Source organism: Astatotilapia calliptera, chromosome 20, assembly GCF_964374335.1.
Source record: "Astatotilapia calliptera chromosome 20, fAstCal68.1, whole genome shotgun sequence".
NCBI lineage: Eukaryota > Metazoa > Chordata > Actinopteri > Cichliformes > Cichlidae > Astatotilapia > Astatotilapia calliptera.
Genome location: NC_137441.1, coordinates 32,610,703 through 32,831,816, shown reverse-complemented (window position 1 = coordinate 32,831,816; position 221,114 = coordinate 32,610,703). Strand labels below are relative to the sequence as shown.

The following is a 221,114-nucleotide window of genomic DNA, read 5'->3' as shown; positions in this document are numbered from 1 at the left end:
AATTCACCGAATGAGTGAGGGAGGAATGTAAAAATGCTCAAACCTTAAAGTGATAAAATTCCTCCCTGAGGAGGCAGGGGAGGAGAAGAAAGATGAACAGCCAGCAGCAGCTCTGGCATTGATTAATGAAACAGACTCGGAGCTCTCAAGTTCAAAGCTGTATTTATTACTCTGCTTTCTTTTCGCTACACGATGGAGTCTGTAGACTGAGATTTCTGTTTTCCCTCGCCTGAAACTCAGGTTATAAACTGGAACAAACTATTGATGCAAGTGCTAAATATGATAAACTATCAAATCAGACTCATTCAAAGCAGGATAAAGAGTGATGCACGGAGCTATTTGTGGATTTTGACCTCAGGTAAACATTCGGAGCATTGAAGCCGGTGCAGCGTACTGCTGAACGCTGGGAATGCGATAAATGACTCAGCGTTCTCAGCAGGAGCTGGCAGAGCTGACATCCATCACGCCACTGTGACGGTGTGGCCGTAGCCTATAGTGACTCCTCTGACATTATAACTCTGTGCAGGTGGAGCAGACACTGCTGACTGCAGAAGAAATATTAGTCTTTTTCTGAGCAGAGGTCAAACTAATCTGAGGAGAAGTCATTTCGAGGAACAGCCAAACTATAAACTGTGATTAGGTCTGAATGAAGACTGACTGTCTCGGTGGGATTATGCCTGCTTTATAACAAGCTGCAGGACCTCTGGTGCAAACATGAGTCGTGGGGCATCTTCATTAAAGTTTCCCTTAAGCCCCCTTAAGTAATTAACAAAAGCTCCAATGCTTGGAAACTATCCTGCCTAGCTAGATCTTTCTCTTTCAACACCACGCCAAGTTTTTGTTTGTTTCCAGAAATTAGCACAAGATCACTTCTTCTTCCCAGCTTCATCCCTTTACACTAACAATGAGCAATCAGCCTGAGAGAAACAGGCCTTTCCACTGACAGAGCCTAGACTGAGAAACACATCATCCAAAAAGCCCATCACACTCAGAGCAATCACTACCTTTTGTAACTTTCTTGCTTCCCACAAAGAAAATGGACAAGAAAAAGCTTCAACACCTTCTACAAATGATTACAATCTAATAATGATAACACCACAAGCCACAGCTGTAAGAAATCCCCATATTTTACCTCTGTGTCAAAGAATCAATAACATCACGGAGGTTCAAATTTGTTTTGATCTCCTGCAGCCCCGGCGCTGCTACATCTACCTTTGCCCTGCACACAAAACATAGTTTTTATTTTTCACTCCTTTTTTAACTCCTCTCGCCTCCTCCATCACAGGCAGCAGAGGTCGGGATCATCCGGAAGACGGCACCCTGCAGTAGCTTCTCTGTGAACCACCTCAGCAAGCCTCTGGCTGAAGGACACACTCTGGAATGCCTTATTGACCTCGTGCATGACTCCCACGTAAGAATTTGGAAATGCATGCGCCAATACCAGTTCCGGAAAGCGTTGCTGGCACGATTGTAATAGAACCAGCTTTGATTCAGAGCATCAGTGGTCTGATGCTAATGCACTGTAATGAACCAACTGGATCTTATGTAACAGCAGCAGCAGCTCCTGTTAGCACCTGTTAGCATCAGATGATGATGCAGATATTAGTGACTGATGACAACATTTCAAGCTAATTATTTTCAGGTCTGGCATATGGACCAACCAGATCACACAAAACAAGTTTGTTTTTTCTTTCTTGACATAAATTATATATTTTCTCATTTAACAATTGCCTCACTTGCACCAGCAAACAAACCCTTTAATTATACTCCCATGACACAGGGGGAGGTGTCACTGTGAATGCTTTCCTTGGATCGGCAGATGGTGTTGCCACGGCAACAACAACTGAAACTGTCATAGTGGATCATGAGTTGACTGGTGGAGATGGGGAGTGAGGTTCACTCTTTGCCCTTAGATCAGGTCCTGACCTCCTCAGGAGGGGTCCCTTGGGAATGGTAGTCAGAGGTGCTGGTGCAATGATATTCTGCCACGCACATGCAACACGTAGCTTTCTTACTGGTTTTAATATCCACTGGCTCTCAGCTCTCTCTGTGACACCCATATCCTCAGGCCCTCCACTTAAAATTAGAGAGCAGCTGTCCCCAGATTGTCTTATCCCGAGACAGATTCCTAAAATACCTGGGACAGAATTATCCTGGGGTGATGCAAAGAGGAGATGCGGGGCAGAGAGCCTCTTTTAGAGGTGAGTGCACATAAATGACTATTTTGAACTGTGTTGGTACTCAGGCAGCAGCCTGGCAGGAATGAATGTTTGTGTTTCTATAACAAACTGCCAAAGCTAGGGCATCACACTTAATCCAGTGCCTTAAACCATCTATTTTAGGATTATATGACGTGCTTAGTTGTGTATTTCATTTTGTGTGTCAGGATGTTCATCCATCCATTCAGTTTTCTACCCCTTATCAGGTCCAGATCCAAACCGCCCTTTCCCTGGCTACCTCCTTCACCTCATCTGGGGGCTCACTGAGGCAAGCTCGTGACTATAGGTGAGGGTAGAGATACAGGATGATTGTTATTCCTGCCGCTTCACAGTTGGCTGCAAAATGCCCAGTGTGAGCTGGAGGTCACCCAACACATTGAAGCCAACAGAAGCACTTCATCAAAAAGAAGCAGAAACAAGTTCCTCAGCAACTAAAGTGGATCCTCCAAAGGATGTGATTGAATGCCTTTTCAAAGGCCACATAACAGACATAGACTGGTTGGGAAAACTTCCATGCACCTTTAAATCCTTGAGAGGACAAAGACCTGGTCCAGCGTTCCATGACCAGGACAAAAACCACATCATTCCTCTTGAATCCGAAGTTTGACTAACAGACGGACTCTGCTCTTCAGTACCCTGGCGTACCCCATTTGAGGACTGTGATCACCTTAAAGTTGGAAGCCAGTCACTGGTCTCACTTCTTAAAAGGCAGACTACCACACCAGGCACTGTGCCAGACTTTTATGTGTCAGCCAAGACACTCCAACAACATCCAGAGAATTGAGAAACTCGTGCTGCATCTCATTCCCCCCCGGGGACCCTGCCAACAAGGAGTTGTTTAACTACCTCACTGACCCCTGCCCCAATAATGGGCTCGTCCTCAGACTCTGCTTCCTGTATGAAAGGCCTCAGACTTGTCATTCCACGAAATGGAACTACTACCCCTACTGAGTTGCCAAAGAGTTTGCCAGAATCATTTTGAGGCTGAAAGAGTATCTTGCTCATTCGCCCCACCAAATTCCTCACACGCCCGTTTATGCTTCAGCTACTTCGAAGAGTCACGCTCCAATGGCTTGTTGGTACCTGCCAACTGCCTCCAGAGTCTCACAAGCAAACCAAACCTGACAGAACTCCTTTTTCAGCAACTTCACCTCCAGTGTTCACCACCTGATTTAGGGTTTACTGTCACAAAAAGCACCAACTACCTTGCAGCCACATCTTCATGCAGCCCCCTCGGCAATGGAGATGAAGAACATGGTCCACTCAGATTAAACGCCGGCAGCCTTTCTGGAATGCAATCGACGCGTCGCTGAAGGTGGGAATTGAGGACCTCCGTCGATTTCTAGCACACTTTCACCACATGGCTGGTGATGATCAGTTGACAACTCGCTCCTCTTTTCACCTGAATGTCCAAGACATAGACAAGCAATACAACTACAAAATCACTGATTGATCTGCAACCTGTGGTTTCCTTACGAACACCTTTATGCTCAAACATCATTATAGACAATCAGTGACAGAAGTCCAATAACACATTGGACAGGCTCTTCCTCTCATTCACACACCTCCAGATCTCGCTGTTGTCCCGCACCAGAACAGTGGAATCCCCAGCAGGGTCACCTGCAAGCACAACACCCAGGTACTCCAACAAAGCTGGGTACTCTGAACTTTCAGTTGACACATGAGTTCAAAGGCTCCTGAGGACCGATTCCCAGACCCTAAGGTACAGGGAAACAATCCGATTGTTCACTGGAGAAAACCCCCAATGTGCAGTCAGAGAACCGAAGCAGATACAAGTATACCCACCCCCACTCAACTGTCTCTCACAAGGGACAGTGACATATTGGAACAGAGTCCAACCCCTCACAAAGATACACAGACATATGCTCTATATACTGTATTTTTGTCTCAATGAGTGTCTGCTTGTCACTGGGAATGTGGCTGTTTGCTTTTCTGTGTGTGTGTGTGTGTGTGTCCTTGTGGGTTTGGTAATAGAGCTCCAGTGAGAACCGTGACAGTCTGTTTACACTGGTGTCTCAGAGAACTGGGCTGGTGCTCTAAAATATACCTCATGTGGGTGTAAACACATCCAAGGCTTTCTACGAACCGACATCTTTTCACAGGAATCGCTTCTCATCGAGAGGCTTGTGTCACCATCTCCACAGAGAACTAAGTGGATCTGACCAAATAATATAATTCACTGATAGCTATAACTCAGGGGGTGTGTGCTCTCAGGGGCGTTGCAGGTAGCGTGAGCTCCCATTTATCTCAATCTGAGCTCCGACAGTACAAATATACGCCAGCACCAGGAGCGTGCAGTGTTTAATGAGATCGTGTGAGGCTGTTGTTAGTGCAAGGAGAGATGCTGGATTATTGATGCCTCTAAGGTCCTTTGCTGGGCTCATTTCTGGCTGTCTTTTCAGGGTAGAGGTGTGCTTACTCACCTCCAGTTTCAGTGACAGCCCGGTATGAATTACCTTCCTCATTCCCCCCTGCTGACACTGCAGCTAGCGGCCAGCAGCGACGCATTTTAATATGGAGACAAGACAGGGAGACGCACATGAGGGAGAAGCGAGTGGGAGAGAAAGGACAAGACGAATTTGGTGCATGTGCGTTTGGGTTGCTATGAGTGATTTTGTGTTTTGGAAGAAGAAGAGCCGCGAAGATAAAGGGAGAGGCGGTGGCACAGACGAGAAGAAGGAAAGGAGATGAGAGGCGAGATGAGTCCTAGTGAGCTGAAAATCAATAATTAAAAGGTCACACGAAATGAGAAAGTGAAGGTCCTTTCACTAAATAATCCTCTCAACACACAGCTGCCAAAATCTGCTGCTTCCTCATCCCATCAGGTCTCTGGGAGTGCTGACACCAATGTACCCAGGGCTTTATTCATGCAAAATATATATCCTGCTCTACCAACACACACACACGCATATGTGTAGTGTACATACACAAAGAATGAGTCCTGAATTGGCCGGTGATGTGTGGTTATTGCTGAATAATATACTGTTGTGTGCCTCTAACACTTGACTCATGCATTATGTTAAACACACGCTGGTATTCACTTAGTGCATGCCAAAGGAGCATTTGAAAAAGCACTTGGTGACGGTGCAGAAAAAAAATGTTCCCTTTTAACAGGAAAAAATCTCAGAACTAGGCTTAACCGGTTGGGCTGGGAAGTGTGGGGGTAGTAAGGCAAAGGAAGAGCATGAACTAGTGGAACATGCCGATCGGGAAATGTGGCACTTTAGATCCAGAAACAGCTGCAGAAATGTAGAAGGAGAGAAAGTATCGAGGGGGAAAAGGGGTCAAACCTTGGGGAGAGAGAGGACACAAAGTTAATGACATGCAGTAGTGATGATGGGTGAAAGAGAGCTCAGTGGGAGCATTCCTGGGCCTATAGCAGCATGGCTAGGAGACTAATCGTATCCAATACACCCAAACTGAGCTGGTTTCACGGGAAAGTAGAGGAGCCTGATAGCTGATGGCTCCGCCTCTCGTTGTCCAAAGGGCTTTACTGCAATGTCACCATGAGGTCATTAAGATATGACTGCGCTTGATCTTTCAGGACTTATTATATGAACAGAATATTTAATATCTGCCCTATAAATCCAGGTGATCCCGTCAGCCTGAATCAAAGTGACCTCGGTTTGATAACGTAGACAGAGCTTTCTCACCTAAGCCCGGCCACTCTCCTTTTGAATGCTTAAGTCCTTGTCTGGTCTTTCTATTTGCTTGCCGCACTGAGATTTTGAATAATCAAATAAATTCAATCACCTTGTGCAATGTGTCGCATTGAGGCACCCAGAGCAATCAGTAAGTGCATCACTGGCCGTTCAACTTGGACAAGAGACAGACTTTTGTAGAGAAAAGGCCAAGCTCAACAAAATCTATAATGAACGAACCCAATTAACAAAATGGATGCATTAGAAGCAGCTTTCCACCTTCCTGAGCATCACGCAGTGCTGATGCGTCCATTCTGACAATCTTAGCCGTGGACTTTGTTGCAGAGTCTAAAGGACATCTTAAAACATGAGCCTGGGGATCATGTGTCACACTGTGTTAAAGCTCAGAGTCATTTCCAGTAGCTCTAACTGTTTGGGGTTTTTTTAGCTGGTGGGGGCATGAACTGACTTTGAGTGTGACCTGGGAATACTTCAATTGCTCCCCTTCTGCAGCGCTGACCCGGTCAGTTAATAATCGCTGATCTGAGTTAATGGCAGACTAACTACATAATTATGTGCAGTCTGGGAGCAGGACACAAACACTATAACATAATGGGACCTCAGTCAAGCTGACTGCACAGACCCTGATATGTCCTTTGCTCTAATGTCTTAACACCAGCTTTACATGTGTTGAGGGACATGAGGGTGAACTAAGTAACTAAATACCACAGGAGGGGATCAAATATTGTTTGGGGAAGAGATTAAGAGAACAAATTACTGTCATTACAGCCCACAAGACTTACAATTTCAAAGGGGGGAATATTTCTGCTCTTTAATTAAATTAAATTGATCTTTATCTTTATGATCTTATGTAAACACCTGAAATGAAGCTTAACTTTGAGTACTGAACCTTCCTTTTGTATTCTTTTCAAATCTCTAAACTTACTTGAATTCATTGGATTTAGCAGATTTCTTTCTTTTTTGGTTTTTTACAGCTTCTGGGTCAGCATGCTCCCGACTACACTGCTCAGCCAGAAATCATGGAGCACACCACACACTGGCTCTGATCCATTTCTAACCTCCACTTTAATATAACCCACTCACCATATGGGCCTCCTTCAAGGGTAATGATGGAGAAGACTGCTCACTTCCCCCTGTCTGGACAGCAGATTTTCCTATATACAAAAACAGGGACAGAGATTTTAATCACAGACATGTCTCAACTTGGGGGTTGTTAAAATGGGTTAACATAGGTCTGTGTTATTAGCTTTATCCGGTGTGTGGGTGGACACATTTGTGTGTGTTTTGTGTGAGTGTGTGTCAAGTGTTATGTTTGTTAGCTAAAATAGGAGAAGCCTGCCAAAACTTTATCACCCTCACATGTCTTTTTCCAAACATTTATGTTTTAAGTGGATGATATTTAAAAAAATGAACAGGCTGAGGATCATTCATGTTAACTTTATTAGTGGCGCTGTTGGAATCAGACTTTTGAACACAACTTTTAGAGCTTGAGGTATATCCAAAGTTTTGGTCCTAGAGTTTCTTCTTCTTCATTCAGCTGATCCCAGTGGATCATCTGTGTGTCGCCCTATCCCTATTATCCTCTTCAGTCATACCAACCCTGTGCATGTCCTCCTTGAACCTTCTCTTTTGTCTTCCTCTTATCCTCCTGCCTGGTTCCTCCATCTTCAACATCCTCTGCTCCATCTATTTCCTAAGCTTCCTCTGCACATGTCAAAACCACCTCAGCCTTGCCTCTCCAACTTTGTCTCTAACCCACCCAACCTGAGATGTCCCACTCACATACGAATATCACGTCCATCCTGCTGGTCACTCCCACTCAACACTTCCACTTCCAGCTCTGCTTCCTATCCGTTTGATACAGACACAATCTTCATTAGTCTTTTTGTGACAAAGAGGCACCATCTTAAATAGGGAGTGGCTGTTAATAGACTTTTTGTTTGTTCGTTTGTTAGTTTTAAGCTGAAGACTGTTATATACTAAAATCTAGTGTATAGGAGTCTGTTTGCACTATTTGACTGTTCTGAACTAACCTTTTTCAATTATTTATTAAAGGTTGTGCATTAAAGATGGGCAGAGCTAACTTTTGTTTCTGGACTCAATATTTTAAAACCTCATTGTTAACTTTTTGGCCTGTAAAATGTTTTTTTCTTTGTAGCCAGAAGCCTGTTGAAGTTAAGGGTCTGGCTGCTGGGCTGCAGTCAGCAGACACTTTGGGTCCTTGTCTAGCTTAGCATTAGCATACTGTCTGTGCAGGTGCTTGTAAACAGCCAAAGTGGTGTTAGCAGCATAATGCTGTTTTGCACTTGTCCTGGATACAGTTTCCACTTTACCATCACCTTCTCATCCTTTCTGAGCCTCTAATTTTCTCCTCTTGCACAGGAACTGAAATCAGCTGATTGTAGCACAAGTGTAAGCGGAATCAATAAGCGTATCAATGGGCAAGAAACTGGTCACAAAGTGATGTGTGGTGGTGCATCGAAAACTACCTTGCAAATGTTTTGGTCGCTTGCAGATTGCCACAGTGACTGGTAATTTCTATGGAAGGTGGTGATTTGTTTGCAAACTCAGACACTCAGCAATTTCCAGGAACCACTTGCCAATGAACTGGGGCATACACATTTTACCCTAGCAACTGCCAGAAGGCCTCTAGGCCTGTGTGACTGAGGCCTAAGGTGACCGACTTGCCTCAAGTGGCCAGAAGCTGCAGTGTTTTTATCTCATTTACTCAGTAAATCTAGCAAATTGTTTCTTTTACTTATCTACTTTATGGTTTATTTCAATTGTCAGCTATTATTCCAGCAGCTGTTTTAATGCTTTAATCATTTCTACTCTAATTTATGAAATTATCAGTGTGAACCATTTTTTCCATCACTTATCATCAGCGTTTAAACTTCTCCCCTCGATTTCCACTTTTCATGCACTGCCACAGCGCACACTGTTGGATCAAGTCCTGCTTTATATTTGCTGAGCAGGTGCTCTGCTCTTATAAGTCAAGTTCTGAGTACCACCTTGGCATTTTTAGTGTCTGTGGTTGGAAATCACTGGTACTTCATTTACATCTGAACACTCCAACTTTGTCCGGCATGTCTGTATTCATCAGCTGCCATCCCCAGGCTCCTAATATTCAGCGCTTAAAATGAAAGACTCTGGGGAGTCAAGAGACCTTGCATATCACAAATGACTGATTGGAGTTGGGGTGACAGCCATGTTAGTGCCCCCTCCCTAAACTCTCCAAGGCAATAAAGCCAAGGAGGTGAGAGTTTCACACCAGCTTGACCCCCTATGAACAGTCTCCATGGCGTGTCAGAGGTGACCTTCTGTAGGGTTCAGGGGTGAAGGTCCTAAAACAATAATATAACAATCATTGCACCCGCCCCCTTCTGAGCAACCTGATGCCCATCTGGAATCCACCACATATTAACACAAAGATGGCTAAGAATTATGTTTAAGCTCTGCCTTCAAAATGAAATCAAACACATGTGATGTCTGGTACCAGCGTTAACCTAAAATGCAGCTCTCATGAATATTCCTGAACGTGCTGAGTGAAAGTTTAATCTGCAAGATCCTTGAACCCTGTTGAGTGGACCACAGTGCTCTGTTAGGTTATCACGCCTCCATCTGCTACATTCCCACTCACTGCAATAGCACAGAGGGACAAAGTGCTTGATCAGGTTTTGATCAGTGTGCATATTACTCCACATATATCACCCCTAAAATAAACTGGGCAGCTGGAATTCTGCATTGCGTCACTGTGGAAAATGAAAACAAAAAGAGAAATGCACAGATTTCTGTGTCTCATCACGTCGGCTCCGTGCACTGACAGGATTTGTATTGGCTCCTGATTAATGACGGTGGGACTGTTTTAAAAAAAATAATAAAAGGACCACTGACAGTGCATTTTCAGGCCATTTGTAGACAGAGTTTGTACACATTAAGGAAGAGCATATGTTTAATAAATGACCACAAGTGACAGCCCAAGGCAGCAAGATAAATGAGAGCTTCTTAAGTGGAGAGGAATCAGTCACCACGGGTATGTTTTAAACGTTCCCTGTGGGAAATGTTTGAATTAGATGGCAAAGGCAGCTTAAAGGTGCACAGCTTAGGTTCTTTGTGTGATTTGTTGCCGGGCTCCTGCACGTATAGCCATCGGCTTTAAAATTTCCTTTGGAAGAACTTGATATTGTCCCGAATTTCTAAAGTGAGATTTAATTTCTCCCCAGCTGAGGGTTTTTTAAAAACTGCAGTCATGAGCAAAGTCAAGGAGACACCCGTACCGAAGCAGAAAAAAAAAGCCTCGGTTTATAGAAAATGAATCTTTCAATGAAAATGTTCTCAGAAAATTGAGGATTACAAATGGATGAGGCGACACAAATTCAGCATGCGTGGGATACATTTTGATCTTCAGATATAGAAAGAGAATGTGACTTTAAATTTTTTTAAAAATGGAGGGAAATTGGCATGAAAAACTTTAATCCACTAAAATAACTTTGCTGAGCTTTGTTTTCCTGGGGCCAATTAAATCCTGGGACGAATATGCTGCTCCTTTGTGAAAGAAATACTAACAAAAACAAATAATTTGGTCTGTACACATCATTAATATAAATTCCCATCTAGGAAGTCATTACTTAATGTTTCTGTTGTGCCAAACAATCACCTTCTGAATAATTATTCTCGGTAAAGCCGGTGCCTGTTATCAAAAAAGTAGGACAGATAACAGAAGTCCAAATTCTCCTGGGAGGAAAAGCCAAAACTTTGTGATCTTTAATGACACAAGCCGCAGTCTAGACACGAAACAGGAAACAGAATATTGAGAAGCCGTAGTCTTTAATGGTCACGGCCACTTTGATTCCCATGGTAGCAGTCGAGTCTTTTTCATGCTCTGTTTGCTGCCAGCCGCCCACCATGATTGCAGCCCACAGTAACGTCTCTGATGGTGCGATTCCTACGGTCAGTGACTAAACACGTTCAACCCCTGCTGTCCATGCTGTGTGTGCAGCGCGGGCAGAAGGATGGCAACTGAGGTGGAAAGGTTTTTAAAGAATGTGAGCATCCATGAGGCATTCATGACCTTCAACCATGATAGCCTTGTAATGTATCTAAACTCCAAATCCTTGCCTGGAAGATGAAGAAGTGTGGTCGCTCTCTGTGATGGATAGCTATTTTATATTCTATTTCATGCTGAGGAGCTCGGCAGTGGAGGGGAAAAAACTGTTGATGTCTTCTTTTTTCTTCTTCTTTTCGTTTCTGACCAAGAAACGAGAGGGAAGCGGCAAATTCTTACATTTTAGAAGCTAGAAACTCTTCTTAGCCTTGATTCTTCCACACAGCCTGAATTCTTTTAGCCAAGCTTTCTTGTCATTTAATAGATAATACTTCTCCAGGCTTCTACTGAAACCATTTCTGATGAGGCTTCAGTAAACAGGCTCAGATTTCTGTCAGGTAGTGTGTCAGGTGTTTGCACGATTTTTCCCTTTTTGTTAAGGAACCTGACTTTTAAATGCTGTTCATCGGATGTAGATTAGTTTGTATGGCTGCCACTTCTTTTGTCCTCCAATTATCCAGTTTCCTTAATTTTTTTAAGGACACAGTAAACACTGTATTGAGATATGCTGAGTTTTTAGCTAATAGTTCTGTGGGACTCACCTTACTGGTTCAAAAATACAATTTCATGCCTGTCAAACTGTGTTATCTTTGGTATTTTTTCCACATTCAACGAAAGAAATTGGGGGAAAAAATAATTTGTTCTTGCCCCTAAGCATACAGTTTAAAATCAGTACTTTGCTCAATTGTCTGTTGTGTGTAAACACAACACTGTTTCATCTCCCGAGTTATGTTTTTTTTTAATGATTTGCACTTCAGGGTTGAGTGTGTTAGCAAACAAACAAGGTCTGGACTGAAAATGAGGAAAACGGTTGCCAACATTCAAAGAACAATATGAAAGATCTTCACCTGGAAGTTGTTGCTCAGGTTTGGTGCTTGGAAGCAACATTTAAAGCAATCAAGGGTGGCTCAAGACTTTTGCACAACACTGTACAAAATCCAAAATGTCATATGTTATTGCAGCTTCCCTTTGTTGATCTATCATATTCCAGTCATTCATTTTCTCCCTCTTATCCAAATCAAACTGGCGGGTGGGCTGGAGCATATTCCAGCTCTCATAGGGTAAAAGTCAGGGTACACAAAGAGACAGACAACCATTCACACCTACGGCTACTTTAAAATCACCAATTAACCTGACATGCATATCTTTAGACTGTGGTGGTGATGGGTGGGGGTTGGGTCAGTCTGCATGCAGGCAAATTTGCCCAACACACCCCTGCTGCCCCATAATATACTCCATCACAATCATCTCTCGTGACTTCTCTGTTGACTTACACTGATTTCTTGCAAATAATCCGAAGTCACTGTTGAGTCACTGTTTTTTTTTTAATGCTCGTCTTCATTGCCATAGCTTGACTCACCTTCATTGTTTAGAAATAACAAAGGACAGATATCCTGAAACCTTTTTTCCCCAAAACACTGCTTGGACTAAGCAAAAAATCCGTTACCTACCAACACTCGTGTGTGGATATTAGTGAGGCTGACAGGTACAGCTCTGCTTATGGAGCCAAACCACTGCTCCAAATGAGACAGACTACTAAGTTACTCTTAGTAAGAATGCATTCGTAGCAGACATTAAACTATCAGCAGTTGTGAAAACCCCTGAAGAGCACAGTGTTTCTCTCACAGTGGGTAAAATGCTCCTGAGGAAGTTGCACCTACCTGAGCTTTTGTTGTTGTCTCACACCTATTCACTAAGCCCTCCTATTGACTGTCATTGTATCCTAAAGAAATGATAATGGCCACTCTGTCTTTCTTCCAGAGTGGCGGGGATCTGTGAGAGAAGCCTTGTGTGCGTGCATGTGTGTGCATGTGTGTGTGGTGCTGGGTGTCCACTTTCTCTCGTTCACTTCATGTGTTGCCAAACTGGAAACAAACAGGCATTGTGCTCCAGTTCTGCGGCGGTGGCCCTGAAGTTCCTGTTTATGGACCCATCACTTAATTGTGGCCTCACACAACTATGCCCATTATCTGCTGTTTCCCTGTGAATACTGTAGCCAGTGCAGCTTTGCTGAGGTCTAATGGAGGGCCTCTATCCTTCCAACATCTATATATGATTTGTTTGGGACAGTTTTTGAAGTAAAAATCAACAGATATGTAACAAGATTCCTTGCTTCACAGCGAGAGTTTGCATCATGGGCTGCTGACCTTTTCTTTCTGATTTCCCAAGTAAAATAATTGAAGCTACATGTGTCTGAATTTGCATGAGCAGCAGCCGTAGCAAAGTTCTCAGTGTGATGCAAATTTAGCGATGCAGACGCATCTGAAGTAATTCTTTGATTGCTTCGCATCCTCCTCTCCTTAGGGGTGCTATCTATATCTGAGGGTGTTGATTAGATAGCAGTCTCCACCCACATTTGCAATTCAAGGAATTGCTATTCTCACATTGCTATGCGCACCGCTGTGTGGTTGTTCCGCAGGGTGAAGACTGTAGTTAACTCATAAATGATCAATATGCCATACAAGCCTCTTTCACAGAGAGTGAGCTTTCTGAATGTCCCTCTGTGGAATAGAGACGGGGTGAAATGCATGGATGTACTTTTGATTTACAATTCCCATCTTGCCTGTCAGGACTAAAGGATTAAAAACAGCTTTTTAAGCTTCGCACATAAACAGTTTCATACATTTTGTCACATTCTGGTACAGACGTCTTGTTGAAACATCAATTTTTACCACGTCTGGATTATCCATCCAGGGCCTTAACGCATCGGGCACTTATGTGTTTAATCTACTCTCTGCCAGCAATGTTCTCTGTCCTGTCCAGTGGAATCCTTTGAGATAACTGAGGGAACTGAGATCTGCAGCTAGTGATGACAGCCTGCGTGACCATGGGTCAAACACAAATTTGCAAGTAAACTGGAAATTTGTCAAGCTGCCCTTTGTTGGCCCCTATGTTTCATGTGTTAAGTACTCTGTTCAAATCAGCCATGCACTTTAAATCATGGCGACCACTTAGAGCCTGCTATCCCCACAGATCCCCACATAGCACCGGAAAGCATCTGACCCTGGACCTCAGTCTTAGTTTAGCCGCCCGTGCTAAACTAGCTGCACGCTCCCACAATAACAGAATTGACGTCACTGACCATCATTGGACACGTGCTGCCTTCAGGTGCTCATTTTAAACTCAGATTTTGGATATTTGGAGAGCTGACATAGAATGGATAGAGATGGAAAGAAGAGACAAAATAAATAAATAGATAAATAAAACAGATAAAATGCAACCCAGTAGGCTTCATTAAACATCTAACAGTATTAATTTGATCCTAGTGCATGTGAGTTATGGTTATTTAAGCAACTGGCCTAATATGGATGTTTTCTGATACTTAAATATGGATGCATTTAAAATGTACGATGTGCCATGCATTCCGGCGCTTCTCATACATGAATGTGTTTACCTGCTATGGGGACTGATAAACTAATATTTCCTTTCCCTACACACAGCTTTACATTTGATTGGCACCCAGAACACTCGATTCAATATTTAAACTAAACTTTAACACATAACTATAAGTAATCTTCCCTGTAACAGCGCAGCATTTATTTTACTTCAGGTTTGGTACTTCTCCCCCAAATGTAAAAATTAGACAGATGCTGTGACAGATGCGGTTTTCCTAATAGATAATATTGAATTTTGCTCTCATACGATAAAGTTAATTAAATACAGTTTTATTTAGGCTGTCCTTCTTCGTTTAATATCGGGAATCCCAGCTTCATTGATACATTTGATACGTACGAGTCTGTTTTGATACATTTAACATTACATTAGGTGAAACAATCTCAATACACGCCTCCTTTTTGTATTTACACTGTGACTAGGTGGTTGCTTAATACACAAACGGTGTCATCGGGCGCACACCCATGAGTAAGATTTAGGTCTGTGTGTATTTTGGTACATCCGGACAGGTCTGGGAATTCTTTCCGACAGTCCCTGAACGCCTCGAGCTGCAAAACTGCGAGAGAAGCGGTGATTGAAGAGGATAGCAGAGCGGCGGTGGCGACGACGACGGCCATCTTAGAGCTACCGTGGTAACCGACACACTCATCTCCTGGATTTAATTTTTCATGTGAGACAAACACTCCGCCTGACTGACGAAGGGAAGAGGAAGAAGAAGACGGCTGTTTTTAACTTCGCCGCGGTTGAACTCGAAGTCGGGATGCGGTTCCGAGGGAACAAGCAATTTGCATCCGCAGTCGGACTGGTCCTCGGACTATTATGTGCGGTGGAGGCAGCTAAAGGTAACTAAGCTGGGATTTAGATCCCGTTGTGTCTCGTGAGTGTCAGAGGCAGACAGTCTTTTATTTCATTTTATTGTTTGTTTGCGGCTGTCTGAAGCCACTTAGTCGCTCCAGGACGCTGAAGGTTACAAAGAGCGGTTAGCAGACAGGGGCTGTGCGGTCCTGAGGGGGGATGCGTGTCCAGTAACCTGCTCCGGGATTGCCAGCCCCGGAGCCGCAGCGGATGGATGTGGCGAAGTATCCCGCCGGTGGACAAGTGCATCCCGCGATGCTTTGTCCAGTGCAGCCTGAAGCAGAGGGAAATTAGCCATTATGGTCCAACTGCACTTATTCCCTGTCCTGCTTAACATTGCCTCCTTAGTGCAAGAAGTGTGCCGCTTTATGAGATAATATCGAGGCTGTGAATGACCCCCTTCTGTCATCCGCATCGATTCTATTTTTGGCATCTAGTCACTTCTTTAAACTCCTTTTTTTTTATCTTTGTGTTTTGTATTATTAGGATTAAAAATCCGCTTCAGCCGCTGCATGCTTTGTAATATTGCCCGTGGCTGGCACTCCCTGTACTAATCTTGTTTTTAAATACGTTTGAGTACATCTGGATTAGGGCTAGTGGTGATATGTTTCTTTACCCCCAACCCACCCAGTTTTTTTTTTGTGTGTGTGTGTCTGTTTTATGACCATGCTGTTAAAACCACGCAGGTTTATTTTTCCATTAGTGGGTTTAATACTTGGGGTTTGGCAACGTTGTGTTCGCACCAGGATCGAGTGGCTTGGTTGGCTGCGCATTGCAGATCCTCTTCACCCTGTCCCTGTTTCGTTGGTAGATTTAAAAATTTTATGTGGTGTGATCACGGGCTTAAAGTGGGGGGAAAACACACACACGCTCAGTAGGTCTGGGCCTACTTTTGTGCAGAAACTATGCAAGACCCGAAAGTGCATCTGCCCTCTTCTTGTGCAACGTCACCGGTGGGCATTTGCTGCAGGGCGGTCCACCTCTCCTGCTCTACAGTGGCTCCAATCTGACCACCGTCGATGCGTGATTTACACATCGTGTTTCATCGTTAAACTCCCAATCGGCACACTCCCTAGCGTGAGCTTCCTGTTTCAGGGTGTGTAGAGGCAGGTGCGACTTAATCACCGGCCATATCGGCATGCCCAGGCAGGGCTACAGAAGCCAGGGTGTGCTTTTGTCTTTGACAGTTATTGTGATGAGAATACAGGCGGTGAAATAGACACAGATTTTAAAAAATGTCTGCACAAATAAAGGGTGGGGTGGGGGGATTATTCTAGTCGTAATTCAGTTGTTTCCAGGTTAAGCAGCTGGGAATGCACCGCTTGTACAGCAGTAACTTCATTTCTTTTTCCATCCATCAAAAGAAAGAAAAGGCCTGTAGCACCTAGGCCTGGATAGTGTGGCTGCCTTTTAATGATCTACTAAAGAGCGTGCGTGAATGCATGCGTGCAAAGTGCACCTGCTGCCTTTCCTGTGCTTATCAGCGGACAATACCTGTGAACTGGGCATCTTGATGTTGGCTTATCTTTTATTAACCAAAGATTACTTGCTTGTTTGTTTGCACTCTTCCCTACAGCTTTGTTTTCATTGCTTTTTCCCCTTCTCATTACCAGCCATCTCGCAGCACATGAAGAAACCAGACAGTCCTTGGGTAGTGGTTCTTGTTCCCTTCTCTCGGTGTTAGCAAATATTAGCACTATGGAAACTGATTGAGCTGAAAAGCTTGGCACAAACAGGTGATTTGGCAAACTCTGACCCACAACTCAGACCGATAACACGGCCGTAAGACGTTAAGGATGTGTTGAAACGCTATCTTTTTGGCTCCACCTATGATCATATGATCCATCCGATTGGTGTGTGTACCAATAAAGTCAAGAGCCAAACAGACACATCACTTGTTTTTCCGAGGTCTCACCCGTGTAACTTATTTAGTTTTCTGTATACTGTGAGCAGCGGCTGTGTGTCTCCCATGCTCCAGAGTCAAAACATTAGGTCTGCTGGGATGCCTGAGTTTGTTCTGTGCACACAGGGTCAGACAAAAGAGAGGCCGGCTTGTTGGGAAGTTCCTTCATTCATCATTGAATTAAGCAATTGTAGTTGAACAAATCGGATGCCCTGCTTTGTGGGGTGCAGAGTTAACATGTGCGTTCTTCTCGCATTGCTGGGGCTTTTTCAAGTCAGAGACACCCCCCCCCCCTGCACGCTGCCCAAAAAAAGCTTCCTAGCCCTGCATTAGCTGCAGAAGCCCATCACCAATCAATAGTTACAGTTAAAACAATGTAAATAAACTATTTATTTAACAGCTCAGCTCTGAGGTGTCTTATGGCAACCTCATTAAAACATTCTTCAATGGTGTAATTAGCTCAATTAATTAGTTATTACGTCAACATTTTGCTCAAATTACTAATAATTTCATTTGTAATCTAATCACTTATCTCGTGCTTTTTCATGGTTAAACAAAAGCTTCATTGCAAAAATGCTGCACTGATTGAAACTGCTTGCCAGGCTTATAAAAAGCCCCTCATTCCAGGGATCAGAGCATCCCAGACACCAAGTGATGGATGATTGCCATTTGTGACTTTGCTGACCTTGAAGGAAATATATACTCTTACATTTTCTACATGCTGCCGACTGTCTCAATGGAGCCCATTTCAAGCCTTCAAACTAGCAGCGATCCGGCTGACGTATGTTATCTTGCCGTGTTATGGCAAGCAGAAACTATGTGGATGCACACAGCTGACAATGACTGCATTGTTTGCCTCTTCCATGCAGCTCGAGAACCACTGTGGCGTCCTGCTATTCAGAGTCAGTCCAGAGACTTGTGTTTTTCCTTAGAAAGTATGCCAGTAAGTATGGGGTTGGGACAAAACATTGATAAAGTCATATCTCGCTGTTTGCTCTCGAGATGCAATTATCGGGTGAAAATGTCGATCTTTTAATAAAACGTGCAGCAGCGGCTCTAAACAGTTTCCCCTGATAGTTTGTCTTAGTAGAGTCACCGCTTTATGACTCCTCCTCGTGGTGCTTATCAAATGATTGATGGTAAACTGAACCGAGGCTGCAGTGAAAAAGAAATTTAAGGGGGAAAAAAGACAAATCGCACATTTAATTTCACACATTCTTGAAACTGAATGCAAATTATAATAAATATGCACAGACCACACTGCAGTGAGTTAATGCATCACTCTTGCTTTTTGCTTTGTTTTTTGTCTTTAATTATGCAAATATTGTGATGTATTGTAGGCAGTTTTGTCTCAGAGTCGCTCATTGAGGCGTTATCATGGTCTTAGCATACAGTGATATTAGTTAGATGGCATGGCAGCAGTTTAAGATCCAAAAGTGTGATGTAGCGCTGAAATTAAAACTGAGCTCACTTAATTAGCTGATACGTGTGTTGCATAAAAGATGGATTGCTTCAACATTATTTTAAGTTGTTGAAGAAGGAAGCATCTAGAAAGAACTTGTGGGAGGGGGGAACACACGTAGCTTTCCTGAAACATGATAAAAATATGAAACGCATACCCCTTTTTTTCTTTAAACTGTTTGAATAACAAAAATACAAACCTGATTGTGACTCGCTCTGTCATTTATTCTTAATTTCCCATTCACCCATTAATCCTTTCATCAGAAAAGCATGTTTGAACTAGGTGTGAACAGCTCCACAGGGCTACAGGAAGGTGGATGCTTTCAGTGCAATTACTGCCTTGTTTTCAGAAACTTTGCGCGCTTAATGTTTCTTTGTTATACTGGTGCACCACTTGCTGCGAAAATGTTTTGGGTGCATGCCGTGAAAAACTGATTACATATTTAGATTGTGTAAAGGTAGTTAGTTTTAAATACATCATGCCCACCACACATTGGAAGTTTTCTGCTTATCGAGTTCAGGTATTTAGGTAAAGGTAGCCATGTTTGCAAGGATTAAAAGCCTCAATGATTTGCTTCATGCAAACCCACCAATTAGAAGATCCTGCCTTTGTTGAAGCTAGTGGTAGAGATGGAGCGAAACAAAACTGGTCTGTATCTGACAAACCTTTTATTGGAAATCAGAGCCATTACTACTTCGACTATTTCTGGAAAGTTAGACAATTGTGTGCATGTGAAAATTCCTTTTTGTTTTGTTTTTTGCTCAAATGGTTCATGTGTATGCTCTTCATCGGCTAGCCTCATGTAGGATCCATTTTAAGAGTGAAGCTCTAATATGAATTTTAATCAGATTGAAGAAATTTTGCACATTTAACACGGCTAGTGGGCAAGAGGTTGGGTGCACCCTGGTCAGGTCGGTTAGCAGTTTGTGGCATTCCTACAGCCAATTTAGAATCAGCATTTAAAGTAACAAACATGTCTTTGGACTGTGGGGAGGAAACCAGAGGATATATCTTGGATATAAATGGGTACAATGTGACGATCCTGGAAAAAAAGAAAGAAAGAAAACGGTACTTTGTTCTTCTTGGCACAGAATTTAAGGGTCACACATTTTATTGTGAATGGCTACAGGGTGATATAATTAAATCTAGTCGTCTGGGTCATGGCCTACACCAGATTTCATTAAAAATGTATTCACTGAGATCAACGAACATCATGTCCAAGCTGGATTTAATATTGAATGTTTCTTCTGTGGAGACTCACAAGAAGCATTACAAAAAAGTTGCCCTCTTTTGGCCTGAATAACAGTTTGCTTGCCCTGAAGGGAAGCTCCAGTCACACTCGTTACCTCTTAACATTTTTCAGTATTTATTCAGAGATTTCTCAGAGGAACAAAGGGCTTTTATTGGCTAGATGTTTGGGGGGGGTTGGGATCTCGACTGATCACGTCACAGTGCGGTCACTGTTCATGGAGTTGCGCCTCAAGCCCCTGAAGAATGTGTGTATGAGTTAATCCCCCGAGAGTGCTAAGCATTTCCATTTGGTAGTTTGCCACTTAGGCCACGACAATACTGGACTCAATTTGTGTCTGTGATGACTTTCCTCTCATTGGTGCCTTCAGGAGCTGAAAGGAGTCAGTGAACTGTCAAGAATGGGTCATTCAGTTGTGAATATTAAGCCGGCCAGAATACTGGGAAGTTGTGTCGACCACCAAGAAAGGAGTCTGGAGTCAAGTCAGCCTGTGGTTGTTAACTTTTGCGTGAGATATAAAAATAACAACGTGAGAAAGTGCTTTTTCATTAATTTCCCCGCTTAAATCTGCCTTAAATCTTTTTTTTTTTTTTCATATCTCTTTCTGCATTTGAAACTAACACTGCAATAAACTACCCAGGTCTGCAGAGAATGTAATAAAAATATCCCCTTTCCTCATAAAAATGTCAAAAGTGAAACCGAATGCATAGAATGCCGTAAAGTAATAGCCAGTGATGATTATCCTATTGTGTTATTTCTATAAAAGTGTAATAAAAACCAGAGCGAACAGGGTTTAACTGAGTTCAGCAGCTTATCTGGCTGTTACCTCCTACCATTGCTGCCGGGCGAAGATATTAACCCGCTCAGCTATTCACATTTAGGCGTGTTCTCATTAAGATTTGGTTTCCCTGAGAAGCAGGTAACCAGAGAGCACATCACCTGCCGCAGGTCGGCTACACCCGAGCATCTGGTTAGTTTCATCTGTTTTTCTCTTGTGTTTTCACTCTCACTGGCCCCTTTTGTGCAGCTCGCACAGAGAGGTGATTGAGTTGCGTTCAAGGCCCCGCAGCTCCCCACCCTCGCTTCAGAGGACCGCCGTGTCGTCCGGGGTGTGTTCACTCTGTTGGGCGGTTGTGACTGCACGGAGGACAAACAAATGTTGTTGCCTGGCAGGGAAACTGAGAGGCTCTCCTGTGTGAGCCGAGTGTTTAAGGAGTGAAGGGGGCCTGAAGTCTGGGCTGCGTTAAGGGTCTTCGGGGTTCTGTGAACAGTCCACAGTCTGTGATGGAAGTAGCTTACGTCAACAAGCTCCAGAGCTTTTAAGGCAAGGCAAACAGAGAAGTGTGCCTGCTTTTTCACACCGTGAGCAGATTATTCTTTGATTATTTCTGGTCCACAAAAATGGACTAAATAGTTCAAGTCATTCCTTGGCTCACATTTGCAAGCATCACATACCTTAAGCTGTTTGGCCACAGCTTCTGTTTCACTGTGCTGCCTTAAATCCCTGAAGTTGTCATCTAATTTGCAACGAAGGCACACCTGTCTATGAGGCAAACTTTTCTTCTGGCTAGCACAAAATTATTGAATAATTTTACATAGTTAAAATGCATATGCTGAGGCAGGGGATATAGCTGGGGCATTCAGCATATTCTTCTGTTAGAATAATGTTTATTTAAGTTTCTAGACTCTCCATGAAAAACCCATAAGGTCTGACTATTGCCTCAGTGCACACACTCCCTCCTTCTTTTCTCAGTGCAGCTACTCCTGCAGCTAATGGGACAAATGTGATCAACCTGGCAACAACAGGCTTTATTTAGTCTCAGACAACACACTCTGCACGCGCTGCTTGTAGACCAGGGGTCACCAACCTTTTTGAAAGTGAGAGCTACTTCTTGGGTACCGATTAATGTGAAGGGCTACCAGTTTGACACACACTTCTCAAATAACAAATTTCCTCAGTTTAACTTAATTATGTGTTATCATTAATAATTAATGATATTCATCTATGTACGGACACTAATTATGTTAATTATTTTTCACCATAATTATAAAGAATGCAATTAGGAAACAAGGTAGGAAACATAAATATCAATATGCAACGCTTTATTTCTATATATCTCTGCAAGTATTTACATTTTGAAGTGATCACTTCTACAACATTTTCACTTACCACTAACAAATTTTAACAAATCATGCACTGTTACATACATTATTTTTGTATGTATGTAACATACAAAAAATCAACTTTCAAATTTTACAGAACTTTTCACCAAATTGGCAGCATTTTAAAGCAAATTGTCACATGTTACACTTAACAAACACATTTGTTTTTCAATAATTAAATTAAACTTTGACATGACACTGTAATGTTGCCACTGAGAACTGTTCTCAAACTCTTGACCAAGTCGGTTTATGACTTGAGTGTACTTTTCTGCAACTTTGTCAAAAGTCTCAGATGCAGAAGCATTGTCTTTCAGCACCATCTGCACAGAGGGAAAGTGCAGCACCTTTTTTCTCTGTAAATGCACAGAGAAAATGTTCATCTGGGCTTTAAATCCATTTAAAGCACTTATCATGTCAGCAACAGTCTTACCTTTGCCTTGCAGCTCACAGTTCAAATGGTTCAGTTTCCCAGTAATGTCTGTTAAAAACGCAAGGTCAAGTGTCCACTCAGTGTCCTCCAGCAGAGATGTGTCTTCCCCTTTGGATTGCATGAACTCCTTGATTTCACCCAAAAGTGACAAAAAACGAAGCAAAATCCGTCCCCTGCTGAGCCATCGGATTTCCGTATGTAGTAGCAGGTCACCATATTCAGCTGACAGCTCCTCCAATAGCACCTTGAATGTTCTGTGCTGTTTAGCTCTGGAGCGGATGCTGTTTATGATCTTCACGACGGGAGTCATGACGTGCTCGAAGCCGATCACGTTTGGGCATAACGCCTGCTGGTGAATGATGCAGTGGTAATGCATGAAGTTTGGGAACTCTGTGTCACCTTTACAGTGAGCGATGAATCCCGTATGTCGGCCGATCATAGCAGGAGCCCCGTCGGTAGTCACTGATACCAGCTTTTCCAACGGTACCTTTTTCTTCGCGAAAAACTCCTTCACCGCATTATAGATGTCAACTCCCTTCGTTGTTGTCTTTAGCGGCAGTAGTGTCAGAAGTTCTTCTTTTGTGGAGAAACCATCAAATACCATCCGGATAAAGACCATCAGCTGTGCTGTACTGCTGCTGTCGACGGACTCGTCACACTGGATGCTAAACCAACTGCACTTTGCCAGATCCTGATCCAACTGATCGGCCAAGTTCCCGGACATAGCCGACACTCTTCTAACAATTGTAGTTGCCCCCAGCTGGACATCAGAGAGAGTGGAGATTACATCGTTTCCATATTTCTCGTCTTTAAGCACAGTTTTTGCAATTATCATCATTGCTTCTTTGAAATACTCCCCGTCTAAAAATGCCTTCTTTTTCTTAATCATGAAATGTGTAGCTCTAAATGAGGCTTCGGTTGCTTTTTGAGAGTTTTTCACCGGTCTCGTGAAAAAAGACTGCTGTTTGCTCAAACCTGCCTTTAATTCGCGGGCCTTTTCCGCTCGCAGTGTGCTGCCCTTTGGGTAGTTAGCATGGTAGCTTGTGTGACACGTTCGGAAATGTCTCTCCACGTTGTGCCGCTTTGCCGTTGCCACAGTTGCCCCGCAAATGAGACACACGCATGAATCTTTCACAGTGGTAAAAAAAAACTCTTCCTCCCATTCACTGTGAAAATTATGTTTTCTTCCTTTTTTCCGCCATGTTTTCCTCATCTCCTCACCTTTGCCTTTGCTGGTCTTCACGGCAACTGTTTCCGTGGAGACCAGCTAGCACTAAATATTAGATCATGATCTAATATTTAATAATAAACATTTTCTTAATATATTATCTCTAACAAATTAACGCCAATGCAATTGTGATTAAGAAAAAATAGCAAGAAAAAATAAAAATAGATGCAGCTTACTGGTAAGTTGTTATGGTGAGCTATTTTTAGAACAGGCCCGCGGGCGACTCATGTGGTCCTTGCGGGCGACCTGGTGCCCGCGGGCACAGTGTTGGTGACCCCTGTTGTAGACCATTCAGCCACTTGTATTCCCTTGATTGGCCAATTTTCCTACTAAGTTTATTATATTTCTCAGTCTGGTTAATCAATCAGTGGAATGAGGCTGATTATTCAGTGTGTGTGTGTGTGTGTGTGTGTGTGTGTGTGTGTGTGTGTGTGTGTGTGTGTGTGTGTGTGTGTGTGTGTGTGTGTGTGTGTGTGTGGTATATCATAAATAAAATTTCCATATACTTGGATGTATGTGATAGGCATGAATGAATGCTCTAATTGTTGCTGCACAAAGGGTAAGTGTTGCTCTGGTGTGACCAGCCATAGCTCTGCATTTGCATGTAATCAAACAAGATTTCAAGACTTGCAGGCTGCCGGCCTGTCAAATATAAAATCGACGAAGCAGACCTCCACTGAATGTCACAGGCCTCACGTGTGACTGCAGCATCATCATTACACAACAGGTCCTCGGAGGTTCACCGGCATTACGAGGCTTGATCTGATAATTACAGACTGATCATCTGCTGCTATCATGCAGCTACAATCTGGACAGCTGTGGCATTTTTCTCTGGTTCTTCTAGAGTAAGGACGAGTGAGCCGTGTTCTTATTGTGTTTGGTTTAATCTGTACTGTTAGGGAGGATTATACAATGAAGTGAAAACTTTTGGCAAGTGGTTTGAGATTAAGATTTTTATCCTTGTGTTTCCCTTAGGGGAAATATGTTGTGGGCTCAGAGTTGCTGCCAGTGTTGGTGTTGGGGAGGAGGATTCACAGTCCTGGCATAGATGGAGAACGAGTGTAAAGGCTGCCTATTGAATCTCAGGATTACCAGCACCTATTGTGACTCTAACGTTCTCGCAGGAAGTATTTCATCACGGTTAATAGGCCAAACTGTATAGGTTAGGCTTCTATAAAAGAGCAAGGCAACCATAGTCGGGACTTTGTCTTTGTGTCCAAGTGAATGGACAGCATGTAACCCAGTGCAACTCCACCACAGATTTGAGGTTTTCTGTTGTTTACTTTATTTCTTTTGAGCAGATTTGATCTCTATCTAGCTGCAGCACTTGCCAATCGTGATTTAGTATATATGAAAATTGAAACCTAAAATGCTGAAAAGGAAAACACAAATCTTCATTTCAAGTCCTCAAATGCCCCTCTGCTTCATGAGAGCTCAGTGCAGGTGGCAGAGACGCAGAGCTGATTAGTCGAAGGCATGCCACAGCACAGCTTGGCGCACACAGACAAATCGAGTACTTGATCCTGGTCCATCTGTGTCATCAGTCAGCTGTGTTTCAACTTTGCTCTCCAAAATGTTCTCGATCTCTGTAGTTCTTCCTGTCATTTGAGCATCTTTTATGCTCACAGCTTAACCCTGTCTCATGGTAGCGCACGCTGAAAACCATGTCCATCCGTTATATCAGCACTGGTGTGGCAGTATTGTCTGAGTGGCGACACTTATCGTTCAGGAGAATACTGTGGCAGCTACCTGCGCTTTAATGGCGGACATAAATAGAACTGACTGTGTGATAAAGATGTGGCGTTACGCAAAGTGGCCAACGTGGAGGGCATACTGGTGCCATTCTATGCTTTCAGCGTCCACTAGGATCTGCTTTGGTTCCTATGATGTAAATTTCAGCATCAAACGGTGTGGATCTGGAGGGACCAGTGAACAGATAATTTACATTATAATAAACCACTTATGCTTGCGCCCAAGCAGCAGACTTCAAAGAAGTGTAGGAATGACTACCCGGCTGTCGGGTCTCCATGTGTACTTGTCCATATCCACAACTGGGTATAATCTAGGCTTTAGTCTTGTCGTGGTATCATGGTCACCTCTGTACAAATAGTATATTGGTTTACAAATCATCTAAGAATTGAAAGATGCTGGTTTCAATCCTGGGAAGAGACACAAGTCCCTTTTGGAATTGCATCAAGAAGGGCATCTGGCTTAAAAATCTGCCAAATCAAACATGTGACTCTACCTGTTGTCGTGCCCCCCCTCACCCTTGTGAATAAGGGAGCCCGATGAAAGTAGCTCCATGCCGACCTCTACATGTACACGATCAGAATTTGCAGGAATTTGTTTTCTCCAGGTTTCTTTGATGTCTTTATATCTCGCTCGTTGCACGACCTTGTCATTGAATGAAATAGACGCATCCCATTATAGGATTAAATGACATTGGCCTTATTTGCTGTGTAACAGGATTGCATGGCGCTGTGTGGTTGCCGGCCTGGAAGTGCATCCAGTGGCCCACCATCTGTGCACATTTAGTAATAATATCTCGATATGTGTGTTTGTCTCCAGCTTCTGACACATTCATCCCTCAGAGGCTTCTTGTATATTTTCATTTTTCCCGTGTCTATCTTTCTGTGTTTTGTGAACTTATTTGTATTCATGGTTATTGGCGGGGGGATAATGCTGCCTGAAAAGACTTTATTACACCGCAAAAGGCCAAGATTGGTTTCAAATGTCTGTGTATTTATGGCCCAGCTCTGCATATAACATTTATACTGAGTACAAAGACTTGCTTGTGTTAAAAATAGGATTGTGAATAACTAGTCCATTTTTCTCTTAATCTTTAAATATATGCATGTGTGTGCAGTGGTTAAAAATGGCTTTCCTTTTCTGTTCACCTTTTACCTGATAAGTCTGCACCACAGAATTTAAATGACACATTAAATGTGGTTAATGATGCACCATCCCTACTGTTTATTTCTCTAGGCATCTTAAAAATGAGCGTGTTTCTTTTCAGTCTGTCGCAGTGATAATGGGGCCAGATACTTTAAAAAAAAAAAAAAAAAAAAGAGCTTTATTTTGCATCCCGTTAAAAATGGATTTAACGTGAAACTACTTTGTTCCTTGTTGCTGTGACCTCTTTTGAGCCTTTTAACTCAGAGAGCATCTTGGCAGCTCCTGCGGGCAGTTATTTTATGACCAGGACTTAAAAACTTCATGTATAGAATCACCAGCCAGTAAATGCTTGAAGTTTGTTGACTTTGCTTAAAATTATGGGGAGGTTTTTGGGTTTTTTTTCAGTTTGATAGTTTGACATTACAGGTTTATGTACGGCTAAAATCAGAGTGGCGGCACAATCGAGATTTCTGGTGTGTTCCACTGGAGCACTTCAAGAAAAATCACATCATAATTCACGTATACTTGGTTACATTTATATGACAGTATTGAGTAGATGTATCACTACACAGTTAGAACTGTGGTGGACCTCCTCTTTGCACTTGCGGCAGTGCAGCAAAACAATTGTAAATGTAATATAAAATTACTGAGGGGCTCTTTGGGAGAGAGGTGCAGCATATCCACTACTTTTGGTATCATAGAATATATTTATGATTACGGTTCTTTAAGTGCTTTTTCTTTCTCTGTCTCCAATTTCGGCCTCCAGTTTTCTTTTCTGCTCTTTCACATGTGAAAAACTATTCTGATTAATTTTCAGTGATTTTGATGATCAAATAAAAATTCAGTTTAACAAATTTTAGGATTAGCTGCTTATCATTTTTAACATGGTCATTTTTGGCATTAAAAAATACAATTAAGATTAGTTGGTGGTTAATATAACTAGTGTAAATCTGATTTATTTTATTTGTTTTTTGCTAACACAAGACACAGTAAGGCCAGTTTCAGTTTAATGTTAATCACTCAGCTTTCCACTGAATTATATGCTTTGATTTGTATGAAGACTTGAGTCTGCAGGTTATAATTGTGCTGGTTGGGCCTATGCACTGCATTAGATGGATTCATTTCCTGATTAAGTTAAATTAAAGAAATGGCACTCGTCCAGGTTGAAAATCCTCAGTGCTGCAGCAGCAGGCCTTTAACAGGCTGCCTTGTTTCAAAGGCCTTACTTCTAATCTCATCCCAAAGTCTCCCCCTTTTTTTTTATTTTTTTTTTTATTAAAAGCAGCCAGTCCATCCCTTAAAACACATCTTCTCCCCTTATAATCAGCTTATTATTATTATTATTATTATTATTATTATTATTATTATTCAGTAAGTAAATAATTCAGATTTGCTCATGTTCCTCTGTGTCAAATGTTGTCAAAGCACAACAAATGTTCTCACTACTCACTGCAGGCTTGATGAAGCGATCTTGTCAAAAAGGCTTTGTTGGCAATTTCATGCAATCCATGTGAGATTTCCCACTTTAAATAAAATAATGTTTTAGATTTGATTTCCTGGGAAGTGTCTGTTTGATTTGGGCTGTGTTTTTTGACAGCAGTACGGTAGCGGTAATCTGTCAAAGGTGTGCCATCTGTTTTCTCAGACATGTTAACATTTTTTCGCAGGCGTATACATCACTATTAATTATTTTTCATTAGTTTTGTGTTATACAAAAAGCATGCTTCAAACTAAAACTTATAGCACAATAGGTTTGCACAATTAGACAAACACATTTATAAGCTACAATATCTGTGAGTAACTCCAGCCAGTTAGAGTATTCACACAGGACGTCTCGAGGTGTCCTGTGGTGTCTGGCACCCTAGATTGTTGGCAGCAAAACCTTTTTGATTAGGGCAGGCGAAACGGATCAACGTAACATCTTTAGGAATCTCAGGACTCAAGGTTGCCCAAAAGAAGTAGCGTTGTCACATGGCAAGATGTTCCGTGCTATACACCTGTCTGTCTGAGAGTATTTTCTTCATCTAGCTATTTTTCTTTTCTTTTCTTTTTCTTGAGGGGAATGGAGGCATTCCACTTGGCATTTTTGCTGTCTCAGTGGGTTGTCTCCTTGAGAATAAAAGCCTGTACAGCTATACATAATTTAAATGGCTCATTGAAGCTATCATTTGGGGTTGAGCTCCATTCTGCACATCCTTTTTTCACTGATTTCCTTCTTTTACAGAGCAAAGACGGCATTCGGGGACGTCCTCTGTATCCTCAGTGTTGAATTTTAAAACCTCATTATATATCAGTAAAGATGTGGGTTGACCACCATTAGACTAGCTACCAGGTTTTTCCAAGGTTTTCTAGTCCTAGTAAGCATTATAGGCAGAGATCACCCTCACGAACTTCTGATGCACAAAACACATACACCTCTGTGAATATATCTCCAACTGGATCAATAGTTGCCAGTAGAAAAATGGTATCTGTCACCTAGCATTGATAAGTAAATGGGCATTGTGTTTAATATATTGGGGCAAATAACTCTTAACTAGTGCAATTCATTGCTATTCTATCTGAGAGATGTCCTGTTTGGTTCATCTCATGGGCGATCGTGGCTCAAGAGTTGAGAGTTCGCCTTGTAATCGGAAGGTTGCCGGTTCGAGCCCCGGCTTGGACAGTCTCAGTCGTTGTGTCCTTGGGCAAGACACTTCACCCGTTGCCTACTGGTGGTGGTCAGAGGGCCCGGTGGCGCCAGTGTGGCCCGGTGGCGCCAGTGTCCGGCAGCCTTGCCTCTGTCAGTGCGCCCCAGGGCAACTGTGGCTACAATGTAGCTTGTCATCACCAGTGTGTGAATGGGTGGATGACTGGATATGTAAAGTGCCATACAAATACAGGCAAGATTGCAGGTTTATACAAAACATTTCAGAGTCTTGGAGGATACTGCATGACCTCTTGCCATTTAGTATTAGTCCTGAAGGCCATAAAGGACTCGTGAACAAATGTGATCATGTGACCTAGCTCACAGTAAGTGTGAGTCTGAAGAAGCTAGAGCTGATTATTGTAGTACTGGTCTGTTCTGGCAATCTGTCTGAAGATATCCACTTCACTTCAGGGTCACGAGATGCAAAGACTATTCGTTAGGCTCGATCAAATCAAAAATTACTGGCAGGCAAAGCAGCGCCTTCAATCAAGGCACTGGTGTAAAGTTGTGTCAAATAAAATGTTTTTTATATTGTTAAAGACTCAATTTGAGTTAACATAGTGACGTTTAAACTCAGTTTGTTGTCATAGCTGTGCAGTATTTTTGTCCTTGCTAAGACTAGACTTGAGGTTATTACATATTGTACGGTTCAGACACACTTTTAACGGGTTATCAACTGTTTCATAATGATTATTTAATGTCACAGCCTGTATAAAGTGTATAATTGTTGTAAGTCATGATTGAAAATCCTTGCTTGGTAGATTGTGCCAAATTCCTTCGCTGTAAGGCTATCTAACTAATTTCTGGGTAATACTGCTAATGCTTGGTGATGCGTGTGTCGTACAAATCCCGTGCAAGTAGCTTGTAATTAATTTCCATTGATTGTGCAATAACTGAGAATTACACTTAATTATGCAATGACACAAATGCAATTCATTTGCTTCACTGAAATTGGATTTGGCAGGCTGTCACCAAATGTCATCTGAAAACATTTACATTGTGCGTTTATGCTTGTGTGGGTTTTCTGTTTACATCTGTGGCTACTATTTAAAGCTCATAATGTAATTGTAGCCCAGACTCTCTTGGAGAACATCAGGCACCTTCCTATTAGTAAAGTAATTTCACTGCATGCCATATTGCAATTGCTATGTAACTGTAAAAAGTCAGGTAGGAAAAACATCTGAAAATGTGTGCGTTTTGTGTAAGTCTTAGTGGAACGACACACATTTATGAAGGTCTGGATATCCTTTGGGTCAGTTTGCTTACTAAAAGCGTTTCTGGAACAATTAGTTATCAGTTATTGAGTGTAAAAGTTTAACAATACACACATTCATGTGTACATTCGTGAGAATATCCGTGAACATTTTGAAGCACAGATCCGGTAATTAATCGTAAAGCTGTTTGTTGTCTTGTTAATGAATTTTGTGCATAGGATCAGCATTATCATGTGCAATTAATTGGTCGATTTTAAGATTTCTGTTCATGTAACCTTTTATCATTTTTTTTTCTTTGTTATTGATGTAAAGCAACCAGAAATGTAAAAATGCAATTTTGAGCTTTTAAACAAGGTGATTAAAGGAGAATATGGCTCATGAAATAATTATCATGCTGAGCTATAAGCGTATTTGAGTAACTGCCAGTTATGTTTAGTACTGTGCAAAGAGTGTTTGATTATAATTACAGTTTGATGTTATGCCAAAGTTTTTATATTGTGTGAAAAATGCCAAAGTGTGTGTGGACAGATACAAAGCATTGATAATGGACCCTCCCACTGTCTTTTCTTTAAATCCAGTTTGTGTCTGACACTCTCAAAATGGTCCTTTTAATAGCAAACCAGGCTTTTAGAGGCTATTATTTAAGCAGTTCAGCACTGCAATGTTTCCCTGCAGTGTTGTGATTAAAAGTGGAAAAAGCTCATGAAGCAGGTAATTGATGTTTAACTTGTTTGTGGAAAGTCTGTATCTGCCCTATTGCTTTTTGTCTCATCTTAGAAAATTGAATGTTACAGAAAAGGCTTATTTACATCCAACAGCAGCCTGAGGTCACTTCACGTGTGCTTTAACAGCTGTAGCATTCTTATCAATAAACCCCCCAAAAGTGCCTGTATTAACACTGGGAGTTTTTCTCATCTTATTGATTATTAAAAGAGATCACTCTCAGTCCTACCTGTTATATAACTGGAAATGTTTCCTATTTGTGAGCCTCCTAATTATGCTGTGATCAATGATTTCCTGCCATTGATTGTTTAGGCTATTGCAGCACTTCATTGTTAGCAGGGATTAGATTGTTTCTATTCAAATTTACCATCTGAATAAGAACTGCGATTGGTCGGGGTAGAGGCAGCGTGTCTGAACGGATTTCGGCAAGCTCTGTTTGTTTGTGTCATCACAGTATAAAAAGTAGAGCTGTTATATAATATTTTCTTAATGTGATATTATGCCTGAACTAAAGCTACAATTCCAAAATGCAGTGAATCAGCGTCAGAGCGATTTGGACGTATTTATGTGTTGTTGTCCCTCGTCTGGTTACCTTTTCGACCGTATCTGTCCCCCACGGCGTGCTGTCAGCCAGCGTCAGCGTCACCTTTGCAGATCAGTAGCACAGGAATACCGCCCTCCCTCGCATTCTGAAGTGCTCGCATATTGGCTGTAAGAGAGCTGTATCTCCCCGCATCAGCGCCATGTTCTGCACCATCCCAAATATGTCACTCACTGCAGCTTTTTACTGCAGCCGGCAGCTACAGCCGAGTCCCGTCTGCAGCTGGGCTTCGTCTCAGGCCGATGAGCACGCAGTGATGTAAACGGCTCGACTGCCGCTCCAAAAACTGGCCTGAAAGTCTTTATCACCCCTGAATCTACTGTCAGGACAAATTAACTCATGCAAACTGTGGATCATGCTTTGTAACTTGTACATCTTAAAACTGAAGCTATAGAAGGATGTTCAATACAGGGTTTTTATTAGTGATGAATATTGATATTATTGATATTCCTATGCATTTGTCATCAGTTTTAACCCTTTAAATCCTGAACCAAAAATTCTTTTATTTTTAATTGAAGCTTGTGAGATTAATTTTTCCTCGCTGATGCTGTCTGAAAAATGTGCCAGTATTGATACACATGCTTGGCGGCACATCAGTGTTGGACCTGCTCCTTCCTTCTGTAAACAATGCATGTTCTCATTCCTTCAGGGCTCATGGTTGCCAGTTGCTGTTGTATGTGATCTTTTCTTGTTTTGTGTTGCTTCTAATGTAGTTTCTAAAAATACCATTAAAAGCATCCAAAACCTCATTAAAAATGTATTTAAGCTTCACTGGTGAGGGGAAAGAAAAGTCAGGCCAGCAATGAGATCACACACACACAGTGTCAGTTTGTTATTCAGCATTGGTGAGAGGAAAAACAAGTTGCCAGCTCGATTGTGGACAGATATTTAGTGTTTTTACTTTTTACATACTCTTACATTTTCTGTCTCGCTCTCCCTCTGACAGTTAATAAGCACAAACCATGGATTGAGACAACGTACCATGGGATCGTAACAGAAAATGACGACAAAGTTCTTCTGGACCCTCCTCTGATTGCACTGGACAAAGATGCTCCTCTACGCTACGCAGGTGAGAGAGAGCGTTTAATGCTGCTGCATCTGTTCCTTAACAAGAATTCTTCTTTTCGCACCAAATTACAGAAAACATCCACTAATTAGTTTGTACCTTTTGAGCTTTGTGACATTATCAAGTATTATGGATGCAGGAAAAACTGCAGGAATAGTTTATAGACTTGAAGAAGAAAAAGAGTCCATCCACTTGCTAAAATCTTATTCTTCTTGATAAATGAAATAGAATAAAGCTTGTTTAACACTTGATTCTTTAAAAAATTACATCTATGTCATGGTTAATGTGTGGAGGTCTCTTTCCCTGCAGGGTGTCTCATTATACATTGCTCATAATTCTTTCTGTGATACAGGTTGTAATCTTAGATTAGCTATGCACACGGATACAAATCAAAGCAGTGAGTCTGCAGTGAAGAAAGAAGACAGTAACTGTCAGGTCTTAATTGTCAGCTCACTCTTGAATAAGTTCTGCTAACACATTTCTGCACATTAGTTTTTTATGACTTGCCTGCCATACTGATGTACAGTTTCTTACCATATCCTCCAGGCTGAACCTTTTGATATTCAGATCAAAAACTTTTTTCAAGTTTTTTTCCCCCCCTCCCTCTCTCCCACTGTAGAGGCACAATTAGTGTGCTTTATGTACCAAGGCAGCATTAGCTCTGGGGTTTTTAATCACATCAGGCTTGACTTTGGCCATGATTCAAAGCACCACAGCACTGGAAATGGTTTCCCACCATCTCACATCACATGAGTTGTGTGATCTCTTGTCTGCGGCTCTCTTCACACTCGGTGCTCTCACCAGGCTTTATATGACTGTTTTAATCACAGATTACTCCCCCTGATTTAGAATGTGAGGCTTTAGCATCCACGTGCACGCCACAGGACATGCCAAATGTAATCTTCTTGACAAAGTTATGTGAAATTTCTCCTGAGCTGATTGGCTTGGCAGCTTTTTAAGGTGGACAACTGCACCAAGAGAGCCATGATTAGAGTAATATGCCCAACTCTCTGCATGATGTTTGTCTCCCTTCACATAAAAATTGTTTTGAATGCAGAGCTTTGGGGAGGGGAGTCCTGTTTGTTTCAGCTCTTTTGATGAGCAGGCCTTTTGCGATTGGACTGTGTGTCCTTGTGAACTTGCTCTTTTGAGACAGAGCAAGCAGTCCGGCTTCACGTGGCAGCAGGGGTGACCTACTCTGTCATGCAGCCTCCTTTTTAGTCGGTTCTTCTGTGCCAGCAAGCAGGGTTCACTTTAAGCCAGCCTGCAGATCATTCAGAAGCCCAATCCCAGGTTCTTAAGTCAGTCTGAGGAACAGAAGCTTCACCACGAACGAGGAGTTGCTATATAAGTTGTCTGTAAGGCTGATTCGCTGTGGGACGGGCAGGGTAATTGGAACTGAAATGGCTGAGACTAAAGCCTTTGAACACAAGCTCAGTGCTCATGGATGACTGTGCTGTAACACAAGTGTGAAACACAAAGCAAGAATGGCCCACCCACCAGATCTGGTTATTTCATTCCCTGAGAAGTAATAGACAAGGCGAAAGGAGGAAGAATCTTGTTTCTGCCACACAGCTCCTGGAAAATGGGTTAAGATATTAACCTTTTGTGAGTGTGTGAATGTATTGAGAACATTACTCACTGTATTTAATTAGTACTAGGCAGGCTGAGGATAAATGTTTAACTATCCTTGTGATTGCTGACCTGATCCGAACTGAGAGGCCTGTGAGATAAATGAAAAGCTAAGGAAATCCTAAACTCCTGATGTGAGCTGGTCGTTAGAAGCGTGTTAAACTCAGCAGCCACAGTGCCGACTGCATGTCAGACTTTAGCAGCACCTCCATCCATCCACTATACCAGCTTGCACTGGCTAATGTGAAATCCATTTCTAATTGTTCAGTAGGTACAAACAAAGGCCCAGCTCACCTGTTAAAGAGATTGAAAACGTCAGCTAAGCAACAAAAGAAGTTGTCGTTTTGTTTTTCCTAAGCTACTTTATCTTCATGTCTTAAAGTTTAATATATAAAATATATTAAAAAATGAATGAAAATGGTAAATGTGACGCTTTGAGAAATATGATTTCAATGTGACGGGACTGACTTTCCACACTTGTCTAAAACGGACTGTCTAAACTATCCTCTAATTATATATTCTTTTTCTTTTTTAACTTGTTTAGTACTTGTTTACTCTGGTGTAGCCCTTATTCCCCACTCGCAGTATGTTTTTTGTTTCTCTGAGGGAGGTATTGTAAGCCTTTAGCTAGCGTGTATTATCTTCCTGTCCTCTGTGTGTGTTATCTCTCAGCTTCTAACTCTTCTCTGAACTGATCTGGGTTTATCTTGTCTCCCTTCCTTGTAGAGAGTTTTGAGGTGACCCTCACTGAAGAAGGTGATCTTGGGCTCTTTCTTCTGCCTTGTGCTTACTTGTTACTATTAACCCACTAACGCTAAAACCAGCATCCACACTTTTACACAGAAACTCCTCGTGCTCATGCTCTGTAAACTCCCCATTTGGTTTTCTTGACCTTGCGTTTTATTTTCTCACCCTGAAGTTTTTGCCGTTCCAACAGCTGGATGAAAAGTGTGATGTGGGGGCTGACTGTTCTTAGAAATATCTGTGCATGAGACATCCATTGCAGTTTGCAGACCCTAACAGTTTTTCAGCTGTCAGCAGGAAACAGAAGCCGCTTTAAAATAACACAACAACAAAAAACAGGAGTTCTGAGTCTCTTTGCCGTTTTGTCCAATTCGGTCCTTTTAATTCCCCGAAAAAAAAAAAGAAAAGGGGGGGGGAGCAGAAGGCTAAAGCAATTTTCTACACAACTCCAATTTAAAAGTCTGTGTAGGATTATTTTATAACCTCTTTAACATGCGGCAATTGGAGCAGAAATTGAAACTCTAATTGGTATTTTAAGAAGCTGAACCTTAAAGTGTAACCATCTTAAAGGCACCGAGCATGCTCGGTTGTGGCCGTTAATGACCTCGTGATAGCTGCACAATTCCAGTGACTCCTGTGAACCTTTCTGACATTTTAAGTCTTCACGTGAGATTGCTGAGATTGTTAACTAATGCAAACTCTCTCTGCTGCAAAGTTTCTGTTATCGCATCTTTGCCTCAGTGGATCTCTTGATTTCTAATTCTCCACCACTAACCTCTACCATTAGCATGGCTGCAGTTGTCATTTGATGTGGATGTCAAGCAAGTTGATATTTCTAACCCCAGTTCTCATCCAGTACTTTTGTTTTTGTTTGAAAACTGTTTTTGTACTGGTTTAGTTCTCTATGATTTCATGGTTTTCTTTTCAGTTCATTTTGCAGTAGTTTTGGGTCAGAGGCAAAATTACACAGGAAGACTTTTCTCAAATTGTGCCAAAATATTAAGCGTTGTCTGGGCTTTTTTTCCCCCTTTTCTTTTCTTTTGCAGACATTTAAGCCAGGATGGCTGAATCTCAATGGTCTCTATTGTTAAGGATTTCAATTTTTGTTCCTATAATTTGTGTTATATATTGTTTGTCTCATGAGATAGGATGTAACGTTTTTGTTTTTTTTATTCTCAACAAATATACTGTGCTCTATATGCTTACTTTTAAACTTTGTTTCATGACTTACTTTTTTAATATCTTAAGTACTCCTGTGAAATGCCTGTCCACATTTTTTCAGTTTCTGCCTGCATGACTGGATGCAATGTTTTCAAGTGGCTTGGAAAATACACTCTCTGTACTGATACGTAATGTCACCCACCCCCAAACTACTCACCCACACGGGCTTCCTCCACAGACCCCACGCACCTCAATCTACAAGTCCCTGGCTCCCAAAACCTGTGGCTGACTTTGATTTGATTTTGTTTATTTTTGAGGCGTTTAATTAATTTGTTTTGTGGTTAATATAATTGCTTAATCGCTTCATTAGACGTTTAAATTTCACAGCGGTCACCAGTTATTCTGAGCAAGCTCTGTTTTGGCTCTTAACATGTTCAGGTGAGATTTGCGGCTTCAGGATCCACGGGCAGAATGTCCCTTTTGAGGCAGTGGTCCTGGACAAGTCCACTGGAGAGGGGGTTATCAGGGCAAAGGACAAGCTGGACTGTGAGCTGCAGAAGGAGCACACCTTCACCATCCAAGCCTACGACTGTGGAGAGGGTCCTGATGGTGCCAACATGAAGAAGTCTCATAAGTGAGTTAACCCCTGCACTAAAAGTGTTGCACAATTATCTTTGAGCACATTTTCTTTGAGATAAAATGTTTTTAACTATCTAAAAAAAATATGACAGAGCAGTGGGAAGCCTCAGATTTTGGCTCACAGTGATCACTTGTTCATACGCTACTATAAAGGAATACAAAAAGAAAAATCATTTTAGGTCTCCTAAGTAAAAAAATCCTGATTGTGGTTCAAATGCATCATCAAATCTGATGCATTTGCCCTGACGAATGGGTTATGAAAGCAAAGCAGAGCAAGCACACAAGTGTGCAAATATAAATATGTGGTTTTGGCGTAAAATCAAAAGCTGCGTTTTGTTAAGTCTTTATGCTGATTGTGGGAACTGTCAAGGGAATCCTTTCCCGAATGAGCCGTGTAATTATCCATGAACATTTGGTGACATGAATGCACATCTGGATTGTGAGGATTTCCAATCTTGAATGAATGGAATAAGGGTCATGATTAGATGGTTATTTGATTTGTCTGTCAACAGAAAATTAAGCTGCACCTTTTCAAAAAAACAAAAAAGATCAGTAGTGATGAAGTAATGATTACAAATAGAGTCGACTCAACACAAGAAGATTATTCTTTCCATCTGCAGTAATCAAGCAAAAGCCAGGCCAGGGCTTAAAGTCAAGAATTTATTTTATTTTAACCACTCCAGGATTTGAGATCAGTCTTAGTTATCCATGAATGAGGATGATCATGTAAGGTCTCATTTTCATAATAAAATAACATAAATAAATAAACCATCGACTATCCAACTGATAAAGTGTCCTAACTTGAATATCTCTCTATCAGGGCCACTGTCCACATCCAGGTGAACGACATCAACGAGTATTCACCAGTGTTCAAGGAGAAGTCCTACAAAGCCACCGTCATCGAGGGAAAGAAGTACGACAGCATCCTGAAGGTGGAGGCGGTGGATGCCGACTGCTCGTTCCAGTTTAGCCAAATCTGCAACTACGAGATTGTGACCCCTGATGTGCCCTTCACCATCGACAAGGATGGTACGGATGTTCACATAGCGCCTTTGTCTTTGTGCCCACTGGAAAAAAGCCGCAGCCCACGCCCAAGACTCATGAGTGACAATGACACGCTTCACAGTGCCTGTTGATTAGTTTAAATGATGATGCTGCAGGGCCGTCATTCAAAATTCAGCACAAACTTGTCGGTTTGCAAGACAATGACGGCGTTCTTTGAACGTCACCGAGCTGGTCAGTGATTAGTGCCGGATTTTAAGAGGATTTCTTTTTATCTTTAACAAAAAATAAATAGAAAAAGTCAAGACCCAGTTTTCAAACTCTGACGATTATAATGCCTAACTAAAAAAATAAATAAGGATGGGTGATAATATGAGGAGATCAGTGAGAACCGGTCATGTGACACTTTAATTTCACTTTAATTGTGAGACTCTGCATACACAAAAGCTTTGAAAATAACTCTCAGTACAGCGTCTCAATTCAAAATGTTATGAATCCTAAGAGTGGTCCATCAGTTTGTTTGGCTTGTCGATAAATCCCTTTTGTTTTGTTTTTTAAATAGTCTTTACTCTATAATTCTGTTTGAAACGCTTAATGTTTTAGTGCTTTGAGGATTTCTACACCTACCGATACCTCTGCCAATTTTAGCACAGCCACAGCTTTGAAGTTAAAGAATGGTCCTTCTATTAAAATTACATTTTCCCCCCCACCTGCTCTGTTCAGGCTTTATCAAGAACACAGAAAAACTGAGCTATGGCAAAGAGCGCATGTATAAACTGACCGTGACCGCCTACGACTGCGGAAAGAACCGAGCCTCTGAGGACGTGCTGGTGAAGATCAGCGTCAAGCCCACCTGCAAGCCCAGCTGGCAAGGTATGAAAGCTCTCCTCCTTTGTTGTAGCTCGCCAGCCATCACTGTTAAGTTGTGTCTTTTGTGTTGAATGTAAATGATCACTGACGCAGTCCAAACAGGCTGAGAAGGATAATTGAACTCCTTTAAACTATAAGGCCTCATTCAAGCTCAAAAGAAGAGGAATACTTCTTAATGAGTGATTAGTATTAAAAAGGCTTTTAATTAAATAACATCTTTTAATGCTTTTTACTCTCTCTGCTTCTTTTTCAGGCTTCAATAAGAGGATTGAATACGAGCCTGGCACTGGTAGTTTGGCCCTCTTCCCCAGCATGCACTTGGAGACCTGTGATGAGCCAATCACGTCCATCCGGGCCAGTATTGAACTGGAAACCAACCATATTGGAAAGGGCTGTGATCGTGACACCTACTCTGAGAAGTCTCTGCATAAGTTGTGTGGTAAGGAACTGGAAATGGTCCTTGTCAGTAGTTGTTTTATAACTCTGTGAGCCACATACAAGTAAGTATACCATCTTTCTTTATTAGGAGCCAGCTCCGGCACTGTGGAGCTCCTTCCTGCTCCCAGCAGCTCTGCTAACTGGACCGTAGGGCTGCCAACCGATAACGGCCACGACAGCGATCAGGTGTTTGAATTTAATGGCACCCAGGCCATCAAGGTTCCTAATGGTATGGTGAGCACCAGCCTGAAGGACCCCTTCACCATTTCTGTGTGGATGAGACACGGCCCTGGGGCCCACGAGAAGGAGACAATCCTCTGCAACTCTGACAAAACGGGTAGGAGTCACAGCTTATTGTGAATAAAATAAACATGCGTATTTAAAGGCTCCAACTATTATTCAACTGTTAAAAAGGGGGGAAAAAGATAACTGACTCACTGTATAGATTAAATCTTCCTGTCAGTCCACTTTAATTGAAGATTTAGCTTTATAATAAGATACACCCTGGAAAGGTTGCCAGTCTGTCCAGGATGTACTCTGGACACATAGAGACACTCAATCATTCTCATTCACATTCACACCTATGGGCAATTTAGATTCAACAATTAACCTAACCCCGCTAACTGCATGACTGTGGGAGAAAGCCAGTGTACCCGGAGAAAACCCATGCAAACTCCACACAGTGGAATTGAGCCTTCTTGCTGTAAGGCTACAGTGCCACCTTGATGTCCCTATTGCTGTAATTCCAGTAAAATCATGCTAATAGCCACAAAAGTTTAATTATATATGCTAGACCATTATATATAAACCACCTATCAAAAGGCAAAAATGCCTTGTTTTTAGCATATAAATGACATGCACTACCCAATTTTCACCTTTCCTAATGTAATAAAGTGCATCCATTCGCCAGTGGCATGATAAGATTAAATAATACTGTAATGCTGGCATGAAATATTAATAAAAATCTTGGAACAGAAGGTTTGAAGAGTTCTGTAGGACAGAGCGTCTTGTTTCATACATATAATAAGCATGGCACATGGACTCATTAATCTCAAAACTGTACTGTTAAAATATCTGGCGGATACTGATTATTGGTGCACATATGGTGTCTGAAGAGATCCTCTGATTAAAAAAAAAAACACAACAACAAAAAAACCCTACCATTGAAACTTCAGGCTATAATCAGTGTTTGTGCTCAGCTGGTGGTCTAACACATGGAAACGTGATTCCTTTTTAATTTCTTTCTCACATCCCGCTGAGCGCTTGCTGACCTTTCCATTTTGACAGTAGTTGTAAATTTTCTCCATGGTCACAAGCTCCTTGATCTTACGGACTGTAAAGTCTCTGCCGTGGCCAGTGACGGGGAGCCAGTTCATCAGCTTCGGCCCAGCTGCTTATATAAGGAGGATTACATCAGGGCTGTGGCCTGGACAGGAAGCTCCCATACCCATGAGATCATGGGTCATTTGTGACCTTTGTTCAGCAGAGTCTGGAACAGAAAGACGAATCTCATTTTGCTTTAGCTTTACAGAACCACGTAAAACTGAAATGTATTTTCATCATTTAAACCATATTTTAAAATTTTTATTTGCTTCATGTTAATGATAAATTGACTGTTTCTTATATGGTGTTTTTCTACTCTGCATGGGCACTTTTTCTAACGTAGACCATTCACAACTGCATTCATGCAAGCACTTGCATCTAACGCGCACACTACAATCAATATATTAGGAACAACCTACGGTTCAGTATCTTGCCCAAGGATACTTTGGCATGCAGAGCAGTGAGGGACTGAACCACCTAACTTCTGATTAGTAGATGACCTGGTCTGCCTCCTTAGCTACAACCACCTTTGTGTCAGTTTGATGGTGTATTAATAAGTGTTAATTGGTTACCAAAAACAACAACCTTCCCATAAAGGTTAAATCTTTCAGAATCAGATACAAGGAGAGGATGCCCACTCTGTGAGAGACTATGTGGGCAAATAGTTCAGCGTTTTAAGAGTGATTGTGAAGACGCAAAAAAAAAAAGCATAATCTATGTATCCATGAATCAGGGTATTTAAGGACCATCCATTTCTATCAGCACACTCATTGTACTTATGTTTTAGATGTATGGCTACATACATACATATGAGGGCACCATTAATGCTAAATGTTCACAGGTATTGCGTCAGTCTGTAAAATCCCATCCAGGCATTGTTTTCTGTTTTCTCCTGAGGTTTTGCTAATTCCAGTAAGGCGTTGCTAAACCACACTGTGCATATTACAGCCACATAGCGATTTTTTTTAATAGAGAGAGGCTGCTAAAAGGGCCTGTATTCAGTCCACACCTTCTCAACACTTAGTGTTCTGACAGATTACAGATTTCGACACTGAGCTGGAGCACAAGAGTTCAGTTTTACCTGGAGAATCATCACGAAAACACATTTGTTATGGTTTCTTAAGAAGATTGTGATATTTTCCACAAATACATTGCTACACATTTCCATGGATAGTCAGATATTTAATTTATCCCACAAGGGAAATTGTTGAATATTTTAGAGTTACAGTTTCTCATCCTGATCTCTTCTGTCGTTTTCTTCTCTGCAGAGATGAACAGACACCATTACTCGCTCTACGTCCACAACTGCAGGCTGATCTTTCTCCTACGCCAGGAGCCATCTGAGGCAGAGAACTATAAACCCGCAGAGTTTCACTGGAAGCTCGACCAGGTCTGCTGCTTCCAAAACTCAACTTTGTGCCAGTGCACAGCATGAGGCGGCACATAAAGTTAAAAATAATAATAAAAACCAGGTTTCAGTGTACTGCAGAGTCTAGATTTCAGGTTTTCACTCGTCCTGCTGTCATCTTTCCAGGTGTGTGACAAAGAGTGGCATCACTATGTGCTTAATGTGGAGTTCCCCACTGTTTCTGTATTTGTGGATGGGACTACCTTTGAGCCCTTCCTGGTTACAGAGGACTACCCACTGCACGCCTCCAAGATAGAAACTCAGCTCACGATTGGTGCCTGCTGGCAAGGTAAACAGTGTAACTGATTTTTGGAGAGCTCTCTTTTTTGACATTTATATCATTTATATGCATTGTATTGAAACACAAGTTCTTCTTTTGTGTGTTTGATACTCTATTAGAAAGAGTTAAAACTGTGTTCATGCTAGATGACATAAACTACCTTGTATAAACTGTTACTTTATATTCAGCCAATGGCGTATTAACTCTTTGTAATATTAATGACGTGACCTCGTATGTAGCATCTGAATCTCTCCTCCAGATCCTCAACCTTCCTCCCTGTCTCTTCCTGCTCTCTTGTTTCTGTCCTTTACAGAAAACTCAGGACATGACAATGACACTGAGACAGTCTCTGAGCCCAGTTCAGGTTGCTCACGTCTTTCCCTTACTACTCAGATATGTCCATGTGTCCACAATGTCCCACCATGCTAATTGCATCCTCATTCCATTAAGACTAGAATGATTCCTACCCATTCTAGATGCAAAAATAATTTGTTTTGTTGCAGTATTGATGTTCAGTGGCGCCTGACTCCCATGTATTTTATTTTCTCTTCTAACTGCAAAAGCTATGCAGTTGGGTTTTTTCCTCATTTTCCCCTTATTTGTTTATTTTTTCCCCCAGCATTTGATACACCAGCAGATCGCAAATAAATCTATAACGAGTCAAGAGTCCGATCCAGCTGCAGCCTTTTAGCCATGCTGGCTTTTCTTTCAGAGCTTGACCTTGAGGCTGGAAGCAGTAACTCCTCTGTATCACATAACAAACCTGCAGCAGAAGCGCGCGCACACACATCAGTGGATGAATACGCGACCTTGAGATGTAGTTTGTCGCTGACTCCGCAGTGGTGCAGACTAATGCTCATTATGATGTAGCTGGAAGACAGGAGTGGCGTACCTCTCTCGAAATGTCAACTCCAAATTTCAGATCATGAGCATTTTGCGGCCCTCAAGATGGCTCTGTTATTTTGTGAAAATGAGGTGACTAAAGAGGATTAATTCATCATTATCTTACGCAATCCCTTTGAGTTTCTTTTTTTTTTCCCTGTTGGTGTCATTTCTTTTCCCACAGTAAGCCGTTCACCCTTTTAATGCAAGCGTTGCATGCTGCCGCTGGCGTGCATAAGGTCATCAATCATTTGCCTGTCTTGCTCTTTGGGCTTCGGGCCTTTTGAAGGGCACACATACTAACTTGCATGAACTCCATTCACGCCAGCTTTGTACAGTGCGACAGCATGCTTGAAGCTCCAGCTCAGAAAAGGTGAAGCCTGTGAAATCTACCCCCTAAATAACTTCTATGTGTTGTCTTGGAAACCAGGTGGAAATGCTCGAATGGCGCAGTTTTTCCGCGGTAACCTAGCGGGGCTGATTATCCGCACCGGCAAGCTGGAGAACAAGAAGGTGATCGACTGTTTGTACACGTGCAAAGAAGGACTGGACGTGCAGCTGCCTGAGGAGGTAGCTTCAGCTATCAAGGTGAGGAGGCAAAGAAAGCTTTGAGTTTGTGAAGTGAATCTTTTTTATATCATTTGACAGCTCGCTCAAGTAATGAACTGTGGTTCGTAACATCCAACCAAATAAAAAAAAAACAAACAATTTTTAATTTTAAACCTGCAACTTTTGGAGAATATTTACCTCAAAAGTTGCATTTTTGCTGAATGAATTACTTTAAGTGGTTCTCCAGGACTGATGCTGGAAAGGATTGTTTATGTTTGTTAGCTCAGCATCAGTCACAGGTCATGTTATTCACAAATCCCTCACCTTGTTTTCTTCTCTCAGGTGGAATTCAACCCCAACCAGTCCTCTCTGACTGTGGAAGGTGACGACATCGATGCCTTTGACAAGGTCATGCAGCACATCTCCTACTTAAACTCCCGCCAGTTCCCAACCCCTGGAATCAGGCACCTGCGTATCTCAACCACAGTAAAGTAAGTAGAAGAAGAAGAAGAAGCCAGAAGCACTTATTGTTTTCGCAGCCTGGCCTGTGTCTTGTCACTTCATCTGTTGGCCGGCAGCAGCAGCCCTGTGTTGTTTATAAAGCAGGTCCTTTCTGCCTCATAGACATTCAGAAAGCTTCTCTGCTGCTGCTTAAAATGTGAGGATGGTTTATTGAGGTAAAATGGAGGTCAAGAGTTTTACCTGATGCCCATAACAAAGAGAATAAACACAATGTGTTTTGCTGCTTGAGAATGACAGACTGAAGAGCAGTATCCATTTTTTCCCTCTCCTTTCTTTTCTATTCTCTTTGATGTCTGCAGCACTGGAAAGTCAGTAAGAACAGCAGTAGTTTTACTGATTTATACACGAGTATGAAATGAATATATCAAAGCTCTCGTGGTTGTTCTGAGCCTAGTGTGAGATTTGTTCCAGTTGGTGAAGTCGTTTAGTATTTGTTCTTATTTGCACATGCACAAATGTGCATCAGCTCCCAGCTTTATGATGTGGACTGAGTAATCAGACTAAATTGTTTTTATTTTTTCTTGTGATGGCAGTTAAATTTTTATAATTGATGAGGAACATTTGAAATTAGCTTTTTATATGTTGTTGCAGTCAAAGTGACATTTAATGTCAGTGAAAAGAAAGAATGTGTTCTTTATTTGTTACACATCAAACAGCTTGATGCATAAAAATACACAAATACCCACAAGAACTGATGAAACAATTTTATTTTGCCATTTGTACAGATAGGTGAGCTTTAGGCTTCTACACAAGCACAAATAAAGGCCTTTGTCTTTTATGCCGCACACTGTTGTTGGCTCAAATTTGTTCACATACCTTCCCAACTATTCAGCATGCCACTTTTCTTCTATAGGGAGAAGCAGCAACGTGATTTAAAAAAAAAAAAAAAAGACAGAAGGAAAATCACATTTCTGAGCATTTAAAATCGTCTATTTCACAGATGCTTTAACGAGGAGTCCTGCGTAACGGTGCCAGATGCTGAAGGTTACGTGATGGTGCTGCAACCAGAAGAACCCAAGATCAGCCTGAGCGGCATTGACCACTTTGCCCGCAGTGCAGCTGAATTTGAGAGCCAGGAAGGAGTGACGCTGTTCCCCGAGCTACGCATTGTGAGCACCATCACCCGTGAAGTGGAGGCCGACACGGAGTCTGAAGCTGCAGAGGGAGCTGACGATGACCCTACAGGTAAGAGATGTGCACACTGGACTCTGAAGCAACTTCCTATCATGCTAATAGGATTTAGCATATACACAGGAGCTAACCTGAACCTGTCCATTTAAACATGGCTGCATATGTAATAGTAATTATTGCCTTGATGGCATTACGGAGTGATGATGTGTTGGAGTGATTTAAGGCACATCCGGACTGGAGGAGCTGGGAATCGAACCACCAACCTTCTCATTGTACCTCCTGAGCTTTAGGTGCTTGTTAAGAAAGCAGCTGGTCTTCCGTTTGCACACATAGGCCCGTGCACATACTATGTCGTCCCCTCAACAAAAATAGAGCGCACACACTCACTGGTTTGATTTCCCTTTAAACCCTCACCTGTCTGCACCTTTGACAGTGAATGATTCTGCAGTTACAGGGTGTGTACAGTACAGACGTCTGTGCAGAACTACAGTAGCAGTCTATGTTGAGGATTACGCTTGGGGGATGAAGGGATTGGGAAAAACAGCGAGAGGGAGGGTGCCATCTGTTCAGCTTGCACATAAGTTAAGTGGAGGAGACACAATAGACAAGCTCTGAGGTTGACACAGATACCACGAGATACGACGTCCTGCGGTGAGCAGCAGGCCATAAGGGACAAAAGGGCTTACAGAGCTCTGCTGCTATCACCTGCATTACCCTGCCCCACCTTACACACCTCGCAAACAAGAGATGACACGGTAGATAATTAAGAGTCATTAAAATGGAGCTTTGAAGAGTCAAATGGTACAGGCAGTAGATGCATGAAATATTAATTTGTTTCATAAGCAAGCTGAGGATGCCGACTATTACAACATTATGATTTAAATAATAAAATCACTTTCTCTGATATACAAGTATAATAACATTGCTAAATCTGCTGTAGTTGTTTTATTGGACTAACTGTTGGAGCCAGGATTCTCTGTTTACCAGCATTTCTAAAGAGCACGTTGCATATTCTATAATGTCAGTAGTTGACTCGTTTTAGCATGTCTCATCAGTTCTGGATCTTTCTCTCTTACTCCAGTTCTTTAGATTACTTTGTTTTGTTGATTGAACAGAAATAAAATCACAAATATTTGTTCCCTTGTTCTTAATCTGTATCTATTTGTTTGGAAAGGGCAGCCGGTTCTTGAAGAAATAGAGAAGGAGTGCTGTTTCAGATTTTCAAGAGTGCTCCAAATCTTCCTCCTCAATCGTTTTTGTGCTTTTGTTCTTTCAGTCCAAGAGACGGTGGTGTCGGAGGAAATCATGCACAACCTGGACACGTGTGAAGTGACTGTGGTGGGAGACGAGCTGGACGGAGAGCACGAGAGCCTTGAAGTGGACATGTCCCAGCTGCAGCAGCGCAGCTTAGAGATGAGCTCATCCAACGTGGGGCTCGTCATCACCGGTACAGACCACCGTGCTCGGCTAGGAAGCCTTAACTAGCATATAGCCCTGGTTTCTGCAAAACCTCTAATAGTTCTGTGAGATTAAAGAAGGAAAAATGACTTAGTGTCATTAACACTTCCCCCCCCTCTCTGTGGTCCAGGTGTGAACACCATGGCCAACTACGAGCAGGTCCTGCACCTTATCCGTTACAAGAACTGGCACACCGAGGCTCTCTTTGACAGGAAATTTAAACTGGTCTGCTCTGAACTCAATGGTCGCTACATCAGCAACGACTTTAAGGTCGAGGTACGTCTGAGCGTTTGTCACGTGCACACTGAACCGTGACCAGCCTGTCCTGGTGTTATCCACATACTTGTGCGCCCTCACTTCAAGTGTGGTCTTTATTTCTCTCTAGGTTAATGTAATCCACACAGCCAGTCCCATGGAGCATGCCAACAATGCCATGGTGCAGCCCAACTTCATCAACCCTGTCCATCACGCCTCTGTGGATCTGTCTGGGCATAATTTGGTCAACGCTCATCAGGCCTCAGGTACTGAAACATGGAGAATGCTTCATCCTTTTTCAGCAGGTTGCATAGAAAATCAGTAGTCATCTGCAGCCATCGATTCACCAAAGTTTCAAAAAAAAAAAAAGAAGAAAAAATCAAACATGCATCTGTTTCAGCGACGTGGAAAAAGACACAAAATCAAAGTATAAAAATCTTTCCTGCAAAAATTAATTTAAGGATGCCTGGAAAATAAATTAAGCAGTAGTGTTTATTTTTTTCCTCAGTATTGGCTGCAATATCGTGTTTATCTGTTGAATGCAACACTAAATATCATAATCAAAGCAGTAATCAGCTTAATTGTTGCTGTAGAAAAAGATTTGTGATATGAAGCAGGAGGATTACAGCCTACTAAGCAGAAGTGGGGCATGTATGAAACACTAGTAGTGTGTCTGTTTTTTAATGGACCAAGTTAGGGATTACTTTTGAGCGCTGTTTGTGACATCTGTACAGGCAGTGCACACTGAGCACGACCTTTTATTTTCCGGCTTCTGTATTCTTCTAAGCTGACTGCCTCGCTAAGCTCGCCACTGCACCAGAGAGGGCTCTTCCTGCTAATATGGAAAGTGGAGCAGGTTGGCGCGAGATGGGCTAAGCTATTTAAAGAAAAACAGCCTCAACACCTTGAACAGCCAAAAGCACGTGTGTGTACAGATCGCTGGGAGCACGCCATAAAGCCAAAGCGGCGGTGGAAGCTGCGGCTCCACATATTTGATCGTGAAGTGTTGTTTTGCGTCTAACTAATCACTGTGTTTTTCCTGATGTGGTTTACCTCCTCGTAGTGGTTCCGAGCGCTGCCACCATCGTCATCGTGGTGTGCGTCAGCTTCCTGGTGTTCATGATCATCCTGGGCGTGTTCCGCATCCGAGCTGCACACCAGCGCACCATGAGGGACCAGGAAAACGGCAAGGAGAACGAGATGGACTGGGACGATTCAGCCCTCACCATCACCGTAAACCCCATGGAGGTAAAACGACACGAGAGGAGGAAGCAGGGAAGCAAAATAAGCAACAAAAAACATGATTATGATGGTGATTAACTGGTGAAAAGCTGTTTAACAGAATTTCGCTGCTGGTGTTAGGCTGTAGCCCAGACAGCTTTTCGCCTGCTAATGCGAACTGGGTGATGTTAAAACTGTGCCCTAGTTTTGTCTGAGCCCCTTGTAATTAGCAGCCTTGTGGGGACGAGAGAGAGACTCTGTTGCAAATATGTAAGTCACATTACCTGACTGACGCACAAGAATGAAACGAAAGGAAGCAGCTTCTTTTCCCAAAAGCCCAAAATGAAGCGAATGAGTCAGCTCGTGGGCTGAATATATTTGTACAAGAAGATTCATGTCTTTCTGAGTCATTCGATTACTCGTTGTTGCTTTACTGTTTGTTAAAAGGACCGATTATTTACCACGTTTTGATTTGCTTTAACTCCCATCCTGCTGTGACTAAATCACAGCACATCTGCCGAGTGAGACTTTACACATTTGACCAAAATAATCTGATCATATACAAACTCGCCAGTGAGACATACAGATTTGTTAAAAGATGATGGCCTTTTTTGGTAGCTCTGTTTTGTTAAACAGAGCTGAAACGAGACGCTCAATTTCCTGAGTATCTTGGAAATGACTCTTTCAAAGTGGTTTGTTATTTTTATTGCATGGATTTGGTTCGTAGGAGAAAGTTATTGAGATAATGCAGCGTTTCGGCAATAAGAGACGTGCATTAAATCCTCTCCCGTGGTTTTATTGTATGTCGCTGCCTTTTAATGCTAATCTACATCCCATGTTAGCTTTTCACCTGATGTGTTGAACGTCCGTCATATTTACATCAAAGTGTACTTGAAACGTCCGAATCTATTTAGGTTTGGTTAATGTGTCTCATGTGCACAGTTCAATGACATCGAGTTTACCTTGAAAGGCTCACTGCTATGACTGTTGGGTTTTTTTTATTGTGTCTAATGGCCCCAGTGTTTTCTAATGTGTGAAATTCAGAACAGTGGACGTGATAAACCTTTGTCACCACCACAGAGGATTTTAAGCAAACAAGATGTGATTGAAGGGCAGACTTAGCTCAAGTTTTGCAGATGAAAAACGTGGAGCTTATTCCAAGTGTTTAACAAAATCTTAAGGAGGTAGGCGTATTATTGTGAAGAGTCTATAATCAAGAGACGTCTTCATAAATGGGAATGCAGAGGATTTACAACAAGGAGCAATAAGAAGGCCAGATTAGTCTTTGCTAGAAAACATCTAAAGGAGCCTGCACTTGTCAGATTAGCAGAGGCTGCTGTGTTGTTGTCCAAACACAGTTACATACATGAAAATGATGTGAAACAGGAAGGTAACCTGCACGGTGCTCAGCAAAGCCATGATCTGTATAAAGTTTTTCTAACACGGATTTAATAATAATAATAGATTGCATTTATATTTATTTACAATACCACTATTCATTCACTCTCACATTCACACACTGGTGGAGGGAAGCTACAGTTGTAGCCACAGCTGCCCTGGGGCAGACTGACATATCGCGCCGTCGGCCCCTCTGGCCATCACCAGTAGGCGGTAGGTGAAGTGTCTTGCCCAAGGACACAACAACCAAGACACAGAGCTGGGGATTGAACCGGCAACCTTCCGGTTACAAGATGAGCTTCCCAACCCCCTGAACCCCCCTGGTCGCCCAATTTAAGTAATTGAGTATTTAAGATCACAAAATGAGTGCCCACAGTCACAGTCTCCATCTTTTCTCTCGCTGTCACTAATGCAGACGTACGAGGACCAGCACAGCAGCGAGGAGGAGGAGGAAGAGGAGGAGGAGAGCGAGGACGGCGAGGAAGAAGATGACATCACGAGCGCTGAGTCAGAGAGCAGCGAAGACGAGGAGGGCGGCGAGCCGGAGGACCAGCAGGGGGCCAGCAGACAGCAGCAGCTGGAGTGGGACGACTCCACCCTCACCTACTAAACACACACAAGACACCCAAACAAGAGCTCCTGACACACACATCAGAAATTCACTCATACTCCCTCCCTCACACACACACTCACAAACACAGCACTCCCTGCAGTTTCATGTCTAGGAGCCATGATGTAAAAACTTAACAAAAATAAAAAAAATCAAGAAAAGGAGAAACATAAAGTCCCTTCAGCGTATATATGGTCAAGGTTTTCCTGTTGTTATCTTAGTGGTGGTACTCAGTGTAGTGTAGTCATCACCAGATTGCTGACTTTTTTTTATTTATTATATTTTAATTCCCAGGAAAACCTGGCTTACATTGGAACTGTGTGAGGAAGCCAACCCTGCACTTTGTTTGTTTTCTCTCAGATGTACGGCTTTGAAGAGCAGAGTAATCGCTTCTCCTGATGTATATTCTTTGCTAATGCTTGTAGATTAATTCGCTAAACTCACAACTAGCTCCGACTTGGGTTTTCTTGACTTGTAGTCCACAGTGAATCGAAAATGATGCTTTTAACAAGTAGACTGCATTTTCCTCTTCCATTTCTTTTTTTTTTTTTGTTTGTTTTTCTTTTTAGTGCATGGAGAAATTTTGGGGAAGTCATGTGTAGAGAAATAAATTGCTTTTTAAAGATTTTTGTAAATATAATGAAACCATGTAATTAGTCAATGTGTTAGTGAAGACCTAATCAATGGGGTCCAATATCTACGATTATGTAATGTAGACTATTTGTGTCACACAGGCTGTCGCAGCATGCCGCTGAATTTCTGCAAAAGCTGTTCCATCACGCTTGTACAAAATGTCTCGCTTCATGATGCGAAACCGAGGACTGTTCAGCGGTTTCCATGACAAAAAGGTGTCCATTTCGTCCCTTTTCTTTAATCTTTTGCGAGGAGTAAAGTAGTTTCTTTTGCTTTCTCGTAGGCAGAGGGCTTAGTTGACGGTTTCAGCTTCACATGATGCTTTTGCTTCGCTTGCACGCGTGGCAACGCTCTACTCCTGGCTTTAGTGTTGTTTCATTCCAAGCAGATCTCACTGATGTACACTACAGATGGAATCTTCTTTCAGTTTCAGAAAATGTCGTGTGGAATCACAAAGATCGGCTCAGCAGTAGTGCCGTTCGTGGTGAAAATAAGGGTACTAAAATGTCCTCAGCAGCTTTAAAACCGTTGTCCCTGTCCCAGTCCCTGTTGTGGTTCAAGGAGAAACCCTTTCAAGCTACTGAAAGAAAATGTTTATGAGCTTTAGTGGAGACTGGCTGAATCGTTGAATTGCTGGCAATGTTTTATTTTTTTTTTCTTTTCATGGCACGGCTATTTTACCTAAAATAATACTACATAGCCTGTATGAGGTACATTTTAAACTGTTTGCTGCTTCAGCAGGAAAACACTTTAAAAATGAATCTTTGAATCTTAAAGTGAGATATTTTTTTGCAGTAGACCACTAGATTTTATTGTACATGAAACTGTACTGTAGAGTTGTTCAAAGATATTTGTTTACATTTGGTAAACTTATTTTCCTTCGGGTATTAGTATGAAGCTTACGATTGGGAAAGTGTGTCCGACCTCTTGTCTCCTCTCAGACACTGTTGTCCATAACTTGTATATAATCTTTCACCAGACCAGATAAAAACGTGCCGTCACACTGAACGATTTTAGTGTTCGTCTTTTATGGGAGGGTACAGAGTAAAATATAAGCGTTTCCCAAACCTGCATTTATTACGACCATGTTTGGGGCTTTGGATTGTGCAGAAAATGGCATTATCGGGACTGGAAAAGTCTATGCGTGCAAATCCGTTTTCAGAGGCCAAAATTAATTAAAAACACCTTCAACGCTTATTATTATTGTTGATGTAAAAAGTTTCCAGGCTACTTTTGTTTTCAGCTCAGTGAATCCATTTGATTTATTTGATTTTCTTTAATAGGTGTGCATTTGAAACTTAGTGAACAGTCTCCCTTCCATGATGACTTTGGCTTGTTTTAAAAAATGAAAAAACTAAAAAAAATAAAATAAAATAAAAAGGGGGGGGGGGGGCGCCAGGTCTGAGCCGGCTGAGATGGGAGTGCCTTTTGCCGATCATAGCGTAATTAGCTGGTCTAACAAACACACTTATCCGTGCTCTTTTATTTTTATTTTTAATGCTAGATTTCTTTCGTAGCTGGGGAGACGTTTTCTCTCAGTTTGTCGCGATAATAGGCCGACGCTAGTTTTATTACAGGTGAAAACATTTTCCTTGTTGATGTGTAGAGGAGTAGATCCACATTGTATCTTCTATAGATATTGTACTTAAAAATCATATTGACGGAATCCACCTTTAAAAGATGTACATTATGAAATTGCTTTGGCAGCATACAGCGTGTATACTGACCTATTTGTGTATAGTGGAAGGTGAGTTTCTTTTTTCTTCTTTTTAACAGTGTCCTGTTGCTTGAGCTGTTGAGAAACAATTTTTTTTTTTTAATTTTTTTTTTTTTTAGGGCAGCATGAAATTTCACAAGAGTATATATGCCTGTCGGTGACGCAATTCTCACGGTTTCATTGTGTCAAACACTTCATGTCCACATTTCAGCTACAGTTGAAAGGTTCACTAGCATCTCGTTTGCTTTCTGGTGCGCCCCCAATGAATGTCACTGCCTAACAATCTGAAATGCAACCATACTGTAACAACATCAAGATGAAGTAAGGAAGGGTGGGTGGATGGACAGGTGGGTGGGGGTATATTGACTTTGCATGAACCACAAGTGTGTGTGTACGCTCCACGTGGGCCTATGAGACCGGAGTGAGAAAGGAGACGTGATACACTACTGATTCTCAGATTGTCTGTTTCACACATCCATGACACTCAAGAATTATTTTTTTTCTTCTTCTTTGTTTTAAAATCTGCTCAAAATGGACGGTGACGGTGTTTTCAGCGTGGTTGGATGTTTCCTTTGTGCTTGTTGGAGCTGCTCTCTTTTCTACCAGTTGAAAGGCAAATGTAGTGAGGTTGATGCTTGCTCGTAAACAAAATAAAGGAAGATGAGATGGGGTATAACTTCTGTCTGCTCTTGTTTTCCTTCATTGTATTCTCTAGTGTAAACATGGTGCCGGTGCACAGCATGGGAACACACCCTGGGTGGTGCTGTGAGTCTTTTTTTTTGTAAATATTGAGCACTGTTGCCCTCTGGTGGTGAAACTGAGATCTGCTACAGCTCCACGATAAAATATAGAGCTGGTGGATTTATTATGCTCCTTTTCAACTCCATGCTTTTATTCGTGCGCTCTACCAGGGCTGCTTTGCATGATTCACATTTCAAACTGTGTATAGTAGAACCACCAGTAATACCAGTAAGGCCTTAATGCTTGGGTATATTTTTCAGTTCCCTTTCTTAGAATTGGCTGCCCCTCAAAAACGGGTTTGAACAGCAGGTGGGTGGGCCTCCTGTGCTCAGAGCATATTTATGATACCCACTCTCAGTGACATCATACAGAGACAAGATTTGAAAACTGTCTGAAGTGAACCTTGAGAGCAGTTTGAAGCTTTAGGCACTCCGGGACGACACGTATGTTTGCCAATCTCATTATTTCAGACTTTGCCCATGTTTAAAATGAGCATCCACGAATGTAACAGTGTATACACTCATGAGATACTTTATTAGATTTGACTTGCTAGTATCAAGTTGGACCCTCCTTGCCTTCAGAATTACCTTAATTCTTTCGGCAAAGATTCAAGACGGATACACGGTGGTCATAAAGTGACGGACATGGCCTGCAGTAACATTCAGGTAAGCTGTGGTGTTTATTTGATGCCCAAAATGTGTGAAGAAAATATCCCCCACACCATTACACCACCAGCAGCAGCCCAATCAGATCCATGCTTTTATACTGTTCACGGTACTCTGTTTGACCATGCTAACATGCCTACATGCAATGTGATTGGCTGATAAAATATTAATGCTGATGAGCAGCTGAACAGGTGTACATAGTGGCAGGTGAGTGTACATGGTGGGAAATAAAACATGAAGCCTGTTGTTAGTTTTATTTTTACTCACATTAAAAGTAGCAAGAATATCAAGATTAATGCTGTAAACATTGTGACATTCACTTCTACACAGACTCTGATGCGAGTTTAAAAACTATCAAACTTCATCACTGTCAACATGAAACTACAGTCATCAGTTTGAGTTGCATGATAATAAATGCATAGAGGACTCATTAAAATAATGGAAACACCCAAGTGACACTGAATAGTGGTAAAGCGTCTCGATTCATTACTTCATCCTGTAAAATCTTTGTATTTTCTCTGTATTTTCTCCATGAACAGACCGAAGACCCACACTATTAATAAAACTATGATTCTCATATTGTTGGACGACGGCTGCTCTAATCCACCCTGCAGACTCAGCACATTTCAACTAAACTGGTGAAAGACTCATCGAGTTTTACTGAAGATATCAGACTCTACATCTCACCTGCACACAAGTGACGGCACAGTTTTAGCTGAAATAAAAATACACCCTGAAGGAAAACTGCATCCTAAAAACAGCACTGTTGAATATTGAAATTTTGGAATAAAGAATCACTGCACAAACCACAAGATCATAATAACAAACTGTCTGCGCCGTCCTCTACATTCACGCACCTTTTAGCAAATCACACGCTCGTACCTAAAATACATTTTTACACTTTATCTGGACGATTAAAAGACATTTACAAAGATTGACGTGTACATATAAAACAATACTGTTAAAAGTGTCAGCGTCTGCAGTAGCACTTAAAAGCGCACTGATTGTTTAGAAAATCCATAATCGGATGGCACATTTTTGTCTTCATTAAAAACACACTTTTTTTTTTTTGCAGAACTGCTATGACTTTGTTTTCACACCGGAGCTAGCTAAAGCCATTATTTTGTCTTCGGACCCTGGAAAAAAGAAAGCAAAATGAGGTCAACAGAAATATCTGAGAAAGTATCAGTTTTGTAGTAAAATCATCTTTATGCTCACCTTGGTTTGCAGTCACTTTTTCAAACTGGCTCAGGGTCGCTGTGGCGTTTTCAGTGAGGAACGTCTCGTCTTCTGGGGTGAGCTGTCACATAATTACAACATGAATGAAAGGAAAGATTTGAGGCAGCTAGTGAGGGCTGCATGACTGAAATGAATCATTTCAGACTTTACGTAGCACAAGCCGCTGAATCATCCTCAATTCTGTGGATAATCATGTGTGCTCTGAGTGCTCCTCACCTTCTCCCCCAGTTTTCTCAAGGCAGTGAGGATTTCCATTTTCTGCTGCGTGTACACGTCCCGTGACAGTTTTCCCACCATCACATCGCGGTCCATCTGCACAGTATGCCACACACCGGTCGGCAAATGAATCCACACATAAACACTGAGGTGTGACTGAACTCTGCTGTTGTGGTCAGAAATGCGTGTGCAATCATGGCAATTTGGGGCTTTTGATAATTTCTTTGAACTGTTCTTCCAGCAAACATCTTTCATGATATTAAGCAAGAAGAATTTTAAAACAAGTTTGAATTTTTTGGGGGATTTCCTCCAATCCACACAGGGTGAAATAATAGGTTTAAATATAGACATGCACTCACTTAAATCTTTCAATAAGTGGACAAAGTGGATGGAATAATGAAGGATGAGGAATACCTCTAAATTCTTCAACTTCACCTCAAATGAGCACAACACATGATCAGAGCAATAATCCCAAACACACATCAGAACTGGTTTCAGTTTGGATAAAACAGGCTAACATTAAGCTTTTGGAATGACCTTCCCAAAGCCCCGACCCCATTCTTGTTGAAAATGTATGGACTGCATTTAAAAGTCGTGTCTGTGCCAGGAAACCGACCAATTTAAATGGATTCTGCCAACACTGCCGAGAAGATCGGTCAGATATGCAGCAAGAAGTATGCCAGAAGATTGTTGATGTTAAGCAAAAGTGGAGATGACAATTTAATCAAATATTAGTGGGAATGTATGTTTATGTTTGAGACTGTATGGTTTAGAGAAAATCCAAATTAAATTCAATCTTGTGCACACAATTCATGTTTTTCCAAGTCATTAATACAGAAAGTAAAAATGAAACATCAAAGAAATCATTAAATGCCCCAAATTAACATGATATTCATGCACATGATGAGGGTGTGTAAACTTCTTACCACAACTCTGTGTGTGTGTGTGTGTGTGTGTATATATTATACAATATATATTTGACATTGCAAACCTCTGCCAGTCTGCTTCTCAGCTGTCCTGGCTGCTTCTTAGCAAAAAGTCGTATCACCTCCGGGGTTTTGAAGGCTTGGCTGATGGCAGCTTGGATCGCCTGATGAAGACAGAAACATCTGAACGTTCTGACATTTTACTAATCAACAGTTTTCTTAATCAATGTGCTATAACCTATTTAATGCACTCCTAATACACAGTAGTAGCACATTAATTGTCCATACCAGTTGCATCCCACTGAGTTCATCCACAAGTGTCATATCTCCTGACATTATTTTCTTCAAGGAGTCATTGAATTCACCCAGCTGCTCCAAAGTTTCCTTCTTTGTCTCTTCGTACTCTTCCTCATCCAGATCTTCTCTGGAATAAACAAATGAAGGAATCAAAACTGAGACACAACAAAAGAATAGAGAAGCATTTATTTACTCACTGTTTTTTTATTCTCTTTGTTATTCTTCAGGTACTGCATGCCAGATTTTCATATACAAAAGCACACAAGAGGAGTTTATTGTTTTTCTTTTTCTGTACTACACCTGCATTCCTCCAGGTCCTGAAGCTGCTGCATTAGTCTGTCAAGTTGTTCCTCCATATTTTGCCTCAATTTTCCAGTTTCTGATTTCCCTCGAGAGGCCATCTTCAGTTAAAATCCTATTTTTCCTACGGGAACTGAGAGAACTGGCACCAAACAACAGGTCACGTTAGGTTTTGTTGCTGATGTACTTCACAGATAACTCAAAGATGACCTAACGTGCTATTTCCACTCGATGAGAGCAGAGCTGTTAGTGAAAAAAGACACAACACTTTATCGGATCTAACAGTCTCTTTGGCGACTACACTGATAAGATAAATGTATCTGTGTGTTGGAAGTTCATGCAAACAGTCCAAGTTGTTTTGTTAGCTAAACAGCTAGCGTACATGCTAAAGGAAAACATCTTACCGGGAATTTCTTTGTAAACAGCTGCAAATCAGCCTTAGTAGAATGTTAGCATTTGCTCAAGAGTTTGTCGTAAATTAAAGAAGGTAGCCGTTCTAGAGGAAAATTAAAAATAATTACTTAAAATACGGCTATAACACGTTTACTATTAGTCGAGACGTTTGGGATTTGGGGAATTTGTGATTGTGAACGCAGCACCACCAGAGCGGGTGCGGCTCACCGCTTCCTTGTCGATTGTGTCCAATCGGATTAGTGGATTTTACAGCGTAGTCCGTGACGTCAAAGGAGGAAGCGGGTGAAACACAAATGGTATCTGTAGCTGTTTGTCTTGGTACTACAATGACTACATTATTTGACATTATATTAAAAACGCATAATTTGCTTTTAAGTTAAGCACCGAGTTCATGTTTTGTCTGTTTAAGGGTCCCGTACGTGAATCTTGGACGTAAAAGGAGGCTCGCGCTGTGTGCTCAATAGATAAGCTAAAGTTAGCTACTTGTTATAGTCGAATGCTAACGTTTAACATAGATAAAGCGTCGAGCTTTAGTTTTCTTTACGTTTGTAGTTCCACTTTATGAAGCTCACAGACTGTATTTACGAGGTTAAACTACTCTCTTGATACAAATATACTGTTTCCGCCCCCCACAAAGCGATTCTCGACATGTGATCAGCCAAGTCTTAATCAGTCTTCGTTTCTTCTCCTTGTTTGTGCAAACCCAGCTCCAGTATGAGCCATGGAGGGTCACAGTATAACCAAAGTGGTCCTGCTGGCCTGCGGGTCCTTCAACCCCATCACCAACATGCACATGAGGATGTTTGAACTGGCACGAGATCACCTGGAAGACACAGGTTGAGTTACATGAAAATTGGATCTTTTAGTGTGATGCATCTCCACCTTTATCATCCATTCTTTTCTTTTTTTTTTTTAAATGAATGAATGATACTCCAGCTTTAATTCTGGGTACTCCAGCTTTCTCCCACAGTCACCCAACGCAGAGACATGCATGGGATGATTCTAAACTTACTGTAGGTGCAAATGTGTGCATGAAGGGTTCTCTGTTTCTATATGTTACCCCTGCAACATATTTGCAATCTACCCAGGATGTACCCTGCAATCCTGAAATGGATAAATTGGAAGAAGATGGATAGATGTGCAAAAATTAAGTGAAAGGGGTAGCTTTGTCGTAAAAAGGGATTGTGAATTAGTACATTGGAGAGACAAGTGTTTTGGATAAAATTGTTATACCAAAAGCCCAGATACAAAATAGTTCAAGAAGGAATTATGCTTTTGTAAATTGATTAATATGACAGTACAGAAAAGCTGGCAGTGTTTTAATATTGCATTATTATATTATTAATAGACACTATTAGGTTGTGCCTCATACTTGATTTGGGAGTTTTATGCCAGATCCCCTTCCTGACCCCTCCAGCTGGAATGACTTTGCATTTCACCACATAATTTGATTTGGCAGACCTGGGATCAAACCAGGGATCTTTTGTTTGTTAGGCTAATGTGTAAACCACTACACTATCGAGCTAGAACCAATTATTTATTCAGTAAATGCTGATTTCTTTGATTCTGTCTTTGTTTCGGCTGTGGCTGCCTGGATTCTATTCTGCTTAGTTTCCCGTGTGTCATTTCCCTTGTGCTCTCTTCCACCTTTCTTCTCTACTCTACTGTTCTGTCCAATAAAGTCTAATAATTCAAATATAATATTTTACCTGACCAGTACTTAAACACGTGTCTTCTTTTGTGCGTAAGGTCAGTATAAGGTGGTGAGAGGAATCATCTCTCCAGTGGGTGATGCATATAAGAAAAAGGGCTTGATTGAAGCCTGCCACCGTCTGGAGATGACTCGATTGGCTACCGAAAGCTCAGACTGGGTTATGGTGGATTCCTGGGAGAGTTTGCAGCCAGAGTGGGTGGAAACGGCTAAAGTAGTTCGGTGAGTTGACATTTCTTGCGTCTGAGTGCTTTTGCTTTGCTTTAGATTTGATGTGTGTGTGTGTGTGTGTGTTCTAGATAAATTAATTCTTAAAGTAACAAAATCCATTATAGAGGTTTGATTTAAACCTTAGGGATTAAAATTAAACTTGTGCAGGCTTAATTAGATATTAGATAATTAACATCATTATGCCTCACATAAATGAAATCATTATTTAGAATCTTTGTCATCTGTTTTCCTGTGGCAGCAGGAAAAGGAAGAAATGCAAGGCAGGAAATGTGAGAGCCTTCACTGGTATGATACTTGATACATGTTATGATTTGCCGAATACTTCCCAGAACTTTGCAGGTGCAGTTCAAACAAGATAGAATCAGACAAAGTCAATCAAAATTCCTTAATTGTTTAAGTTGAAGGCTGAAATTATTAAATGCTGATGGTGAAAAGAATCTGAAATAAAACTGCAGCCTCACAGACTTGAAGAAAAAAACCCATAAAAGGCACAAAAACAGTTTAATAATGAGATCAAATGCATTTAGCATAACGAGAATTGGATTTTGGAGCATTATTTTGCTGATTGACAACTACCAATAGTAGCCTTTTTCCACTTTATAGCAAACTGTAAATATAGTATACACTCAGCGTGGTTTTTGCTTGATAAAAATCTTTGATTCCAATTTGTAAATTTACAGGCATCACTATGAGGAGCTTCTTGCATCAGAGCAGAACATCGATGATGTGGACACGATCAAGTATGCAAAAAAGAGGCGCATAGAAGAGAATCATCACAAAGACAGAGGTATGTCATGCCATACATTTACCTCCCTGTCATTGTCTGTAACTTTTCTTGTCCATCAAACGAGCCATGCAACAAACGTAGTTGTCAGGATTTTCCTGTTTGCAGCTTAACTGACAAGAGAATGGGTTTAGGGTGTGGATACACAGGTGTGGTGTTAACAGCACGAGCTGAGCCTCTGGGGGATGGAAGGGAAAAATATGCATTATGGAAGCACTTGAATTTTTGCTGAAGGTGCATTGTAAAAGCTGGCAGGTTGAAGTGCATACTATGCTTTGCATTTAAGTTCTACTAGCATCGCTTAACCCTGTAAAGCTTGAACCATGAAGTGTAATTGCCAGAATATTCTGACAAAAAATGTATTAAATATCAATTTTATCAGTTTGCATATATGAGTTATATGTGAGCTACAGTTGGCATTTTTGTGCAATGTATTACTTAAATACTTACTGTCCAATTTATTCAGGAAAAAAAAAGGAAAACAGAAGATGCAGAGGTCACAAAATCTCATGTATCAAATACGTTACACTTGGCATTACAGGGTTAAGATGTCAGCAGTTCAGTTTAAAACCAGTGCAGCAGAACTGAATATCTTCTTCTTTATTCTATGAATCACCCTCTTTCCTCATCAAAATTTCAACCCTGCAATGATCTGCAGTGCAACGTGACCACTGACAATTCATTAGGACATTTGGGTGTGTTCTTATTCGCAGCTAATGTAGGCAAGTTCCAGTAAGCGCACTTCTTTGTTATTCCACACCTTCAAACTCAACTGATGTAGAAGCTGAAATAAATAGAATTTGATTTCATGTGTGTCAATTTCAGGCAGTCACATATGCACTGTTCTGCCCCATGACAGATAGTGAATACACTAATGGTCCAAACTTTAAGAAGACCCCAATTCTTCCATTCTTTAAATTGAAATTCAAGCAGCTCAAGTCCAACGAATAGCTTAAAATAGTGTAATGTTACCTAAAACTAAAAAAATACATATTTCAGAAATATACAACGGCCTTTTTTAGAGAACAGGAAATGGATTAAGAACTTAAACCTGTTCCGCAGCAAAGGAGGTTGATCGAGCTTTGACGGTTGGTCCTACCAACCTACTTTTGAACAAGAAAAAACATGTTGAGTGTGACATTAACTTTTAAATATGAGGAGGAAGCGTGATGGTCTCGGGATGTTGGTGACATGTACAGATTTAGAGGCACCTTGAACCAAAATGGTTCTGCATTGCCATGCAGTACCCTCTGGTATGCACCTAGTTGGTCAGGGGTTCATCCTACACCAAGATAAAAACCCAAAACATAAGTCCAAGCTGTGCCGGAACTACAGTAGGAAAAAGAAACAAGAATGGAATGGCCAGCACACTCTCCATCCTAAAAGTGCCATGCATTTATGGGAACTTCTGCAACACAGCTGGGAAAAACTTCCATCCATCCATTTTCTTCTCCTTATCCATGGCACGGTCGTGGGCACAGTAGCCTAAGCAAGGATGCCCAGACCTCCCTCTCTCCAGCCGCCACCTCCAGCTTATCCCGAGGAACACAGAGGCATTTCTAGGCCTCTGTGTCTCCAGCAGGTCCTGGGTCTGCCCCTGGGCCTCATTCTGGAGTTGGCCAGTAGGCATCCTTGCCAGATGCTTGAACCACCTCAACTGACTTCTTTTGATGTGGAGGAGTAGTGACTCTACTCTGAGCCATTCTCAGGTGGCTGAGCTCATTTTCGCCGCTTGTATACGCGATCTCATTCTTTCAGTCACTACCCAGAGCTCGCGACCATAGTAGAGGACAGGGACGTCAATTGACTGGTAAACCGAGAGTTTCACTTTCATGCGGCTGGACGGATGGATAGATGGCATTGTAGAGATAATGCCATGAGTGTTTTTAGCTGTTCTCTCTGCCAAAGGTGACTACTTTGATGAAAAGTTTAGATTACATTTTGATTTATAAATGGATTCCATGGTTGTTCTATGCTTTAATCTCAACGAGACATTAAACTGCTTAAATTTCAATAAAAAACTGGAAGAATTGGGGGGTTCTAAAATTTTTGACCTGAAGCATATGCACAGTGTGGATTAGTTGACTCTTGTGTTGTGCTGACAAACTTGTTTCTCTGTGCTCAGATGACCTTCAGCTGATGTTGCTGTGCGGGGCTGACGTCCTCGAGTCTTTTGGGATTCCCAACATGTGGAAGCAGGAGGATATCGCAGAGATCGTGGGCCGCCACGGTTTGGTTTGCATCACCCGCAGCAACAGCGATCCACACAAGTTCATCCACCAGTCAGACTTGCTGTGGAAGTATCGCAAGAACATCCATATCGTCCGCGAATGGGTGACTAACGACATCTCAGCCACTCATGTGCGGCGGTCGCTGCGGCGCGGCCAGAGCGTCAGATACCTTCTGGCAGACAGCGTCATTCACTACATCAAAGAGCACGGCCTGTACAGCTCTGAGAGCGAGCAGAAAAATGCAGATGTGGTTCTAGCGCCCCTCCAGAGGTACACGGGCGCTTCCTCAAGTTGAGGAAATTTGACTGTGAATTTAAAACAAAACACAAATTCACATAATTCAAGCTTCCGACAGTGCCTGCACTGAACAGGGGTCTTTTCTAAGAATGGGTGTGTTTCAGGTTGTTGAGTGAAGTGATTTAGTAACAGTTTCACTTTGCCAGAACTTTTTGTTTGCGTGTGTGGAAAAATACACAAGATCACAAAATAACTGAGCAGCAGATCATATAGATGAGCGGTCACATAAATGTGTTTCCAGTCAATCAAAGGATTTACATTCAACTGTGAAATGGTGAGCCGACGATGTTTTTATTAGATGAAATATGGTGCATAGAGAATTAATTGAATCACACTTGTTTTACCACAATTATCCTTTCCATGTCTGGCTTCAGCGCACTCCTGTTAGTCAACGTGTTTTTGTACCTAGAGCTGTATTTTTCCATGCTTTAAATACCCACTTCTTCAGATCTGATGATAAAGACATGATATGTGATATTCTAGAAATAAACAGCACTTTGTTTACCACCTTGTGAGCCGTTCATTGTTGCTTTTATCGCACAGATAAGAATCCTTAAAAAGTCCTAGCTTTGCTTTCATGATGAAAATGCTTATCTCGCAGGATTATCCTTACTTTTAGATTTCCGGTGAAATAACGAAACTTCAGCCAAATGAAGAGATGTGATTATAGTAATGGGGTTTAAACTAGAATATAACACAGAACATCATCATTAGTATCAGAATTGATCATTATTAGTAGTAGTATTTTAATAATAATAATAATTTTATTATGATTCGTTTTGAAAAACATTATTATTTCTACCAATTTACTCTGAGTATGTTTTAGCCAGCATCCCAAACTCCTCTGTGTTTTATTTAAGCAGTTAATACGTCTGCATTGTCTTTACGCACATTTCGAGCGTTGGCAGGGAAAAAACCCTGACGTGGTTTTCCCATGTCACAAGACACCCCGTCAGAAGAAGCAACAACAACACGCGAGTATTTGGATAAGTGCCCTGTGTTTAATTTATTTATTTTTTCCACACTTGACTTACATCAATCCTTTTCACACTGCATGCCAGATAATGCAAGAGTGTCACTATGTTCCTCATTGCACATAAAGGTGTGCCATTTTTACGTAAGCCCTGTTTGTAAGAAACAGAAGCTGTTTGATTCTGTTTATGTCTAGACTGGAATATTGAAATCCCTCTCCCTATAAAACTATTATATAAATATAAAACCTTAAATGAGATGAGCATGATTTTTTTTTTCTTTTAACTGGGAATATGTAGATTGTTGAAACTCAGAGTCCAGTGCCACAGCAAATTCACACATAGTACAAAACGATTACAAAAAAAGATAAAGTGCCAGATAATGTATGCCTACCAGCTACTACACTACGAGATAAATACATATAATCACAATTTAAGATTTCTCTAACTGTGCAGTAAAAAGTATAGTGTGCAAATCGGTCAATATAACATTTACAGTCGTGAAAAATCAAGATTTCAACAGGACTGTGCAGCCCTTATTCCATGATTATTACCTATTATTATTATTGTTGTTATTATTATTACCTATATATATATATATTAGCTTGTAGAACCACCTTTAGAAACAGTAACTTGGAAGTTACAACTTTCTGTTTGATTTTTCAGTCAAACAGAAAGTGACATGGTTGTGGAGGAACTTTGGTCCACTCTTCTATGGCTGTGCTGCCTTTTTCTATTTAGAGAGAAGAGGCTTTGTCCCGGTGATGATTCCAACGATTCCAGCTGCTCCTTGCTGCTGCTTACCTTCTTAATTCCTATCGAAGCAATTAGGGTGGATTTCGCTTGTGTACTTAGTCATGTAAAATCTCTTTTCACATGGCTGTATTTACTGCAGTTATATAACAGAAATAGAGTGACTGCTTTGCCATCATTGTACAAGTGATTAATTCTGAGTATATTTTTGTTTTATTAAAAGAAAAGGATAAAAGCCTTTCAGTCCATCATTCAAATCCAAACACTGCTTCTGGATAACATGCACCATTAGGATTTGAATGCCATAAAGGCGTGATGCCTGGGGCAAATTTTCACAGCCATGTTTAAACTGAACTGTTGCACCAGTCTGACACGTCTGGCCTCTTCTTTACTCTGGAACAAATCAGTTCACCTCTCTCATCCTCAGGTGAAAGGACACACCTGCCTCTGAGTCTCCTGATCTCATATAAACAGCATTTGCCTCAGCCTCCTCTCAGCAGTCTGCACCTGACCGGCTCAGGATCACCTTGCACTTACACGCTTCCCAAAAGAAGGAAAAGTCAAGTCCGTCAGCATGCCTGCCAGCCTGAGTGGCAAATGGGAGATGATCAGCAATGTCAACTTTGACGACTACATGATTGCGCTGGGTAAGTCCGCGTGTTGTTTCCCTCCAGAGTATGTGCATTCACATCATTCAAAATGCACTTTTGTAGAAAAACACGGCAGCGGGGCTATTTATCATTCAACTTCTTTTTCCACTTTTCCAGGCATAAGCGCTTCCTTACGAAAAATTGCTGCAAAACTTACCTTAAAGAAAACAATTGAGCGGCAGGAGGACCAGTTCGTCGTCAAAACCACGAGCACTTTCCGAAACTACACGGTCACCTTCAAAGTGGGCCAGGAATTTAACGAGTTTACAAAGGGACTAGACAACAGACACCTGAAGGTGAATGGGAATGGCTAAAGTGTATCATAAATATCATAATTGGAAGGGTTTGTTTCATAGATAATTGATGCACTTTGAATATTATGCATGTTGAAAAACGAGTCGCGATTCACGCTTTTGCTTCTCTGTTACCTGTGCAGTCACTCGTGAGATGGGAGGGGAACAAACTAATATGTGAACAGACTGGAGAGAAGAAGAACAGGGGATGGACTCACTGGATTGAAGATGACAAGCTTCATCTGGTAAGACTGTGAATTTGGACATTCTACATAATACACAGAATTTAAAAACTATGTATTATTGAACTCATTTTAATCTGTTATATTTAAATAAAATGTAATTATTAAAACTTTTCTGACCTTTTCTCCTTAGGAGCTGTTCTGTGAAGGACAAGTCTGCAAGCAGGTTTATAAGAACGTTTCAAAGACGAGAGAAGAAGAATGAAGAGTTGGAGGAGGATCTTGAGGTGGTCCAGAATTAGAAGATTAGTAGATTTATCAGCGTAAAACCCTGACTGTGAAACCCACCCCGAGAGTTGCGACTGGTGTCTTCCCCGTTGCTTATATACTCGGTTCAGGTGGAAACGTCTGTACTCTCAGGGTATGCATTTACACCACTAGATGGTATCGCTGCAATACTTTTGTCAGATGCTGGTCTGTCTGGTCCAGCAGCCTGTCGGTGCGTGCCTCTATCCCAAACCGTCAAGAATGTTTATAGCACCATTCAGCTGGCTGAAAAAATGTCTTTTTTTGTTAAATATTTAGAGCTATGAGAAAAAGGAGACACGGGTGCCGCTTGTGCTCTCCGTCGTGCATTTTGTTCAATGTTTCTGTAAATTTCTCATTCATGCAAGAACATTTATAACCAGTGTAACTGAAAGTTATTCATAGGATGTTTGTAATACAGTTTTGTTGTATGTAATATGTGAGTAAGAAAAATAAATCTGATGGAAAAGTTGAAGCTTTTTTTTTATCTTGTTCTTAGTAAACTGACAGGTTTTTCTTGTGCCATTAATCACACGTCACCATCGGATCGACCGGTAAAGTCACCGTACCCCGTCGGCTGAATGCTGCTGACACACTTCAACTATAAGTTACACTAATGCATACGATTTGCTGCTTGAGCTCTGCGGTAGAAGCTTCAGGTAACAGTAGTTTAGTGCTTCTGCAGCAATCGTGGTAACCAGAATGACTAAAGGACACTGAGCGGATTATCCCATGCAGGTCACACTTTGGGAAGAACCCCTCATCTCTCTTTGTAATTTAAAAGAGGTCATTCATCAGCGTGTGCAGCTAGTTTTTAAAGCTCAACCCTACTTGATAATTGCATAAATTGCCAGACAAATAGAAATGTGTTGAGGAAATTCTGCGCTCACAGCTGCCCTTCATTGATCCACTTCTGTGCCCAGAGAAAATGTCTCATCTGATTTGACTCTGCAGCACCACCTGTCAGCCACCTATGATCCACTCCCAGGCACTTCATACACTACTCACACTTTGCCTTAGGTGACCTAAATAGGTCACATGGGGTGGGGCAAGGTCTCATAGTGACTTTACCCTTAACCCCAGGTAATGGTAATGACCCACACCTGTTTTCACACCATCCACGACCCTCAGGACCACCTCCAAAGGGGACAGCCCCCACCTGGGACTCTCAATCTTCTTCATTTGTTTTAAAAACTGAAGAAGCTTCTTGGATGGGAAGTGAAACATCTTCACAAACCTAAAGAAATCCAGTTGGACTCTTTCTTTTCAATCTAGGACAGATATTTTTGCACTTATATATATATTCATGAGCATACCATAGAGTATAAATAGTAAATGAACTGGTACTTTCTAGTTAGTTGATCAGTCAAGCGGGACTACTCAAGGTTTAAGTGTCTTGCCCATCGATACTTGGGTACTTTGGATACTGACTGCCTGTGGGGTTTTTTTTTAAATATATATTAATTACGGCGAGTTATTGCCAAAAATTTTAAAATTTGGTTGCTTATTTAGTTCATCTGGTGTACTGCCCACCCTGTCACACACGTGATGTGGCTGTAACTGCGTTAAAAATAAACAGGCATTAAAATTAAATGTATAGGCACGTACTGTGCAGGCATCTTTACCTGGTGACAGATGATTGGCAATTACGTCACTAATATAAGTCTTTGCAGTGACCTTGCACCCCTCTGACTGGCCATGGTTCACGCACGCTCAGTTTGATGCGTTTTATGTGGTAAATGTGACCTCAGTTATAACCCGAGGTCACGCTAATGCAGGAGCGTTACATTAAAGTGACATAAACAGACTTTTATACTTACACAACAGATGAAATACTCCATTTATCTGTGCGACACGCTACGCACCCCCACCTTTGGTCCCTTTGGTCACGTGACTTGTGGAACCAAAATGGCCGCTGTTGTATTTTGACGTATAATAGCTAGCTACTTTTCTTTTTGTTTCATTCTTGGTAGAAAACCAGCAAACAGCAGACTTTTTGGGGGAACTATATTTCGCCATCCTCCGAATATCGGTGTCGTTTTTTATCTTGAAGACAATCAAAATCCTGACACATATATTTGTTGAACGAGTTAGACTATGCATATTTAGATCTAATACAAGCTAGCTAGCTGGCTCTGGCTGGCATATTAAAGCATTAGAAAGTGAAATAGCTAGCTGTCTTAGCTGGGATGATGGAGGAGTTGAGCGCAGATGAGGTAAGGTGACAATATGAATAAACGCTTACACAGGGAATTGAAATGATTTTACGTTACTGACGTTAGAAATGTACGTTTTGCAAATTCTTCCTTTACCCCTTTTAGGGGTATTGCTGCTAGCTGAGATGCTACAAAAACTAGCTGATGGAAGAAATACATTTTCGATAAATATCTCAGTTAGCTAGAACACGGCAGTGGGTGTCACGCAGTTTAACTCAAAGGCTAATTATTCACTTCTTATATTGGGAATATAAGAAGTGAAAGAACGAGAGGCGGATTTGGGCCGTGTTCTATTTAGCTGGAGCAGCTGGGTTGCTAAATGAAAGTAGCTAACGTAATGCTACAAGCTGGAGAACACTGCTCTTATATAAAGCATCGAACATATTTCAAGATATTGTTAGCCGCTTGTAAGTGGCAGATATTTTTCGGTGTTGTGTTTTGACAGGGAGATTAGGAAGGGAAGACGTTCTTTTTACTGATATGTTTTCGCATGTCACCTCGCGGCGGTTTAGCTGACAGTCAGAAATTAGCCTGCGAGACGACTCAGCATAAAAAACACACACAGAGACCGGGCCACCATTGTGCAATCAGCCGTGGGCCGATGCATGGCCATTGAGCTGTTTATGTGAAATCGCATACAGCATACTGCAGCTTACTGTTATCATTTTCAGCTGCTCGATTAGCATTCAGCAGAGTGTGCAGCAGATAATTTAGCTTTAACGTCGCTCCTCGGCCAAGCTGCGAAGATTGGTGTCCGCATCTGACTTTATTCGCGATGTTTTTCTTCAGATCTGACTTTAAAACGTATAACAAAGAAAATCTTTGCCTTTCTGGGCAATACATGCATAATTTGGTTATTCTTACAGTGTCCAGGCATTTATATACATACATATAGGTTTATTAATAACCTATTAATACATTTCAACATTATGCAGTTATGAAGAGCTACAGAGTTCTTTTAATGACCCTTTATATCTGCTCATTCAAGATTCGCAGGAGGAGACTGGCACGATTGGCAGGAGGACAAACGTCCCAGCCTAGCACCCCTCTCAGCACACCCCTGACATCCCCACAGAGAGAGACTCCACCTGGACCCCTCCCTGGACCCTCAGGTGCTGCACCCCAACCCGTGCCACCAGCTGCCTCTCAATCACTGGGCCTCAATGTCCACAGTGGTACCCCTGCCACATCACCTATGGGCACCTCTGGTAAGAAATTAAAGCAAGGTTCTGGGAATTTTCTATAAGGAAAAAAAATATTGAAAAAAGGTTTGTGGCATTGAATGATTCACAGTGTTAAAATATCAAAAATCCCCCAAATCAGGGTACACTGTGACAAAAAAGTGTACCCTGCTAGACACGAATGGTGAGCCCTCTAGTACAAAGGTAGAATGGAGGCTTCGCTCATGCACAGGCTCTAGAAAATGCAGCAGAGATCCATGTATGGATACAGCAACAGTTTCCTGGCATTGTTTGTTGCTATGCATAGCCAGCTGCTTTAAAGGTCTTCCTTTTAGGCCCAGTGGTGCATTTCCTAAGTGATTAATAAGAAGAAAAAAATACTGGCAGTTTACAAGCCAAACCTTCTCACTAACTTATTAATGTGTATTACATCTGACATTGGTAGCGTAATCATTCAATCGCATGATTGTTGTATAACCAGGAGAGAGCTGTTAATTCCAGCCCGCTATCCGGAGTAAGAGCCTCTGTTAATCAGATTTCTCACTACCTGTCTGCAGTAGTCAGTAAGCAACTTAAAAATTGCAATCTGAGCCTTTGCTAACCCAGACTGACTAAACAGTTGGTTCTTCCTTAAGCAACAGCTGTGACACGAATTCTCAAAGTGTACATGGTTGCTTATTCATGTCATATCTTTGTGTGGTTCCCAGTGGTAAGTGTTAGAGAATGGTAGTTAAAAAAGTGCCGTATTTTCAGCATTAAACGTCATCTTTGATTACAATATCAGGAAAGATTAAGATGATAAAAACTATTTTGTACAAACGTCTTGATGCATTCTTAATCATCCAGGAAAGTAAAACTCCAAAAGTTAATTCTGTTCATCTGGACGTAGCGTTTTGTGGGAGAAACGTTTCGTCACTCATCCAAGTGACTTCTTCAGTCACAGCTGACTGCAGGTTTCCCCAAATCTTATAAACAGTACATTTGCATTGATACAATGCTGTGATTGCAGCCATTCCCCAACTCTCTGTGAATGGGACTCATGGCCATTGATCAGTGGTCTTTGATCAGTGGGTTTTGGTCAGTGGTTGTTGATCAATGGTCGTGAGAATTTGCGTAATTAGGATTAAGGAACTGACCTCCCAGCCCATTGTTCCTTCAGTGGGCTGGTTTCAGTCATTATGGAAATGTACTGTTTATAAGATTTGGGGAAACCTGCAGTCAGCTGAAACTGAAGAAGTCACTTGGATGAGTGACGAAACGTTTCTCCCACAAAACGCTACGTCCAGTAGAGCTGGGCGATATGAGATTTTTTCATATCACGATATGTTTTTTTTTTCATTTCAGGCGATAACGATATCTATCACAATATAAGCCAAATAACTATATTTGTAAGATTTAAATGTGCCGTTGCTCACAAGTAAAATGTGAAATAATCAGCAGCTTGTTTTTATTTAAATATTTATTCCCCATAATAAGTTCAACAGGGTAGATGTACTTAAGGAACATGAGACTTTTTCAGATAAATAAAGGCAAATATTGCAAACTACACAAAAGGCAGCCGCTAAAGCGTTTAAGTTTCAAAACAGAACAAACGAAACAGACTAAATTGTCAATTCCACTTAGAAACAAAATATTAATTCTAAAAATAAATCTTAGTTTGTTTTACAGAAGAACAGACAAAATTGACTAACTTTTGTCAATATCAAATAAACTGAGAACTAAAAGGAAATTCTCAATCTCTCCTTGTTGTATAGCTGAGCTTTTCAAACAGTTTTAACAGTTACTTTAGTCTGACAAAAGCCGAATGACGAATTAGCGCTTCCAGTCAGAGACTGAGGCTACGTCCACACGTACACGGGTATTTTTGAAAACAGAGATTTTCCGTTTTCGTTTTAAAAAATAATCCCGTCCACACATAAAGGCAGAAATGAAGGAAAACGCTGCTATGAACATGCCAAAGCAGCAGGTGGCGCTAGATTCCTAACCGTGCAGAAATGTTGGCCAATCAGAAGTCTAGAAGCCTCGGTGGGAAAAAGTAAACAAAGCTGGGGCATAGAAGCAGAACCGAGTCGTATGTGTGGACGGACAGTAACTGTGTGTATATGTAAGCATTTAAACACTGCAGAGAGTAGAATTAACAGTAACAGTATTGTAGAAATTCATTTCACTGAAACAATAACGTGGTGCACAGTGTGACGCATGCACCAGTTTATTGTATTTCCAGACTTGCTTTCGGCACAATTTACAGTGCGCGCTGCTCTGTTTTTTGTCAGACTTGAAATAGCCGAAATACCTTCACACTACGGAACTTCTATGGCTCTTCCGTTCGACAATCTCTCCGGCATTGGAACCATCATCTGTTTTCTCTTCGGTCACGCTCGGTTGATTTTTCTAGTCGGCACACTCATTTCCTCCATTACCCGCTGGCTGCTTCCCAAACAAACACACGTGCGGCTTGGCACTTGTGCTGTACGTAACAAGTCACGCGACGTGACGCTGTGGCTGTGATTGGTTCGGCTCTGCGCTACTTAATTTAGATTGGCTGACCTTTTTTTATTTTTTTTATTTTATTTTTTTAAGAGGACAAGAGCGGCGAGGTCTATCGCGATAGCTTAATTTCTCTATCGAGTAAAAGTTATATCGCGATACATATCGTTATCGTTCTATCGCCCAGCTCTAACGTCCAGATGAACAGAATCAACTTTTGGAGTATTTTGTATAAAAACTAAACCTGAGGCATAGTTGAACAATCATTTCAAAGTCAAAGCCTTCTTTTTTAAAAACTTGTAGATATGTATATTAATATTTTCTTCATTTCTTTTTTTTTTTTTTTTTCTGGAAAATGTATCCTTTTTTTCCCTGACTACTGCCACAACTTTAGGGCCTTTTTGCACATCCTCTTCCTCATTTCCGCTTCTTACATTTCTTGATCTTTTCATGTCATCACACTCTGATATTATGCCAGCCATGTATAGATTTACCGTGTATGTCCTAGATTTTGGTCTACATTTACTGACATAGAAAATTAGGAGTTTCCCTTTGATCACAACATCCAGATGCGTTTGTCAGTCCACATGCAAGGCATTTGATTGGTTTATTCTTTTTGTTTCAAAATATTTTCATTGAATACATCAGAAAATAGGATTTAATGTGAAAGGTAACTCGAGGGCATTTCAAAGAGGAATCAGCCCTGTGTGCTGTGCAGTTCACTGGTAAAGGTGTCTTCCTTTCTTTCTGTACAAAGGCCAGTTGCAAGTGAAGAGTAAACATGACTGATGTTTGGTTTTAGGTGACTGTTTGACATCAATGACCTGGATCCATCATGTTTTTTGTTTCGATTTAATTTCCTCAGAGTTCTTAGTGTGCTTTTTTGACTATGTCGTTACCCTAATCGCTGTATGTTGGGACTGATTATACCTTGAAAGCAATAAAAAGATTAGAAAAATCTGTAAAAAAGGAAAAGACATGATAGACTAAAATTCAACGCTGTGCAAAGGATTTAAAGTGTACAGTATGAATCAATACAGTCAATATTTTTCATTTCTCGAAAACTTTAGTTCATCTGAGGGGTTGGTGAGTTATGTCGAACTTAAAGTCAGAGCTTTCTGCGTCACAAAAGTAGCTTTCAACCCTCTGCTCACCACATAACATGGTAGGGAGCAGGTTACATTCAGTTTCGATTTAAAGGCTTGGGGGATTTTTGTGTTTCTCTTATTTACAGTATGTAAGTGCACAAACTGTGCAACTTTCAGTCAATACAGTTAATTTCACTTTGATCTGCTGACAGACTAAAGTGACTTTGTTAGGCTGTGGAAGAATAACAGCAATGTTATATTGTATGCAGTTTAAAGTCCTCACGTATGCACTCAGCATTGCAATAATTAACTCAAATTAAACGTTTTTCTTACTGCTCTGTGCACACAGACCGCTACACCTGTGTTGAAAAACACAAGAAAAAAAAGCAAATTTAAAACCTTACTATTTCCATTTTATCTGAAGACGGAGGCACAAGAAACCCTCCAGAAATGTGTCAGATTTGATTCATTTTTGTCATTGTTGTTCAGAGAGATTCACTTGTGGTGTTTTGTTCTTCCAGGGGTCGCTTATGGTAGTCAGAGCAGCGAGGGTGTGAGCTCACTCTCCAGCTCCCCCTCCAACAGCCTTGAGACTCAGTCCCAGAGTTTGTCCCGATCGCAGAGCATGGATATCGACCCTGCCTCCTGTGAAAAGAGGTGAGAGCGTCTCCTGTGTCCGATTGCCCTACCCAGCTTCTGTGTTCATTCTCAAATACTCCTTATCTGTGGAATTAGATAAATATTGACACTGTGTACGATTGAGCTTGGAGTAATAGCATAGTTTGCTTGGAGATAATGGCTTATTAAGAACTGTGGTTTCTCTTTTATTCCAGCATGTCCCAGGTGGATGTGGACTCAGGGATAGAGAACATGGAGGTGGAGGACAGTGACCGCAGGGAGAAGAGAAACTTGACTGAGAAGGTAAGCAGTTAGAGTGAACATTAATCAAAAGATGTCGCCTCCTGGACTTTGACCATATCTATCAGGATATCAAGAAAGTTCTAAACGAATAAACATTAAAGGAGTGTCTGGTTGTTTGCAGACGGGTGACTTTCCACAAATGCTATTCTTGGTTTCATTTTTGTTTATATCAACTCATTCACACGTACCTCTGTTGTTTCTTGCTCAACCAGAGAGATCATGAGATAACGAGTATCCTGAGACTCAGTAATGCTTGTTCATTATGCATGTTTTGTTTTTTTTTTTGTTTTTTTTTAATCAAGGCTTCACTGTTTTTTTTTCTGCATCTTAGGAAACTTCTGCAAACTCAGATGTCTCTGAAGAACAGGCCCTGCAGCTCATTTGCAAGATTCTCCGCGTATCGTGGAAGGAGCAGGATAGAGATGTCATCTTTCTCCCTTCACTGGCTACAGAGTTTCACCAGAACCCTAAAGAAGGTAACGCCACTAAACAACAGCTTTGACCATAAAAAGCTGCACACGTGGGAGGCTCGTCCGACTGTTGTTATGTTTTCTCCGGCAGTATACTCTGACTTCAAAGACCTCATCAGCCAGATCCTGATGGAAGTCTTAATGATGTCCACCCAGTCACGTGTCCACAACCCCTTCGCCAGCTTGACAGCCACCTCACAGCCAATTGCAGCAGCCAAATCCCCCGACCATCGTCTGACACTGGTGCAGCCCTCCAGCCAAGGTGGAAGCCCAATGGGCCCTAGCGCTGGATCCTTTGGAGCCAGCTCTCTGTCCAGGCAAGTGCCACGAGTCATTATTAAGCTCGCGGAGACATATCAAGGCTGTTGATTGGGCTGTTTTTTCTATTTACTTTATTATCATGCTGCCATGTTCTTCCCAGTCTTTTTCATCATGCTTTAATCATTTCTGTTTTTAAGGCTTTAAGATCATTCTTGTCTTAACAATGTTATCCACAGTCTGTATGGCTGTGGTAGTCCTCACCCAGTGGCTTTGGATGCAGCCAAGAGGACCTCCCCCTCTCTCCTCACCCCTACTACACCGTCTACCCCACAGTTCGTTGTTCCCCCCAGCCCACCTGCTTCCACTCCTCCACGGCACTCCCTCAGTGCTCCATCTGCCCCCGTGCCCATTTCCCAAAGGTATCGCCCTTACTCGGTCACCACTCCCTGGGTGGCTCCTTCCCCAACAAGCCCGAGTCACAGAGGGTTTAGTTTCCCTGGACCCTCTCCCAGCCCTGCAGGACCCTCCGTTCCCCCCAACACTCCAGTTTCTGTGCCACCACCTTCCCCCCAGTCTTTATCCTTGAGCTCACCTATGGGTCACAACCAACCCTCCTCTGCAACCTCTCCTATGGTGCCTCCTTCTCCCAGACTGAACACTCGACAGGCTGCCTTTGCTGCCAGGATGCCTCCATCTAGGTATCTAAACTGTCACTTGCATGTCAGAGTGGAGTGCAAACGCAAGCCAACTTACTAAAGCCTGAACCTTTGGTGATGTTTCTGTTCATCACTGGTTATATCTGCTCCTGCATTAACTTTCCTGCATTTAGACGTTACTAGCACTTTAACATTTCTGTGGTTAAAATCTTGTGAGAAAATGAGATTTAAAAAATGCTACCTCTACCACAAAGTAACTATTTAAATTTAGGCAATTAAAAAAATTAATACATACATTTAATATTAACAGCTGTAGTTCTTTGTATAAGGTCATCATGGCACAGAGCTAGCATGAGTGTGCTAAAGGGATAGAAAACTGGTTTAAAAAGAGAGAAAATAGTCTCCATGAAAGCATGCATCTTCCCTGTGCTCCCTTTCTCATTTCCTTTTTTTTGTTTGTTACTGTTCCACATTTGTCTTGATGCTTTTTCCTCCCCCCTGTTGGCTTTCTGCCTCCTCACGCTTGTGCATCATCCTCCTTTCTTCCAGTCTTTCTCTCATTTCACCTGTTTTTCTCTCGTCCTGTCAGCCCCTTTTCGTTCCTGTTTTTTGCCCTCTCTGACATATCTCAGGACAGCGATGATGAAGATTCTCAGGAGGAGCAGGAGGAGGATATTTCACAGGTTCAATTTGGGTCCAGGTACACCACTGCGTGGTGTGTGTTAATGCGCGTGTGTGTGCACGCTTGCTCAGGGATGGGCTCTGATGCATGTTCCAGCGGGTCCGGTAGGCTTGCCACTAACCGTGCACAAAGACGCCAGGCGAGATTAAAGAAGATTAAACCATGTTTAGGAGTGTTTTGGTCATCGACATTCAGAGATAAATTCCCATAACTATAAATTTTAGTACATGCAATATGGAGGTAAGTAATAACCACATTAACTCTTCTGCAAACGGCTTCAAGATGTAGAAAATCTTCAGTGCTATGAATGGCTCATTAATGACTCTGCGTTTCTGTCTGTATAAGAATCCATTTTTACGTTCCCATCTTTCTTTTTAAGAAGGAGAAATCACCCTTAGCTCAAAGACATGTGAGCCACTGTTTCATCATTATGTAACCCGATCAGACAACATTAGATATTTATGTATAAGCCTACCAAACCCGTATTTTGTGTTTTTGATTGCAAACATTGGAAGTAACACCATGAATCCCTGACTGCAGAACTTCAAGCTCTCTGGCACTGCCCTGCCTTTGATTCATAAATGGAGTATTATGTCTCTAAGAAAATATTGTTGCTTACTATTTAAAACCATCATTTAGCCAGTATATGTGTATATATGTATGTGCGCAGAAATACAGAATATATTGCTCACATTAGTAAATGAAATCTACTTTGTTGATATCTCTTTTTTATGCTGTGGCTCAGAGAAATTTGGAACAGGTTTGACCTTTGCAGCTTTAATTTGTTTCTGTTGTCTAAATCATCTTGACATTATTTTAGACTAATATGGAAATTGATTGACAGCAAGGCTTATTTATATATATATATATATATATATATATATATATATATATATATATATATATATATATATATATATATATATATATATATATATATATATATCTCAAATGTTTTCGCTCACACTTTGAGTCTGTCTTCATTGTAGCCTCATTTGTGTTCATTGTAGCTTATAGGATCCATATCTTCAGTAGCAAAGTTGCCTAAAAATCAAACCGTATGTGTTTTTGTTTGTTTGTTTGTTTTATTTGAGGACCATAAGTACAAACCTTAAAAAGTGTTGATGAAATAAAGTAATTTGATTGGGTACTGACATTAACATTCTCTTGCAAGGAGCTGAGAAACTGTTCCTCACAGTAGCAGAAACAGTTAATTCACATTTGAACATCTAATTCACATTTGAGTTCAGTTTGCTTCTTATCTTATTGAAGAAAGAAAAAAAATCTGTAGAGCTCGACCCATATAGGACTTTTTAAGACTCATACTGGTATTTGGTGATTTAGAAACAAAATTATATCGGCCATTTGTTTTTCTTTTGTTCTTTGTTTGTTTGTTTTCAGGCACACAAAACATAAGCAGATTCCCTTTTTCTTACATGTAATTTGTGTGCTCTTACTGAGTTGACATGACAATACAGTTTAACACTAATCTTATTTTACCATCTGCTCTGATCACCCGGTGGTTGAATTTTGCAATGCTACCTTTAAAGTGCTTTAGTTTGTCGTCTTTCGGGACTTTTCAGGAAAGTTTGATTCTAATGGCACGTCTGTCCACACTGTGACATTTCCTGTTATTTGATGAGCCCCTCTGTCTGTGTCTAATTTTTTTTGTAGTCTTGGGGCATGTGGAGGGGGGATGTCCTGCGAATCAGCCAGCGACCGCTTCACCATTGAAACATGCAAAGAGACAGAGATGCTGAACTACCTCATTGAGCGTTTTGACAGTGTTGGCATGGAGGAGAGGAAAGCTCCCAAGGTAGATGACAATCTGTGAGACCAATAAATATCCCGACCAGGATTTATAGCAGATGATTTATTTTTCTTTCCTAAAATATTTAAGATTTGAGATCAAAATTCTAATAAGAGCTGATATATAAAGGACTTTAATATGTTCTTCATGTTTCAATTGTTTTAAAATGCGCTGAGTATAGAAGAACAGGTTGTGCTTTGTAGACTAGCTGCAGGCATTAGGCATAGCTCGTCACATAACACTTTTTTTTTTTTTTTTTTAAATCACACTGCAGTCGTTCTCACTCTTCTCTCTGTGTTTCTTTCTCAGATGTGTAGCCAACCAAATGTCAGCCAGCTTCTCAGTAACATTCGCTCTCAGTGTATTTCCCATGTTGCCCTGGTCCTTCAAGGCGCTCTGACCCAGCCTCGGTAAGAAGCCATCCATTAACTCAGACGATCTCTGGGTTTTTACTTCTTTTTTTTGTTTGTTTTTTTTAACGCTCTCACCATATTTGTGCATCTTCCATTCCTTTTCCCTCTCTGTATCCATAGCAACTAGTCATTCACCTTGTCTCCAAATGTGTGATTTTATTAATTAATTAATTTGCTGTGTGTTTACTACTTTTAGGAGCCCTCTCCAACAGTCTCTGCTGGTACCTTACATGCTGTGTCGGAACCTTCCATATGGCTTTATTCAGGAGCTGGTGCGCATTACTCACCAGGAGGATGAAGTATTCAGACAGGTGACGAGCACATCCATCCATTCTTTTGGATCTGTTTATGCTTACTCAAAGCTGTGGGTTTTTTCCAAAAGAATTCTTTGCTTCCTGTGCACTATGGCTCATACTGTTTGGTACAGACCGGCTCTTTACACACACCCATAAATAATCTAGTTAACTGTAATTAATGGGGATGAATCAGTTTAAAAAGGTGGAACTATATTTCTTCATAACAGCTGGAGATGATCTCATACAGCCATATACAGTTTGTACTGGGTGATTCAACTAAGCAAACCCCAAATATCCATTTTTAATTGTCAGGTTCAGCACAGATAGAACTGGAAAGTCTGCACGCTGAAGCTTTACCAGCCCAGCATGACTAAACAGACTGTACTGGGTTGAATCTTTCACGCTGTGTTTCTCTGGGTTGATCCTGCAAAGCCAGAAATGATAATTCGTTACAAAAACATCCTTGCCCTTTTTTTTCCCCAACCTATTTCTCCTGTAGATGGAGCACCTAAATTTAAACAGCTAGAAGGTGACGCCTTGACGCCTTTATTCCCCCCATATTTTGCCATCTGCTTGTCCAGATGCATGAATATAAAAATGTAAAAACAGAGTGATCCCATGTTTAGGGCAGCTAGTTAAACGCCCTCACGGTGATGTGTAAATACAGACCGTGTGAACGTTTCTCCAAGGTCAAAATGCACTGAAGCATGCTGTTTAATGTGTTGTTGTTTTTATTTAGATTTTCATCCCCATCCTCCACGGCCTGGCTCTTGCAGTCAAAGAATGTTCCTTTGACAGTGACAACTTTAAATTTCCCCTCATGGTAAGGAGACATTGTCCTGGTCTTTCCTGCAGCTGCCGTATTTCTGTAGGGAATATATCATACAGCATGGGATGAAGCACACATCCACACAACTCATTTTTAGCACAGTTCACATGTTGGGTTGTAATCTTTTTCTGACCTGATGTCTGTCTTTGATTTTACAGGCATTAGCTGAGCTTTGTGAAATTAAGTTCGGAAAGACTCACCCGGTGTGCAATTTGGTAAGTATACAAATGGAAAGGTAAAGCTGCATCGTAACACCTGAGTGTTGTTCACTGGGTCCTTATGGCTCCAATTATTTTGGACATCTATTGTGAAAGCAGTTACCCTGAGCTTATTAATAAATGTAGCTGTTGTAAATGTACTTTCCTCATACCAGGAAGGTATGAACTGTTGTGAGAATTTTCCTGTTACATGGAAAAAGGGCAAGAGGAAATTCCCTGGTGGAGGGGTGGGGTCTCTTAGCTCTCTTAGTGTTTGTTATCTGTCCAATAATATTCTTTACTTAGTGTTTAAGTTTTTAAAATACTGTGGAATTAATTGATGTATAATTAGCCATTTAGCTTCACTTAGGGAAAATGAGTTATGAGTTACAGTTACTGTTGATTAGTATATAATATATAAATGTATAAATCGGTGTTATTAACCACACTTGACAATAACATGTATTAAATCAATGACTGTGTAATGTGTGCAGGTAACATCACTGCCTTTGTGGTGTCCCAAACCTCTGAGCCCTGGATGTGGCAGAGAGATTCAGAGACTGTCCTACCTGGGAGCCTTTTTCGGCCTCTCTGTGTTCGCTGAGGATGATGTGAGTTGTTCTCTACGATGAGTTGTACTTTGTCTGAATCTCAAATAAATCAGGAGTGTCAAACGTAAGGCCCGGGGGCCAGAATCAGCCCGACTCCAATCGGTCCGAGTGAATGGCTTAGGAAAAGGTGTGGACGTTGTGGACTTCTAACTGTCTTATCAGAAGTTTTTCTACTTCTCCTACTGATGAGGACTTCCCCTGTGACCCTTCTTATTACACCATATTATTATTATTATCTAATTAAGTAAAGGATAAACTATGGGAAGTAACGCAAACCTCATATTAAAAAAAAAACAGAACAAAACTGAAAAGTACCAACCATTTCGATGACAAAAGTTTTTTTTTTTTTTTTTTTTTTGCCTTTTTTTTTTCTTTCTTTCTGTTTTTTAGACAAAAGTTGGAGACAAATACTTCTCCGGCCCGGCCATCACCATGGAGAACACACGAGTTGTCAGCCAGTCACTGCAGCACTACCTGGAGTCTGCAAGGGTAAGTCTCTATTTCATGTTTTTATTTTTTATTTTTAATAGTTGTTTTTTCCAGCAGTGTGGAATGATGTTGTTTATTGATTTATTTTTTTAAAATCAGGGTGACATGTTCAAAGTTCTCCACAACATCCTGCTAAACAGTGAAACGCGGGAGTTGGCTCTTAATTACATGGCAGCTCTAGTCAACTACAATGTGAAGAAAGCCCAGATGCAGGTAAAGTTGTATGTTTTACAAATTGATGTTTTTCATATTACTAGATTCAGACCATAAGGAACAAACCTGATTAAAAGTATATTAATTTTAGAAGTCATTCTTGATATTATTTAATCTTCGGGGGCAGGTGTTTACTGTGTGTTTGTAAAGATTTTAATAAAAAAAAACCAAACAAACCCCACATTCTCCTCTCTTCCAGACTGATGACAAGCTGGTTTCGACAGACGGTTTCATGCTCAACTTCTTATGGGTGCTGCAACAGCTGAGCATGAAGATCAAGTTAGAGACAGTGGATCCCTACTATATTTTCCATCCACGGTGTCGCCTTGTCGTCAGTCTTGAGGAAACGCGTCTCAAAGCCACCATGGACGAGCTCAAGGCCTGGCTGTCTGAACTACGTAAGCTGGCATAACCAGAAATGCTCACATACATATGATCATTTCAGTAAATCTAAGTGGACCGCATAGGTTTTGAAGAGGGCGGTCGTTAAAGATAAATATCACTTGCATGTGAACTCGTAATTCTGCAGTTCTCATGAACTAATCCTAAGCATATCAGAGCCACGGTTTTGTTTTGGGGTATTTTTAACTAATCTAATTGGTTAAAAGAGTCACTTGTAGAGACTAAAGCTGATATTTGTGTCCTTATAACCATAAATTTCATCTGTGAATATCTACAGATAAAGACCCCGCCAAGTTCACAGAACCCAAATTTCCTACCGAGTGTTTCTTTTTGACGCTTCACACCCACCACTTATCCATCCTGCCTGGCTGCCGGCGCTACATCCGGAGATTACGAGCCATCCGCGAACTCAACAGGTACACGCTCACACATCTACACAGACAATCATATCGCGTTAAGTGTATGCGTGTGTATTAATACTGCTATTTTTATCTTTTAGGACTGTAGAGGAGCTCAAAAACAGTGAGAGCCAGTGGAAAGATTCTCCCCTGGCGAGTCGACACAGAGAGATGCTCAAACGCTGCAAAACTCAGCTTAAGGTCAGTGTTACGTACTTGTAGATGGAGCCACTGTCTTAATTCATTTAATAATCAAACATCAAGGACCAATTTAAATGTAGAGATGTGAGAATGCTCTCAGCATTTCTTGGTTGGGTATATTTGGAAGACACGCGTGGCTGATTTTGGCACGGAGCATGTTTACAGACGAGTGATTGTTACTGTGTGTGACAGAAACTGGTGCGAGCCAAAGCTTGTGCTGATGTGGGCCTTCTGGATGAGAACCTGCTCCGCAGATGTCTGCAGTTTTACAGCACAGTCATCCAGCTCATTCTTCGCATGGTGGACCCCACCTACCCCAAGTTAGTCACCTCTCCTCTGACGCACCATGTTGCCATTTGTTTTGATATCGATGTCAGAGGAACAGCTGTGGCATCACACAGTTTGTCTGTTTTTTTCCCAGTATTTTTATTTTTTTTGCTTCACTTCTTCAGTTTATTATTAAATCAAGAAGTAATATGTTTGTTTTTCCCTCCCTTGCGCAGCATTAACCTGCCTCTGAACCCCGAGATTCCCAAAAGCTTTGCCGCTCTGCCCGAGTTTTACATTGAAGATGTGGCAGAGTTTCTGCTTTTTGTTGTGCAGTAAGTCCTCTGCTCTCTGCTCATCTATCATGTTTTAATGACTGTCCTGTGGAGGGCAGTAATAAAATGTTAACAGGAAGGAACGATGAGGGGGAAAATACAGATATTAAATGCTTAACAGGTCTATAAATGTGTATATACATGTATAAATCCATAATTCCCGGTGAACTTTGTGAGGAAAAATTAAATCCAAATAAGGGATTTGTGAACTGCTATCTCCTCTTTTCTCACAGGTACTCACCCCAGGTTTTATATGAGCCATGTGTCCAGGACATTGTCACCTTCTTGGTGGTGTTCATCTGCAGTCAGAACTACATCAGGAACCCCTACCTTATCGCCAAGTTGGTGGAGGTGCTGTTCGTCACCAACCCCGCTGTTCAGCCTCGTACTCAGCGATTCTCTGAAATGATGGAGAACCACCCGTTGTCCGTCAAACACCTGGTCCCTGCTCTCATGAAGTTTTACACTGGTGAGCTTTATGTTGTGCTGCAGCTCTCTGCTGATGTTGTGCTCGGTAGAATAAAAAGCTTTACAACTTGTTCTTTACTACAAGTTGTGATTTTTTTCAAGCAAAAAGTTCACTAAAATCTTTCCCTCCTCTGGTCAGATGTTGAGCATACCGGTGCTACCAGTGAGTTTTACGATAAGTTCACTATACGGTACCATATCAGCACGATCTTCAAGAGCCTCTGGCAAAACATTGCCCACCATGGAACCTTCATGGAGGAGTTCAAGTGAGTTTGCTATTGACAAAAACAGCAGTTGCAATGTTTAATTTAATTTTTTCCCCCTTATTTTAAAGAAATTGTGGTTTAGAGTGTGTGGCTGTATGACTTTTCCAGCCTCACATCCTCTTCTGTCTCCTTTTGTCCTTCTTTCACACCAGCTCTGGCAAGCAGTTTGTGCGCTACATCAACATGCTGATTAATGACACCACCTTCTTGTTAGATGAGAGCCTTGAATCCCTGAAGCGTATTCATGAAGTTCAAGAGGAGATGAAGAATAAAGAGCAGTGGGAGCAGCTGCCAAGGGTCAGTGCTCAGTTTTTTTAGGACCCTATATTTGTTTATCAGTTTTTAACAGAGTCTAGCAAAGACAAAAATGTCAGAGGTCATGTTTTATCAGATTATCGCTTCATTCACAGTTGTGCTGAGCTGTGAAGACAGGCAGAAGGTTACTGCCATTGTGTAGGGTAACTTATTTATTATTTTGTCTTTTTTTTTTGTTTTTTTTGGGGGGGGTTGTACAAATTTTCAGGAGCAGCAGCAGAGTCGTCAGTCCCAGCTGACTCAGGATGAGCGGGTGTCCCGCTCCTATCTGGCCCTGGCTACCGAAACAGTTGAAATGTTCCACATCCTCACCAAGCAGGTCCAGAAGCCTTTCCTAAGGCCTGTGAGTGTCACTGTTACCAATGAACACTTGATGTATTCTTGAGATTTATTCTCAGTTATACAAGTAATATAAAGGAAGCATTATTTGCCATTTTCCTCCAGGCATAGCATAGAATAGGTACGTTGTCATTCAAACATACACCAGTTAGTGCACGTTAGAACAAAATGTCGGTCCATTGACTCGACATTGGACTAATGTATGCATCCATCCACCCATCCATGCATCCATCCATCTTCCCTTTTCCACAGCAATAAAACAGCAAAAAACAATGTATATCATTATTCCAGACATAATGCACTGCCATGAATATACAGTAATGTGAAACAGTCCAGGGACAGTTTCAGAATGTACCTTGTTTATGTATAAGAGGGGTGTGGGGGTTATGGAGAGTTCAACAGTCTGTCTTGGGCAATGAAACTATTGGAGAATGTGCTTTTCTAAACAGTGGCTTCTTCTTCACACAGGAGCTGGGGCCTCGTTTAGCTGCCATGCTGAACTTTAACCTCCAGCAGCTGTGCGGGCCCAAATGTCGGGACCTGAAGGTGGAGAACCCAGAGAAGTATGGCTTTGAGCCCAAGAAACTCCTAGACCAGCTGACAGACATCTACCTGCAGCTAGACTGTGCTCGCTTTGCTAAAGCTATAGCAGATGACCAGGTTGGCACTGACGGGAGAGGGGGGGAAATTTGATGTCCGGTCTACATTTAGTTATCCTGAATCATCTGTCGTGACTTTATTGCCGTGCCAGTTAGCATGAATTCTCTACTTCATGTGGAGAATATAGTGTGTATATATATAATTCCTGATTTGTTGAGAGAACAAAGAGAACATTATGAATGATGAAGCCACATTATTGCACATTATTGTTGTCAGAGATTTACATCAGAACATATATGTATGAAACGCAGCAGTTTCTTGTTGTGTGCATTATCAAAATCTGTGTAAGTTTGAAGACATGACTTAAATTTCAAATCTGTGATGTGATGACAGTAAGGTACTGAAGACTGACCTCAGGGACTTGTTGCTCTTTGCAGAGGTCATACAGCCGTGAACTCTTTGAGGAGGTGATCTCAAAGATGAGGAAGGCTGGCATTAAGTCCTCAATTGCTATTGAGAAATTCAAGCTGCTATCGGAGAAGGTGGAGGAAATAGTCGCGAAGAACTCCCAGTCTGAAATGGACTACAGTGATGCACCGGATGAGTTCAAAGGTGTGTGAAAGACTGTTTAAACAGCACAACTAGAACTTTTGAATCTGGTTATGCAGCAATGGTAAAGCGAATCATCTTTCCCACAGCTGGTTTAATAACATCTCACTCTGATATGTGCTGTATCGTTAAATTAATCTATCTAGATCACTTCAGAGTAATGTATTGAGATCCTCAAATAACATCCATATAAAAATAATGGGTCACATTGCGCTGCTTCTGAAAGCATCATATTAAATATCTTTCTAGGTCTTCAAATGCAGTTTTTAAATAATATTGTCATTGTGTAAAAGACTGACCTGTGACCTCGGGTCAGTCAATGACAGACGGGATCTTTAACGGCCTCTTCTGCTATTGAATTCCAGACATGTGTGGTGGATTTTGAAGCTCACACTGGTCATCTAGACAGCTTAGTGCAAGGCTATCGAGTAACCACAGACTTAATATAATCTAGAAAGAGTATGTGGTCTGCGTGCCTCCTTTGATTCTCAGATATGCCAGCTAGCCCACCACAGTTGATGGGAGTGTGCCATACAGGAGACTTGAGTATCAGCTGTCTGTGTAGATGAAATCTCCCATGACAGGTTTTATTTTTGTAGCACCGGAGTCCTACTGTAATAACCTTGTGACATTTCAACACAGAGCCCCACGCCACCAAACGCTCTGTATCGGACTTCATGGGAAATTTTGTTACTAGTGTTTTGATAGGTGCATCAATATTGTGGTCATATAAAACATTTTTTGGACATGTGACTGGCTCCTACACAAACCAACATGGGCACACATGTATGTCACTTGCTGATTACATTTATTTATTTATTGTTTTTACACTTAAACAAAGAAGTTTAATTTTAATATTTTTGCTTTTAATGTTGTAATACTGGTCCCTCTCCTTGTCCAATCAGGGCGCCAGTGCTGCTGGTGATGAATCAGATTTTTAGTGTAGCATCTCGCTTGTAATTTTCTGTAAAATCTGTTTGTGACTGTGTTACAACAGACCCTCTGATGGACACGCTGATGACCGACCCTGTGATGCTGCCTTCGGGGAACATCATGGACAGATCCATCATCTTACGCCACCTGCTCAACTCCCCCACTGATCCCTTCAACAGGCAGCCACTCACAGAGAACATGCTGGAGTCAGGTAACCCCACCATTTATCCTTTTACTTTATTTATTTTAAACAGATAATGTAAATAAGTGTTGCTGTTTAAGGTACGCAAGATAATGCACTTATAGCTGGAGGCGAGGCTAATAATTTCAGGATGCCTAAATGTCACAATGTTAATTCCACAGTGCCTGAACTGAAGGAGAGGATCCACACCTGGATGAGGGAGAAACAGGGTGGACGGGGTGTCTAAGGACTACGTCACTGATGTCTGGCTAATCATCATTAAGGGATCGGTCCAAATCACCTGAATTCAGCATCACTACTACCAATGAGAACAAAAAAAACAAACATTTTGAATGGAGAGGAAAAAAAGGAGACTTGATTTGATAATTTTTTTTCTTTTATTTCTTTTTTTTTTCTTTTTTTTTTTTGCATTTACCCTTTTTGTCTCAAACCATTATCATGGTTCTAAAACAAAACATAATAAAGCTAAGACTTTTAAGTTTTTCTCATGAGTTTGTGTATATATATATATACATATATATATAAAAAATATATATATCAAAGTATATACATTAATTTAACAATAGTGCATTATAACGCTGCAGAAACCATTACCAACAGGTTTACCTGCGAGGTGCATACAGTCTCTTCATTGATCACCTTCCTTTATGGTTCTCATTTTGTTTGGTATTACTGAGTCTAGTTGGGTTCTGATAAAACTGTTAGCCTCAAGTTTTCTTTATCAAGACTTGTGACGGTAATGAGTTTGAGTCCACGTAATGTTTAATGGTGTCCCAGAGATAACTTATGCACAGTTTGTGCTTGTAGAAGAGGTTCAGGATTGGGAATACCCTAAACTAATCCTCAGTGTCAGCTTTTGTTTTGAGTAAAGTAGGAAGATGAGCTGTGGCTCACAATGATAAAGTGTGCCCAAATTTTCCTTCTCGGTCACGTTTTCCCCGCTGACTTTGATAGATTGAAGTTACGTGTGTGTGTGTGTGTGTGTGTGTGTGTGTGTGTGTACGGCCTTAAGTCAAGAACCTCCTGAGCGCCACGTGGACATGTAATCCCCATTTTAGGTCTAGTGGAAGGACCGTGAGAATGTAGCATGATCACCTGAAGCACCATCCTAGGAGCACACCATTAAGTCATCTCACCTTAAAATGGTCTCTTTTAAATAGCACTGTACCTAACTTGACCTTGCTGACCTTAACTGTACAGGAAATTATTTCCTTTAACCACATACCTGTTTTGGAAGCTAGGATTTTGAACTCGAATAAATGATGATGCACATTATTTCACAACTGGTCACCATTTTTTTCCCCCCTTCAGACTGATGTCTTAGTGGCTTTGTTTAGTATCTTTTTTTTAAAATTTAAGTTTAGTGTAAGTAAAGAAAACAAAGACGCCCATGACAAGATACAAAATAACAGATCAGTTGCATTTTATTTATACAGTGCCAAATTAAAACTGTTGCCTCAAGAAGCTTTATATTATAAGGTGAAGACCAGGAGGAGGCAGGACAAACGACACATTGAAACAGAGAGAGAAAAACAACTATATAAATAGCAAAAAAAAAAAAAGCTGGATGTGGCAAATATAATGCAAACCTGTTTTCATTTTGTGTCAGCAAAGGTAACTTCCAGTTCTAGGGAACATAAAAGTTGCAATCTTTTTTTGGAATGTGAATAGGTTAGTCATTGTTCTCAATTAAACTTGGCAACAGTCCAGTATTTACTGGCAAGGACACCTGTTAAACTTTTAACTCCGAGTTCATTCCAAAAAGAAACCGCAACTGCAAAAATATCACAGGAAAGTGAATTGCTTTGAATCAAACCTGCCTCTTAATGGTTCTTGCCAGAGGTTCCCTCCTGTTAAAAGGAAGTTTTTCCTTCCCCTTGTCTCCATGTGCTTGCTCAAAGGGGTTGTCTGATTGTTGAGTTTTATTCTGTATTATTGTATGGTCTTTACAATAAATAAAAAAAGGGCCTTGAGGCAAATGCCGTAGTCATTTGGCGCTAAATGAGTAAAATTTAATTGAACTGGTTATATTCAAACACAGCAGGAAATGTATTTGCTCATTTTATTTTGTTTTATGGTCAGTGACATCTCTTGTGGCTGCTTTAAGGCAATATTATAATTATAATAATTATATTAGCAAAAATATAAATAATTTGGTTTATAAATTCGTGATGCACGGAAAAGTTACGTCGCTAGGCGGCGATCTTTGCGGTAACCCACGGTGCTGCGGGTAGCAGTAATGAGAAATCCTGCAGTGTGGCGTCACGGGAGAAAAAAAGGGAGCGACACCCCACCTATTCCCTCCCCCTTCGCGACCCCGAGTCACGCCATAGGCTCTTCGCCGCATTAGTCGCCGCTCTCTGTTTGCTCATTGGCCCGCCAGCCTGTCCGTGAGCGCGCTGAGAGGGAGTTGACGTAATCTCTTCGGTAAATCGAGACGATCTACCAATTCTTCTTCTCGCTAGTGTGCAGATAGGCGTCCGCCGTTCATCTGTAAGGGAGACTAAAGTAGTCAACGAAGTGGCCGTTTCCAAATACAAATCCTTCCACCGGAGGATACCGCTATAATGGGTGTTTTTCACGGAAATGGACTTTATAGCAGTTTCCTTGCGCACAGATTCTGATAGAAACAACACATTTTGACGCCTGCTAGCTAGCGTTAGTTCTCGCCACTGTCCGGTGGTTTTGGTTTTGTCTTTTGCAAGAGTCTCCAAGCGTAAGTATATATTTTTAAAAATAATATATTTATATTTTGGGGGACTGTTGTGCACTGGGTTGTTATTACAGTTTAGTTTCAACGATGGATAGGGAGCAGTTGTCTGTGTCAACTAATACATGTCCGGTGGTCAGTGGACCTCTACGTGGCCATGGTTGCGATAACACAAAAGAATTAAACATATATATGTACTTAATTGTTACAGTATATAGAATAATTTGTTTATAGGTTTACTTGATTATAGTTGGATAGCTGTTTCCGTTAGACTGTAGGTCGTAAATATTGAAGTCGGAGCCAATAACATTTAACGGGTTAAAGCTAGCTTAAAATAGAAAATATAATTGCTACTGTTGAAAGCTTCGCCTCTGGTAGGATTTAACGTCAAAACGCCTTTAACCCTGCCGGATAGGGTAAATGTGAACAATGTATCCAGTCTGGGCTGCTAAAATAAGCATGCAACTCCTCCCTTGCACTATTCCCCAACATGCAGCGGCGGAGGATTAGCCTACTTCCTAATATCAGCGAATGTGATTTTTTTAAAAGGGGGAAATTTAAGCTCTTCGTCTGCACAAAACGAACAGTGTCAGATGCAACAGACAGGCCCTCGGTTAGCTGTCCCGCTGTAGCTCTCGCCAAATAGGGGAGATAGGATTTCATGGGCGTATGCTTCGGCAAGTATGGCTGACTGCAAGTACATGGAAAAACATAGGATATTTAGGCTGTGTAGTCACCGGGTGCGGACTGTAAAAACGATGGAAAGTTGTGTGGTATTTTAACGCCACGTTATTTTATCCATGCAACAATCGTGATTTGTGATCTTCGTATTTTGTTTTCGGCTAAAGCGCATTTCACGTAAACGGTGGGTTTATGATATAAATATAAAGGCTTACATCCTCTGTTTGATTTGCTAAATGTATGATCGGCTGCTGTTTACAAAATATTAAAGGCTTCATCGGGTTTGGTCGGCCATATTTGTTGTAGGCTGTTATGACTGAAAATTGGGAGGGGGTGGACTTTCATTGTGTTTGATTTACATTTAGTGAAAACAGGCTCTGCTCCTTTTCACTATAGCACTTTTGTTTTATTTTTAAAGAAGGAAGCAAACATTGTCTGGCTTACCTGCATCACTTATTGTTTTAACTGATGAGATGCACACTTGTTTTTCTGTTTCCTTTAGGAGGGATACACACAAGGGATCTTACAGGGAGACTGACTTAAACTGCAAACATGTCTGGGGCTTCTGTGAAAGTCGCTGTTCGAGTTCGACCCTTCAACTCGAGGGAGATCAGCAAGGAGTCAAAATGTATCATTCAGATGCAAGGCAACACTACAAGTAAGTGGCCTACTGGCACGCATGCAAGACCACCAACACAAACTGGAGGGGAAAAAAAGCATCTTGATTTTATGCAGGTCCAGTCTGCAGGAACACTTCGGTGTACCATGCATGCTCCTGCATGTTCTTCCTTTAGGCGTCTTAGCAGAGAACAGTAGAATGAGCAAACTGAATAGTGGACGGTTGGGGACGAGCAGCCTGAAAGAGAATAAAAGGCTTACAGAGTGAAATTCCTCCTCCTCTGGAGGGGTGTGCATGCCAGAGGAGATTCTGTGTGAGAAACGCTTAGTTGGTTCACGCTGGGAGACCCAGGGGTCGTCCCACAGCGTGGCCTGCCAGCACCCCCAGTTCAGCTAGGGTTTATCACACGGCCACTGTTTTTCTTTAATGGATGTGTGTGCTGCTTTATAGTTTATGGTTGCCTTATCTCTTGAGTGTACACAAACAATTTGTGAACAGGTTGTTGGATGCATATAAAACACGATTGGCAGTTAATTATTTACAAGATTTGCATCCCTATTTGAACCACAGTGATTGAGATAGAGATCCAATGTGTATATGTGTCGTTCTGGCTGCTGTTACAACCAGATTTCCGCTTGTGGGACAATTAAAGGATTATTCTATTCTATTCTATTCAAAGTCTGACAGGTTAAGTAAAAATATACATATTTATAACTTTTCTCATGTTGCACTAATCCGTGATCGAGGCATAGGGAAGGATGTTAAGACCATCTAAGATTTATTATGTGATAGTGCCCTTATTTACTGTAAAGCATGCTTGTCGACAGTGTTATATGATAAGCAATAGCAGAGCAAGAAGAGAAAACCTGAACGTGGTTTGCAGTCATGTGATTCAACCTGCTTACTTGTGAGTCATCCGTTACTGTGAAGCACTAGCTGCCTCCTTACTCATGACTCTGTCGTGTGTGCTTCATTCCAGCTGAGCACAAGCTCCACGACGTTAGCGTGGAAGCATTTATTAACCCGCAGTAACGAGACAGCATGTGGAAACAGAAACATGCTCTACCAGCAGGCTCTCGAGTTTTGTCTGTCAGTCTTATATCACCCTCATTAGACTAAGCTTATATGAATCTTCCATAAGATCAAGTGTCCCTACCAGTTATGGCTCACTTGTCCTTTATCTCTCACACTCTACCAAAAAGAAGCTTTGTGTCAAATCCCTAGTAGTTTTACTCTATATCCTTGGGTTTTCATTATGCCAATGTCACCCGAAGGAGCTGGAGGGTGACTCGTGGTTTGTAGCAGAGCTGCAGTGGAATATGCAGCGTTTTGTAGGGGGGTTAGTCAGTGAGTGTGTGTGTGTGAGCGAGCGAGGGAGAGGAGTAGGCTGCGGTACTGCCTACTCTGCCTCCTTTCACATGGGCAGATTGCAGAGCAGAAAGGGAGGCTGGCAGGCGGCCATACTCTCCCTTCGTCAGGACTTCATTGCAGATGGTATGCTGAGAATGAGCTGTCTTATTTGGATGCCGAGAGGCCGAATCTTACCTGATGGCTCAGACACGCACAGGATCATACTGAGACTTTTTTTGTTGTGGTCGTTGTATTCCCCCAGACTTTCTAAAAGCCATTGTGCATTTTTACTCTAACAAAATGAAATAGACACAGCATTGCCATTTGAACAGTATTTTAATAATCAAGATTTTTATGGTATGTTTTTAACAAGATAAATAGATACAATTAGTCACATGAGTGTTACATTTACCAAGGAGTTTTTATTTGTCATCCTAGTGTTTTCTTTCTAAGTGATATGTTCAGCATCCATCTGTGTAAATGTCTAATTTTGCATCATTGAAAAACAAAAATCTAAACATGACTCATCCCACGTTTACCCAAGTTGTTTGACACCCAAACAGCTTTGGGTATCAAAAACCCAACAACGTAGCCTTTCCAGAAGGCGTGGAAGGTGGCTACGAAACAGTTGGTGTCTGACGTGGTGAAACAACAGCATCTAGAGAAACTTCTAAAATCCATGCTACTGGAAATTCCCTTAAAAAAAATCTCTGGTCAGTATGTTATGTTTTTGCCTGTGTAGGATAAGCTGTGATGTAGCACTAGCCAGTCAGTGTGTGCGCGCAGTATGGGTGTACTTCTAATGTTTTCACTGGTCTTTGCTTGCATTTAAATTGGGCTGAAGGCTGCCTGATGGAAATGGGATGTTGCGTGGTCAGCTTGTATGTGTTTGGCAGATGTGTGTGTTATGCCATGACACTCCCCTTATTGTTGTGACTGGCTCAAGGGCATATGTGCCCGCCTGTGTGCATGTGTCAACAGTACAGAGAAAGATGGCGGTAGGGGGGAAGAACTCGGTCTCTTTCTCGCTCTTTCCCCTTTTCACCATGCAGAGAGGGTTGTCAAGGATAGGATGAGAGCAAAGGAGCAGCAAATTGATTATCCAGTGTGCAGGAAATGTGTCCAAGGCCTCTGCAGAGAGACAGAAACAAAGCAAAGACCTCATTCAGGAGACGCTCTCAGACATACCAGAGCTAATGTAATTATAAAACAGTGACGCGATGGCCCGCTAATTTTGTGTTGGTACTCCAAATGTTGAATAACTCCAGTACACCCAAACTCCGCCTTAATCTGGGGCCTGATGTGTTCTTCACTTCAGTTTCCATCTTGTTATGCAACTCATGTGTTATGTGCCCCTTGAGCCAGGGAGGAGCCACTCACGATGTATAGCCAGAGATGATCAATAGAGCTTACAAAGCGCACAGAGATGTTATGATGAAGCATTTTGTCAACTGATTGCAAACCTGCAGTCTAGTCTAGTCGCTGTCTGGTGTTCAAAATAGTGTTTCTAATGCTTTATCAGTAGTCTACACTAGCCACATTTTCAAGAACGGGATGTTAGACGATATTATCACTTAAGCTAAGAGTAAACAAAATGACCAATTGAAAGCACAAACAGAAGGTCACCACATCAATTAAACCTTCACCTTTCAGATACAATTCACCCAAGTGTGCTCTCACTATGAGGTAAGTGGATGCTGACCTTACCCTGCAGGGAAGAACGAGCTCAGCTCCAGTGTCAGTTACACATAAGAGGAGGCTCTCATCACAGCAGAAATAACAATGAACCATTTTCACGTCAATGAAATGCAGTTATTGGTGGGACATGCAGCAAGGAAGGTGGGTTTGGATGTGGGGCAGTCATACTTTCGCTGAACCCTGTGCAGACAGGGCTGATTGACCCGATTAAGACCAGTAATCCTTTGGCTTGCCTCAGATCACCACGCCCAGAAGCCGTAATCCTTGTGACCCTTGCAGGTGTATACATACCGACATGCACCCGCTCTAGGGTGTTACATTCCTCATCACTCAGATAGTTCTAGAGCCAAACATTCACAAATGTACAGAGCAAACTTTTACATTCAAACATGACCTCCTAATAAGGAGGAAGGACAGGCAGCCTGTGTTTACTGTGTCACGGGACTGTCAGCTGAGAGGCACAAATGCATGTCATGCAGCTCACCCAGTTTTTAGCTGAACTACTGGTAGCAGGTGTCTTACAGAAAGTCACACAGTTAGTGTATCGACGAGCGTGTTAAACTAGCTGTTGAAGCTGGGGAGACTGTGTGCTAATATTGTTATTGTTACGTCTTAACTCACATTTAACATTGCACCTGGTATTTTTGAACAGCGTACAAGCGCTCTGTTCTTGGGATGGGTATCGTTTAGGTTTTATCCGATATCAGTACCAAACCGGTACTTTTGAAATGGTGCCGGTGCTTAAACGGTGCTCGAACCGGTTCTCGAACCGGTGCTTAAAGAATGGAGAACACAAAATTGGTCCAAAAACCTCTCATGTTCAGCTGTTTTTTTTTGTTTTTTTTTTTTGTAAAAAGATAACAATGTTAGCCTTTTCTGCAGCTATAGGGGATTTATGGTATCACTCTTGGCTGGAAGCAGTGCTTAAACAATGGAAAAAAACCACAAACTTTGTCCCAAAACCTCTCATGTTTAACATTTTTCCACTTTTTCTTTGGTCATTTTAGCCTTTTTGGCCAGGGTGACGGGAGTATCTGCCATCAAACAAGAGGACAGCCGCATGTAACTACGACGGTGTTTGCTAGTTCACCTTACATGCATTAATGTAATAACGCGGTTAGCGTACTCAACGTAAATTACACACAAACAACATTAAGCTACTCACGCAGAGAAGAACGGCTGCTGCTGCATCATCATCCGTCATCATTTCTGCTACACTGGCAGGGCTAGGGGCCAGGACTCTACTCTTCGGGTTTTTGGGGGATGTTGCTAACTCCGGGTCCGATAACAGGCACCACACCCGCAGTAGATGTGCACGGTGGGAGGTCTCGCAGCAAGCTATCAAATACGGCGCATTTCTCGGCTTTTAACAAAATGCTATACGTCGTCAGATTCGAGGTGTTACCTCCTTTGCACAGTATCACCTTAAAGCACTTGTTGCAGGCTGCTGAGTTTGCATCTTTTGCTGTGAAGTACAGGCAGACTTTGACCGCCTCGCCTTGGGCATTTTTAATCTGTTGCTCTGCTCTAAAAGAACCTACGTACCTGGGCCCACCTACTATCCTTGGAAACGTAAAATGATTGGCTAGAATATAAAGTGTATGACATCTCAGGAAAAAAAAGCACCGAAATAAAGCACCGAAATGTGCGCTGCTTTTCGGTCTGGTTACTACCGTTTATGTCAGAACCGGTACCCATCCCTGCTCTGCTCACCCTTACCTGTCCATAAACATATTTAAATTTGTAAGCAAGACACCGACTTTTCATGGAGCATTATTGCTAAGTGCACACTATCTGCCTAGCTAGTGTGTGTAAATAATCGTACTAATACTTGGAATACTCTGTCTAGAAAGATGTTATACAAGTACTTTTTTTTTTTTTTTTTTTAACAAAAAGCAACATGTACCTAGGGCTGGGCGATATGGCCTAAAATCAATATCACGATAAATTGAGCAGTTAACCTCGATAACGATAAATGGACGATAACCACCCCAAGTGCCAAAAAAAACTAACTTTTTTTTTTTTTTCATTTGATGGGGCTGTGGCAGGCAGCATCGTTCCTCCAGTTATTTTGATAATATTATTCCCCCTAGACCTATTCATTGCAATTATATTATTACCACTTTAAAGGACTGTAAAATGTCACTGAAAATAAATGAAGACAATAGTAGTAAGTACTTTTAGTGGTTAAGATTTATTAACTGAACAAAATAAAAAGTGTAGGATACAATATGTAACCATGCTCTCTAAAAAATGTGTATCCCTTGTAAACAAAATAGTTTAATAATAAATATGTTTCACATTGGCTATTCACACCCTCACCGTCGTGAGGGTGTCACCGCAGTTTGTCACACTGCGCACGCGCAAACACAAATGTCAGCGAAAAAGACGGAGCAGCACGGCAGTGCAGCGTGTGATCTGGACACAAGCGATGGAGGGAACTTGTAGAACTTTGGAAAGCTCATCCGAGCCTTTTCGATGTGGCCTCACAAAATGATCACGACCACAACATCCGTGAAAATAGTTGGATCTACACTGCTGCTCAATCACAGCTGCCTGATCAATGTTTTTCATTAGCAATTTAGCAAAGTTGATGGTGGTGGTGTGCGTGTCTGTGTGAGTGAAAGACAGAGAGGGAGAGCGAGCGACAGAATTTCTGTTATAACCTTCGTTTTATGTACGCACAGTGTGAGCACTCAGGTCGCATCAGAGCATCGGGGCGTATAGTGTGAGACCCTGCATCGTGACCTATGAACTTCTAACCCCTGCGAGTCAATCGTACAGTTTGAGCAGGAGCTGAATCGCGCGACTGAAAAAAATCGCACAGTGTCTGCCCAACAGGTAGTAGAGTCACGTGACTCCACCCCGTCAAGTCTGTAACGTAGCACAGCGTCTTAAAGGGACATGAACATCGCCAACCTGCACATGCCTTTTTCTTTTTTTTTTTTAAAATACCGAATTTACCGACATGGGCAAAATGACGTCGATGAGAGTCATAAATTTCGGTAACGATAAATTTTTGATATATCGCCCAGCCCTACATGTACCCATTCAGATAACCACTCATGCAGCGCTTTATTCTGTGCCTTTTAAGCACTTTCTATCATATGCACACTGACTCTGATGGATCCATCAGGAGGCATTCAGGATTCACCATCTTGCTTGAAGCTTCTTTGACATATGAAATGTACCAAGCCATAAACCCTAGACCAAGGTACATGCCAAACTTATAAACAGGAAATAGAAACCCTGTAAGGGTCTGATGAGCTGTGCCTCATGAAACCACTGTCATATGTTCTGTGGTTGTCTTCTGTAGTAGTCAAAGCAATAGCAATACTAAAACATCTGCAGTGAATGAATAAAAGCTTCTCTTTTTCTGTATTCTTTGCTTTTTTTAAAATGCATATGAGGGAAACCCACCATATGCCTTTTATAATATTTTGTTATAATATTTTGCCTTGTGGTTCTTCATGACGCTCTGTTTGGGGTCAGCTTTGCAAATTGTTGTTAAATGCTGATGTTCTGGCAGTTATTGAAACCGACTGGTGGACATATGTTTGGGACGTTTGAATAGACACGGTCACTTTGTAATAGCATGTAGGCTGCTGAATGCTGACCTAGTTACAACAATACTAACCATAGGTTTTAATCAGACATTCTCAGGTACTGGAATCGTCTCTGATTCTCAGATTCTTTTGATAAGCTTCTCTTCATGTGTCACATGTTTGGCAAATGGCACCATTCTTATTTAAGATGAGAAACAAAGCATTGCACAGAGCCCCGATGGCCTTACCCATTAACACTGAATTATGTTTCGTTAATAAGAAATGAATAAGAACCCACAACAGTGCATTGCACATGAGGGTGAAGCTGCCATATTCTAGATGTGGCTGAGGTCAGAAGGGAAAGTGTTAAACTCAAAGTGGTTACAGCTTTGTAACTGACCAAGTTTCTTGTGGTTTTCACTTCAGTTTTTGTTTGCTTTTTGGCAGCTAGGTTTTATTTTGTTTCCAGTGTTCCTCCTTTTAAACATTTTACTTTAGTCAACATCAATTTACTTACTCAGTAATCTACATAATTATGCACACTCATTTGCTCAAACTGCAAACAGTTTTTCATGTTTAGCATGTTGTTTGGGCCATAGTCTGTGGAAAATGGGATCCTGATGTCAACTGAAGTGAGTGACACAAGGCATTGTGGGATTTCTTGGTACAGAAACTATGGAAGGAGTCTGAGCAGTAATTTCTCAGACTTAGAAAAACTGTGGACGCAGCGACGCTTGCTGTGGTCGAGCTAGACTAATGAAATATCTTAATAACATGCAGGGCTGTAATGTACTGTGTATTATAAGCCGTGGACTGTCATTAACAGAAGCTACAGCCAAACAGAGAAGAGACATCTGCTGTTATATATCAGCGTCCTAGCAGATGGATAGAAACACCTCATTAATTGATGCACTCCATCTATTGAGCTAACGCAGCCTGAGATCTGGGTAGAGTTAGCTACTCGTCATCATGGTTAAAGATTAAGCCATGGCAGATTTTACTTTTCTCTCCAGAATTTTAGTTCAATAACTGGATTTTTAAAATGGTCTTCTTTGGCTCTCGGGGAGATTTCTCTAAGCCTAAACAATTATTAACCCAGAGTATAACAGATGTCTGCTTTAGAAGGCAGAGAGGCTCTCACTGAGATCACCCAACCATTCTCCATGTTGACACAGATCAGGCCAGTTGCTTTCCATTTCCATTGTTGATTATTTATTTGCTTTTTGTTTTTCTGTTTTGTCATATCTTTGTGTTTTAATTGCTACATGAAAACAAAGACACCACAAACCTCTTTTTTGCAAACACTTGCAGCAAATGTCATAGTTGGATGACGTGATCCTCGGTTGTAACTTGAGGGCTTGAGGATCAGCTCCAGATGTCTTTAAGCGTAGGTATTACCAGTGCCATAAAGCAGTACATCTGGAAAAGCAGCATACCTCCTGATCTCACGAGGTTTATTTTTCTCACATAGCACACTAGCTAGAAATTTGCCATACTCATCTTATGGTTACGTTTTTTTCCATGCATCCCATTGGTTAAATTCTATCTACCTCATTGTTTTTAGCTTTTCAGCCTGCGACAGAGATCAGAAAATCTGAGTGAGCCTTTTGCAGAAAAAAGTGGGATATTAGAGGAGCTGACTGGTGGGGGGGGAGGGGGTGTGCAAACGCAGCCGCAGCAGAGAGACAGTGAAAGTCGTGCATGAGCACACTTCACGTGTAGGACAGCGTGAGGCAGCATCACATAGCAATACATCGTGAGGTTTTGGTCATAATTATGATTGAGGCTGACCGTGCATGTTTGTAGCTTGAGATCTCTGTATTTAGGCTGGTTCAGTTGTTTCTAACTCTCCTTGTTTTTCTTAGCACTGAAAATGTTTCTTTATCACTCTGCTTGTCTCCCTCATGTTATTGCATGATGGCTAAGAAGAATGCAAACATTAAACGTCTGCACAGGATAATCAGCACATGCAGGGTTCAGAGTATAGGATGATGCTTTTGTGCTTTCATTTGATTACCTGCACACCACATAACCAGCAGGTATTTCTTTAAATGTCTTTGCGTTCCCAACAGCCTGCATCCAACACCATTCATCTCTGACTGGCAGCAAAAAAAAAAAAAAAGCCAAGATAATGGCATGTTTGTTATCATGTTCCGTCAGTTCTTGGCTTGCTCCTCTTCCCTGCTCTTTGGTTCGGTGCTTAAGTTGACTGAAATGGTCAGACTTTCCCACATTCAAGAAAGTGAATGTGTTTTTAAGTTTTTTGCCCTCACCGACACGGCTCTCTTTCCAGACTGTGTTGTTTGGTTTCCTCCCACAGTCTGGGGCTGAATTCAGAGGCAGCCCAGGGAGCTTTGCAGTCTGAGCACGAGTAGCTTGTTGGTGGGCATCATGCTCCCTGTGTATTATTCATGCGTCCAGAGTGGAGGGTTTGGCAGTGTAATATTTTTGAAACCTTAATTAATCAGGCGGGACAGCTGACCCATGACTAGGTCAGGTACTGGATTCCTTTGCTGGGAAGCTAATGAAGATCATTGGAGTATACACCCACTCATGGATGCATATGCATGCAGCACACAGACTTTCACACATCACTTTTGTTCTCTGCAGAGAAACTGTTCTGTGAAAGGTTCACTCATCTAATGTTAACATGATGCATCAATCTCTGCTTAACCCTAATGTTTGGTTTTTTGAAAGATGTACACCAGAGGAAAAGAAATGTGAGGTTTTCACCGATCCATGCGCCTGCTCCGTGTTCATGATGTCACAATGCGTACAGAAAGCCAGGGAACATTTAAAGTAAGACTTGTGTTGCAGAGTAGAGGCTAGTTAAGAAAATCCAGGTCACTGCTCTGTAAAATAGGAGCTTGTTGTGAGCAGTGCTGTCTTCCCCGTGTCTGCACAGCTCGGTCTCCACCGTTGTTCCCACTGTTTTTGGGCCATATGATAATCTGAGCACTGAAGAGATGCTCTGAGGATTTCTGCACTGAATTTTTTCTTTTTCCTTCTGTCTTTGATTTTTTTTAATTTACTCCCCCTCCTTTTTAAGCACAAATTCAAATATGCAGATATCTGGAACTGGATTCAACGACCCTAAAAGTGAGGTGACCCCAAAACTGATATAAACATTGTCTACTGACATCAATAAATGTCATGTTGTGTGGCTCCACAAGCTGAATATTGGCTGCTTAAACCATTGCATCCCCACTGTTTTTAGACAGACTTCAGATGTTGTTCTATCATGATTTAAATATAAAAACAAGTAATGCTGCACTGCCGATCCATTCATTTATACTTGTCAAAGAAACTTTCCTTCCTTCAGGATTTATTGTTTCTGACGGTAGGGCACTGCACTCATGTTAAAGTCATAGGTTACTGGAGTTGAATCAGCCCCTCTCTCCCTTTTTTTGCTCTTCTTGTCATTTTTATGACTTTTTCAGCTGTAATTTCATGTTTTATACCATCATCTGTGTGTAAATGTTATTAATTAATCACTGCTCTAACTCGCAATGTTGATCACCTCAGTTGAGTTGACATTAAAATCTTGTTCTGTAGTGTGCAACCAAATTTTCTAAAAATTTAAACTTTAGAGGAACTGCTTTCTCTGTAAATATTTTCAGTTCCTCTTTTTTTAGTTGAGCACGTGCAGCTCCACGGGCTTATTGTGCCAAGATTAATGCAGGAAATATTCAGTGCTCTAAAAGTAAGTGCTATTTTTAAATTGGAATATACCAGACTCTTTGACCTTTTGAGGCAGCACCTGCACCAAGGAGAATATAATTCTTGGAAAAGCGGTGCCTCTTGAAGCTGTGAAATTGGCTGAAAAAAGCTAATTTTTTCAGCCAATTTTTTCGCCGGTACGAGATTCCGGAATGGCACCACTTACCTCAACATCCAGCTGTGAAAGCTGCATCAACCTGAGCCAAAAAGTGATCGAGCTGGAACAAAGGATATCCACGCTATACCAAATCCAGGGGGCTGAATGCGAACTTGACACGATCCTCCTTGGCAAAGCTCAAACCACCGCTACTAGCGCTGAGCTAGCCGACACAGTGCACCATCCAGCTGCTGTGTCCCAAGATCCCGCCAACAGTCAACACGGGCTCTCAACTTGCGTCGCTGGTGCTTCTGCCAAGGACGAGAACTCCTGGTTTCAGCTAGGGGCCAGACCCAAGGCTCTGGTCAGCTCCACTCCACTCCAACCAGCGCCAGCGCCATGGACCATGGTTGAGACGCGTGGTGGCTGCAGAGGGGGCAGGAGGATCCGTCTCTCGCACCCTCACCCCTCCGGTGCGGTAGTATTGGAGAATAAATTCAATGTCCTGGATCCTGTGGACTTTCCTCCTCTGACCGCTAGCCCTCGCCATCCCGCTGTGTCGCTGAGGTCTGCGCCATCTCCACCACTACGCCCCCGGAGCCGCGGCGGGCAACCCGACGCTGTGGTGCAAACTCACCGCGGAGAGCTGTGCTTTACCCCGGCTCCTCGGAGAAGAGGACCCACGGCGCGGCTACCTGGGAGTCACTCACGCAGTCCGGCTGGCGCATCTCCATCTGAACACCCCCGGTGTCGCGGCGCGGGCGTCTCAGATGGCCAACAGCCCTCGGTGGCACCTCCTCTCTCCACGCTGGTCCTCAGGGATTCCATCGTCAGGAACGTGCGGATGAGGGGGGCGCTCACGCTGTCGTTCCCGGGAGCCACTGTTGTTGACATAGTGGACAGAATTCCCAACATTCTGGCATCCCACCCACAGGTTAACCGGCTCATCATCCACATCGGCACCAATGACATCCCCAAACAGCAATCTGAGCTGCTGAAGTTGGACTTCCTCGAACTCTTCAGCCTCCTTGGTCAGTTGCAGGTGAGTGCTTTTATCTCTGGGCCCACCCCCACCTGTGGCAGAGGGATAGGCCGTTTCAGCCGGCTGCTCAGCCTTAACACCTGGCTTTCCTCTGCCTGTATCTCCCACGGCGTGGGTTTTATTAACAACTTTGATGCCTTCTGGGAGAGGAGGCATCTTTTTGGGGCAGACGGGCTCCACCTCAACGCCTGGGGACGCCGTTTGCTGTCCGCCAATTTGGCATTTGGCGTACAGCACTCCCGCACATCGCCACTGTCTGCCACTGACTGATGTTCCCCTGGTCCCAGCTCCTATATTTGTTCCACTTTTAACAGTAATACACAAAACTCTGGACTAGGACCTTTCTCTCCCACAGTCAACACAATACCCGTCATAATCACAAACAGAGAGCAACAGAATTATCATAAATCCAGTAACTCCAAAAACATTAATAACCTCCGGCCTCTTCAAAAATATCAACATCCATTCAACTCTATTGTCAATAATCCACCAGTCTCAATCAGTATGGCACTTTTAAATGTACGCTCTCTGTTGAACAAGTCTTTTATTATTAATGATTTAATTTTAGATAATAAACTTGACTGTTTATTTTTAACTGAAACATGGCTGGGCTCGGATGCACCAGTTGTTCTCACTGAGGCCTCCCCACCAAATTTTAATTTCTCTTTTTCTATTAGAAGTGGTAAGAGAGGTGGTGGGACTGCATCTTTAGCCAACAACACACTCACCACCAAACAAATTTTATTTGATCATTTTACCACTTTTGAATTCCATGCTATTGTTTTCAGCAGCCCTCCAGTTTTATCTGTCACAATTTATAGACCACCTAAAGACAGCGCTGCTTTTATCAAGGAATTCTCAGAATTTTTAACAAACATACATTCAAAATATAATCTGATAATTTTAACCGGTGATTTTAACCTGCACATAGATAATCCTTCTGACCCTGCAACAAAAGAATTCTTAAACATTCTTCACTGTTTGGATTTTATCCAGCACGTCACGCAGCCGACTCACAACAGAGGACACACTCTGGACCTGGTCATCACCCATGGGCTGTCCACCAGCGTGTCCTCTGTTGTTGACTTGGCTGTCTCTGACCACTACTGTGTGTTTTTTAACATCACCGGTTTTATTCAGCGGAAGACCTCGGTGCGAACTGTGAGGAGGCGCTATCTAACCTCTGAAGTGGCTGCAAATTTTACCAGGGTTTTAGTCAAATGCCCCCCTGTGATTTTACCTGCACCCTGCGATTTGATTTTTAGTTATTTTAACAGCAAACTGAAGAAAAGCCTTGACTCCGTTGCTCCACTCACCACCAAAAAGATTAACGTAAAACATGCATCACCCTGGAGAAACGAAGAAGTCAAAAAACTCAAAAGAAATTGCAGGGCAGCAGAAAGGAGATGGAGGAAAAATAAAAATAATATCAACCATCAAATATTTTCCGAGCAACTTAAAATTTACAATAATACATTAAGGAAGTCAAGAAATTCATACTTCACCAAAATAATCAGTATTAACAAAAATAATCCCAAGGTCCTCTTTTCCACCATAGATCATTTATTTAACCCTGATTTTAACAGCTCCCAAAGAACCCCCACAGACTCGCTCTGTGAGCATTTTGCAGACCACTTCAGGGGAAAGATCAGCGCCATCAGATCTGATATTTTATCTAATCGCGATATGATTGTAAACACATCTGAGGGCTCGATTGTACCTGAGGAGACACTGGACAGCTTTGTCCTGGTTAATGCTGAAAACCTTCAGAAAGTTTTCTCCACAGTGAGACCCACCACATGTCTTTTAGATCCAATCCCTTCTTCACTCTTTAAAACACTTTATGGATTTTTTGAGGCTGAGCTTTTATACATGATGAATTGCTCTCTTCAGTTGGGTGTCTTCCCTGCTGCCTTTAAAACGGCGGTGGTGAGGCCCCTTCTGAAGAAGAGCAATTTGGATTGTAATGATTTTAATAACTACAGACCTGTATCCAACTTACCATTTTTAAGTAAAGTCTTAGAAAAACTTGTTTTTACTCAGATTACTGATTTTCTCAATGATAGACAGATCCTGGAGATATTCCAGTCTGGATTTAGGGTGAACCACAGCACAGAGACGGCTCTCCTAAAGGTTTTAAATGATCTTAGATGTAACTGGGACGCCCAAAAGCTCTGTCCTGGTGCTACTGGATCTAAGCGCAGCCTTTGATACAGTAGACCACGCTATTCTTTTAAACAGACTAAAACACATGGTGGGCCTCTCTGGTGCTGTACACAACTGGTTCACTTCCTATCTCTCTGACAGAACTTTTATGGTGAGTATGGATACATGCTCCTCTAAGATCCATAAAATGACATGTGGTGTGCCTCAAGGGTCTGTTCTAGGACCTGTACTTTTTAATTTGTATATGTTGCCTCTCGGCAGTGTCATCAGGAGGCATGGAGTGAACTTCCACAGTTACGCTGATGACACGCAGCTGTACATCTCCGTGTCTCCTGATGACACCAGACCAATGGATGCCCTTTTTAACTGTATCTTGGATATACGATCTTGGATGGCAGAAAACTTTTTACAGCTTAACCAGGACAAAACTGAAGTTTTAATTGTCGGTCCTGAGGCTCAGAGAGAGAAACTCTTGTCTAAATTAGAGGCATTTTCACTATGTCCTTCGCTACAAGTGAAAAACCTGGGTGTTATTTTTGACTCTGAGCTTGGTTTTATCCCACATGTTAAACATGTAACCAAAATTGGATTTTATCATCTAAAAAATATAGCCAGAGTCCGCCCTATTCTCTCTCGGGCCAACACGGAGATGCTGATGCATGCTTTTATTACCAGTCGCATTGATTACTGTAATGCCCTGCTCTCTGGTCTTCCTAAGAAGAATATTTCAACTTTACAACTCTTGCAAAACTCGGCAGCTCGTGTGCTGACGAAGACCAGAGGGCGGGCCCACATTACACCGGTTTTAGAATCGCTGCACTGGCTCCCCGTGTGTTTCAGGATCGATTTTAAAGTTCTTTTATTGGTTTTTAAATGTCTTAATGGTCTTGGGCCTTCTTATCTCTCAGATCTGCTTTTACCATACGAACCCTCGCGGACCCTGAGGTCCTCTGGTACTGGCCTTTTGATTGTCCCTAAAGTCAGGACACATACTCACGGAGAGGCAGCTTTTCAGTGGTATGGTCCTCGTCTGTGGAACAGCCTGCCGGAGGAGCTCAGGGCCGCAGAGAACGTACATGTTTTTAAGAACAGGCTCAAGACCCACCTTTTTAATTTAGCTTTTACTTAGCGTTTATTTATTTTTTATGCTTATTTATTCTATCCTGTTATTCTATTATTAATTTAGGATTTACCTAATATTTCTTGATTTTATTCTTATTCATTTTTTAATCTTCTTACTCTATTTATATTTATATTGTATCCTGTTCTTATTTATTTTATCATTTTACCCTGTATACATCGTATTGCGTCATATCTCCAGTGTTTCCTCGGAGGGCGCTCTCTGCACCGGGGCTGTTATTGACCGTGGCTGCTGGGTCTCTGGGGTCCTCTCAGCCTGGTTGGGGGGCTCCTTTGCCTCCCTCCGGCTGTGTGCCCAGCCCGGAGGCTGCGGTCTGTGACCGGCTCCCGGTGCAGATGGCTCTCTGTTATAATGTTTCCTCACTTGGCTCATGCGAGCCCAGCCCAATTTTTACTCTTTAAGTGTGCGCGTGTGTGTATGTGTGTGTGGGTGGGGGTGGGGGGATATATGTGTATTGAGAGTGTGGGGAGTGAGTTGGAGGGTGGGGTGGGCTGCTTTTAACTATGTAAAGCACTTTGTGCTGCATTTTTTCTGTATGAAAAGTGCTTTATAAATAAAGATTGATTGATTGATTGAATTAAAGGTCCTGGAGTAGAGCAGGGCGATATGACCAAAAATATTTATCACGATATACAGTTGAAAATTTGCGATAACAATATAACTGTCGATATAATTGACAATCGACAAAATACTTTACAACTCCACAACTTTATTAGTGCAAAAAAAAGTGCATTAAAGTTATATAACAATTTAGCAGTTCAAATGCAAATTCCTTGCTGACAGTTTAACCAAAATGCATTTCCAGAGGAAATTGGCCGACATATCCTGAGCATAACAATGTATAATATCCACAAAACTTAAAAAGAGGTTATACACACACACACAATACGGTAATATTATGTTGAAGCACAGTACGTATCACTCCGCGAAGCTCCTGCCTACGATAGCCGTAATGCTCCGACAATCCATCAAGCGGTGCGGCTTCGTAGCTCAGCAAAGTCGTACTAAAACATTTGACAGATTTTCGAGCGCCGTGTACATAAAATCATTTCGAGGTCAGTAAACACAACCAGAATTAATACATAAGGCACACGGGATTATAAGGGGCACTTTTGATTTTCAGAAAAATCAAAGGATTGATGTTAAGTGTGCCATATTTTCCAAAAAACACGGTAATAACGGCGGCCCGCTAGCATGCGCTACCAAAAATAGTGGTTTGTTGTGTATCTGATGGACGAAAGCCAAACCAGTTCCACACCACTGAAGTTGCAGCATTTTTACAAACCAATTCTGGTTCATCTGTTTCATTCAACGATCTGCTTTCGCCCATCTCATTCTCTGTCGCCGCCATGCTTTTTCCACCATGTGCCTATGAAAATAAAGGCACTGAGCATGCGCGTTTTACCCATATTCTATCGCGATATTTCATTTTCTTATCGTTGCCCAACATTATACTGTGATTACTGTGAACGGTATGATATGGCCCAGCCCTATCCTGGAGTATGTTCCCAGAGTTTAGGTTGACATACAGAGTTTAGGTAATTAGAATTGAAACCATTTTTTCTTTCTTTCTTTCTTTTTTTTTTAAATTAAGAAAGAAAGAATTTAGTCTTATTTCAGCATTGATTTCATTAACCCTGCATGCCATCACCTGTGAGGCTGCCTGGCATCCCTCTCTCTTTGTTGTAGTTCTGTGTTTGTTTAGCTCCTGAATGGAGTCCTGCTGGCCTTGCATGTTTTCTCTATCTGGTGGCTTCTAGAAGCCTCTCTGTAGTCTCTGTTATCCTGGACTCAGTGAGTCCACATAAGCTGCTAATATCAAGAGGTAGTTGGAGCACTCGCCAGCTATCAGTGTCTGTGGGCTCAGAGCAATGTATGGTTTGGCTACAAGTTCAGCGGAAAGGTTGGGCGGCTGAAATCTGTCCATTCCTTCCTGTCACTGACAGTCTGTCGGCATGCTAGGCACTAACTGCCATCTGCTGCTGTATAAATAGACAGTCGTCAGAGCTGGAACAGCTGGCACATGGGCCGGCCAGGGCTGCGCTTCTCCCACTGCTTTCTAGCTAAACAGGCAACTCCACCTATGATCAGGTTACGCATGTGGGGCTTTTTTGTTTCCTTTTGGAACAACTTTTGTTAAAAATGTATTGATTCAAGATTTTCAGCGATTTCTTATTTCTCACCATGCTAACAAGAAACCCAGTATCCTAAATTGGGGCGAGGAATTAAGAGAAAGCCTGTTACCACATACATATATGCATATTAAGGGGAAAAAAAGCATACTCCTACTAGACTGCCTCTCTTTTCTCTCTACTATCACTCAAAATGCTTTAAAGAAATCCTCTTAAGTTGGTAGGTGGTGGGATTTATATGTGATAGCTCAGAAACAGAAAGTAAACAGGGGCTTACATGCAAACACTGATTTCCTGCTCAGACCATATTTCATCAGATAACCTAGGCGCATGTATTGAATGCATTTAAAGCTTGACTTTTAGAGCATCAGTTAAATAAAACATGCTTTTGAATGGAGCGCTGTTGTTTTACATTTGCTTTTAAGCTAACTTCAGTCACTTTCCAATGAAAACACTGAGAGTATATATTTTTCTGAATGCTTTTTCTTCCCTAAAAAAAGAGAGGGGGGGATAGGGCAGTGTGAAAAGGGTCATTGTCACAGAGGGGACTCGGCGCATAGAGCCTTGTCATAACAGATTACCTAATGTGTTTTGCAGGCTCAAACCCTGCATGCAATACCCTGCATTCAGTGCTTTGTTCAAGTGTCTTCCTGTGCCTTTTTTCCTCTCTCCTCTCACCCAGCAGAAGAATGACGTGATCGGACTTCTTAGTAGAAGCTGAGATGCATTTAGTGCCTTCCTTTAAAGTTCCAGCAGTGCCTCTGAAGTACACTCATCTGATCAAATGAAAATGTGTGATTCTTTCATGAATAGAAAGTTTGTTGTAGTTTGTCTGAGTCAGTGACCGTGATATAGATTGTTTTAAAGGGTCATGTCTCCTTGTAAGAAAAACTCAGCTCGCTGCTTGGAAAGTTACGTATTTTTTTTTCTGGCAGAAGTATTTAACAGAGGCATATTGATTTGCTGTGTCGATATTTTTTTTTAATTAAAGGCCACCTGGCAACCCACCCTGACCTTACATGAACGTCACTGTATCCAAAGGGGGGTAATCAAGGTGTAAGTTTCTATTTTGGAGATGTTGTATGTGCTGTGTTGTGGCTGCGACAAGCTCAGCTGTTTGCAAATGTGCGCTGCAGTGCTCAGACACTACTTTTAGCCCTCAGCTTTAAGCCGCATCCAGCGACAACTCTGTCACCTGTGCCGCAGCCCTGGTAACCAAGCCATCAAACACACTCTCCTAAATACACTGGATGCAACACGCAGAGAATTTCTGTGGCCAGCTCAGCATGTACCTCATCCAAACTTGAGTCTTGCTACTTGAGAGTGAACAGCTATATTAGCGTTACTGTGGCACTGCTCACATCGTTGGTTCATGTCAACAGCTGTTTCGCTTCACCATTCATCCACAAACTGACACAGGTGGGAGGCTGTAGTTTGAAATAAGTGTACACAACATTTTCTATTTCTCATACAATACCTCACACTTTTTACCAAAAGGAATAATTGTGTTGTAGCATGAAGCAGCTGTGATTCTTATCCATACTGCAAGAACCAGACGTTGAAGTGTCACTTGACAACGGTGACCTTAAATGGAGATTTAATCTTTTAAGTGATTATACTTACCTTTTCCCTCAAGTCTTCTGTATAGAAAATGAATGATACTCTGCTCTTCATGTGTCATAACTGCAGGCAATGGGAAGTAGGCCGGACTCAGGTAAAAGTTTTCTCAAATTCCCGGTAAGCAACTGAAGCAACTACCAATGAAAGCGAAGATTACCGCTAATTGACATATGACCTGGTAGTACAATAGAGGGTCACCTAGGCACCAGAGCTTGGGGTGTGTGCAAGCGACCAGCCGTCAGCTTCAAAGTGATGTATGACAAATGAATCTCTTCCAGTGTGAGCACAGCTGAATGCTTAATTTGTGGATTTGCCTGTGAAGGCGAGTTTTCAGCCAAGGCTAACATGCTTCTGTGCAGCGCGTCGAGCAACGTGTGATGCTTTGCATCGATCAAATGTTGATTGATTGAAAAGTGGACTGGAACAGGGAAGGAAGCGACAGCAGAGCTCACCAGGAATGATGCAAAAAAAACAAACAAACCCTAAACTGTGTGTTGTATGTTGCTATAACAACTCAGTTTCCCTCTGGGATCAATAAAGTTCCTCTGCTCTGATCTCAATTCAGTGCTGGCTGCATCTGTGTAAAACATACCAGCTGTGGACGTAGAGGATGCAGCAGTTTCACTGTCAGACTTTGTTGCTGTAATGTTTTAGTTTACCCTCTCTGTCTCTCTGGCTTTTTATACCAATGCAGGGTGTTTCTTGGGGGGGTTGTTTGTTTTTTAGATGGCAGAGGGGGAGAGGGAGACAGAGATTAGGTTTTAAGCGGCATTTCTAATCAGCACCATGATCCACATTATCAGATTATGTTATTGGGAGAAATTCCATTATTGAAACAACAATTTTTAATTGACTTGCTTCCATCTTGTATTTTACATATTAACTAGCAGAGAAGAAAATCATTCTAGACCCAGAGCTCTACCAAAGCAGAAAATTATTTTCTGACATGGGGTTTGTTTTGGTGAGGTTCCATTATTGTTTTGGGCACCTAGATGTAATCTCTAGAAATAAAAACATCCAGTGACGGTGAATTGCAATCCATTTAAAAATGATTACTATGGCCTTCAATATTTAATAATAAGTAAGAAGCTGGGCGCTAATGCTGTACGCTGAATTTTAAATGTTTCTCTCAGCTGCTATTACAAATGGATTTTCTATCACTAAAAGTAATTTGCCTGTGAAGTTACATTTCATGAGATTATTTAATTAGTAGTTAAGTGCACATGGTTTTGGTTCAACTGGTGTAACCAACATTTTTATTTAGTGGAAAAGAGCAGTCTGTACTCTTGTGAGTAAATATGAATTGAATGTTTGAAGTGATATTATTCAGAAGTGAACATCACACAGATGCGCTTGGATATGCACACAGAGACCCCAGGGATGCTATTTAAATTCCTGTCTTGTTCAAAGAAGCACGTGTTGTCATTCCAGCTGTGCACAGATATTCTCTGGGTTCCTTTAACTTCACCCATTTGTTTCTCTTTCAAAGTTTCCATATGCATTCACCCTAATGTCTTCACCCCCTTCCTGTGATCCCAGATAGTCATCGATCAGCTTCACTTAGCAGTCGGCGTATCCTTAGAGGGTTACTGGAAGAGAGAGAGGTCGATTTTGTTCAGCCATTTTAGACTCTGGCTGTTAGCGTCAGGTGAAAAGGGCTAGCTTTTAGTCTCCATCTGGTGCTTGGAGACCTCCTAACAACCTAATTACTGAGGGAGTTTTTTTCTTTCCTGGTTGGATTATAGACCCCATATTGAGCACTGTAGCACAAAATGTCTGCTGGCAACAACCAGCTGAGGTTGATGTCAGGATGTGGTTAGTTAACTGCTGTTCACCCTGAGGGCTTGTGGAGGGCTTGCATCCTATCAATCCTAAATTCCTAGGAGCTGAAAATGTAAAACCGTGGCATTTCGGAAGAGCAAACAGATGAATGTGCCACACAATAGCTTTTGTTTGTCTACGTTTCTCAGTCTTAAGAGAATTTTGACTCCTTTTGAGTACCTCATATGTGTAGATTTGCATGTCATCTGTTAATGTAATGGATGTTTAGTGCTTACCGACAGCGGGATGGTAAACAGTGCCTTATTGAGCCTGACATAAGTGGCCTAAAGTCTGCAGTGCCGCCCTCATGTTGGTTGTTAAGATGTGCAAAGGATTTAAACCTGGAAATCAGTGTTTGATAAATGACTGTAATTATCCATAAACTTGAATTTTAAGAATGTCTAAATAGTTTGCGAGGGCAATAACGGCGAACGCTCGAGACGAGAGAAAAGAGGACGAGATGTGCTGCATCCTCCACGTCTGTGCCCAGTTTGAGTTGTTATGGCAACCAGAATCTGGTCCTATACCTGTTGCCATGGATGAAAAAGACGGAATGATGACGTTGCTTATGAGGCAGCAGGATGCGTTTGCCATTTCAAGTTCAGGATGTGACTGTGGCTGAATATTAAGTGGGGGGTACTATAAGTATTATTTATTTCAGTCAGGACTTGTGACTTTTACTAAGTGTGAATCCCTGTTCATGTGCTTTATGAGATGTGCAGGTGTAGGCATGTCATGCTAGAGTGTAAGGGCACTGTTTTGTGATTGACTGATCAGATATATATCAGATGGTGAGGATAAAACTCTCCACATTCTGCCCGTCAAATGCAACAATTTGACACATGCATGTGACACACCAGCCCAACCTTTCTACTCCTGGTAGATACAAGTACCACGACTTTGCGTATTTTCCACAGTCACATCCTGATTGATTGCAGCTATCAATCAAATATTGATGTTAAATGTATAGGTTGTACTCCTGATTGTGAGAAGAAAGGAGAGAATGATAAATCCACACAATTTAAGAATTGTTGCCTTTCGTTTTGGAAAAACAATTAACACAGAAGTGTGGTATGAAAAGAATATGTAGAATATTCAGGCATGGAAAGTTTTTGCTGCTGGACGTTTTCTGATTGGATTAAAGCACAACTACATCTATATAGTTTTTGGGGATTATTTTATTTTTAAGACTCAGATTATTATAAATTTCATATATATTATATATAGTAGCTGATCTCAAAACAAATGTGCCATTATGTCTACATTATGTATATGTGTTCATTGTTATTTCTAAATAAATGTTGCTAAACAATTTTTAGTACAGTGGCACTTTGGGATCACTGGAATGTGTTCTTGTTTACAGATATGCATACATTTTCAACAAACTGTAACTAATAGTGCCTGTAGCTGATTAGCTTGTCTTAAACTGTTAATAAGTAGTCTGCAAAGAAGTAGAACAATATATTTAAAATAAAAAATCATTTGTTTGGTGTTTATGAACAGCAAGTTTCTTAATATACACCGTGATAATGAACATAAAAAGAATGGCACGATAAAATTACACACATGTCTGTGTTTTTATGCCTGAGCGAAGCAAACGAGACCCACAGGCCTGCGTTTGTGCTAGTCATTATAATAATGACAAATGAAATAAAACCACATAACCAGAATAATTTGCAGTCCACTCTTCCACTCGGTTAACAAAAATCAAAAATAATTGTCACAGGAAATAAAGTCATTCAGTCCTTAAAAGGTTTCCTGTTATGCTTTTCAGTTAGACATAATGCCACTTTTTAATTTCCACTTATTTTTAAACAAAATTGGGATATGTGCTATTGTTAGTGTTAATGTGTCCAAAGCAGAGAAGTCTAACTTAAAAATACAACCAATAAATCTCAATTTGGATTTATTAATTTGATCCTTAAATCTCTGTGGCATCGGACAAAACACCTGTTATGCTTGAGTAGCACTGATCTTTGTCTCTCTTGGTTCCCTGTACCCTCACAATCGGACTCTGCTTTATTCATTCAACCAATTTAAACAAAACAGATTTTTTTAGTTCTCGGTATTGCAGCATGCCACCACGCTGTGTGCAGAGGAACAGCCTGAAATGTGAGCACGCAAAGAAGACGCACAAACAAAACTGCTATTTTATTTTTATTTTTTTAAACAGGAAATCTTCTAAACAATGGGCACAGCTTATTTCGGTGCCCATTGGACTTGTTCTTGTTCCTCCATCTGTCTTAGCTGTTCTTGAATGTAGCACAGAGCCTCCCAGCTGTTAATAGACTCCAGTGCTACCTGCCTAGCTAGCAAAAGCACCATTAGCAAACACCATTTGCTAACATAAATTCACAAACTGCTGCAAAGCAACAAAAAACAAATCAAACTTGTTGGCGTAGCAAGCATGAAATATCTTGAACTCCAAATAGTTTGCTGTTAGCTTCCTCCATGCTGTGTAAGCTCTCTTTCTAGGACCTAGTGCACCCCTGGTCACACACAGCACAGCAAACCAAACATAGAATAACTTATATTTGAATAAAATCCCTCCCTGTTGTCACAGTACCACAGACACCCAACCCAGCTATTTCAGTCAGTATCAAACCAATATCATGAACAAATATTAGAGTGGTGTGGGGTTTTTTTTCTTTTTACTTCTTTCAACACAATGTGTAAATAAAAGCCAGACTGTGAATATGTAACCGTTGCCATTGGTATCCTTTATGTGCAGATGCAGCACTAGTTAGAGCCCCATTTTTGAAGGTGTGGGTATCTTGACCTCAGAACACCTTTACAGGCTCTTACAGAAGAGACCCACTCTTATGACACACTGATGACACCACATGGGTGAACCAGCTCTCCTTTCTGGGAGCAATGTTGTGAGCTATTGAATGAGATAATTGTACTACATGAGCATGATTCATATTAAGGAGCTGATCAATCTCCTAGTAGTTGCTACCATGTAGTGTCTTGTCCAAGATTGAACTTGGGAAGATTGAGAGAGTCCAAGATTAAAAAGCTTGTTTAATGCTGATTCCCTGTATGGTAGAGTTTGTCACCATCAGACTTCTGTCCTATAATAGGAATATCGCTGTCTAAATTCCCCCACATGTGGAACTCTCTCATCATGTTTCTGTTTTTAATGCTTAGTTGCCTCATTGACACTGAATCAGAGCTTAGGCTGCTTTCTCATTAATAGCCACTGTAGATTGTTCCAGGAAAGGCGAATAAGGGCACTGGTAACCTAAATCCCCCTTCATTTCTTCATCCCCAGTCTCCAATTTCCCTTTGGAGGCAGGTCAAAGTTGAAATTGGGATTTATTTAGCAGCCTGTCTCGCTGTATCCTCTTCCAGTGCCCAATATGGAAGCTGCTACTCTGCCTGCGCACCTTAACCTGTTCAAAGATTGTAGAGTGCACAGTCAAATGGATTATTTTTGCATGAATCTATATGAGCTTCAGTGAAATAGCTGCTGCTTTAATCATCATAGTTTTAGCATGAAGCAGTTAGTGTTCTGGTTTCTGAGGACATGCTGTGCTTTTCTGTCAGCCTGTGACCCATGGAGGACGATATGCTATCCCCGACTCTCCAGATCTCCTGCATTATTGATAAGCGCGCTGAAATCCTCTGAGCACACAAGGCACTCTGCTGGCGACATCTTGATGCAAAAGCCTCTCAAGCACCGTCATGTTGAGGAGCCAAACCTGGCTTTAATTTGCCCATTAGCACAGGGCATCACACAACGCTAATTATTCCTTTGTGACTGCTTCTGCAGACTTCCCTGGAAAGATTGAAAATGCTCTAAATACTTACGCTCACAGACTGTAGCATTCTTACTAAGGCGCAGATAGTTTTTTCCCTTTTGTCCTGCCTTCGGTTTCTGTTGTTGATCTGTTTGGACTGTTGCTAGGGCCTTGAGCACTCGCATTATTTTAGTCTCTCCAAACCCTTCTTTCACTAGCCTCTTTCTCACTCCTTCCTCTCCCACTTCCTCCTCACTTCTAAAGGTGGTGGTATGCATTTGTCTGCCTGGCCTGAGCAAAGTCTCTTGCTGCAGCCATGGCACAAAACAACTCTAATCCCTAAAGTTTAGTTTGTCTAAGAGGAGTGATTTCTGTGGTTATCTTATAGTAAATTAACATCCCGCTTTCTGCCTGTCACATATCCAGTGTGAAATCTAGTGCACTTGTCACCGGCAGTACCAACCAGCATGGTTGAGGAGTGTGACATGCCAGGCATGGCAGCAGATTTCTGTTCATTAAAAACTGTCCATGTGGCGACGGGGAATGGCTGAGTAGTGTTGAGCGAGAGCAGGTGAAGTGGTGTGATTGAAGTAGGCTGGTGTTTTTCATTCAAACTGTCATTTTGTAATGATGTCAATCTTAATGATGATGATTAAAACACTGGTTAAGGATAAACCATATGTGGCAGAGCTTGCTGCAACAGTTGCAGTTCTCAAAAAAAAAAGAAGCCAGCATCTCGTAGTCTGCCACTGTTTCATGTGACTTGCATTGCCAAAAATATCTCTCTAATTGAGGAACAGGAACCTGAGGTAGCTGCTATTTGCCAACCAGGATCACATATATATATGTCTTATCATTTGGGTCTATTTAGTAACTCCAATTTAAATTTACAGTCTTTGTTTATTTATTTACTTTAAAAAGAAATGTAGGAAAGACATGAGGGGAAAACATGAGGAATGCATGGTTATATATATTATTGAGCACAGAAGCTGCTTTTGGTTGAAGAAACACAACTAAAGAATTCTGTAGAAGACATCATAAACTAACTAAAGGCAGCTTTTTAAAATAACAGAACATGCAAGTAGTTTTTGTGTCACTTCAACTTTCAATCTAGAAAATATCAACCCCATTACTAATTTTGTTCCTCCTCCACAGCTATCCTCAACCCCAAAGCCCCAAAGGAACCAGCAAAGACCTTCAGTTTTGATTACTCCTATTGGTCTCATACCTCTGTGAGTTTTAACTCTAATCACTAAAAGCAAAGAAAATATGCAAATCTTATTGTGATGCTACATATATTTAAATATATTTTTCTCTTTTTATTGCAGCCCGATGACCCCTGCTTTGCCTCACAGAACCTTGTGTACAATGACATTGGAAAGGAAATGCTGCAGCATGCTTTTGAGGGTTATAACGTCTGCATCTTTGCTTATGGCCAGACAGGAGCTGGCAAATCCTACACCATGATGGGCAAGCAGGAGGAGGGGCAGGAAGGAATCATTCCCATGGTTTGTTCAACAAAACCTCATTCACCATTCACTGCACTGCAGAGACTAAGACAAATAATGCAATCCCTTGTCTTGTAGTCTGTTTACTATTCCTGCTCATTTAGAGCCTTGAATGTATAGTACAACTCGCAAACTGCTGAGTCCATTTAATCTACTAATTCTGTACACATCTTAGACCATCAGAGCTCTGGAAATATTACACGTAGTGCCTTGTTTATGATGAAAAGCCTGAAAAATATATGCATAACAGATTTTTTTTATACACTTAAATAATGTATGTAATGACAAAGGTGTCCTCTCCCAAAGCTTTGATCTGGCTCTTTCCCCTCCTTTGATCAGATTGTCAGATCTAATGGATAGAAAGTTTCTAAATTCACCTTTCAGAATATTTAAACAGTCTAAAATAGAAGAACTGAAACAACTTTAAGTCCTTTAAGCTGCAACCACACTGAAAGCAATTTAGAGCGGTGTGGAAAGTGAATGACATTTGGCCAAAGTTTACAATTTTAGGTTTTCAGGCTATAACTATTTAAATGTTTGCTTTATAAGAAGCCCACAGATCTCACACCTATTTATCGCCTCTTTTATATCTGCGGATGCCGTCATTTGAACTAAAATGCTTTTTTTCTTTGCCACTCAGCTGTGTGAAGATCTGTTTGAGAAGATCAATGAGGACGGCAACAAAGAGGAGCTCTCCTACTCAGTAGAGGTGAGTATCATTCTTCTTTGGTATCTGTAGTCCTCATGGTTCACCTCTGCCCCCAACTTTTTGTGTTCGCTGCTCTTTCCTGAGCATTTCCCAGACTTCAGTCACATACTGCATGGTTTTCTTTGCAAATCTCTGCCAGTAAAATTGGGAAAACAAAAGTGTGACTGTGAAGTTGAGGTGCGATTGTGATCCGGATAATTTCCCAAATCTGGGATAAATAAAGTATATCTTATGTTCTCTGACCTTAATATATGCATGCAAATACCTCCTCTTATATATATCAATAGTGACATTAATATATATTCTTTGTACAGAGCTGCACAATATTAGCTTAATATATTCAACCTGGAGCACCTGAAATTGCTCTCTGTACTTCTGAAATTGTTTCCAGGTCAGTTACATGGAGATCTACTGTGAGCGCGTCCGAGATTTGCTCAACCCCAAGAACAAAGGGAACCTACGAGTCCGAGAACACCCGCTGTTGGGTCCCTATGTAGAGGATCTGTCCAAGCTAGCTGTCACCTCCTACACAGACATCGCTGACCTGATGGATGCTGGCAACAAGGCCAGGTGAGCTAAGCCCTGAGATCATGCTGAGATCACAGGAAGGAGCGGGAGGGGCTAAAGTTGTGGCGACAGCTGTGGTGATCTGATAATCAACGGTCAGTCAGGTTGATAAAAGATAAAAATTAGCTTTGATTGAGGAAATGTTCTTGTATGACTCATTTGCAAGGGTTGAATTGTTAAACAGCAAGACAGCTCAGCCTTCACTGTGTTACCGCCTTAATTTTTTATTTTATTTTTTTTTAAATATAACCGCATGTCAAGCTTGACCTGGCAGGTAATGAGTATTTTTCAATGAAATGTGCGCGTGCACGAGGGCTCGTGTGAGGAGGAGTGAACCCTGCCATAATCTCACTGTGCTGACTTAGAAGGCTTATTTCTAGAACATGCCACGTAAAGCCCATATCTCCCCTGTGACTATCCCTCTAAGCACTCCTCATGTGTTTGTGTTTGGCGTCCTCGCGTTATTATCCACCTCCGCCGCACAAAGTAATCCTTTAGATTTACTTCACTCTAATAGGTGTAAAACCCACTGATGATAGCGCTAGTAATAGCCAAGACTAAGAATTAGGAATTAATTTTCCTTTAAAAGAATATTGTGTGGTTATTAAGGTGCTCAGAAATCATACTGTTTATTTCCTAACTGTGCCCATATGTGCTAAACTCCAGAACTGTGGCTGCCACCAACATGAACGAGACAAGCAGCAGGTCCCATGCTGTTTTCACCATTGTCTTCACTCAGAGGAAACACGACAGCGAGACGGACCTCTCCACAGAAAAGGTCAGAGCAGGAAAACAGTCGCCCTCTTTGTTTATAATTAGTTGGAAAACATTCACACTCAAATACACTTAAAGTTCCTTCCTTGTGTTTGTTAGAGATGAATTTCTTTATGCTGTTTTATTTAGACTGAAAAATGGGTTAAAAGCTTTCTTTGGTCCTTTAGTCTCCTGAAGTTAGTGGTCACAGGAGGCAGGGGGAAAAAAAAAAGAGAGAGAGCCATTTTAGATTTGACTTTTAGAATTTCCTCAGACTGTGGAGGAACAAAGACCGCTGTGTTACTGAAAACAATGCCTATTGTATGTGGCCACTCTGTTAGATTTTACACCCTTGCTCCATCTCACTTGACAGGAATGCCCCCAAATGCTTTGAATGTGTTCAACAATTCATTCTGCAGATTTTTATGGTGGGATTTAAACCATTAAACTGGAATTTGTCTCTGTTTTCTAAATGCAAAAATGCTAAATGCAAAAAAGTTTTGCATTTAGCATTGATTTCCTTTATAAATTATTTTCTAATGTGATTTGTGTGAATCTGCTGCTTGGCTCGGGAGCACCAGGCATACGTTTTCCTTGACATAAAAACTATAAATAAAGTGAAAGTGGAGCTTTCATTTTTTTACGTCATACCTCCAGCAGTGCTGTTTCTGTTGCAGTAATGGAACAGATCTTTTGTAATAGATTACACTGACAGAGCTATTTCTTCACCTCACCAGAGCTGGTCAAGTTTTATAGTGCGTGCTTTGTCGCTGATGCTCAGCTCATTACTGTGTCCAGGCTGTTCATAAGATGCTAACCTGTGTCATGCAGTAGCTTTGGTATGAGGAGTCTGTACATCATCCAAGTGCTGCACTGTGCTCCTATCTTTTTTTCTGATGTGGTCAACATTATGCAGAAATTTAGATTTGGCATTGGTGAAGCTAAGAGCTGTATTTTATTTATTTATTTTCTCTACCCACCCTATTAAATGCACATTATTATAGGCCTGATGCATCTAATGCATTTACTCCCTCCCTTTAGGTCAGTAAAATTAGTCTGGTAGACTTGGCAGGCAGTGAGCGAGCAGATTCAACTGGAGCTAAAGGTACCAGGCTAAAGGTAAGACTCCGATCTTCCCAAACACCTTGGAATCACATTAAAAAAAATGGCTTGTACAACCTGGAAATCTGTGTAATTTTATTCTGTTTTTGTTTTTTGTCTGTGCTTGCAGGAAGGAGCAAACATCAACAAGTCTCTCACCACGTTAGGAAAGGTTATCTCTGCCTTGGCTGAAGTGGTGAGTCTTACACTTGATTTTATTTCCTTTATTTCTCTCCTCCTCCTTCTTTGCAGTCGTTCTCTTATCCTCTACAACTTGACCCTACCTTCAAAAGGAATTCATGTTTGTAGCCTGGCATGCTGTAATGTCTGCCCTTCTGTTCTCTCTTCTCTTGTCCTTGTAATGCTTACTTGCACAGGATAATTGTACCAGCAAGGTAAACCCTTTCACAGCTAAACCACTAACCTGTCATTCATCCCATGAGACAGATTTGACAGCCTTTGGTCATGTGCAGCAATGAAGTTGCAGATATTTAGCTGTTATCAGTTTTATCACTTTAAACCTTAAACCCTCAATCCGTGCACAAGAGCAAATGCATATCAAATTAACTCTCTCCTCATTTTACCTGACATATTGACCCTTACACATAAGGATCTTTTTTTTTTTTCTATTACAACATAATATTGCACAGCCTCCAGTCGTTTCCATAATTTGTACATCATTACATCAGCTCATTTTTACTCATATATTGATTTATTTATTTTTTGCTTACCGCAGAGCAAGAAGAAGAAGAAGAGTGATTTCATCCCATACAGGGACTCTGTTCTGACATGGCTGCTGAGGGAGAACCTCGGTATGGATATTAGTATCACTTGATTAATTGACGTTACTATGTGACAATAGTGGTTTGCCAGTAAATTACGTATGAAAAGCCAGAGAAATTCAGCCATTTGCATAATGGAATATGCTGTCAGGATTGAAAAAAGAAAAGACTTGAAATAGTCTACATTGCACTCAGGAAGTTTTAAGAAGAGCATAGTCGGCTCACCTCCTTGGTCCAGACGTGTCACAAAAAGTGCGCAGTGTATCTTAGATTTAGTCTAATGAAGCTCTTGATTACACAAAAAATTTATTTCATTTGACGAGCTTTTAAAAAGTGTTGTATTTTCATAGAAATTCTATGTGCCTTTGGTCATGTTTGGTCCTCAATGCTTATCTGACATCTCTACTGATCTTTTATCAGGTGGGAACTCCAGAACAGCCATGGTAGCTGCCCTCAGTCCTGCAGACATAAACTACGATGAAACCCTCAGCACTCTGCGGTAAGCTTTCTGTCCTGGAGGAAGATTGTGATTGTGATTGTTTGAATTACACTTAAAATTATTTGTTTTATTATGTTTTTAGCTATGCTGACCGCGCCAAGAACATCAAATGCAATGCTGTCATCAATGAGGATCCCAACAATAAGCTGGTGCGCGATCTGAAGGATGAAGTGGCCCGGCTGAAGGAACTGCTCCGTGCCCAGGGCCTGGGAGACATTCTGGACAGTGAGTTTTATGCTGTCTCAGCTGGTCGTATCTGCAGCCAGCGACCTTCTCTGTCAGGGCCCACCACAAACTGGCAACGTCTTCTATCTTCATTACTGTCTCGTTACTCTCAGCCATCTAACGTTTTCATCTCAGTGCTTGTACTTGTGGCTGGTACATCACTAAAAACAAAGAATGAAGCAGCTTTTAACAAGTTTACCTCAATAAAGGTTTATTATGCCTCAGTGCAGTCATGTATAGAACGTCAAATATGTAGTATATTTAAGGTTGTATGTGTTTGACTGATTGTTTGACAACACATGTAGTCACTCAAAACTGCACTAAAATATCATTTGCTATATGCAGGAGTAATGGCTCATAGCCTTGTCAATTAGATACATAATATACCCATTAATGACTTCTAATAGCTGAAGTGATGAATAACCTGACTACTTGCTAATGCCTGCATAGATCACGTCTAATAGCGTAGCACTTAGCAAAACATATCGTGACGTTTCTTCTCAGCTTTGTTATTGTTTATCCAGCCCCCCCAAAAAAAACAACATAAAAAATATCTGTTCCTCCTATTCTACTGGTGCTGACCTCTGACCCTTCTCATCTTTTCCTGCTTCCCCTCAGTTGATCCTATGGGGGATGATTGTCCAGGAAGTGGAATCAAATGTGTGTATATGTGTGGTAGACTTGCACTGTATATCACTATTTGCCCTAATTATAGTAGCTAACATTGCTTATGAACCCCATTACCTGTATATTGAATCTGCTACCAGCTTTGCATGTAAGTGCCTTTGTTTTTTTTAAAAAAAGCAAAAGCTTAATAGAGTCCCAGAAATGCAAGGTTTCCATAGGTGTTCTTATAACTGGCAAGAGTAAGCATGGCAGTAGGTTAGCATGCTTTGCGCTTTATTGTTATTTTTTTGTTACGTTTTTCAGAATGACAGGGGGGGAGGCAGCTACTTACAGGCTCAGATCCATTTTAGAGTAGCCCTTTAGTTTTCCCTGGCCTCAAAATGCAAATGCATCGTTTCATAATAATGTCTCACTACCTATGACTCGCACTCTTTAAGCTTATTTTAATCCCGGTTATTCGTTCTGCTTTTTATTTTGTTTTCTTTCACTAATCATCCCCAGCAGGTGACGGTGCCCAAAGCTTTAAAATGCCCCTTCTGAGTTCTCAAACTGAGGCTCAGAGCTACAGACGGAAAGGTGCTTAATTTTTGTATTTCTATATAGAGGCACCAGAGGTGTTTGTGTAAAGATTTGACTAACTTTGTGCACTTTAGTAGTTAGTAGAGTGACTAGTTTGCTAGTGTGCTTTCTGTTGTATTCTCAAGCATCCCTAACATCTTAACCTTAAAAATGTTTCTGCACCATCTGATGTGCAGGGCAAATAGTTAACTAGCTCAAGCTATAGTTGGGTGTGTTTTTGGAGAAAAAAAGCCCATATCTCAAGAAAGTCATCATCCCCCAGAATATTTACCCTTTTCTAATATCACTTTGATTTAGTTTGGTCCTTAAAGAGCTCACTTGTGTGTTGCCTCAGAGGCCCTTGAGGTCATTATATTGACATGAGCTACCTGACCTTTGAGTGAGGCTGCTGTGGCTTTTGTTATGGCGGATGCTGTGTGCGTATGGCGCGTGTGCTGTGAATTAATCTAATCAACTCCAGGCTGAACTTTCTTTGCCAGCATGTGTCCACGTCTCTCCTCTGTCCTCCTGCTGGACCTTCTTGCAGTCTCCATCTCCCTCCCATCCTGTAGCCGATACTCGTGATAGCAGTTTTCACACAGTGTGTTCACCCTCGTTCACACATACACAGAAGCAACAAAGTGACACCTCCCTATTTCTTCCAAACATACTACAAATTAAGAGCTCAGAGTTAATTGCTCTCCACTGTAATTGTGACCACCATAAAAGCCGCCCTTTAAACTGGTTATTAAAGGCTGAAATCTAATGCGTTTTCTCTGGAAGATGATGAGTTGGAGCGTAACTGCCTGGAGTGAAAACTGCTGCTGTCTGTAGCTGACTATCATGCTGGGTGTTTGTCTAAACCCTACAACGTAAAATGTGTGTCTTACATTGGTCTTTCCTCCCCTTTGTCCTTTCTCTTTCCCCATCTGCCCCCCCCCCTGTTACTTTCTTTCCTTCTTTCTATTTGGTATTTCGTTATTCCATTTTTATGTGTTTTATTCCTTCAAACCTTTCTTGGCCTATCCCTCCTCTTTCTGTGTTATCTTCCTTCTCCCTCTCTCTTTCTTGTTGTTGGCTCAGACCTCAAAGACATTCAGAACAATAAGAATAGATACTTGATAGCCTCAGAGAACCAACGCCCTGGCCATTTCTCCACAGCCCCTATTGGTTCCCTGACAGCCTCGCCGTCTTCTGGCTCGCTGTGCAGCCAGGGGGGCCTTCAGTCAGTCACCAGCATCCAAGAGCGAATCATGTCCACGCCTGGAGGGGAGGAGGCCATTGAAAGACTCAAGGTAAAGCAGACAATGGTGTATGCAGCACTTTTAAAATCACACTGACTGTTTGTTGTTAGGAAAGTTAAAAGTCCCGCAGCCATCTTCCTACTCCGGCCACTTAAAGGTGTATCCCAGATATCTCATTTTATACCCTGGCCCACATACAGAGCTTTGATCTTAAGTGGAACTCCTCTTTCTGTTAGTGGAATAAGACATTTACAACTATGTATTTATTTGCTGAGATATGCAATTATAAGAAAAATAAATATAATTTCAACAATATCTAAGTTTTCCTACATAAAGGAGTAATGTAACTGTAGGAAAATAAGTCTGTCAGCAAAACTCTGGACTTAAATTGTAAGAAATAAATGCGTAAAATAAAAAAATCAAAAGTTCAGTTACTGCCCAGACTATCCTGTAATTATAAAACGAAAGTTTTTCTTAAATCACAGAAAATTTTCTGTTTGAATATCGTTGAGGGACGTCTTTATTAGTAGGGCGGTTTTGGAGCCTTTGCTGGGCCAATTCTGGCCCCTGGACCTTATGTTTGACACCTCTGCTCTAACCAATAGAGGCTTGAAGAAAAGAAAAAAAAAAAAACAACTATTGGTCTTAACTGCTGGTTTCATGGTTAATATGGCAAAAATAATAAAGTAATTGCGGACTTTTTCAATGCCACACGGGACAACAGGCTTGTTTTTAATTGTTAAAAAGTGTATTTTATCCACAGTGTATATAAATGTAGAGATGCAGCTTTATTTTTTATGATTAAATATACAAAATTTATTAGAAGTCAAGAAATTCACAGTAACGTGAAATAAGATAAAAAGGGAGAAACTGTAACTTATTCAATATATTTGTTTAACGTTAAGATGGCTGTTTAATTTTACGCCACATACAGCCTTTATTAAAACCCTGCCTTGCGTATCGGTCGTCACGCAGCTACCGAGCCTTATATGCCTCCCACTCACAGCAGTCTCTCACACTCTGTAGATAGGGTAGCACATAAGATTGCAACATCCACAGCCATGAGGAGCTGCAGTTTCCATGGCAACCGTGGTGCCCGGTCCCGTCTGTCATCCAATGACGTCAAGCACCAACGCAAATACGGTGGAAATCAGACCAAAATAGATTCAGTCTTATCAGCTTTAGGCTTTAATAGTTAGGAACAGCGTTCTCTATCAGTGCTGAAACTATTTTTGGGAATCTAAACGCAAGAAAATAAGTCATAATCACGTTGAATATACAAGTTTATTTTGTGAAGGGAAAGTATAAACATTACACATAAACATTTGACAGTGATGAGGCAAAGGTAATCTCCCAAATCCAGGTTGGTGCGCTTGTTCCTGCCTCCAATACACTGCTAATAGTTACTTTTATATTACACCGGTTTGGTTTTTCTCATAATTTCCCCTTTGTTCAGGAATCAGAAAAGATCATTGCTGAGCTCAATGAAACCTGGGAGGAGAAACTGCGAAAGACTGAGGCAATCCGCATGGAGAGGTCAGTACAGGCAGACAGTGTTTGTTCATTTCCATCTTTATTTCCCGAGGGGGAAGGTGTCTGTCCAACGTGTGCATTAAAGTCTTCCTCATTGCATCCTGTCAGTCTTAAAGAGGTGTGCGGTCTGTCTCAACTGTGTGTCAAATGCTCTGATAGCATTGGAAACTTCCCCCGACACACCTCTCAGACGTCACATAGAGGGATGTCTGTCATCCATTATCTGCAATTTGACGTTCACTCCCACCTGATGCTGTGATTGGCCACGTTCCTTCTCATTCTAGCTCTCTGAAGCTTTGTTTGTTTGTTACTCAGCATGTGTGGCTAAATGTGACTATTACCCCCCTTTTTTTGTATAGGATATTCTTGTCTTCTCCCTCTTTGTTGGTCATGATTTATCTATCCCCCTCTCTCTATGAGCACAATTAATTTTCAACACTGTCAAATATCACATCTTAAGAACTGTAACCAAACCTTTAGTTTTCCCCTAGTACTTTACTCTCTCTCTTCATCCCTCTGTGCTGTCTGTTTTACTTTTCTCTCCCACCTTTTTTTCCATCTCTGCACTAGTTCTGTCCATTTCACTGTCCTCCTTTGTCGTCACACTCAGCTGAACAAACACCCCTCTCAGACATCAACCATGCTACCGTCTGTCCATAGAGTCTAACTGGTGCCATTCTCAGCCGGTTGTCATGCTACAAATCACTTACTCCAACGTTGCACACCATCGGTTCTCATCCTCTTCGAGTTACCAGCACAAACGATCTTTAGTGGGGAAAAAAGAAGTGCACACAGTGTATGTTGCAGCAAGAATAAAAGACCAATAACGAATGCTTTCACTGAGTGTACAAATGTTTTTTGGCTGTATTTCAGGGAGGCTTTGCTTGCAGAGATGGGCGTGGCAATCCGTGAAGATGGAGGCACTTTGGGTGTATTCTCTCCTAAAAAGGTATGACAGACTGGGTGGGAGCGCACAGTGTCAACATTCCCACTGGTGGTGAAGCACATCCTTCCTCCATCACTTCACTTTACCTCACTGTCTTTTTCCATGAGAACCCTTCCTGGGGTTTTTTTCTTTATCATTCTGTCTTTCTTTCCACTTCTTATTTGCTTCCTTCACATACTCAGCTTAGCGATGAAGGGCCATTTGACGAGCCTTTTGATTGTTTTGCCACCAAAAAGGTTTGTTTAACCAAATAAGCTGGCAGAACTACATTTCCCGCATTAGAAATAGCCCCACTTTAGACAGTTTAGTCTTTAATAGACATTTTATGTGCATGGTCCAGATCTACACTTTTTCTGCTCATTGTTTTGTACTTTTACTCTGCTGGATCATTTGCAGTCTTATTTTTTTTTTTCCTGTAGATGCTCTCAGTGCTATCAGATCCTTATGAAATTACAAGCAGTGGCATGTTCCCTTCACTCCATCAAGTAGAGGCAGTGCTATAGTGCAGTGACTTAAAAACTGGTAGATATGTTTATGTTTGTTTGTCAGTAGAGTCATTAGTGCCTGAAACAACACACGTCATCACTTCATGAGTTTGTGTGTGTGTGTGTGTGTGTGTGTGTGTGTCCTTTGTTCACATCCGATTGTCTTCCATAATTTCTTTTCTCTCCTTTCACTCACTGCTCCACGGGTTAGCCTTGCGATCTCTATGCAGACTTTAACGGGGTATTCTCACCTAAAAAGGTTGGTGTTTTGGAGGAATAGCTTGCAGGATCCTTTTTGAAGTAGTTCTGTGAAATATAAGACTCCAGAGTTGTCAGGACAGTGTTGATGTGACTGCTTCTGTCTACATTTGCAGACAGAAGCATTTGTTTGATATGAAAATATCCTAGCATCAGGGGCAGTTTCTGCACTTATGAATGTTGATTAAAGCAGCGAAATTCTAGAAATGTTTTTGTGGTAAACTGTCTGCTTCATGTGTTTATCTGTAGACCCCACACCTGGTTAACCTGAATGAGGATCCTCTCATGTCTGAGTGTCTGCTCTACTACATCAAAGACGGAATTACAAGGTAACCTAAACCCGAATAATGACCCTGCCGCAGTGGATTTGGAAAGTTCTGGCAACTCTCCCAGGCAAGGTTGTCTGGAAAACTACTGGGTCTTTTTATGATCAGGCTTAAAATCTGCTAATGAATACATTTTGCTTTTGTTTATGTCACCTCTTTGTCCTGTTGGTACCCTGTATAGACTCTTTCTGTTGAGTCAGTTGTTACATTTCAACTTACAGAAACACTAACTGTACATTTTTGCACAAATGGCTGACAATGCATGTGTATAGCAGTATGCAGTCTCTCAAACTGGCTTCTGTGATTGTTTCAGAGTGGGTCAGGCCGACGCAGAGAGAAGACAGGACATTGTTTTAAGCGGTGCTCATATCAAGGAAGAACACTGCTACTTCCGCAGCGAAAGGAATGCAAATGGAGATGGTGAGACATAATACTGGCTGCTGGTGTTTGGAGGTGTTTGTATTGAATGTGTGCTAAATTAAGTTGAGCAAGATGTTTATAGTGTGATTTTAAAAACACCTAAACACATACAAACGAAACCTTTTTTTTTTTTTTTTTTTTTTTGAACGGATGAAACGAGTATATAAATATATAGACTACATCTAATGGGTGACGTATTTGTGGGTTTTTCTTTTTTGTTTTTTTTGTTTTTTGTTTGTTTGTTTGTTTTTTTTGAATGGTGATGAGTCATTCAGAATGATTGATTTGCGATTGGTTTGTTTTTGCTAAAGTTATTGTCATGCTGGTGCCCTGCGAGGGATCGGAGACCTACGTCAACGGCAAGCGTGTTGAGGACTCGATCCAGCTTCGTTCAGGTATGTGTGTAGAAAGTTTTCTATACAAACTGTGAACATTTGTGTGATGTCTGTAAGCAGATATGATGTAACTAATTTCTTAATGCCCAAATTATGAAATGTATTTATGACCTGTAGCGTTTAAGAAATTTCTTTCATGCTTGTGCTGCCTTCTCTAAGGCAATCGCATCATTATGGGAAAGAACCACGTGTTCCGGTTCAACCACCCAGAGCAGGCCAGAGCTGAAAGGGAGAAGACGCCATCGGCCGAAACCCCCGTGGAGCCCGTTGATTGGACATTTGCTCAGAGAGAACTCCTGGAGAAACAGGGCATTGACATGAAGCAGGAAATGGAGAAAAGGTATGCAATCTATGACGTTCATTTATTTTAAATATGCGAGTAGTTGTGTGGCATTAAATGTGGATTGTTTGATGTGTTTCAAAACTTTTATTTTACTCTGCTGTGTAGACTCACTGAGATGGAAATCTTGTACAAAAAAGAGAAGGAAGAAGCCGATCAGCTTCTGGAGCAGCAGCGACTGGTGAGTTCAAATAAGCCCCTTTTGTGAATTTAAAGAACTCACTCTGTTTTTTGTTATCAAAGATGTTTTAAACCAGTTAGTAATAAGTGCAGAGTGGGTGTAAAAGGAGCTGTAATGTCAGTTCTTCCTTTTGTTAAAGTTAATGAAATCGCTACTAGAAGCAGCCTATTGAGTGAACGTGTTAGTTTGGGATATTTTGTGTGATTTTTGATGTACTTCAGACTATCTCTCGTGGATTTCAAAGTAAAAGTATCTCCAAAGCTACGATCAGTTACAATTTGACAGCTTGTTTCTTTGGATGGTGGTTTCATTTGGTCCTTTTAAATCTCACTAGTACTAATTCTCACTCCGAGCTCTGACACTTTGAGATGTTTATGTGTGAATCACACTTTTACTCCTAGCGCATGTCTGTTCTTTTTGCATGGAAGTTTTTCTGGTTTGAGACGGATAAGCTTTTACTGGCTGTCCTCTTGTGTTCAACAATTTTTTTATTTTTTCTGTAGCAGCTTGAGTGAGCAAGAATTAGACTGTAAAGCTTTCCCCTTTCCAAACCCCTGTTTTCCCCTTTCTTGTGTCTTCTTTAGTGGATCTGAATCTTGCAAAACAGCAACTTGCAGCTAAAATTGATTTGATATGAAGATCAAATTTCCTTTAAAACCGATTCAGCATTTATCAGCATCGAAAAACATGTTAAAAAGTGACGCTGCTTTTGCATGGTTCATTTTAATAGCATGTTTTCTTAACTCATTCAGTACTGGTTGTGGACTAAGTTGCAGTGTTTGCCGGAGCTGGTCAACTCTGAAGTGGCTGTTGATTTGCTTGGATTAGATTTCTACTCTAGTTTTCTTACTCTGTTTTGTCCTGAGTTTCATCTCTTCAATGCAGTTGCTGATATGTACAATGCATTGTGATAACAACAATTTCTGCTGTAGTTTTTGACAGATAGTGACAATGTGGTTTCTCATTGACTTCTTTGGCATCTGTGAGGGCACGACTGAACAACAGTTACCACTGCTCACAGTTAACTCAGTGAATCACGGGGCCTCGTTCACATCCTGGTGGTTTTATATGTGCAGAATTACACACAGAGGGTTCAGACTCCCAGGGACATAACATGTCCAATTCTTCCCAAAGATACGTACAGTCTCATACACACAATCGAAATGATCTCTACTGGTTGTGATCTGTAATGTATGCTGTCTCCAAAAAAATGAGAAACTGCATTTTTTTTTTTTCCCCTCCAACTAACAACTTTCTTGTAGTGGATTAACACTTATCCGCACTTCTGCATCTCCTCTCTCTACTGGCTTTCTGATCAACTGCAAGAACACTGTCTGCTAACTTACCACTAATACTAAAGCCACTGAAACCTTCTGGACTAAAGGGGGAAAGCTCCAGAATTCATCTACATGCATGCTGCTGTAGCATGTTTGGGATCCAGCTCACAAAATTTTCCACTAAGAAGAGGAATATCACAAAACAGTACAGATGTGCTCCAATCAGCAACTATCATCTATTGATATTTTCTTTCTAATCATGATAGACATGCTTTACCTTTAATATCAATATGCAACACTGGGAACAATAAGGTCCAAAAAGGACACATCCATTTCAGACATATAAAAAGTTTTAGCGAGTGTTGTGTTGAACATGAATTTATATCCACAGCGCCGTTTCGGTGGAGAAGTTAGAGAGGGAAAACTGACAAGAAAGTCAATGGAAGCCACTGTTTCTGTGAATAAATTTTTCCCGTTTCTATAGCTTTATTTTCAGCATAACTTTAAAAATAATCTTGCATGTTGCCATACATCTTGTATAATAATGATGTATGCAAAGTGTTTCTAATATTAGTGTAATTGTCACTTTTGGTTAAAAATCCAGAATTTGGAAATGCTGTCTGCGCTTAAGACAGAACGTAATCTTCTGATATAACTTTGACTCGTGGTTGGTGTTCCCTTGTTGCATATTTATATGTTCATTCTTTTCTTTTTTTCTTTTTTAAAAGCCATCTTTTCATCCTCTCCCTGATTTCCCATTGTAATTTCTCCTTTTTTGGGGGGGGACCCATCTGGTTTGTGTCCTGTGTTGTTTTCTTAAGGATGGAGACTCTGATAGTGGGGATGACTCAGATAAGAGGTCTTGCGAAGAGAGCTGGAGACTGATCACTTCCCTGAGGGAAAAGCTACCTCCCAGCAAGCTCCAAACCATAGTGAAAAAGTGTGGATTACCCAGCAGTGGGAAAAGAAGAGAGCCAGTGAAAATGTACCAGATCCCTCAGCGGCGCCGCATCACCAAGGACTCTAAGTGGGTCACCATCTCTGACCTGAAGATCCAGGCAGTCAAAGAAATCTGCTACGAAGTGGCGCTCAATGACTTCCGTCACACACGGCAGGAAATCGAGGCTTTGGCTATTGTAAAGATGAAGGAGCTTTGCGCTAGCTATGGCAAGAAGGACCCCAACGAGCGGGACTCGTGGAGGGCGGTGGCTCGGGATGTTTGGGACACTGTAGGGGTTGGTGACGAGCGCATTGAGGATGTCATGACCAATGGGTCTCGACCCGGAGGAGTTGTTATGGACGAACTAAAAGTGCACATTGATAAACTCGAGGACATCCTGCAGGAGGTGAAGAAACAGAATAACATGAAGGATGAGGAGATCCGTGCCCTCAGGAATAAGATGGTTAAAATGGAAAAGGTCCTACCGCTCATAACCCCAGAGGGCCAAGAAAAGCCTCCCATTGTAGGTCCCTCTACTTGTGAAGCAAGAACTCCAAGCCCTCAGGAAGGAAAACTACCTGTGCCTGAAAAGCCTGACGAAGAAGATGCAGATTCACTAACAGGCCAAAGTATGGCAGATGATTCAACGCTAAAGCGAGGCCACATGCGCTGGATGCGTCAAGAGCAGCTGCGCCTCAAGAATCTACAGCAACAAGAGATCTCCAAGCAGCTCCGCCGGCATCCCGGGCCTCATCGCTTTATACCACCAGAAGACCGTAAATTACGCTTCCCCTTCAAAAGTAATCCAAAGCACCGTAACTCGTGGAGCCCGGGTACTCATATCATAATTACAGATGAGCAGGTTATAGAGTTAAAGGTGCCCAAAGAAGCTGTACAGGAAGAGGAGGCAGAAAGCCTAGCTGGAGAAGATGTACAGTGTAGCGATAAGATGGATAAGATGGCTGCTTCAGTTATCCAAGTCTCTCCAGCGCTGCAAAGCCCATCAGTTCAGCGCAGAAGCAAGGACTCAGACCAAGGTTTAAACCAGGGTCACAGGCATAACTATAGGAACAACCAACATCAGCAGCTGCACGAACGAGGCCGCAGCAACTCCTTTAATCACCGTCAGCGTCCCTCGGGCTCCATGGAGTCACTGCAGCAGTCTGAAAGCAACAGGAGGTATACGCAGGCTTTCTACCAGCCCCGCCACTATCAGAACCAGCCAGCACATCCCCAGCCTCACCACCACCAACAGCCATGCCACTATAACGGCACAATGTATGCCGATGGCGGCTTCAATGGTTACCAGCATTACCATCACACTGACCATCCTAACCATTCAGTCAACTTTCAGCCACCTCCACGAATGCGCAGGCAAATGTCTGCTCCTAACCTAAAAGCCAGCAGAGAGACGACGGTCTGAGTGGGACTTGAGGAGTGAGGAACTAGATTGACAGACTTTTAGTAGGCAAACACATTACAGATCACAACAGCTCTGACAAAAAGTGACTGTGACTATTGCACTAGATCGGTGTTACTGGTTGATCCAAGTATTGTATGTATTATATATAAATATATATAAAAAAAAGAGACATTTTATCACCATCAGTATCATCATATGACATTTTTATCATTTTTTTTGTGCATCGTGTGCATTGTCATCACTGTCACTGGGATTCAAAGGATTCAAAGCCAACAGATAATTTTTTTTAACATGTCACGCCTACTCTTCATTTATCAGCATGTGTGACAAGTTGATGAATCACACTTTGATTTGCCAAATTACTTTCACGGTCGAATTTCTGAGTTTACATTATTGCCATTTTAGTATTGATGAAAGTAGAGTGTTGTGTTTTTTTTTGTTGTTTTTTTTTAAATGGCCACTGTGACATGAACATAGTGACGTGTCCAATACGCATTTTTGTTGGTGCCCACGTTAGGAACAGAACACACCCAGTGTTTTATCTACGTACTGTTAAGCTGCACGGTAGGATTGGAGAATCAGTTGTCTTTGGCACGATCATGTTTACCTCAAAGCATTTTGTTACAACGCATCATTGGCCTAGATCTGGAATCAAAAGACCACTTGAGGAATAACTTGAAGCACCAGTCAATCGTGTGCCTTTTTAAACAGACTGACATATAAAGAAAGTGGGTTTTTTTTAAAGTGCCTTTTTTAGATGCTCTAACTCTATTAATCCTGCTCTGCCTTTGCAATTCAGTATTTTCTTTGCCTTCCTTTTAATTCAGTGCCTACGGACAGGTTTGCAGATTAATTTTGTAAAGGAAGCTTCATACCTTAACTAACCAAAACTAACTTTTTATCAATAACATACTGACTTATACATTTTTTAGTAATCATCTTATTTGCTTGATTACAAACTTTTTCCTGTCTTTCTTTTTACTTTACAGTTTAACCAAAAACAAAAAAAAACCTTCAAATATGTAGCTACCAACTACTTACATGACAGTGTTTTGCACTTCCTCACTTCACGGATAAGCTGCATAATTTGTTATTGACTGCACTAATTTTTAAAGATACTAAGTTCTTTTAAAAATATGTTTTAAAAGCAGACCAAGTCCAAAAAAGGTTTTAAAACATGTCCATGAGTTTTGGAGTTCACTAAAGACAAGAACCACTACGCTGAAAAGCACAGAGAGCACCCTCGATTGTACGTGAATGCGAATTGTATCCATTTCAAAGTTTCACTGAATAGCTTCCCATTTTCTTCCTGTATGAAGCACTCAGTCTGGTTAAAATTACATTTTAGGTTTGTGGCTCATTGAGTAAGCACAGAGTTCACTGTGTTTCAGATGGATGCCCTACAGAGTGTTGTCAAGGTTCCCAAAGACTCGCCCTAAAAATGTTGGAAGCAGGACAAAGACTTGAAATGTTTGCATAATGGTATTCAGGAGAAATGTCCATATCAAATGAGATTTTTGTTTTTTTTAAGGACTGCCTTGTTTTTAGCTGCATATTCACACAACCAAGACAGATATGGGTGTGATGGTCTGTGAAATCTGTTGCCCATGTTAATAACTTCAGTAGTCTGTATCAGTGTTTTTGCCTCTGTGCTTTAGCGTGTGCGTATTTGCCTACCTTTTTAATCGGCCTGTTGTCTGCTGCATTTTTAGCTTTAAAAGAACCCCCATTAATTATTAACATTAGATATCAGATGGCCTTCAAATTATTTCAGACAAACAGCGACACTCACAGCAGGATGGGCGAGACCTTTGAGGACTATCATATTGTTAAACCTGGGATTTGAATTTATTTTCTTTTTAATGCTCTTAAGTTTTGACGGTATAAATTCTGCCTTACTATGCTGTAACAAAAAAACCCAAATGACATGACATATTCAGCCAGCCTTCCCCTCATATGTTTGACTATCTTTGCATGGAGTAGCTTACATTTCCTCAGCCCTGATGAATCTATTAAAAGAAAGTTGTTTAACATAAGCTCTGGTGCAGATGGTGACCGGGTAAGCTGGACAGTGTACAGCATCAAATGAACCACCGTGTGTACAGCTCTGAAATCAGCATTTATAAGTATGCTAGGTCTCTGTGTCTGAGTGTCGTACATCTTGTGTTTTTTGAACCTACAACCACATAAAGTGCCTCATTGTGGCTGTGTACCGAGTTGTGTTGCTCCTTGATAGAGCACATTAACATTGAACAGTATTGTTCACTGGTTTTCATAAAGGATATACCACAACTATGTGTTTTATTGTCAAGGTATGAATGAAATGAAATAAAATGACATGATCCATGTGCAGTTGTTTGTTACATATTGCTGTTATTTGTTTTCCACTACCACTAAACCTAAATAAGAGTAGAATCTGCATGTAGGCAGCGTGCAGGGTTAATAATTTGCAACAGTCAGGTTAAAGGTGCTTAAAGTGTCCTTCTAATAAACTCTGTAGCTTCGAGTTGATCGGTGAAACTTTCATGCTGGATTTCCACGGGCTCCTTAAACGAGGAGACGTCAGCTTGCTGGTAGGAGTTCAGCAGACAAATGAAAAGGCTGCATTGTCTTCTCAGAAGACTGTGAACAAACAGGATGAGGTCATTGGGAACACAGCCCGTCCTGATGATGATGATGGCGCCCCTCATTGGATTACAGTTGACTCAGCTTCTACCAGCACCTCTCTGCTTCCACTCATACCACTGCTCTCAGATGCTTTTTTTCCCTCATTGATCAATATAGAAAGTATTCCACAGTTTATGCTCTTACATACTTACAAAGGAGATGGTTTCTCCTTTGTTGTACTGGTGAAGAGCTGAGCGATCCACATAATTAGAACTTTATTGAACCTCTTTAGTCCTGGATTTAATAATATCTTAGTTTCATGGACAGTAAAAATATATATTTTTTCCTTTGTAATGATGCATGAATTGCTTATGTGCAACATATTTATCTAGAAATTCACAATATAAGGGTAGGGCTCACAATCTAATAACTATAAACCAGTTTAATGCTATTACACATCCAGAAGCGCGCATCATTTGGCTTCATAATCACAGTCTTCAGTGCTCGTTTTTCACAAATAAAACCCTCGTTGGGTTGGCGTCACCTGTTGTTGCCGCTGATGGACAGTTTTCCACGTTCTCTCTCCTCTTCCCTGTGTTGGTGTCCAGGTTTACGAGAGCAAATTGCAGGAGCTTCAGAAACAGGTGGAGACTCGCTCACTGGTAGCTGAGACACCCGATGAAGAAGAGTTGGAGGAGGAGGAGGAAGAGGAAGGTGTGTAGTATGCATTTTCAGACCTGAAGATGATTGTTTTTCCTGTACACACTACATGTAATGCTAAAATATAATATATAGATATATATGTGTGGGTGTGTGTGTTTATTTTTATATAAATGTATAAATGAACTGTGTCTGTTTTCTTCCACACTTTGTGTCCAGAGCCTAAACTCCTTGGATGTGCGTATAGTATTTACATATCCATAATATCACTTTCATTCAGATTCAAGTATTTTAATAGTGCCACATTAATTACCCATTGAAGGTATTAACAGAAAACTAGCTCAAAACTAGTACATCCTCTAGTCCATGCACAATAAACATACTACTAATGGTATATGTCGTTTTACATAAATTTATATATTACTTTTACTAAACCTCTGTTTAACCAAAAAAATCCATTGAGATTTTTTTTTTTTCTTCAAGGGAGACCAGGTCAGAAATGCTCATCATTATGGAGTCTAAAGGACCATACTTATTCAGCCCAGTGATGACAAATGTCATTAAATCACTGTTTCAGGTTTCAGAGCATGCCTCTGTGCTGGTTTCCATCATTTTAAGTCTGGATGAAAGACTGGTAATAACCAGCGATGGGTCATTAATTAATTTAGTCTTAATCTCATCCATCTTGGTGGCACATTATGAAACCTAATGTGAATACAGGCTCTGTCATGTTTAAAGGGGTTCTGTTTATTGTGACAAAACCAAACCTTTATGCTCAGATTGTAGTTTCATACAAGAAACCTCTTAGTTTTGGTTCTTGACGCATACGTTTCATGCTTTTCTGGAACTTTTTTCATTAATTCTGTTTGAGAGCCTCAAAAGGAAACTGTTGATACTGCAGTCAGTGCCTACAAGTAATGTTACCTTTAAAGTGAAGTTGACAAAATGCTATAACTGAGAGATCCTCTTGAATTTCAAGCATTAATGCTAAGTAGGATAGACCTGTGGCTGGGCTAAATCAAAGCTATGGTCCTTTTGGGTTTTATGATTATTTGATTTGTAAGGTTTAATAACTGCTGTATTTATCTTGATAACGCCCCCTCTGTCTTTTGTATCCGCACAGTGCCGTGGACTCAGCATGAGTTTGAGCTGGCTCAGTGGGCCTTCAGGAAGTGGAGGTACCATCAGTTCACCTCCCTTCGAGATCAGCTGTGGGGAAATGCCGTCTACCTAAAAGAGGCTAACGCCATCAGTGTGGAACTGAAGAAGAAAGTAAGTGAATTGGTATTTCTCTTTATTTACCTTGAAGTGAATCACCCTCATAGCAATAATCTGTCATTTTCTACGTATTTCACTGACACCTAAACACAAACCCACATGACACACCCTCAGGCCTGGGAGAGTGTCACAAGGGAAGCGCCTGATGATGTTAATGGGTCAGAGGATCTTAGACTTAAAGGTTGCTGCATAAAATATTTTCCATATAATAATGACTTACAGGTTCCTAGCATGATTTTAGGGGTTTGCAGAGTGTGCTTAGATAACTTGGTGTTAAAATAAAATATTATCATCCTTACACTATACGCTGTTTCCCCGCCTCTTTTTCAGCTCTGTAAAAAGAAAAGTTCCATTTTAGCTCCTTATTTATTTAAAGCCCTCCTCTCAAGAAGCCCTGTTTATATAATACAGCTTCATCAAGATGGGAACAGCCATCTGAGAGCTGTCGGCTGGCAATAAAGCCCACAAAGAGGATAGACTCGTTCAGTACAAAATGTTTTCATGCAGCGGTGTTGACATTTCAGAAATTACTTGTATTGTGATCATAGACTTTTCTTATGCATCCCCTTCCCTCTACAGTTTCGTTGTACATGTTCAATGACAATAAAAGGCTATTCTATTTGTCTATTTTATATGTTTCTATGTTTATATGCTAGTGCTAATTGTGGCCACATTAGCGTGCAGCATGCTAACACAAAATTAAAAGTGATGCAGGCCTTCAGTTTTTTTAGATACTGGAAGTTCTTGCAGCCAGCAGTAGACCATTCTGGTGTTCTTTGGATGTGATTGATACATTTTAAAGAACCAGCAAAAAAATAAATAAAAATGGCGGCACCCTCCTTGTTAAAGAAGGTGTCGCCTCACTGTAAGAAGGTTCCTGCTTTTGATCTTACCTGGACACCCAAGTTTGTGCATGCGACAGCTCGAGAACGATGCAGAGTAGCAGTTTCAAATTGATAACATTGGTGTATCTGCTAAAAGTCTCGGCCGAGTTTGAATCTCAGTGACATCGGCCTCAAGGTTAGAGATGTGGCTTTTACTTTAAAGCACTTTAAATGGTTACTAAGATAACAAAGCTGTATATCAATGCCATTCCATTACTATGCATGTATATGTGTCTAAGCAAAGGTTCTCTGGATCGTCTGCAGGTTGTGCAAAACGCTGCAACTAGGCTGTTGATAAAATCCTCCAAGTATTCACATGTGACACCATTGCTATTTCAGCTACACTGGCTTCCTGTTGAATTTAGAGTACATTTTAAGATCCTGGTCTTGACATTTGGAGCCTTGGATGGACTGTCACCGATCTACATCTCCGATCTGCTACAGCCCTATGTCCCTAGCAGGTCCCTGAGGTCATCTTATCAGGGCTTACTTGCTATAAAACAGACTAAGATGAGAACTAAGGGTGACAGAGCTTTTGCCACTGTGGCCCTGAGACTGTGGAACTCTCTCCCTCATAACTGTGGACTCGGTAGTTGTTTTTAAAAAACAACTCAAAACTCACCTTTTTAAAACTGTTTTTGGTTAAATTTCTGTTTATATTGTCTGTTTTACCCTTTTATTATTTGTTATCTTATGTGCAGCACTTTGTGATTCTGTCTAGAGAGGTGCTATATAAATAAAATTTTATTATTATTATTATTATTATTTCAAGGTCACACAGATATTTATTTTTTTTATGTTCCTGTCAAAACTCCTTTAAATAAAACTGATGCCTGGTTTACCTCCCTTATCCGGGATAAAAGTGTGATTTAAATGCGTGTCCACTTCTAGGCCCTCTGTGATTAATACCAGTAATGAGTCATCTGTCACATTTCCAGGCCATTTTCATCATAAGCTGACAGGATTTTATCTTGGGTTTCTATCTGTGTGTGATTTATATCGAATGTTATTAATTGCTTTAGTGTTTTGTGTCCAGAAGATGCTGAGATCAAAAGGGCATGAAGAGGAAGGGAGTGGAGGGGTGTTCATCTGATCTTTCAGCTTCACGATATCAACCAACCTTCGAACATTTACTTACCTGAAGATATAAACAGTCCCTTGTATTCGTCCTTTCCCATCATTCATCAGGTCCAGTTCCAGTTTGTCTTGCTGACAGACACACCATACTCGCCACTGCCCCCTGAGCTCCTTCCCCCAGAGCCAGAGAAAGATCGTGACCCGAGACCTTTCCCTCGCACCGTGGTCGCTGTAGAGGTTCAAGACCTGAAGAATGGAGCCACGCACTACTGGTCCCTTGAAAAACTCAAGTAATGCTTCCACTTTTCCTTCTTAAACTATTCCTGAGTTTATTTACAACACATACATTTAAATCCTGAAGCTCCAATTGAGACACGTTTGACACATAATTGGGTTTTTTTTTGTTGTTGTTGTTTTTTTCAAATTGGTTATTCTTAAAATGCTGTTAAACAGGTGTACCTAATAAACTGGTATCTATCACTGAAAGACCATTCTCAACAATAATAATGAAAATAATAATAAAAGCCCTAACTTCAGATTTTAACTGTAATTTTAGAGTAACTAACCTGTATAAGAAATAATTTACCAAAAGATATTTTAAGTATTTTCTTTTTCCTTTTTTTGTTTGCATCTATCTGCTTTTGTGCAAATTTATTTATTTTTTGTGTGCCTCTTCTCATATTTCCTGTACCAGGAATGCAAAAAAGACACAAAGAGCTATGATATCAGCGTCTGTACACCCAGCAGTCTCTGCCTTCTGACTTTTAGGACCTCTATCTTTCTCATCGCTCTTCCATTAAAATGACTCGCTTGTCATTTGCAGGCAGAGGCTAGACCAGATGAGAGCGATGTACGACCGCGCTGGAGAAATGGCCTCCACGCACCAGGAGGATTGTGAGGGCACTTTGACAGGAAACGACCCCTTCTATGACCGTTTCCACTGGTTCAAACTCGTGGGGAGGTATGTAACGCAGAACCAACAGAAGCGTACGGTGCATCACGTTCACTCGTGTTCCACTTCTCACTTTCATCCTCTGCCATTGAAGTTACATGCACCAGCGTTTTCACACATTTGGGCCTCGTGTTTTATGATTTATGTCTGTTGGTGTTTTGCTCCTCGCAGAAATCCTTCATTTTTATTTTTTTGTTGTTGATTTTATTTTCCCATATGATTTCATGTCACATATCAACTTTCCTTTTTGTATTTATTATTTTATTTGATGTCACATTTTAATCCTGTGTTGTTTTTTTGTAGTTTTTTTTTTTTTAATCCTGTGTATCATTTTGCTGTGTCTGTTCGCACATGTCACTCCCATGTTGATATCCGCCTGTAATTCATACAAACACTTGTTAATAGCATTGTGGATTTTGGATAATGTGGAAATTTGAGGCATTTTTGTATTCTATCCTCTTTTCATTCAGCGTGTGTGAGACGATTTGTATGTTAATCCTTTAAAGTGACGTTTCATTTTGGTTTAAAATAGTCATGTTTCTGTAAACCGCTGTCACACTGTTGGCTTAATACCTGCTGCCTATGAATTGAATCCTACAAATTTATTTGCATTAACTCTTCACATTATTCTGTGTAGCTGATAATCGTTTACATTACCTACTGGAGAAAGTGTCCAGCTATGTGTTTTATGTTGTTTGAGGAAGGAAATGTTTCTTTCTGAAAGTGAAGTGTCACATCGATGCCGTGCTCACTGAGCTGTTTTAACTCTATTGCTCCACTCTTACCTATCCTTGGTTCTCGCCACTCTTCCCAAACTACCGCCCCCATCAGCTCCCCCATCTTCCACGGTTGCGTCAATGAGCACCTGGCTGACCGCACACCCTCTCCTACTTTCTCCACCACCGACTCGGAGATCACGGAGATGGCGGACGAGCGCCAGAGCGAGATGTCTGACTTGATCGACGATGAGGCGTTCGTGGACGACACGAGCTCAGACGCCGGCACCGAGGAGGGCTCGGACATCTTCAGCGATGGCCAGGACCCCTTCTACGACCGCTCCCCCTGGTTCATCCTGGTGGGAAGGTTGGTGACCGTGGCGTTCACATACAGGCTGGGGCAGGAGTTTGGAGCTGATGTTGGCTTGGTTTATTTTTTATTTGCGTGTATGCAGATACAGAGCAAAGAGAAACCAGTGAAGAAAATAGGAAAAACTGAGGATGTACTGGATTACGCCCTGTGACGATGCAGAAATAGATTTTGGATAGTTGATAGTTTCGCATCGAGCAGCAGTGCAGTGAATAGATGTAAAGGGACAAAATGCACCAACATTATTATTAAAGATCAGGAGCTTAAAATGTGAGTAAACACATGTGCGCAAATGACTTCCAGTTCGAGATAATTTGGGCACTTTTTCGATGTAATATGCTTAGTCACACTTTTAATTTAGACTTAATTTAGAGTCCCACAAAAAAAGCCGCCATCTTTATCCATCCTCCCAGCGTGATGTCTCATTCCCCGCCACCATCGCAGTGCTGACTGCATTAACCGCCATCTGTGTTCGAAATACATGTATTTGCTGTGTGGAAGCTGATTGGCTATTTGTCATCTTATGTTGTTGTTTTTTTAATCCTCTAAATCTTTTTTCCTCTTTATATCTTTTATTTATTACATTGTGATTACATCATTATGTTCTTATAACCTTGTCTGCTATAACAGTGTACATGTGATGGATTGTAGTTCATATTAACTGACCAGTAGTTGGTAGTTGTCACTCAATCAGGCTCACTGGGATTTGTTTTAATTCATTGTTGTGAAATGCTGCAGCAGCTCACGTTGCACCCATGCCGCAGCCTCAGTGCTGTAAACATAATGGCTACTTAAAAAAAAAAAAAAAAAACGACTCTCCCGCCTCAGAAGAAGACAGATCGGTGCAGCCAGACTGAGCTGAACTAAGCTCGGCTAACTTGCGTCACTGTGACTTCAGAGAATTTACAGATTCATATCTTTCCTCCATCTTAGCCTCGAGTCTCCCTGCACTGGGACAGCAGACAGTTTAAAAAAAAGAGTAGGCCGTCAGATGTACAGCAAAACAAATCAAGTCCCACAAAACAAACTGACAGTGAGTGCGTGAGTAAGAGACTAACACAGCCATAACGCAGCACAATAAACCACCCTGTTACAGGCTTTACCGCCGCAGCCCCGGCGATCCGTCACCACCCTGTCACGCAGTTTAAAAATAAAACAGATGGTTTGAGCTGCTGCAGATTTCAGCGCCCCGGAGCATGTTTGAGTTTATATTCCCCCCCTTGTTTTTTTTTTCTTGGGTCCTTAATTTTATTTTTTTGCTTCTCCTCACATAAATGTCACTAATATTTTGCAGTATGTTATTGTAATTATTAATATGTGCTAAACACTCAAAGCGATTGTGCGCAGGGTGTTTGAATTTGCTGTCAGTCTGTATATGTTTTGTGGAGACGTCAGAAAACAGTCTGTGACACTGCTCAGATCTCCTTTGGGATCCAACAGATATCAGCAGTTTAGTGAAAGCCACCGTGAATCGGATGTTGACGTTTTCTGTATCTGAAAAATGCCGCAGCTGTTTCCAGACTGCACCGCGCTCAGGTTTTCATATCTCTCTCCTCCTTTTTACTCTCAGAGCTTTTGTGTACCTGAGTAACCTGCTGTACCCTGTACCTCTGGTTCACCGTGTTGCCGTAGTAACGGAGAAGGGCGAGGTGCGTGGCTTCCTGCGCGTGGGGGTCCAGGCTATAGCTGGTGAGTAATTAATGAGATTCTTTAGTGAGTGAGCCTACTGGGGGAGATAAAAGCACGCTTATTGCTCTTTATTAAATATGAGCGCCCCTGTATTTGGGCCATAGGAAGTTTTCAATTTTTAGGCTATTTAAATGGTAAATTTAACTGCTTTAATGTTCAGTAGCAGCATGGCAGCATATTGAAGAGCTTTTTTAAGTCACTGATACAGTGGCAAAGAAAAGATTCCTTAGATTCAGTGTATTCCTTTTGATCCGTGTTGACAGTTTAAGTCATCTGTGTCTGAGATAGATCCTGATTAGAGGAGGGTTTTTCTCTTTGTAGCTGACGAGGAAGCTCCAGACTACGGGTCAGGAGTGAGGCAGTCAGGAACTGCCAAGATTTCCTTTGATGATGAATACTTCAAAAAGGTAAGCCCGGAGCAGCACCTTTTCTGTGATGGTGTGTATTATTGTGGTTCAAACATCAAGTCATTGCTGTTCCTTATTTTTTATTATATTCCTATGTATTCAAGTCAAATAAAATGGCTAGCCTTAAATGGCCAATGCCTCACACTATAGCTAGGTTTGGAGATTCAGTGTCGCTCCTCCAGCTATATGCTAATGTCTTCCTCTGTTTCAATCAGAATGACTTCCCCTCCAAGGTCATAACCCGCTCCGGGTTGTCCCTGGAAGAGCTGCGCATCGTAGAGGGTCAGGGTCAGAGTTCAGAGGTCATCACACCCTCAGAGGAGCTCATCAGAATCAATGACATGGGTAAGGCTGCCAGACTTTCACCTCTTTACTCGTAAATTTCCACCTATGAGCCCCAGTGTTAAGCGCAGATGGTCCTGTTTAATGAAAAAGGAGGACTTAAAATGTTTTGTTATGGAAATTTGGCAGTTTTTCTTGTCCTGTGAAGGAACGTGTATGAAAGCTATTTGATGAGTGAACACCAGAATCCTCTCTATAAATTACATGCGTGAATGTGTGCTTGTTTAGAAGTCAAATGGAGACGGCAGAGTCACAAGTGCAGTCAAGGGTCTGTTTTTTTTTTTTTTTAAACAAGTCATCCAACAAGCCTACTAACCTTTCACTCTGGCTTTCTTCAGACCTCAAGCTGGGTAACATTGGAGAAACCAAACTAAGTCATGGGGATGATCTGGCAAGCCACTTGGAGGTGGGCAGCGTCTTTACCTTCCGTGTCACTGTGCTCCAGGCCAGCGGCATCCTGCCTGAGTATGCTGACATCTTCTGCCAATTCAAGTGAGTGCACGATCCTGAGAATACAGTAGTTGAGTCGGCTTTCCTTTACACTTCTAAAGGGTTTCTAAATGTCTTTCAAAGTTTTTTCCACTCATTTTCAGTCCAGTCATTGTACTTGAGGTACATGAGAAAAACACCAACTTTAAAATGTATGTTTAAGCACTTTGAGGCAGTGGTGTGGGAGATCTTGTCAACACTAATTAAATTAAGAATGCAAAAAAGTACCATCAGATTTCGATCCACCGCAAAAACACACAAAGGAGCATTATCAGTCATGGATTTGGCCTCAACAGAGCCCAGAACCTTAATGACGCAGTGTGGGATCATCTAAAGGCAACATCCAACGAAGAGCTTTGAATGTCCTTTAAGAAGTCTGGAAAACTAGTTAAAGAAATGACAAGAATGCTTGCCTAAGAGTTCAGGCTGTGTCGAAGAATAAAGGTGGTCATGCCAAATACTGACTTTAAAGAACATTAGAATTGTACAAACTCTGTTTCTTATATACCAAATTTCCATCTATGTTTGCACGTTTCAATAAACTGCTGCACCCGTTTCCCATTTTATTGGGGAAAAAACTAAACAAGGGAAGACTTTTGCACAGTAGTTCATATTTGTTTGAAGCAGACGGGTTAAGTGGAAAATGCAGTGCTGTAAAATCAGCTTTTTAACTAAAGTATGGTGTTATTGCTGTAAATTTACACCAAACTGTTTTGGTTTAAAAGTCGTTTGATTTGAGTTCAGCGTTTCAGCTTTATCTCTAAATATATACTCAGAACGAGGATTCAAAATTCTAGCTAAATCCTGGAGTGTGACTTTCAGCTGTCTGTCGTTATCTCGTGTAAAAAGAAATGCAACCCGCTGACATTCATTTATGTTTCTTCCCTCAGTTTCTTGCACCGTCACGATGAGGCTTTTTCCACCGAGCCTCTGAAAAACACTGGCAAAGGAGCTCCTCTGGGCTTTTACCACGTCCAGAATGTGAGTGCACACACACATCTGCACCTACACACACTAACTGTGCTTCAACGATTTTATTCCAACTCAGTTTGTCAAACCCTTTTTCTTTTTTTTTTATCTGTTGGAGCAGATTTCTGTCGAAGTTACAGAGTCTTTTATTGAGTACATCAAGAGCAAGCCCGTCGTGTTTGAAGTGTTCGGCCACTACCAGCAGCACCCGCTGCACCTCCATGGCCAGGACCTGATCAGGTTGGTGGGGGTCAAACAGCAGATCCAGTCATGCAGTGATAATTCATATTTAATGCAGCAGATTTTGTTAGAACAATTAAACAATTGTGTTCTGATCACATTGTCTATTTTTATATGCATATGTAAATAAAAGGTATTTTTATTATGTCAACAGTCCTCCAACACCATCCAGGAAATACTATCCTATTCCCATGCCTCTGTCCAAACCAGGTGAGTGTTTCCATGTCACATCAATGTGTTCTTTGCCATCAATAATTTTATGTTGATTTTTTTCTTACATAAGCATGCCTCATGTGTCCTTCCACTTTTTTTCCTTGTCATTTCTCGCCTCCTTTGGATTTCTTTCTTTTTGTCTCTTATTCAATCATTCCCTCACAATTTATATAATCCTCTTACCCAACTCTGTCCTCCTTCCTCTTCTTTTGCCCTTCAATCTCTCTCACCGTTCATCAATATTGCACATCCAGACCATACCCGTAAGATAGAGTTGATCCGCTACCTCGTGAGCGGCTATGTGAACGGCAAAGTGTTGGACACGCTGTCCGAGCACGCCAACTCCCTGGCGTCCTCTGCTCTGGCCAGTCTGGAGGACGAGGCTGAACAGCTCTCTCACTTCCCCTTCCTCCCAGTGGCCAGTGACCCTGTGCTAATTGTCCCCAAGCATCATGGTTGGTACAGTGGACTCTGTTGTAGCTAATGAGCCAGACATTTGATGCTGGTGCTGTAGTGATTAGAGTAGTGCTGTGCTCTTATAGTGCTCTGTGGCTGCAGGCGGTAGCACGGTAAAGCTCTGCTGTGGTTATGAGTGCTGCACCTTGCTGCAGGTGCGGTTAGTTCGGTCACGATGTCCTCCTGTTGCTTAGAAACTGTCCTGAGGAGACAACTTCAGGGTCAATGACATATCATTCACACCATATAAGGAGTAAATACAGCAGTTTTCAAGTGTAATAACATTCCTTTCGATCATATTGAGCATAGACGAATGCAACTGTGTTTCAACAGGACCATAATCCCGATGTGTGAGACAGCAGGGTGCTGCCACTGGTGTTGTAATCTGTGGTTTACTTCCTCCTAACATTTCAGTATGCTTCCAGTATCTATCCTCTGTGATTACTGGCTCAGTATAAAGAGTCAGCAGTGTTTTCACATTACCTATCCATCCTCCATTTAGTCACCCAAAGCATGTAGTAAATACTCCTGATTTTTATTCATCTTCTCTGAAATTCAGACAAATTCCCGCTTGATAACATTGAGCTTCTGTCTGTGTGTGCCAGTTCCAGCCACCAAGTTGAACACCATCACCAAATCCAACCTGGGTCATTGTGTCAGCAAGTACGACCTGCTGGTCTGGTTTGAGATCAGCGAGCTGGAGCCCACTGGAGAGTGAGTATCCACCTGGAGTGTTATATTCCCACACAAGCTTTAAAGAAACAATAAAAATTATCTCCACAAAGAATATTATAAATTGGGATGTTGTGTCACCTTCCTCCCTCCATGCACAGGTACATCCCAGCCATCGTGGATCACAGTGGAGGCCTGCCCTGCCACGGTACCTACCTGCTGCACCAGGTACAGGATTGATCCACATGTTCTTTTCTTATTATTCACACATTGGTAACTGCTTCCTTTGTACACAGTTGAATATCTTCTTTTAAAGCGTAATGTTGCTCTAGCTGTGCTCACTGTGATCTTGAGCTCCTGTTATGTTTGCTGCAGGGGATCCAGCGGAGGATCACAGTGACACTCATCCATGAGAAGGGCAGCGAGCTCCATTGGAAAGATGTTCGTGAGCTGGTTGTAGGTGAGCAGCCTACCTTTAGGGTCTAGTCGTGCTATACCTCTCTGTAGAAAACAAGAGAGAAAGACAGGACAGAGCATCATTAAAGGGATTTGACTTTGTGAGATCACACTGAAAACACACCACTCGGTTCTGTCTGAGACATTTTCAGTCTGGAAAGATGAATCTGTCGGGCTTTAGGCTGCTTCTCACTTTAAGCAGTTCATGCTGTAGCTGTAGCTGATGGACCAAATAATTACATTTCATATTTTAGACATTCAGCTGCTGACTCTGAAGCCAACAGGGCTCTTGAGTGTGGATGATTGTGTTGGTACTGGATGCTGTGATAAAACAGCTGTTAGTGGACAAACTGCCTGCTGGCTGAGCTTCTCTATTGAAAGCTATTCCAACACAAGAAGGTCTTATAACTGTTGTGTGGATCTGCCTCACCAGGTCGTATCAGGAACAAGGCTGAAGTGGATGATAGCGCAGCCGATGCTGTCCTGTCCCTTAACATCATTTCTGCCAAGAACATCAAGTCATCCCACAACAACAACAGGTAGGTGAAACTCCCACACTGAGTCAGTTTGAGTGAGAACACACTAGTCACAACATTTGAAGGTGTAAAATGTTTCCATTCACAGATCTTTGAAGCTTTCTTGTTGCCTTCTTGCTTGTATTCTCTTCAGTTATTATCATGAAACACATTTATTTTTCTTTAAAAAAGCCAATGTGTTACATTGTTACACTGTGTTCTTTTGTCATGATTGAGTTCCTGCCATGTAAAAAAATCATTTGTTGACACTCTGTAGTAACTGTAGTAACCTTATCAGTTAAAATCTATGCATGTGTCCATGTCTGTATATTCTCTGAAGCCACATTGGAGTCATTGCACGACCTTTTCCATTTTCGCTGCTGTTACTTTGCTTCATTGTCTCTGTTGCCTGACTCTTTGTGCTTCTCTCTCTCTTTTTTTTTTTTTTTTCTGTGCGCTCTCTTTCTTCCTCCTGCCGCGGCTGGACTCATGATTGTGCTCAGGCTTTCTATTGATAAGGATATTGATAGGTACCAGCGACCAGAGAACATAAGGCTCCTTCACTGAAAGACCTTTATGCTTCTCATTAGTCCCATAGACTCGTAGAAATAAGCTCTCCACAGTTTGTGTGTGCTTGTGTGTTGCATAAGATCTGTCTTCATTCATGCCTGTTGATATTAAGCCTCCTAAGCTCCAAACCGGTAAAAGCAGTCTTTGGAGGCAACACCGTTTTTTAGTACTTTTCTGTATTTGTTTGTGATTGTGTGACACTGAACCACGGTGCTATGTATATCCTCTGTAACACTCAGACGTTTCCAGATCAATGTTTTCCCCCTCAGCTGTTTCTCACTATAGAGTCTTACCTCAGTAACAATGAGGCACCAGCAGAGCATATCTGGCTCTCAGTCTGTGTCTGATAGTGCCCCCTGCTGTCAATAACAGGAACAGTGTAGCCTTGTATAGAGCTCATAGTGATGGTCTTAAGATTGCTGCTGCAAGGCAGTAATTTGTATCCACTTGTGCTGTATGTTCTGAGCATATGCAGTTATGTGAGCTCTCAGGTTTTATGTATCAGGACATAATTTAAAAACAATCAGGTCCTTAGTAGGTCTTAATATGAGGTAAACCTCACATGAACAACAATACATAACACATTATACCACGTCATTATTTATTTAACAAACACTGAGCCTAAATTCAGATGTGGTGAGTACATCCAAGCCTACTTTCATAATTATTTAACAGGGTCAGTATTAGCCAGGTGCTAATTAAATGCACTAGATCATCAGTAACCACGACTGTCAGTTTGCTGGCGTATTCAGGAGAGTGGTGACATACTGAGGAGGAGAGAAGCAATTGTTGTTACCCATGAATCTGGGAAGGCTTTGAAGTAGATCATTTTACAGCAAGGAAGATTATTCACAAGTTTAAAAAAAAATCAAAGACTGTTTCCAATCATCCCAGGAGTGGACGTCCCAAAAAATTCACCACAGATATTTGAGGCTCTACAGGCCACAGTTAGCATGCTTAATGTTGGAGTTCATGGCAGTGCAATTAGAAAAAAGCTCAACAAATATGTTTGGAAAGGCTTCCAGGAGAAACCCTTTTCTCTCTAAATACAACATGGCAGCATGGGTTCAGTTTGCAGAGTTGAAAACCTAAGCCCTAATGCACAGCTTCAAGATTGGTGAAAACCAAACACAGCATATCAGCACAAACACCTCGTACCAGTGGTTTTGCACGGGTGATGATTATTTGGGCAAAGTGTCCAGGTCACTGAGTGAGCCATGAAGTATTCTAGAGTCAAATGAGATCATCGTTGGGTCAGTGACTCCAGAGCGCAGCAGCAAAGCTACAACAGAGTGGTGCTGCAGTGGCTCAAAGTCCAGACTTCAATATGATTGACGTGCTGTGGCGGGACGTTAAGAAAGCTGTGCATTAATACATTTCTGCAAACTTCAATGAACCGAAGCAATATTGTAAAGACAAGTGGGTCAGAAATACCTCCACACTGCTGTGAGACACTAATAAAAAATGATTACCTCAACTTTTTGCTGTTAAATTTGGTTCCATCAGCTGCTGAATTACAGGATGTACTTGGTTATAGTCATTTGTGCATTTTGGCATGGTTTTAAATAAATAATGATGTGGTGTAATAATCTAGATCTAGAACCTTAGACTGCTTTTCACGTGTCTGTAAATGAATTTCTTTCTTATCATTGTCCCGATTGGTGTCGGCTGACACTTGACACTCTGTGGCTCCTGATTTGTCTGTTGTCAAGGTCTCACCTCAGTGCGATTCCTCACGTTTTGTCATGATTAAAGGATGAATGTGAACACCGCTTCAGTCACTGTGTTCACTTCCTGATATGTCAGAACTGTGCTCACGTTTTTTTTAACAACATGACACACTGCTGTACACAGAGACCCTGTAGTGTTAGCACCAAGTAGGACTTCATAAAAAATAATGCTGTCAAGCTAACTTTTCCTCTGTCTGTCTTTTCAGGACTTTCTATCGCTTTGAGGCAGTGTGGGACAGCTCCCTGCACAACTCCCTCCTGCTCAACCGCGTCACTCCCTATGGAGAGAAGATCTACATGACCTTATCTGCGTATCTGGAGGTCAGCCGCTGCTCCAGTGTGTTGCACCTGTTTGTACGTGTTTTTAAGTCTCTTGATGTCATCGTGTCTAACACACACCCTTTATCTCCTCTCTACAGCTGGACCATTGCATCCAGCCTGCCATTATCACCAAAGACATCTGCATGGTCTTTTACTCCCGAGACGCCAAGATTTCCCCACCCCGTTCTCTCAAGAATCTCTTTGGCACTGGATACTCCAAAACTCCTGACTGGTAAATCTGGGCTGCTGTACTGTGGCCATCTCTGTTTCACAATCAAAGATATCTGCCCTGTTACAAAGTTTCCTTGTTCATAACTTCTGCTTCATTATAGCAACCGAGTGACTGGGATCTACGAGCTGAGCTTGTGTAAGATGTCTGACACTGGAAGCCCAGGTGAGCGGACATGAAACATGTTTAAAGAACGGCAGCTGTTTTATCATAATTCTGTGGAGAGCTTCATCCTAATGAGGGCTCATGTCCTGAGCAGGGATGCAGAGGAGGAGGAGGAAGGTCCTAGACACATCAGTGGCTTACGTGCGTGGAGAGGAGAACCTGGCCGGCTGGAGGCCCAGAGGAGATAGCCTCATCCTAGAGCACCAGTGGGAGCTAGAGAAGATGGAGCAGCTGCAGGAGGTGGGGCCTTAAAAGATTCATAAAGAAATAAATCTGTTTAATATCGTAGAGGGAAAAAAGACTTTTCAACTCAAAGACCAAAGTGCTATTCTAAAACGTTTTTTCTTCGAGTACACACTTTACATGACTAACCCTCCCCTCTTATCCCCACCTCACATTCGCCCCCATCTTTCATCCAGGTGGAAAAGACCCGTCACCTTCTGGCGCTGAGAGAGAAGCTGGGAGAGGCGGCTCCCGTAGGAACAGCTCCCACCACCAAGTCCCTGAGCGAGTCTCTGTCCCCCAGCATGAGCTCCGGCACCCTGTCCACGTCCACCTCCATCTCCTCTCAGATCTCCAGCACCACCTTTGAAAGCGCCATCACGCCGAGCGAGAGCAGCGGCTACGATTCCGCCGACATCGAGAGCCTGGTGGATCGTGAGAAGGAGCTGGCCACCAAGGTGAGAAAAACGTGGGCTTAGTGGGCGTTCTTGTTGCTGCCTTCTTCCTTCTCTGCTCGGAGCTGATCGGTCTTGTTCCTGTTGTGTTGTAGTGCCTGCGCCTTCTGACACACACCTTCAATAGTGAATACAACCAACTGGTGAACAGCATCAGTGACTGCAAGGTGAGAAATAAGAAGTAAAAAAAACTGCCTTTTTGTGTCACATCATTGAGTTGATATATTAACGTCTACCTCATCCTGCTGTTGTTTCACTTCAGCTTTCTGACATCTCACCTATCGGACGTGATCCATCCGTGACGAGCTTCAGCAGTGCCACCCTCACCCCTTCCTCTACCTGCCCCTCTCTGTCGGACTCCCGCTGTGGCTCCATGGACCAGAAGTAAACATATTTTTAGGAACATTGACCTCGATCTGCAAACGGTTATTGACAGGTTATCTATTTGATTCTAACTTGGTGTGATTTGTGTTAAAGGACCCCTGAGAACAGCTCACGTGCCTCCAGTCCCTCCTGCTCAGACTATGAAAACTTCCCGATGGTTCCCACTCTGGAGACCTCCTACCTTGCGCGGGCTGCAAAGAACGAGTTCCTCAACTTGGTGCCTGATATTGAAGAAATGCGACCAGGGTGAGTAATGCCATGTTAACCCAAATACTGTCACTATGACATGTGTCTCACAGACCAAATGTAAGTCGATACTCGTGTTCTCTAATTCAAGCAGAAATGATGTGGATTGATTCCTGAGCCTGGATGATTTCAGCTGGAAAACAAACCAACTCTGCTTCTTCCTCAGAAAACAAGCGCTCTCTTAAAAAATAAATAAATGAATAAAATCTCTTCTTTTCAGATCTGTTGTGTCCAAGAAGGGTTTTCTAAGCTTCATGGAGCCTCGCTCTAACTCATGGGTGAAGCATTTTGTGGTTGTTCGCCGGCCCTACGTCTTCATCTACAACAGCGACAAGGACCCCGTGGAGCGAGGCGTCCTCAACCTCTCCACAGCACAGGTGGAATACAGCGAAGACCAGCAGGCCATGCTTAAGGTAAGGCTGGATGTAACACGCTTTTCTTTAATGAGAATTTATTCAAATTATTTTGGTGCACGTTGTTCAGTTTTGGACACGTGGATTGCTGAAATGGCAAATTCACTGGGATTTATCATTTGAATGAACATGAGTATAATGTGATGTCTTCTTTTCAGACGCCCAACACATTTGCAGTGTGCACAAAACATCGAGGCATCCTCCTGCAGGCCAACAACGAGAAAGACATGAACGACTGGCTGTACGCTTTTAATCCTCTGCTAGCAGGAACGATAAGGTACACACACACAGACACACACACTCCTCTCACACCACAGTCAAACGTGCAGCTTCTGCACCCTTCAAAAACATTTCCTCCTCCTCACAACGGAAAACTCTCCCCGCAGATCTAAGCTGGCGAGGCGGCGCAGCGGCCTGACGAAGAACTGAGCGGGCGGAGCGGGAAAACCACCGCTTCCATCCTTTCTGAAAAGCCTTTGAAAATACCAAGTGTTAAAACTTATTAATCATTGTGATTCTTGACGGTTTTCTCTTGTAAGTAGACTTGTGGCTTAAGTCTCTTTTCATGCGACTAAAACGTTTAAGTTCCACAGAACTTTTGCCTCCCCGCCTCCCTCCAGCAACCCCGCTGCCAACTTAGCTTTCCTCCTCTCTATTCCCTCCCCTCAGCTTTTTGTGTTTTTGTTTCGATGACAATGTTTGGGTCTAATTTTGTTCCGCTTCGTTGTCATTCCCAAACTCCCCTAACTAAGTAGCATGTTGTAGTAGTCTACTTGTGTGTGCACGACTCTTTAGAAACTTTCCGTTTGCCAATCATCTGTACAAAAAAATGTCTCTATCAGTGTTATTTGTCTCCGGAAATGAGTTTCATTCTATTTTGGGGTTTTTTTGTTGTTGGTTTTTTACTAAATTAAAATGCTTGCATGATACCTGCAGCAGTCCTCAGGAGAAGACCAGGTTTGCTCAGTTTAAAACAAAAAACAAAAATTAACCAAATCAGCCAGCTTACATTTGAAACCATGAAGGAAAAATCTACAGATCTCTCCAAGTGACGTGTTAGTTTACGCTCTGCTACCTAAACTATAGCTGCTAATAGATTTATAGGGTATTTTTCTTCTCGCAGTGAGATTTGCATCAGGCTGAACCGTCTCTGAAACAAAAACTCAAAGTGGGAATGAAATTTGACAGGAGGGCCACGCCCAATTTCCTCTGTCATCCACGTCATACTTAGATCCTCCTCAATCTGTGTACATACGCCGCCTCTAAACCCTCAATAGTGCCAGTGTCAGTTAGTGAGTCAGTAAAATACTCATGCATTTGTGTTAACATAAAAACTGCAGACTAACTAGAGACAAACAAGCGAGGATCGCTTCATAACTCAGCAGTTTAAAAAAAAAAACAAAAAAAACAATGACCGATTGTTCCTGCAGGAGTAGATTCGGGCCCCTTTTTGCTTTTTCATCCCAAGGAATAAAAACAGGGTTACAAGGAGAGGAGGAGGACTAGGAGGATGAAAACGAACTAGAGGGAGAACTTGATTTGTACATGCGGTCTGTTCTGGGATCAGTGTGGTAGTTAACCCTCATTTAACACATTCCTCTCTGCTCCTCTAGCTCGCTCTATCTCACTGAGAATCAGAAAGCCTTGACATTTACTGCTATTAACTTTACACTCTTGTTATAAAGATGCAAAGAAAACACGGTGGAAAGTTTAGGACGAGGTAAGGAAAAAGAATGAAGGTGCAATGTTTCTTTAGTTTTTTTGCTTTGACGCCAGTGGTTAGCCAGCAAAGCTGCTTTTAAATGGCCCGCAGGACAGATTACGATGTAGTCCCATGACTCCCCTCGCTGTCACACCAGCGTCGGCTGAAATCTCTGAAGTGAAGTACTCGTGTTCAGCAGCACCACAGGGAACCATGTGTTCATTTTTCTATTCTTATTCTTGAATCAAAACCTCATCTAACTCTCATTGTGTTCATATTTTTATTTTATTTTAACATTGTTATTTTTTTTTCTTACGCTTTTAATCATTCCACAATGAAGGTTTTTATGAAATGTAACGGAGGGCATTTATTTCTTAATTTCTTTTAACCTTATTTTGCACATTAACACATATCTATAGCAAGGACAGAGACACAGCCACATATGTTGAGTCCAGGATTGTATTTGATCATCAGGAACAAATGATAAGAGCACATATCAGGAGTACACTGGATAGCTGTTTCTCAAAGGGTTTAATAGAAGGAAAGAAGTTAAAGGGACTACATATTCAAAGGTCTTATTTCTGATACTACCCTATGAAAATATTTGCTCTGTGTGCCGTGCTGCAGCTGCTACATTCGGCTCCGGATTCACTTTTTGGCACCTACGCCTCTCGAGATGTGTTAATGCAGACAGGCATAAAAAAACTCTGGTCAACCAACCAGCAGTCTGCCTGCTGTGTCGTATGAAATGCGTGGAAGGAGAGGAACCAACTGTCTGTTACATATAGATAAAAAAATGAAGCGCTGACGTGACCTCGGGTCAGCCAGCCTGACGGTCAGAGAAACAGAAACGTGCTGGATTGTGGATCTCTGAGCTGCACATCAAAGATGCACCTATGCACAGATCAAGTCTCGAAAGTGCAATGTACCTCATATACATGTTGATGCGAAGCGCTGCCAGAGCAAACGTTTTCACTTCATTTGCAGAGGTGTTTTTATTTTGGATTGTGTATTTATTGTTTGCAATGTATATATATTAGTTTGCAGCTCTTTGCACATATTAATAAAAGGTTCAACTAACTGATCAAATAAAGTCTGTGCGGTTTAGTTGTTCCACTCATATTAAACCAAATGATGGTGTGGCGGCCTGTTCTAGTGTGAACTGGGAGAGGGTTTGAATGTAAGAGAGAGGGGGAAAGGAAAAGGAGACCTAAAATGTAACCCCTGCACCTCGACTGAGGAGGTGAGTTACATTAGTGCTTCCTGTTTATTAGAAAGCGGTTTGAGTGAATTAGAAGTCTGTTGGGTTTTTTGGGGGTTTTTTTGAGGATATCTACTCATTAGTCATACTAGGCATCCATCTGAACTCTATCAAAATAAAGGTGTATTTTAACTCATTTTTATTTTTTCTAATATCAGGGATATAGGACTATACAAAGTAGCTTGTGACATCTAAAACGACAGCACACTTATTGTGTCTTTCTTCACCTCATCACTTTTTTCTGTGTGTGTGTGTTTGTTTTTCCGTTGATGCCTTTCAAACAAAACTAGCCATGATATTTCCCACCTTCCCCCTCTGACAATTAATATCAGTTAACCCCGCTCCCTTTCAGATTTGTTCACCAAAAGAAAAGGAAAAAACAAAACAAAAACATCATTAACGCTGTACATTATTTGTCAGACCGGTTTCATTTTCATACTTACTTTGTAAATATCTGTGTTGTATGGAGCTTGAACTAAAATGTAAATATGTTTACTGTATTTGTAATAATTATAATCCATTCGCTGTATAGCATAGATGTGTCATGCAGATATCCTAATTCTGTGTATGGTAATCTTGCACCATTGAACTGTTAGTGAATGAGGCAACAATAAAAGTGCAAAACGTGCATTAGCAGATGAAGTGGCGCCTGCTTATTTCCTGCTTTATGTGAGCTTCTGCTGTAGTTTATGTGCTTTAGTCCCAAGAAACCACCCTTTTACTGTGGCGCACAATAAGATCTTCTGATGTTTGGTGTCATCTTCCTGTGATCTCCTGTGAACAGGTGGATTAATTCACTTCAAGTTTATGTATGTAGCACCAAATCACAGCAGTTGCTGAACACTGTAAGGTAAAGACTCTAGAATGATAACAACATTTGAAGCTCCTATCCTTTTATCCCACATACCCAAAAGTTAGTTAGATGATAAATAGCCCTGTGTTTGTATAATGCAAAGTGGTGATAATGCCCAGGAAGTTGTTACTTCATTATGTCATTTTTTTTCTTTTAAAGTACGTCCTCATATAAGTTGTTTTTTTTTGTTTTTTTTAATGCCATAAAGCAAGTCATTGTTTACAAAAAATTGTACATTTTATTGGGCAGAATGAGGTAAACAGTGAAGAAAAGTATGAGATAACGGAGCATAGGATCTCCGGAGACTATGGCAACTAGAATTATTGTATACATGTTTGTGTATTAAGGACTGACACAGACAAAGAATTAATCATACAATGAAGCAATGTCATTTTTGTTTATTTATAAACAGGATAAAACCATTCAAGTATTGAGTCATGAATAAAACAGCAACCTCTGGTCTGCTAATTGGGAAACAGAGGATGGCAGTGTATTTTTCAGTGCTAGTTGTCCAAATTGAGTGAGATGACTTTACATTTGAATAGATTTGATTACAAGTTATAATATTTAGTTTTAATTGAATGCAGTTCAATTTGATTTACATTAAGCCAATTCACAACATATAAACTTGCAATATATGGTAAGATAAAGGTTGTGCAATAATACAGAGAAAGCCCCGACAATCAAATGATCCCCTATGGCGAAGCACTTGGCAACAGTGGGAAGGAAGAACTCCATTTTCGGCAGAACCAGGGAGGGGCGACCGTCTGCCTCGACTGGTTGGGGGTGGGGTAAGAAAATGAAACGAAACTCACGTCATTGCCCTGTAAGTAAAAACAAATAGGAGCCAGAACCATCATCCCAGAAGCTGCCCTGGCTTATAGCCATGGAGACTGAAGGAAATTGCCTTCCCGGGTTTCCTCCGTGGCGTGAGCGATAAGCAGAGTTTGTCCTTTCCTTATAAGACTCCTAATTATTCAAAGTAACACTCAGGTATGCCATTCAGCGTGTTAGTACGAGCTCGGGAGCAGCTTGGGAGAACAAGAAAACAGAGACTGCTTTAGGTTGCCCTCCCAATCGACTCAAAGGTTTATTTGATACACAGCAGTTTATATAGATGAAAAAAAGGTTCGTGTGTCAGCTTTCCCAGTTCAAACCGGTACAGACCAAATAAGGAAACGTCTTCCTGCCTTGTGAGCAAAGAAGTATCCTGTGTGTAGTTTATCAGTTCAGCTACAATTTATGATCATCCCAGCAAAATACACTCCTAGACATAGAATACAGAGTTCTTTCATCAGTGAATTCTGAAACGAACCACCTAGCCTTTAACGAGCCTTTTCCAGGAGATAAAGAAAAGGGAGGATGGGAGTAAGGAAGTGGTCTCATCTCTGTGGTGTTTTCGACCTTGAGGTACCAGCTTGTGAGTCTCACATTAATTCTTGGGTCACAGAGAAAGAGAAAAACAACTAGTAGATCGGCCTTATTGAGTAACAGTTTTCCTGTATAAAACAATATCCTGTAAATGCTTACCGTGGTATCAAAATATCATAACAGTTCCCCTCTTTTATTATTTTTTAAAAAATAATAACTCAAATAGAAAGGAAAAATCACAAATGTAATAACATAATATAAAAAGCAAATCATAAAATGTAATAGTTCACAACCTAATGTTCAATATACACATCAGGAACATCATTGATAACATCTGACACATAATCTGGGTCAATTTGTGCCAATTGCAAATACATTGAAGTAGCTGTACTGGTAGCTATATGGGTTATCATTGAAAATGTGGCTTGCAGAAATGTGAACATGGTTGCACTTTACAATACAAAATAGCAAAGAGAAATCCTAAGGTTAATGCGATAGATATGATAAATAACCTAAATATATAAGAAAGTATATAAGAAAAACAGTTCTTCAGTTGTCTCCTGGCCTGGTCCCAGGTTCGAGAGACATTGAATAAGCGTCGTATGATGACAATGGGCATTTCATTTTCTCCATTATCAGGATGAAATGAGTCTGGCTTTATCAGGTTAGACATCATGTGGTACTTTTGGCTTTCTGTTCCTGCTGGATGTTTGAGTACCTTGTTGTTGTTCTTTCAGACGTTGTGTCTTAATCAGTGATTGTGTGTGTGTGTAAATTGGATCCTGGCGCTGGCTCGCCTGAGATGTCGTCTACCCGTGTGTTTATTTGCTCTAGTTCCGGGCGCTGGCTCGCCGGAGATGTCGTCTGCTTGATCCGACGCCTGAGATGGTCCGATTGGGCTGGTCTTAACCCTGCTGGCATGAATCCACTGAGGTTGTCCGTCTGTGAGGATGCTGGTTCTTCGTCACTGCCAGTAAAGCCTGGGGGCTGGAAAACGCGGCCTCCCAGAGTGTCCTTGGTTTTAGTGGCTTCTCCAACATGCGTCTCCTTGTCTCCACTGGTGGAACTGTGGAGGGGAAAAGCTGAGAGAGACAAACTTTCTGATAGTTATTATTCAGTTTTTCTACCAGGTTGTGAACATCAGTGGACAATGCAATATAGATCACCTTCTACTAGCGGTGCCCCTCTGGAAGCTGACCATGGTCTTGGAAATAGTCTTATTTCAAATGGAAATAATTTGGTTACTTCAGATTGAGTCATTCTAATCTCACACAGGACTTGAGTAAGTAATTTGACACAGGTCATTAAAGTTTTAGCACACTTTTGAATTACTTCTAATGTGAATGAAGATCCTCTATCACTGTTAATCTGGTGAGGTATTCCGAATCTGGGTATTATTTCATTGCTCAACTTTTGACAGACTACTTCTGCAGTTTCTTTTGAGGTTGGATAAGCTTCTACTCATTTACTAAATTGATCCACTATTACCAGTAAGTACTTGATACTTCCTTGTGCTGGCATATGTGTAAAATCAATTTGTAATGTATGAAATGGAAAATCTGGTTGTGGTAAATGCTGATGTTTTGCTTTTGAGCTACCTACATTAGTTCGCGCACATGTTAGACAGGTTGCTAATATGCTTTTTACTGCATGCAATGTTTTCTCAATTACAAATCTTGATTTTATTGCCCCTATTACCCCTCTTTGTCCGACATGACTCACACAGTGAAAATGTCGGGCAAGGACTGGCATCAGGGAATATGGGAGGGCAATCAAACCCTTAAGATTTTGTATAAGCCATCTCTGTCATCTAAGGTACAGTCATTATTCTATGCAGAGGCTTGCTCTTGTATGAATTTTAAATCAACATTTGTGTCTAAATAGTCTGGGAGTGTAACAAGTGGCAGCTGTAGGGGCACAGACAATACTTCCTGTGGCGGTGGGAGCTGTGATGCAGCTGCAGCCTTGGCTGTCACGTCTGCTAAGGCATTACCTGTTGCTTCGTCTGTGTCAGCTGTACTGTGTCCTTTCGTTTTTACAACTGCAACGGCCGATGGCAGCTGTATAGCCTGAAAAAGTCTTTGAACAAAATCACAATTTAGCAATTTATTTTCCATCAGCAGATCTAAATCCTCTCTGTCTCCACAATGTGCCAAAGTCATGCACAACGCCAAATGCATAGCGGCTGTCTGTGTAAATCGTCACATGCTTATCCAAATGTAGCTCACAGGCGCGTATTAAAGCCATGAGCTCTGCTTTTTGTGCTGAGTGAAATGGTAATGAGTGAGCCTCTAGTATGATGTCAGGCACTGTTACCACTGAATAGCCACAAAGAAATGAGTTGTCATTCGGCCTTGAACAGGACCCGTCCACATAAACCGTGGCTGAGTCTGAGATAGGTGTTTGCTCTAAATCTGGACATGGTGCTGTGGATTCCTGTATACGTGTCATGCAGTCATGAACATCAAGCCTGTCTGAGCCATCCTGTCGGTCAGAAGAACACAGAATAGTATCAATAAATGTCATGGCGAATCAGGTGTGCTGCTCGCTTTTATAGTGAGATTTGCATATGTTGTGTAGTTATGTTTGCTAGAATGGTCATGACCTGGTGATTGGTGTGTAGAATAGTGTCATGTGAGAGTGTGAGCTTCTCGCAGTCCCTTATCATGATAGAGCAAGCTGCTACTGCCCTCAGGCAGGCCGGCATTCCTGAACAATTCAGGCAGCACCTTTGAGTGGCGGAGGTCAGCACTCCCTGTAATGCATTGAAAGAGGCAGTCATTTCTGTGGACCACAGTATTCGAGGAGGCTTGTCTTTTTTACAACAGTCACGCAGAATGTGGTCATGAAAAGAACAGTCTGGTATCCACTGTCTGCAATAGTTCACCATGCCTAAGAAGGACGACATTTCCTCCTGTGTAGTGGGACGAGGGACAGAGGTCACAGCTTTGACCCTGTCTGCAGTCATGGAACGTTTTCCGTGAGACAGTGTGAATCCCAAATATTGAACAGAAGTCTGACAGTACTGCATTTTCTTTGCATATGCTTTGTGGCCAGTCTTTTGGAGGTGCTGGAGAAGCATGTGTGTAGCAGTTTGACACAGTTTTTCACTTTCAGCACAGAGGAGGAGGTCATCCACATGTGGATCAGGGATTCAGCCCTGGAGGAGTGAAGCACCATTGAGAAAGCAGCAGAGCTGTCTATCATGCCTTGGGGCAAACGAGTCCAAGTGTACTGCTTATTTCTATGTGTGAATGCAAATAACGGCTGTGTGTCACAGGTACTGAGAAAAAGGAGCGGAGCATAAATCCACCACGGTAAAATGTGTATGCAATGCATGTCAATATGCTGTGAACATCTGAAACGAGAGGTGGCAGAGGAATGTTGACTGCATTAATTTGCCTTAAGTCTTGTATGAAACGCCATACGCCAGGTTTGTTAGGCTTTGGCACAGGATTGACAGGAGTGTGGGCTTTATTACTCCTGTAGTCAATAAATCTCCTATGATGACATCTAGAGCTGCGGCTTTTTCCGTGGAAAGGGGACATTGCCTGACATATACTCGCTTTTTGTTTTTTTTTAGCTGTACGTGATAAGGTATGCAGTCAATAAATCCTATATCATTCTCACTTTTTGACCATAATGTCATATTCTGGTATGCAGCTGGCAATGTAACTGCAGAAATAGTACAGTGGATAGGGTAGGTTAGATCTATGTGACGACATATTTCGTAACCTATGTCTGAGTTTTGTAACAAAATCACTGTTTGACCTTCACTTGTGTGAGCAGTTATCATGTTGTTGAACAGTGTGAGAGAAACAAAAGTGTGGCTCCCAGTCATGGGATTACCTGTTAGTGGCGTCTGTACACGTTTTTTTGGCACAGTGTGTGACAGAGGTGGGACCAAGTCATTGTTTTGCAAGTCTCAAGTAAGTCTCAAGTCTTTATCCTCAAGTCTCAAGTCAAGTCTCAAGTAATGTCAGGCAAGTCAGAGTCGAGTCTCAAGTCACTGGTGTAAAAGTCCGAGTCAAGTCACAAGTCTGAAACTTTGAATTTCAAGTCCTTTCGAGTCTTTAAAAAAAAAAACGAAAAAATAATGTTGCAGTTATGCTAAATGTAAATATTAGACCATGTAATTTTAAAAATCTGTGTTTTTCTCAACACATGACAAAATAGTGAACTTAGAAAATATACACAAATTGTGAAATTGCACCTCTTTAAAATGCAGCTCAATTAAACCTAGCTCCAAGAATAATTTTCACCGACAGTTCTGAGATAAGCTGCATGTTATTCTTGGATGCGGTTGTAGGACCGGCTTTAAAATCGCATGACAAAAATATCATACACATTAAAAAAAAACTGTATCACCAACGTAGCCTGGACAACATTTGCTAGTTAGATGAAGTCAGCTATCTCATCGTAGCATATTTATATGCATATTTATAATCATACGGTTCTTGGAGTGAGTGCATACACTCATGAAGTTTAGTAACTTCCGGTCACTGCAACAAGCCCAGGTACAGTTTACCGACGGATGGGTGCAGGACCTTGAAACGCACCGTGTAGAAAGTAAAGACCATCGTACGTATCATAAGTTTACCAGTCTCACAAATTGTCGTCATAAATACACATTCCTTAACCGTTTATTAATATAACCTTTGAGCTCAACGGTAATTAATTAGTAGTGGAAATAATTTCTGGTACCCATCACAGAAATGTAGCAGTGACAATAATACTGTATGCTGTAATCGTACTGGGCAATTAGTGATACAAAAAACCTGTTTTATCCTGTGAATAAAAGTATGTGTTTTTGTCAATGTACCATAATAACAGAAGCGAAACGCAATATTGTGTCAGGACAATTCACTATTTATGCACAATAAATAAAGGAGCATAGCGCGACAATTTCTGTTCAGCGCCAGACTTGCTTGTAACCTATATCACTAATTATGTTATGAAAATGACGTATTAACTACTAAAAAACACTGACCTTCGTGTAAATGCTTGGAGCAGACTAACCTGTGAGCTGGAGGGTTCTGGGACGTTATATTTGGTCTTTGAATGGCTGCAATCCAGACCATCCGTCGCGTCTTTGTTACTTCGGAAACATGGCTCGAACAATTTCTCTTCAACAACGTAATCCGATAACAACCGATCTCTTTACCCGTCAGCTTCTCGTGGCTGTCATGCGACCGGCTATTGCAGTTAATAATACAACGGCTTCTTGTGTTTCTTTTTATCGCTGTATAACTGATTTTAATTGAAAGCCTGCGTGCGCTAGTACCGCTTGCCACGAGTTCCCAGAATCCTTTGCGGTTCTACCCGTGAATGACGTCACATTTTCAATCTCTAATATAATATAATATGCATGTTAAATTTTATATTTGGGGTAAAATATCAAGTCTTTTCAAGTAAACCGGTTCAAGTCCAATTCAAGTCCCAAGTCATTGGTGTAAAAGTCCAAGTCAAGTCACAAGTCTTAGAACATTTTTTCAAGTCAAGTCTAAAGTCATAAAATTAATGACTCGAGTCTGACTCGAGTCCAAGTCATGTGACTCGAGTCCACACCTCTGGTGTGTGACATAGAGTACCGGACAAAAAGGATGTTGAGTTCATTCTCTGCTGAGGGTCCAGCTGACACAGAGGATGTTCCTTCTCCATCATGTCGGTACATAGGGCAGAGAAAACATAAGCTGTTATCAGTGTCAGCAAACATTTCACCCTTTTTGTTAAATTAAATACACAAATTCATTTTTGCTTTGGGTGTCTGCGGCTGCTGGAAAACTGAGCTAAATTTGCACCTCTAGCTTGTCCAACAGTGCATAAAGCGTTTTATGAATACTAGGATAGATTCATCAGGCTTCTGTTTACACATAGTTACTGCATTTAAGTCAATTTTGTCTCTGGACATTGTTAGCAGGAATTTCTTTAGATTCTTAAAGAAATCGGCGACTTTGTCATTATTTACCCTCCTTTTGTCCATAGCGGTAACATTTGATGCATCACGTCGCGGCATTCTATCATATATTTTCTACAGGACTTTTTAAGCAGACTACTTTTCTTATCACAAATGATATTCAACATTTCTACTGACCTGTTTTCTGGCGATAATCGTTCGGGATAAGGCTCCGAAAAGAAATTAGAATGCATTGAACTTCTTAAGTTGTAAACAAAGTCAGTCACATAAGCACTCCCGCATGTTCTGGATACGTGATCATGGACGTCTTCACCGATTCGCGGATGTAGGTTACACGTAACCGGAAATGGGAGTTGTACTGAGCCGTTATTTGAGACTTTATTTTGTATTTTATTAATTTTTGGTTTTACAGGTACTTTAGATTTTTTTATCGGACCTGTCTGTGGTCTTTGAATAATTCTGACCCATGTTCAGTGATTTCCAGAGGGGTTTACACGCTAGGAGGATTTAGGTTAGTATTTTCGCTGCGGCACAGCTGAGGTCACTTTAAATTTATTGCTAGCAATTTTTTGTTTGTGTGAGCAACTCTCACTTAGCGAGCAACTTCTCGCTTAACGAGCAACTTCTCGTAAAACAACAGGCAACTTCCTGTGTCTTTCTGCTTTTAATTTACTGCTTTTAACCCTTGTATGGTAATCGGGTCTGTGAGACCCGTTTTCAGTTTTCTTTCGTTTTTTTTTTTTTAACAAAATTAAATTTAATTATTTACTAGCTTTCTGTGAGTGAGCAACTTCTCACTTTTTAACGTACGTTTCAAGATAACAGGCAACTCCCTGTGTCACTCTTTGATGAGCAACTTCTCACTTAACGAGAAGTATTTAAGACAACAGGCAACTTTCTGTGTCACTTTTTCTGAGTGAGCAACTTCTCACTTTTTAACGTACGTTTAATTAAACAATTAATTATTATTATTATTATTATTTTTTAAACAAAATTAAAATATTCAAGACAACAGGCAACTTCCTGTGTCCACCAACACCACACAAGGGTTAATTTACTTTATTCGGGGACTGAGGAAGTCAGTCAGTGTATCTCTCTGGATCACTAAGTGAAACTTCGTCAGCATATCCCGTTTTTTTATGGATTCGGGGACTGAGGAAGTCAGTCAGTGTATCTCTCTGGATCACTAAGTGAAACTTCGTCAGCATATCCCGTTTTTTTATGGATCGATCACTGAGAGAGGTATAATATGGTCTCTATATAAATATGAAAGACACATATTTACCTTCTGTCAGGATCCCACTTCTGACACCAAAATTGAAGGAAATTGCCTTCCCGGGTTTCCTCCGTGGCGTGAGCGATAAGCAGAGTTTGTCCTTTCCTTATAAGACTCCTAATTATTCAAAGTAACACTCAGGTATGCCATTCAGCGTGTTAGTACGAGCTCGGGAGCAGCTTGGGAGAACAAGAAAACAGAGACTGCTTTAGGTTGCCCTCCCAATCGACTCAAAGGTTTATTTGATACACAGCAGTTTATATAGATGAAAAAAAGGTTCGTGTGTCAGCTTTCCCAGTTCAAACCGGTACAGACCAAATAAGGAAACGTCTTCCTGCCTTGTGAGCAAAGAAGTATCCTGTGTGTAGTTTATCAGTTCAGCTACAATTTATGATCATCCCAGCAAAATACACTCCTAGACATAGAATACAGAGTTCTTTCATCAGTGAATTCTGAAACGAACCACCTAGCCTTTAACGAGCCTTTTCCAGGAGATAAAGAAAAGGGAGGATGGGAGTAAGGAAGTGGTCTCATCTCTGTGGTGTTTTCGACCTTGAGGTACCAGCTTGTGAGTCTCACATTAATTCTTGGGTCACAGAGAAAGAGAAAAACAACTAGTAGATCGGCCTTATTGAGTAACAGTTTTCCTGTATAAAACAATATCCTGTAAATGCTTACCGTGGTATCAAAATATCATAACAGAGACCCTCTCCCAACACGGCTGCACCCAGTGAACAACAGTGAGACACTACTGACAAATGCAGGCAGTGGTATACATCTACCCTGCTGTCAATCACACACGTTGTCTCCTACTGTCGCCGTTCCTGCTGTCGGGACTGGGTCGCCACATCACGCTGACCGGTCAGTCTCCGCTGCGTAATCGTGGGGGTGTGACCCTTCTTTTCGGCTTGGCCTTCCTGCCTTCCTCTTCCCATCTGGGGCCTCTCTGCTTCCACTGCTCAGCTTGCTTCCGTTTCATAAGTCCTATAAACGGCTGATAGGACACCTCTGGACACACCCATGCCTCAGCAAGTGATCACAATCAGCTAATTTCTCCCATGCCCAGCAAATCCACAGTGGATTAAAACAATGTAAAATAACACACTAAAAACATGTGACACAAACAGCATAAAATCATGCAAATAAAAACTACACTTACAAATAAACACTAAAATCTGAATAAAACCAATATAAAAAATAAATACACATTTCTACTGTGTGAAACTTACATGCATCACCAACTGAACCTTTATGTTAACGTTTAAAGCTCCAACTGAACCTCATTTAATTTTGCTTAGCAAAGTACTTTTCAACTCTAATAATTAGTAAGAGTATATTTCTTATCATCTTATTATCTTATCTTATCTTCGTTCACAGCACAGGAACACCCACTGACACACTCCGCACACTGGTCCTCAGTTTTTCAGATGCCATTTATTTCCATTATACAGAAGAAAAGACAAACATTTCAAACAAAGACAGCCAAGAACGTCTTTCCTGTGCCAGAATGTGTGAAATAAAACTTAACATGAAAAGAATCGATGTCTACTCCATCCATATCCTCTGTCTGTAATGCATTGAGCTAGTTAGCAACAGGAAAATTGACTGAAATTATTAGATTGTGCTGTTGCATAATCTACTAAAAATATATAGGCAATTCTTCTTCTAGAAAACTTGCTGGGCGTGTAATCATTTCAGTATATATACTGAAATCATAAAATTTAGATGTTGTGATAAGAAAGACATTTGCTAATGATTCTTTTAAAAAACAGCTGAAGACATTTTTATTTAGAAAAGCATTTACTTAATTTCCTCTTATGTTGTTTTTATTGTTTTACATTGCTGTTTTGTTTACTGTTACATTGTTTTATATTTCCATTAAGCACTTTGTGATTTTTATCTGTGAAAAGCGCTATATAAATAAATTTTACTTACTTACTTACTAAACGGCTAACAAATGGGCTTATCTTCTGCATTTGTGATTAAAAGATGAAATACACAATGTACTTGTTCAGATTTTCACCAGAGAAAAAGAAAACGGGATTCATTGACTTATAGATATATAGACATATAGTCTATTGTGGCGCAAGCGCAGCTCTCAGGTCTGACGCATTTGACCGCTGCCAATAGAAACGAGGTGTCCAACTGGGAGACTGACAAGGCAAAATCATCAAGTTAAAATGTTGTTCTTAAACTTACTAGTCAAAACAAGTTTGACTGTCTCGATACTTAAAGAGGAAAATCCATTTCTGAAACAGGTCCCTCATCAAGCAGACGTATGGCGTGCACTGAAGCTTCGTGAGTGACTTCCGGGGAAGCCAACAGGAAAAGCCATAGCTCTGCTCAGAATTCTAGACCAATCAAATTTAGCCTCGGACGTGGCTTGTTTGCAGAAAGCTCTTCGATTGGTTCTTGCTCTACGTGGGCGTACCTAAGAGTCTCAGTCAAGTTTAGATGAGAACGAGGAAGTGGAAAACGAGCAAGGAGGAAATCTGAAGGAAAGGACTGGTGTGCGAGCTCGACTGTCATTTTAATACAGTTACTTTACAGTTACTTTGCCCACAGAACACAATGGCTGAGTAAGTCCTTCACTTGTTTCTTCTTCTGTTGTGTCTTTTTTGTACAAAGTCGGGGCAATAGAAAGGTTATACCTACTAGTTGAGGTTCTTTTGTTTTTCTCCTTTGCTGAGAGTAATCTTCTTTAGTAGTTAATGCTAACGGTGCTGTTATCTGACCGGGGTCAGCTTTAGAGTTTGGTAGAAATATGTGTGGTCTGTGCAGCACTGAATTGGGTGATGGTCGCTATGGACTCTGGGAAATTAAAGGGATCTTCGGAGTGAGGACTCTGAAGCCCATGTTTTAATTTACTTGAAATAAAAATACACTGGATGACTTGCGGGATAGTAGACAGAAGGCTGTTTTGATAATTACCCTGAAGCCAGACTATCCGATCTTCTCACCTGTGATGTGATTCTTATTTCCTCAGAGCAGACATTGCACTAATTGGTTTGGCCGTCATGGGCCAGAACCTCATCATGAACATGAATGACCACGGCTTTGTGGTAAGTTGATGCCTCCTGTGTGTGTTGCTGCTACTCCCTGCATAACCTGTTCCACTTTTCTTTCACTCATTCAATATCTTTCCAACAGGTCTGCGCTTACAACCGTACTGTGTCCAAGGTGCATGACTTCCTGCAGAACGAGGCTAAGGGCTCCAAGGTGATTGGAGCAGAATCTCTGGAAGACATGGTGACCAAGCTCAAGAAGCCCAGGAGGATCATCCTGCTGGTCAAGGCTGGACAGGCTGTGGATGACTTCATTGACAAGCTTGTGAGCAGTCAGTCCTGAACTAGGCTAAAGTTTAGAAACTGCATCCAACCTGCATATATTTATTGGGTTTGTACTACATCTGTTAATTCTCAGGTTCCTCTTCTTGAGGCTGGGGACATCATCATTGATGGTGGCAACTCTGAATACAGAGACACGACAGTAAGTCATAAACATTCACTGTGGAGCAAAACCTCTTTATTCCAGAGGATATCACCATAGCTCATGCACTTCTATCCTATAGCGGCGTTGCAAGAGTCTGAAAGAGAAGGGCCTGCTGTTTGTTGGCAGTGGAGTGAGTGGTGGAGAGGAGGGTGCACGCTATGGACCCTCACTCATGCCTGGTGGGCATAAAGAGGCCTGGTAAGTCATCAGCTTCATTTCATGTGTGTTAAAAATCAGTGAACATTTATCTATTTCAGAGTGTAACTTAATGTTTATTTTATAGGCCATACATAAAGGAAATCTTCCAGAGCATCGCTGCCAAAGTTGGAACAGGAGAGCCTTGTTGTGACTGGGTGAGTGATGTATATTTAATGTTTATTAAATATATATTTGTTGTTATTATTATGCCAAATCATCTAACAAATATTGTGTGGCTTGAGCAGGTTGGCGATGAGGGTGCGGGTCATTTTGTGAAAATGGTCCATAACGGCATTGAGTATGGAGATATGCAGCTGATCTGTGAGGCCTATCACCTGATGAAGGATGTCTTGGGTATGGACCATGATGAGATGGCACAGGTGCGCTTGTTGTACTTCTATGACACCACTTTCACATTTGTCTGGCAGTATTAATTATGTAAAATATAAAGACAATATGTGTTTTTTGATTTTTTTGTTTTGTTTTTTTTAAGGCTTTTGACAGCTGGAACAAGACTGAGCTGGACTCCTTCCTGATTGAGATCACAGCTAACATCCTTAAATACAAAGACTCCGACGGTAAACATCTGCTGCCCAAAATCCGCGACAGTGCTGGACAGAAAGGCACAGGGAAGTGGACGGCCATTTCAGCCCTCGAGTACGGGACACCTGTCACACTGATCGGTAAGAGGAAGAAAGGAGGCTTAAAGCAATGAACTACTCATAAAGGCTAGTGTCATGTACCAATGCTGCAAAAGCCACTTATCAAATTACCCTTTAATGATCAGATTTCTTGGGCTTATACTTTGGATCTGTCAGCTGGCAAACACAGCATGGGCTGTGAGCTTCTTTTAGAGAATGTGATCAATATGTTGTTGCCTGTAAGAAGCTTGAAGGCTATTCTGATGGCCTGTGCATGTCAGGTGACATAAGGGGGATTTGGCTTTGGTCTTTGCTGTGACTGTATCATAGTCTGTTTCATAAACAGACCTAAACAAGAAGCAAGCTTTGTATGATTAACTTTAAAAGCATGCAGGGTAAACTATATGGAAAATGTACCCACAAGTGAGATTTTTTTAAATTGCTGTGTTTGCTTGTTCCCTGTCTGTGTTGGATACCCTGCTGTGATAGAGAGGGATGGGTGCAGAATAAAAGGCTTCATTGTGTGAGAACTAAGCCCATCAGGGCGAAGCAGTATGCACAGGAGGCGCTCTCACCCAGCAGGGATCACATTCCTCACTAGGACAGTTTTTACGTTATAGAGCAGTGCAGGTTTTAGCAAGTCATGCTGACCCAACAGGTTTTTTTTTTCCTACTGTCCTCAGTTAGTGGCAAGGAAATGATCCTCTCTAATCTGGGAAACCTTGAGTTTTGTCTGCCGTAGCTTTGGCACGCCTGCTTTACCAAACACTATTGCAAACACTGCTGAGTCATGCTGTCGCTCGAGCGTTTTTGAGATCTCGGGAAACCTAAATTACTATTTAAAAAAGAAAAAAAAAAGCTGGGCAGTTAGTTTATGTGACACTCAAAGCGGTGTGTGTAGTATATGCACTAATGCTGTCCCTCTTCTTTCCTCTCCCTTCTTTCATCCTCTTGTCTCCCAGGGGAGGCTGTCTTTGCCAGATGTCTGTCTTCTCTAAAGGATGAGAGAGTGGAGGCCAGCCGCAGCCTGTCAGGGCCACAGGGGGTCAAATTCAGCGGCAACAAGGCTACCTTCCTAGAAGACATCAGAAAGGTAAAACCCACAGTAAATGCATTTACTCTAAATGGGCCAGTTTAGGGCAGCATGCCACAGAGAGGCCAAAGTAAAAATGTTTGCGCACCCTTTGAGACTAACAGGTATCAGAAGTGATGAATAGAGATTTTAAACACTGAAAGTAATATGAATTGTTATGTTTTCATTTGTCCAGGCCCTGTATGCGTCCAAGATCATTTCCTACGCGCAGGGATTCATGCTGCTGCGCCAGGCAGCCAACGAGTTTGGCTGGACGCTCAACTATGGTGCGATCGCCCTGATGTGGAGAGGAGGCTGCATCATTCGAAGGTACTTTTGCCCTCATGTGTCCACACAGCATAAGTTTGCCTCACTTCCATGTTGTGCAAAAGTTTCAACACTGTTGTCCAAACAGTGGGGGCGAGAGCCCTTGTTAAGAAAGCCCAACAAAAACAGAAGTTTTTGTTGCTTAAGATTTAAAAACATTTGAGTTGAGCTGCAGTTTCTTTAAGTGCAAGGAAAACCTTTTGCAGTGCCAAAAGGTTTTAAAATTGCCTTTTTGTCAATGCGTTGTGTTGTAATGTTGAAGTGAGAAAAGAGAGGAACAAAAGGACTCTTCCCATAAAATCATATAGAGAGACAAGAATGAGGAAATTGTGATTGTGACACTGGTTTACTTTGTGTAACCTGGCACAGTTGTTGTGTAATCGTACATTTAACACTCATAATTTGCAGTGTACAGTCACCAGCCAGCTAATGGGGATGAAGTTCTCAAAGGGCATTGAACTTTGTTTAAATGGAGTTTTTATTACAGTATGTCTGGAGAACATTAACACTGCTTTTCCTCTTCCAGTGTCTTCTTGGGTAAAATCAAAGAGGCTTTCGACAGGAACGCTGAGCTGCAGAACTTGCTGCTGGACACTTTCTTCAGTAACGCTGTGCAAGACTGCCAGGTATGAGGAAGGAGGAAGTGGTCAAGCAATAACCTGCAATCACCACATTGACAAAGGCACAAAAAAACAAGTTATTTCCTCTTTTTTTTTTTTAAATAAATATAGAAAAGGAGTGAAGCAACAGTACGACTTGTCTTGTAGTCACCAGCCCTCTGGTCGATTTGTGATATAGTGGTCTGGGTTCCATTTACATTAAACTGATGAACTAATTCAAAGTGTGTGAAGATGATCAGAATTGAATCCATCCCAATAGACCCAAGTACACAATACATTTTTTTTTCTTCTCCCCCTCCAACTTTACAGGTTTTTCCTTTGCAAGTTTTGCAGTCATAGTGAGTCCTGCAGAATTTGAGCTGATGAAAAATGCTGCAGTGATTGTTTTGGTTACCAAAAGCCTTGAGATGACCTCTAATTTATGACCAGGTTCACAGTGATTTAATTTGGTCCTGTAAACAAACTTAATTATGTCTTCATTCTGTTTACTCTCCTGCTGTAGGAGTCATGGCGCAGAACAGTCAGCACTGGAGTCCAACATGGCATCCCCATGCCCTGTTTCACTACCGCTCTGTCCTTCTATGATGGCTACAGACATGACAAGCTGCCTGCCAACCTTCTCCAGGTAACACAATTCTAGAAACGGTTACGCCTCCACTATAGGAGGTGTATCACAATAAAAGATCCCTTGTAGCTCGAGTCTTGTGCTGGAATCTAGATGCTATAAAATCCTTTTTTCATATCGTGAATCTTTTGGTTAAAATATTTTAAGGATTTGCAGATTTTAAAAAGGTAACTGTATCTGGCTTTGTTTTTAGGCTCAGAGGGACTACTTTGGAGCCCACACATATGAGCTACTCTCAAACCCCGGTCATTTCATCCACACCAACTGGACAGGTCATGGTGGAAATGTCTCCTCTTCATCCTACAATGCTTAAGGGAGATCTTCACGACACCCAAAAACAAACACGATGGAAGACCGAGGACGAGGGGACGTTATCAACAAGTGAAGATTTTAAACATTCCATCTTTCAACTTTCCACCATCTAGGACCCAGAATCTACTTAAACCAACTTTTTACTTCTCACAGAGACTTGTTGCGGTTATATTTATCAAGAGGTGGAACAATAGATTATGTGCACTGTAGACACCTCCTGTGTATTTTGATGTAGTCAGAGGGGATGTGTGACTCCATCTTGATATTACACAGGCCGCCAGGATACTGTTCCACAGTCATGTTGGGCACGGGGTCCACGGTGTTAACACTGGATTAAGGTGAACCCTTGCACTATGCTGTGTTAGGCTAAATAAAGATTTTCAATCCCTCTATAATTAGCTTGAATGGTCCTTAACTGTCTGGATGCTGTAAACAGGATTGAAGTGTGTGTGATACTAAATAAGGCAACAAGTTCCAGAGGACCGTGATATATAATCGTGACCTGCATTTTAAAGGCAAAGACATTCTGATCTACATAACCATTTAACACTGATGAAGACATAATTTATAAAACAACTTTATTTTAAAAATAACAAGTAGCTCCACACGTCTGATACGGTGGAGTTTTACACCACATGAGAACTCCTGATGCAACCCTAAAGGGGATGTGTCTCCGGTGGGAATTGAACCAGCAATATTTTGCTTGCCAAGTGAATGCACTGCCAATTCCAGATGGTAAGAATAATTAAAATCTGTAGCTACACGTACCGATCTGTATCAAAAGAATATCAAAAATATTAACAGGTCACCACAGTGAAATGACAAATAAACCATTTCATGTGTTGTCTTTTCAGAGGTTGTCCAGCAGGTGGCCCTAAGACCCTGACACATTTCTTTACACATGCACAAACTCATGTTAACACTACTAAACCCTTCACTGTTTTAGTGGACACCAACGTGGAGACTTATTCAATGATACTGTAGCATACAGTACAATAAACTGTGAGACAACACAATGTTAGGTATGCTCTACAATTTAAATAACATGGGAAAAACTGACTTCAAATTCAGCAGGTCACTATAAAAATTACAGCACAAGTTCAAAGACTCATTTAAAACTCAGCATCACAAGTTTCCCTAAGGTGACATTACTGTAACTGATTTAAAGTATTAAGATGCTGTAGTGTCCGGCCTCTATATACTCATACATTACTATAATACAGTGAACACAACACCATCATTAAACCCTATCCTGGGTCTGGACTGTTTAGGATTGGCTTTGTAACCTTAGAAACAATTCTTAGATAAATAAACCGCTGTTTATTGGGTAAACTGCTCATCAATGCAAATAGTTAATCAGCCAGTCAGATAGCAGCAAATCAATGCATGCAGGCAACCTATTGAAATTCAAACCAAACATCAGAATGGGGAAGAAAGGTGATTTAAGCGACTTTAAACGTGGCAGGGTTGTTGGTGCCAGACAGGATGGTGTGAGTATTGCCAAAACTGCTGATACAAGTAGATTTTCCTGCACAATCATCTCTAGGGTTTACAGAAAATGGTCTGGAAAAAGAAAGTAGCAAGTGAGCAGCAGTTCTCTGTTGATATCAGAGGTCAGAGGAGAATGGCCGAACTGCTTGTAAGAAGGCAATAGAGCGGCCAAATAACCACTCATTACAACTAAGGTATGCAGAAGAGCATCTATGAATACACAAAACCTCAAAGCCTGAAGGAAATGGGCTACCTCCTGCAACTCCCACGTGTCTTCAGTCAGTATCACTCAGAGGCCTTTAGCCTAATTTTTTAATCTGTGCTTTCATAAAAGTGTTATTTTTAGACATTTACTACTACTGGAGAGAAGAGACGTGGGGTGTAAAGCCTGTCAAAGTTTTTAATATTTTGTCTTCAAAACTGGAAAATGGCCAAATGTCACTGGCTTTCATTTAGCCAGCTCCTCGTGAGCACTTATTTGGCTGGAGACGTTTGTTTTAGAAAAAATGTGCTAATTGTTTGAGTTGCAGAAGGTCGTTTTTTAGCAAGACAATGGCTGCTGCAGCAGAAGTAGTTCTCAAAGAAGTGCTTAAAACAACACTTTTCCAGAGACAGTGGGCGGCATACACAACATGAAAGCATGGAGTTGTATCAGTGTTTCAGGTTGCTGGTGGTGTAATGTTATTATAGAGTTCACTTTAGGCTCTTTAGTATCAAATGAGCATTGTTTCACCTTATCCACAGTGTACCTGATGGCTGCTTCCATTAGGATATAACCCTATTGAATTGAATTGAAACAGAGTCAGATCCCGGATGTACATGTCAGAAACCTGCAGCAACGATGAGCTGTAATCATGTCAATAAGGACCAAAATCTTGAAGGCTTTTTCATCACCGTCCTGAATCTGTGCTTAAAAGACTTAAAACATTTCTGAAAGCAAAAGGGGGCCCGACACAGTACTAGTAAGGTACATCTAATGAAGTGAGTGTGAATATTCAACCTCCTAAGATCTGAACTCTTTTAAGGGTAATAATTTTTAATTTCTCTTTGCTATTTGGGCTGATTGGGGCCTGATAAGATCAAAAACAAAGAATTATCTTTTTACCTGATTTTGCTCTACAAGCGCCTGATAGCTGCATATGAGGATATTCGTTTTAAATGTCAATAGAACAGTGAATAGAATAGAATAGAATTAGAATTCAACTTTATTGTCATTGCACATGCACAGGTACAGGGCAACGAAATGCAGTTTGCCTCCATCCAGAAGTGCTTTAGTGATATAGATATATTACAATATATATTAGCAATAATATAGATATGTGAGTATATTACAGAAATGGGTCTATTATGGTATGTTATAATGTATGTTGTGAATATTCTATAACTATAAGTATGTACAGGCTGTAGTGAGTACAAGCTATGTACAGGCTATGAACAGGATATAAATATGAAAAACTATACAGAATATGAAATAAATAACTTTACAGAATCTGAGATATACAGCTATACAGAAATGGGAACTATGCAAGTTGTAAACAGTTGTAGGATTAAAGATTATCGAATGTACAGAATGATTATTTACACAGAGCTATACAGTAGTGCAGTTAAGATAAGTGAGGGTGTAGATCAGGGCTGCCCAATCCCAGTCCTCGAGAGCTACCGTCCTGCAGCTTTTAGATGCATCCCTACTCCAACACAGCTGAATCAAATGAATGGCTTGTTATCAGGCCTTTGCCAAACACGATGGCATGCTGAAGAGGTAATCAAACCATTTGATTCAGCTGTGTTGGAGTAGGGATGCATCTAAAAGCTGCAGGACGGTAGCTCTCGAGGACCGGGACTATCTACACCCCTGGTGTAGATAGTTTCTACAGAGGCTATATAAAGTGCTAGTGGTTGTGAGTGGTGGTTCAGTCCATGTTATTATTGTGTGTTTGAGGGTACAGTTGTCCATTGTGGGTGTCTGTATGTTCAGTCCATGTGTTAACGTGGGTCAGATGTCAGGAGGCAGAGTTCAGGAGTCTGACAGCTGTGGGGAAGAAGCTGTTCCGGTACCTGGTGGTCTTAGTCTGGAGGCTCCTGTGGCGCCTCCCAGAGGGCAGGAGGGTGAAGAGTCCATGTGATGGGTGACTGGGGTCTTTGATGATTTTCCCAGCCCTTTTCAGACACCGCTTCCTGTAGATGTCTTTTATGGCAGTGGCAGCACAATGTCCTTGTAAGTGGATATCAGGCCCTTGTAGAGCAAAATTTTGTACTGTGGTCCAGCCAACCCAAAATGTGATGTCCACATATGTGGACACTGGGTCTTAGGAGGTTAAAATGGGATGAGCACTGAGAGCAGATGCTGCTTCCTGGTGGTGTTAAAGTAATGACCAAAAAACAGCAACACTTTCAGCTGTGAAAGTTGAATACAACTCCACAGCTTTAATTACCTTCATTTCCTGTACTGGTCTAGTTAGCTGCCCATTAAAAGCATAAAACACCTTCTCACCTTAAACACATTCAACTCTCCAGAATTACTCACCTCAGTTTCTACGTTCATAAAGTGTATTTTATAACTATCTTGATTTTTAAAAAAAAAACAACCCAAAAAACCAAAATGTAATCCTTTAAGCACTTCAGGCTTGTCAGGAAATTCCCAGCCGCTGTAAAAAGAGTCTTGTGCTAACAAGACTGCTTTAACTCGTACAGCAGTGATGGTTGTTGTACCTGACAGGAGTGTGTCACAGCTGTTATTACACCTGCTGTTAAACAGTAAACAAAGCCTCGCCTCAGTGCACCTGCGCTGCAATAGCTTTGGTGATTACCATATTGATGTTAACATCAGGCTTTCATTTGGCCATCTTGGGACGCTTCAAAGAGCTCATTTGACTCTTCATGTCAGAGCTTTGATCCTGAAAGGGTACACAGCAGAACAAAAACAATATAAACTCCGTCATTTCAATGCTTAACTACATATATACACTTCGAGTACCATAAACATGCAGCTTTATTATCAGAGCGAGGCTCGCTACAATAGGGCCTTGTATTCTTAATGCGGCCTGACGCCATGCAGGGGTTGCATTAGAGCACAAGAGGCTGTTAGAGCTCAGTTAAGGCAGGGCAGGTGCAAGATGACACCTCTGAGTCATGTGCAGACAAAGCAGGCACCAAGGAGACACCAGACAGCGTGATGACGATGCAGGAGGAGGAGGACTGGATGACGGTCAACACTGATTTTAGTCAAGATCAAACCCCAAATCAGAATCATTTCTATGAATCATTTAAGACACATTAAAAACAGCGTTTTACATACAGGTCCAGTGCTGAAAATTTATGTGGTTTCATGGGCCCTTAAAAAGCAAGCAGCTCAGTAATTGTGCTTGTGTACTAAAATACTGGCTGGCAAAGCTTCGTTAGTTAATTTTCTTAATTTAAAAGGCAGAAGATTTTAGTTTTTTAAAAATTCATCTTTAGAACTTGAACGTTTATTGTAGTCAAGTACATTAAAGTAAATTACAAACTGGTTATAATGAAAGAAGTTATCACACAATGCAGTGGTGGCTCATTGTTATTGAGATAATACAAATACAGAAAGTCACAACTCTTAAGTGTTAAAGGCTTGAATACTTCTGCTTCGTGACATAAAGCAAATTAAATACAAGTACAAAACATAATGATAGATTATGCTTTCTAAATGTTGTGTAAAATTTCAAAATTACTTATAGGAATAGCAGAACAGAAGAAACAGCTTTGAACTCTGTGCTTACATCACAATAAATCACAAAAAAAAACCCCATAAAAATGCGTGGGTATGTGGAGAGAGGTTTAATTTGGATCGAACTGACGTCAATTGGAAGTGCGTCACGCTTGAGGGTGTATGAATGAGGCTGCAGGGCTTAAAATATGATCTAACTAACTGAGACTGAGTGCAGCAGGTGTAGTAAGAGTGAGATTATTTTGTCTGGTACGTCAATATTACGCTCCACCAACCACTGACAACCTGGGACTGATGGAACAAGAGGTTTGGGCGTATGCACACTTGGTTCTCCACTTTAATTTTAATTATAAAAACAAAAATCTAGGTACAATTTTGCTTGCAAGTCATATGAAAATACAGAATTTTTTCTCATAGACCCATTTGTTTAATTCAGATAAACAGTCCTGGTGCATACCTCTGACAATACAGCAGAGAGCACTCTCAGAAACCAGACTGCATCCTGGAAAAGATCAGGCTGAGACAAATTCCTCTGGAAAACCTTTGCAACCTGCTTGCAGTGGGAGAAACCACCTTAAATCACACTGTGAGAAAGGTTATTCTCTATGGGGAATGAGTTCTAGGAGGACCTTTTAAAGATCATGGCTATGTTATGTTTAAGCACAAGGAAAATATTTAAACCCACTATCTTGTACTTCTGGTATTATTGCAGAGTAATTCTGAGAGATGTACAGACTTCTCTGTTATTCATTTAATTTTTTAGGTAAAACTTAAACTGATCTGGTTTTGATGCCCTTTTTCAGTTCTTAAAAATCACAATTTCTGCATTTATGTACAGTTTTAATGAGCTCATCTCAAATAATTTCACACCAAAAATAAGTTTGCAGAAACCTTGTCAGACAGCCCATAAAAACACATGGTTTCCACACATTATTAAAAGTAATTTAGAGTGTAAAAGATTTTAGATAAAAGTTGTTTTGTTTTTGGAAAAAAAACCAACAATCTGCTTTTACATAAATACAACCTTTAGAGACGCATTCCAGATTGTCAACTGATGATTTGTACGTTTAGTTTCATAGTAGTCTTGAGTGTGCAGAGAAATTTTCACAAACTCTTACAGCCGTTTAAAAATGGAAAGTATCAACAAATTTTAATATATGAAGGGGATGTGAGTCCTGTCCAACAATCAGCAAAAACTGTACAACAGCACCATCATCAGGAGGAAAATATAAATTACATCCACCAACAAAGACTGTAAAATTCTGTTTATATAGTCAATCTTCTATATACATTATATATGAGCTAGCTTTCTGCAGGATGCTAGAGCCGTTTTAACAAAAAGACTAAATCTGAACTGTATCCGTGTTTTCAAATAAATCCTAAAAAGAGATATGGATTAAAAGCAAGGAAAACTAGAGATTATGGCCTGAAAAAAAAGTCACATTTTATCTACATTGAGAGACCACAATGATTAAAAACTCCAAACCTTTATTTAACAATGCAATACTAATATGTCAGAATACAATGTGTGAATTGCTGCTGTTCAGTCAGTTAAGTCCCTTTGATGAAAAAAAGAAAAAGAACAGCCAGGTGATACATTTCAGTCACTTAACAATCAAGGTAAACAGAACTAGACAGCTTCCTGCTACACCGATATCATTTTTAACCACATCAAACACCCGACTGGTTAATACTTTGATGTCAGTGACTGTTGGGAGACAAAAGAATAAAGTGTTTACTGACAAACACCCAGTTTTAGAAAGGCAAGACCTGTCTCACAGATTGGGGACCAGACAAAGGAATGATCGCTGCCAAGCAGCAGGTGTTACTTTCGTCCCAACTGTGACATCTTTATGTATGACAAAAAACCCAAAAATACCTTGATTGTCACAGAGTATGGTCCGCTCTAAATTTGGTGGTCCAAGGTTTCTTGCAAGTGAGGTGAAGAAGATCCTTTTCAGGATTAAGGTTCATTGTGGTTTGCACCGGCACACCCAACAAAGGCTTCGTCTTCCACGCAACTGACTCCAACCTTCATTCAGACGAAAACCTGGGCTTTCCGTGTCCGAGGTCCCTATACATGTGAATTAAAGTGTTGGCAGTTCAATTAATGTAAAGTAAGTTAAAAATAATTGACTATCAAGAGGGCATTATACCTAGTCAAATTCAATTTTATTTCAGACTTCCCTTTATTCACAAAACATAGAAAATGCATTCGTAACCACTTCAAACACAAACTTTCAATGGGAACTTGTCAAACATTCACCACATCAACTTCTGAGCTCGCTTTCAAACTTCAGCACTCTTTCAGTGTCCCGCAACCCCACCCACCCACACAGACTTCACTAGCACAAGGTCACATTTTCACACAGAGAGGGTGGTAACAAGGAGAAAGTAAAGCACACAACCAGACACAGCATTCACGTCAAATCAGATAGCAAGAGAAGGCTACAAAAGGATACAAATACTCATAGCACTTGACATTTCACTGTGATTTTAAAGATTTAAGGTTGATAGAAAACAATGAGAGAAAGAGACCGTAGGGATCTCGAGATGCAATAAATGTCCTTGTGATGGGCATGGTGAACACACTCGTACTGGTTTCTTCCTCTCACACTCGCACAAAGCCACAGGTTCTTCTCAACTCTCGCAGGCATTTGTCTCTTTTGAATTAAAAAACAAAACAAACCAAAAGAAAAACAAACAACAAAAAAAAGAAAAAACTCCGCACCAACAGTCCTACTCACACCGCTTTCTTTCATTTCGCTCTCCCGTTCGCTCACTCTCACTCGGGCCAACACCAATCCCACTCACTGATCTCAAAAAGTGACAACAGCAGACAAAATTTCTATATCCCAAAAATTAAAAAAAAATTAAAAAAGGGGGAGAGGAAAAAAAGACAACACCCACCGTCTAATACAGTATATGCAGAGTGAAGCTGTGTTCTTGGATGACAAAGCATTTACACATGGGAGGAGGGGAAATGATACTGAGATCTGTCGAACATTGCTGCCAATGAGGCGCTTCCTCCCGGGAAATTGGGAAAGAGTTGGTGAACTGCAGAAGAGATTTCCATGAAGGCGTTTCCAAAAGATGTCAAACAAAAACAAAGATAAAATCAAATGCATACATACATATATATATACTTATATGTAATTATAGAAAGCCCATCATTTCACAAGAGGCAATCAGGGGGCTCTTGAGATACTCGTGCATGTTTATAAATTATTTTATCCTGCATGCACAGTAAATTTGTGTAACATATTCTCAAAAAACAAAACCAGGTAGTGTGGCAGCTTCCACTAACAAACTACACTTCTCACCCATTCAATGCATGACTACGTAAGTCACACACAAGTATAAATTTCCTCTTTAACAAAATAAAAGGCAGTGTATTTTTTCTTTTTTAAATAACATAATATCTAAGCCATTCCCCCTCATATGTATACTTACCAGGTCAGCCTTATAGCAACAGAAAGAGTTAGCTCGTAGCTATCTACATTCCCCAACTAGAAGATTTAGACTCCATAGATGCACCAAAGCCAGAGCTGAAGCCGCTGCTGGAGGCCGTGTTAGTGCCTGGAGCCCAACCAAGGCTAGCTGAGTTTGGGCTGCTGTAACTGGTGCTCGCAGAGCTATAGGTCTGGTCTCTGGTTGTAGTGGCTGTGCCTGCCGTTGTGGTCAGACCCTGCTGGTTAGCCAGCATGCCCATCATTCCCCAACTGCTCTGCAGCGCTGCCTGAGCAGCCGCGACCATGGCTGGGTTTAGACCCAGAGCCCCGAAGTTAACCCCTCCGCTACCGCTGCCTAGTCCACCGCGATTACTGCCATAGCCCTGATTGAACCCACCAGCCCCAAAACGCCCTCGATCCATCATTTGCCTACTATTATTGTGTTTGGGCTCAGCATTGGAGATGTGCACACTGACACCCTTGATGATCAGGTCCTCTCCGCACAGAGCTTGGGCAACCTGAGAAAGAAATGAGTTACTAAGTCTGTGTATCTCTTTTTTCTTACAGGTAAATAAATACTCCGTACACTATAAATACCAGGTATCATGAGGTATTTACAGTATAAATCTGTAATTGAGCTCTCATGTTTTCCACTACTACACCAAACTTATATGCATATAATTACTGATATTAAAGATTTGTTTTTGTTTTATCTAAACATACATATTAGGTCTTTCTCACTCTTCCTGTATAATACCATCTACTCATATTCAAAGGCCGTCATTTAAGGTCACTCTTACCTGGTCATCAGCAAATGTGACAAAAGCAAACGCCCGGAAAGGTTTGGGAATGAAGACGTCTGTGACTTCACCATACTGCATGAAGTACTGCCTCAGATCATCGGTTGTCATGTCCTCTGTGCAGCGACCAACAAAGATTTTACGGCTGCGCATCGGCTCATCGGGACATGCCTGAAAGGAAGAACGGGCACCACCATTTCATTTTAAGTCACGCTGCTCAACAATCCAGATTCAGTTTTACAAAAGCTAATCAACATTTGTAACCTGTGTTAAACGTTTTTTTAAAAATCCACTGCAATGACTTTAAAACGCCTGCTTGTAAGTGTGGAAACCCAATCCTTATCTGAAGTGAATGTATTTTAACGTGTGACACAGATCAACAAGCAGTAACAGGTGCTGTAAGCCTACATATAAACCTAAAAATGAATTTATACCAAACCTTATTCACTGAAGAAATCAATTTCTACCAAAGCACTTCTTTGAGACACGGTAAAAATCGTGCCCAACCCACCTTTGAATTGGGAAGTTTACAGTCACACCATCTCCCGTCAATCATGTGTCTCTGAGCGATGACTTTGGTTTGCGTCTCGTAGTCGGTGAACCGGACGAACCCAAAACCTTTTGAATTGCCAGTTTTTGCATCTCTCTTCACCTGAAAATGGGCGAGGTGAGCAAATTCATTAGTACACAAACAAAAGTCATACCCTTGTTGCGCTCAATGTCTAGAAAAGAACTGAGAAAACATTCACAGTCACATGACACATCAATACCTGCACCATGATGACCTCTCCAAAGGTACTGAAATAATCCTTGAGGTCTTGTTCTGTTGTTTTCCATGGCAACCCGAGGACAATAAGATCCGATGTCTTCTGAAAGCCCCTTTTAATTTTCACAACTGTGGCAGCGTCTATTTCTTCCATCTTTCTTTTGTTATCTATGAAGAATAAATAAATCATGCCAGTGAGAAAAAAAGCAATCAAAAACCCTTGTCTTATACATTTACAAAGCTCCCCTAAATTAAAAAAACCCAAAAACAAACAAAAAACTGAAATACAACTGTGTTTACTATTTCAATAACATGTTGCCATAACAGCATCAACTAATCTGTTATAATTTTCCACAGTTGTCACAACCTTGCTGCAGGATTTGATCACATTCAGTAAGCAAGCTATTAAATACAGAGCTTTAATCCAGTTCAGTCACCTGCCTCACAATGTTTTTTTGTTGGTGTCATTTGTGTTTTTTTTAGACCAATCTAATACAGTAATCTCTCTTTAAGGTATCTTTTGGAGGCTCCAATTTGTGATGCTGCTGAATTTTGTAATATAATACTACTGTACAGTCACAAACATTTTTATACGAGTTAAAATACAGCGCAGGTGTTGGGCAAAGCAGCTTCACTACAATATGAACAACACCTTTATGTTCAAATTTGGACCAATCCCGAGGATTAAAGCGTTAATTGTAATACGATGTATTGATACTTTTAACTAGTTATAGTCAAATCAACTTAACAGGCAGTTTGTGGGCAGGGTTGTCAATTTGCTTACATGTTTATAATGACACAAACACCTGGCATACCTTTGGGGTAATTGACAATGTACACTAGGTTTCCCCAGTCGTTCTCCGGTGGGTGCAGGACACCCTCCACAAGCCGGACTCCCCTCATGCACTGGGTCTCTGGGTTTCTGTATCGCAGCCCGCAAGCCCCTGGAAACTGCGCTGCTACAGATGACAGCAAAACAGTGCCATCGTCCTCTGACGGGATCTCCATGGGTTCTTCATTTTCTTCCTCAGCCACCCGAATGTAAAGCTCTGACATGGTGTCCAGGATGGCTGAGCTCTGGTCCAAGCACGGTCAGCTGAGAGAGCTCAAGTTATCAGTAAACACCGGAGTGGTGCGAGCGGATCTGCCCCTGGCTTTTAGTTTACTTCTGTTAACTGTGCGCGAAGCTAATGTAACACAAGCGCAGACACGCGAACTGCGTGAAACAGTCACTCTGCGACTCTTTCGCGTTTAACAGCTGGTGGCATGAAAGCCGGGACGCTTTCTTTGCCAGAAATGACACTCGTAAACAAGTTAGCCAGCTAGCCACTGAGCTAGCACACTCAAGTCAGCTCGAAAAATGAATGGCCGTCCAGTTTTACAACGCGCTGTCAACAAATACACGACTCCTCCTCGTGCTTACGAGCGCGTGGCCGAAAACTGTACGTCAATAACAACTTCGACGAGTTATCGACTTCGACGCAATTTCACCACCAAAGCGAGTATATCAATACAGCTGCACGCGGCTAACCTCTTTTAACCTCAAGCTAGCTAACAAAATGGCTGCTGATGCTCACCTTGTAAAGATGACATCATCGACTTGGGAGGGTGCACTCTTATTTGTGGGGCTGCCAAAAAATTAATTTGAAAACGTTTTCTGAATAGATTAATTTTTGACTATCAATTGCCAGTTACCGTTTGTGAATTTAAGTTAAACCTAATCTTCCTTATTAGTTTACATTCATCAAGTGTCGTAACTTGTTTGTGCCAAGGATAATGCTCCCGAGTTACCCTTTGAAGTCTCACAGGAAGCTAGGAGCCCAAACAAAAGGTGTGTAATGTTTTGAAGAAATTAAAAAAAAAGAAAAGTCCGACCGATGTTTTGGTAAGCCAGTATTATTGCCCGATATTGGAGACAGAGACAGAGACTAAAACTTCCGGTCTTCGTGGTAATTTTTAAAGCACATCACTGACACAATAATAAACAATAGGAACCAAATCTAATCGTTTTCAATGTTAAGTAACTCTAACTGTATTTACAATTCGTTTTTTAGAATTTTTTTTTATGTAACTCCCTAACAATCTGTACATAAAACCCTGTACCCTGACATAAATGAATGAACAAAATGTTTTCGAAATGCATACAAACAGAATTTACAGGATAGAGGGAAATAGCTGCAGAAAATTAATAAAATATGTGCAAACATCCATGCAAATACAGTTTGTAAGGCAAACACTGAGCATGCACAATTCTTATGAGCTTGAAAGTCAACATTTGGTATGACAACCTTTATTCTGCAACACAGAATAAGCCAAAAAAAAAAAAAAAGACGTTTTTTTGGCTGACAGCAGTTTGAGAATCAACTTGTCAGGGTAAAATACCATTTCTACCTGCTAAATTCAACCAATAAAATGATCATGTGTTTTTGCAACAGGCTGCTAGTAACAAAGTGCCTAAAGACGCAATTTAATAGAAGGTAAAGTAAAGTGAGATTTTATTACAGGGGCAACAATCTCTGCATCGATGTCAAGAAAGCAATAAAGGTTAATAAAAGGAGGTCACTGGAAGTGAAAGGGGTAATTCATGATGGATGACAAACACAAAAGGACACAATCCTGTAAAGTTTATTTTCACACATGCTCAAAACAGCAATTGTTCTTTTATTTTTAAGCTTTTTTTCTCACTTGCCTTTTAACAAAGCAAAGTAAACACACCTGTGCTTTAACCTATCCAGGCCAGTGACACCACCTCTCACCTACAAATAAGACTATCCACAGACGTTTCCATCACTTCACCATGGATCACATCAGAGTAGGCATCCTTGCTATGTGAGTAACAGCGATATGTATAAATGTTATATCTACATCGTCTTTCAAATATAAGCTCCATTCGATGCTCTTTTCTACAGTTTTTTGCAGTGTTTTATCACAAAGAGCGCATTTTTCATTCAGAAACAAGAATGGATTCAAACTTCTGCAGCAAGATTAACAGGTGAACATTTATTCACTTATGAGCTAAAGCTGTTATGTTCCTAGTGTTTGTGAGAAATCTACCTGCTGCAATTTCAGAAGAAAATGTGGTTTGCTTTCCTGAATACATGGAGATGTGGATGCACAGTGCAAGAATTGAGGAGTTCAGGGTCTGGCTGTCGAGGGCGCTAAGTATCCAAGGTATATCTTTATGACAAGATAAATGACTTTAAAAAGCATTCATTTAATGTTGAACATGTCATTTCTGAACCACTGCTTGCTTTTCACAAGCCAACCTTGCATCTCTGGACCACCTGAATCTCCAGCTGTCTGCCTGTGGATTCTCACTGCAAAACGACCCCGACGATAACTACGTTTTTAGAGTCAGCTACACCGGGTGTTTTGTTTGGCAGCAGGTTTGGCATTCTTTTCTGAAATATGCAATCCATATCTACAACCTCAAATCTTTTAGCCTTGCACTTGGGCTTGGTGGTGATAATGATCTGTGTTTATATTGACTTTTCAGAATGGCTTTAATGTCTTAACATTAAATTTGGTGCGGAGGATGAATCGATTTGGAAGCCTGCATCACAGTTTCACAATGAAGTGCCCTGTGATGTCTGTGGTGCAAAGCAGAGAGCAAATCCGCTGTGACCCTGAATATGTTCAGGTAACAATGAACATTTTGCCACATTTCAACCTAACTGTATTTATATATTAGGATTGGTTTGCTTTGTTACTAGAAATAATTTGTGTGTGCCCTCAGGTGATCAGAGAAATTCCCTATGGAAACTGGGATAATGAGGTAGTAATTACATTCAGTGCCTGGAATTCTGATTACCTTCTAAATGATCACAATTTTGTCTGTAGATGTTTAATGTTTGGAAAGCAAGTCTAACTTTTTGTTTGTATTTATTGTCTGATTTTTGCTGCAGCTGCAGTGGTCGCTGTGTCTGGACGATCACCTCCTTGTAGCTCTGGAAGATGCCAGCTTGATTCAGATGAACATTGATGTGAATGTAACAGACATAAGAGTTCAGGGCAGGAGGAGGGAGATCTTAAGGCCTGTCAATGTGAGACTTCACACAGCATTATGCCACCTAGTGACTATTGTTAGTATTACAACTGAAATGTACTCAATTACTGTTTGGTTAATACAGATAATGGAAAATGAAGGGGAATTTTTGGATTTGAAGCTGGTCAGAGACAGATATGCCTACAGTATGGAAGCAACTTGTCCAAAAGGTGGGTAACAAGGACAGAATTGGAGCTGGAAGTTATTTTTCCTTTAAAAAAAAAAAAATTAACCAACAACAATAGTGAGTGTTTGAGTTTAATTAGAGCAGGGGTGTCAAACACAAGGCCTGGGGGCCAGAAGCAGCCTGGCACAGACTCCAGTCGGGCCCACTGGGTGGCTTTGGAAAACGTAAAAGAGGGCATAAATGTTGGACTTTTAACAGTATTTTCATCTGTGTTACAGCTTTTACAGTTCAACAGCTACAATTTTTCACTATCTATTATAGAAATATAGTATGTTTTTTTTGCAGTTTAAGAAGAAGGTTAATATTCTGTAAAATAACAAAAACCTGTCACTGTGCTGACCTTTACATCAGTAAAAATCACTTGGGCTATTTTTTGTTTAATGTTGATAAAAACATGTGGGGTGGGGACATTTGCTCTTTTTCTCTCTTCTAAAGAGAACGGATCAGTTATAAAAATGTTAAAAATACTTAAATGTAAAAGTCCTGAATCCAAAGCCAAAATATTCTTAACTCCAAAGTATTCACAGTAGTTGTGTATGTGGTCATAGTTTGAACTAAAGCTACAAAGTTTCAGCTTGGTCCAGTGGATTCAAGGTCAGATCCAAAGGGTCAAATGTTCAACATTAACTGAACAAAGTAACATGATTTTAAACACGAGGATTGTTGCAGTCAATGACTGGGTAAAATCTAGAGCCCATGGAGCTCTCTAAGTGCTGTGTTTCCTCCAGTGAGATGCTAGGCCAGGTCTTCAGTTGCTGCTTGTTTGTGGGTCTTTCTGCCTTCAGTTTTGTATTTCTTAACTAAAAAACATGCTGCGTTGGGTTGAGATCAGGTGACTGACTTGACCATTGAAGAATATCAGATTTCTTTCCATTGAGAAACTCTTGGGTTACTTTGCATCATTATCAATCCACAGTTCATCCTCATACTTCTATCAGGAGTCACATCATCAGAAAATACTCGTGATTCAGTGTCCGTGGCAGTCATACACATCCATACCAAAACACTGCCTCGACCTGTTACCTCTGATTCTGCATAATGTTCCTATTCTCATCATTCTGGTACAGGTTTACCAGAATGATGAGAATAGGAACAGTATGAGAAGTTTACCAAATCTTGATTTTACCAGAACCATGCAGGCTTTTTTAGATGTTTTCTGACAAAGTCTAATCCAGACTTCTTCTTGAGGTTAACCAGTGGTTAGCACCTTGTTGTAAATCCTCTGTATTTACATTAATGACGGTTCCTCTTGATTGTGGACTTTAACAATGACAAGCTTACCTCTTTGAGACTCATTCCTGAGTTCATTAGATGTAATGAAGCTGCTTTTCTTTGAACAATGTAAATGTAATGCACTTCTGTGGTCAACCACTTTAGTTGTCAGGCTCTTTGAACAATAAGGAAATAGGCCACGAAACGCTTTACTGGTCCACTGTCCGATAACTTTTGAGCATCTGAAAGTAGGAGACTGTATATAACAATGGCTGATTTCCAAAACATATTGTGCAATATTTTTGTTAAACCATTTGAAAGTTTGCACTTTACCCACATGGTGATTGTTTGGTTTATAATCCACTGTGATGGTGCAGAGAAGCAAAATTTAAAAAACACTTATGATTGTCCAAAAATGTATCAACCTCATTGTATATCTCATTATATATATATATATATATATATATATATATATATATATATATATATATATATATATATATATATATATATATATGTAATCAAATAGAAATTGGCAACAAGTGAAAATACTTATAAACAGATACATCAAATATAATTACTTGTTACTAACTAACCACATTAACACATCTTATTTTATTTCAGTGAACGCATCCACGGCAGACAAGACTGTGCTGCACATCCTCAAACGCCGAATGGGTTTGACCAGAAGAGGCACCTATCACAATGAAACACTGACACTCAGTGACCTGTCAGTTAACCAGACAGTTACTTTCACAGTGCATGAGACGAGTGAATTTGTAACTCTGTCCATTCCCACAGCCAGAATACTCCAGACAAAGGTTAGTGCTGAAACACAAACCTGTATGACTCCAAATAGTAGTGCATGGCTGTCAAAGCATACACTAACATGAGTAAACTGTGCGGCTTTGAGGATTCATTAAAGAGTAACACATCTAACCCAGGTTTATTTTACAGCCCTGCACAGATGACAACCGGCTCCTGCAGCCGTTCTACAGGGTGGATGCTGTGCTCACCTTCAGAGAGACAAATCACAAAATGCACTGGACCATGGAGAGCACGCTGCCATGCATAGGTGAGTTTTCTGCTGATGAGCACAGTAAAAACTAAAGAGGTGATCAATTATTGGATGTTTTCTTGACCATGGCATTTAATGTAGTCACACCAGGCACTTCTTGTTTGTTGCTCAGCCAGACGCTTAATGTTTCAATCCTGCTAATGAAAACACTCCAATATACACACATCAGACACTTTATTAGGTACACATTGTCTGTACAGGGTTGGATCCTCTTTTGGATGCCAGTCTAGGTTCATCTCTGACCCATGGCCCTACGCTCTCTCTTCACATTTCCCACTCTTCATTGCACCCCTCCAAAAGAATGTTTAAAAAATTAAATAAAAATAATATCACAAAGCAATAATCAGTCATATCAATATCAATAGCACTCATTTTAAAATCCCTCCTTCAACAATTATTTTCAGTGGAACAATTTCTAGATATATCACAGTGTGATTGCACATTTTCAGCATATGAGTGTTAAAAATGTTTCAATCTCTTAAAAAAACACCAAGAAAAACTACTCACCCATCACCACTTCATCTTTCGAGCCACTGAAGTCTAAAGTCCTGGCTGTATATTCATCCTGCTCTCTTCTCTCCTTCTTCTTTTAAGGACCACTTTTTTCCTTTGGCTCACTAAATATAATTTAAAATGCCGCTGCACTGATTTACTACTGTATAAGACACCTGCAGAAAATTAAATGGATAAATATTTAACATCAACAGCTTTTGCACACATTTTCCACGAATAACAGGGAGCAAGGTCAGGAAGTACAAGTCATATATTTGCTAGCATACCCCTCTGCTATCAGAACCCTTCAGAAAAGATGCCTCTTTGAATCAGTGGAGAGTAAAAATGATTGCGTAAATATTTGCAGCTAAAATGCAGTTCATGAGGGAACTACATACTGCATGCATACAGTTAGGCTTTGGGTCACAAGCTAGAACCAGGACTTGAACTTACAGTGTGACTTATAATCTGTCCACTTTAATGTTATGGTGTCACTGATTCTGTGTAATATAAATTGAGGGATGTGCTCGATTGATATCGGTGTTAGCTTCTCCTGCTTTCTGGTTCTGGGGCATTTTTTTGGCTGCCGTGTTGAAAGTTTTGCCTTTGCAGCCACAGTTACCTGTTCTTAGCTGATAGGAGTGGCACTTCCTGTAGTTTTCTACTGCTGTAGCCCGTCTGCCTCAAGGTTTGAGGTGTTATGTGTTCAGAAGTGCTTTTCTGCATACCTAGGTTACAACCAACTGTTATTTGTCCATTCTTCTCTCTTTTTTGGACCATTCTGTGTAAACCCCATGAACATGAACATGAACAACTACGCCACGTTCAAAGTCACTTAAATCACATTCGTCCCCATTCTAATGATTTGGTTTGAACCTAATCAGGTCACACTAAAGATGGCTACACAGCTACATTCACTGGCTGATTAGATATTTGCTTTAACAAGCAGGTGTACTTAACAAAGTGCCTGGAGTGTATAGGGACACAACATGCTTCTGAAATTGGATCCAAGATATATATATATTTTTTCAAACTATGTCGTAACAATGCAATAAAGAGATCTTAACTGGATGATTGGATGCATCCCTGTGGACAGTTATTGTGAGCCTGCAGTTCCACTTCTTATAGTGTTTTGTTAATATGAAAATGTTAAAACATGGGGAAAAAAAGATCCTTAATAGATATATTTTAAGATTTCTAAAATAGTTTTGTGTCAGTTAAGCTACTGCTGAGAATGTAGAAATAATTGTTTTAAAAAATGTGGCTTCAAATTTTCACATCGCACTCGTGTAACTTCATTATTAAACCTGTGTTTGCTGCATTGTCACAAATCATGTTTTTTCACAATCCCTGTAAGCCAGAATTCACTGCACCAGTCATTAAATTGTGGCATTGTTTTTGTTTAATCTCACCTTTGTTGAAATCACCATTATCTCCACAGCGGCACCTAAAAACACATCATCACATGTCACATCTTCTCCTGGCCCAAACAACATAAGCCCGTCCACACTCGACTCTACACGTGAGACTGTAACTACGGACGAGCCTTTGCCCGACCTCGTCACCATCCCAGAAGAAAACCTAAAAGAGAGAGATTCGTTCAAGCCTGCAAAGTTTCCCACAACTAACCTTCCTCACATGCTGAGAGAGGGCCGCAGTTTTAATATCCACGCTGACGAGATAATAAGGGATGATGTGTCTTCTTCAGTGTTGGATAATGGCACCAGTATCGACATTAATACGAATACAACTAGTTTATTTGATTTTCTACATGCAGCTACAAATGTTTCAGTAGAGTCAGACTTGCTTACGTCAGCAGCCACAGCCCAAACACCACATATGTCTCTTACTACGCTGGCTCAGCCTGATGAAGAGTACCAGGAACTCAACACAAGCAGTAGGAATGAACAACAGCAAAAGGAGAAAAAACTGCAGTGGATTTGGTAGGATTAGATTTATTTATTTAGTTAAGTGAAATGATTCTTCAAGTAATATATCTTAATTACTTTAAGGCCTATTTTACTCCTTTTCCTTTTAAACCCAACTGGTACCACATACATCTGTTTGCAGTCATGAAAGGTGACGCAGTGGTCAGTGAAGGCTGATTATACAGTGCAAGCAGAATTACCGTCAGACCTCTGCCAGCTATTGCCTCAGGGTGGACATTATCCAGACTCAGACAAAGGCAGGCGTTAAATAAACACGTCTCTTTCCGAGCAGCAAAACAGGCTGATGAAGAGAAGACCTCGTGTTAGCTGATGCCACCTTTCAGAGCAACTTGAACTCAAATCACAGAAAGTCATAATAAAAGCTCACAGATTGCTTGTCAGTGGTCATTCTAAGATTCTTAGATGGTAGAATCAATTTTATGTGTTAAAAACTGTTTTCTTTTCAACAACAGATCAAATTTAGCTTCTGATTTACTGTGATGTCAGCTGTAGCTGTCGCTCCCCTCGTTGCAGTACGCTAAACCAACAGCAGAGGGCACTCTCCAACATGTTTTCAGTAGGCTCCTGATAGGTCACAGCCTGCCTCCAGATGCTCTTTTCCAAATTAAGCAGTTTGACTTTTTTTTTTTTTAAATTTTTGTTTTTTAAAGTAAACCTAGATTCAGTGCTAGTTGTTTTTGTGTGTGTGCACAATTAAATGAACTTTATTCATCATAAGATAACTCTTGAAAATCCAATATGCAGTATAGAAAGGGGGGGTTAAATTTATTCACTTGAGTGCTTTAAATGTAACACCCATACAGAATTACTGGTATAGATCAAAATAGCTGAAGAGGTTTCGTTTTTGTCCCACTGCTTTTTTTTTTTCCACCTTTGTTATTGTGACCTCCCGGTATGCACCAAAGCGTCTCTAAATGATAACCGTGCGGTGTTGCGCAGTTACATGCATCATATACAACGGTCTGTGGGGCAGAAAATCTAAACTTCCTTGTGCCTTTGGTTCCCATCTGCTCAGTGAACTTATGAGCAGGAAATGGAATAAGTGGTGCAAAAAGCATGCCAACATCCCCGGTTCTTTCATGTGGCCTCTCTCGGCCATTAGCCTATCTGTATCGACTGTTAACTGTCTTTACAAAGTTAAAAATCCCTTTCATGTTTCACTGTTTCTTTTTTGTTTTAATTTCAGTCAGAGCATATGGTTTGCACATCTGGGATATGCTAAGCGTGGTGGCACCCCCCCCCCCCCCCCCCCCCCCAATACACACACATATACACACGAACACACACACACAGACTCTGTGAAGTGATCCATATATGGTCTTCATTGTTATTGCTCATAATCACTCATCATTATTATAAACAAGTTCTGTCATGATTGGTCGCTTTGAGTTTGCTGTCTGAAGATGCTTAATAGTGTGAACTTTCAGGATTATATATATATGTATATATATATATATATATATATATATATATATATATATATATATATATATATAAAAACAAAACATGTGAGTAAAGTAGGCGAAACTTTCCCTCATTTAATACAGAAGTGTGAAACCTTACAGAGACATAAATTTACCATCTCTGACTATTCTGAGCCTCCTTGCATGACCGCTTGTCCACAATTTTTTAAGTAAGACACATGCTGTGGAGCAAATTCTTTATTTCTCCTTATTTGAGCTACAAAAATGACATTTTTCTAGTTCAGACCTTTAAAAGTGGGCCAGCAAGAAGACTGTGCAGCTTGTTCTGCATGACCACAAACAAGCAAACAGATGAGGGAATGTGATCAGTCTCATCCCACTGCAGAACAACCACATTTTAATCCTGCATAATAGAACGAAAGTGGTAATCTAATGACATCAAAATGAAGTCAGAATTACTATTGTGAACAACTTTGAGTCATTAAATGCCACTTCAGCATCAGCTACCAGCTCTCAGGCAGACGGAGTTTCATGCCACTGGAGAGACACGGTGGGGGGAGGAGGGAGGGAGGAAGAGGGGGAGAGGAAGGCTATGTGTGGCTTTGAGTGGTTTGTTGGGCCTCTTCATCTCGCTCAGCGGGTAATTACAGAATCATGGGTCAACCACGCATGCAACCACGGTTACGTTGCACAGTAGCAGATGTGCTCATGACATTATCCAGCACCAGAGCAAAAAGGTAAATAAAAACAGATGCAGCTGGTTGCTACGGACCTTCGCCAAACTTGCGTACACCCCTAATTGTTCCCATGTGGGCCTGCTGAGCTGGAATAGTAAAAGGGGCGGGTATGCCCTGTTTAAAAATGCCCGTGTTTCTCAACAGGAGGAATTTATGAATGGGACAACGAGCCTGTGTGTGGTTCTGGTGGTGCGTGTGTTTATATTGTGTTAATGTGTTCGTCTGGCTTTGGGTTGTGGGGCAAAAATTAACAATAAAAGTACATCCTTCTCCGAGGAGAGAGCCTTATTCCAGGCCTTCTCTGAGCATCCCCACTTGCTCGAACGCCTCCTGCTTCTTGATGTTTCCTCTGTCAGACCATGCCTGGATGCGAGTGTGTGACACTGCACAATGTCAGGGAGGTCCCTGGTTGGACATGAGCCAGGTGTGCTGCAGGCCAGATGAAAAACTGAGGAAGAGGCTCGATTTCAGAGAAATCCTGTCTCAGCTCGGATCCGATTCCCGTACTCAGCCTGCAGCGGAGGATAAGACCTGTGTTTGTCGGTACAGGTACAGGTGTATCTATCTAACCGCGAACGCAGGTTTGCAGTAAGAGCGTGTATGCGTTTGGGTGTGGACTTGAAATTCCTGATTCGGAGGCCTGTTTCGATAATTCGACGAGGCCCGTTTGATGTTTCTTCTGTGTTACTCGCTTCTGAGCTGGAATGTGAGCTATTCTCTTTTCACCACAGACACACACCCACACTTACACGTCTTACACTGTGAAAACTGGCTGCCAACCGAGTGTGCCTCCTCTCCCTCTCTCATTAACCGCAACTGTCAGATCCTCCAGATGAGGAGCAATTAAACCAGATAATAAACACTCGCCATCAATTCCTGTTTGTTGATGTTGTTGTTGTTGATGTCGAGCTGGGGGCTCCTCTTCTGCCACCTCGTGCTAACTAGTACTTGAGTAACACACGAGAGCAGCAAGGGAAGAGTCCTTCATAACACCGAAAAGGCCTCTACCTGCTGCATGTATGGCAACACCGGCCTGATGATGATAATAAAAAAAAAGACAGTGAATGTTAACAATTAGATCCTAATCAGACACAGCTCACAGAGGCTGCTCTTTTATCCCCAGGCTTCACAGAAAAGGCAAACAAAGAGCTGCAAACTGTCAAGATAAAGGACTACTTGGGATTGGTCGTGTCTTAGGGCGTCTTAAAGGGCAGTAATCTTGCCGTGCACTGCTTCCTGAGACAACGTGCTGTAAAGACTCCTGTGTTTGCTCTTGTATTGGAGTGATAAGGCCGCTCTTCATCGCACCTTGCTTCTGATGAGGCTCGTCTACCCTGACTGTGAGAAGATGGAAAGTGTTGGATGGGTGTGTGTGGGAAGGGGTAGAGAGAATAGCCACGGAGGGTTTTTTTTTTTAATGGTGATTGGCTGATGACATAAAAAGCAGCAAACGTTCCAAGTAAAAGGCTTTGACCTGATATTTTTTGGGTAATTAAGGAACATCCTCAAATAAAGAGTTCCCTCGTTGTTGTTTTATGCCGTTGAGATGAGAATCACCGATGGCGGCGTTTGAGCCGGGATTGTTCTAATGAGGTGAACTCTGTTTGACCTGAGGAACAAGGCATAGGTGTATGTTCACTCGTCATTGTTTAGCTTGTGGAAAAAATAGAGCCTAAGATGGTTTTCCACTTAAAATTTGAAGGCTGGATAAAGCCTTCTTAGGAATTTAAAGACAATACCCTTTCTTCCAAAGGCTATAAAAACATGTATACAGCTGTACAAGGAGTTTCCTGACTCAAAGGCAAAATACAGTGTCAGATATTCCTATTACTAATCAGGATGCCGTGGCCATGGAAAAAAAATGTACAAGATGAAACTGTGGCCTGTTCAGAAAAAAAAAAGATCTGATTTCCCTTTCTCTGTGGAAAAATGGATGTGGCCTCTTGTTTTGAAACCATATTTCCCTGAAAAACACTTTGAAAACTAAACAAAATTGACAGAGTCGGATTTATTGTCTCGTGCTCTTTTGTCTTTGACCACCAGTGTTTGTGCCTTTGCCATGGCAACACCAGGGCTATTTATCTTTACAGGCCTTTTACAATAACGTCCCTTTCCTGACCAAACAACAGAGGAAATATCAGGTCAAGCCTCTTCCTCCCTCTAATGATCAGGTCAATTCGGGCTCAGTATTTCAGAGGGCTCAGGCACAGTCGCATGTGCGTCCACACGCAGTCATGCTATTGATGAGAAACATACAGTTTGTGATTGGATTTCCGTCTTCTCGGCTGAGTTTATGTTTTTCTTAAACATGTTTTGTTCTTTAACATTAAAGGAAAAGGGAGGCGATGGCTTTCTATTTATTCCCCAGGCTCAGAAAGTTAGTTCAGCCAGAAACACTAGATGGAGACAGAGAAAACTGACTCCCAGGTTGGATTTTGGACCCTTTTGAGATTACAGCTCAGTGTGTTTGAAACACAGCACAAAGCACGTCCACATACAGTTTCCCCCCAGTCTTCTTGACTTCTTTTGGGCAAATAGTGTATGTTTTACGTATACATTTAACACTTCTCTCATGTCAGACACCCCTCCCCTCAGATCCTCTTAGCGCCATATTTTTCCTCTTTGCATGATAAACCTAATAATCTCTTTTCACACGTAAAATGTGCTCTGTGCAGTCATCTGCAAACATCTTGCAAATCCTTGTGACTTGTATATACTCCAGTATACTTTAGCTGTCGGGGCCTGTCCCCTCTCTTTGCAATTACTCCTTTTAAGGAGCCGCTCTCGTGAAAGTTGCCTAGAGTATATGCAGACTACTTTCCTCAATCCACATAAACAGCACCAATAATAGAAGAAAGTGACAATCTGGATGAGGAGGAATGGGCATAAAAGCACGAGGTGTGCAGAGAGTGCATGTCACAATTAAATTACTTAATGGGTGAAAGTCCCACGATAGATCACATGTAATTTGCATCAAGAGTCACTGTAATAAAGACTTTTTAAAACTTACATTGAAATTCAATTAGAGTGTTGAATGCATAACCAAAGCCGTGAAAAATGAACTCATTGGGGGTCCCTTTTCATTACTGCCCTGAGGCAAAAGAGACCATTAATTTAATACATTCCATGTTTTTTCACATGAGCATTTTTAAGTTGGTGCACATTTCCATCCTAATGTATCTAATACAAAGAGAGAGCCTGCCAAAGACTGCATTATACAAGAGGCAAAGAACCCCCCCCCCCCCCCCCCCCCCTCATCTCCAGTTGTTACCTTGAGTAGTCAGACCACTTTCAATCAGTCAAGCTTGAAAAATGACCTGGCCCTAAAAAAAACAAAACAACAAAAGAAGAAATTATGATATTGTTTTATTGATTCACGGCGTGGTGAATATTCCTGTACCGCAGGTGCCGTCACGCAGAGGTGCCGAGCTCGACTGTAAACAGTTAAACGGCGAGCCTTAATTAAGATATTACTGTTTTATCTTAGAACAGTGGATCTGCACACTTCAGTCAACCACAAAGCCAAAACAAAACAGGGACCCCTTTCAGAAGTTCCACCCTTAAGAGGAGTGCTAATTAAAAGACTATTTCATTAACTGTTCCAGCTTGGTAAATATAAGTTTACCAGGGGTCAATAGACTTTACAACACATAATGATTTGGAATATAATTACTGTGTAAGGGGAGCCGTAAAAAAATGCCTTCAAAATAAAGCAAAGTTGTTTGTCAGTCTGACGCTGACCCCCGCCGTGTCAGTCTAAGTTACCGGAGTTCAGAGGGCAGCTCATGTTGGCTGTTGTCAGCGTGACGCACCAACAGTTTATCAGCCTCCTTTGTACCTTTCTATAGTACACATGGCTGCTATTTGGCGAGTGGCTGGGGAGCAACAGTAAACCACAGCCTCTACTTTTACTCAAGTCTTGATGCAAATATGCGAGGTTATTCCAACACTGTCTGCTCTTCGGCACAGAATTTCACAGGAAAGGCTCAAAACCTTTGAAATCACATTTAATCACACAGTCCTCACAATCTAGGAGTGCGAGGCTTTGAACTTTAGAGTGCATGCTAAATACTTAATTTAAAAAAAATGAACAAATGAGTTTGAATTGACCACTTTACATGTTTTTCTTGGTTATTAATGAAAATCACAGAAATCATAAAACAGTGCCCTTTAAAGCAGTGCTGCAAGTGGAAAGTCATAAACACATATTTTTTTCTTTTTTAGGATAAAGATGAGAGTGACACTGGAGCCAATCTGGGTGAGTCCTTGTGAAAGCAGCAGAGACATGCATTATTCATAGAAAAACTGTGAATGTTAGTGCCTCTTTTCCTTGTTTCAGCACGCATTTTTTCCATTTGTCTTGCGATGCTAAATTTTTAACGTTTTCCCCACATCGCATTGATGTTGCATGTAATTAGTGACTTTGCAGCAAAATCACTTCTGACACCGCTGTGTTCGCAAATTAGAATACTTCAGATATGGAGGATTCAGCTGGGAGAGTGGGTCTGGGAAAAATATGCGAGTTGCCTAAATATTATATGCGCTTCCCCGGAAAAGTGACAAAATCATTTGAATTAACAGAAAAGATGCAAAAAGCTAATTGAAAACTCGTGGGTTATTTATACACGCGTTTAGAAAAAAGCGCATGGTGTTTTCAGGAGCCGGATGTGTGCCCTCCGCCATCACGACACCGTATCCTGCGTGGAAAAAGAGCAGGAAACGCTGAAGTGCATATTTGATTTATTTATTTTCACCCAGACGGATACTCAGAGCTTTATACAGATTTTGCCATTTGGAGGCTGAAATAATGGATGGGGCGCTCATCCATTTTTAATTCCTCCATGTTGTGTGAAGGGTAAACATGTTGTTTGAGATGTCTTTTCTCTGCTGAACTGTGTTTTCTCATTATGAGACTGTGTATAGGGAGCAAAAACTAGTCACGAAAGTGCTTAAAGTGCGTCGCGACAAGTCATTGAAGGTGATTTTCGAATAATGCTCAGTCCCAAAAGCCACTTATGTCTGCATAGCCAAAAAATAATAGAAAAAAAAAGAGATGCCAGTGGTCCTCCTTGTTACATCACACATCAAATGTGCAAAATCCCCACCTACCCCTTCCAAAATAATATTTAGGGTGATTTTCCTTTAATACATTTGAAACATTCACTGATCTAAAGACAGGGATCTATGCTGACAGACCTTGCACCCATGGGAAGTTATTCTGTGACTAATACAGCGCAATGGTTTTCAGTTTGGACCCAGACACCAGCCCACAGATCCACTGATAATTTGGAATCATTTTTAATAAGTCGTAATTACACAGAGGGTCTGATTGTGCTCTGCAGCCCTTGAAAATGAAATATGTTACATGGGGGCCTGATGGTAAAGGATATTGCTTGCCGTTCATACATAATTGAGAGATCTTGAATGTCAAACCAGTGGGAGAAAATGCAACAGAAGCAACAGAACACCTCACCACAAAACTACACAGCATCGTCTCTACTCTGAGCCAGCCAGCAGAGAGGAACATGTGTTATGTGGTGTACCAAACTGCCCGGAGGAGGTGTACATTGACAGGTTCTGTATTCAAGAGTGCTTTCCCAAATTGCTGCGCTTTATTTACACCTACTTTCTTTCCCGCGTCTTAAATAGAGGAAAAGGACATATTTTTACCAGTTTGTGCTCCACATAATAAACGTTAACTATATATTAGCATGAGAAGAACTCCCTCCCCACCACCACCTTTTTTTTTATTGCATTTAAAATTAAAAGAGGATGTTTACTTGATGAGAAATGTGAGTGTCTTTTGTCTGCCTTGTTTCCCTTCCGGTCTCTTTGTCTGTGTGGCTGATGGGCAGGAGGAAGAGAGTTGTCTCTAAACAGATAACCTGACTTTGTTAGTAAATGAAATACACAGGAGCTCGGGATGGGAGCTCTTTATTTCCTCCTCTTCTTCATAGATAAATGACTTGCTGTCTCCCGGGCAAAGAGCCATCTTTATATTTTTGACGTTTTTGTGTTTAATGTGTTGTAGATTTTATACGGCCCATCTTTATGCTCGGCATTTTTGCATTTTCTTTTAAAGCTCAAATGCAGTTATTGATGGCCCTGCCTCTAGTACATTATGCATTATTTGTTAGTAAGTACCATTTTTGCATATTGACTCTAACAAGAAAATGCATGTATGGAAATTCTAATATAAATTGACTTATATGTATAGGCTTAGACTGTGCCCACTAAGCTTTTCTGCAAATAATATATAGTCCTTTATGCTGCTAATCCTGAAGAGCAGTCCTAAAGACTGCCCGACGTGAAGGAGAGAAAAAAAAAACCCAACCCGGACCTTTAGCTTTTAAAGACTTTTATCTTATATTACAGCAATGACAGCTTGCGCCTCTTTCTAGGGCTTTTATGCTTTGTTTCAAGAGGACCAGGAAGGGGGAAGAGAGATGTGTTAGGAGACAAAAGGTGATATTGATAAGGATGGAAGGTGCAGAGGAGTGTACTCCAGTGTAATGCAGCTTTATGATGCCCTTTTTCATTTAGCATGAATGGTTTTTATGATTCCATTTCTTGGGTGAACAGGGATGAAAGAGGGCTGAGGGTTTGAAACAGACAGAGGACACACAAGGATCACCCGAGAACGCTTTATCGTTTCGCTGTCAACACAAAAAAACGCTTTTACTTAAAATTGTCCCACAGACTCTTTAAAAGCGACATTCAAGGCAAAGAAAACACACACACACACACACACACACACACACACACGAATGAATCTGGCTGTGAAATACACGTGTTTTCTTCCCAACAGCTCCTCTGTTGTAAAGCTGCTAATAAGCTGCTGCTGTATTCATCTCTTATTAGTAGTTTGCACATTTTGGTTAAGCAACCCAGTTATTACCTCATTATCAGCCTTTATTTTCTGGAGAATGTAGGAAAAACAAATAAATTCAAAGTCGAATCTTCACATTTAACACACAGAGAACAATTTTGCTTTTAGTTTTGTCTTTTTGTGCAAATGCATTTTTGCCATGCTTTACCTTAAAATGACAAATATTTGCTGACAGTGAAAGAGTTGCACATTTTCATGGATCTAAAGGTACAGCAATGTGGATTTACATTCTTTCTAATAAAAGTCATCACATTTCTGTCATGCAGAGCAGAAAAAATGAAAAAAGAAAAGAAAAAATAATAATTTCGGTGAGTTTATCTGCTAGAAAGCACCGCTGATTCTTTAACCGCTAGCCTTTCCTAGTTAGCAGTGGGCGAAAGACGTGGTACAGGACAGGTCTCCAATCCATCACAGAGGAAATTACGTTTTAAAATTTAAGTTGGGCAAACTCTAGTGATCATTCCCAGAAGTCTGAAGTACTCAGATTTCAGTATTAAATTCAAACTGAAATTAAACCAAACACCAAATGTGTCATATTTGATACATGAGTTTTTGAGACCTTGAGTGATTTTTTTTAAACTCTAACTTCACCTCTAACTTCTCTTTATGTTTTTTTTTGTTTGTTTAAGATCAACTGTGAACTATAAATTGCACAAAAATGCCAGATGTTCAGAAAAAAAACACTCCAGTTTCAAAAAATGTGATTTTTCTGGCATTTCTTTCAGGGTTCGGGCTTTGCAAGGGTAAAATTGAACGTTCTCTAAAGCATTTCTTTTTGGGAAAATGTGAAGCGAGACTTGACAAGTGTCACCTTAAATGAGATTTCATAAAACTATAAACAAAACTGATAAAATAAAGATATTTGGTCTAAAACACAAAATAAAACTGCTGACAGTGCACACATAAATTACTTGGGAAATACTGCACTCAAGCAAAGTAAAAAATACCACAAAATACTCCTTCCTGAGAATCACGTGTAATTATTCGTGTATCAGGGTCACGTAAGTCCAGCTGTGTCATTTAACTGAAACAGGTTCTCCTTTTTCAAACTAACATTAGCTCTGAGCAATCCCAATCCCTCCTTCCATCCTCAGCAGTTTGGTGAACATGTGTCCTTCTGATACTTGCAGACCAAAGCTTTTAATTTTTCAGTGCAGCGCTTCCTCTTAGAGAGGGATAGAAAAGGGAAATTTTGGTTTCTTTGGCTGTTTTCCTGTAACATGTAATATTTCTGATCTTTTTTTTTTAAATGAGTGGTTAAATTTAAAATAAATAAATAAAGTATTTTTCTCTCACACCTAAAACTAAAAAAAGATATCTTGTTTTATGCTCTCCTACTCTGGGTGATGAGCAAAGCTGCCTCACGTTGTCACACCGCTGCCCAAGAGCAGATATGGTGACGCTGACTGATGCACACTGTTACATATTTATCCAGCCCACTCACTGGCACTGAGTTTAAACAGACAGAGGTGGGACCAAGTCATTGTTTTGCAAGTCTCAAGTAAGTCTCAAGTCTTTATCCTCAAGTCTCAAGTCAAGTCTCAAGTAATGTCAGGCAAGTCAGAGTCGAGTCTCAAGTCACTGGTGTAAAAGTCCGAGTCAAGTCACAAGTCTGAAACTTTGAATTTCAAGTCCTTTCGAGTCTTTAAAAAAAAAAACGAAAAAATAATGTTGCAGTTATGCTAAATGTAAATATTAGACCATGTAATTTTAAAAATCTGTGTTTTTCTCAACACATGACAAAATAGTGAACTTAGAAAATATACACAAATTGTGAAATTGCACCTCTTTAAAATGCAGCTCAATTAAACCTAGCTCCAAGAATAATTTTCACCGACAGTTCTGAGATAAGCTGCATGTTATTCTTGGATGCGGTTGTAGGACCGGCTTTAAAATCGCATGACAAAAATATCATACACATTAAAAAAAAACTGTATCACCAACGTAGCCTGGACAACATTTGCTAGTTAGATGAAGTCAGCTATCTCATCGTAGCATATTTATATGCATATTTATAATCATACGGTTCTTGGAGTGAGTGCATACACTCATGAAGTTTAGTAACTTCCGGTCACTGCAACAAGCCCAGGTACAGTTTACCGACGGATGGGTGCAGGACCTTGAAACGCACCGTGTAGAAAGTAAAGACCATCGTACGTATCATAAGTTTACCAGTCTCACAAATTGTCGTCATAAATACACATTCCTTAACCGTTTATTAATATAACCTTTGAGCTCAACGGTAATTAATTAGTAGTGGAAATAATTTCTGGTACCCATCACAGAAATGTAGCAGTGACAATAATACTGTATGCTGTAATCGTACTGGGCAATTAGTGATACAAAAAACCTGTTTTATCCTGTGAATAAAAGTATGTGTTTTTGTCAATGTACCATAATAACAGAAGCGAAACGCAATATTGTGTCAGGACAATTCACTATTTATGCACAATAAATAAAGGAGCATAGCGCGACAATTTCTGTTCAGCGCCAGACTTGCTTGTAACCTATATCACTAATTATGTTATGAAAATGACGTATTAACTACTAAAAAACACTGACCTTCGTGTAAATGCTTGGAGCAGACTAACCTGTGAGCTGGAGGGTTCTGGGACGTTATATTTGGTCTTTGAATGGCTGCAATCCAGACCATCCGTCGCGTCTTTGTTACTTCGGAAACATGGCTCGAACAATTTCTCTTCAACAACGTAATCCGATAACAACCGATCTCTTTACCCGTCAGCTTCTCGTGGCTGTCATGCGACCGGCTATTGCAGTTAATAATACAACGGCTTCTTGTGTTTCTTTTTATCGCTGTATAACTGATTTTAATTGAAAGCCTGCGTGCGCTAGTACCGCTTGCCACGAGTTCCCAGAATCCTTTGCGGTTCTACCCGTGAATGACGTCACATTTTCAATCTCTAATATAATATAATATGCATGTTAAATTTTATATTTGGGGTAAAATATCAAGTCTTTTCAAGTAAACCGGTTCAAGTCCAATTCAAGTCCCAAGTCATTGGTGTAAAAGTCCAAGTCAAGTCACAAGTCTTAGAACATTTTTTCAAGTCAAGTCTAAAGTCATAAAATTAATGACTCGAGTCTGACTCGAGTCCAAGTCATGTGACTCGAGTCCACACCTCTGTAAACAGAACAGCTGATATGTTTCTAAAGTGGGAAATAAGGAAATTGGAACAATCCAGACTGACTGACTATCTGATAAAGCCGTACAAACCCCCTTAACCTTAGATATGAGTGGACCTTAAAGTAGAAACAGAGACCTGAAAAGGTTTTTAAAACATATTACAAGAATGCTTTGGATGGATGACTTCCTTCAGCCTTACTTACTCGTGTCCGCTCTTCGATCCTGATACCGATAGTACTGTTTAAAGCGTCCACTTACCAGGAACAGGGTGTCATTTTTCTGTCTCTCAATAAGGATCTGTGGTTTTATCCTCTGTGTCTAAGGCACATAAAGGCTTTATAAGGGTGCTTACAGAGAGACTCGAGCAGAATCAGGGTTTTTGAATCTGTTTAAATGATTTTAAAGGCGGGGCTGAAGGCTATGATTCTCTGATTTATTGCTTCCCCCTCTTAGTTCAGATTGATGTTTTGCTTTTCCATGCCTTCCTGCTTTTATGGCATCATCTTGTGTCCAGAGATGTGGCTCCTCCAATAAAGAGCCTTTTAACTTTGCTCACATTTCTATTAAAAAAGAAAACGGAGAAACAAAAGGAACTGTTTCGAAAACTTGTGACAATCTATTAAATCTGAGCGGTATGGTGTGCGCAAAGCGTGCGATATGAATGAAAAATGTGGCAGTTCCTCTCCTCTCAGCAACACAATGGAATATAAAAATAAACTACGCAGATATTTTATTACTGGTAGTACATTTATAATTCTCCTTGAGGCTTTCAGCAAGGGACAGCCAATCACAGGCTATTTTATGCTGCCGTATTAAGACTCGCGCAACAAGAAAATCCACTGAACCACAGTGTCCTCGTGTCATAAGTGTCACATTGGGCTGTTGTCTAAACAAAGACATGGCCTGGAAACAAGAAGGAGTTAGGGGGACAGGTTAGGCACAACGAGAGACATCCATTTTAATTAAATGTTACACAGTCCCACTCCCAGGCCCTAATACAAGTAGGCTTACTGCAAAGATCTCATTTAGGACAAACAAGATGACTGCATCTTTCTCTAACTATCACCCACAGCCGAGGAGCGCGCTGCGATACAGGGCTGTAAAATGACTGATGTTTGTAAAAAGCGACATTTCTGCCTAGTAAGCACTTCTACAGGGACGCTCCTGAGTTTTTATGTGCGGGTTCATAAACTCCCAGACTAATGCACCCTGACACTCTGTTTTGATATCATTACGGCATTATACCCATCCTTTTTTTGAGCGAAAAAACGCAAGTACTTAGAAAGTCGAAATTCATAAATAAATTTATGTCAAGCTGCACTTAATATTGATTTTGTTAGTGTACAGATTCAATAATAAGGTACCGAGTACATGAATATTTAAATATAATCTTCATTTCTGCATCTCCTAATGGCCTTTTCTCCTCTACACTCAATTTAAACACAATTTGGAAACTATAATGTATTGAAAATGACTGGAATTCAGCAATAAATCACTGCTGGGATACTGGGGGCCTTTTATAAGATAGTCCAATATTAGTTCCCAGAGGGATCGGCACAATTAGATTTCTGTTTTTTTAAACTTAGCAATTATTATTCCAGCTATGGTTTCGCCAGAAATTATTGTCTCCCCTTTTCCAATTTCCATGCAGAAATGGAGCAAAGCCTAAATGGTCTGTAGGTTAACCAACAGAGGCCAAAGGTCAACCCCTGCACAGAGCATGCAAATGAAAGCCACGGCGTTACTTTGTTTGTGCTGGAAACTCAGGGACCTGCGTAAAGTCAGTTATTGTTAACAGTTAATGGATAAAAGTAAAAGAAGAAGAGTGATGCGTCGGTCAAGGCAGAAGTCCAAGCTAGCGCAAATGAATGAAGAAAACCCTCTAATAGGCATGTGGAGCCACAGTGTGCGATCCATATGATGGCTATCAATAATTCATTCTTGGCTTTGGCCTTTTGGGAGGCATTAAGGTAATATGAAGAGCAGTCAGTCCAAATGGTTTGCAAATCCTTTTTAAGCAGGATACACAGTATCATTTACCTGATTTCTGCCACTAGCAGCTTTATAGGGAATCTAAGTGTTTTAGATAAGCACAATCAGAGACACTTGTGGTTCACTTTGTTTGAAAGATTAGAAGCAGGACGAATATGAAAACAGTTCAATCTTGCTCCTGGTGGTTACTTTGTTTTTAATGGATTAATGCATTAAAACATGATACGTGGCATTAAAAATAACAGATGCAAAATCAGAACTGATTAGGAGAAGCAGATCTAAAACACTGGGAGTTACTGTAATAGTTCATGGAATACGAATGGGACAGCTTGCTCGCAGAACATATGGAGTTCACACTCCATACTGGTAACTGCTGATAGTTTGTTTCTTGGAGCCTTCTCTGTAGTTTCTTCACCCCCGTCCATGTGTTTCTGCTTCCACAGGCACACTTTGTTGTCTCTGCTCGCCCTCAGGAAAAGAAGAAAAAGCACTGCTTCAGCAGTAATATTTGGCTTTTCTGAGTCATTTTGATTCGTCCCAGCATTTTGAAAGCCACATGTATGTGATTTGTTTTGGAGAAACAGGCTTCCATTCACAGACAAACTGTCAATTGATCTCATATGATAAATATTAGCTGAGGATTAACAGAATTTAATTGTTACCCAAAGTGGAGCCGAAGGGAAAGATTTTCTTGAAAAAGCTTTTCCGAGTAGCATTAACAGAGAACATGAGAGACGCACATAAGGAGGTTGTTATCATTTTTCTTTCTTTCGCGTGGAAGGAGCATGTATACAGTTCGGTCCAAAAGCACTTTGGCTCATCAGCTCAGCGATTACTCCGCACACACCGTATTATGTAAAGGTGGACTAGCAGTGGCGGCTAATGGCCTCCCTGCCTCTTTAAGTTATGGATGTAGCCTTTTGTGCTGCAGGGTCGCACATAAAGGCCTCTCTTTTTAATTCACAGTCACCCACGGTCAGGCTAAATGGCTGACACTGGAATTGGAGGCCTGTGTTTACACTGGTCGACACACACACACACACGCACACACACTTAGTTTCAAAAATGGCTATTGACATTGACTGAAGAGCTTCAGCTGGATTCTCTGCAATGTTGCTTCAGTGTTAAAGATTTTAGTGAATGCTGTCAGTTTCACACGTGTATGATGAAGAGATTCCACGAGGAAATGAATGGAGTGAATTTCCCGAAAATATAATTGCGAACATGCAACAAAGAGCACATCTAGGGGTACATCTCATGATGTACTACTTGCTCGTAAAAAGCTGCCAGTTAAAGTACTTTGCACAACGGTGTTTAAGCTTGTATTTCTCTGTTATTTATGTTTTCATTCGCGGTCACCCCTTGAAATTAAAGACTGCGCATTAAATTTTATGATTGCTTCTGTAAATTACAGGGAAATTTAAAAGATATCTACAGTAAATGCGCAGGTTGTTGCTGGCTGCAGATACATACACGAGCATGCTAATAACGGAGCCAAAGCTCGCCGTTCAGCGTTGTATAACATGCACAGAGTGCAGGCGCTGTTAGTGGCCGTTCATGTTCATTCTGTCTGGGACTTCAACCCCGATTACAAAATGTTGCAGAAACCTGATCTGTGCATTTCTGAGCAGCCCACATTTCTACCCCCCTCTTTCCTTGAGTAGATTATTAAAAATTGATCAGTCTTTGTAATGTAATAATTTCTGTCTGTTTTCATATTTTAATCCTGTTTTAAGGAAAACACGATACATTAATCAAATATGACAGAACATACTCTTAATGTAATCACGCAGGGGAATATGAATTGCAAATGCCTCGGCACCACCCTCCTCCAGCACCAAATGTACTTCCATTAATGTTACAAAATAAAATAATCATGACCATTTTAAATAGAAATCAACTACATGGAAAGCGACGGAATATTTGAGAAACGGAGTTTGCGCGAAATGGCAAAATGCAGGGGCTTTTCATCAAAAGGCAGCGGCGTAATGCTGTGAACAAGCGCCGGTGCCTTTGGGACAGCAACTCAAGACAAATGCAAGGCGACGCACGCTTCGCCAGGCCCCATTTCCTCACTGATCGAGATGGAACACAAGTTTTCTGTGTCAAGAACAAAGATTCTTCTTAGCTGAGATGATTCTTGACTAATGGTACATCATCACTTTCTGCGCTGTCCTTGTTCAAGAGATTGACAGGTTGGGCCTGGGAGCCCCAAATGCACTGCAGAGATTATCCACTCTGTCTCTGCAGCTTCTTTTTTATGATGTTTTTATATATTAAGACGCACAACTTCCCAAAAAAAAAAAAAGATGAAAAAGCACTCGATAATTGAACAAACAACTGGTGCCCGTGAGTTTCAGAGGGCTGGAAATTAGCGCACTGATGACATCCTGCAATAAATGCAATACATTATGAACATCTAGGCGCCACTGCAGATCTGCGCAGGATCGCATTTATGGACTTAAATATCTCATCAGCATTTAGAAGTTTTCCTTAAAGAGATTGGGAAGGAGCATTCCAGAGACATTCTCTCGAAATGGAGAGGCACCTTTCAAAACAAGTCAATATTCAGCACAGAAGAAAGAGGTCCTAATTAGATTCATTTGCCTCTTGGATCAATGTTTTCCTAGGGATGTGAGTTATAAAGTCAGAGTGGAGCATAAATAATCAAAAACAAATAAAGATGTGTGTTTGGAGAAATATGGCTGATGGTGCTCATAAAAGCTCAGCCCGGCATGCAAAAGCGGGATGAATATTTAAAGATGGGAATGAAAGAAAAAAGCTCAGGTAGAAAAAAAAAAAAGGCGGTTTCTAAAAAGGTCTGACCTTGGCCGGCAGAGTGGAGGAATCCTTTAGAGGGTACCTTGGCCATACTTAGCGAAAAGTAGATAATTTGTTAATGTCACGCACTTGTTGGAAATGGCAGATAAATGGATTTCAGCCATTATTTTCCGGCCTAAGTGAAGTGAAGGAGGAAACGTTGCGGAGAGGACAAACCCAGTTATGACTGATAAGTGTCTAAAAGCTAATGAAGGCTGGCTAGGCCAAGGTCAATGGCTGCTAGCGGGATGCTATGTGCTGCTCCGTTGTCCTGCTGCTTAAATATAGAGGAAATATACATTGAGCTTTTAACACCTTGAAACATAGGAGAGACTGGTATATGAAATATGGGCATGTAATGGCTTTTTAATGACGGCCTCCCAGCCCACCATTCTGGCCTGAGATTGGAAATCGGAGGTGAACCTTGATATCACTGCGCTAAGTGCTTGTAATGCACCGTAACTTCTGGCCATCCTGTTGAGTGAGACAGTTCAGGCCAGGAGATAAATGCCCCTGCACTGGACAGGGCCTTTTGCTGGCAGGAGGACACCGCACTCCCCGTGATCCCAGCCAGAGTTACTCATAAGTTCAAAACAGTGACAGCGCAGTCAGTGCGATTTTCAGACTGTAGCAGCTGAAGAATGAATTTATAAAAGTTTGTTCTTTTTTAGGATTATAGGTTCAATCAGAGATGTAGTTTGAGCCTTCTACATGCTTTTAATTATATGCTAAATCTTGAATAATTACATGTAAAAAGACTAATTGTTGTGCCCGTTCAGCTTAGACCCACCTGGAAACCACAATGTGCACATCACTGGGTCTAGTAAAGGAGGGCAAATGTCATGTCAATACTAATAGAATATTTATCCAGTGAGGTCTGTTTATATAGTCTGCATAGGTAATGTGCTGAATACAAGCCATCTCTAACTTCACCACAGCTGGCCAGCAGTTTTTAAGCACGAGTGCTGCAACTGCACGGACCCGTCTGGTGAAAGTTCAGGATTTAAGGAAGTAAGAGGGAAAAAACCCCCAAAAAACATATTTAATGTAAAACACGACTTGTTCAAGTTTATAGTTTATAGAAGATACATTTTTTTCTCTCATCCAGGTGCCTGTGCAGCACAGCGTATTGCAGGGATCGAGTTGTTACAAAAGCTGCTACAGTTTGGGAAAAAGCTGACCCTTGGCTGGACTCTCAGTTTTGACGCCTATAATCCAATCATCTGAGTGAATAATTACAAAATAATAACACCGGTGCAACATCATCTTGGCTCCATCCAGTATAGTGGCTTCCCTTCCGCCACTCGTGTGCTTAATGTCCTCTAAAGACCCATATTACACCCCAATTAGATGGCACTCTTGTTTCCTTACATCAAGGGCTTGACTCTACTGGCTTGTCACCCTCCCTTGGCCTAATCAATTTCATTACTCCAGTTACAGCCCCAGCCCCGGGAAAGCTGTGCCCTTAAACTTCAGCTCCTGCTTCAATCGATCAATAGCTCGAGTCCCTGCCAAGGTTCCATTTAAAGTTCATTTATTTCAAGCCATCATATAAAACAAGACAGAGCATCGATGCAGCCCCACTTTGTTTTATTTGACTGAGGATTTCCACCATGACACTCAAATCCACTCCAGTTTACTCCAAAGGCTGTTGTGGGAACGGGCACCTGGTGGGATCACGATACGACCGAGCTTATTTACTTCCTGTTTTCCGACCCCGGTGATCTGAGTCACATGTGCACTTCTGCTCCATGTGCTGTAATAAAGGGAAATAAAGACCAAAGAGCCTTTATTTCCCTTAAATGACGTGAACCCAATTACAGTATTTTAAATTAGCAGCCCGAGCTTCGCCATTCGAATCTGCTGGAAGGAAAACAATTTAGCTGAGCACCACGAACAAACTCTGAAAGTGTAAGTGACTCTCTGTAAATAATCTGATGCATAAGCTCACAGAACTCGGTGCCTCTTCCACGCATTTTGTTTGCTGGAGTTCCCTATGGATCCTGCAAAGTTAAACATCCCATATATTCACCAGTTAATTAATCCGAGTGATTAGTGAAATATAGCTAGGTCTGTCTCCTCCATTACATACTCTATTTGTTAAGTCTATAGAGATGCCAAGCTTTGGTGTGCAATTATACAGTATACAGAATTAAGATCCTTAAATATTCATAAGGGTTATATAGCAGATGATCATGATTGTGAAACCCTGCATCTTCAGTCCTTCATTAACCAGACAACTTCATTATCATTCACAGCTTGACAAATCAGTGGCATGGTTTTGGAAATCTAATGAAGATAATTTGCTTTAGATATTGTGAATGAGGTCCCAATTTACATGAAAGTGGCCCCCAACATTGATTGAAGTGGTGTGTTTTACTTATTTTGCTGCTGGGATGCGTTGCAATGCCCCACTGTATCTCGCGGCTCACAGTCCCGCGCGCCTATTAGCTTGGCTAAGGAATTACCTCCAAATTTCAAATTAACAAAATTTCAGACAAGCAAAAATTAAGAGCTCAGGTTGCATGACAGGTGTCAGGACAAAGCTCAAGTGACTCTTGAGATTTTTGTTGATTCGGGCCAGCGGTGAGTCAAAGCTGATGGGTCAGCCGGAGCCAGACTCTCCAGACGTCCAGTCACCGCCACACGAGAGTGACTTCATAAGATGTCAGAGAGCATTTCACCTGCCGTTGTCACATCTCTCCCACAACTGCGTATTCCTGTGCCACTTATGAATTATGGATGGCCGGCGGAAACAAACCTATAGTGCAGATTCAAGCCTTTTATAAACTATTTAAATGCAGGTAGTTGTCATCTTTTTTGTGAGGGGGTTTGGAGAAAGTCTTGTGCTACATGTGCTCAGTCACACACATGCAAATCCTTTAAAATATTACTCTGCTGTACAGATTGATAGAAAGCCAAATTTGTCCTGGGAAAATGCAGACAAACATTCCTTTAAAATAATTACCTATACAGCTTGAAAAAAGGCCTTTGGCTCCCCTCACACCTCTGCATCCTTTAATTTAACAGATTAAGCAAGGCTAAGGGAAAGTAAAATGTGCTGTTATAACTCTTAATCCGGAGCGAAGGTGGCTTCAAATTTTCTAGGCTTAAAGGTACTTATTCCATGCGCATTTGCCTTAATCTTAATATGAAAAGCTATTAAATGAGTGTAAAATTAAAGGGTTCTGTGTGAAAAATTATAGCGATGACCTCAAGCTGCATGGGGTTTTAATAACAACTCTCTGTTTCATGTTGACCAGAGTTCCACTGTGGGCTTTTTCAGAGCGCCACTTTGATGGAGGAGGCTTGATTCAGTAGCATGTTTGGGTTTAAACCAAGAAAGAAAGAAAAAAGGAAAGCTCTTTTGGTACAATGAGCATGTCAGCCTTGCCACACATGGCAAACCTTACAGCAGTAGGGGCTTGGCAGGGAGAGGCCCATCTCTGGGAGTGATTTCTTCCAAAGCTGGCCCAAATGAAAGCATCTTGTTTTAATCAGGGATTCTGGCTGCGATAGCTGCAGTGGGAGCAGCGAGGACTTGGCAGTCGGTTGCAATACAGGCTGTGGCACTCGTACAAAATACACAAATATTTCCACAGTAATTATGTGTCAAGTTAAACAAGCAATTGAGGGCTCGGGCTGAATGTGTTGGGGGGGGGGGGGTGCGAGGTGCTGCTGGGAGTGGTTGAGGGTGGGGTGCTGAGCAAAAGCGCACGGTGTGTTACTTGGATGCAGAGGATTGAGTGAGACCCCCAACAGGACAAATTAGGCCAAAAGACTTTGATACGCTTCAGTTTTATTTGTTTTTTTCTGCTCCAGGAAATGCAACAGACCTCACTGTAATTGTGAATACTCAGTGGATTGAGCAATAATCATGTGGTATTGCCACTTCTCGTTCCAGTGTAGGAAGGCGCTTTCAGCTCGCAAGATACAGTTCAAAGACTGGGTGGATGGCCAAAGGGACTAAGTAATTGTGAGATCAGTGACTAGTGCTTTTTTGTGGTTCCTGGTTTATATAGGCACATTTGTAAATCTACATTGGCACCGAAACTCAGAAATGAAATATGATCGCTGTATGACTCTGTGATCTTATTAAAGCTGCTGGAAAGGCTGGAAATCGAGTATGAGAAGCAGAATCCCTGCACACCAGCTCAAGCAAAGGCAGCAGAAAGTAGTCCTGTCTTCTCTCGTGCTCGTACAATCCTCTGGATTTGTTGTTAAATAAGGTACAGCTGAATCAAATGAGATTGAAAATCTGAGGCTTTATAGTCTTAAGATTTCAGAAAATTAGCTTAGAAAAAAAATCTAAAATCTGCCCAACAACTGCTAAAAGAACCTGACAAACAAAGCTGCTGAACTTCATTCACCTCTGTGCGTAAGAAATAAAAATTCTCTTCTTATCTGGTTTACAGCTTTTTGAAACTAAAAGAACCTGATGCCAGCACACAGTCCTCTCTCCCTGCACACAACAGATCGGACTACATCTGCAAGCCACCTTAAGAGTTGCTCCACCTGGCTGGGGGAGTCAGTTGCAGCCATTGTGTTGAGTTGACTTCCCTGTGACCTTCCACCTTGAAGAATCTCTCTGCGCTGAGTATCACTGTACCTGATTTAAAGCTGGCTAATCCAAACAGGAAACCAAACACTTGCCATTCAGCAAAAACAGAATTCCTCTCTTTGCAGATCGACACATCCGAGCGCCATCGGAAACAGACGTTTAAAGTAAAAGGATCCCGGGAAAAATATTGGAGAGATTTCTCCTAACCGCTTCATTCTGTGACTGGAAATAAATATGCACAGACGTCACTGATTAATATGTAAAAATAGCCTTAGTGAAAATAATATATTTAAATGAGAAAAAAATAACAAATATAAAAACTGACTGATTGACAAATATTTAAATCCACATTCTTTGTTTAGGTATCCTCTAACTGTCTAACAGTTAAGTAGTCTTTGTAATTGTTGCTTTCATATGTTAAATTATTGGCCTGAATTAAAGTGGAACATATGTTACAGCAGCTAAACAAATAACTAGATCCTCATTAGGGAGATTTGTAAATGTAACCTCTGAAATGTTAGCAACACATTTTTTTAGCTTTGGTTTTTGTGGGCTGATCTGATGGCGAATGTGAAGTCAGGATGTTCAAAGAAAGTATGGGCCTAAATAAGGAAGAAGAAGAAGAAACTTTATTGTCCCTTATGGGAAATTTGACTTTAAAACTTAGCAGAATTTGCACAATAACACCAACAGTTCCATCATAAATCAATAAAATAAGTTAATCAATACACATTTGTTTCTTGATACAACTCCGGCAAGCATTCGAGCACACATTGGTGTGGCTTCAGAGCTTTTACATTGCTACTGCACTATTTCCTGTTTAGGAAAGTAGAGAGTCATGCACGCAGCTCTTTTTTTTAAAACATAATTTCGAGCAGACGTCTTACCTGCAGTTTAGCAATACTCATAAAGACTGTCTTCCAACAACATTATCTGCATTTCAGGCCTCATGTCTCGAGCTCCTCACAGCAGTATGGCTATGACACTCTCATTACACTCAATCCAATATAAGCCCCCTCATTTCGCTACTTACTGTATGGAAGCAGCACCCGCAAAGTGACACCACCTCTCTGAAAGAATACGCTCATTAGCAAAACCAGCTAACAGTAGATCTCCCCATGTCTATTAGTGTTACATTTACCTCTGGCGTGACAGTGATTCATCACAAATATTATCTTTGACTGGAATCCTGTCTCTGTACACTTCTATTGCTGCTGTGACAACCATTAAATCACCTGCCACGGTGCAGCCACTTTACTGATGCCGCTGTTGATGCCTGGCTGACCCGTCTGGCCCCGGCAGCGCATACCTCTGCTTTATGTCACACGTGGTAGCAGTTCAGGACCAACAGGCGCGTATTCTGTGTGACTGAGCTTCTTATTTCAAATACATTCTGTTTTATTTTTACTTCTTTCCCTGCTTTCATGCATGCAAAAAAGGGAAGTGAAAATTGCATGCGAGTGCAGAGATGGATAAGGACACTGGAGATTCATCACAATTATCGCACATCCTATAGTGACGTTCTTTGCTCTTTGGTTTGGAACTTGTCATTTCCTGGCGTATGTTTTTCTTTACACCTAAAAAAGTGTTTTGCTTTTTTTTTTTCCACTCTTCTTTTTTTGTGCTGTTTTCTCAAACTGATGTGGGAATTGAGAAATAAAGCAAACAGTCGGGCTCTGAATCCATTTCTTATTTAAATGCTCACATTGTCTGCGCCAAAACTATGATTTCCCTCCTCACTCTGCCACGCACAAAGCCCATCTTCCCAGGTGCCCGCTACAGATGGCGATAAAAGGTATTTGCTTTTTGAAGGTGTTGTCTTGGGTTTTTGTGTAAATCCATTATTTAGGCTATCCTTGGTTGGATATTTATTGTTAGGAATTTGGATGAAACTTCTTGGTTCCTGGTGGCGCGAAGCATAAAGGAACGACATCCCCCTGGATTGTGCAGCTGCGCAACTGTACGAATTCAAAAAGTTTTAATGAAAAAGTGAGACAAGAATGCAAACAGTTTTTTCACGAGCAGCAGCAGCAGACCTGTCATTCTCATTTGAGACCGTTCAGTATTTCATCCTAACCAGACATGACATCTGCTGGTTTAGCGGCCTGGCCCACTTTTAACCAAACAGAGGGAATATCTGGTGAAAGCGTTCAGGTTTTCACTGGAAAGCAGGCCTACAGATGTGCGGCGCTCTGTGGTATAATGTCCTGATGATTCATCTGAAAGTTGTAACATAAAATCAGAGAAGAACTTTTGACTCATCGTGTTTCTTCCCTACTTCCTGTTAATGTTTACTGTAGTTACAAGAAGAAGAAGAAGAAGAAAAAGCATTTAAATAAACTGGCATTCCTTGAAACAGACATTTGATAACCAACCAAAGCCCACGTGGACAGATTTGCCAAGTGTCTTTAATAAGGTCTTATTTAGTGGGCTAACCACCTAACCAAAATCTGAATTTAACACATATCAAGCGCTTCCAAGCTTAAAATGATTCTGTGGTTAACTCAACCGCTTGCAGATATTTTTTTTCCTCTACATAAAAAAAGAACGAAAACATATTATAAAAGAAGTGCTATAAAATATTTACACAATGCATCCTTGAAGTGTCGCAGTTACAGGAACATCACAACTACTTAGTGGGGGAAAAAGTCACCTGCGATGTCATCACTCCTTTTTCTGCACACATCCATCCCCCTGCACTGCAGTATGCATGGCTTCAAACTTCAAATCCTCTCGGAAAACAAGCAAACGGGAGAAGATGGTGGTCAGGTGTCTGATGAAGCATGAGGAGTACCGAGATACGCCAGTGGGAGGCGCTTTAGCCGTGTTGTATTCAAGCCGCCTGCGTACAGGACGGAGAAGCTCTCTCCTCAACGTGAGAAAAGTTTTCTCTCTCTTTTCTTTTTTGACAGGCTCTTCTTTTAAAACTATGCAAAACTGTGACCACAGTTGCTTAAGTTGGAGACTCGTTATTTAACGCATGCGCATGGTAGAGGAAATCTGGGGCATTTCATGGTGATGTGTGTGAAGCAGAAGATGATCGGCATTTTTCCATAACTGTAAGCAACACCTCAGTGGTAAATAAATGCATCCTACAGACACGCATATACCAATAGACGGATTTCACAAGGCCTCCACTCTTAAAAAAAATAAATGAAATATTTTATTGAGAAATTGTCTTTTATGAATTTTGAATCTGTTTCCAAAGTGACGCAGAAAAGCTGTTAATATTATTTAAAGAAGAACATAAGGCCGCTTTTACAAATTATTTAAGCACCAAACGGCCAAACATTGTTTATCCAATTAATAAAAGTCCGCGCAGCTGTTGACGGATGGGCTCAGGGTCAAAGTGCTATTTCTCAGATTTCAGTTCATTTGCACGAAGACAGGCAGACGCCTCGACACACTGCGAGTCAATATCGCTGATAACAAAGGACACAATCCTTATGTGACAACGCCTTGAAGTTGGATCCCGGTGAACTCACGCAAGCAGCAGCAGCAGCAGCAGCAATGCAAAGTGCAGCTCAGTACTGTAAGGAAAAGGGGAGCATTAGCGCTGGTACTCCTTGTCATTTAGCTGCTCAGCTTTATCACAGGGGACCTGCTGCAAATAGCGGCGAGGTGGGGGGAAAATAGCTGGATGCAAACGATCTGCTTTCCTCTTGTTGGGTATTAAACACTTTATAGAAAATTAAACCTTTCAGAGGTAGCAGTAAAAGACCCGGGTGCATCTGTCTTTTTCTCGGCTATAATAAGGCATTGGTATCCAAACAATTCTGGGATAATGCATTTAAATACAAGTCCTATTATTTTTTATTGTTATTTTGCATTTTCTCATTCCCTGCTTCGCATCTTTGGCTACCAGATGTGTCTCCACACTGAAGAATTATTTCTCCTCCCCAGAGTCAAATAAATGCAATCAATATGAGTATTGCTCTCAGGCCTTGAAATATTACATTAATGTTCCATGTGGTGACATTTTAGCTGGAATTTTCAAATACATCATGAAGGCTCAAATTAATATTTATCAGCAAGAGGCTTTTATGCTTTGCAAAACAGTATTAGCGTGAAGTCCAATAATCTTGTCCTCTAAGCAGGAAAATGGTGTCTGTATCTAGGCTTGGTCAGACGGGTTTTGGGATTTGATAAGTCAAAGGGAAGTGTCAACTAAACATTTAAGATGATTCCCCCCCCCCCCCCCCCCGAATTTTTTTTTATTAAGCAAACATCTGGATTTCTGCTCTTGAATTAAAGCACCAATGCTGAGGCTCACTCCTGCTTTTATATTTCATATATTTATTGCCCTTCTTGTCATGTGTGAAGGTGGTGAAAGTCAGATTCATTTGACTCAAATAGGGGGGGTTGGTGGATTCGCCATTGATATTATTATTTATTCAGGCATGTTAAACAATTTGTCCTTCCAGTATTTGCTGATCAGAGCAGAAAAGCCTAAGAAAATTCAGAAAACATTGATTTCTCTATATGAACCTGATAAAAGGAGGAGACACAAAAATAAAACAAGCATGCCTTATATGATTTTTTTCTTAACTATATGTTCGCATCTTTAAGCTTTCTGCAGTCCATCCTGTCAATCTAGCAAATTGTTATGCATCTGTGACCATAGGGAATACCGTTCTATCGTTTATAGATCTTTTTTAAATTATTCTTGTCATTGAGCCCCAAATTTATGCCACCATTGATCCGGCAAGCAAAATATGAAACGAATTGGTGTTGCTATTTGATGACCTGCAGGTCAAGGAGATTTTAACATTGGTATTATTGAGCGTGGCATCTGCCGTTTTTCACCTGGGCCGCTGCCCTCTTCACTATCCCTGCTCTCTACTGCCAAAATGAAAACAAACACCTTTTTTCACTACGAGGGCTCCAGATCTGTCGCCCGCAAGGTGACAGTTGCAGGTGTAAATCTGCAAAGTGTGCGCAATAAGAATCTTTGTTTATTTTAAACCGGCCTGCACAATTTAATGCGTGTGTGTGTGTCTGTGTGGTGGGGCATTTTCATTCATTCAGTCTTTAAATCAGTTATTTTAAAGAGGACTTATTTTAATGTTTTTAAAGCTGTCTAAAAGTTATAAATCTGCAGGGAAAAATAAATGTAGTTGTCTCATTTAGTCATTTTTTGGGCTGATGGAAGTCTGCTGGATCAAATCTGATCAAGCAGTCCAAGACTGAACGCTCACATGTGCGCTTCTAGACCTGCACAGTATTGTCACTGCACATCTTCTTTTCATTATATATACATGGGATTGTTGCCAGTCTATCCGTAGAGGCATTAACATGATAAAGTCCATGTTAACAGTGGATCCTGCTGTATCCTTCAGCAGCGCAAGTCTATTTTCAGTCAGATAGCCAGACTGTGGCAGAGCGTCACCACTCTGCCTCGGAGCTCCGAGCAGAATGAGCCAGGTGTTGTGGTAACAGACTTCCCCTGTGGCCCACTGATGAAGAACATCTGGAGTGCTTCTGTTCCGCCACTTCTTTCCTGTCCCCAATATGACCAGGCGATGTAGCTAACAGTGCGATGCATGTCGACACATGGCTCCAAGGTCCCTAGATAGGATAGGAGATGCTCCGATATTCATACCTGACAGGGCTGCCCCATTGACACGCTGTGCACTCTTTCCATATGTGTGGCTGGTGTTGGGTGCAAGGGTGCTGAGCACAGTGAGGGAGTTTACAACTTTACTGGTAGCTGCTCTTTTTTAGGGTTTAAAGGGGAGCGACAGCAGTGAAAGGAGGGGAGGAGGAATAAAGGAGGTGTCCGATAGAGCAAACCGACATCTTCTCGAGTGGAAACTGACGCGAGCCGTCTTACAGTAAAAAAATAAAGTAAAAAAGTGAAAATAGGCCCTACATTGCATTAGCTGCGAATGAGCAGTGGCCTCCGCTGATCTGACTAAAAACAAGTGGTGAGATGATGAAGAGAAAAAATAAAATTCTGTAGCAGTCACATTTTCTTTCTCCACCTATAATTAAACTGCAGCAAATACTAGTGTAGCATCACTTGCTGCACTTTTAAAACATTTCAGCCGTATCCATTATGACAGCCAACATTTACAACATGATTAACAGCTGAGAATAAAAGCCTAACTCAAACAAAGTAATCCAGTATTACAACTTTTCTTTTACAATACTGCCGGCCCCATCTGAGTACGTGGATCTTAAATCAGCGGGAGACGTCCACTGCAGTTTGCTGCCAGGTGAAATGTGGAAGCAAATTCAGCTGGACACCTGCAGTATGAGCGGTGGGAAACCTCAAATATGGAATTGGTTGCTTTTTGAACTGCTCCCTCAAACGGGGGCTTCAAAGAAATGACTCATGTTGTAACCAATTATTTATTCCCAGGAAAATGAGATGTTTTTTGAAAGTATTTATGAATTGTTTTTAACAGGGATTAATCAGCTTTAGATGTCTCGTCTCACATTTATTTACCTGAACAATGAATGCCGGATTGTTTTTGTCCTTCTGCCCTCCAGACAGCCGAGAGCCATAAAAGAGTTAAATCTGCTGGAACCCTGCCCTGCTGGCCAATTGAATGGCAAGCACAGTGATCCAAAACACCCTCTACAGAAATAAAACAATATATAGAAATGTGCAATACTGGGATTTAATTTTCCTACCACCATCCATTTATATAATACATGAAATGAACCTCAAATTAATTTGCACCGAGCCTCTAAAGTAACAATGTAATCTCAGTGTTATAGCACAGTTGCAAATGGATTTCTGTCTCTTGTAATTTTATAAGAAGCACTCTAGGGGTCACCTTAAAAGATGTCGCTATTTTTTAAAAGCCAAAACTATCCCTCGGCCTGTCAGCAAAGGGAATCTCTGCAATGCAATCTGTTTTGAGCCATCGATTTGTCTGGTATTGCTCCTTGTCACATGGTTTGCCTGTTAGGTTTGCTGGTATTGGCAGAGATGACTAATATTATACCCAGATGTCTATAATAAAGTGTGGAGTATCTGCTTACTTGTGCGCAATCTGGTCCTTACAGCTTCCTGACCAGTGCAGAATGACTTGAACCCTGCTAAATGTTAAAGGGAACGACATTGCATTACATGGCATGGCAAGAGTGACGGAGAGAGGGCTCAGCAGAATATGATGACACTTCTATTAGTGTCTTTCTGCTGAAGAACCTGAAACCTGCTATACTGCGTTATATTTCATTTGTGGGTTTCGTTAGATGTATATATTTTAGTTAAAAAGATATTAAGCTTAAGGTCAAATCTAGGTTAAATCTGATTAATAAGCTGCATGGCTCGAGTTATTTCTAAATAAGAAAACAGGCACTGAGAGGTAATAAAATGCATATATTTCCCCATTTCTAAAAGCCACTTATCAGACACTTGTCTGGTAGCACCTGTCACACTATCAGTCACTTCAAAGCTCTCCCCTACAGCCACAATGTGTCCCCTCTTATGCTTAAAATCCGCTCAGCATTACCAGAACTTTTCTTACGTCACTTGAGCCCACCCAGATATCTCCCCCCGGGCTGTAACTCAGTACCTAAATTTAGGCAATATATTAAGATGCTCCCCTCTGGACCCCGATTGTGACTTCTGCCTTTTTTAGGGAGCAAAGTATTTAACAGAGGCCGTCCCAGTGTGGTGCTTGGTTTTTAAATTACCACAAAGGCTGGGTGAAGGTCACTCAGAATAAACAGTGTGACATGATTTAAAGAGCGTGTTCACGACAGTCGCAGTCGAGAGCAGAGCGCTACCAGAAAACGCGGTCGAGCCACCCAGTTTTACGGTACACGCTGAAGTTCATTGAAAGAAATTACACGTCACACACCCAAACTGTCCTGCTGATGACACATCTAAATGTGCCTCGTCGTGGAGATGAGAAGACTTGCTCCTTGAAAGCCCTGCTCGTTCTCTGATCACCTTTTTTTAATGGCTTGTTTATTTCCTCATTTGGGAGTTTTGGAGGTTTTTCCAAGTTGCCGGCTCGTTCCTAAACAAGCATTTCCGCTGACCCATGTCCTCACTCTTTGTGTGTCAGCGTTTTCTCTGAAGGAGGAATTTAGGGCTGTGAAAGTTTATAAATAAGCCTTCTATCAAGTTCCACAACAGGTGTGACCCCTGTGTCCTAAAACTGAACACTTTCAGTGGGTGCTGTTTCGTAAGGGACGAGGGGAGGGCATGCTCACTTATCATATAGAAACCACACACCAGAGTGTGATAAGCTTCTTTTTTTTCTTTAAAGTTTCCCTTTCTCAACGCTCTCTCTTAATTCTGACAAAGTGTTAAGTGAGACCGGTTTTGTGTACACACAATAGCGCCTGTAGTGAAGACAGACGCGTCAAGTTGTGCTCCTGCCAGAGGAGTTTGAGGTATTCAGTGAAGCTTTCAAGGATAAACACCATATCAGGTGATATACTGTACCCAGCAGCAGTCAGCATGACACACTGAGAAGAACGCAGCTCGTCCCCGTGGTCTTTCAACAAATGTAGGAGGAGGAGGAGGACTGCAGAGCTTGTGAAGTAATTGTGAAGGACTTTTCAACACGTAGACTCAGAGCTAAGAAAGCACCTGTATGCTCCCTCCTCTCCTACAGCTTCTGCTCGAGGTGTAAAGACGCAAAGAAAGATAAACAAAGGCTACTGAAGAGGACCTACCAGTGTGGTGCTTGTAACATGACAATCCTAGTGCCACACTCTAGATCAGGGATGTCAAACTCGTCTTACATCATGGGCCACATACGGCTCGCTTTCACCTTACGCGTGGCGGTACAGTGAAACTTCTGGTTTCTGGTACTTCTAGTAGTTCATCATAACATCTAAAGTTTTCATTAATTCACAGAAAATCAATGGTTTTTTTTTTTTTTTTTATTAAAGTGTGGCCTCTGTACGTGTTAACCTGGATTAATCCGTCATCACAATTAACGCGATTAAAATTTTTAACGCAATTAACCCATCTGGAGCTCAGAATGATTCAAGATCCCTGAAATGTCTTTGTCAATGCATTTCGGGCTGTTTTTCCAAAGTTTGTCCATTCTGTGCTCCAGATAGGTTAAATGCATTAAAAATTTTAATCGCATTAATCGTGGGGACGCATTAACGTTGACAGCCCTAACAAAAACATGTAATTTCTACTGTAGAGAGCAGACCTTTTCTATCATTTGTTTATCTAATACTTTATCATTTTGGTGTAATATTAATCCCAATTGTGTGTGCGGTGGTGGTTGTGGTGGGGGGTTCAATATGAAAAGCTGTAAAACTTATGAAATACAGTTAAAAGTTCAAAATTTATGCACTACGTCACATTTTCCAAAGCTGTCCAGTGGGCCGGATTGGAGTATTTGCCAGGCCACTTCTGGCCCCTGGGCCGTATCTTTCACAGCACAGGTGTGGCTGTTTGAAATATTCGGATTTGTTACTCAATCCATTGTTGTTCTTCTGTTGTGCTTTGAATCAAATATAAGCAGTGAAGTTGAAAAAGTGATTCTGGAAGGTGCTTTTAGATCCTGAGGGAATAATTACGGTCAATCATAAAACTTTATCACAGTGTGAGACAAACAATGTCACCGAGCCTGAGCTGATTGCTCAAATTCAGTCTAAACAAAGATGCTTGGCCATGCATGACTGATGTGCTTTAATGTCCTATTAAAACCCCTTAAGGTTTTGATTTAAATTTTCCTATCATGAGTTTACATTTCTCATTCCAG

At 41.1% G+C, this 221,114-nt stretch overlaps 10 protein-coding genes and 1 long non-coding RNA gene across 44 annotated transcripts; 8 read left to right on the top strand and 3 right to left on the bottom strand.

Moving 5' to 3' along the window:
• Positions 1-14,973: 14,973 nt before the first annotated feature.
• On the top strand, positions 14,974-52,682 carry clstn1 (calsyntenin 1). 4 transcript variants are annotated; one of them, XM_026155316.2, is made up of 19 exons: positions 14,979-15,241; positions 32,755-32,877; positions 35,233-35,262; positions 36,850-37,045; positions 37,871-38,079; positions 38,776-38,925; positions 39,176-39,361; positions 39,449-39,697; positions 41,952-42,073; positions 42,218-42,380; positions 42,685-42,735; positions 43,684-43,841; positions 44,145-44,293; positions 45,265-45,509; positions 46,732-46,902; positions 47,044-47,189; positions 47,299-47,434; positions 48,232-48,416; positions 50,203-52,682. In XM_026155316.2, exons 1-19 carry the CDS (start codon positions 15,160-15,162, stop codon positions 50,395-50,397), a joined length of 2,946 nt encoding a protein of 981 aa, XP_026011101.1. In that variant the 5' UTR covers positions 14,979-15,159; the 3' UTR covers positions 50,398-52,682. The 4 variants fall into 4 exon arrangements, with proteins under 4 accessions (XP_026011102.1, XP_026011104.1, XP_026011101.1 ...); XM_026155317.2 differs by lacking the exon at positions 35,233-35,262 and having other exon boundaries at positions 14,974-15,241; XM_026155318.2 differs by lacking the exon at positions 42,685-42,735.
• Positions 52,683-54,397: 1,715 nt separating this feature from the next.
• lzic (leucine zipper and CTNNBIP1 domain containing) lies at positions 54,398-57,765 on the bottom strand. Of its 2 annotated transcripts, none has more exons than XM_026155323.2 (7): positions 57,536-57,765; positions 57,132-57,273; positions 56,823-56,958; positions 56,600-56,698; positions 55,609-55,704; positions 55,372-55,453; positions 54,398-55,289 (listed from the first exon to the last, which is right to left on the bottom strand). In XM_026155323.2, the coding sequence occupies exons 2-7, from the start codon at positions 57,230-57,232 to the stop codon at positions 55,234-55,236; spliced, it is 570 nt and encodes a 189-aa protein (XP_026011108.1). In that variant the 5' UTR covers positions 57,233-57,273; positions 57,536-57,765; the 3' UTR covers positions 54,398-55,233. The 2 variants fall into 2 exon arrangements, with proteins under 2 accessions (XP_026011108.1, XP_080151543.1); XM_080295417.1 differs by having other exon boundaries at positions 57,132-57,374; positions 57,536-57,721.
• nmnat1 (nicotinamide nucleotide adenylyltransferase 1) lies at positions 57,705-63,306 on the top strand. Of its 3 annotated transcripts, none has more exons than XM_026155321.2 (5): positions 57,705-57,841; positions 58,253-58,381; positions 59,295-59,478; positions 60,168-60,274; positions 62,397-63,306. In XM_026155321.2, the coding sequence occupies exons 2-5, from the start codon at positions 58,267-58,269 to the stop codon at positions 62,795-62,797; spliced, it is 807 nt and encodes a 268-aa protein (XP_026011106.2). In that variant the 5' UTR covers positions 57,705-57,841; positions 58,253-58,266; the 3' UTR covers positions 62,798-63,306. The 3 variants fall into 3 exon arrangements, with proteins under 3 accessions (XP_026011106.2, XP_026011105.2, XP_026011107.2); XM_026155320.2 differs by having other exon boundaries at positions 57,738-57,863; XM_026155322.2 differs by having other exon boundaries at positions 57,817-58,133.
• Positions 63,307-64,928: 1,622 nt separating this feature from the next.
• rbp7a (retinol binding protein 7a, cellular) lies at positions 64,929-66,429 on the top strand. The gene is made up of 4 exons (XM_026155324.2): positions 64,929-65,170; positions 65,291-65,469; positions 65,610-65,711; positions 65,842-66,429. Exons 1-4 carry the CDS (start codon positions 65,098-65,100, stop codon positions 65,911-65,913), a joined length of 426 nt encoding a protein of 141 aa, XP_026011109.1. The 5' UTR covers positions 64,929-65,097; the 3' UTR covers positions 65,914-66,429.
• Positions 66,430-67,840: 1,411 nt separating this feature from the next.
• On the top strand, positions 67,841-86,592 carry ube4b (ubiquitination factor E4B, UFD2 homolog (S. cerevisiae)). Of its 3 annotated transcripts, XM_026153981.2 has the most exons (29): positions 67,841-68,170; positions 69,159-69,378; positions 73,448-73,583; positions 73,760-73,847; positions 74,179-74,323; positions 74,409-74,634; positions 74,815-75,276; positions 75,824-75,934; positions 77,591-77,732; positions 78,036-78,136; positions 78,336-78,450; positions 79,175-79,258; positions 79,423-79,479; positions 79,956-80,072; positions 80,463-80,561; positions 80,661-80,774; positions 80,974-81,172; positions 81,454-81,592; positions 81,676-81,775; positions 81,968-82,095; positions 82,279-82,377; positions 82,611-82,846; positions 82,985-83,111; positions 83,264-83,408; positions 83,635-83,769; positions 84,234-84,425; positions 84,803-84,977; positions 85,972-86,118; positions 86,271-86,592. In XM_026153981.2, the coding sequence occupies exons 1-29, from the start codon at positions 68,144-68,146 to the stop codon at positions 86,333-86,335; spliced, it is 4,131 nt and encodes a 1,376-aa protein (XP_026009766.1). In that variant the 5' UTR covers positions 67,841-68,143; the 3' UTR covers positions 86,336-86,592. The 3 variants fall into 3 exon arrangements, with proteins under 3 accessions (XP_026009766.1, XP_026009767.1, XP_026009768.1); XM_026153982.2 differs by lacking the exon at positions 75,824-75,934; XM_026153983.2 differs by lacking the exons at positions 74,815-75,276; positions 75,824-75,934.
• Positions 86,593-88,544: 1,952 nt separating this feature from the next.
• Positions 88,545-154,617, top strand: LOC113013488 (kinesin-like protein KIF1B). Of its 20 annotated transcripts, none has more exons than XM_080295226.1 (55): positions 88,545-88,825; positions 90,003-90,158; positions 115,350-115,426; positions 115,523-115,702; positions 116,343-116,411; positions 116,803-116,981; positions 117,645-117,756; positions 118,773-118,850; positions 118,963-119,028; positions 119,210-119,227; positions 119,569-119,644; positions 120,035-120,113; positions 120,196-120,338; positions 120,957-120,998; positions 121,470-121,541; positions 122,685-122,818; positions 124,224-124,303; positions 125,174-125,249; positions 125,429-125,482; positions 125,943-125,990; positions 126,239-126,318; positions 126,629-126,735; positions 127,047-127,130; positions 127,290-127,470; positions 127,579-127,651; positions 134,507-134,612; positions 134,778-134,795; positions 135,682-135,830; positions 137,909-138,087; positions 138,621-138,758; positions 139,581-139,832; positions 141,406-141,524; positions 141,846-141,931; positions 142,147-142,276; positions 142,612-142,765; positions 143,653-143,743; positions 143,853-143,971; positions 144,126-144,181; positions 144,439-144,639; positions 145,246-145,354; positions 145,474-145,540; positions 145,688-145,772; positions 146,202-146,307; positions 146,787-146,813; positions 148,790-148,904; positions 149,003-149,136; positions 149,237-149,298; positions 149,393-149,538; positions 149,718-149,978; positions 150,071-150,142; positions 150,238-150,359; positions 150,453-150,605; positions 150,826-151,018; positions 151,177-151,295; positions 151,405-154,617. In XM_080295226.1, the coding sequence occupies exons 2-55, from the start codon at positions 90,053-90,055 to the stop codon at positions 151,445-151,447; spliced, it is 5,826 nt and encodes a 1,941-aa protein (XP_080151352.1). In that variant the 5' UTR covers positions 88,545-88,825; positions 90,003-90,052; the 3' UTR covers positions 151,448-154,617. The 20 variants fall into 20 exon arrangements, with proteins under 20 accessions (XP_080151352.1, XP_026010228.2, XP_080151356.1 ...); XM_026154443.2 differs by having other exon boundaries at positions 121,467-121,541; XM_080295230.1 differs by lacking the exon at positions 120,957-120,998 and having other exon boundaries at positions 121,467-121,541.
• Positions 127,683-133,643, top strand: LOC145423092 (kinesin-like protein KIF1C). The gene has a single exon (XM_080295239.1). It carries the CDS (start codon positions 129,912-129,914, stop codon positions 131,289-131,291), a length of 1,380 nt encoding a protein of 459 aa, XP_080151365.1. The 5' UTR covers positions 127,683-129,911; the 3' UTR covers positions 131,292-133,643.
• A 1,282-nt stretch (positions 154,618-155,899) lies between the features above and the next one.
• Positions 155,900-160,024, bottom strand: LOC145423093 (uncharacterized). The gene is made up of 2 exons (XR_013904203.1): positions 157,372-160,024; positions 155,900-157,287 (listed from the first exon to the last, which is right to left on the bottom strand). It is a non-coding gene; the product is annotated as an uncharacterized LOC145423093 (long non-coding RNA).
• A 5,797-nt stretch (positions 160,025-165,821) lies between these two features.
• pgd (phosphogluconate dehydrogenase) lies at positions 165,822-171,080 on the top strand. Its single transcript, XM_026154469.2, has 13 exons — positions 165,822-165,977; positions 166,385-166,460; positions 166,549-166,728; positions 166,822-166,887; positions 166,970-167,088; positions 167,174-167,243; positions 167,334-167,468; positions 167,582-167,771; positions 168,692-168,822; positions 168,998-169,131; positions 169,655-169,754; positions 170,251-170,373; positions 170,567-171,080. The coding sequence occupies exons 1-13, from the start codon at positions 165,970-165,972 to the stop codon at positions 170,684-170,686; spliced, it is 1,452 nt and encodes a 483-aa protein (XP_026010254.2). The 5' UTR covers positions 165,822-165,969; the 3' UTR covers positions 170,687-171,080.
• Positions 171,081-177,344: 6,264 nt separating this feature from the next.
• Positions 177,345-182,754, bottom strand: tardbpa (TAR DNA binding protein a). 6 transcript variants are annotated; one of them, XR_013904201.1, is made up of 7 exons: positions 181,707-182,754; positions 180,896-181,059; positions 180,637-180,777; positions 180,126-180,296; positions 179,327-179,843; positions 178,784-178,930; positions 177,345-177,947 (listed from the first exon to the last, which is right to left on the bottom strand). XR_013904201.1 is itself a non-coding variant. In XM_080295225.1 (6 exons), the coding sequence occupies exons 1-6, from the start codon at positions 181,945-181,947 to the stop codon at positions 178,836-178,838; spliced, it is 933 nt and encodes a 310-aa protein (XP_080151351.1). In that variant the 5' UTR covers positions 181,948-182,754; the 3' UTR covers positions 177,345-178,835. The 6 variants fall into 6 exon arrangements, 2 of the variants coding, with proteins under 2 accessions (XP_080151351.1, XP_026009533.1); XR_013904202.1 differs by having other exon boundaries at positions 179,723-179,843; XR_003270790.2 differs by having other exon boundaries at positions 179,759-179,843.
• On the top strand, positions 182,583-213,103 carry ciroz (ciliated left-right organizer protein containing ZP-N domains). Of its 2 annotated transcripts, none has more exons than XM_026153744.2 (12): positions 182,583-182,722; positions 183,627-183,720; positions 183,801-183,883; positions 183,961-184,062; positions 184,153-184,277; positions 184,388-184,531; positions 184,628-184,666; positions 184,797-184,934; positions 185,022-185,106; positions 186,960-187,156; positions 187,293-187,410; positions 189,347-191,011. In XM_026153744.2, the coding sequence occupies exons 2-12, from the start codon at positions 183,689-183,691 to the stop codon at positions 189,850-189,852; spliced, it is 1,569 nt and encodes a 522-aa protein (XP_026009529.2). In that variant the 5' UTR covers positions 182,583-182,722; positions 183,627-183,688; the 3' UTR covers positions 189,853-191,011. The 2 variants fall into 2 exon arrangements, with proteins under 2 accessions (XP_026009529.2, XP_026009531.2); XM_026153746.2 differs by lacking the exons at positions 182,583-182,722; positions 189,347-191,011 and adding exons at positions 196,240-196,273; positions 211,277-213,103 and having other exon boundaries at positions 182,871-183,720.
• The last annotated feature ends 8,011 nt before the right edge of the window (positions 213,104-221,114 follow it).

Coding starts and splice junctions, on each gene's coding strand:
- rbp7a (XM_026155324.2), top strand. CDS start 65,098: ATGCCTGCCAGCCTGAGTGGCAAATGGGAGATGATCAGCAATGTCAAC. Junction 65,171..65,290: donor CGACTACATGATTGCGCTGG/GTAAGTCCGCGT, acceptor CCACTTTTCCAG/GCATAAGCGCTTCCTTACGA. Junction 65,712..65,841: donor AAGATGACAAGCTTCATCTG/GTAAGACTGTGA, acceptor TTTTCTCCTTAG/GAGCTGTTCTGTGAAGGACA.
- LOC145423092 (XM_080295239.1), top strand. CDS start 129,912: ATGTACCAGATCCCTCAGCGGCGCCGCATCACCAAGGACTCTAAGTGG.
- lzic (XM_026155323.2), bottom strand. CDS start 57,232: ATGGCCTCTCGAGGGAAATCAGAAACTGGAAAATTGAGGCAAAATATG. Junction 56,699..56,822: donor AACTCAGTGGGATGCAACTG/GTATGGACAATT, acceptor TGTCTTCATCAG/GCGATCCAAGCTGCCATCAG. Junction 55,454..55,608: donor TGAGAAAACTGGGGGAGAAG/GTGAGGAGCACT, acceptor ATTATGTGACAG/CTCACCCCAGAAGACGAGAC.
- LOC113013488 (XM_026154442.2), top strand. CDS start 90,053: ATGTCTGGGGCTTCTGTGAAAGTCGCTGTTCGAGTTCGACCCTTCAAC. Junction 120,114..120,195: donor GAAACCCTCAGCACTCTGCG/GTAAGCTTTCTG, acceptor TTATGTTTTTAG/CTATGCTGACCGCGCCAAGA. Junction 143,744..143,852: donor GCTTTTACCACGTCCAGAAT/GTGAGTGCACAC, acceptor CTGTTGGAGCAG/ATTTCTGTCGAAGTTACAGA.
- nmnat1 (XM_026155321.2), top strand. CDS start 58,267: ATGGAGGGTCACAGTATAACCAAAGTGGTCCTGCTGGCCTGCGGGTCC. Junction 58,382..59,294: donor AGATCACCTGGAAGACACAG/GTTGAGTTACAT, acceptor TTTGTGCGTAAG/GTCAGTATAAGGTGGTGAGA. Junction 59,479..60,167: donor GAAACGGCTAAAGTAGTTCG/GTGAGTTGACAT, acceptor GTAAATTTACAG/GCATCACTATGAGGAGCTTC.
- tardbpa (XM_026153748.2), bottom strand. CDS start 181,947: ATGTCAGAGCTTTACATTCGGGTGGCTGAGGAAGAAAATGAAGAACCC. Junction 180,778..180,895: donor GAGAGGTCATCATGGTGCAG/GTATTGATGTGT, acceptor GCCCATTTTCAG/GTGAAGAGAGATGCAAAAAC. Junction 180,297..180,636: donor GTAAACTTCCCAATTCAAAG/GTGGGTTGGGCA, acceptor TCTTCCTTTCAG/GCATGTCCCGATGAGCCGAT.
- ciroz (XM_026153744.2), top strand. CDS start 183,689: ATGGATCACATCAGAGTAGGCATCCTTGCTAT. Junction 183,721..183,800: donor AGAGTAGGCATCCTTGCTAT/GTGAGTAACAGC, acceptor TCTTTTCTACAG/TTTTTTGCAGTGTTTTATCA. Junction 185,107..186,959: donor GGAAGCAACTTGTCCAAAAG/GTGGGTAACAAG, acceptor ATTTTATTTCAG/TGAACGCATCCACGGCAGAC.
- ube4b (XM_026153981.2), top strand. CDS start 68,144: ATGATGGAGGAGTTGAGCGCAGATGAG. Junction 82,847..82,984: donor TCTCATGAAGTTTTACACTG/GTGAGCTTTATG, acceptor TCCTCTGGTCAG/ATGTTGAGCATACCGGTGCT. Junction 86,119..86,270: donor AGAGAACATGCTGGAGTCAG/GTAACCCCACCA, acceptor TTAATTCCACAG/TGCCTGAACTGAAGGAGAGG.
- pgd (XM_026154469.2), top strand. Junction 166,461..166,548: donor TGAATGACCACGGCTTTGTG/GTAAGTTGATGC, acceptor TCTTTCCAACAG/GTCTGCGCTTACAACCGTAC. Junction 169,755..170,250: donor ACGCTGTGCAAGACTGCCAG/GTATGAGGAAGG, acceptor CTCCTGCTGTAG/GAGTCATGGCGCAGAACAGT.
- clstn1 (XM_026155316.2), top strand. CDS start 15,160: ATGCGGTTCCGAGGGAACAAGCAATTTGCATCCGCAGTCGGACTGGTC. Junction 38,926..39,175: donor CTGCAAGCCCAGCTGGCAAG/GTATGAAAGCTC, acceptor CTTCTTTTTCAG/GCTTCAATAAGAGGATTGAA. Junction 42,074..42,217: donor TTCACTGGAAGCTCGACCAG/GTCTGCTGCTTC, acceptor TCATCTTTCCAG/GTGTGTGACAAAGAGTGGCA.